Consider the following 272,022-nt stretch of genomic DNA (forward strand, 5'->3'; position numbering starts at 1 on the left):
AAATTGAATCAAAATACTCAGGTAGCCCAGAAAAGTTAAAAAAGGAAAAGAGAAAGTAATACTTTCTCCCATTTATTCCACCCACTCTTAAGTTTCTCCTTTTAATTTAATTTTATTTTATTCCATATGCCTGATAATGGGACTTTGTGGAACTGAACCTTTTGAAGTCACTGGGCCAGCTTTTTGGAGAACATCTCGGACAGGTCTCTTCATTTCCATTCCATTTTGTCTTTCTATGGCTGAAACATTGTTATTTAAATGAGTGCTTTCTAGCTCTGATTTTTTTAATGCAAATGTGTGCTGCTTCCCTATTGAATTGAAACCATCAATACTTCTTTTTCCCTATGAAAAGCAGGATAAAAAGTAATATTCTCAGGGCTGAAGGTGAGTTGGGATGTTACTTTTGTGTGAATTTAAGCTAAAAAAGGGAGATTCATACAATAGTGAAGTATCAAAATACTGGCTCAATCTTCTTTCTTTTCAAGATATGATTAAAGCAGTTCTGTATATTTCAAAGAACAGCTGATGCAGGGAAGGTGCCAAGACACAGCAGACCAGTCACACTCCCTCAAGGCATTCTGTATAAGCTGCTTAGAGAAGTACACACAGAAGTGAGACACTACGTGCCTCCAGCAATCTTATGGTGCTCTATACCGTCCTTGCTTTTGAAAGTTGTGATGCATTTTAATTAGAAAGTAGGTGTCCTCTCATGTTTAATTTTTTGGAAGCTGTATACCAGGAACCATAGTCTGAACTTACAGGACATCTTAGAGGGAATAGCAAAGAAGGTAAAAAATAATATATCCTTGGCTTTCTTTAGAGTATACTGCATGCCTGTCTTCAGGCTATTCTTTTAGCTATAATGTCTAGAAATGTAGGGCTTTTTTAAAATCTGTGAATGTGGAAGTTCTCCAGTAATCACATGCCTCTTGGAGCAGGAGCTTTCTGCTCATCAAATATTGCATGATATGAAAAATACCACATCCCATGCCCCCAGCATCAAAAGGGGTGGCAACACCTGAGTTGCATCCACCCCTGGTCTCTGCCTGCCGGACCAAGAGGCATGTGATGCTGAAGCACGTGGATTGTCTCACCCCTTCTCCCATTGGACAAGCACTCATCTTGCAGCAAAAAATGCCACTGTCCATGCCCAGTAGCACCCATGCCAGCAGTATGAGCAAACAGACCTCAGAGACTGAGCTCTCCTTTTAATCACAGAAGTTGTTGTTTTCTTTCAGTGTCAGTGGTTGTTGTTCCAGCCCAGGCTTTTATATATGTTATTCCTGGACTAACGAAAACTTGAAGTGCTGCTTGCCCTGCAATACCAAATTTATGGATGAGGAGACAACTTCAGCTTGCCAGGTGATAATTTGGCACCCTTATGTCAATGTTAAAATCCCTACAGCTGTAAATATTTATTTGATATGAAATATAGTCCAGCTAACACATTATCATATGAATAAATCTAACCTTAAATAAAACATGTGCTCTCCATCTTTTACTCACTTTATAAAATTCTTGATTCTTGCTCTGTGCATTCTCAGCTTATTACAGCTATTCCAACGTACAGCAGTCTGTGGTGTGCCTTGATTTCTTTTCTAATACAACATTCTGCTTCTTGTATGTCACCTCTTACAGCTTTTGCAAAGTTGTGATTTGATAGGACAAGCACAGTGAGGGCATTAGGACCGAGAGAAAGACGCACACATTGCTCTGTATTATGTCTGGCAAAGTGCTTCCTGACTGAGTGCCGTAGTTATGTGTGAAACAAAGTCAGGGACCGACTACTTCTCATCTGTTGATCACAGTTAACTTGAAGCCTCTGAACGGGGGAGAGCTGTCAGATCTGCTTTCTGAGATACACTGCTTCAATCCAGGCAGCAATTGGAAACTTTGAAGAAGCAGGATCTACCCTTGAAAGAAACTATGAGAAATGGGCTTTCTTTCAACTTAGAATTTTAAAAGGGAAAAAAAAAAATCAAAGCTTTAGCTACTCTTTCAATCAGCAAAGCATGCACTTTTCTAACTAAGCTGGGACTCCGCATAATAAAGGATCTACTTTATCCCACTGGATCCATGCTACATTTTACTACAGTAAGTACAATATTAATAGGAATGTTATAATTTTTTTTCTATAAATAGAGAGGAGAGCATTAAATGGCAACAGTGAAATGTGAAGGGAGCAAAAAAATCCTCTTGGCAGATAGTGAAAACCAGAGCTTTTGTGCAACCCGAGGACTGAAATCTGAGGAAGATTCAAGTGATATTTAACATGACCATCTGTATAATTTTGTCACCAACAGTATGTTCTTGAGGAAGAAGTGCAGATATGGATCACGTAAGCTGCAGTTTCTCTTGCTGTTTTTGATGCTGGGGTTTTTACTACTGATGGTTACAACGCTGAATCCACCACCCAGCAACCAGAGCAAGGAAGGGACTTTCCAGCCTGTGGAGTTCAACCCCCGGGAAGGGTATCAGCTGGACTTTGTGGAGACCCAAGAGATGCTGGAAACCCAGGAGGAGAGCCAGCAGTACTACCCTTTGGATGGTCTATCGCCTTTCATCTCCCTGCGGGAGGATGAGTTGATCATGGCCGTCGTGTCGCCCACCGGCAAAAGGAACCACAGCAGGGCCAGGAAGGGCTATCGCGTGGTGAAGCAGCAGGGCAGGCGGCCGGAGGGGAAGGCAGAGGGGGGCCCCGAGTCCCAGCCGCTGTCCCTGCCCCTGCAGGATGGGCAAGGGGCTGCGGCGGGGGAGCGGCCGCTCGGCCTGGAAACGCACGGCTTTAACGAGGTGCTCAGCGAGCGGATCGCGCTGCGCCGGGACCTGCCTGAGGTACGACACCCGTTGTAAGTAAAACACCCTATTTCACTTCTGGGGAAAAACCTGCCTCCTTCCCCGCCGCCGCGTCTCCCTGAACATCCACTACTGCAAACCCCGCACCTCTCCTCCTCTAGAGCTCGCGTCTTTCCTATCGAACTCCCGGTCCGGGTCGGGCGGAGCGCTCCTCAGACCAGGGACGCTCCCATCCTCCTTCGGGAGGTGGTTCAAGCCCTCAGAGCCGGCGGGCGGCAAAGGTGGAGGGGGGCACGGTGCGGGAAGGGCAGCTGGGGCTCGCTGGGTGAGCGGAGCAGAGGCGCGGAGTGCAGCGCCTGTGGGGGCGGTGTGAGCGCTGCCGCGGCACCCCCGCACCCCCGGCTCGGCTCGGCCTGGCCCCGCTCCGGCCCCGCCGCGCCCTGAGGCCGAGCGGGCGGCAGCGCCCCCTACCGGCGCCCGCGTCACGGCAGGTGCCGGGGGCGGCAGGGCAGGGAGCACCCCGGGCCCCGCCCTTCTCCGTCCGTCCGTCTGTCCGTACGTCCGTCTGTCTGTCCGGCTGCTGGACTGCAGAGGGGGAGGGAACCCGCGCCGGACTGGCGAGCAGGAGAGGCGGCTTTCCTCCTCGGCCAGGCCCCGTCTCAGCCCACCTGCCGGAGCTATGGGGTCACTGGGCTCACAAAGTGATGAATGGGTGAAGAGTTGGGGCTTTCGGCTCTTCTAGAACAAAAGTGACCCGATGGTCACTCATAAAAGTGGAGCCGACTCTGCACTGGTGTGGCCTCACTATATATTTATATCGCGTGCAGTTTTGGGCACCACAATATAAGAAAGATATAAAGCTGTAGAGGAGGATAACAAAGGTGGCAGTGGGTCTGGAGAAGAAGCCGTGTGAAGAGCGGCTGAGGTCACTTGGTTTGCTCAGCCTGGAGAAGAGGAGACTGAGGGGAGACCTCATTGCTCTCTACAGGTTCCTCACAAGGGGAGGAGGAGGGGCAGGCACTGATCTCTGTGGTGACCAGTGACAGGACCCGAGGGAATGGCCTGAAGTTGTGTCAAGGGAGGTTTAGGCTGAACATTAGGAAAAGATTCTTCACCCAGAGGATGGTTGGGTACTGGAACAGCTGCCCAGGGAAGTGGTCACGGCACTAAGCCTGACAGTTCAAGGAGAATTTGGACAATGCTCTCAGGCAAATGGTGTGACCCTTAGGGTGTCCTGGGCAGGGCCAGGAGTTGGACTCAATGATCTTTGTGGGTCCTTCCAACTCAGAATATCCTCTGATTCTGTGGCAAGTATTGAAAGGAAATTCCTGGGAAGAGGGAAGGTGGATACTGCTGTGTCAGACAAACTCTGCCAACACCACAGCTGCCACTGTAAGGCCATTTCGAAAACATGTTGCATTTGAAGGCCCAGGTGTTACATTTGAAGTCTTGAGACTTTAGAGCCAGTTGTCCCAGCAGCCCAGGAAGGGCTGCTCATCACACTTCTTAAAAAGGATCTGAGGTGTATCTACTATCAAGCTGCCCCAGGGAAAGTCCAGGTTGGACATTAAGAAGAATTTCTTCAAAGGAAGGGCAATTAAACATTGGAATTAAATGTCCAGGGAGGTGTGGAGTCACTGAACCTGGAAGTGTTTAAGGAAAGACTGGACATGGCACATAGTGCTGTGGCCTCCTTGAGAAGGTGATGACCAGTCAAAGACTGGGCTTGATGATCTCAGAGGTCTTTTCCAACCTAATTGATTCTGTGATATGCTTCCCTTCCCAGAGGGAGCACAAGGAATGTGAGTGGTGTCTCGTCTCCTGTAACAAAAACAATTGTAGTTTTCTCCCAGGACATGTTGGAAAGACATACTGGAAAACATTTTATATCAGACCCAGAATACATTTTTTTCTAGTGTTCATTTTCACATGTTTAAAGATAGCTGGCGGCCCCAATTTAAGGGTACAGTCTCAAAGAAAGAGAAATGAAGGAGTGTTTTCTGTACTTATTGACTAGGTTTAGTGTTAATTTGGTTAACTCCATTAAATAATGACATGCTGATTTTATTTCAGTTATTTTTTGGCATGCTTCACTGCTAACTCTTCAAACTATGTAGTGTTCAAAGGGGAGTGACTAGCCTGGTTTACTGTCTTTAGTGGAAAGCCAAAAAACAGATTTACATTGCCAGCTGAAGGGCCATCCAACAAGATACAGCTTCAGTTAATTCTGATCTTGGTAACATTTAAGCCATGGTCTCAGAGCTCCTGGATGGATTTTGCTGTCTCACTAGTTACAGTCTAAAGAGTTCTCAACACCACAGCTTACAGAGTCCAGAAACCCCAGATGTCAGCATCTGAGGCTGATTTAAATCCAGATCATAAACCTGGAGCAGAATATGTCTAAGCCAGACCTGTCCTTCATGGCATAACACACAAACCACAATGATGATTTTTAGGTGTAGTTTACTCTGGGGGCCTGGCTCACAACTGTGTCAGCCCAGTTTTACAGCAGTATAAAAAGAGAGCAAACCAGAATCAGATTGTCTGTGTCTCTATTTGGTTTGCATCATGTTGTTCATCACAATGCCTATTATTATTTAATTAGAGGGAAGCCAGCCACTTAGAGATGTTTCAGTGAGTTCCCTCCATGGACTCAGTCTCCCTCAGGTCACTTGAAATGGCATGGCAAATACTTCACATAAGAAGCAGCCCATGCTCTGAGGAACCTTCATCCCTCAAAGTGCTTTCTGCTGCTATCAGTTGCTCCAGCTGGGACTGACACTCTCCTGGGACACCTGAATCAAGCCTGCCATTGTGACTTTTATCATGGGGGTTCTGCCCAAAAGAAAGGTCTGTTTTCCTCTCTTGGGTTTGAGTGCCAAATGGCAAAAGAAACTCACAAGGTATCTACAAAAGTTTTAAGTTTCTTTACCAAAGTATAGCTTCCTCTGGAGTGCTGTTTGGAGCTGAATCTCAATTAAATATTTTCCTGAAGGTGAGTGGGAGTCCCTGTCAGCTCTGCCTTTGCCTTGTCAGAATTGCTCTCTGTTCATTGCTGCATGTGACAATTCCTTGTTTTTCACAAATTAGATTAAATCACTATGTCTCATATCAGTCACAGCCCTGACTTTTTGAAATGCCAATTTATGATAGACAGGCTATGAAACTGCTCCAAATTACAGGGAAGGTATTTTTGTGTACCAGTACCCTTGTGCATTTTTGTGAAGATTAGATATCTATATTGCAAGTCTTTGCCAATCTCCATGGCAACTAAGCACTTGCCACCAAGGTTATGTGTTCAAGTACCGTTATTTTCAATTCTTTTCCAATTAAGATTTCACAACAGCCTTATTTTCTTGCTATAACCACAGAACTAGCAACTAGCTGCTAATAGCTATAGAATGTTTCTGGTTAGAAGCTGCCTGATACTAAAAGGTCTGCATTAGATCTTCACTTTTCTTAATTATTTCTCTATTCTATTGCTTGAAAATACTCACTCCCAAGTCGTGAGAATATTCTTTCCTTGATCCTGCTGAAAATGGAAACAATCACCTTATATGAAATTATGAGGTAACAGTATTGTTGATTACACAAAATTAGTAAACCAAGGACAATATAGATAATTTACAGTGTAAAAATAATCAAGAAAATTTTCCTTTTGATGCAAAAAAAAAGTGAACTATTGAAAAATACAATAAATTATTAAGATTGTCCTCATTTCAAATATGTATTCTATAGAATACATATTATTCTACAATATACATATTATTCTATAATATACTATAAAAGTGCATCTATAGTAATCATTTATGTGTATTAAATCATTCAGACTATGGAATCTCTTAAGTGATTAGCAGCTCTGTGTCTGGATAGTGTCTAGCAGCATAGAACCTCAGTCCATGAACGGAAGCACTAAGTAAAACACTAATAAAGAGAAATACTAAAATTATATCCCTTACATGAATTTCTGCTGAGTAGCCAATTGTTTAACAACCACTGTAAACTCTGTATAATTATTTGCTTGGCAATACAAAAATGCTGAAATAACAATGGGCTACATTCAGCCAATTGTGTAATTCCTTGAAGAAATTCTTGCTGCTGGAGATTAAATGAGTTAGGACACTGAATGACTGTTATTTGGAAAATAAAAAGATTTTTTAAATGTGCTTTCTAATGTCAGCAAACTATAGACATAGTCTTTGTATATCTACAATGGGCATTTGAAAGTATTTTCTGGAAAATGTGCACCCTCACACCAGAATAGATGGTTTTCATATACAGTTTCTGTGAGGATGAATGGGAAGTGTTTGTCATCTTTAAATGTTTGAGTTATTGTGGTGGTTTAACACCAGGTGGGAATTAAACTTCCCCCTGTTTCCCTCTGGTGAGGGAGGGACAAAGGATTGACTGTGGGTTGATATAATAATTTACTGAAAACCAACAGCAATGGAGTAAAGAAACACACAGTGACAGCAGCAATGCTAATAACAGAAGTATACAAAGAGAGAAGGTGCTTTACACACAAAAGGCATTCACCACCTTGACTTAGCTCTGCATGGCCACTGAGACAAAGACGAGTGGGATGTTCCTGTGTCTTGGCAATGACAGTGGTTATTCCAGAGACAAAGACAGATGGCAGGGGGATGTTCCTGTGGCTTGGCAGTGTACTGCAGTTATTCCTGAGACCAAGACAAGATGGGGGCCCTCTCCTTACCCAGTGCCACATAGCCTCCTGAGACAAAGACAAGATGGCAGACTTTCCCGGCAGGCAGTGTTCCCCAAGCCCAAGACAATGAAAAACAATGAGGGAACAAACCCCCAGAACTGTCCGCTTTGCACCATGCCGCCCGCTTCCAGACTGCTCTGCTGGTTTGATTGCACACTGACTCCCAGCTGGGAGTCTCATTCACCAGTGATTCATTTTCATTGGAAAAGCAACCTGTACAAACCTTATAATGAAAATACCTTTTCTTTCTTAAATGTATCTATATTTGCAATCATGGCCCATATAAGGATCCATGCCATTGCCATAAAGGACTGAGATGTTGGCTTCATTCACTAGGATCTTGGTCAGGTAATCCACAGGTATACTGATCTGTTGTGCAGATGACTTATTTCATTTGTTAGTATTAATGGTACTGCAATTGTTTGCTCTTTTCTTTCTTACTTGGGAAAATGTGGAAATTAGTGGAAGCTGGCCTGCTTTATCCCTCACTCTGCTCTAATTATCTTCAGTTTTTCTTTACATTCTGGACTGTTTCTGTTTGAGCTCTGGTTTTTGAGGCAGACAGCAGGAATAAAAAACTATGCCAGAACACAGGAACACTTTCCTCTTTTTGTATTATAATTTGATAGTGCTATTCCCATATTTTCACTTCATATTCCAGTTTTGGATATACCTTAGTACTTTCTTTTTTTAGAAGTGAGTTGAGATCTTAAACTGCTCTCCACTCCTGAAAGTTTAGGTTCTGCTTGCAACTTTGCTCTGAGAAAAATAATTAGCCATTTGTTCCAGTGTTTCCAGTGTCTTGCTCATCTCACTCATGCAGGTGCCTACAGCAAAAATATGACTCCAGTCTGCCTACTGCTAGTGTCATCATCTGTTTCCATGATGAAGCCTGGTCTACTCTGCTGAGAACTGTGCACAGCATTATGGATACAGCCCCAAAGGCCTTACTCAAGGATATCATCCTAGTTGACGATCTCAGCCAGCAAGGTAGCTCCCATTTCTCTCTATGTGAGTTCTTTTTTCAAAACTTCAGGGAAGAAACTGTCCTCCTCTAAGAAGTGTGTGAGGAGAGGAGAAGGCAAAGATGACTCCTGGGAAGTGAGCTAAGCACAGCCCAGAGCTGGCTACCAGGTTTCACTGTCCATCCCTAGAATTCAGCATAGCCTTTCAACTTTGAGATATGTTTCTGTTTTTACCCCCACATCCTTTACAACCACTCTGAACTTTCTTACTTTAAAATAAGATCACAGTGTGTAAATCTTAGGATTCCCACTGGACCAGGTCTGCTGTCATAATTTCCAGACTTGGATTTTGGCTGAAGCATAGAGTGGAAAAGTCCACACTGCTAAAGTAGTCCAAAGTGCTTGGGAAAGCCAAACACCTGTAGTATCTCACTCTCATCTGTGTATTTTATGAGATGATGAGAGCATCCACCTTTTGCTGAAAACAGGAAAGGAGGCTATTAAGATTCCCACAGGAATAGCCTCATAACTTGTGAATCTCAGTTTCCATTAGTCTCTACTTCCCTTTGACATTATGCTGCTGTAGAAATATTTGAAATGTGGCCTACTTGGCCATTTAAAACAAATGCCCCTGAAACATTTTCCCAGCAAGAAGTAGCATCTCCTACTACCTGTTTCTTTTCTCTAACAGCTTGAATCAAAGCTAAAACATTTCAGTGACTGTTGTGTTTCTGACAGGGCCCCTGAAGTCAGCTCTGAGTGAATACATCTCTAAGCTGGACGGTGTGAAGCTCATCCGGAGCAACAAGAGGCTTGGAGTCATCCGCGGTCGGATGCTGGGAGCCGCACGGGCTACCGGGGACGTGCTCATCTTCATGGATTCCCACTGCGAGTGTCAGAAGGGCTGGCTGGAGCCCCTCCTGGCCAGGCTCTCCAGCAGCAGGTAAATATCCCTGGGTAAGCTGATTTCTCCTGAAAGGGACCTGTTTGGAAAGTGTTGGGTAGTTTTTGTAATCCTCCCTTGGTTACCTTCTTGCTTTTGGTCACATCCCTTTTATTTTCTACCTTATCAGCATATGTATCACTCTGATATGTGAGAAGCAGGATATGTCTCATGGCTGATTACCCTCACTTTTACACCCTGTGTAAATTTCAGAATTTGTATCCTGCTAGAGCTTAGAAGTTTTAGAAGGCTTCCTGGTGGTCTGAATTAAAAAGGTTTCAGTCTCAACCTGTTTGTAAATCAGCAGACATCCACCAGAGAAAATTACTGCAAGACTGCATTGTTTTTATGTTTTAGCTGTCTCAGTAATGGAGCCAAGAATAAAATGCTTTGTCCTCCTGAGCCAGTTTGGCTGTGTACCATGTCACCTTTTGGCTGCCATTTCTCTTCCACAGAAAAAGCCCAGACTTCCAGGGCAATCTAGGCAGGTTTAGCTAATCACAGATACTTTCACTGACCCCAAAGTAACAGAGTAAGGTAGAGATTAATATTTCTGAGTATTTAATGTTTAGGGTGGTTCTTGGGCCTGCTTTCTAATCTACAGCTAATCTCATCTATGCAGTCCTTTGAAGACATTAAAACCACTGCAAATGTTTCTAGGCTTACATGTCAGTAAATCTTTTATTAAAGGGACTATTTTGAAAGAAAAATTTGTACATTAAATAATTGCTAGAGAGGGTAAAAAAAAAAGATCTTCAAACTCTTACTAGACTGTTAAATAGTCATGCTAAACACCTTCAAAGGCTGTTCCCAGGCACTGGAAGAAGCTGCTTTTATGGCTTATTATGTTTGTTTACAAGAGAATTAATGTGAGCTTTTAGAAATTATTATATCATTTGAATGAAAACATTAAGAGTACTGAAAGCAAGAGTAATGCTGCCCTAGAATGTCAGGAATATTCTTTTCAAAAAGGTCCTCCTTGGAAAAGCAGATTATTTTTTGTTTGCTGACAAATTAGATGGTTTACTATGAATATACTTCATGATTCTTCTGCCTTGAACTATAGTCTATTTTTGATGTTCAAGCAAAACTACTGCGTGTATCAATTGGCCAGTCCTCATTCAAGGGTGTTGGAACTGGTGAATTTAAAAGAGTTACAAAAAGTCTCAGAGGAGAGCTATAGTGAAGGGAGAATTACGACAGCAGGAGAGAGAAGTTAGGACCCCACACCCCCACAATGTCAAAAATTCACTGTCAAAAATTATCTTTCCTGAGGGAATGCAAAGCCTCCAAGTCTGCTATTCTTCAGAGACTCTGTAGCACTGTCACCAGGGGGTGAGAAGGGAATTCTCTTCATTATAGGGCCCATATGCTCATTCATTACCCCAGGAGAGCAGAATTTAACAGTGAATTAACTAAGATCTAATTGGATTAATGAAGCAAAGATGGAAAACTGATTGGATAATAGTATGGGTTAAGCCATCCCTTTTTGTGTGCTGTATCGGTCACTGTGTCTGACCCTGGAAGTTTGTCACTTCTAGTGAGGAGAGCCTGTGACATCCTCCAATGAGGAGGGAGGATAAGGTCTAAGGCACTTGGCAGTCACCTTCCTTTACTGTCCCTCTTTCTCCAGCTGAAGAATGGTGACAATTACACTGACCTGATAAGGAAGTTAATTCATGACTTTTCATAAATTGCTTGTAATGCTTGCATGGAGATCACCATGGAAATGTAAGAAGGCACTATCATAGTCAACTTGGCTTCATTTAGCACTTGAGGAGCTGTTAAATTGAATCATGTGCATTCCCCGAGACTGCCCAAGTGAGGAAAGCACAGGAAGTTGAGAGTGTCTGGTGAAATATCCATCTTTCCTCTTCCTAATGTACCGATCAAACTGTAACTCATGCACTTTTGCTGGATGGGAAAACAATCACTTGGATTGAGTGAGTTGTTTGCTGGCAAGGACCAATGCAGCCTTTCAGAGCTCAAACCTTTGCAGGAACTTAAGGGAGCTATAGAGTGGTTTTAACTTTAAAAATAGTGATTAAGCCTAATTTTCTAGACTACTGATCCAAGTGTGTCAATACTATTGTGATCTGCCTTAGAGTGATGCTGAGAGATCCTTGCCCAGACTGAGATTTCACTGTGAGTTGAACATACTCACAACGAGAGAGATACTCAGTTTTTAGTAGACTGTAGGATAAATATAGAAAAATTATCCCAGTTTTACAGGTATAGAAATATTTATACAGAAATACTTGGCAGATATTTGACTTGTTCTAGGTAATGACATTTCATTTCCCTGCCTGATGGCTTTATTCACTAACCCAATCTAATTTATTTTTCTGAAAAAAAAAAATTAAGTAATTCCAAAATCTTTGAATATACACTTTTGAGCACCTTGACTGGGACTAGGTCTGTGAACCATGGCTAATAAATTGAGTGAGAAGCTGTGCATCAGCTTAGTATATTGCCTAGAGAATGGTTCAGTGGTTTCTAAAGCATTCCTTGACATTTTGATTATTCAAGGATGAATACTGTAGGTACCTGGACAATATTAGAAAACACATGAGATGCCCCACAGATCATTTAATTTGACAACTGTTTGTGTTGCAGGCTAATTCCAGGTGAGTAACATGGTGCATAATAATGCAGCTGTGCCATTATTACCGTCGTCTTTGGAAGGGTTTGCCTTCTCCAGGAGACTGCAGAGCTGCTATTTTGTATTCTGTCCAAAGGCAGGGAAAGGCAGGGGGGGCATATGATGAACAGTGCCATGAAGCCTTAAAAATGTTGTTCCTTTGATCTAAAACCAGTGGTCACCGTGCTGAAACAGGATGATTAAAAAAAAAATCCAAAATATATTTCCTTAAAATATTTCATGAAAGCAAAATGAACCTTGATGATATCCTTGACAAGGAATTCCACCTGTAAAAGAGGCCTGGGCACCATAGCTATGGACAGAGGGGTGGTTTGCAAAGGGGTAGCTGGGCCTTGGGACCTCCCCCTGCTCCTCATTGCGAGGGCTGTTTCTCTCTGTGCTGGAGCACTGCCTATACCACAGCTCAAATATTAGATTAGGAAACAGAAGCCTGTTACATTATTTAAAAGAGCTTATTTGGTTTCTAAAATTCAAAGTGCCTCTACTTAGCGCTGTGATTCTAGGTCACTTATCTTTAATGAAAATGCTGATAAACAGAATAAGAAATTAGCATAGCAGTGGAAAGGTGTTTCATCATCTGTGTGCTCCCATCAGGAACAAATGGAAGCCTCTGCTTGTAGATACAGGAATAGAAAGAGTTCTGCTGTCCAGAAATTTTCAGTGTGGTTCTGATTTTACGGTAATACACAAGAGAGAAGGGAAATATTTTGCACTAAAGCTGAACAGCTTCTTCATCTCTTTTAGTCTGATTCCCCACTTTTCAGTGGCCCATATCCCAGCTTTCTGAGCTACCAAATACATGAGCCATCTGTTTTCTAACTTCTCACAGTCTTGGAGAAGGAGGATGTTATCCATTCAGAGCCCACACAACGCCAGCATCTGAGCATGCAATTCCATGCTGCTTTCCCAGTTTTAAAGCCTTCCATACACTTCACATGTAACAGCCTACTTCCTGGGATTTCTGTGTTTGCTTGATCCTTTTATATCCCCTTTTTGTCAATAACATTCATTTCAAATTCAGTAAATGTTCTGCATTTACATGGTAGGTTATGGAAAGATAAGCTATCTCTTTACAATCTTTCAGAGTTGATCAGGATCAGAAGGTGACTTATTTTAAAGAAGTTGAGGTAAAGAAAATAAAGACATGAGTCTACAGCCAAAGGCAAATATTACTGCTAAACACAGGAGCAATAAAGATTTAGGCATAATTCATGGCTCAGTGCCCTGACTGCCCAGTGTTAAAAGCTGTTAGTTATCTCTACAGATTTTGTTACCCTACATACAAATTTTAATATTTTAGCAAAATATTAAAAGGCAGGTTCAAAAATTAATTTTAATAAAGCATTCCCTTAGCACTCTGCTTTGCAGAGATTTGCTCAGTGCTTAGCATATGAATACTCCACCCATTTGAGTAGACTGTTCCTATGCCCTAAGTTAGTCTGGAGTTGGTCTGTAAGGCAGTATTTAAGTAATCCTTTATAACATTCCTTATCACTGCATTTTATCTTCTTGTTAACCCTATCTAATTTCAAGTGGTCTGTATTTCTAAGACTTTAGCCAGCAATGTGCTCTCAGTGGAAAGGCAGCATTTTGTGGAACCATCTTGGGTCCTCAGTTACTAACTGAAGTTTTGACTGGATGCAGAAACAGAGAACTGGGACTGCCTGGATTTCTTAGCTATCTAATTTTTGCAAGCTGTGACACACCCTGAAATAGGTTGAGAATTATACATAATTTTTATGTTTGGTTTTTAGGGGTTTCTTTTTCTCCTTATCTAAAGGAGGATTCAAACTGATTAAAATCTATTCCCTCCAGCAAAACACAGGATAAATCAATACAAAAGTGCTTTCAAAAAAAGTGTATCCAATACTTCAAAACTGATACAATAATTAAATCTTCCTCTCCTCATGTTACTTAGTTTAAAATTAGAAAAGAACATAATGTCCATGCTGACTGTAAAGGGTCATGGGAAGACATTTCATTTGCAATTGTATTTGGTAAAGAAATCTCAAACCAGGAAATTGTTCTTGTTTGGGTTGCTCTTTTTCATGGAATTGTGACCTTTTGTAATTTGTGTGAGTTCCAAGCATTTGAAATATTCATAGATTAGTCAAACAGTTCAAAGCCTTGCTGCTAGTTGTATTTGAATTTCCTGGTTTTTTCTTCCCTCAGATTCCACAGAGTAAAATTAGCGGTAGTTTGTGTTTCATTTCAAAGTGTTGAGAAGCTGCTGTCTGCCAGTTACCCAGTTAAAAAACAAGAATAGCTAAGAACATCTTCCAATTACCATCTACTGCAAATTTGCATTTAGAACTACACAAATGTCAAACCATCTTTGAATATGCAGAAAATCACTATTTTTTTATCATACCAAGAAAAAAACGGGTAAAGCACTGCTTGATTAGGATTAAAATTGAATAATGACCAATTTTCACACAAGACAAAGTTACTAGATTCTTCTATTTCAGATCAGAAAGACACTCCCAATATTTAGTTTTAAGAAGGTGTGTTTCTGTTGGTTTCAGCAGAGCTACATCATGACTATACTACACTTACACCAGTTGAAGGTCTAGAATTACTCTTACAAACATACTCTTGAAAATTGTTAATCTTGGCATTCTGAAAAAGGTACAAAAGTAGTAACTCTAAAACACAGTTATCAGTTTTACTGTATAATTTTGTGGGAAAGGAGATCAGATTTTATTTTGTTCTGGTTTATGGTTGAATTTATCCAGGATAGAACATGGCCTATTCCTGTGAGTTATTTTCAATTTAAACACTGTAATTTTCCATGTCATAATTTGCAGATAGTTTGGATAATTGCTTGGTCTCCAAACTATCAGAATCCATTATGACCTTACTGGTATATTTCTTGAATTGAAATCTTGAAGAATCAATGCCCAATAACTAGAACTACTGCTGTGGTGCCTACTCTTGTGAGCAATTGTACTTATGCCAGAAGCTCCACTGGAGTCTGGAGCTTTATAGTGGCAACACATTTAAGGTGGATTAAAAAAAAAAAAGACAGGTTTTAAACAGTTACAGTGATATGAAAATGTAGAATAGTCTGAAATGTTTGGATCATCTGATCCAGAATATATCTGTGTGTGTCTGTCTCTATCTGAACTATCCAGGATCAGTTCATGTGGTCTAGTCTGCATGGTCAAGGTCTTCTGAGTAGTTTAGTCTACATTGCTTCTGGCTTCTACTCAAATATGCCCTCCTGATATTTCCCTCTTGAATCTGAAATAGTAAAATAAACTACCCTGGGGTCATTAATTCCTCGGTCCTGCCTGAATGAGAATGGATAAACCAGTAGCAATAGATAGTGTGGGTTTCAGCAAGCAGCAGCAAACTGAGGTGGGAACTATGCAGCTGCCTCTACACTCCCAACCAGGCAGTTGTCAGAGATTCTTGTACACTGGAAAATGCAGCAGGCTGTAGAAATTACTGTTACAGTGACTTTTCATTTTTGACATTTAGTCATTTAAAATCCATTTAACTTGTCAGATGGATTTCCCCCAGCATATCAAAGAAAGGAATGCCTGTTTGAGTGAGCCCAGTGGGACACTACCTTTAGGAACTTTTAGAAGCAGGTAGTTTGCTTTGCATGCTGTTAGTGGGTAAAGCTTCCAGTAGAAAGGGCCCTGCTAGCTTGAGTCCTGGGTGGTTTCTCCTGTCATGGATACAAAACTGTATCACAGGGACATCATTAGGAGAATCAGAGAAGGATATCAGCTTTGTTATTTTTAGTATCACTTCTTTCCATTTCTTCTTGAGTCCTGGGGAAGGATGACAGGAACTCACTGCCTTGATGTGTATGCCTGCAAATGCTGCATGTGACCATAAAATTTTCTCACCTATTTGTAAACCAGATGCTTGTTTCTAAGAGTGCTTATTATTGCATACTATAAAGGATAGTTTTATACCTGAGCAGAGAAATAAAATCACCTTTCTATTTTAAATCTTCCTGGCTTAAGCTCATCATAGGACAGTCTGCTCTTACTAGGAAAAAAACTGGGTCATTTTAAAGCAATCCTCTGCACGGTTCATCTTTGTACTCTCAACTAGCAAGCAGTAGTCTGTTTCTCTGTGGGCTTCTAAAATCCTCTACAGGAAATGTCAACTGTAAAAAAATAAAGTTGGGCATTTTCCCCCACTCTGATTCTGAAAAAACATTTTTTTCTAGTGATTGTAGAGGCAGAGAAGATATTTCAAGATTATATTAACATAACCCAGAGCTACCATCTTCCTTAGCTGGTTCTGGCTTCTGCCATGGAAAAATATAAATGTCTCGCTGCACTGGAGACTTCTGAGATGTCCTTCCTTCACTGGCAGTCTTATGTTTCAATCAAATTTCTCTCCTTGTGATTTCTGACCAACATATACATCTTAAAAGAGGAGATAAGAACATCTACACTTTGCCCCCAAACTGAACATTTCATGTTTGTCTCTGTTTTAATAGGAAGTTTTTTCCTAGGGAATAATTTCCTACATGGATATTCCTACTCTAAAATAACAATAATTTTTTTCCAGTGTACTTTAATCCCTCTTAAATATTACTGATTTTTCTCCAGAAGTACTTCTGTCTATAGACCAGCCTTTGCACTGAGACCAGAGACTATCCTTTTAGCATAACAGAGAAGAAATGGAAACACTTTTTCCCTGCAGTCCCTAATACCATTTCATTCATACTCTGAAAATTTCCAAATGTGATATATCATTGACCTGAAAACAAGGAACACTGAATGTTGTTCTGAACTACCAGTTAATTCCAAGAGGATGTGCAAGTACACTGTGAAATACTGTGATTTCTTTGCCATAGGGAAATGTCTAGTACCTCTTCTCAGACTAATCCAAATTTAACTTAAGTTAGAAATAAATTCAAGGATTGCCACCTAGAGTGTAATGGCTCTGTTCTTGCTCTTAAAAGTAGGTTCCACTATGGGACAGTGCATTTGCAAGAGCATTCTAAGATTGTGATAAAATACAAACAGGCACTGGCTTATGAACTCAGTAATAAATATTTTTTCAAAACAACCAGCAGAACAAACTAAGGATAAGTGCACTCTTTATTGGCCTGATGTGACAAACTCATGAAGTGTGTGCAACATTTACAGGAAAATCAGAGGATGGTAAAGGGTGAGAGGCCAGAATCATCTTCTATAAACTTTGCATCCATGCAGAGCCTGCAGCATCAGAGGCCGGGGCCTCTGTATAAAATAGCTTTACAAGAATTCTGATGCTTAACTCCTAACAATATCCTAGATAGTGTCATATGACAATGCAAGGTACAGGGTATCAGTAAATTATTGATCTTTAGATTCCTCATTGCATGCTCTGTATTCCCACACAACAAGCATGAGCTTCTGTCAGCAGGGAAACTAAGGGCACTCAGCATTTAGAGGATTGCTTGTGCTTGGCAGTGTCAAAGAGGAGAACTAATGTTTACTAAGAGAGGAATGGACTTCATTTATGCTTTGGTTTGGGAAATAAGTGGCATTGTCTTTTTCAGAAACAGTGTCGTCTCCCCTGTCATAGATGTCATAGACTGGAAGACCTTTCAGTACTATCACTCTGTGGGCTTGCATCGAGGTGTTTTTGATTGGAAATTAGATTTTCATTGGGAGCCAGTGCCAGAGCATGAAGAGAAGGTACGACAGTCTCCCATCAGCCCTATCAGGTAACAGTCCATCAGACAATGTGCCTTGCTCAGCTCAGCAGCAAAACTGTACAGTTTGGGTCATCTTGGGTCATCTTCCAGCTAACAAGAGAAAGGTGTGGCTACTTGCACATGCTCAATTAATAAATCTTAAGGGATAGTTTTTTTGTTTGTGCTGGTTTTTGGCCTTTGGTAATCATTCTAACTAGACTGCAGTCACACTTTCAATGTGACAAATATTTTCCACACGTTGACACAACTAGAGAACAGCCTGACTAGACAAGGTGTGGAGATTTGTAGGGAAAGCAAAAGACAAGTCATACAGAGTTAAAAAAGATGTCTCATTATATGTTTATCTCTTGTTTTGAATGTACATGTGTGCAATGTTCCCCACTGTTCTGAGTCTTATTTGATAATTCACCTCTTAGCTCCCTTCCCCAAGTTTTGGTTAGATAATCAGTTCATTCAAGCTTATATGGAGCAGTATTGAATCATTTTGTAATACTCTCTCTATGGAAATGGTGGAATTTTCACCCTCTGTGTAATTCCTTATCCATAAACAAGGTGTTCACTTCCAAACTCTACACAGGAGTCCTGCAGTAGCTGGTGCAGTGGTGGCCATGGATCGACATTACTTCCAAAATACTGGAGCTTATGATTCTGACATGACCATGTGGGGAGCAGAAAACCTGGAACTATCCATTAGGGTAAGGACGTTAATTAAAACATCAAGATGTGGTAACTATTGCAATTTTAAGGAACCTGAGTGAAAAAGGAAGAAGATATTTGTAAAAACAGTGCAGAACATGTTTGGTTATGGAGACAACAACCTTCCCTGCAGAAATCAATCCCCGTGCTCCACAGCCTGTCAGGACTATACAAGAACATGCAGCTGCTGTGAGTTAGGAGCATTATGTCAGAAGAAGGAAGTTTTGCTGGCTATCACTATCTGCCTGAGGCCTGAGTCACTGCTTTTTGGCACCCTCTGAAAGCTGCCTCTTCTATTCTGGCATGTTAACATGCACCAAAGGGAGAGTAGCTTTATTTCTTTGCCAGCCTGTAGTTTTAATAGCAAATTGTTTATATTAAATCCTTTGCATTGATTTTTGCTGAATACGGAGAGGAACTGATATTGAAAACCAATGAAAATTGCAGGCACAAAGGGGCATAGTGTTTTTATTGTCCCACACAAGGGAAGCTGTGCACCCAGATCTCTCCACTACTCTGCACTGTTTGTGCACAGAAAAACATAAAAGCATATTAATAGCCATACTGGGTCAAATCAGAGGTCTCAATGCCCAGTATCTTCTCTGTGTCTGTGAGGAGCAATTTATGAAGAAGCATATAATAATGCTCCTGCTGTTTCCAGGATTTTCTGAAGCGGAGCCTAGAGTAAAAGATCTTCTCCCTTTCAGATAGAAGTAATCTAAATAAGGTAATCTCTATTTGTGCTTTCACCTGTGTTTCAGACCTGGCTCTGTGGTGGCTCTGTAGAAATTATCCCATGCTCCCGAGTTGGGCACGTCTATCGAAATCACTTCCCCCGCGCTTTCTCCTACGAAGAGGCCATTGTGAGGAACAAAATCCGGATAGCAGAGACCTGGCTGGGGTCCTTTAAAGAGAACTTCTACAAGCATGATACAGTGGCTTTCTTAATCAGCAAGGTAAAAACATCTCTAGTGGTTTGTTATGGAGGTTTGTGGAGAGATAGGTGAAGGGAGAGGAATAGGAGTGGTGGTATCTGTATGCAGTCAGATGCAGGGGATAATCTTTTTATCAAACCTTACGACAGGTGAAAGGGCTGTCAGATCAAGGAGGAGAGAGAGAAACTTGTGCCTAATTCAGCTTTGTGCTGAAGTTATCAAATCTCATGGAGTACAATCTCTTCTCCAAATGACTCCCCAACAAGCTGTGGTTTGTTTTGTCACTGATGGAAGGTTGTGATGCATCTGAAGTGGAAACCTGCAGCATTGTGTGCTCAAAGGATGTCCTAGAGGGTTCATTCTCAGTTTCTGGTTTTCCTCATAGGGTTCATGAGGATATTCAGTGTTAGTCACAGGCAAGTGGCAAATTATAGCCTCTCCTGGAAGGGAACATATCTGAGTGGTCTAGTGACAGAAAAGGTATGTTTTTTTCCCTGAACTGACACATCCAGAAGCAACTGAACCGAGAAAGTCAGATCTCAACATGCCACTATTTACAAGTTACCTTTTCATTAGAAGCAGGGTGTGGACATCTGATTAGACATTCCTCCAGGAATTTGGATTCCCAGCAGCCTGTAAGCTAGGACAGGCTTGCAGGCAGATGTGTGGTATAGCCCTGACAGGCACCTACAGTTGAACCATCTGCAGGTTACATACCATTCAATAACTACAGAATGGCCACACCTGTTTTTTAAGTACAATCTCCATGGCAGATCAGGGGTGGTCAAGGAACTGTATATCCCTTGTATTACAAACAAGTGGATGTTTGCTTACTGGGAGTCTTGCAGCTGTGGGGAATGTTGTTTGTGGAGTTAATGTTGTTAATAATGTTAATGTTGCTGCAGTTCTCAGGAATTCTCTGGCTCCGGTACCTCTTCTTGTAATCATATTCTTTCTACAAGGCAGTGGACAAACTTGTAAGCAGTTTTGAATGAAAGTGTACCATTTAACAATGTCAGGCTTTTAAGGAGAAAAAAAATCACTGAAAGCATTTAGGCAGAGCATGAGTAAGTGCTGTGCAGTTTCCCATTCATATCTGCTCCTGTGTTTCATAGAATCAGAGAATGGTTTGGGTTGGAAGGGACCTTAAAGATCCTCTCATTCCCACTCCCCTGCCATGCACAAGTATACCATTCACTAGATCAGGTTGCTCAGGGCCCCATCCAGCATGGTCTTGAGCACTTCCAGGGATGGGGCATCTACAGCTTCTCTGGGCAACCTGTGCCAACGCCTCACCACCTTCTGAGTAAAGGATTTCTTCCCAATAACTAATCTAGACCTGCTCTCTTTGAGTTTAAAACTACTGCTCTTTTTGTAAGTCCTCTTTAGGTACTGGGAGGCTGCTCTAAATTCTCCCTGAAGCCCTCACTTCTATTCAGTTTCATCAAGTGATCCCCAGCTTGCTCTTCCCTTGTAGGGGGAGGAATTTCCTTCCCCTTTCCCATTCACTCAGAGGATCAGGGTCTTGAGAGAATGGAGAGCCTGACTGCCAGCAAAGACTAAGGAATACAACTCAGCCTTCTCCGTATCAGTCGCCACCAGTTCACTCTTGGTTATCAGCAGGAAGGGGGGCTACACTCACCTCGTCCTTTCTTTTCTGACCTATGTATTTATAGAATGAATCCCTTCTTGTGATTCTTTGTGTCCCTTGCCAAGTCCTGTTCCAGCTTTGCTTTGGCTTTCCTGTCCCCACCCTGACACATTCAAACCAATATCCCTGTACCTTCCTCAGGTCACCTGTCCCTGCTTTCACTGTCTGTGCATTTCTTTCTTACTCCTCTGTTTGAGGAGCAGATCTTTGCTCAGCCATGTTAATTTATAGCCTGCCTTGCTCAATTTCCTACACACTAGGATAGAGAGCTCTTGCACTGCAGGAAAAGTGGCTTTAAAGAGCTGTCAACTCTGGTCAACACCTCTGCCCTTAAGGACAGTTTCTTAGGGCATCTTTTTCACCCGCTCCTTAAACAGCTGGAATCTTGCTCTTGCAAAGTTCAGGGTCTTAACTCTGCTCCTCACCAGGTTCACACTCCTTGAGATCACAAACTCAAGGCCTTGGTTGCTACAGCCAGGGCTGTCACCAATCCTGAAGGCTTTAATGAGCTCACCTGCACTGGTGAGCACCAGTAATACCTGTCCTGCATGCCTCATTCATTCAGGGCTGACCATCACCCAAGAAAGCCAGATCCAGCAGGAGCTGCATTATAGTGGGGAGAGGAATAGGACTGTATATCAGTGTGACTTCTCTCTTGCTGCCTAGCCTGACTTCCTTATGCTCACCAGTGGATCTGCCTCTTCATGAGCCAACTAATTGTAGAGTCTGGAACTATTGTGTTTCCTTTTTTACTCTTATTTTCACATATTTTTAAAAGATCCTCCCTCATTGTCTGTGTTGCAGGTTTGAACTTCACTGGCCAGGAGCTTGTCAATTGATTCACAAAGGTTTATAGCCACTAGACCAAGCTTTTTAAAATGGGCAGTGAGGTTTTTAAATCATTTAATAATTCCCTGAAGGCTTTTCTTGTCAGCTCAGAAGCAATTTTCTCTACTAAAAACTACAGTCACCAATGATACAGCTTGCTAGCTGTAAGCAGCATGACCTTTTGCCTGAGTTTATTCTAGCCAGAATACTTTTACTACTTCTGAGTATGATGCTCCCTCAAATGATCAATTTTATGATCTCTGTGTGCAGCGTACCGTAACATAAATGGCCCTTTTTGTGTGTTCCTTTCTTTCACAGCCGATGTTTTCAGGCTGTCAGTGCAGCGGGATGTTATTCAAAAGGCACAGGCAAGCAAGGACATTATTGCCACTCAGCGGCAAAGGGCCCTGAGGGGATTTATTGCGCTGAGAGGGTGAGCAGAGCCACCTATGGGCCACTATAGAATTCTCCGTGAGCCTTCACCACCACCATTGCTCACTGCAGAAAACAACCAGTGACCCCCATTTAGGTGGCTTTATAACTCTTCTTGGTTTATGGTCTGAATCACATCTTGCACAGAATGCCTGTGGTGTGAGCATTAAAGAGATGAATTAGGCTCTTCCCAGCTCTTTACTACTTCAGCCACCAGCTGAAGTAGTTTTGCTCCTTTTCTTGTGTGGTTTGCATATTGAATTTATAAGCACAGTTTCCTTTCAGGTTGGTTTATACGGACAATGACTTTCTTTATCTTATTTACACCATTTATTCAGCATCAAATGCAGACTGTAACTAGTATGATAAAATGAGATTTACTGCCACTGCCTTCCTCAGCCAGGGCAGGGTCTCATGAGGAACATCTCTTTTTAGGGGAAGCGTTTTACTTCTGTCTCTCCCTTTTCCAAGAAAACCTCTAGAGGACAGGTTTGTGTGGTGCAGAATTGCTAAGTTTTGTTGTTATGCTTATTGAATCTAAGACTGACTCTGAAGTATGAGGCTCTCTTTAACATACTGCAACTGTTGAGCTTTGCCTGTGGAGTTTACAAAGGCTGGCAAACAGTGCCATATGGAATGATTGATCCTTGCCTTTAGAGACTGACACCTCACCTTGGATCACCAAGGCCCTTCATTTGTCAGTGTTTTCCATGCTGCAAAGTCCTTTTCTTTCTTTTTTATGGATACAGAGAAATAGCTGGTCTGGGAAAAAGTTATTTACAGGCAATTCTCTGCTGACGTTGCCAATTTTAATTTTTGATGCAGAAATCCAGACCGGTTTCCTGGAATCCCATCCCAAACTGCATTTTTTAAAAAGTAGAAACATGAAGAGGGGAGATCTACTGCTGGGAAGAAAGAGGAGAGAAACTTTTAAGGGTTGTTTGATGTTTTTAATATTTGGGCACTGAGAGATTTAGAAAAGTGTTTTGTGTGGTTTTGAAACTGCAGAATTAGACACATAAATGCTTAGAGGTTTTGAGAACCCTGTTAGTCATCTTTAGTGCTGAATACACTCAAATATTCAGTCTGTCAGCCTTTGCAGTACAGATGCCTCTAGCTACACCAAGGGTTGAAGGCATTTGTCTTTTTTCAAAAAAGAATCGCTACCAGGAAAATTGAGAGCTGATATTGTGTCTTTATAATTCAAGAAAATGGAGAAATCATGGGAAAGGTTTTATGTATTATAGCTGCAGAACACCTTTGTTCATTAGATTTAGTAACTGTCAGATAATAGACAGATAATAGGTGATAGACTATATTTGGGGTTAAATTCTGTCATCACTTATTCCCTCTGATCATAGAGGACTGACAGTAACTGGATAATTTCGGCTGTTAAAGGCCAGGAAATTGAATTTTTATCAGCGGGAAAAATTCCATATTAAATGGCAATCTAATACAATCCCACTGAATTCCAGTGCAACAACTATCAAACTTGGTCCTGATTTTTAAAATAAAAATATGACAAAGACTGACTTATCTTGCAGTATAATAATAATTTTTAGAGGACATTTCACAATGTATGCTACTTCTGAAACACTTCTGTCTCGATGCCAGACTGTGGCTGTTTTAGCACAAAGTCTGAGGAAGGCTATAGCTGGATCTCCCCCTTTGCATATGTCATAAGAGATACATTTAAATATCTGTAACATTCAGGATAGAAAAGGTGGTAGAAATAATTCCTGTGTTGTCATTTCCACTCCTAGCATCTCTAACACAAATACACCAATAACCTTGCTGCCCTTTCTCCATAAAGGCAGAAAAGCCAGACTGCAGCGAGCGCCTTCAGCTACAGAAGAGACTGGGCTGTAGAAATTTCCAGTGGTTTCTATCAAATGTGTACCCTGAACTCTCCCAATCTGGAGACACACCAAGGTTCTCTGGCAAGGTAAGAGAAAACACACTATAAAGAATGATCTTCTTTTTTGCATTGTTCAAAGACTCCAGTGTCACTTCTGAGTACTCGGTCCAAACAGGCAATGCAACCAGGGTGGGAGGAGAAAGAAAAAGACAAAGAGCTGGCCCAAATTCTCACATAAATGTTGAAAACCAGCCAGGAACTGAACCCAGAGTGTCTGACTCAGTTCAGTGTCACAGCTCAGAGGATCCTAACCTTAGGTTCTTCAGGTGCCATTAGTAAAGGAAAAGAACTGTGTTGCCTCATGCAGATGGCAGAAGTGACAGCAGCCAAGATATCTCTGTGCTGACCCATGTGCACAAAGAGAAAAAAAGGATTTCTTCAGTCCTGCACTTCCTAAAGGAGAGAAGTGATAGCAATAGCAGTTCCCTGGCTGACTGTGTACAGGACAGGGAATGTCTGGGGTTTTTTTTAAACAGAGTTGATAATTATAATTCATTGAATATGAATTTATTCCCAGCAGCCTTACTGGAAGGGAGTTTCCCCCAACAAGGCAACAAGGTCTACTAATTAATTCACACTCATCTATCTTCAGCCAGATTTTACTGTGTCCTTTAACTATTTTGTGTGCTCTTTATTTTCAAAGTTAGCTTGAGAAAAGTGTAAGAACTGAGTTTGGATCACAGGAATTGTCACGTTTCTTTTCTTCAGGAATATCTTGTGTTTTTTCTGACTACAGTGTCCTGTTGAAGTGCAATTTTTCACTAGCATAAACATTTAGATACCTTTCTTTTAATTATCATAATAGTTAAACCCAAAAGTGGATCTCTCTAATTTAAACAAAACTCACTGGGTAACTGACCCTTGGTGAAAGGGTCTGCCTTTTATATCACATTAGTTTGCAAGATCAATATGCAAGACCAAGTCTGAAAGAAAAGAAATACTGCCTGATTTATGAACAAAATCATATATCATAAAGGGATACAATCACAAAATGTTAGGTGAAGGATATTTTGTTTGTATCCAATTGTGATTTATTTCAGTATAAACCTTTACTTACAGCTTTACAATACTGGTGTTGGCTTCTGTGCAGATTACAGGCCTGGAAGAGCTACTGCAGAAGGGTCTATTGAGCTCTCCCCTTGCAGTGACAGTCCCACCCAGGTAATACTTTGAGTGTATAGGCACTGTGTCAGACCCAGGGAGCCATGCAGAAGACAGGCACCCCAACATGTAAGGGGCTGGGTTGACACTAGTGGAAATACTGGCATGTTCAAAATTAGCATGTGCTAAAGCAACAATGCCCACTCTTCCACAGCTAAGTGCCACTCAAAAAATGCCAATGTCCCCATGTGTCAGTGAGGCAGATACCCACACTTTGCTCCAGAAGACAGAATTAAGCACTTATTTGTTTAGTATATTTGGTAGTGTCTGGGGAAGAGAAAGCTTGTGAGTAAAAAATACTTAACAATTCCAAAATATAGAGGGGGAGGAGGGGATTCTCCCTTAGTGACTTAATCTGAAGATTAATGCCTAAACTGCAGTCTTAGGCAGGAAAAAATTCATTTACACTCCCTAGCTGGCATCGGTCTAGCTCAGGGTGAGCTGCAAGCACATTTCAAACTGCAGCATGTGAAGACACTGTCAGAAACACCCTTCTGTTCAAATATTTATGAAACTGGAAAATTTTATGACAGGGTGGGTTTATGTCACACATAATCATAGTTCACAAAGCCTTTCCTTGGGTAAATAGTTATGCCAGAATTAGCTAGCAGGGGGAACTGCTTGAAGGGTCAAGGCTGTTGGGTCTCTGTAACTTATGTTTGGATTGCATCTTAACAAACATGTACAGGAAATTGTCTTTAGAATTAGCCTTTAAAAATTAACTGGGATGTCCATCCATCATTGTTCACACAAACCCTTCCCTTCCCAGTACTTTGAATATAGCATGAAGGAAATCTTGCTTGGTTCTGCTCCACGGCTTTGCTTTGATGTCAGACATGGGAAGGTTATCCCTCAAAACTGTACAAAGGAGACAGACAACAGCAACCAGCACTGGGATGTCCAGGAGGTCAGTGGTGGCTCTGCCATGGGGGAAAGGCAGCTGATGGTAACTGTGGGATCACTGGGTGATTTCCAGATTTGTGTGTGAGGAAAAGATGAGGTACCTGAAAGGAAAATTCCACTTCTGTACTTTTTTAACCCAGAAAAAAATAGGATGTCTCAAGCCCACTAACGCTGTCAATGTAAAAAGCATTTGGTTTAGAAATGCAACTACAGAAATCCTACCTAAAATCCTGTGTCTTTGTTTTACCTGTTTGTCTTACTGGCCTTGTTGGAATAGAATCAGAACCAGTGCTTGTGAAAATAAGAGCAGGGCAAATCCTTTCCTTTTTTTTCAGATTGAGGGAGGGTTTGGAAATCCTGACCACTCCCAAATGAGAGCCCTTTGTGGAGCTTACAGTGGGAAACATTAAATTTTCTCCTGCATTGTAAGAGAAGAGCAAACTTCCTATTAGAGGAATTCACTGTTTTTCAGTGAACTTTACCCAGCAGAGCGGGAACTCCTCAACAAGACTGAAAAATGTCATGCTCTGAGACAGCCTGGGAAAATAGTAATTACTGTAGTTGTAGGGATCCAGCAATCCTCTAGAACAGCCCTACTGTAATTTGGTTTGATTCCTAAGGCAAGCACTGGTCCTTATGAAACGCTGTGGCCTGTAGTACTGAGGTGGTGCTGATGACAACCTGTAGGCATAGGAAAAAAACAGTGGTGGAAGAGAATTCAGCCCCTATCACTCATGTTAGCTTCAAAAGGAACTATGAATATTCACCATGCTCTGGGCACACAGCTAAATCCAGTCATTGTGTTTGGAGCATTGCTTAAAAAATATTTGAACAACCAGTTATTACTGGTGATATATTGTATATAAATTTTCTGAAACATGGCCTAGCTTTTACTGGAAATCCCTTACTTTTAATTTGTTCTTTCTTTCCCTTTTTCTCTCATCTTGTAGAATGGAATGATTGTCCATGTCCTTTCTGGCAAATGCATAGAGGCAGCAAAGAGTGAAGATGAGAAGGACTTGTTTCTGTGTGCATGTAACAAGAACGCAAATCAGGTGTGGCAATTTGAGCGTTCCCATGGGCTGCGTCAGAGGTGACTGGCAGGTCTCTGCAGAGGTCAAGTCTCCAAAGTTTAACATTACTTCTGCTTGGGATTTAAGATGCATTTCCTGCAAGGACAAGAAAGATGTTTGTGTTTGCTGTAGCATGCAGAGAAGTCAGGAATTTCTCTTGCTTAAAAGCCTGGCTCCTGGTTAACCCAGCTCTAGCTAAAACCTCTATTTATTCTGTGAAGCAGGGAATAGAGAGATTGTGAGAATCAATAAATTCTCAACTCTTCTATTGCAGAAGACACTTAAGTTTGCCCTTTGATGGAAACATGGAAAATTGGCTTCCAGACAACTTGTCTTCAGTATATGCTGTGACTTTTCAGGATACAGGGAAAAAAGTGAGATTTTTGAAACTGTAAGAGGAAGCCAGCTAAACCAAGGAGTTTAGCCTTGTTTTACAGTGCCCTCGACTCATATAAAACAAAGTAGGTTTTGTATGTATGAAAGTAATAGATGTTTCCACTTGTAATGGCAAAAATTTTGTTTTCCAATTAACCTGAGCCAAATTTCTACTCTCTGTGAGATTACACAGAGCATAAATTAACACTTAATTAGGCACTAATTGCTCTAATTGACTTGGACTACTAACAGTCCTCAGTGTTTGGCACACCGTTCCTTAAATCCTTGTCCACAGTCTAATTTGGATGGGAGAATGAGACTAAAATATTAACAACTTTTTTGGTTGTTGTTTTAATTATATTTAAGGACAACTCCTCAGGAAACTTTTGTGGTAGTAAGGAGGGTAACAACTTCTCTGCATATTTGCTAATAGAAAGGATCAGCGGCATCCATTTGCTCTTGTAAAGCCATGGGATGAGCTTACTATTATTATTATTATTATTACTATTATTATTACAGTAACAGAAGTGCTGGCTGAAAACAGCAAGTGAAGGGAAACAGCCAGTTTCAACACTGTCTGCCTAGGAAGAAAATACTGGTTTGCTTCCATTTGCTTGCAGCCTGAGTTAAGTCTTTCAAGCTGTCAGTTTTAGCCAAGAAGATTGCATAGATTCTTGCTGTCATGGGTCTTCAAGATGATCCTGAAAAGACCAAATTTTCTAAAGAAGCTTCTTCTGTAGAGCCTGCATTGCTGCTGATCTGCTGTCTTTCAAAGGAGTGAATAAGAGATGAGGTTAAATAACAAGAATGATCTCACACAGTATGAACTTAGCCAAGTAAACTTCCACTTCAGTATCTTATGAGGGTACTTTCCTTTTTGAAGATCAAGTCAATGATGACACTTCCCAAGAGCCTGCTAAGAAAGAAGAACAAAGATTTGGGAGTCTTCCCACATCAACACCACATCTGATTAAAAGTATAGATCAATCATAATCCTATGTACATATTAAAGGGGAAGGGCATCTTTAATGAAACTCACTTAGGTTTTGCATTATTTTCAAGAGAAAGAAAATTGTAGGATTTTTTTAAATGCACAGCACATTGTTTAAACTTCAGAGAAAGGAAGGAGTAACAGATTATTCAGCTTAGAGCCTTTCAGTTGCCTGCTTTCAGTAAATCATAATAAATTGGTATTAAGCATATAAAATTGGTTACAACAGAGGACATGAAGAGTATTCTCTGTTGTGTTGTCCAAAACATCTCCCAGTATCTAATTCTCCGTCTACTTTGAGTGCTAAAGATTCCACACTGTGTTCAGGCATCACTCCAATCATCTTGATTACCACTTATGCTTTCTTTGATAGCATCAGAATCTATTACTATTTCTGCTGTGTCATTTAAAATTTCCTGTGACATTCTGGAAAATGCTTTAATTTTCAGCTAAGATGATGATAGCAACCTCTTCCAGAACACAAGTGATACCTGACCATTGCCCAAATCTAGGGTGAGAAAAGAGAATTTTTTTAATTGCATAAATGCTGAGTAAAATGCTGTTTTAATGACATGTGATGCCTTTATTTTAAATTATGACTATGCCAGGTTTTTAAATTATGTATTATTTATTATATTTTGGACACTACACTGGGAATACAATTCCTTCAGAATTTAGGTAAATGCTAAAAAATATGTATACAAATATGGTAATTGACCACAAGTGATATTTATCTCAAAGAAGAATGAAAAAATTTTTGGTTTAGAGAGGAAATGTTTGGAATTTCAGAGACATGGACATCTTCATTTATACTACTTTTTAACATAGTGTTAAAAACCTAGAAAAGAAGGTTTGCTGTAGATATATGTACCATAGAAAAATATGTTACCTAATACCTCTTCACAAAATAAAATTAAAATCTATGGTGCAATACCATTTAGGAAATAATTGTTAATGCACTTGTTTCACTTAGTAACAGAGTAAATGTGTGTTTGGTTTCCAAGGGAACTAAATTCCAGAGCATGATCCAGAAGGGGACATGGATTGTGGAGCACACTTCCCTCTAATATAAACACAACTTAGTACACAAAAATTAAAAAAAAAAAAAAACCAAGGGAAAGCATCTATCCCTGTTTTTCCTACTTTCCTTCCTATATGGCTTTTAAATGGATTGGTTGGTTTCACCAATATTGTTTCCTCATGGTGGTCATTTAGACTTTGCCCCTGTGGTTACATCCATCAGATAAACTCTTCTCCTTATGGAACTGGGCTCAACAAAGAGTGGTGGCTAAGCATGCTGGTATGTTTTCCTCATTTTTACCCATCTTTCATGCAATACTAGCACACAATGATTCTTTGAGCACCACAAAACATAGAATTACTTTCAGTTATCTATTTAGACATGGTCAACATTTCAGGTTCCACTAATTCCTGTGATGGGAGAGAAACATATGGACAAAATGTTTCATGCGAGGATGAAGCAGTTTAAACTTTGAAAGCTTCCAAAGACTCAGGCAAGAGCAAAAGAATTCCAGCATAACACAAATAAATACCTTATAATGTAACTCCACCTGTTTCTTTGAATTTCGCAATCCAGGCACAGTGCTTTCAGCCAAACCCACCCATGAAGCTGAGCTAAAAGGTCAGATTCAAGAACAGGTCACCTTTTGGTTGACAGCACTTACTAAACAACCTAGTTTATTCCTCTCCCAGCTCATTTAAAATGGAAGAAAATAAAGACTTGAAATGCTATTCAGAGTACTTTTAAAGCGAGCCCCAGTTGATGCAGTTGGTGTTGGCTGTAGGCTGGGCTTTGTTCTGTTGGGTGAGGTGCCATCACTGGCACAGAGAAACAATGGCAGCATTCCTCTCCATGTGTTAACCTGAAGTCTAAACGGGGACAGAAGGTTTATCAACCTTCATGCTAAATCCTGTAGCACAGAAATGTTCAGGGTATCTCTCAGTCCACGTGTAAGTGCTTCCAGGTGCTGCCTTGAAGATGTTCATTGAGCTGTAATACTGTCTCCTGATTGAAATGCAATAGCTTCCATTTCTGATATTCCCAGGAAAGAATGGAGCTACATTCAGGCATCCTAGACAAGAACAGTAACAGTCTAGGTTTCCATAACAGCTGGAAGGTGACATGTGAGTGAGAGCTTTCAGACTCTAACTTTGTATCTCATTTTATCTCAAGCAGTTTGATTCAAACTGCAAACATATTGGAAGAGAGTAAAAAAGGAGTGTCTTGCAAATAGGTAATATGTTTTTAAGCTCATGTTTTTAAGCTATGCAAACTGCACGTGTCTGCCCTGAATAAAGTGTATCAGTGCACAGAGAAACATATTTTTATTTCCTTCATTGTGTTATGATTTGTTAATGCCTTGTTTTCCTCATGCTGCAGCAGAGCTGGTCTGCAAAAACCCAGTCAGAAAGCATCCAGTGGCAATACCCTCATTTAGCCATCACCTGACAGTCTTACAGAAATGTACAGGAGGACTTGCCCCTGTCAGCATCTTAGAGGGGGTTTGATTTTGCAGACCTTTGCCATAATTTCCATTAGTTTCATTGGAAAGGTCTGAATAAGAACTCCAAACACAGAGTCCCTGGAAAGCGTGAACTCCAGCACACCCTTCAGGCAGCTCACAGCTGCTTATTCACCAGGTGCTTTGGAAGGATGTTTTGGAAAAACAATTGGGCTACATTACTTGAGATAGAAGCCATAGTGGTTTTTCTATCTTTATAGCTGCTAATTTTTAATTTTTTTAAATTAGCTATCATTCTTGGTGATGATTATGCTTTAAACACATGGAACAGGATTCACCTCTGTCAACTGGGGCCACCTGAACAGTAGTCACAACGGAGGCAGTTGTCTCAGTTTCTTCTACTGGTGAGCAGAGTACATTTCCAGAGGTAATCAATGGCAAGTATTTAACCAGTATGGGTAAATCACTATCTAGAAATGCTTGCTTTCTCTACTGATTAGAGAGGGTTTCTTGATAATTAATTTAGATGTCATGTATAAATTTTAAACTGGTGTTAAGTGGAAGGGAAATAATCCCGAAGGGAAATAATCCCAAAGGGTACTCAGGCTAAAATCCCTTCCAGGAGCCCAACCCTGGTGCCCAGCTCTTCCAAGATTCCCCCAAGATCTGGCTTTAGGCACAGAGATGACAGCCAAGAACAAACTTGCTACCATCTGCAGTTTCCTCAAACGCGTTAAATCCAATAGCACTTTTCCAAGACAGCTTCTTTGTTCACAGACTGAGAGACCCCATTGTGTAGGATGCTGTGTTAAAGGATGATCTGGTCCCAAAGGAATGAGAATTTAAATTTTCAGAAGTGTCTCTATAATATTTTGAAGATGTTAACTCTAATATTAATAATAAATCTTCTATATCTTTCAGCTGAGTAGGCTGGAAGGCTGAAGTACAATTTTCACTACACAGAACAGATACAGGTGCCAGGATTGTTTGCAAGGGTCTTCTTAGCTTGAACCTAAGTTACAGACAGACCAGCCTGACGGCTGAATGCATTACTCAGTTTCTAAGTAGCTACACAATGACCTTTCTTAGAGTCCATGACCTTTGGTAATACTATAATGATATTTACACCAATGGTGATTTTGTGTTACAAATTGACAAAAAGGTGAAAGTAATTAACTTTTTGGAAAATTTGCATATTATAAAGAAACTAAATATATTTAAAAAAAAATAAAAAAAAACTAAAAAAAAAACTAAAAAAAAAAACTAAATATATTTTAAAATATCTAATCGATTTTGTGCAAAAAGATTGCTCCACATTTATTTGTCCCTCAGTCTTACAGACCGCTAACAAATAATCTAATAATGTCACTTCCATTGTTATAGGCATAAATGAGCCATAAAGTATTACATCCCTTAGTATTGTATTTTTCATGATATTTTTTATTCACTTCTTATTATGCTATTAGGTGAAAACTGGGTTTTTTTACAGTCTCTTTTTTATCACTTACTGTAATAATAATTACACAAAAAATTTAATTGCAGCTCCAAAAGAAAATCAACTGGTACTTTGATGTATCAGGAGTTCAAGATGGACAACATCAGACATTTATACCTGAGTACAAGCCCTTGGGAGGCTGCTTGGAGATGTATCACCCTTTATATATCTAGTTTGGGATTACTAAACAAACCAAAAGTGGTCAAAAGCTATAGCCAAATCAAAATGTTGGATGCAAACATGTCTTACAGACACAACAGGTCATTGCATTAGAGTCGTCTTCTTTTGCTTTCCCTCTTATTAGCACACACTTTGCCTGCTTAGTAATCGAGAGCCAAGCAGTAAACAGAGTTTAATAATCAAAATATTTCAAACAGGCAGACTCATAGGATTCATCATGTCAATTAAAAAGTAAGCCTTGCAGTAAATTTCATATTGGACATGTTGTCTCGTAAACCCTTGTCTTACCTAGTTGGTGTATGTGTCATACTTAACAAAAGTATGTTTGTGTATGTGTCATACTAGTTTGTGTATGTGTCATACTTAACAAAAACTTATCATCTGTGGTGCCAAGAGCTGCCTTCACTTACAAATCAGTCAACAAACCACAGAGCCTGGAAGACCACTTAGTCTGATGCTCCCTGAGCCCATGCAGTCCAGCTGATGGATCCCTGGCTGCTACAGCAAGCTCCCAGATGGTGGCAAGAGCCAATTCTTCAGGGCAGTTTGCTGTTGATTCCTTTGCTTGCAGAAGCAAAGGAAACATTAATTTCCTAGTGCAGCAACCTGCGGTCAGTCTGTGGTGTCTGCACAGATTCGCACACGCACAAGCCCAGGAGCAGAGCCCGGTGCTGACGCTAAGGAAATAACTTTGAGTTGTGCGGTTTGGGCTCAGCTCCTGCTGCTGGAACAACCTTCTGTGTGCAGCCCGTGACAGAACTCTTAAGATTCTCTAGTGCCAAGAACAACTCTTAAATCAGCAATGAGAGGAAAGGGTGAAACAAAATAGGTCTTGACACTGGAAAAGAACTTGATAAGCAAAATAAGAACAATGAGACCATAATTTGCTAATTGCAAGATGTCCGTCTTTTCTATAAAATATACAATTTTGGCAGTTTCATTCAAGATTAGATGTAACATGATGCTCAGACTCGGCAGACAGTGGTGATTCCATTTTGAGGAGTTTCCAAGGTTTCTGAATTTGCTTTCAGTCAGACCCACCATTTCCTTTGCTCTCTGGAACAGAGCTGGGATCCTCACACAGGCAGTGATGAGGGAGGTCAAGCTGCCCATGGCAAGGTGCTGGGCTCTGCTTCCTTGTCGCCCATCATAAGCAACAACCTTTTCCTCTGGGCTGTCTTACTTTCAATAGGTGGGCAAATTTTAATGAAAAATTGTTTTCCTGGATTTTTACTGCTAGATCTTGTGAACGTGTCTACAACAATTACATGCCAGCAAAAACTGCAGACTCAGCAAAATGAGGAAAATCAGTATTTGATTTTTAACAGAGAGAAAGAATATAGAGGCAAATGGGAAGAGGATAATTTAATTACAGTCCCCAAGTACCTCCATCCATTTCTATGGCACTGGAGGACTGCAGAACAACCTTGCTGGGCTACTACAGTAACAGAAGCCTCAGGTTTATGTTGCAAGTACTGGTTCCTGATGACATGCCTGACAGGGAAAGGCTTTTTTACATTTTCATATTTGCTTCCTAAAGTGGGAGCAGAAAAAATGAGAATGAGGATGGCTCATTAAATAAATGACTGTCTACCTCAGCAGCAAAATTGAACCAGGTACATAAAACAAACAACTGACAATCTCTGATTGGAGTTCAAAGTTAGGCCACTTAGTTTATCAGCAAATGTTGCTGTGTTTAGTCGCAATTAATTACAGAAAATGTTTTTAAGTTTGTGATGTAATTTTTTAAAAAACCTAAGCCTTTATTCTCAGACCTAGGCCTCTGTAACAGTGTCAGATTTCATGTGGTTCATGTTGATGTTGTGTTGATTTAAATAAAGTTACAGCTATTGGCAGAAACTTACATAAGAATGTCCATTTTCAAACACCCCTCATTTTTACTTTGAATTAGAAACTGTGTTAGAGTGAAAAGCATGAAAACATGAATCAAATGGCAAGAAGTCTAAAAAAAAGGAGATGTAGAAGTCTCTAAACATGATGTACTATCTGAAAGACTACAGATCATAAAGTGACCTCATGAATTTGAGAAACTTGGTGATTTTTGAGTACACTGGATTTAAAGACAACATGCCAAGGTAGAGAAATGTCTGCTTAACATTAACAGTAAAACATGCTGTCCCCCACACTGGGTTTCAGGGACCAGACACTGAGGTCCAGCTTGTGAAAATGTCCTAGTCCCAAATTAATAGGTATGTTTTGTCTCCATTCTTTATTGGTTTTAGGACCTCTAATGGCAGAAAAAAACGCATTTGTAGAGAAGGTCATCTGGAAAGCTCTTAACATGAAAGCAAGTATGGCCAGTATGGCCATGAACTCCAGGCAGTAAGAAATAAATGTGAAAATGCCATTTAATTAAAATTCTGGATTTTCTCCAGGAAGAATTATCTCATCTTCTTTCTCTTTATATACTGCATACTGCAAAAAGAATAAACTGAAGCAGACCTCTCCACTTGTGAAGAGAATTATGCTTTTGTGCTAACCAAGGAACATCATGGTACACTGACTTAAAAAAAAAAGCTCCACTTTCTCCCCTCCAGCACCCCAAAAAAATCCTACTATTCATCTGTGCATAAGTGTCCAAATCCAGTGCTCCTACTGCCTAACTCAATGAAAGACTGAAGTCTGCTAGGAAAATGTCCAAGATATAAAATACATTCAAAGCTACTGGTAACTTATTTCACGCCTGTCACTAATCTTTTTAGCAAACAGCTACTCTCAATTATTGATATTTCATTATTGGTTTCAAGGTGACTCTTGATGACAGGTAAAACCACAAATTTTCTGCTTCTTAGACTGATAAACACTGGAAATGTACAGCACACTATGAAAATCTGTCCCTCCAGATAACTCCCATTTTGACACTTGACAACAAAAAAATGTTGGGTTCTGTCTGCACCCCTTTGCCAGATCATTGCAGCTGTGCCAGTTCTATTAAAACCCCTCACCTTTGTGGACCTAGGATTTGTCACTCTAAAAAGAAGAGAATAATATTAAGCTGCAAAAAGGGCAAGTACAATTTATACCTGCTCCTATACTAGGTCTCATCTAGTGCAACTCTATTATTTAAAATGTTTAAAATAAACCTGCAAAATAAATAGCAAAATTAGTAAACCCCCTACATATGGAAAAAGTCTACAGCTATCAAGAACACAGGAGGGCCATATCCTTTTTTTTCCTGGTTCTGGCAATAAGAAGACAGTCCTAATGGAGAACACAGGAGAGCAAGTACCAGCAGAACTGACAAGATGGAGGAGGTATTTCTCAGACAGTGAGAATGTGCAGGTGGTCATTTGTTCTACCAAGACCAAGATCTCTCTTTTTCTGGCTGGACATGTCAGAGAGATGCACAAATCTGTAACTGAGGTTTTGTCCCTGCCCTATTTAAGAGGCTCATCTCATTTACTATGGACAGTCTTGGAAATGTCATTTCTTGGCAGTCATGAGCAATGAATTACAATATGCTACATCTGGAGGAAAATGGGGGAAAGAATTTGCACAGTAAAGACTTGGAAATGTAAGAATAAGCAAAACTAAACAGTATTTCATATTGATAAAAAACATTTGAGAAGTTTAAAATAAGTCACCTCAGTAAGAAAGTAGACAAATAAAACTGAGTAGTTTCAGATTTTCTGAAAAGGATATTTCAGGTGTGGATGTAGCTCCAGGTGTGGATATAGCTCCTTAAATCTCACCAAGGTGTTTTGCTCCCAAGTTAGTGTTGGGCAACTGCTCAGGATCATCAAGAACATGTGTAATACAGCAGGGGAGTGCTCAGGTGCATCCAGTTGTGAGGATCACAGCCTGACCTTATGAAGCAAGGTCACCTTATGGTGACAGAGGCTAATTCTAATCAGGTGTCTTACATCTGAAGGGTATTGTAATAGAGATTGTAAAGCTGATGAAATAAAATTAGTAGAAAGAATTAAACTGTAATGTAAAGAATAAAAGAAAATATAGAATAAGATTCATTATGCACTGGATAACATCCCCTGAAAAATTTGGAGGAACCAAAACTACTCAAGGTTGGTGTCAAGTGCCACCCCAGGTGGTAGGATGGTGTAGGATGAGAAATACTGTGAGACTTCATATTGACTTCTTCAGAATAAAATTAATAATTTCATAAATGTTGAAATGCTTCAATTAACACTCTGGGACCAAACTGATTTTTATTAATAAAAAATTGCTTCTGGTCTCTCCTACCTATTTTTTCAGTTCTACAAGAGATAAAAAAATAATCAAAATGGGAACTGTATCTGACCAAGAGCTGTCATAGAATGTGTCTTGAGGCATTATGGCTCTGGTGAGGACAATGTCATGCTCTTAGAAATCATTGTTTTGTCTGCGCTTCTGCTCTCCCTGAGCCATTAACAGCCTCAGATGTGGATGACACTGAAATGCACTTGCTCAGTCTGGTTTTTTTGGCTGACACAGTGAAGCAGCATTCAAAGTGAGGCTGAAACATTTATGAGAGAGAGTCACGGAAGGGCAGAAAACCCAGAAATGTATTATTTACTGCACATGTTCTTTATTCTCTCTTCATGGGTAATTCATCTGAATTCTGCTCTTCTGTTGGGTGAAGTGGATCTGAAGTAACATCCCTGAAGTAGCCTGTGTTACTCAGATTTACACAGCTGTGCTGGATGGCAGGATCTGCCTTGGAGCACTTTGTATTAGCTGTGTCTCAGAGGGTGCTCTATGCCTAGGGCTCAGGATATTCCCAGCCAGCTTAATTTTCACAAGCTGCCCTTGCAAGGCAAGCTGCAAATGTATTTACAGATCTAGCACAATAATTTCTTACTCCTCAGGTTGGTTAACCTGTCAGAAATAGATCTGTTTCTTCAGACTTCTATTTTTGCAGGTGCCTCTGCTACAAAGGCCTCAGCCGTACAAAAATGAACTAGACAAAATGTGCAGACGCTTTATTTGGCATGGAAAGAACCCAAGGACACAGCCCTGCTACGGCTGCAAAAATTAAAAAGAATATGGGGAACTTGGCCTTCCTCAGTGGAAACTCGACATTTGGGTGGCCCTGCTGCAGCCTGTGTGGGGCTGGCAGTTGCTGTCTCTGAATGAAGAGGCTGACTTAACCTGGATCTGTATCAAATCCTCCCTCTGCGAGACCGTGCATTTGGCAGAGGTACTGACAGAAATCCTCTGTCTGAGAAAGAACAATCAAATCCTGCTAGGCACAATATCTTGAGAAGGGGGTCCATTAGTTTAAAACACTGAGAAAGTTTAACTGTGGTTGTTTGGCATTTACTCTGGTTGCTGATTTATTTGAATTCTCCTTCAGTTACAAAAATCCCAAACTTGAAAAAAAAATCAAGGGGGAAAAAAAATATCTAAAGATCTGCAAGAATCAGAGTGTTTTTTTAGGGGACAGATTAAATTCTTCCAGTATGCATCTTTTATACATCACCCCCTACCTGTGTATGCACAAGAGATAACCAAGCAGTCCTAACTACTGGGATACTTGTAAGGCTTACCGAGAAACAAATTCTGAGGTTGGTGCCTGAACAAACAGCTGGGGTGGGAAGAAATCCCTTTCTCTTGTAAGTAGAAGGCAGTGGATCCTGAAGCACTGCATCCCCCTCAGGCTGCCCCACTACTCTCGGTTCAGTGTGCATAGAGGAAACGCACTGAGGAAACCTTAGTTATCAGCTCTCTCTGCTGCTCACCCTGGCTTCCACAGCAAAATCTCACCTCTAGGTTGCTAAGCAGGTTGTGGTGAAGATGTAGGGGCCACAGAAGCATATTTTGATGCCCAAGGCATGGTGCCAGTTTGGTGTGCCATCACCTGCTCTCTTCTGGGCCTTGTGTCAAGGCATATTAAAAACACCACCTTCCTTCCAGTTCAAAACAGAGCTTGAACTTTATGAACCATCCCTGGCAAGGACCATGTTTCTCTCCTCACCATGTCCTTTTCACAGTCCTGTGAGGGATTGCATTTGCCTGTCACTGTCCCACGCTGCACCAACCCTGAGTTTGGGAATTTTGATGTTTGTCTCAAGAAATGTATTAAGTTCCCAATTCTGCAGCTTTTACTTGCCTAAGGAAAGCTCACAGGCTCTGACCTCAGGCTGTTTGCAAAGCCTGTCAAAACCCATTTGTCTAGGAGACTGCAGCAGCAAATATCATAGTTAAGGCTAAAAGGCAATTCTGTGCCAAGCTCATTCTAGGTCACTAACTTCCTAAGGGTATTCTTCCAAGAAATAGCTTCATCTTGAGTAGTTCTGCAAGAGGAGAGAGACTGTGAGTTATAGTTAACCCCTTCGTCACAAGGAAAAGCACGAATCCTTCAGTCTATCACATTTAGCATTCAACATTTATTCAGGCTAAGACTTCCCCCCTTAGGTGAATACTAGGAAATAAAGTTACAAGGAAATAGTAGATTTGAATGAAAGAAAATATTTTTTGCCCTTTCGAAAAGGACACTATTTTATATGTGCATCTTGGGCAGTATCCCCACTTCTTTTAGGAAAGTAAATAGTGTATTCAAAACAAAAAGAAATCTCACATTGAAAAACTGCATTAACTCAAATAAAAGGCTTCACTGCCCAGAAAATTCAGATATCCCTCAGAAAAGCCACTGTAGCAAAGACAAGGAAATATGAGAGGCACACAGATGCAGCTTTGAAGAGATGAAGTCATGTAAGAAGTGCAATAGGGCTAAATAAAATGAACATGCAAGGGAAGTAACACATTACAAAATTAAACAAATAAAGCCAGCTAAATGATGGGAGGAGTGGACATAAACCAGTCTTGGACAGTCCTACCAAAGTGCATAGAGCTTGCACACCTTCATCAGCTGCTGTTAGGAGGTTGTGGGAGGGACTAGCAAGAAAACTACCTGAATCCAGATCACCTCATCTTCTAAAAAACCACCTAGGCCATGAGGAAGACACAGGAGGATAAAGGCAAGGTTATTCTAAGGCTTTAATTCTAAAAACTTATTTCTTTAACTAAACATAAGTTCTAAGATAATGTCAGCCCAGTGCTCACCAAATGTCAAAAAACAACATCATGTTAGGAATTTTTGGAAAATAAGAGAGCAGAATAGAGAACAAATATCCCTATGCAAATGTATGCATAATGCATCCATGTCTAGAATTGTGCACAGTTCTTATTTCCTTTCAAAAATGGAGCAGAAAAAGAAGAAAAAAAAAATCTTAACAGTCCTCAGTAGGCTAGAGAGCTGAAAACAGAAAACTGTCTCTTCCTATCCAAAAGATGTCTTTAAATGAACCCCAGTGCAATGGGTTCAATAGAAACAGAGTGACATGTCTCTTCATAAGGCACACTTAACTTGGGCAATTCCTTTCCATGGGATGCAATGGATTTTGTGATGTGGATTCAAAAAGTGATTAGACAAATTCATGGAAAAATATATATTGTTCATGGTATTTAACAACAATGCATCAGTCTCAAGAAGTCCATGACTTTCAAATTGTGTGGGAGGGTTGTAGGGAAGTATCCCCAAAGGCTTGCCCGGGTCAGGGACTCTTCATTAGCTGCTGGGCAGTGCTGGGGATGGGATGGGACCAAGAAGACCCTTGGTCTGCCCTGGGACAGTCAGTCCTGCTCTGATGCACTGACATATTTTGCTGCCACAGCTCAGCTCAGCCTCCAGGACAGGAGCTTTCCTTACTGGCTCTGAAATGGCCCTCTTGAGTAGTTCTGCAAGAAAGGGACTGTGAGACTGACAGGTGTTTTGTCTGGATTTCTGCCTCTGGACTGTTTACATACCTAAATTCAAAATCTGGTTCTAGCTAAGGGATGTATGCCAGAATCCATCAATGTGGGAACACCTGTGCAGTGCACCGGAGACCACAGAAGCCTCTGGATAATATAAAAGTCAAATGTGTTCTACCCTAATAAGTGAAAAAGTAGGATAAGTAGGGGCTTATATTTTATCCACTTTTTTTTTTTTGTAATTAAATTAACAATAACCTTAAAACCCATCACAGGCTACAAAATCAGTTCTAATCCATTATAGTGATAAAAATGCTAAATTTCTACTGCAGTCTTGCTATTGTCTAAAACCAAATACCTTAGGATGGTATTGCATTGCATAGGTACACAATTTTCATGGAAAGGATCAACAGACCTACTAAAAGACATGCAGAAATAAAAACTGTTAAACAATATCTTTTTCAAGATATTTGGAAAAGAAAAAAACCCCTCCCTTGAAAATAGTAATTTTTTTCTAGGCAGTGTGAAATAGTCATTGTTACTAAAAGTATACCAGAAATTTATATTTTGTGTAAACACCACAGAACTACATACATAAAAATCGTGCTAAGAAGTGGTGTAGCTATTTAGTGCTCCCGTGGATGGAAATCTTTTACTTGCAGTACTGAATGTAACAAAAAGTTGTCCTCTGACTTTTCCAGAAGGACAAATGAGACCAAAATAAAACCATTTGCCATGGAGCAGGAAAGGGCCTGAATAAGTCACAGAAGTGACTTACTGCCAGCTCCTGTTGATTTTACCCTTAGTCTTGATAGCTGGATCTTTCCCTAAAGCAACAGCTTCGGCATTCAAACAAGATAAAGATCTCTGTTTTGACATAGAAATAAAAAATGACCACCCCCTGGATGGGGCAGCTCTGCTCTGACCTTTGCACACCACCCTGCCTTCAGAGCGAGCTTCTCTTGGCTGGCTGCACTCACTGACAGGGTCAATGGCACAGCAGTGACTTTCCACATGACAGGAAACCTATGCTGGACTGGTGAGCTGCCAAGAATTTTGGAGAGGTGACCTGGTGTGCAAACAGCTGAAAATGGTGACAGCAAGGGGTGGGAAGAGTGATGATGGGTCACTTAAGGTGGGAAGGTTGCTCCACCCTTTTGTTTGGTCCCTTTTGACCCACTTCCTCCCTGACCACAGCTGACACTGTGAGTGCTTTCCCTCTTGGCACAGCTTCTGTCAGTTGCTGCCTCTGTCACTCAACAGGTTTGACCAGTTTCAGGGCTGATGAGCCCAGCATCTTCACAGGATGCTCTCTGTCTCCTCCATGCCATGGAAAGACATTAAGAAATTAGCATTTTAAGTTACCATGAAGTAGAATCAAAGCAATCCACATGGAACTGCTGGGAGAAAATTCATGGCAAGTTTAAATACTAAATACCTTGATAAACCCTATTTTAAAAAACATTTCAAGAAGTTTGCAGTGTAACAAATACCTATCCCTACAGTTAGCATGATCTGAGTGTTAAATTGGAATAGAAGAGATGGAGATGGAACATGCAGAAACTGCTTGTCTTTGTGACAATACATAGTTGTCAGTTCACTAACTTACATAAAATTTTGCCAGTTTATTTGAAATTAATCAGTATCTGCTTCTTGGTAGAAAGACTTGGTAATCTATGTAATGATCTTTAATTCTGTCCCTCTGTAAGGAACACCTGTTTTGGTTTTTTTTGGCTGGTGCTGATAATCATAATTAAAAAGTGTGATGGAGAGAAGATATGTCAAGGTACTTAGAAAGGGTCCTCTGGGACACTAGGACTTCCCTGATATATGGACAATGAAACAAGTGCAACAGCAAAATTAGTGGCCTAATGACCTCAGCTCTTTGAGGCTCTGTGTCACAGACTTCTAGAGCAACTATTCAAAACTAATCATGTACACCACTGATGTACAAGCACAAGGAGCCAAAAGTAAATGACCTTCTCAGCAAGTTTCTTTGAAATGCAAACAAGAATCTGACAGATCAGGGAGGCTAAGCCTCTTTAGTTTAATGAAGAGCAAATAATTTTCTATTTCTTTCCATAAAATTGTGGCAACAGAGTGTATTGCTTGTTCTCAGTGTTACACAGGAGTTCAGAGGTGTTCAACAGTATGAGAAATTTCACAGTTTGAGTATCTGAAACTGCCCATAAATTGTTTCACCCTCTCTACCAAGTACGAATTATTTCATTAACATTCACGTGATGCTGTTTTCACCACACTGGCCTCCTCAGTGCAGACTCATAGACCTAATCAAACACATAATCAATCAATCTGCTTGTCAGATACAAGCAGCAAACAAGACTTCTTTGTGTCCTACACAATTGCCTTTTGAGAAAAAAAAAGTGAGCTGCTGGTTTGTAAGAGCGTGTAATACACAAGTAATGCGTGAGGGGCCAGAGCCTGCGGCGCTGGGAGGAAACCTTGTGACTGAATTCCTGACAAGGGACATTTCTGATGGCTTGCTCAGACTGCCCTGACTGCTGCTCTGGAATGACACAGTATGAAAGAATATTTTTAAAAGATTACTGCAATCACTGGAATCAAAAGCTTCTTACAAGTTAACAAAAGACAAAAGTGGGCAACCCTTTGGCTCTAGCATTGCTGAACCTTCATGAACAATGAATTCTTGCTGCAGAACTCTCTGCAGAGCAGAAGGGAAAACAACAGAATAGCTCAACAGTTTTTAAATGCTATCTCAGATTCTCAAGGGGCAACAAAAAGAGAGGAAGATGACACCCATCCTTGTTTTTCCTCCTTTTTGGAGGGGATGTCAACTACTGTGTTGAGATCCTGCAATGAGACAAGAGTTGGAAGTAATTTAAGTGGGCAAATGTGGCACATCCTTTTCTAACAGTCAGCCTCAACATCTTTCTGTTGTTAAGCTGTAAAAAAACCTCCAGAAAAGCAAACATGATTTGCATAAGTACACAATAAAAAACACATAGGTATGCAAACACACTTTGTTAAAGCTTTGATACATAGACTATGTGATCAAGTAATTTTAATGTGCATGTAAATTGCATTCCACAACTTGGACCCTATTCACACCAGGTAAGAAACTTCAAGCCCTGACAGTCCCAACTGATGTAATGAACAAATTAATTCTGCTAAAATTACTTTTTAAAAGCCATTACCTGTATTTCAGATGAGTAGGAAACACTAGAAAGAATCAATTAAAAACTTGTTACATGCCATGTTTACTTGGGACCTGCCAAGTAAAATTCAATTGATAAACTCTTTTTACAACCATGCTGGAATTTAACCATATAGAGTACAAAAAATCCTCTAGACAAGTTTCCTAAGTCAGAAAGGGCCCGACCTTCATTATATAACAAAATCTGGTCTATGGTTTCTTCAAAATCTATGTACTTTTAGAGATGATATACTTAAGATAAGATGGCAACTTACTTTGATGCCTTAGATCAGAGCATGCATTCCCTGGCCTTGCATTTGAAAATTGCTACAATTCCTTTTATGTAGAATATTTGTGGAAAAATCATGAAGGTATTTATGCAGTAGAAATCTGAACAGGGGCTTAGGTAGGGTTCCTGTGAGTTTGCTTTACAGCGTCTACTGATAGATCGAAACGATTTTTATTAACCAATGTGAAAAACCTCCACTATCATCACCCCAGCAGCAGCAACTCAAGACCTCTGGAAATCATTATGGCTGGTGCAGAAACAAAATAAGTAATGGCCCATTATAACCACTGATGGAATCTGAAACATCTTTATTTAAATAGTCAAAATAAATATTTGATAAGGCATAGCTAACCAAAGTACCACAACATTTATTTTTTTAAGCACATATGTCAAAGGAACACAAGTGCCACCTCCTGGTTTAGGCATGGAAACACTCTGGGTTGTTCCTACTGCACTCAAAACTTCCAACTAGATGTAGGCTTGTTTCCTCTCCTTTTCTTAAAGTAACTAGAATGTTCATCTTCAACATTCACAGAATGCAGTAAGAACAAAAATAACTCAATGCAAGAATCCAATAAAACTTGCTTATCTTTAGTGCCTGGAGCAAAACAGCCACATACACTCTTCACAGGTTCTTTCCCCCAAATTTAACTTCACAGATGTTAAATCCTATTAAAACACAGGAATGACGACAATTTTAAGTAAATATTCAAGTGCAGTGGCTTGTAATTCAAGAAGCAGTCTTGGAATCAATGTGGACTATGTTCTCACAACTCTTTTCTACCCTAAAAAAATGCCTTTATTAATTAAGTGAAATTTATCCATCTCCTATCCAGGATGTGACAGAACCTAATAAAGAAGGGCTGAGAAATTTACTACAAATGGCACAAAGAACTGCAGCCCATTTATATCTACTGCAAGAGTCAAATCACAAAGTTGTTGAGAATACAGGGGTAAAATACAAACCACTTTGAGTTCCAGTCCTGCACGTCAGCAGCTTTGCAGGGATAAAAAAAAGTTTGACTCCATTTCACAGAACACCCTTCAAAGTAATGCCACTGTTATGCCAGAGCCATTTGGTAACAACTACCAAAGTTCTTTCAAACCAACTTTAGAAGCAATTTAGCAACAAATCTGCCCCAATTCAAGTGTTGCCCCCACTGCAGATACACAGACAACTGCACCTTCCCCGTGTTTACAGGAGTAAAGACAATTTGCCAACACTGGGTAAATGTTGGCTCTGGGTCTCTTGTTTCCTCCCTATATTCAGTACGGGCTAGAAGTACCTGAGCCCCATGCTGGGAGAAGCTGCGCTGTGTTAACTCCGTATGGCATTGTGTGTCCTATGGACTCCTAAACCTTGCCTCCCAACATTTCAGCTCTCTGTGCCATTTCACACTTGCATAGACCCCCATAAGGCCTGTTTTTCTCCAAAGGCTAAGAAACCACTGCTAGACTAAATGTTTTAATTTCCTGACTCCACACTCTTCTTCTGTGTATTGACTTGCTGTAAATCAGGATCATAATCCTCAAATCTTCTGGAACACATAGAGCAACTTATATATTTTTTCAAAGTATAACCCTTTGGAACAAAACGCATTCATGTGTTTAATGTCCCAGCAAACTCTCACTCTTGTTAAGAAGACAGACAATTATTGCACTTGTATCCCACAGCAACACACACTTCCAGAAGGAGAACCACAAGTCTTTCTGCAGTCACCATGCCCATACTTTCTCATCCCAAAGCAGCACAGTCCACGATGCATTCATCAGCACTTGACCAATTCCTTGTTTGGCAAAGGTTCTGCCACGACTTCATCCCGCATGAACTGCTCCTAAAGACAGCAAGCAGGGATTTAGGCGATTTACATTATTTTTGGATCTTTTCTACCTCACAAACACCACGACATACACCCAGGCTGGAAAACAGAGTGATTATAGTATGAATTTGTCTCCCAAAACACGAAAGCCGTAACGTGCCTACGAGGTGAGAAAAGCTGCCAGGGCTGCTGAAGTCAACCACAGTAGCTCTTCTGTGGCTGACTCTGTATCCTACCCCACACCACCCAGGTAAAAGCGTCTTTTTGAGCCCAAACACGGCAGGAGGAGATCAGAAAAACGAGAGACCAGGCAGCAGATATAGCTCCAAACCAGGCATTTCTAAACACTGCCCGGCGCTTCCCGCACGGGGCGACGAACCGGGCCTCAGAGGAACCCGGCTGAAACCGCGTCCGCCTGCCCTCCCTCCGCACCCACCTGGTCGTAAATGACGCGCAGGATCAGGGAGCAGCTGGGGCAGGTGGCCACGTCCTCCCCGTTCTCCAGGTCCTCCTGCAAAAGCGCCGGGAGAGCGGTCAGGCCCCGCCGCCTGCCCGGCCCCTGGGCCGCACCATCCCGTTCTGCCCCCCAGCCCTGCCCGGCCGCCCCTCACCCGCGTGATGAGGAATCGGTCCCCGCAGGGGCACGGGTAGCTGTAGGTCCCGGTCTCCTCGTCGTACTCGAAGTCCTCGATCTCCACCTCGTCGTGGAACACGGCCATGCCGCCGGGGAGCGGCGGAGCGGGGCCGGGGCGGACGGGAAGAGGCGGCGCCTGAGGGGGCACGAGGGCGGCGCTCCCCGTGACGGGATGCGGCGGCGGGTAGGGGTGGTGGGGAGCGGGCCGGGGATCCCGGATCGCAGGGAGGGGTCGGCTGGGGAGGAGGAGGGAGTGGGGGGACAGGAGGGTGAGGGGCGGCGGGCTGAGGGGCAGCGCGTTCGAGTCCTTCTGGCTCCCCCTTCCCTCACGGCAGGAGCCCCGCACGCCGCTCGGAAGCGGTGGCCGGGCCGCCCTCTGCAGCCGATGGCGCTGCCGCTTCCAGCCCTGGCGTCTTGCCTGGAGATCCCAGGGGCTGTGGGGGAACAGCCGGGCACTGCTGCGACCTTGTCCTTGTCCCTGCCCTGCTCCTTGTCCCTGCCCCTTAGCCGTGTGCTTCCCGTGCCCCTTGGCCGCCTCAGTGCCGCCCCGCCCCAGCTGGGCGCCGGCTGCCGCCGCCTCTTCCCCTCCTCACCCGCCTCCTCCCAGCGCTCACCGTGTTCCCCTCAGTCCCGGGAAAAGGGGGAAAACCTTGTTCTCTTTGATTGCTTTTGCAGGAAGGTCTCTTTGTCTAAAGGAATGTCTTACTCAGAGATAGCTTTTGAAAAAAGGCTTCCTGTGCTGCTTGCTTCAGTACCCTTGCTGCCCCCTTCTCTGCACTCTCTTGCATTAACCTACCTCGTAATTTGCATTTAAGTGAACTAAAAGTAATTCTCCCTTCAGATAGTAACGTGGGATTGTGAGACACAAGAGATGCAGATATCTCAACAGATACTAACCTAGGGCTAGTGGATCAGAGGGGATAGAGAATGAATAGCTCTTTGGTTTTAAGCGAGGAGAGGAAGAGGTCATGAAAAGTAGTGCTGGTTTCATTCTGTGGACCAAAGGAGGTTTATAAAAATATGTAAAGGGTGAGTGTCAAGAGGATGGAGTCAGGCTCTTCTTGGGGGTGCCAACCACTAGGACAAGAGGCAGTGGACAGAAACTGATACAGAAACTGATGTACAGGAAGCTCCACCTGAATGTGAGGAAGAGCTTCTTTATTGTGTGAGTGACCAGGCACTGGAACAGATTGCCCATTGGTACTGGAGGCTCTCTCACTGGAGATATTCCAGAACCATCTGGATGCAGTCTTGTGCCCTGTGCTCTCAAATGGCCCTGCTTGAGCAGGGAGGTTGGACTGTATGACCCCCTGTGGTCCCTTCCAACCACTGTGAAAAAAGAGGGTATTTGGAGTGGCTATTTCTGTAGTGGCTTGGGTAAGGTGAGAATAAAGGGAGAACATCCCACCTGACAGGAGCCTGGGAAGCTGAAGCACAGTGCTTTCATGGAGGGCAGGGAATTGCCAAAGAGCTGGATGAGTGAAAAAATCACAGAGGTGACAGATGGGGGAAAAGCTGTTCACAATTTGTAAAGGCATGAGTCACGCTTGTATGTGGTAGAGGAGAACCAGGACTCATTAAAAGACAATTAGGAATTTATTGGTTGCAGAGTAAAAATTGCAAATTTTTTTTTTGTGTGTTTTTCATTATTGGAAAGTGATGATAGTAAAAATGGAGCAAGTTTTTTGAACTATGGTTCAAGAGTTATTTCTAACTTAGGATAGAGACTCAGCCTTCAAGCAGTTGTATCAATAGGGTCTTTCAGCTGTGACTATAAAATTAGGCTGACATTTCTTTTGTTTCCAATACTATGTATTGATATTGAACTATAGATTGGTTGGAGATGTAGATGTCTATAACCATGATGTGCTATATGAAAGATTCCAGATCATAAAGTGATCTCATGAATTTGAGAAACTGATTTTTGAGCACTCTGGGTTAACAGATAATATGCCAAGGTAGAGGATTGGGACTTCATTAGATGTGTATTTTGTTCTGCTAAAATATTTTGAGATTGTTAACAATTTTGTTATCAATAGTGTCTACACATTTGATGTAGAAAGTGTTTTTGCTTAAAGTATGTTGATGTTTTGCTTAAACACTTAAGTACACTTTAAGTACTCTGTGATGTTGTGGAAAAAAAATTTTGAAGTAATTTTGCTCACTGGGGGTAGAAGACTTTTCAGTAATTCCATTTTTAAAAGTTGCAAGCTGCTGTGGAATTAAATGCTGAAAAACTATTAAAATTATGGACAGTTAAAAGCTGCAGGAAGTATTTCTTATGCTTGAAAATGGGCATTTTGAGTAGTGACTGTAAATGTATTCCATTTTTGAGCAGCCTAATTTATGGAAGCTCTGCCTTCATTCATACAAGATTCCAAACAGGACAGATTACCAAGTGACCAGCCAGTGCAGCTGTTAGTGAAATCCTAGAGAGTATTGGCCTGATTGGTTATCTACAAGCTGGATCAGTGCCATTTCAAGGGATTAGAAATGAAAAACATTTTGAAAATAAATTACATGCCTTAAAAGAATGCACGGAAAAAATATTTAAATGAAAGTAAAATATTAATGCTTTAAAGAAGCAATGGACTGCATAATGGGAATAAATATAATTTGATAGGTGATTGATATATGATTGAGAGTTATGCTAATCCATTTTAGGAAAAATAAAGGCAGTTTTGCAAGGAATGAGAAATATCTCTTGGCTCTCTATGAACCTGTTCCTACACTTGAAAGGTACTTCTGACTAACCTTGAATGTTGTGCATCTCAGTTTAGCTTTCTCTGTCATAGCTATTTGAATGTATGGTTTTGAAGGTTCACAATGTGTTCCTACTGCAGTGCATATGAGTGTCCTTCACTTTCTTTACTCTAAGTTCAGAGTTGTATTATGTAGGGTACATCGAAGTGTGAGGGATTAATGTCCTTTTAAATAAACCTGGGAACAAACAGGTTTAATTAAAGTTTATAAAATTCTCCACCCAGAACCTTTTAACACTAGAAAGGGAATGCACAGTCAGTGTTTGATCTTTCATACATTAATATTGTTTGATCATTTAAAATCACAGATAAGCTGGCTGGAAGGCACTTCTGAGCATCATCCAGTCAGAATTCATGCTTGGAGCAGGACAGTTGTTCACACTGGATTAAGCCAGTCCCAGGTATAGACCTCTCTGTCATGAAATTTCTGCTTTCCAGCCCTGCAGTTTCTCAGTTCCCTTTTGAAGGGGAGTTCTACTATTCTAACCTAGTATCATCCACAAGTTTGCTGATCATAGAATGGCCCAGAGAGACTTCAAAGATCATCCAGTTCCAACAACCATGCCATGAACAGGACACCTTCTGTCTCATCATCCAAGTTAGTGATAAATGTATTACCTATATCAGGCCCAGGGTACTCTTACTGTTCTAGCCAACAAGTGAAGCAAACCTGAAGCATCAAGTCTTCAATTCTGTCTGCCCAGACAAGTTTTCAGCCACTCCAACCACCCATCTGGTCTTGGCACACACTAATGTGTGTGTGCTTCAGGGGCTGGTGCCAGGAGCCACAGGACACTCAAGGTGTGCTGTATCCTGTCCCCTTAGCTGCATGACCAGGCCTTTCATCACCGTCGCTGTTCAGGTTTATCAAACATAACCCGCCCCTGGTAAATCTAAGTCACATCTTCCTGATTGCTTTCTTAGCTTTCACCTAGCTTAGGGGACAAGCTCTGAGCCTTTTTCCAGTTACTGGGATGGTGCTGGCGGATGTAAGCACTGCATTTTGCCTCTCTTAAAAAATGAGCACATGTAAGTCTTTTCCCAGTCAGTTGGAGAGTGTGTGATAAGTGTTTTTCATGGGTAATAGACACTTGCCTGACGAGCATGTCAGCTGTGTCTCTTAGCAACCTTGAGTGTAACCCATCTGGCCCTGTGCATTTGAGTGCATCCAGCATCTCTCAGCAGGTGCTGGCCCTGCTCTTACTTATCCCTCTCCTTCCCAACCACCACTGGTACAAACAGGAGTCTGGGTTCAGCCTTTCCTGTAAAGAGTGAGGCAAAGGGAGTGTTGAGTACTTCAGCCTTTTCCATATCATCTCTGACAAGGTCCTCCCCTTTGGAAAAGCTACAGGGGCTGTGCTGAGGTCAGGTTTGCACCCCTGGACTAAAGGAGGAGAGGTTTGGGTGGGTGTTGGGAATCCTCTGGTGTGCATAAGAGCAGCCCAGGTGCAGGGAAGGTGAGCACCACCAGAGGATGACCACAACAAACTGACCTTGGTTTAGCAACAAGCTGGGTTTGAGCCAGATGAGGGAAAAGGCCAGTGAGAAGCAGGTGCTGCTGAGGTGGGGTAATGCTGATTATCCTGCCAGAGTCCTCCCTTGCACAGCTGGGCCAGCTGTAGATCTCCCCTCCCAGGGAAGGGATCAGGACACTCGTGTGCCCAGCTGGGCCTGAGGGCGTTCATCCCTTCCTGGGGGGCAGAACTGGCTCAGTTACACTGGCATGAGAGGCAGCTGGCATGGCTTAGAGGCTGTCATGACCCATCAAAGACCCCAAAGTGCCCCCAGAGTCATTTCTGGGGCCTCCCACCAGACCACTGCACATGGTCCCCAGTGTTGGAACAGACAGTGAAAAACTACCCCAGGGAGGTGCCTGGGTGTTCCCACCTGAACAGACTGAACCCATTGAAATCTGTGTTTCATGGTCTTCCCTCACCCCGATGGATCAACTGTCCAGCCATCACTTTGACTAAGTGAAATTGCAACAGTCAGTTCTTGTCACTGGATCCATGGTTGGTGATATCTTTCCTCTCCTCTATCTTCTCTTATCCTTTTTTTCTCTTCCTTTCTTTTCCTTATATATTTTCTTAAGTGATTCTTTTATACTTTTGTATTGTTTCATTTCTAGATAATAATTAAAAGGGCTCTGTACCTCATTTTCATTGCAACCAAATTGTTTTAAAACAAATATGCATTATACATATATAAAAATAAATAAATATATAAACATAAACAAACACTGGGCATTCAATGTCATTTCACTCTAATCTGCCCCAAGGAATCCATTAACCAGAACCTCACTTTACCCTCTAGGAGTGGGCATAACATCCCTTCACTTGAAGGATGCACATTTTCACTTGTTTATGAAACTTTCATGCTTTCAAAATTCCCTCTCATTATACTTTGTTGCTAGTTTTAGCTCCAGCTGAGCTTTGGCTTTTCTGATTTAAGGGAAATAAAAGCTGGAAACTAGCCATATCAAACACTGAATGCTTCATTTAATAAATATTTACGATTTTTTTTTTTTCAGGAACCAGTGATTCTGAAGACTGCCTGATCATCATGGCTCATGCTACTATTTATGTGGGTTGCATTGTTCCTCAATTACTGAGAGGTGCTCAGAGCAGAATTTTTCCCTCTCATTCTCCGTTGGGGGTGTTGAGACACTCTGCTTTTTGTTACTGCACAGGGAACGGGTAGGTTATCCACTTCCTTGGGTTTTTTTAAGAGAATGCCATGGTAACACTGTCAAAATCAAACTGACAAATTACTACAGACCTATAAATGCTTAATCTAACTCCCAATTATATATTTGTATTTAATTCTTATTTAGATTTGTGTCATCTGTAGTCTGGATTACCCTGGTAAATTGTTATGTTAATAGAAATTCATATCAGTAAGGGACAGTAGCACAGCTGTCAAAATGACAATTATCTTTGTTTGCTTTTTCTTGCAGCACAATAAAATCAAAAAGGAAAATGGATCATCTAGAGAGGACAGCAAATAATTTTCGACAGGAGGTTAGTGTTCTGTTCTTTACAATGCAAGTAATTTTAATTTTTTTTTTCTGCAAAGATAATTATATTGGATAATAGTATTCAATTCCTAGTCTCCATTTTGCCTTCTGTAAGAGTCTGGTTTTCTTCTTTTTCTCCTCACTTTTTATATTTGTTGCTGGTATAAAATTAGCATATTTAGTGCTCAGTGGGTGAAATGTAATGAGTTTTTAAGTTTTTCAGTGATATGATGCTGTTTACTTTATGCTGGACAAGAAATAGATTTCTGGCCAAGTATGGATTATAATAACTAATAAAAGCCTGTGGATACCTCTCATCTCTAAACTGACTTCTCAGATTTTTATGGATTTCTATAATTCTGGTTCAGGTTTGAGATTTTAAAATGTGGAAAATGTCCTTTTATAACATAGGAGTAAGGCATAAAGTGTAGATATTTTGGAAGGAGAGATAAGAGATCTTCAGTTTTATCTAGTTTAATTCATAAATACAAGGAAGATATAGTGTTGTTCTCCATCAAATCCAGAAGGGCTTATTCTGGATTTCAGTTTTGAGCAGCAAGCATTCTTTTTCATAATGTTCAGAGGGGAACATACTCTTGTACTCATACAGATATTTCCTTTCTGTAATAAGCTGAAGTAGATGCACACAGATGGAAACACACCACACATCTGTCAGCGTGTGTACATGAAGTCCTTCTCTGCTGTTTTTCCTTAACTGTAGTGGAGAATAAATCCCATTTTTCCCAAGAGGAAGCTGGGTGCAGGGGATATGTAGGTAACCCCTGAGAAAGAAGATTCAGCCCTGTCTGACCTGGGCTGTGGATGGATGAGACAAATGCAGCCTGGTTCTGCCTGTCACCAGAGCTGTCACCAGCTTTGGGAGGCACAGAGCTGTGCCTCAGCTATTCCCACTAATGCCAGTTTTCCCTGAGTACAGATCAGTGCTGCTTGTGGACATCCAGCTGCTCTGGTGGATCCTGTTTACCCAAAAAAATGGATGTAGAGACAGGAGAGACCAATGCATGTCCTCCTTTTGCTTCTGACCTGAAAAAAATGATGGCATTTCTGAGTGGTGCAGTCATGGGGTTTTTTTGTATTTATTGTTTGGCTTGCTTCCTTTCTCTGCTCAATGTCAGTATCTGAAAAATACATGGAAAATGGATCCTTATGAGGTGTTGGAAGCTCAGGGTTGGTGCAGGGAACTGTAAGGCACAAGAAAGAGAAGGAAGCTGTATGAGATAGGTGAAAGAGCAGGGCTCAGTTCTTGCTACTGCACATTCTCTGCATATCAGAGGATTATGCTGTTTCTTTTTTTAATGCTTGATTTATTCTTTGTTGCTTCATTTTTGACCACTTTAAAATCAGTTTATTTTAAATCCTCTGCTTGGTTTTAAATTCCGTATAATCAGCAGTTGACTTTCCTCAGCCAATATTGCCTTATTTGGCCATTTCAGTCCTGTAAAAGATGAAAGAATCATAAATCTGTGTTGCATTACTGTGAATGCTACAGAACATTGCCTGTTGAAGAGTGATAATGTGAAGGACCAGGGCAAGGAAAATGGACTTATGCTTTCTTGAAATACAGCTGCAAAATCCAGAGTCCTGTGCCCTCCTCTCACTGCAGCCTTGCTCTGATCAGTTGGATACTCTGGTGATGGTCCAAAATACTGGCTGAATGTCTTTGATCACCCTGACCCAAATTTAATTTTTGAAATAACTTTATACCAATTAAGAATTAGATTTCCAGTACTCTTGCAGCTCTCTCAGCCAAATAACAAATTAAGGAGGGTACTGAAGAGTAAAGAAGGGAATGAAGAAGTCCAAATTTAATGTCCTTTTCCTGCACTTCTCCATCAGAACAACCACTGAAGTCATGTATCTGACATTTCTCTTGTTAACTTTGACTGACTGCATTTCTCATTTAATACTGTCTGCTAAAGTGGAACAGGAATCCATTATACTTCATTTTAAATTAGCAAATGTCCTGCTGTTTAATGGGACAGGGAACATGTTCAGATGTTGCTTTAAGAATAAATTAATTTCCTGACATATGTTTTAAATTACAGCATAGTTGCTTAAAGTTAAAATTTTTTGATCTGTTTGATCTTAGACAAATGATAAATGGGAGAGTTGTGGTATTTTGAGTGTTTCCTTGTGTGGTAAGTGACATCAGCATTTTTAACAGTAAGATCTGTGTATTGCTCTGTGTAGAAAATACTTAGGGCATTGCTTTCTTTGTAGAGGAAAAAAGGTTAATAATTATAGTCCAAAAAACCTGAAAAGGAAGGGTAGGGAGGGGATGAAAATCCATGTTACACTGATAGGCATCAAAGAATTTAAGTGGGGTGCTCATCCCCAATGGGTCTTTTTGCAAAGTCTGCTTTTCATTTTTCATCTTTTTTTAAAACTCCTTAAAAGTAGTATTAACTATGGCTCTGACATCCCCTACCATGTGGCTGCCAAACAAAATCTGCTCTGTTAACCAGCCATGAGACCTTGTGTCTTGGTTTTCCTGTGGTCAGATGGGGGTGTAGGGGATAAATGCAATAACACAAGGCTTGTTGGTTTTCTTTCACTGATGCATTAACATTAATGCATAATCTTTCAGTAATGCATTTAATTACTTAAATCAATCTAGATCCAGAATTGTCCCTGGGACTTCATCTGCAACTGATTTTTTACAAGTTCTTTGTCTTTATATCAGAGATCTTTTTACTTTGTTGCTGGAGGATGCAGGAGTGTGTGTCTTGTATAGATGTCTGAAGAATCTGATAAGTGATAACTAGCAATCCCCCCTCCTTAGAGCTATGTTCTCTTCAGCTCAACTAAAGTAAGTTTGTTTATAGTCTTAGAAAAGGTCTGCTCTCCATTCAATGACTACTTAAGTGAATCATAGAATGGTTTGGGCTTGAAGGGACCTTAAAGATCATGCAGTTCCAACCTCCTGCCATGGGCAGGGACACCTTTCACTAAACCAGGTGGCTTAGGCTCCCGTCCAGCTTAGCCTTGAACACTTCCAGGGATAGAATCCATTTTTGTTTCATCATCTCAGTGAAAAATATTGGTGCTGTAGGTAATGAAATGCCATGGGTAACATGGGAAGTGATGGATGTCTCATGCATGGCTTCTTGAGTGCTTTTGCTGCAGATTATGTCTACATATCACAATGGCTTCTTTTTCTTTTGCTAGGTAATTACACAAGCAAAAGTGTGTGGGATCACCAATGAATCAGAGACAGTCAAAAGGCTTCGTTTGGCAATTGCAAATAAGGATTTTACTTTCAAAGCAGGACAATGGTAAGATCTTCTGGTATATTTGAGTGGGAAATTACTAGGAGAATTCCACTATAACAAAGTGATGGAAGGTTTCTGGTCCTTGGGCCTTGGAAAAAAAGTTGTTAATTTATATAATACTATGTTTTCTTATTGGATACTCTGTCAAAGAGCTGATATTTGGCATAATTTTTAAACAGTCATTATAAAAAATGCTAATATTACTATTAAAAGGGCAGAAGTGGGTATTCTTTAAATGTTCAGTTATAGTGTTTTGGTGTTTTCCTGTGGTTTATTATATTACATTGTTTCTTCAGGAGTACTTTGAAGTTCAATGCACTTTATTCTGTAGGCTGTCTTTATGCACAAGTTATTTTTACAGTGGAGCTGAGACTGCTGATTTGAAAGTTACTTAATTTTGGTTTATTTCTTCCCCTTGAAGTTTCCACTCTGAAAATTAAGCCTGTTAAGTCAGATTAATATATTAATATAAATGGACAAATTTGAAAATAAAAATCTTGAATTATCAAGCCTTTGAAACAATTAGCCGTTTGTTTAAACAATTTTACAGGCTTTTTTTCCCAAGGAAGTAGTGGATTTTCATGTTTGTCTTCCTTCCTTGTTAAAAATACTCTCACTCAGTAACTTTTTTTTTCCCCCTTAGAAATTAATTTAAAACTAGGAGTAGTTGCTTTTGGCAATGGACATTTAAATGTTCTTAAACTTTTTATTGGCTTTGGCCATCTGAAAGTGGTTTTGCTGAAATCAAAGTATAGCTGCTGGGGTACTAGCAGCATATGTTACTCATGGAGTGTTAATATGCTGGCTTTTAAATTTAGAACCAGAACACAAGATGCTGATTAGCAATAATTTGTTTGTGAAGTAATTTGCTACAGTTTTTGCACATGTGCAGTGACTCATATTAAATTCTTGCTTGCTAGTACTTGCAACGTACATTTACCCTCCAAAAATGTTTTTGAAATGATCGTGCTGGAAACTGAAAGCTTTAATTATAATTACTTTTCTTCATTTTCTTCTTCCTTGAAAGTGTTCTAATGCTATTGTAAGGTACACACCAACTTCTCTGTACTTGTATCTATATCTTAGGTTGCATTTTTTTGATGAGCAACACATTTTCCTGAGCAGAAAAGGCTAACTTGTTAGGATTTGCTATAGTAAGATGTTACAGTCAAAGATTGTCTCTAAAATGTTTACATTTTCTGAAAGTGTTCTAATTATTGAGTTTTTCAGAAGCAAAAGTGAATTTGTTTTGCAAGCACTTTGGCAGATACTGGTTTTTATCTGACTTCAAATAATAATGAAGACACTTGTTGCTGTTACACCTTTTGATTTACTAAAACATGCATTGAGGTGTATGCATGTTGCAAATACTTTTAAGAAGTAGCTTTGTGATTTTAGTGTTTTTGGTCTCTCACTCCAGCAATGGGCAATTATTACTCATTTCTTAAAGATATGGTTTAGGTGGGTTTTAAAAGGAGAGAAGTAAAAAACCACCCTGGGATCTCTAGTTTATATCTATTTATATTTATGCCACTCCTTGTTGTGGGTTTTCTTCACCTTTTTCCCTTCTGCTGCTCTTTTCTCTTAGGCTGTCAGAGGTAGCATTTCTTCAGGAGCCCTCTCACCCTCCCTTACATGGCTGAGACAAGCCATCAAAGCTAGTCCACTATAAGATAGTGAACTGTGCCTTGAAATCTCTCATAGCTATGTACTTGGGGAAAAAACACATCTGCATTAGTATTTGGGAAAGGTAAAAACCATGCTTGATAGTAAAAAAGGTAAAAAACATGTTTTGCAAATAATGTTTGTGTGTTTCCCCACCAGGCATGGGTAAGGTTTCCCTTACATGCCAAGGAGAACATTTGACTTGAATATAAATTGTTACTTTACATCATAAATTCTCATATTTTTCGTTAACTTAAGTTGATCTAAGTAGGAAGATTGTTTTCCACCAGAGGGAGGTAAAGAGCTTCAGCAGCATCGTGAGATGTTCTTTGGCAGGATAAACGCTGCAATTCAAGAGTTGACCTTTCTCAGCTGCCAGGGCCTGACTGTCAGTAAAGCTGGGCCCCACAGGTAGTGGAGCTGCACAAGCTGAGGACACTGAAATAAGCTTGTCATTTTTTTTGGTTGTAGACCATTCTTTTGCAGTCAGGTATCTTTATGCACTATCAAGATATTACAAGCATCAAGTTTAAAATTATATCACAGTGTATGCATTCTTTGAGAGAAAGAGATTTTTTCTTCAAAGGGTGAATTTTTCATGGAGTAAGCAGACATGATTTTTTTCTTCAAAAAGTGGCAACCTACTCAAAGTGCTTCTCTTTCCTCAAGCATTTGTGGTGTCTGTGAAGAATACAGCCTTGCTGTTTAAAGAAAATACCTGTGCAGTAGCAGTCAGTCTGTATTTCTTGTTGCATCCCCGCTTAACTAATACTGAGCCAGCCTAACCCAGGCATGAATTGAATAATGTTTTTCTAATACCTGGCATTGTTATCAGCGTGGTTGTTTCCTAAGGGGACCAGCACAACTGGTTATAGGCATTTGGTTTATTGTGAAATACAGTGCTTTTGTTATGTGCTGTAGAAAGCTGAAGCATTTAAAGACTTATGGAACACAGAGGCGTGCAGATGATAGATCACAAACCAACTTGTAATTTTTTTCTGAATTCTTTGGAAGCCTAATCAAGGCTTATCAAAGCTGTACTTTTATGAGAGTGGATTATAGTTCATATATAGTAATGACTTGCCTTCCATACTCTCTAATGGCTGTTATTGCAGAAGCTTAGCCACATGTTACCTTCTTATCTGTACAAATTCATGCATGGTTTGCTTTTAAGCTGAAAGGAAAAAAAAGTAGGAATTTATTCCAGTTCAATTTCCTATAACCTAAAAAAGCGATATCTGCCACCAGAGGGAGCTGCAGTTCTGCTGCCAACTGTGGACTTCTTCTATGGGAAATTTTTTACATACTGTTGGTTTTATTTCAGATATTTCATCTACTCAGGAAAAGAAAGTGTTTAATATAAAGTAATTTCCCTAAAATTAAAATGCCAATCTTCTTATGTTTGAAAATTGAAGAGCCCATCAAAAGGACCAAAAAGAGTGTGAATTAAGCTACTCTATCAGACCATAATTATTTGTTTGTTCTAATATGCAAATAATTGATTTAAAACACTTAGAATTCTAGTCTGTTGTGAGATGTGACATCTAATGCTAAAAGCAGAATGGTTTGAAAACCTTCTAGTTTAGCAAACATGATGACATGGTTCTAGAAGAAAATAATTCTAAGGAAATGGTGTTGTTCAAGGTTAACTCAATTTTTGGAAAAGTTACATTACAGAAATGAAGATAATGTAAAGGAAAGATAATTGAAACAAAGGCAGCCACATTATTTTGGCTATTGTTGTCCATGTTTGGGGCTGTTGGCTTCTTTTTTAAACTTTCGTGTCTGATCTATTTTTAGGGTCGATTTCTTTATTCCTGGAGTATCTGTAGTTGGGGGATTCTCAATATGTTCAAGCCCTGGCCTGTTAGAACGAGAAGGAATACTAGAGCTGGCAGTAAAGCACACTGTTCATCCTCCTGCTCACTGGATTCACACTGAGGTAAATGAAATTAACTGGGAGATTGGGCTTGCTCTCTTTTTTTTGAGGTAAAGGTGATGGTGTGTAGTTTTAGACCACTTTGTGCTATTAACTGCAAAATTCACATTGGCTTCTTAAAGCATTTTTGATACAACATAAATCTTAAAACCTTTTGTTCAGTAAGGGACTGAAACTGGATGTTTATATGGAAATATGGTTATTGCAATCTTTTGACACCACTTGTGCTTACAGCGGACTTAAAGTGATATTGTAGTTAGTGTATATAAGGGTTCTCACTCCTCTGGAATTAATGAATTTTTGAAAAACCTCTGTTCTAACTTATATCCCTGAGAACAGGCAGTGTTACACATTACAAAGTTACCTCTGATAACCTTCCATAATTCCTGACTATTTCTGTAAATATAAAGTAGGAATCACTGACAAATCACAGATAGAGATTATTAAAGGGGAGCCAAGGAAGACACTTAGAGCAGTTCTTCTGAAATGATAAAACATTTCAGAATATCTACAGTATTCTTTTAAATGCACAATATTTTTATATAAAGACATAACACAAGGCTTGGGTTTTTGCTGTATGAAAAGTAAAGTAAAGTCTGAGATTTGGCCTCATGGTGTTTTGTTCATCATTTACCCCATTTAGTTTGTCAGATGTGTCACATGTTTCATCAGTGATCTGTCCTATCAACTTTTGTTCTTTCCACAGTCTCTGGAAACTATTTAAGAATTTTTGATGTTGTAAATCAGTTTTTATTGCTGAGTTTTCTGATGGAATTTATAGGATAAATCTTTAGTTAAGGGGTAACCTACATCAAACCTGAGGCCATGGAGAAACCTCCAGGGTATACACAGACTCTTCTAGCTAAACAAAAGTGCGTGCTTTTCTTCAGGAAACAAGCAGAAAAAATAGCAACCTAGAATTCAGAAATGTTGTATATATGGTGACAAAACTGGTACTTAATTGTTTAAAAGTTGTCCTAAAGGTAGTTGGTATCTCAGGCTAAAAATGTTACGGGAGTAATTAACACTGATTTACTCACTGTATTTGTGTTTTTTGCAGGTATTTATTTCTTAATATTACTGTGTATAAAATAGTACATTTTAGCACCATGTATTTTACATAACTTGAGGAAGATGTAGCCTATTCTTTAAAAAGTATCCATGTAATGTATTGATTGCTTCACTTTTCTGCGTGAGCTGTGTCTATAAACTAGGCTAAAGGACAACACTTTCTCGTGGTGTTACTCCAGAATTTTACTATTTTTTCTTGTATACTAACTTACTGTTATCATTTTCATGGCCAAAGGATGGAAATATCTGGAAGGCTGCTGGTTAAGAGAGATTCTCCCCAAATCCCATGTCTGATCTTGAGGAACTATGGCTGGTTAAGGGGGCAGATGTGAGATTGTTTCTCCCTAAAATTGCTTACTTCCTCAAAGGGTACCATATTCTGTGTCCTCCTTTGGCCACATGGATCTGGAACATGTGGATTTGTGCTTCTCTAGACCAGAGTAAAACATGGTGGCAAAGGGTGGCAGTGTACATCACAAGGGAGAGAAATCAGTTTCAGATAATGAATGCTCATTGCCCTACAGTATACTTGAGACAAAAGTTCTGCAATAATTAAGAGAAGCAAGAAAATTCTTGGGTGTTTTTAATGATCATGCATACTATCTTAGGAACCCCTGTGTTCTATCCAGTACCTGCATCCAAGGGCCTCCTTCTTGTTCCTGGTGGAATTGTTACACTTTACACCTTAGCTGTCTGTGCAGCCTTCGTTAATGGAACTCCCTTTGTTTCAGTTTACTGTTTCCTGCTGTGAAAAGAATTCTTTGGAGAAAGTATTTTCATTCTCTAAGCTAATTTTTCAGCAGTTCCTATAGATAGCTTCTTTTTCTGTCCTCCATTCCCACTTTTCTTGGTTTCCCTATTCCCTTCATTTTATCTTTTAAAACCTATGTATGGCCTAAGTGCTCTTGTTTGCTCTGTCAGCATGCAGTGATGTGGAAGAACTCACCTGACCTCTCTGTACTGCAGCTTCACCCTTCAGACAGGATGCACTGCTGGTTTACCAAGGAGATACTGACCCAAGTGGATTTTTTTGTTGTGGCTTTTGTTTTCCATGTATCAAAAAAAACATGCTTGGACACATTTCTTTAGGAAGTCATTTCTCACATACAAGTGGAGAGTAAGAGAGATTTTCCCCTGATTTTTCTTCTTCTGAGTCTCTGAATTTGCAACTGCAGAAGTGATTCTGCAAGAAACATTCTTGTGGATACTTGCTTCACTTTTGAGTGGATTTTAATTTTAAGGAATGGGGATGGAAAACTTTTTGTATATGCAACTTATTCTGACCTTCAGTGACCTCATAGGAAGGCCTTTTTTGGCATGAAGCTGCTTTTGGGTAGAAGTGTGATTTCATATGTTGAGCTCGGGTTTTCACAACCACACATTGTTGTTGGAAAACTCTGTGTGAATTGTTCCTCTTTCAGCTCTTATGGGGACAGGAAGGGGGAGTCACCATCCTGCCTTACCATAAGACTGAAACTTTTGAAAGTAGAACTAGATCCCTAGAGACACTGGGTTACTTCAGATAGTTGGAAAGTGTGTATATATTTTAAAATCCTTCTGGTTTTCTTTCACTGGTCAATTAAAATAAAAATCACAGCCCAGCAAACCTTGTGACTGGGATGCAAAAAGAGTAAGATTTCAACTTTTGCATTTAGTTCTGAAATTAAATATCTTCTTTTCCATCCTAGTGTACTCTTGACTCAGAAGTGGCTCTGCGAGTGGGAGGTGATTTCTTCTTTGATCCTCAGCCTGGTGACTCCCCAGTAAACCTAGTGCTGATAGCAGGGGGTGTTGGAATTAATCCATTGTTTTCTATACTGCTGCATATAGCAGATCTTCATGGATACCAAGAGGGTAAAGGAAAAAGACACAAATTGGGAACAGCGAAGCTGCACTACAGTGCAAAAAATACCAGTGAACTCTTATTTAAGGTAAATCAAAAGGTTTTTTTTAAAAAAAACAGGTCTCAGCTATTCAGCTGCTAGTGTGTATATCAATCTTACCAAATTCCAGAGAGTCCTTCTGTCTAAGACACTGTACAAACAGAGACAAAAGTCACTTCCTGCCTCAAATCCCGTGTGTGTTTTGTTAACTACTTATGCCAGTGTACAAAGTAAGGCTGTTACTGGACACATCTGCTCCCATTGATTTTGATAAGTCAATTACCCCTGAATTTTACTATATCCCTGCATTTTGCTATGATCTTGTAAGACCATCATAGTATACTAAAGATTATATATATATGTATATACACACTAATAGTCTGCATAGTGCTATAATACTGTAATGACATAGTCTTAAGTAGAAATTGTATTGAATGTAAAGACTAGAAAAGAATAATTCTATCCAAAGGAATACTTTCTAAAATAACAGCAGATTTTTATTGATAATGCATTAGTTACTAATAAGTACTAGTGTATGAATGAAGGATTTATAGCTGCTTTTAAAACTGCTTGTTTTACTGCAGTACTTCATCAACATTTACTCAGCAGTTAACAATCAGTTGTCACACTCAGCCATTAAGGTTTATTGACAATATCTTAGGGTCAAATTAGCACAGCTTCTGTAAAGAAGCATCCAAAATGATTTATGGGGTTTTTAATATTGAAAGCTTTTGACTGTAAGATGAAGAGCTGTCATGATTCCAGAAACTGTGTATAGGATCCATCACTAGTTTTATTTCTGTACTTCTGTCATGTTTCTAGATACGGAAATACTTGCTTTCTTTGAAAAGTCATTTGTTTGTTGCTAGAAGTGGAATAATCTGCTCTTCCTTTTGCCACCTACTGATCTTCCAGTCTGTTCTAAGCATGCACAGGTTTTTCCAGTGCCAGTACTGACATTCCTGGCATTCACTTAAGCAGTTTTACGACAGCAGAACTTTTGCACTAAAGCTTCTGGGACAAAAGAGAAAACAGTGTCATCATGCACAGTGCTTAAAATATATCCCTCCTTCATTCTTCACATGTCCCTCAGATCCAGAACATGGCTGTCAAAATTCTTCACTTTTGTGCAGGGGATTGAGGAAACAGAATCCCTAGCAGCCTTTATGCTGTTTGACAAACATCAGTACAGGATGTGTACAATCTCCAGGAGGACATGCTGGGTTATCACTGATCGTTTGGAGGATGTGGTCCCTGAAGGAGCAGCTGTGTATGGGCTGACAAGGGCAAAGGGAGATGCCATGGTAGGGTCTGATCCTTACTGTGCTCTCATGTCACAGGCTGAGGCACTGGAAATATCCTTAGTGCAAATGACAGAAGCAACAGCATTGGGGTACAAAGACAGCAAGTCAATAGTGGAGGTGCTGCTGGAACACTGCACAGCAGTGGCAATATGTGCTGCTCTTCATCCCATGTCTTTTTAGGTATTCAGGAACAGATTTTTTTACAAAGTAGAACCTTTCTGGGTTTTTTTGTTAAGCAACCCAGGGCAGACTCAGTGTAGTAACTACTTAACAAGCAAACACTAAAATGAGCAAATTTACCTAGAAATTATTTTTACTTCAGAATATTTTAAAGATTTTCCAGTGCCTATTCTAGCAGTGAAAATCCTGTATAATGCAGAATCTAGACAGTAGCTAAATCTTAATTTCAGAACTAACTACATCATCTGACTAACATATTCTTTTTTTTGCTGATTTGAACTAAAGCCTCTGGGGGTTTGGTGGTAACTTACCACAGCTGTGACTTAGGGAACTGAAAATGAGTTTATACTTTCTACTCTGGTAAAAATAACATTAGCATTACGTGGTAGTTGGTTTTACTTAAGAACATAAGACACTAAAGGGTCTGGTGACCTTATCAGATAAACCAGACAAGACTCAAAAAGTTCATAACTAATGGTAAAGACATACTGAAGGGTTTTTTTTTTAATGGAAAACCCCTGTGGAAGTAGAAGGAGGAAATACTGAGAATTCATAAGGGGAAGAAATTGGGAAATGACCTAAGTGGATCTTAGGTCCAAATCTTACAGATTGTAATCTATGTCAGAAAAGGAGAAAAGCACTAACAAGGCTGGCAGGGTATTTGCATTCCAAGTGTGGGAATTCTGTGTATGTGTGCAGGTCAGGCCCGTGGAATCACACCCATCAGGTTCTCACTGCTGAAATGCAAAGTTTTGGTTCTCAGTAATAATCACTGGCATTCTGGGACTGTGTGCATACATCTGCTTTGATTTAATGGCCTGTGGTGTAAGCAAGTGTGTTTAACATTACAGAAAAATATTCTTGGTTTGATGAAGGCGTTTCCTGGAAAGATCACATGTTGTTTCCACGTCACTCAGCAGCACTCACAGATCTGTAAAGAACTGCAGCCACACGTTACAGGTAAATGTCATTGTACAGAGATCCTGTCTGAAGCCCCAGTTTGATTACATCCTACAGGATGAAGCTGTGCATAATAACCCAGCATTTTTACATTTAAAGCTTCAAAATGAGATGTGAGTTAAACAGTTTCTCTGTACTTATTCCACTTTGCAGAAAAGTTTTGTCTTTGCAGTTTTTTTCCTCTGTTAATCCTAAACTTTACAGGGGTATTTCCCACTCCAGACTTTATTCCAGAAACTATTAAGCAAATGCTGTTTACTTTCCTTAAGGTGGGATTGATGAAGCATGAGCTGACTGCTTATGAGATACTTCAGCATGTTTCCATGTCTACAGTATTTGTGTTAGATACCTATTTTTATGTGAATTTGGGATTTTACTTGTTTGTAAGCCATGTTTCTCTTCAGTGACTAATACCCTCTGCATTCCAAGTACAAGCAATGATCTAAATCCCCAGAAAAAAATGGTTTTGGAAGCCTTAAATCTCAATACCTATTATCCTGGAACAGGCCAGGCATTTCTAAGAAATGATTGCTTGAAATACTTCTAACCAGACACTGTTTTTGAAGTGACTTCACGATTAATATTTCTGTTCTCATTTCCTACTTTTTTTCTTTGTCAGAGGGAAGAATATCTGAAAAGGATCTAGAGAAACACGTATCTAATGATACTTCATGGTACATCTGTGGTCCCCCTCCAATGATAGAATCTATATCCAAACTACTCACTAACATTGGTGTTCCTAGAAACCGTGTTTTCTTTGAGAAATGGTGGTCGTGACACCTGCTGAAGAGAAAATTATAGTATTTTTTCCAGTGCATTTTGATAAAATGTACAGAGATGGACTATTAATTATTTTGAAGATTTTAATGAAGATGTCCTCAATGATTAACTGTAATACACCTGTAATACAGTGCTGCTGCTTTGGGGAAAGAAAAGTGATTTTATATTAAAGACATTAACTGTTCTAGTTTTTTGATGGTTTGCCTTTTCTTATGGGTGCCAGCATATTTTCACTTTATACAGTTGCCCTGTTAGTCAGCTTTTAAAAGACTTTTTCAGTGCCTGATTCAGCACTTGTAGAGAATCAGTTGTGCAGCAAGGCCAGATATGTTTGTAAGGATAATTCAGGTCACAAGCTCTGCATCTGCTCCAAATGAGTCAACACACTTCCCCCCCAGTTCTATATAATGTATTTACTATTTTTATAGAAGAGCTGCTGTGTTGTGACTTCCTTCTCTTGCCATTTCTTCTCAGAAGAAAAAAAAAACACCTTTTATGTGGTTTATATAAATAAGTTAGTTGTGTTGAGAAAGATATTTTCTCATAATCCTGTTTAGCCCTGAGTTGAAAGTGTTAAGTGCAGCATTCAGAGGAATTCTTCCCCTGAACCTGTATCCTGTGCTGAGGCTGTTCAGCCAAGATTGTGCTTGCATGGGCCATGTCCTCAAAAGCAGCACTGGCCAGCAACAGCTGAGACAGGAAATCTCCACAGTCCTGCTGCATAAAGTACAGAGCTTTAGGGGATTCCAGGACATAGTGCTTGGAAAAAGTCTTTGGAAAGGTTGGTCATGCAAGGCATGAGTGTACCTCTAGGTGTAATGGCCAATACCTGAGCCCTTCCTGAATGACCCTTCTTTGTCCAACTTTTAGAAAAACTCATCATAGAAATTAGGAGACCAACAAAATATATAATGAGTTTTTTAGATATCTGCATAGACAGTTCAAGTCCTTAAGTGGCAGAGATTCATCCTGTACACTTGAAGACCTCAATCAGGAACAGTATCAAAAATACTAAATTCATATTGAATTAGTAAAAATGTCAAATGGATAAGGCCTTCCCTTTGTTAGTGGCTCCTTTCCTTCAGTTACATGTTTCAGACATAGCAGTCTAGGCAATGCAGCACGTTCCTTGCCATCAGTGTCTCCTGCTCTGCCATAAATAGGGGTTGCAGAGACACTGAACCACCAGCCAGTTCCCAGCCTGCTGCACTTGCCTTGGTGTGAAGCACTTTGTTTTTCAAGCATAATGTCCCTGTGGCTGGCTAAGAAGGCCTCAAGCCCAGCTGTAGCTCTTTCCCAAGAAGTCATTTCAGCTGCAGCATACTCCAGTTGTACCCTCTTTTTATCAGTCCGGTACATTGTACAGCCTGGGGGCTGCTTACTGCCACATCCATGTGCACCTCATCCTCAGACTGCAGAGAGGCAGCCCTGCTGGGAAAGGCCAGGCCTTGCAGGAGCAGCACACAGCTGGGACTGTGTCAGGAGCTGATAAACAAATGAAATAATGCCAGTTCTTCCTGGGTATTGAAGGGAACAGGCCATACCTGCTGCCACTCAGCACACAGAGAACTTAAGGACAGACTCAATTTTCCATCAGGAGGGGTGAATCTGATTGATGGACCTTTAAAAGTTGCCTCTTGGGGACAGTACTGTGATGAGGCTTTGCCCCCAAGTTTGTGCCTTCTGCTGCCTACACTTAGGTCTGTGCTTCTGTTCCATGCAGTGCCACTGCCAGCTGCCATTGCTGGCCCCCTGTGTAGCCACTGCAGGCCCAGAGGGGATGTCTCATCCAATCCCTCCTCCTCACATGAGAGGAAGATTCCTTCTGAGTACCCCTATTTCAATGAATGCTTCCTTGTTTGTTCACTCTAGATTGTAAATAGGACAGCGTGCTCGTCACAAAAAATAACACCCAGGGGGTTTTGTGTTCACAGAGATCACAGCTGACATGTCAGAGCTTGATGCTTGAAAGAAGCAGGGCTTTCCTAGGAACGTGCAATCCATTGCTATCAGGAAGTACTGGTGCCCTAAAATAGCCATGCACTAGGCTCGTCTGTGTTTTAACAGTGTCATGATAAAAAGATTCTGAGAAGCCTTTAAATGTTGTTTTTCTTAGGACTTCTAAATCATGTCATGAATTATAAACTGGTATACCCGTCTTCCCTTAATGCAGAGGCTTTCTGCAGCCCAAATTACATCTCTTTCACAAACCTTCCTTAGACCTGCACCAAAATGTCCATTTAACAAAAGGCATTTTGAAACCCTTTGCTTCTGTCATCGTCTTCTTTTCCCTCTAACCTCCTTCTGTCATCCCCTGTTACACTCAGCCTGAGTGCTGTGGGGCAAGGACACATCTCTCTAATTGTGTGGGCTCACCCACTCAGAGAGCAGGATGAAACACACACAAACACTGCCCCGAAACATGGGCAAGAACAATTATGTCATACCGCCTGCCCCCCCAAATAGTAGTAAGCTCTGGTACTGTAGCAAGAAGTCCTTTCTTACCTTGTAATAAATGCCATTTCTAAGCCAAGAAATCGGGAAAGTTGTTGACGTCCCCTTCCTCCACAGCCTTTTCCTGTTGACACTTCAGAATCTTTTGGAAGCCTCTTTCTAAAGAGTTTCCTGGTCTTTTAGTAAGACGTCAGTTTCACCTTAAAGTCTGTTATTGGATCTGACTCTGCTGTAATTGAAGATAAAAATAACATCCCAGAAACGTTAACCCATATAAACACATGGTCTACAAGCAATTCAATAAATGTGATATTGGCCTGCACTGGTGGGAACAGTGCAGGCCAATATCACATTTAGAGAGAGCAGCCCCTGCTGTTCAGCTGCTACTGAGTTGGAGAAACACTCTCATCATTTCGGTGAATCTTGTCATTGTGGAAAATGTTTATTCCTCTTACACTTGTGCCACCAGTTAAAGAGCTGATGGAGAAAAAGTAGAAGGAGAAAAAATAGACTGAAAACTTTTTTTTTTGCAATAAGGAATGAGGAGTGAGACATGTATCCATCTATACATTCATATTTAAACTTAAGAACATGGTTTGTGAGTTACCTGGTGTTGCAGCCTTATTAGACTTTCTCTTCTTCCTGTGACATGTATTATACCAGTTTGCCATGTGCTCATCTAGTACAATGAGTATCAAATATTCCTATAGTACTTGCATCAATTAGCTGGAAAAAGAGTGGCTATTCAGTTATCATTAGATCATTTTAGTTAGTAGGGTGCTTTTGTAAGTGAGTAACAGAAAGCACTTAAAATGGAAAAGCCTTTTTTCCCCCTTCAGTGTATAGGTAAGGTACTGATTAGAGTCAGCTGCCACATCCAGCACCACAGGCACCTTCCTGAGGATGGAGGCTTTGGCAAGGATCACCTTTTAAAGGCAAGGGCACATCTTCACTAACAGCCTCAGAGACATATGAATTGTGCCTGCAACTACAATTCATAGGCGTGTCGTTCGCTGGCATTTCTCATACTTTTGAGAAACGTTTATCAGCAAGAAATTAGTATCTGCTCTTCTTATACTCTTCAGTTCTGGGAGGATGAAATTCCTGCATGAAAGGCTGATCATGCTTCATTTCTGCCCTATAATTGGCTCCCTGAGGCAAATGTAGAGTCACAGCAACTACAGAGAAAAAGTAGGGTATCTATCTAAATGCAGAGCCCCTTCCTTCCTCTGCTCACCTCAGAAATCGAGGCTGACAGAGGAGTCAAATTAGGGAGAAATGGGTATATTGTTTTATACTTAGCTTCATTTCCATACATATATTAAAGCTCCTTTGGGCTATTTCATATATACCGTTTTCAAGTGCACAGATCCAATAATCAAAGACATAATGCAAGCTGAAGTACCAGTCCCATCATTTGTGCACTTCACCCCTCTTAACATACCTATTTTCATTATGATGCTTCAAGAGTTTGGGCACCCTGCCCATCATAGTTGTACCCCTCTGCCCCTGCTCCCCACTGTTTGTTGCAATTTAAAAATCCTTTTCCATCTTTCATTTAATTCATCCACTCTTTGACATTCCTCATTTGCCTCACCCAGAGATGTGATGCCTCCAGGGACAGTGACTCCACCTCCACCATTTGCCTCACCACCACCACCCTGAGCAGCCCATTCCAATGCCTGAGCTGGATTTTCTCCAGCCTAACAGCTGGTGGCTTGTTCAGATGACCACTTGCTGACTGTTGTCTTTCAATCACCTGGCCACTCTGGTGGTCCTGCTTTTCCAGGCCCAAAATGGCAAAGGCAGCTGAGATAAAATGCAGGTAACAGCTGTGGAGCCTTGCTGCTGCACCACAGACCTGCCTTCCCCAGCCCTCAGCACATCTGGATCATCTGTCTGAAAGATGATTTAGGCTCTCTCACTCTCCTTGGGATGGGGCATGGTGCAAGCATGCACACAACTTCAGACAGCTGAACCAGCTCAGAGTAATTCAAAATCACAACTTGGAACTGATTATGAAATTATAAACCCCAAAGCAGCTGCCCTTTTGAACGTGAAAAAGCATTCAAGTTCTCTTCAATTCTTCCCAAACATAACCCAGCTTTTACAGAACAGTTTTAAATCAGGCCTTCACTTAAACAAGTGCAACTTCCCCACAGGCTCTTCCCTGCTCTGTTGGGAAACGAAAACCAAGTAGCCAGTTCTGTAGCACCAGTAACTACTGCTAATTCAGTAGTAAGGAGCTTCTCCTCATCACCACTTTGAGAACTGAGTTCCTCCTTTTGGGCATGAACAATTGGCATTTGTGCAAACACCACAAATAAGGAATCTCCTCATGACCTTTATTTCTCTTTAGTTTTGTAAGCAGTTGGGATTCAGTTAAACAAGGTCAAACTGCAATCCAATAAACGTTTTCTATTAAAAAGTATTTGGAGAGGTCTTTCTACTACAACACTTTCTACTAGCAAAACGTTCATTAAATATTGTGACTTTTTAAACAAGATAATACAAAGCTGGTCCTTGGGATAGAAACCATCAGTAAAAGGATCTTATGCTAAAAAAATCTGCAAACAGGAACTTAAAATTGTACAGAGCAGAGACCTTGTATTTAAGCAGAACAACTGCAGCAACCTATTTTTGAGGCTATTGGAACCCCAGTGTAATCTTAAAATACCAAATGAAACAATTGAAAAATAGCATCCGAAACTGAAGTTACTTACAGTCCTGTGGTTAAACCACTGAATTCAAAATATAACACTCTTTAATCAATGACAAAACTATACCACTGTGCTTTGTGTGTGTGAAATCAAATGGTTTAAACTTGAGTGCTTTCATCCCAATTAAATGAATATTTAAGTTATGTAATTTTTCCCTTCTCTGCAATGTTCTGCCAACTGAGTAATTTTTAGGCATGAAAGGTGCTTTTGAACCACTCTAGGTGCATGTCTGATACAGAACATAGTCCTTTTTAAAGCATTTTGATTTGAAGACTAAGGAAAATTATCAAGCACAAATCAGTCAAGGGAAAAAACAGCAAATCACAGAGCTCTATCTCTTGCTTTAAGACAACAAAAGCTGGGGAATTTACAATGTTTTTCTCATCTTGTTATCAGATTACTTGACCACTTCTAAATAAGGATGAAGGTGGTTAAGAAGAGAGAAACCACTCCTTCCTACATTTGTAAAAATACTGAAGCACTTGGAGAACATTGGCACAGAAACTATATTACATGTACATTCACTTGTAAATATTTTTATGTAGCTTGAAACATAAAAATGTTGGTAATTTTACAGAATTCCCTTAGGTACCAGTCCCAGAATATGGTTACTTGTACCACAGAAAATGGTCTGTTAAGGTATTTTCATTTTGGAAGGTCAGTTACTGACATTTGTTGGCCACGGACCACTGTGTACAATTTCAGTTCTTTACCACAAGGTATTTCGTAACAGTGAGGAAGTGGTGCTAAACCACCTGGAAAAGGTCAGGAGGTAACATCTAATTCCCATTTCAGTGAGGATAACCACTGACAGAAGTACTTTTTACCTGCCTTTTCGTTTCCTGCTCTTCTGTCTTCTGAAGCCCCCACAGCTACTAATGAACTGTTGATTGGCAAAGACCAAATAGGAAATTGCATTTTGTACTGCAATCATCCACCTCACAAATTCACCATGGGGTTTGCTTACCCCCTGTGCCTGAACAGGTACACGATTTGCTTATTGCTTAAAGATCTGTAAGGGTTAATAAAATTCAGAAGAGAGTATCATCAGTGAGTGTGCTCCTGGAGAAAGATATAGATAACAGCCATCTTATCTAAGCTTTCCAACCTCAGTTTCAACCTCTTGAAGTCCAAATATCATTTTTATGACACTACAAGCCTAGTGATAAAATAACATCTGGCACAATAACTTCTCCAGAAAAGCTACATGGACAAGAAAGTACTACACAGTAAAATCTGACTGAACGGAACACTTGCCCTGACCCAGGCTCAAAGCTAGCTTGCTAAGGTTGGTCATGGAAAAAGGTATGATTTCTGTCCCTCCCTACTTTTTAATTTAAAGTGTAGCTCCAGGAGAGCATTTCCCACGACGTACAGTGAAAGGAATTTTGCAATTTCTGTGAGTTGAAAAATCTGGGCCCTGCAGATACTCAAAACATTAAGATACCAGAGTGCTAAGGAGCAAAGTAAGTCAAAGATATGCGAAAGAAATGCTGAGTTGAGCAATGGAGTTAGTGGTGGGGATTATCAAAATCTGTTCTTTTGTCTTGGCAAAGTATCGGCCTCTCACAGGGTTCCTGAAAGTCGTTCTTATTCACAGGAGCAGTCCATGTCCAGCGCTGCCCCGTCAGTGCCACTGCAGCCGTCCGGCCCCGGCGCGCAGCCCCCGCCCTCCGCGGCCTCCCCCGCGGGGCAGCCGGGCACGCTCGGGCTGGGGCAGGCCTGCCCAGCACTGTCACCAGTGTCACAGCTGGCAGGACACGTCTCTGCTGACGCCCCGTCGTGGGGGGCACCGCTGTCGTTGGTCCTGGCTACCTCCTCTCCCAAGTCTATGACATCATCTGGCTGCTGCTCCGGATCAGGCTTGGCCGCTCTTGAGATTTGTGATTCTAAGTTTCTCGTGTTCTCTGTGACTTCAAATTCCTGCTTCTCCTGTGCCCTTTGCTTCTCCCTAGTGCTTAATTTAGCCTTTGTGGAATTCTTCATTTTTCTGTTGTGCATGTCTTCTTTGGAGAACCTCCAGTGAAACTACAAAGAAGGGATCCAAATGTTAAGATCATTAGAGGCAGTCTCACATGGACATTTACTTTCCTGAGTAAACATGTTTTGATGAGTTAGTTTTAATTCAAAAACTAAATTTGAATTTGACCAAAAAAACCCAAGATTAAAAGAAGTAGCCTGACCAAATCAGATGGCATAAGATGATTTCTGCCCACACATATATCTCTGTTTCAGAGAGGAAGGAGAGCTCGATGCTTTCTGCTTCTGCTGTTGTGCCTGGTAGGTTCCTCTCTACACTGTGTGGAAGGGAAGGGTATGCAAAGCTGGCTAAGTGCAGACAGAAGAAGCAATCCCATGGCATTATTCCAGTGTTTTTCACCAGGTTAACAGCAGAACTAACACCACACCCACGACCATACCCAAACAGTAAAACATTCTGAACCGTCTGTAGGAATGTCGTTTGATGAGAAAGCGTGAGGCTGCTACTTGCAGCACTTCCACAGGACTTGCCACAGCCACCATTTCAGAACTGCTTTAACTACTATTAAGAAACAAAAAGGGAACTAGCAGTACCTTGAAATACTAACTTGACAGGTATAACATATAGAAAGGCTGACAAATATGTCATTATTATATCTGCCTCATTTGTCAAAAAATAAATCAAGCTTTCCCCAAGGAAAGCCAGACCACAGAGTTGTAGAATCATAGAATGGCTTGGACTGGAAAGACCTTAAAGGTAATCTAGTTCCAACTACCCTGCCATGGGCAGAGACTCCTCCTAAAGACCATGTTTGCTCCAAGTTGCATCCAATCTGACCTTCAACACTGTCAGGGGTGGGGCACCCACAACTTCTCTGGAAAACCTGTGCCAGTGTCTTACCACCCTCACAGTAAAGAATTTCTTTCTACCATCTAATCTAAACCTGCCCTCTTTCAGTTTGAAGCCATTACCCCTTGTTCTATCACTACACTTCCTGGGAAAGAGTACCTTTGCAACTTCCCTGCAGGCTCCCTTCAGATACTGGAAGGCTGCTGTGAGGTCTCCATGCAACCTTCTCTTCTCCAAGCTGAACAGCCCCGACTTTCTCAGCTTGTCTTCAGAGGAGAGGTGCTCCAGTCCCCTTACCAACTTCAAGGCCTCTTCTGGACTTGCTCTATGGTTCCAAGCCACAGCTAAGCCATCCTACACAAGCTTGCTCTGAATGTGCACAGCCATTTTTTCAGCACTGTCAGTTGCTGATGGAAGCTCAGGAATGGGTTAGGAGCCAATATTTGGATGGCATAAATAATCTCATCAGGACATTCAGCAAACCCAGCCATGTTCAAAAAAGCCATTTTCTCCAGTGAAACTGGGTCTGTGCTGAAGTTGGCCAAAAGATTTTGTATTCATAAATTTTTGATCTAGCTATTTATTCCTTAATCAAAAAGCCATTCAAAACTTATTATTAGATTACAAAGCTGGAACAATGTTCTTTCCTCCTGGTAGCCAGAATTTAATGCAAAAGCAGAAGGGGAAAAAAAAGAAAGAAACTGGCTTTCACAAAACTCTTCTCGGTTTTACTTAAAGGAAGTTATCTTTCACCTCAATAGCACTGCAGTTTAGAGAAAGAGGAACGATAACATCTCAGTTCTAGAGCTCAGCTGTTTAAAATTCAGACACCTGAGTTTTTTCCTCTTTGATTTGCAGAAGTGGCTGGACATCCACTACTCCACTTAACTCAAAGCCCTCATTGACAGAAGGTAAGAGCAGGGCCCTAAATGTGATAAAGATCCAGCTGTAGGAGGCTTTGTGAGTGTGTGTATGTGTACTCAAGTCAGGTACTTACACCGTTATTTCACAAAAATGCATTCAGCCAGTTTCAGCTGAAATAAGCATCAGTTTTGTACAAAGTGAATGAACACAATTACTAATTGAATATTACAGTAATAGGAGTACTTTCCACTAAAGAGAGAAGTTGTACCACTCCTTGCATATTTCCTTTTCTGTTTGTCTGACTACCTTGAACAGCAGTTCATTGATGTGCAAAGATAGGACAGAACATTTTCCATCAATGCAATATCCTTTTAACGTTATCATCCTATTTCCCCTCCTCTGAGGGTTATCTATAAACATTTTAAATATGCCATAGCTTAAGTTTAAAAAAATCCCTGAGAGCCTTGGATGTTGTATGTGCAGAATATTCAACAACTTTTGATCAAATGTTTGGGTTGGCATCTTTGATGTGACACAACAACCACTTAGGGACGTTGAACCAGTCCTACATCCCTTTACAGAACTATAATCAAGGTATGTCATCCTTCCCTGACCTTTAGTATGAAAATGTGCTGTAGTGATTCTTGCCCTCAAATATGCCTGTATATTTAACAATGCCAACGAGTGAGTCCTTTGTTTTGTCAACCAGACATTGTTAAATAAGTTTTTATAACCTGGAATGAAAAAAACTTAAACAAAGTTTCAAGTCATCTGGATGGTATGTATGTGTTATTATAATACAAGAAATCAGCATCATATTTCTTTCTCTATTTGAGGATGAACAACCACATATGGGCTCCCATCCCTTCCACTAAAACCACACACAGTGGTAGGAAAAGAATGACCAAATACAGGCACTCTAACACTCATCCCAAGATCCCTTTAATCACCTAAAAACAAAGAGAGAAAACAAGGAAAGTGGGCTTTGTAACAAGTTCACACAGTATTCTGGGCTCCAGCTTTGCTAATGAGAGAGGGTAAATCCTAAATCAGTCACACTCCCAGCAGTTCTCTCCTGCTTCAGTCAGTTCAAACACTCCCCTGGTCTGCACTGTATCAAAAAGACAACTTTCACAGAACCAGGCTCCAAAACAGTGAGGGCTTCATAGATGAAAGCTACCTGCAATTATCTAAACTGTTGGGTAAAATGCTCCTGGTGCTCAGCTCTGCTCAGCATTTCCGATCTCCTGCTGCAGCTCAGCTCTGCATGGCCTCAAGCACCCGCTCCTGCAGGTGACATTGGGCTGGCAGCACTCAGCAAAGCCCACAGAGCCAGAACAAAAACAAGGCTGCCTTAGTCAGCAACCTCATTGACACGTGGTTCCAGAGGTCTTTTCCATACTTCATCTGGGTTTTCTGATCCCTTGCATCCTGAAAGGGCAAGGCAAATTTGACCACTGTAGGAAGGCAATCGCTTTCTGTTTCCAGTCCCTGTATTTCTCTCTCCAGCTGTATGGCATGACAGGTTTGGGCAGGGGTTCACACAGCTATGTGTTTAAAAATGGATGTGGGAATACATCCATGCATCCACATCCATACATCATTAGCTGTCAGCTATGCCTTTGGATAATTTAGCTGGATTCTAGAGGCTTGTCTTGGTTAAATTACAGCAGAATCCATTAATATTCACACATCAGAAACACCTGCCAAGATCAGGCCTACATTGTGCCAGGTTCTACCAAAACAGAGAGAGATAGAGAGAATGAGAGAGCAGTTTAAACAGAAAATACAGGAAATGGGTGAGAGAAAATAGTGTTGGTTCCACCTTACAGGGCCCGAACATCAAAGAATTTTAGGTCTAAATAGAGGTTTATGGCTGGTTTACATGAAGAAAAATCTGCATTTCTTACACTGCTGTGAGTTCATCAGAGAATGAAACCTAGGAGCTTTGACATCATTTGAGCATTTTTTGTTTCTTTCATTTGAACAGATCCATTCCTTCTGTCTTGCTACTGTATCACAGAAACATTGAATAGGCCATTTTGTTTCTAAGGGAAATCAATTTCAATATAAAAATACCACCAAGCAAAACCCAAAGAAACCAGAAACTCAAGGTTATTTACCTTAGATTCTTTCTTCTTTGCTTTCTGGGGCAAAGAAGGTCTCTGAAGAAATACAATTTGCTTTGTAGATAAATTCCCCTCCCTGAAAAGAAACAAATGCACACTCCTGAGAATGAATTAAATTCACATCCAGCATCATTCAAAGCGAAAATCCATCTCAGTCACTTATTTCTGTAGGTCAAAGAAGAACAAAATGAAGAATGATCCTCACATTGCCTGTCCCTGTTGTCTCTGAGCAGCCTGGTATTTTGGGGGGCAGGGAGAGGGGAATGTTCAGACTGATAGAGCCTGTCAGCCTATGACACAGTTTTGTGGAATGTTTTAGCATTAGTGTGCAAACACAGAATAAATTGTTTGGAACAAAAAGGAAGAAACCCAAGAGCTCCAGTGCCCCGGTGTCTCAGCAACACCAGAGTGTTCCTTCCCTCCCTCCAGGGGCACTGATCTGGAATGGGGCTGGGTGCTCCCTGTAGGTCTGCAGCATGGCAGGAGGTACAACCACCAGGTGGGTGCCCTTCTGCACCAACCTCTGTTACTCAAGGTATTAGCGGGATACAGAAAGCTGAAAGAAATTTTTATTTTTATATATATATCTTTTAAGAGTCAGGGATTACAAATTATAACTCTGATTTTCTATTCATTCTTATGAATGAATATTTATGTAAAACTTAAATACAGTTTCTCCCTCAACACAGATGGCCTTTTACTTTTTAGGTTTTTATGTGTAGGAGTAGTCTTCATCCAAATCTCATAAAGAGCTGGGCATATTAATTAAGATAAAAAAATCACAACTGATTATATTGGTGTATATATACAAATAAATATATTCCTGACCAGTGAAAATTCAGAAAGCACCATCTTCATGATTAACAAGTGGTATGATTGTTTTTACCAGTTAGGAAGAATATTTTTAAGTGATTTGCATTTATATTTAAAAACTCAGAATATAAATAATAGCAAAGTAGACCACAGAATTATTATATCTGCACACAAGGCTACTCGAGCAGTGACACACTAATCTCACTGGGTTCTGCTCAGCTAGACTTTATCAGCAGCATTAGACAGACATCTATTAAGAATAAAATTACTTTTCTTCAGCTAGACAACATCTCACTCCAAACATTATCACACATTTTGTCTTTGCTCTAAAGGATGTTACTGGAAGATCCAGAGCAGGAATTTTACGGTAGCAGAGTTTACAGAGCTGCAGAAACACCCAGAAAATTCATGCAGAAACCACATTGCCACCTTGCATCTTTCTGCCCACCAGACATGTGCTTCCTGCCCCATGTGGCTTGTGAGGCACGGAAAACCCCGAGAACAGCTGCAGCAGGCTTTGCAAGGAAACCCACACTGACTGCACAGGGAATTGCTTGTGCAGACTGTGGTGCTTGTACAGCAACTTCCCTGGCCAAAAGGCAGCACCCACCCCTCCCTACCTGTTTGTCTTCACAATGGGAGTGGGGAGCACGCACGTCAGCTGCCAGCCGTACATGGCAAGGGAATTCAGCAGCGGAACGTAATCTGTCTGCACTTCAACTCCCTGGGGAAGGAAAAGCAACAGTTGGCATTAGCACTTGGAGTGCCACATTCAGCTTGACTCAAAAAAAAAAAAAAACCCAAGAAAAAATATATGTGTGCGTTTTCTCAGAGGGAAAATGGGGTTTTGCACCAAAGTGGGTCATGTTTTATGTTCAGCTAGGCAGGAAGGAAAATGTTATAAAACATGAGACAAATGATCGACCGCCCATACATCCCAAACTGTTAAAGGAGTTTGTTTAAAATGGTAAACATCTGTGATCTTGTTCTTACACTGCCTGACTCATCCATCTAGCTTTAGATCGTTCCAGATCTGAACAGGATAAATTCATTGTATGTTATCAATTATCTCCTCCCGAGAAAAATTATGTTCAAGTAGTTAAAAAATGACAGAAGTGCTTTGCTCAGATTCTGCACTTGTCTAAGCTTCAGTTAACCCTGAATATCTGCACTGAAATCAGTTGTGTTACTCTACCATGATGGATCAAAAGGAAAATAGCCAACAACAGCAACAAAAAACATAAGTATGAGCCTGTGCCTTTTATCGCTCACAAATAAGCATTGCTGCCTTCCTATTTTGAATCAGGAAATCTGTGGGCGAGATGAAAAGCTTTGCCTTTCAGTGCAGGAGTCTGGCTCCTGCTGCACATTTACCCAGCAGAGCCTGGCTCTTTCCCTTTCAACTAAATGGCAGACCTTGCAATCCACACAGAAAGAACCACTGGTGGTTTCAACAAAGATTATTCCAGTGAGGTGTCGAATTGCCAAGACTGCAGTAATTTAATGAATAGATGCTACAGCATATTTACTGGTTTTTAATTTTAATAAACACAAAGAAGACAAATGGTAACTACTAGTCTCTACAAATAAAACTAAATTTGATTGGAATAACAATTACATTTGCCAAAAAGCTCAGGCACTTATACTGGTTTCACGTGCACGAAAGGAGTTTTAACTGCCAATTCGCAACACTGGGGAAGGCACAATAGTTTTGCAGCTCCAAAAAATCCATTTATTCCACAGTAATGAAATAGTCATTTGATCAGAACTAATCCAAATCCTTCTGTAGTTATTTCAAGGTATTTTAGTGAATTCCAATCTCAGCTGTTCCTTTCTTCTAACAAATGTAATTTAGGTCACTTATATCTTTATAACTGAATGGCTGCCTGACTATACCTATTAAAAACCCGATCATGACTACAAGTGCAAATAGCTGAAGAAGCTGTATCAGTCCTGCTTAAAAGGAAAATGTTTAAATCTCTACCCCAGAAAGTGCCTGCAAGAGAACACTACTAATGTTACTTTGTACAGAGGCTTGTGGGGGCTTAGAGAGGAAGTGCTACATTAAAACATCACCCTGTACAAACTGAATTTGTGACTCTGGGAGAGGGGGGCAATACCACATGGCCCTTAACTTGTGTCCACTGGAGCAGTCAAACTCATCCTGAAGATGGGATTGTGGTAGATTCAGAGTCTCTCTCCTTTGACTCCCATTTCCCTCTGGAAGAGGGCTATTTGTGCACTCTTTCCAGTTTTTAAAATAGAGTGTCCAAGGGTAATAAAAAAAATCATGATGTATCTAGATGCCTTTAAGCTGTAATGCCTCAAAAAGATGTATTACTAACACACTGAGATTTATGAGATTGGTCAACAATGCCTGCAAAAAATAAAGATGAAAATATGCAACATGATGATTAAGAGTAAGGTCAGAGCATCCACCATCACAAGCTCTTCATGAGGTGCCACATAAAAGGACCTGTCTAAAACATTCCCTCCATCAAACAGTGTTTGCAGAGGAAAAACCAAAAGGAGCTCACTCATTTAGAGGAGGGAAGCAGATCAGGAAAGACTGGCACAGCAGAGCTTGTCTGTGCCCTGAGGAACATCTTGTGTTGTAAAGAGGATTTCTATTTTGAATTCATTGCCTGAGGTGGGTGATTAGCAGGAAGAACCTTCTTCTTGCATCAGGATGTGCAACAAATGTCAGAAATCAGAGGGAGATTATGGCAATGAGGAAGGACATCAATACCACGCAGAGCTCATTTGGCTGCTGTAGAAGCCAAACTGTTTCAGGGACATGCCATCACTCCTGCCACAGCACCCTGTCCCTGCAGGCTCTGAGCAGTGAGACAGGGCTGGCTTTGGACCTGTCTGACTTGTCAGGATTAAGCATCATCTGCAGCAGATGATGGTGTATTTCCCAACCCAGTGGCACAGAAGGGAAGCACATTCAAAAGGGTAAAGTTACCAGAAAATAAATTTAAGTCAATTAGGCCTAAAAACCTTTTTTTTTCCTTTTTTTAAATCTGGCAGTTTAAAAAAAAATCAGAAAAATCAACCTATTTAGGGAGTTCTACAGAGTTGTTGCAAAAAGATGACGTCTCATTTTTCCCACGTGCTGGTACCCAACACCCCAGTGTGCCTGCTGGGCTGTCTGGAGGCAGGAGGTGTGTACATGATGCAGAGGTGTTCCCAACTCTGAGCTCCTCAAGCCCTTTAACAAGCTCCATCCAACTCCCCTTCACTGGAGTCAGACACTACACCTCATCTCCAGGTCCTTGGGGAATAGACTATTCCCAATAATTGGCTGAGTTTGAAGATGACAGACAAGAGGAAGGAGTCACTCCAAAATAAAGAGGTTAATCCACATGGGCTTCAAACTCCTGACTTGCAAATACAGATAATTGAAGCTTTTTTTAAGACCACATAAAAATATTTCTCCCTCCCCCTCCTGAATCATCGGCTGTAACTCTATCCCACGACTGGAATTTGTGTGCCAGCAGGAGTCACAGTTATACAGACCTTTAATTGGTGTCATATTAAATGCTTTCTAAAGCAAAAATGCTTCTAAACAAACATACTGGGGGATGGGTGCAGAGGAAAAGAGTAATCTTGTATTCGTTTTACATTTAATACAGTAATTATTTTATCTACTATTATTAGAGACAATAGAAATGAAATTTCAAGCACACCATTCCCTCAAATAAAAGTGCAATGCTCTTTTCTAACTAGCAAATACTGGATTTGAACACCAGTAGAAGTAGAAAAAAACCGTGCCAGAGCTCTCCTGAAAAAGAAGTGTTCAAACAATGCATCTCAAACTGGGAGACATTTCATTCACTGAAAGGGTGGAAAATTTTAATTAACTTGCTTCCCACTCTCCTGTGGATGATAAGTAATCTCTGATCACACCTTGAGTGTCAAGAAGCCAGAGCATATTGAGCTAGGATTTTCCCTTGACTTGCATCACATGAAAAGAATTCTTTTTATTTGTAGTTGTATTGTTTGTTTCCAGCATTTTTTCCTTTCACAGTTGCTTCTGCTCATTAGGAGGGGAAAAAAAAAAGATGAAAAAATGATAAGAATAATATCTAGGGCAAGCCACACAAACAACTGCATTAACAATTTTTTTTTTCCTTTTCCCCCCCTACTGTGGCAATTTTAACCACAGCAAGATAATAAACAAGACAACTACTAAGCTCTTGTGAGACAGAAGTTCTTCAGAAATCATTCTTTCCTGGGCTATTCCTGGGCTAAGTGAACGTGATTTAGTTACAAGGCAGCTATGGATTGTCACTATTTAGTATTTTTTCCAGCATGGATTAAAGAGTCGTAGATTGAAAATCCCATTAAATAAATCTTAATAAAACCTTTATCAGCAAATCCTAACAGACTGCGTACCAAAATTTACTGACAGATGGCAAAGAGGATGGGAAGTAAAAAAAAAACAAGTTGCTTTGAAAGTGTAACCTACTGTTTGTTGCAGAAAATGGGCACTGCATTCAAACCCAGCTCCTTACAAAAACCAGAGGGGTGCCACGAGGGCGGCACCAAGCACCCCCAGCCAAGGCTGGCTACCAGTCCCCAGCTCTGCCAAAGCCAAAGCTTTTCCGTCCCTGGGCACTGAAGGGAGGAAGTGGAAGTGGCAAAAGCAGGACTTGCACCTTAGTGGAAAAGAAAGAAAATGCAATAAGAGAAATCAAATACCTGGACTGTGCAAGCATGACCCAGTAAAAGTGTGCTGCAAACGTTTTATGTTTGCAGTAACACAGCTGACACGGGGACTAAATTCAAGCTCTAAATTTGTAAATTATTTGCCTTTTTTCTTTTCAGACTTCTTCCAAGAGATAATTTCTGCTGACAGTGTAACAGTATTGAACCATGAAAAACATTTATTGGAAGCAAAAGGGAAGTTTCACAAATGCTTCAGCAATAAAAAAGTTGGACTTTGTTCCTCTAGTATTGAGCTGCTCCTGAATCTCCATGTGTAACACACCACAAAGCATGTTGCTGGCAGACACTTGCTACACATCCATTAGCTGTGGAGCAGGGGGCTGTGGGATGGCTCCTGCATCCTTGGAAACCACCACTAGCTTTGGGAAGCAGGTGGGTCACTGACCAACAAAGAGCAGCTGCCAAATGGGGACCTCACTGGAAAAGTAATAGAAAAAAAAAGAGTAATAAATAAATCCACAGGCAGGCTTTTCCCTCAATATTCTGGGCATATGTACTTTAGAGTTATTTACAATTGCTAATATATATGTGAGTTCCTGCAATGTGAAATATTTTGGAGAATACAGTAAGGCTGTAACACTGTATGAGGCAGGATTGTGTTAAGACAGTGTTTCTGTAATTCAGAAAATCCAGTCACAATTTCAGTACACACACAGGCTGCTGAGTACCATTCACAGCTGGCTCCACATCTAGGGTAAAATTAAAACAACAACCAAAAAACCCTTCTGTGCCCACAATGCCTGCTTCTCTCTGTGACTTCTATGGATGCAAATCCTATTTTCTGGCATGTATATAAACTAACAGAAATATCAGAGTGCTCCTGATACTGCCTACACCTGTAACACAGAAGTACATTTGCACAGCAACACAATTTGGAATTTAGAGAAGCAGCAAAAGCTGGACAACATGAATGTGTTGACACAGAGGGTTCTCCACACAGGCCACATCCTATAAGACGTGCTGAATTCACCACTGCACAGACAATGTACAAATGATGAAACAACTCCACGTAACTGTCCAGGAAACACAAGAAATAAACATGATCTAGCAATCCATCAGTACAGTTTCTTCAATAAATCTGGCATTTTTATTTTCACAATTCCTGCAACACTTGAAGTGTACCTTAAGGTGAACATTGATTTTACTGCTTATCCATCAATTCTCTGGGGGGAAAATACAACACAGAAAACCACTACCTGAGAACTTACACACTCCAGCGTGCCCTACACACGCAGCTTAATCATCCCCAGGCAGCCTCCCTGACACAATCCCCTATGGTTATAATTTATTCCCAAACAACATGTGGCTTTCACCAGAAGGCTTTGTGCAGCACTCCCCAGTTATGCAAGTAATGATCTATTTCCATGCAAGCACTGCGGCTGAAGCCTGGACCCTCCACTGCCACTGGCTCCCACAGCAGGAAGGCGAGCGCTGCGCTGCCCCTCGCCCACGGGTGGCTCTGTGTGTGGCCTCTGGGGTCCCTGCAGCCACACTCACACCCCTCAACATGCTCACACAGATGCACCACCCAGGGCACTGCTGCTGGCTGGAGTCAGCTGCTGAGCAAAAGAAACATGTGCCCTGCATGGTTTTACAGCAAGTATAAAAGAGGACTGAAATACTTCTTCTCAGCTTGTTCTTAAGTGGGAAGTTTAGATCTAGGATGCTCGTTTTTCTCTTGAAGGTTTATGGGTGAGCAGAGAACTAATTCTTAGAAAACCATGACAGCTGGGAAGGATTTTTTAATCCATACTGTGCTGAATTTTCAGTTTCTTTACTTCAAGTGCCCTTACTCACATGGAAGAAGCATTCACCTTGTTAGATGTTCAATGCTACCAGATCCACAAGAAATTATCAGGGACGCTCCAAGTTCATATTGTTAAATTCTGTTACTACATTAATCATAAAAACCAATGAAAATATTACCCTATGGAACTTAATCATGTGGATTTTAATCTATTTTAAACCTACGTCTACTGAGTTCAGCAGAAAAAAAAAAAATATATATATATATGTGGCTTTCATTTGTTATATAAAGGAAAGAAACAAGAATTAATAAAAACAAATTATTGGAAGATAAGAGGCTCCTAAAGGATTTTGTTCAGCTCTTCTTAAAAAGCAACAAGAATTCAGCTACAGACACTGCTGAAATCTTTTGCCCAAGCAGCACATCTGTCCTTTGAGTGGTAAAGAGGGTCACACACATGACTCCCCTGGGCTTTTCATGCCCATTGCCATCAGCTCCTTGGCTGACCTGGTCATGCCTTTCTCTTGTGGCCAGAGACAGCAGAACATGGCTTAACTGACATATGACCTAAATCAGATTTACAGACAAATCAAATCCTTATTTCCAGAGAATTTGTTTCAAGGCTTACATTAAGGCAACTTGCAACCTAGGCTCAGCAGAGATAATTTTTTAAATCTTTTGTTATGTCGCACTTTAAAAGGTTTACCATGTCTACAATGGAGACTGACCCCATTCAAGTCTGCCAGGGAAATGGCAACACCACAATATATTTGAGATTTTAATTCATGTCAGTACACCAAAGGTATGGTGTAGCAGCAAATACAAAATGATGAATCAGCAGCTCAAGATTCTCAATGAGAAAATACGTGTAAATTAAGGACAATATTTTCAAAATGAACACAGCTTCAGAGGCAGAACAATGCAGCAATCTAAAATAAATGTTTTAGCATTCTATTTTAAAGACAGTATTAGCTATTTTGTCTTGGGTAAGGGAAGGTGAAGGGAAGGTGACAGATTTAGAGTTGGGGGGATGGAAATCATGCAGGCTCTGATTAATCAGAACTGTCTACCCACATTTGCCTACACAAGCAGAATTAAAACCATCAAATAAGTTTTAGGGCCAGATCTCAGAGACTGCAGTGGAAATAATATGTCCTGACATTTTTAGAGTTAAAGTGATAAGGATGAGTGCAGTATTTTGTCATAACAAGTCCTGTGGTCATTTGCAGAGGACAGCACAGCTCTACTTTTGAGAAGAAAGAGTTAAATTACTCAGAGCTATTACATCCTGTCTGCTGCTTGGCGGGACCACATACTGTGACAGCTGCGAGCTTTACATCCTCTACAAACTGACATTTTACACACACACTGAGTGCATCACACTGTTCAGCTTGTTTTCTCTATTAGCCTTAGCAATTAAAAAGGCAGCACTTTCCCTGCTAAGAGGTGTGCCAACCCCTCTCTTTTGTGTTAATGGTTAAACAGCAACCCTTTACCTTTTCATTTAGAGAGGTTTTCTTTCCAAAGGGCATCGATACATGCTACATGTATCGATGCCCTTTCTAAAAAAGCTTTCTTCTGTTGTGGCTGGGATTCTTTTGTTTGTTTCTTCTTCTTCTTAATTAGTACAGCACAATAAATTTACATTCAGTTTAAACCACATCTGAGTAACTCCAAAGCTCATCCAGATAACCAAATCTGATATAAATTTAAAATAAAGATCCCTTATATTAATTTATGTTGTGCTACCCATCAGGGCTTCTACCACTGCCTTGACAGAAATGGAAATAACAAATAGAAAATGTTAATGTAGATGAGAGCTGAATGTACACCAAAAAAACCCCAATCTTCTACATAATGAGTCATTCCACTGCTCCATAACTATGTCTGTAACAACTATACTTTGTAATACTCGTAACAGAAAGAAGCCTTTACTGGCTCTTGGACATCTTCTGTCACCACTGAACTCTGTCTCCTTCCCGATTTCACAGTCTCTTCCTCTGCCACTGCATTATTCCATGTTGGTGGTAAATAAAGGTAAATTCCAACACTTGGTCTTCTGGATATGACACTGTGCATGTGCCTACAGATGCCCCAGCTTCCAGTCCTTTCACTGATTCCATGACTTTACCTACCTACACCTATTATGTCTCAGAAAGCATGAGGCAAGATATATCCTGGCAGTTAGTAAAAATGCAGGAGGAGAAAACCAAAGTGGCCAGCTCTGCTCTTTCTCCAAATAGGTAAGACCTTTGCAAGACTTCCCTAATGCCTCAACGTTCTTCCTTCAGAAAGGTTTTTCTTCCCCCTATTCTTCCTCTTTCAGCTTGGTGGGGAACATTTTCATAATGCCCACAGAACAGCCACACTTGATTTCAGAAGAGCAAAACTGCCAGGGAAAGCCAGTATCCAAATTTTTAATTACAGCAGAGAATAATCTGATCAAGCTCTGTATACGCTATCAGTCAGTTTCTGAAATTTGCACATCCCAAATATTATGTTTGGAACAGGAGATTCTCGGCATTAGCCCTCACAAAGACATGGTGTGCAGCAGTACAGCATCTCCTGACACACCAGATGGCATTGGGAAGTTCAATCCTTAATCTGTTGACCAGCTGTGCTCTCCAGCATGGAATTGCTAGAATTGTAAGCAAATGATACTCCACACCTAAGGCCTCTAACACTTCAAAGGGTGCTGCTACAAAATACTCTTCTGCTGAGTCCTGAGAGCACTCTGCCAACACAGGATCCCCATTATCCTTGTCATGTAGCCTCACAGAAGCTGTCTGGTGCCCACACATTATGCCTAACTTTGTTATGATATCCTGTTCAGATGGAGAACCTTGGACTGGTTGTTTGAGAGCCAAACTGGCTCTGGCCAGGAATCCATTTATAACTCAGAAAGCTATTTCCAACATGGTTTTAAGTGGTGGTTAAGGAAAAGTAATATGTATTAGGTCAAGCATGCCCCAAATATTTTGTGTACTTAGCATGTCTGGTTTTGTTTCTACCAAAAGAAATCCAGTTTGTGCACTGTGGGACCATTCTGTGAAGTGAAGTGAGGCATATTAAGGATGGATCAGTGGGTTCACTTCAAAAAGGCACTCCTGATCTGAATTAAAATGGTTGTATGAACACAAGATCCTCTAAACTTCCTGGACTCACAACCTTGTCCAGAAAGGAGTTCCACAGATCTGCTGCATAAATAATTATCTGAAATCTCTCTCTTTTGTTTACTTTGCACCTGGCTCTGACTAGCACCATTTGGCATTTAGTTCTTACACTGGAAGAGATGGCAAATAATCCCTATTCACCCCTTTCCCATGTTTTAGGACCTCTCTACCCTACTCTACTCTTCTCTTTTCCAGGCTGAAGGACACACATGTAAAGTCTTCCTAATATGGAAGCTGTCTGTATCACTGACCATGCCCACTCTCTTCTCTGAACAATTACTGAGCTAACACAGCCTTCTGAAATAAGGTGCTGTCAAACACAGCTTACACAGTAGTATGAAGTAGTATATACTCACTGTTTCAACCTCTATTCATTTCCTAACAGTTTTAAACACATGGTTAACATTAATGCTTCTTAACATTTGCCTTCTTGATCAGTCCTGACCTAATGCACTCATGAAACCATCTGTTATTACCCCAAAACCTCGTTCCTGAGTGGCAACAATGAAATTTGACCCTAAAAATGAACAAGAATTTACAGTCAAGTCTGTCATAAATGGAATAGCATTTTAATGCAATAAAGGAATCATTTTTCAGACACACATCACCAACAAGAAAAGCTGCTATTAACACAGCTTGTTAACTCTGCAACTCTGCAAGTTGTTTGCAGCCGTTACTATGTGGCCATTTCTTGCTGCACTAGAAAACCATCACCTACTAACAAAGCTCTAAATCTTAAGTCTCCTGGAATTTTACACACTTACTCTAGCATCTGTCCCATTTACCCTTAATCTGTTCTTCTGGAATGTGTGTGCCAAAATGAGGGATTATCTGTCTAAGGATTTTACACCCTTTACAATTCATTCCAAGTGAAATGATCAGGTATTGCCTTTACAGATACACAGCATCTATTTCTAGCAAACATCAGACAGAACCAAAAAAAAAACCTCCTAAAAGTTATGCAGCTACTTCTTCCCCCAACCTCCCATGTTCTTTTTGTTTCAAGTCACTAAGAATTTTAAGCCCAGCTTTTCAAACACAGAAGTATTGTGTGTATAAAATTTGCTGTGGAAGACTGGTACTGACCAATCTGGCCTAAGCAGTGCTTCTACTGATCTGTGTGGGCACCTGGATCTGCAGAAGGCCAAGCTGTGGTTTGTCTAGAGGGGCCTACCCAGAATATGCAGTTTTTTCAGCATATGAAGGAGGGCAAACAGAGGCAAGGCAGTTCTCCATGCTTTCCTGCTGCAGCTAAGCCTGCCTACCTAAAGGGCTGCCTTCTTTAGAACTGTGATGCTATAATGACTTGTGTGATCATGTTGCCCTGACAACCAGTGGAGATCCTCTGTGCAGTTAATCCAGCAGACATCTGTAATTTTGAGACAGATAGCCCTGACTTTCATTGCTCAATGTCATTTGCATTTCCTACCCTCCAAAAAAAGCACGCGGTTGAGATCAGAAGTGTGTTGTACAAACCCAGAGTGTGGTGAACAGGCATTACTGTTAACATTGCATCCCTTCACTTTGGCTGCCTGGCTGGTACTGCTGCAGCACAGGTCAGTACATGAGAGTCTGTCTCAGAGTCTTGGAGTGCTTTGATTTACAAAAAAAAGTCAAAGAAGAAAGACTGTACACATACCTTCAAGACAGTCCACTGCTCTACCACAATTGCATCATAGCCCTGTGTGGTTTTACTGTCTTCCACAGCAAAATCTTCGAAGAGAAACACTCCATCCGTTGTCCCGTGTAAAGAATCTGTGAAAACACAGGGTTTCCTGTAAGCTTTATAGAAGACACTCCATGTGTAGTGAGGCATCTGAATTTATTAACAACATATTCTTCCAAGGATGTTACTATAAAGTTCATAGACACTCTCTGATAATCTAGCTCTATTAAATGAATGAGACTTGTATCTCTAGCAGTTTTAAGAGCAATCCTACTCCCTAATGGCACACATTGCTGTCCAGTCTGTTATTCCTTTGCCATCAGAAACCATAGCTCTCCCATTCTGAGCAGGCAAAAGTGATTCAGTCCTCAGTTCAGCAGTACTGCTCACCTACTTGTAGGCGTAAACACACTAAAGACCATTTATTATGTCAACGTGTTATTTTCAAGGGGTTTTGAAGGTATACTGATTTATTTTTATGATATTTATGATATCAATTCTTGTGACTATACATATTCATTCACACAAGACAGAACCCTTCATATGGATCAGCAACTGCAGATACAGTGATCTACATGGACTAAAGATGATCTGGCATATCTGAACAGTGTGAAAGAAAAGATACATTCATAACTATTTAATCAATTTATGAAGGCATTTTGACCATCTGGTTTAGTGCCTCTCTGTTCTCATTTGCATTCCCTACACGTTCAGCCTTTTTTCAGACAACACATCCTCTTAAAGTTACTTGAGCAGCACTTTCTCCTTTAACTCAGCCACACACTCCATAACCAGCAATCACTCTCATACACCAGAACTTAGGTTTTGTCAGCTCCGTGACAGAACAGAAACAGAACAACTGCAAAAAAAACCCCCAACCTTATCTTTCTTTGTTGAAATAAGCTGATTGATGGAACAACAGAATTATCTTTAGGGAAACTGTAAATAAGCAGGACTGTGCTCTTTACAAACAGAGAAAACTCTTCTCACATTGTCAAAAAGCGTCTTTTTCAGCCTTTCTAATATGAACAATATATCTACCCTGTATGACTGATTATAAAGACCTTGCTTATCCCCTCCCCAAATGTTGTATTTTGCATGATAGTTTCCTTACATTTCTAGCAACACTATATTCTTTGAACTGGTATAATACATGTTTTTGAAATGCAGTCACACATGCCAAACTGACAGATTCTTGAACTGACAGGGGAGTTTTCTGGATAAGCCTGCTTAGGTGTTTCATCAGGGTCATCCTGCTTTCCTGCTGGATGTTACAAGGTCAAGAAATGCCAGCAGGAAGGAATTGCTGCCTCCAAGAGAAAACATATATCAAACTCAAAAACAATTTTCACAAAGGAAGCAGTGAGGAGGATTAAGAGGCTTCTTACCTCTTGCAGACACAATCTCAGTCAACATCTTCCAATGTCATTATATGATCTAAATTCAATTTATTATCTGGAAATAACAAATTTGTTGCAGGCAAAGCCCACAACAGACCAGACTCCTACATCTGGAGGCTTATGTCTACACACACACACTGCAGCAAGACTGCTGCTGCAGGTGTCAATGCACAACTTCTCTGTTTCTGTTTGCACAGTCCCTTATCCTCTTTTGCTGCTGTTACTGTCAAGTCATTAAGATGCAAGTCAGGAGATGCAAATACTTGTCGCTAAACTAAAACTTTTTTTTTTTTGTTCACTTGTGAAGGAAAAAAGCTGTAAACCACTTACTAGGGATTATCCTTGAGATTCTATTGGGAGACTGAAAGAAAAATACTCTGTCTACTTTCACACTGTTTTCACAGGCAGGTCTCCTGCAACTCTATTTAAAATAAAGAGAGCTGAAGACTCCTCAGCACTACAGCAAGCCAGGATTACACATTGCTCCAAGGTGGATGAGCTGGACTACAAAGCAGTAACTCCTGTCATCCAGACAGATCTCTCATCCAAGTGAGAAGAACAGACATTTTTGTTGTGAAATAACAGGCCAGATCACTAAGTAGCTGGGTTACAGGTTTGAAAACACAGGGACAGCAAGCTTGCCACATATCAAAGGGTCCAAGATTTAATTACTGGATTTCATTCAAAAGCAGCACTTTGTTAGACCTGACACTACAAAGGGGGAACTAACTCAATTTCTGTGAAATATCACATTCCAACACCCAAACCCGTATCCAAATCTATTTCAGGATGCTAATGTACAAACAGTCCTTTAATTTTCCAAAGCAGGGATGACAGGAGAGCACCTAAGACTGAAAGCAGATCCCTACTAGACACAGACATTCGGATCTCGTCAGGGCAGCTTTATACAGCACCAGTGCACTGCTCCTGTATTGTGAATTCCCTTAATGAAATTCAGTGTCACACTGTTGGCACAACTGCAGCTTGAGCTCTCCTCCGCCCCGTGTTTGCCAGCTAATTAATAAGCGATCACAACACAATCAGCAGGCGTGTGTTTGCACTCACTCGTAAATCATCCTTTATGTTTCACTCTGCTGAACATTCCACTCATGCAATTCACAGCTTCCACATATGTGAGTAGGATGGCACATATGCAATGTTTTAGAAAACAATAGCTGAGCTTGGGAGACCCTACAGGCAGCAGAAACTTCACTTGGCAGTGCTGAGTTTATGGTCCAACTCCTGATCCTAAAGGTCCTTTCCAGCCTAAATGATTGTAAGATTTTGCTTCCTTGTTGGAAGTACAGTGACTGCTTCTGAAGGCTACATCCATCAATCATACAATCCATTGATTTTTAATGGGGTTTTTTGCTAGTAAAGAAACCCATGGAAAATGAGAAAACTGGAAGGGGAAAATGATGATGGAAAGACAGCTGTAAATGCAAAGAACAGTGTCTGTTCAACAGAGTGATGCTGGTGAAAAACTCTACAGAAACTGGTTGATGACAATCACTGAGATTTCCCTCCCAACCAGATCCAACCTCCTCTCTCTACCAGTTGTGCCACAGTCTTTTAAACATTCATGTCATGAATGCACACCTGCCAATTCTCACATCTCACACCTTTTACCTTTTACAGGTCATGTACTACACTTCCAGAGAAAAAGGGAGGCACAGGAAAGAATAATTGGATCATTAATTCCTTTGCATGTGAAGCATTTGGGATGCTGAGAATAATGGAGAGGAGAATGAAGCAAAGAGAAAGCTAGCAGGGTCATGTTTTGAAGAAAAGGCACTTACAACCTTAAAATCCTGTGCTGTCAGGATCAGCAGGAATTTCAGGGAATCTCTTACACAGAGGTGTGGAAGGGCAAAGAAACAGCCAAATGCACTGAGTCTGCAGTACCTTTATCACACAGGGCTCTAGATCTAAGAGCAGCTTAAGCTGACAGTCACATGTTCTAGAGCTGGTCCACTAGATGGAATGCACCTGATCCAACAGTTTCATAGAATCATAGAATAATTCAGCTGGATAGAGACCTCCAGGAGGTCTCCAGTCCAACCACATGCTCAAAGCAGGTTCAATACAACTGCAGACCATACTGCTCATGGCTTTATCCAGCTGCATCTTCAAAATCCCCAAGAATGGAGACGGCACAACTTCCTGGGCAGTCTTTTCCAGAGAGTGACTGTTTTCATAATGAGAAAGTGGTTTTTCATAGCCAAAAGGGACCTCCCTTATTTCAATTTATGTACATTTTTTTCCAATCCTCTTACCACACACCACAATCAAGGGGCTGGATCCACCTTTTTGATTGTCTTCTCATAGGCACTGCCAGGCACTGGTAGGTCCCCCAAAGCTGTCCTTTCTCCAGGCTGAACTAACTCTCTCAAGTGCTGGTTCATCTTCAGCTTGCTGCCCACTAAAATTCCCCTGGACCTTTCAACAGAGATGCTACCTAGCCAAGCTGCCCCCAGCCTGGATTAGTGAAAAGGCCTCTCCCTTCCCAGAGGCAGGACATTTGTCCTAATGGAATTTCAAACAACTCCTGCTGTCATGTTTTTCCAGCCTGCCCAGGTTCCTCTGGACAGCAGTCCAGTTCTGAGGCACATCAGCTGTCTCCTGAGTATGGGACCATCCACAATTTTGACAAAAGCAAGCCTCGTTGCCTCCTGTGCATCACTGATAAAACTGTTAAACACAACAAGCCCCAGGAGAGATCTCTGTGGTACTCCACTTTTTACTCCAGGTAAACTGCGACCTATTAACCACGACCCTCTGAGTCTAGCCATGTAACCAGATTTTTACCCACCTAGGCTGCATGGTTCGAGCTTGGATACAAAAATATTGTGGGAGCCACTGCCAAACTTCCTTGATGAATTCACCCAAAATGACATCTACTGCTTTCTCTTCACCCACAAATTGTTATTTTATGACAGAGGACAATCATTTTCAAGTATGTTCTACTCTTGTTAAATCCATGCTGAATGTCCCAACTCACTGTCCTCTCCTTCATGTGTCCACGAGTTCCGAGAGGACCTACTCAGTGCTCCAGCCAGAAACAAACTGAGGCTGATCATCCTGTAGGTCCCTAGTTTGTCCTTTTGGCCTTTTTTTACAAATAGGTGCAACCTTTGCCTGTGTCTGTGAAGACTAAGGCAAAGAAGCACCAAGTATCTCAGTCTTATCTGGATGTATCTGATCTCTTTTGCATATCCTCATGTAGGATGAGGTGGATCACAACACAAATCCTACTGACTAGATCAGTCCAAGCCTAGATTTCCATTGATTACATTGGCACTTTAGGGTGACAACTCATACACAGATTCCTGCAGGTCAGACTTTACAGATACATTTATTCAGCTGGATGTTACCTAACCTGCCTACAAAGATCACTCATCTAAAGGTTTAGATGGTAAGCTGGTCTTTCCAGTTTTCACTGCTTGCTATATAAAATATTTCCTGATTCTGATGTAGTTGTAGTCTCCTTTGGTAATCTCCTGTTTCAAGATTCAGCTCCTGGAACATAGCCTAAGTTAGAATTTGTCAGAAATTCCAAATATTCATCCATTTGCAATAGTGCAGTAAGAAATGCCAATAAAACAAAACATTTTGACTTTGCTGTTTGTAGTATCACTTCCCAATTTCTACTCTTGAATTTCCCAATCTTTTCACTCTTTCTTAAAGAAAAGGCTACAAAAGTAGAGGTTACAATTAATGTCCTTCCTCTGAAAATGTTCCATTACCACTGCATCTTTTATTAAGGTTTCCTACTGTGCACAAAAAGCTATTTTCACTGGGTTGTATAAATATTTGATGTAGCTCGATTGACAAAAATGTATTCTGATGTTCTTGCTTCTGATTTACAGGAGGTATATGGGAAAAGATTACTTACTTTACCATGACAGCTGTCTTGGCAGGCGACAATTTTCCTCCTATTGTCTTTGAACTACAAATTCTCCTTATCGAGGCAAACTAACCTTTAGGCTGCTGTTGCTCTCAATGAGGAAAACTAGCTCTCTGTGGCTTTATGGGGCACGTGACCTGAATGTCTGCCTTTGCTTCCTATTTGCATTCCTCCCCCCTTCTGAATCTTTTCACCTTCAGCACACACAAAGAAAATAATTCCATATGGATGATAAAAATCCCAGTACTTCTGTGGCTAAGGTGACAATAATCGGTCAAAGCATCGCCGGCTCATCTCCGTCGGAGACAGATGACAGCGACAATCAATCGGACCCTCTTAAAAACCTGACTACTTTCTTCTTCCAAGAAAGTCACATTTTGTTTCATTTGCTTTGTGTTTAAGTACTGTCAGTGTTTTCTGGCTGGTTTTTTTTGGCTGCCTTTTTCTAGGTTTGAAAGGAAAATTCACAGACAGAATGGTACAACAAATACAAACATGCTAGGCACTTAAAGAGCTGCAGTTCAAAACAACTTCAGATGAACAAGCTTGTGATTACTCTGTTAAGACATCAAAATATAACCTTAAAGAGGTTTGAGACTCTTCCTGCCTTCTCACAGCGCTGATTGGAGACTTGCTGTTACAGGAAAGAAGAAGACCCACCTGTTACTTCCTTTCCATTTAGTATTAATCTGTAGCTTGCTGCTACAGACTCCATTCTCACTAGAAGAGGGCAAGGGTGAATTCCTATGGTCACTTTAGATCACTAGGCAGGATCAGTTTACACCAGGGACTACAGGCAGAATTATCAATTACAAGAGCTGGATGAAAAACACTAGCAAGTAACTGAGGCTCAAATTTAAATAAATAACTATTATCTGCCGACATGAGAACATTCAAGGACCAAGCAGGCTACTGTTTCCAACTTACCAGCAAAATCTGAATACATTTAATATATGGTGTAACACTGCATGGTTTATATATTGTGATCAGCAATTGTGTTATTTTTCTGTTTATAATTATCTGGTACAATAAGCAAAAAGAAACAATTGTTACCCGTGAACTTTAAAACTCCTTTAAAGACTCATTATTAAACTGTTAGCAGAAGGAAGAAACAGATTTATGACTACTGACAATCTGGAAATCTTCACTTCATTGGGTATTCCAAGGACAAGGGGGAAAAGAAAAAGATAATAACCCTGCTTTTAAGTCTAATAAGCAAAATAATGAATTCATACTTTAAGCCAAAAAGAAAATCAGCCCCCAGAACAAAGAAATGTGATATAGCCAACTAAAGAAAGTATTCTGATACTACCTTAATTTGGAAGAGGATTAATCAGTGAATAAGACTAGATATGAAGAACTGGACAGGCTGCCACAGAAGTCTAGAAAAAAGTGAGGAGCTGAGAAGCCCTCAGACCCCTACTTCTCCTCTTGTGCCTACCCTGTATTGTTTGATACTGACTGGCATATGAGCAACAAAGCTGTTCCATTTCTCTGCAGCATAGAAAAAGTTTAGGATTTAAATGATAAAACATTTAACTGCAATTAGTAGCAACTTAGAGATAGTCTTAGTAAATGTTCTACTAACAGCATAATACACCTTCAGAAACCTTGTTTAGCTTTTTGATTTCAAAAATTGTTCCTCCTGTAACCCTGAAATGCTAATAAAAATGTTCATTAATCGTTCTTCTTCAATCACTAATCTAACTTAATCCTGAATCTGTCCACTTTTACACAATTTGTTGTCCTGTCTGCATTAAAACTTTATTGCCAGTATTCAAGCCTACTTTATCTATGTCCACAGGCAGTTATCCAGCACTCCTCACTCTGGTATCCAAGTATATGAACCTCCCACAGGGCTCTGCTATGTAAATGAACTCTAAAAGTTTAAATAACAGAAAAATGCTGTGTTTAAAACATTTTAGAGTGAACTGACAAGCAGATTTTATTAAAAAAACCCACTGAGTCTGATAACTGAGCCTGATAAAGCCAATTAGCTTTGCCTCTGTGCAATTTATATACATAAAGTAAATGACCATTTGTTTTTAAGCAAGTTAACTAGCAATTACAAGGCTTTCCAGGAAGCTGTGTGGAAGCATTCCACCAGCTGAACTTTAGACCTTCCCTTTTTTGCTATTTGTTTGTAAAATGAAAAATTAGGATTGCCTGTTAATTTCCTGATTGACTTTTACCAGAACTGAGTCATATTCCTGTTTTTTATCCTGGGTTCTGGAATTCAGACCAACAGTAAGAAGATGCTCTGGAAGCAGCTCCCCTATAATTTTGATGTACTAACCAACTAATCTTGGTAGGAATGTGCAATCTCTGGGTTACCACAGTCCTTCTGAAAAATGCAAAACAAACCAAAATTAGGTGAATGATTCAGCCATAAGCACTTTAACCATGAAGTATACCAGTCACATCATTTTCCAATAAAATTAATCCAGCTGCAACATCAACGATTTTATGTCCAAGTACTTCCCTTGAATTGCTCTCATGGCTTCTTGCTTATGTCTCTTGGATCTATGCACCCAAGTTTTTCTCTGTACAACAGGCTTGCCTTCAAAGCCATGATGGCCACGAGTGTGGTACAGACTGGCTACAGTACTATGCTGGACCCACTGCCACTCTTCCACAACATGCAAAAATCTAGGATTTTTAATCTTCTTAAATTAAAACAGACCTTTATCCATCACTCACAGGTAAGATGAAACAAACACAGAAGACAATTTTGTAAAACAGTGTGCCATCCAGGTGGAAAGGGTCTCTGTGAGAACTGGAATTAACTGATTTCTTGTTGGCCAGATAAAACTCAAGTTGTTGTACCGGCCTGCAATCAGAGCCAGATGCAGTGTCTGGCTGGACAGCAAAGTCACCCTTCTATTTAGGTCATCTGTTTTGCAATCTTATTAGTTTAATTCTTTTTACTTGATACTGTTTATTAACTCTGTATATTTCTGCAATTACAAAATCATCTCCAGTATGTTTATAAAAATACAATACATAATCTGTTTTCCTTATTCAAATGCCAAAATATTTTCTGTACTTTCATTCCATTTCACAAAGAGATTGATCTAATACAAATCTACCCCAAGTGTACATTAAAGCAGCTCCCAAATAACTTCTCTTCAAAGATAATGACCTCCATTAGAGGAGAAAGGAAAATAATCACAGTGAAATGCTTTCTGTAATTTCCATACCATTTACCATTCCAAGGCTGAAGATGGCGTTGACCAATGAGCCTCCTTTCCTGAAGTGATCTGTCATGTGCTCCAGCCAGTTTGCTTCTAAGCTGTTGACAGTCTGCCCATTCCTGGAGATCCTCATAGGGATGGTCACTGTGTAATACTGGCTGCATTTTTGTGGAGTTTGGGGCTTGTTGTAGAGAGCGAAGATCTCTGCTTCTACCAAAGAGTAAAAAAATGGAATAATGCAACAACCATATCATAAAATTTCACCCAAAACAATACAGAACCCACTGTTTGCCCTTGCCTAATTACATTGTGCAACAGCAAAAAATTCTTTGGGATGTGGTTATCTCCTCAACACACTTCTGCAGTCCAGCAGGACTTTCTCAAGACCCAATACAGTATTTTGCTTGCTTTTAGAGTATTTCTTACTCACAATGGATTCACTGTTGATAATAAAACATTTAAAGACAGTAATACCTGAATACTGATGCAACATTCCTCCATGGGAATCATCAGCTCAAACATGAAATCTTACTGCAAATTTAGAAGGAACTGCATTCTGTAGATCACAGCCATTAAAGTATTAAATAACTCAGTTTTGATAACACAAAAGCATGGAAAAAGCCAATGGCAGTCTCATCTCAAGAAAATGCAATGAATCATTCATGTTGAGACTCTGGTAGCTGCTTTGTTGATTTACTCTGGATCTGAGCCAAGGTGAGACATTAACACAACAGCAAATGAATTTTAAAAATGGAATTGTGAAGGGTCTTAAAAATTAGCACATCTTCTACACTCTTTTCCATGTCTCCTCCAGTATATTTTAGGAGCAGTTTTTTACAGGAAAAAAAGTCATTGCTGACAGCAAAGCTGAGCTTTCACAGCCCTAAACTGGAATTAACTTTAAAAGCAGAAATCCTTCTCAGAATGGTATAACCATAATTAAAATAACCAACAAAAAATTTTGGACATTATCATTTTACTTATTAATGGACATGGAAATAAATGGTAGAATTTCTATAACTTCTAAATGCCAAAAATTCTCCCCAAATATATTAATATGAAAGGTAAAGGCATTACATGAAATCCCTTCATTCAATAAGCTCCTCTTGTTTCCAAGCTATTAGGTTCTAACCTCAACAAAAGTTGAGGTTGAACCTAAAGAAAGAGATGTCAAGAGAAAAGCTAAGATTGCTCTCTAACAAACATCACTGAGCAAGAAGCAGTGTGTAAATTGAAAAAGGTATCAGAAGGGAGATGCTCAGAAACAGTCTGGCAGCACTGGAGGAGAAGAGCTGGAAGCTCATAACCAACATGAAAAGAGACCTAAAGATCTCAGACATGAACTATATTTTAAATAGAGTAGAAAGGAATAAACATTAATGTGAATCCTCTTGCTGTTCATAACTTGTTTAGAAAGAATGAAATTATGATAATTCTACCTCAGAAAAGCACACACAGAATGCTTCTCTCACCATTTTGATTCTGACCCCCAGAAGAGTCTTTTGTTGAAAAGGAGATCTTTCTGGTGCATACTGAGACACTGATACGAGAAGCTGGACATGACCCAGCAATGTGTGTTCACAGCCCTGAGATCCAACCCTACCCTGGGCTGTGTCCAGAGCAGAGCAGCCAGCAGGGCCAGGGAGGGGATTCTGCCCCTCTGCTCTGTTGAGACCCCACCTGGAGCACTGCATCCAGCTCTGGGCTCCCAGCACAGGAAGAACATTTGCAATGGGTCCAGAGGAAGCCATGAAGATGATTAGAGGAATGAGGCACCATTCCTATGAGGAAAGGCTGAGAAAATTTGGGCTGTTCAGTCTGGAAAGACCTCAGAGCAACATTCCAGTACCTGAAGGGAGCCTACAAGAGAGATGAAGAGAGACTTTGTACCAGGCATGTAGTGATAGGACATGGGGTGATGGCTACAGATTGAAAGAGGGCAGGGTTAAATTAGATATTAGGGAGAAATTCTTCATGGTAAGGGTGGTGAGGGCCTGGAACAGATTGCTTAGGGACGTTGTGACTGCCCCACCCCTGGACAACCTGGTCTAGGGTGTTGTCTAACCCAAATCACTACTGAGAACAGTTTTCACCAGTGACTCCAAATCCTCAAGCATGGCCAAAGACATCCCTCAGTTTGGTTCTAAGTAACACAGCACTTTTGGACATACTATTGGAATATCTGTGCCTTGTTATCAGGCAAATATTATTCAACATTGTGTTGAAAAGCCTTTTAAAAACAGGGGAAGTGAATGAGCACTACAAAACATTCAGGAATCAACTGAAGAAGCATAAAAATAACACTTGAATAGTATAAAACCTAACATAAAGAATATATTAGAGATCCCACAAATAGTAAGGAATTTTTTTTCCTGAAGTTTTATGTAGGGGAGAAGCAGTTCAAGAGTGGTAACTTCCCATGCAATACATAGGGAAAAAAAACAATCACCTGATGCTTTCAATCTTCACACTCCCAAGGAAGGATGGAGAACTGGTGCCAAAAAACTGAAATACATTTTCCATGGGAGGAAAAGGGAGTGCTGTAATAACAAAAATCCATTCAAGAGTAATAAAGAAATCAGCACAGGATTTGGAAAAATTCTACTTTAGATGAGCTATCACATAAAACTGCCTTCTCAGACCTTCAGTCTTGGAAAGTATTTGCACAACAGCAATTTTAAAAAAGTATGAAAAATAAAGCTAAAAAGCACTCAAAGAAAGACACCTGAGGAAGCTAAATACATTTTTAAAATAAACCCTCTTTTCTGGCAAATCAGTAGCAATCTTGGGGTGTTACAGACAAAAGTTGGGAAGACTGATCAGCTGGTGATCAGCTGGTGATCAGCTTCACATTATGCTGAAATATTAAGAACGTGATTACTTGTAGCAGAAGAATTTCAGTGCTCAGTAAGGAGAGGAATAGCATCAAAGAGATGATTAAACTTGCTAAGTTAACTCTCTCAAAGATAGCATATAAAAAAGAGAGAACTGATCTGGCTAGACTTGCAGATAACTAATAAAATTTTAACTATAAAACTAAGAGAGGTTTTATGCGTAAAATTATAGTGTTGGGACAACCCACCTCTAAGGCTGTAGAAGAGAAGGGATTGCTCAAACAACAGGTAACCTTTGACCCTATCTGGGTGCCCCCTTGCCCAACAAAAACTGAAGAAATTATGTTGGAAGGTTACTAGAGTGTGATCCAAATTGGATCCAAAAGCTAACTACACCAAACTGCAACGGAAACAAGACAATAATCCAGGGAGTACAATGCAAAGTCATTCTGGGTCCTATATAGGAAATTCCCAAAGGGATAGGATTGTTTGACTGAATCTATGAAAAGTCTTAGAGAATAGGGATAAATTAAAGTCAAGGACAGACCCAGCTTTAGAAATTCCACCCACATCCCCCCTGCATAGATTTGTAGCCTGTAAAGAAATTAAGGAAAGCAGTAAGAGAAATGAGAAAAATGAGTGTAAACATGGTTTTCTTGGATTTTAACAAACACAGAAAAGAAATGTATTTTGAGGCTTAAACTAGAAAAGGAGCAAGAATATTTTTCCTTTTAGTTTTCTAAATTGCTCTGGTCTACATCCTATTTTGAACTACAGTTCTTGCTATGGAAAGTAACCTTTGAACAACAAACACCTTAAGGAGGGTACTTTAGATCTCAGCTGAGACTTATGGTCTTTGATGGCATAAAATGACATTTAAAAAGTGGAAAGCCCACCTGAGGAAAATTTTGTCAAAGAAATGAAAGAAATAAAACTAGTATATGGGTAAAATCCTAAAAGAAAAAAAAAAGTAACTGGAAGCCAAATTGTTATGAGCCCCATTACAAAAATTTTATTATGAATTAGTAAAGATTAACAAAAATAACTGCTGTTTTCCAGTTATTACAATTCTGACTGGAGCACTGACCCCCACACTGACTGTAGGATACTAGGAGACTTTAGAGGCCAGATCACATATATTCATGCTGCTCCAAGGTGGTTTAATTCCAGCTATCTGTTCACCTTCTACAAAGGGGCTAACTGTGATAAGTCTTTGTGAATTATTCCTTCTATGGCTGCAAAAGCTTGTCAGGCAGATTAACAGGGCTTTTTATTCAAACACACAAAAAGGAGACAAAGATCAATAGCTCTCAGGGTATGGCAACAAATACAGAAATGAACCAATTCAGCTGAACAGCAGACAAAAATAAGTCTTCACACTCAGGCATACATATGGACCACAACAAAAGTGCACCCACTTATATCATCTCTTCCTTTGCCATCTGACTCCTGCTCAGTTGTTGTGAACTGAGTAACCATGCTGAAATCAGGTTAAGTGGCTCATTTGGGGCATCTTTTCTTCACTACCTCAGTGGCAATGTCCCCCCTGCATCCCCATCCCCCAAAGGAGCTGGGAACGTAATTGAGGCAATTTTAACTTGGCTTTTATGTACAAGAGGTCACTGCAGTACTTACTGCCACTAAGTGGTTTTAAACATCGTGCTGGCGTTTCATTCTCTGCAAGTCCATTCGTCTTGTCTGCTGCTTCTCTCACACTCAGGTTCTCGTGCTGAGACTGTTCTTCACTTCCCTTCACAGACTTGGAATTCAGCTCTTCTGTAGCCTGTCCTTCACCTCGACAGCCCTCTCTGGATGTGGCACACTGGTCAGCACTTTGCTCACTCTGAGTTGGAGCACTGCATCCATCAGTGCTGTCTATTTTCTCGCCATCCGGTGAAGCGTGATCCTCGGGGTAATTTGAAACATTTTTATTATCTCTTGATTGCACAGAGTTGTTACTGGCAGGTGTCAGGGAGGCGCTGACAAGGCAGTTCTTTTGGGAATGGTACTGAGGTATAATTCCAACAAATTTCAAGCCTTGACTTGCAGCATCTTGAATCTACAAGTTGAAGAAGATTAGATTTTTAACTGTCAAGCTGTCTTAGCTAAATAGAAACACAGAAAATAACACCCTTTAAGGCAACCAGCATGTCATTTTGCTACTTTTGTCCACTACCACTAGAAATTGTCATGTTGCATTTATATAAAAAGGTACATTCTAAAGAAGCAGGATGAAAAGTTGCCCAAACCATCTGATATAATGTGAAGGGAGGGGGGAGGAAAGAAGAGAAAATGCCCACATATTTCTCTTCAAGAGAAAAATCTAATTTATAATAAAATACTAGAAGTAGTATTTCTTACAAAAATATTTTTGTGTTGATCATAAGAAATCAGAGACTTATTATTATATCTTCTACTGTATTAGGTATGTGATTATGACACTTATGCAAGGAAAAGCTTATTAATTCTATAACAACAGTTGTTGTTTGTCCTATTTTGGATTGAGACACAAATGGCAAACTTTCACATAATGAGCGCATAAAAGCAAAGCTATTTTAATACAGCACTTTGGGGAAGATACAGAGCTCAGAATAGAAAAAGGCATTGTGACATGAGCTAAGAAGAAAAAAAAGGAAACTAAAAGGCGCTATCATTAATCCTTTAAACTTCAGGTAAAGGAAGAAAATTAAGGAATAAGATCACAAAAGATCCTAAGAAAAAAAAGCATTGGGCTAGTAGAAATGACAATTAGTTAAAGGCAGCATTTGCTAACAAAGGTTTGAGATGAAGCAGAAATAGAAATCTCTTTCAGGCAGATTCTGCACTATGGAGTCATCAGCCTCACACTCCTCAAACCCAGGAGAAGTGCAAGTGCGAGACAGATTTCTGTGAAAACATATGAGTGTCTACTGCTTCATTTATCAAAATCATTCACCAAAATGAAAAGGCTTCCATTTAATGTATACTCTTCACATAATGTAAAGTCTAAATACACATAAATCTTTCAGAAATAAATGCCTGGAGAATGGAGAAATAATTTCAGTTTGTCTGCATAACACAATTCCAAAGAGTTAAAGTGTCTAAATTCTTTGCCTATGCTCAAGTTAGCATGAACTTAGGAAAAACAGTTCAATGGGACTTTTTTCAGTAGCAAGTGAAAAGAAAGAATTTTGTATCTTTTTCAAATTTAAGAGGAAGCTCAGCTCTGCATCTCCTTTACATGCTTTTTTTGGTTTGGTTTTTTGTTTGGTTTTTTTTGGGTTGGTTGGTTTTTTTTTTGGGGGGGGGGGAGGGTTGGGTTGTTTTCTTTTTTTTAAATGAATCATTTACTTCCTGGTAACATGTTGCTGCTCCAAACACACAAACCTGCAGATGATGCCTAATCAACAAGAACTTCCTCTTTCAGATCACTATTACATTTTCCATGTTAAATTAACTCCTCATTTCATGATCACAGGAATTTAAACAGAGGCCTCCAGGAAACAAGGCAATGGTCTTCACAGGTGTTTAGCCTGGGAAACATGGGATGCTGACTTAAGTAAAGCTCATTTCTAAACAGGACAATAAAAATACCATTATCAGTATGCTGGCCAAAAGGGTATCTGTCTACAAAGAAAGTTAGCTTTTACTTTGCTTAGGAAGGTTTAACTGAGTATCAGTGACAGATGCATTTATAATGTGCTCAATGGTCCAGACTCTCCATTGTAACTTGATTAATACTTTTTAATATAGTTAGTGATAGAGTTACACATTCATTTCATCTCTTATTACTCATGTACAGACACAACACTACATTTGTTTAGTAGGTTGCAGGGCAGCTAATTATAGAAATCTAACTAGTATGCAACTGTTAGAGAGTTTAAGGACAGGACATATGTGGTAATATTACTGCTCCTGGTCAAAAGTCTGCTTGTCAATCTACATCAGACTCCCACGCTGTGATAGGGAGGAGAAAGAACAGCTTTCACATATACTGTAGCAATGTTTTACAGTCTCAGCTTATGCAAAAAAATTGTGGTTGTTCTAAGGAGCACCTGAAGCTGAGGTGTTTCTTTGTTCTCAAAATAGAAACGTGAGGAACTGAAAACCAAGTTGCAGTCTTACCTGTACTGGCCAAACAGCTTAGCAGGGAAGTTGAAAAAAAGATTTTGTATCTTCAAGGCCCTTTCCCAACAAAGTTAATACTGTAATTAATTACTGTTAATACTGTACTACTGTACAATACAGAACACAAAATCTTATTTAAACATATCGTTCAAAATTTCCCAACGACATATGGCAGAACCAAGCATCTCATTATTCTCAAGAAAGCAAATGTAGCAGGAAATGCTACATCAAAAGTGTGATGCAAACTGCAGAACAGGAAAGTGATGTATCAGCAGACACAGTCTCTCCTTTCAACTTCTCACAAAACCATGAAGAAGCTAGCTTTCATCAGAAAGTGTAAAGGCTGAACACACTCAAACTACACAGGCAATTTGCTTTTTCAGAATCCTGCTGAGGGCTTAAATATTAAGAAATTTTAGTTGCCCTCACATCCCGACTGAATCATGCCATCCAGTAGAATCACATTTTCTGTTTCCTGCATTTCAAAGATTGAATATATGAGCTTAAAAAAAAAAATAAAAAAAGAAAAACTAATCCAACTGACCAAACAAACAAACAAAAGAGCCCCACAAAACCTAACCCAGACCTCAGTAACTGGAGAGGTTGTGCCCAGGAGTTAACACAGGACAGAAGGACTGTTTCTCTAAGCCACCTGCAGGTTTTGGGCCCCCTTGCAGCATCCTGTGCTGGAGCACACAGACAGTTATGTCTGTCACAGCCTTCTGGGAAAATATCTCAGCAGATGCAGTGCTGGGAATCAGAAAGAAGGCAAAGAATGAGAGAAAGAAGGGGTAAAGCTGAAGTGAATGGGAAGAACGTGATGCTAGTTGGACAGGGTCACCCAAGACATATTCCAGATCAGATAAATAACATAATTACTTGTCTTTATGCGCCAGTGTAGAGCACTAACAAAGGTCTGTTACACTGCATTGTATGACTAAATGAAAGGAAAAAACATAAAAACAACTACATCTCTACCACTTTTCAGATCAGATAAAAATCTAAATTTAGAATGCCCTTATGCTAGGAGATCAATACTAACTTCAACTATTTTATGACAATTTTTATACCTCGAATATACAATATACTTTTGCCCTTTACATCTTGAGAAATTTTGAAAAGGGAAATTCCAACAAAATTTTTTTAAAAAATAATTCTTTGCTTTTTTCCCCAGATGGGAACAGAAACATTTTCATTGCCTCACAAAGTGCTGCTTGGATGATATTAACCACAAACACAAGACCAGATCTCCATCACAAAACACGTTATTGTTCAACCACAGAAGCAGAACTTAACTCATTTATTTCAATCTGGATAAACCCCCAAGTGGGTACATCCAAATTCATTTGCAACTGGCTTGCAACAAATTGGATTTATGGCCGTTTAAAAATAGAATCTGCTTAAAGAACGGGTGAAATTTCATGTGTACAGAGGGCCAAGGCAGTTTAACAATTTAATGTCATCCCTATAATTTGCTTGATTAGAAACCTGGCATTTTCCCCAAGGGGAAAAAATGACAGATTTAGCCTTCGCTGTCTGAGAAATAAATATCAAATTTCCCACGAACTTTAGAAGGAATAGGAACAAGCACCGTGTCCAACCCTGATGTCACTACCTTAATTGAATTTTAGCTGGGGCACTTGTGTTAACATTCTTAACATTTGGGAAGTGTTATTGTTTATTTCAGAACTGCCTGACCTCTATTTTTATACTGCATTTGGAAGAAAAGGAGCCATCAGCAGCACAAAGCAGTGTCACTAAACATTACATTGATGTAGCAATTTATGTCCCATCTTTTTAAATATTTCTGGTTCTCTTGAAAGCTCCCTATCCTAATTAGAAAATGGCTGACAGTCTAAATTAAAGATCTGTAAAACCACACCTGGCAACAGCATGGCTGAATGATGAAATCCTCTTTTCTGGAAAGTACCTGTTTTACTCTGTAGCTCTCACAGTCATGTGAGAACCCATGTTCAAAAGCTCATTTTGAACAGTCACATACAGGTTCTCTTTTCAAATCTATTCTGAATAAAAACACTTGGCAAGTCCATTGTACAGCCCATAAAATGATTATGATTCTGTGTTTCTTGCTCCATTGTCAGCTCCATAATAATCTCCTATTGACAGTGAGCATGATGGTACTCTTATAAATATGGAAACTCAAGGATATAGATCCCATGCTGAACAGAATCAGACACTTTTGTCAGCTTCAGCAATTGCTTACAAGAAGATGCTGATAACACCCCTGTGGGACAGCACACAGAAAATCAAACACTTCCAGTGAGCTCAGAGTAGTATTCCACCAAAATCAATAAAAATGTGAAACAACACACAGCAATTTAATAATGAGGATCTCTCCCAGACAAGAATTTTAAACAAATTATTTAGTAAGTGTTAGGAATTTCTCTTAACTCTTTAAGGTAAGTGTTAGGAATTTCTCTTAACTCTTTAAGGCCAGGAGTGGGACATTTTTGAGATGTGCCTAGAGAAAAAGCAGTTTTACTAACGTCATCAAGGCACTTGAGTTTACAGCAGTCCTAAATGGTCTCAAGGCTTACACTTTCTAAAGAACTGGAAAAAACACCTTCAAGGTTTAGGCACTGAACATTTCATTAGTAGGTTTGCTAGATGGTTCATTATATAACAAGGTACTGAAAGAATTTTGTGGAAATCCAGAAACAATTTATGAAGAACACGCATATCAAAAATGCTCTTAGACAAAGGTCATTTTCCAGGAGCAAGGAACTGACTTTCTGATGGTCAGATTCATTTAGTTAGCTCTGCTGTGAACTTTGGGAAAGGCTGCTACTTAATCCTACTGATGGCCAAACATATGGCCTAGGAAACAATAGCTGGTTAATTTTGCTCAGAGCTGCCTACTCAAACCAATTATGAACTGTCTTAGTCAGTAAAAGAAATGTCTTGTCTGTTTATTTATTTAGCTTCTGTTTCTAAAAGAACAATGTTAAAGGCATTAGGTGTCATAATGTGCACCAGAAACCAGATCAATCCATTTCTCTACCTTCATCTTAGAATTCAAGCAAATCTCCTTTGGAAACAGATAGCAGCACAGATCTTCATGCAAAAAACCACGATCTTGTGGTTTGAGGAGAATGCTATGTACTGCGTGCGAGAAGATGGAACTGGAAAAGTATGCTCAAGACTACAGTCTTCCAAATCTGTCCTCCTTCATTAGTATTTAGTAGAACATGTTTCATCATAAACACTGCACATCCCCCTTCTAGTTTGCTCATTTATGGAAACAGATGTTTAAAATTAAGACAGGTTTTTAGTCTGCCCCTTACATTTTCCGTAGGTCTCACATGCTCCTTCCTTAGAAGACAGGAACAGTCATCAAGAGTTTACTGCTTATTTTAAAACCAACAAAGCTTAGTTTTAAAGGAGGTTTTAGTTCTTTCTATATGACTCAAAACTTTTGAAACTTTGGTACTTTTGCATCTCTAATAACACATTACAAAAAAAAATTCTGCTAATCAAATGCTAAGCAAAGCATCAACTGCTCATAGTTTTTCTACCCTATTACTCTGGTCTGTTTCACTGCTTGCAGATTTCCAAACCATACAACCTTTCTGACTAGAATGCTCCTTTGTTTAAGCCTGTACTTCCCATGCATTTTTAACCTTTTCCAGTTTACACATTCACCAAATTTTGTATTTGAGTTCACATTCATACACATAGAAGCAAATATAAATGTAGCTTTTAGAGAGTGAAATCCCAGTCTACATTCAAGTTTTCAAATTATCAAGTATTTTCACAGTCAATTACATCAAAATAGGCCATGAGGGATAAAATACTGGAGGGATGCCTTGGAAAATGCTGCCATAATCCCAAACCATTGATCTGCCATTTGAAGATCTCACTGCAATTGTGGCAGAGGCACAAGAACTAGAACAAGATAGAGAACAAGGCACTGGACAAGAAAGCAAGCTTTGCAGTTTTACACCATGTTCCTTGGTAGCAGCCTCTGCAGAAGGGAACTGAAGGCCACAAACAGCACAGGGAAAAGAAACGTACTGAAGCGAGGAGCTACTGCAACTTACTGCTGTGCTGAAAGAAACAGAAGGTGGGATCTTAAGGCAGGGCTGCAGGAGATACTAAATTACAGCAAACTACACATCTGCTACTCAAGCCAAGAAAGGGGTGAGATTAACAGCTTGGAATTCCTCTCTGGCTCGCATGGTATTCACTCCTGAGAACAATACAGAACAATATAACCACGCTACACATGCAGTGCAGCACAGTGCAAGTACACTTGCTCCTTTCAGCATATTTCATTAGATGACAGGTCTTGAAACCAGTCTCATCCTCTGTGCTCCTGGATGTGTTGATTCTTCTCAATCCTCGCCTTTTAGCACCTGTTCCTTCACTGAAGGCAAAGAGTGAACACTGCTGGCCACATGCTACAAAGATTCAGTGAGTGTGGTATTTGTCCAAAAGCCACATAATATATATATTATATACCTGCACACTCCCACCCTTCCCCTAACTCGGAAAAAAAGTCTTGAAATTATTCATATAATTTAGGATTTATTCCCCACAATTTGTTTTAGACTTGGGAATAACTGCTAGAGAGCAGCCAGCTATGCTCACTCAACCTAAATATTTGATATTCACTTGAAAAATAAGTCTGTAGAAATTCTGTCCCAAGCTCTTGCTACAGAGACCTGTCATTTTCAAAATGCAGACCAGGTTCTGTGCAGGAATCTTTAGTGAGTAACTCCTACACTAACTGGTGAACATAAGCAAGGGAAAAATATAGATTTACAGATGTGTGTAGTTGATTGTTGTAGCTAAAAACCATTTGAGTAACTGGCAATAATGTGATTCAATGTGAGTGATTTTAGTCCCTCTCCATTCTAGGCAGTGAAAACAAACCAAAAAAAAAGGTTCAGCGATATTTTTAAAAGTAGGAATTCAGTCTCAAACTTACAGGCTTTACATTTACTTTGCAGGGAATACTACTTTTATTTTTATATCAACTGAAGAGTGTTTCTTTAAAATCACATTGTTTCATCAAGCCATCTGTTACTCATAAGCCAAAGTTACAATTTGAACAATTTGCTGGTAATTTATTTTAGCACAGTATAAAACATTATCATATTATTGTTATTTTAAAAGTTATTTTTTTCCCACCAGACAGAAGTAGGATCATTAAAAATATCAACTACATACTTTATAATCTATTTTTATCTTGGGCAAGGGGATGACTTAAAAGCTGATGGGGGCAAAGGATTATAAAAGCACTACCAGGCTCCTGGGAGAGTCCTGAAAATAGTTTTGCAATGTCCATGGAAGATATATATCAACACCATTCTTACAGGGCTTAGTCAAAAGAACACAAGTTGAAAGAAGCTTAAGCAGGAACAGATGTTTCCCTTCACACCAGGCTGTTTAAAATAGAGTATATGCTATTTTTTACCATCTCTTGTTATATATACACTAAGCAAATGTTAACAAAATGCACTTTAATAAATATTATCACAGCAGATTACAAACAGCTGAACTATTGATGTTGAGTTTCAAGTTCCACTTCATGACCATATCTACAGCTAACATCCAAATACTTTAAAAAAAAATAGGGGCTCTGTTTGCACCGAAAACATGCAGAAAACAAAGCTGTCAGCTAAGTGCTCAGCAATGGTTTTCATTATAATGCACTAAAGAAATAATATTGTATTGTTCTCTTGCAAATACCCTGGAGAGTGAAGGTTTTGTGGTGGGATTTTTTGGGTTTGTTTTAAGGACAGAAATTATTTTAGATGAGATTGAAGTCACATCTAGGTAAATAATCCTAGGTAATAAACAAGACTCTAGAAGGGTCATTTTTTAGCCACAAAGATAAATCTGAATTGCTTATTTATTTGAATAACAAACCTCTGAGCAGTATTAAAGACTCAATTTTTTTCCCCTTTTCTCTTTTACTACCACCTGCTCTGACTGTACACCCTGCAGTAAACTTCTGAACAGACCAGGTAAAACATGTGTAAAATAAAGAATAATGCTTAGGATTACAATAACCATCTAAGGGCCCCTGGTACCAACAAAGCAAACACAGACTTCACACAAGAGAGCCCTGTAAGACTGCAGCATCTGAGTCAAGAAATCCACCAACACACCAGTGTTCCTAAGAACCCATGAGCTGCATCTCTTTGTTCCTTCCAAAAAATCAATCTAAATTTAAAGATTAAGACATGAAGAATAAGTAATGAAAGAGACAAGAATATGACAAATGTTGGAACAGCTATATGAACCCCAGAATTTTTATTCTTCTTATTATTATCAGTAAAAAATTATAATATCAATAATGTTTACATTAGTTATTTTCTAGGAAATTGCAGAGTTTTGTCTTCTCATTTTTTTGTCATGCTGTTAACCAAAAAAGTAATAATATAAATACATATTATTAGGGAGACATTGATATGTTTCTCATCTTCCACATCCTCTTGCCATTTCCTAATTAGATGCCGAAGAGAGTTGAAAAACTCAGAAGCTGAGAGTTCAGAATCATTTCATATTGCTTTCATGCAAAATACAGATATGTGAAGCCCCTTGTTTTGATCACACAAAACAAATTTTCATTCTGATGCGAGTAAATATGTAGAAAATAAGTGAATCACTCCCCTGACTAGAAGCATTTATGGAAAAGATTTTAAAAGCTCTTGGAAATTTCCATAGGTATTTAGCTGTTATTTTAGAAGAGAAACCGAGGTCCTCCTAAATACTTCAAGCCTGCTTCTATCTTGCAACTTAAAAGAAGATGGAGAATTAACCTGTCTCTTAAGAGCAACACTAACACAGAAATTCTTCACCAATTAGAACTGCAACACTGATGACTCTCCAGAAAACAATGCACATGAACTAAGACAGCAGAATTCTGAAAACTCCAAAACAGCTATGGATCAATGGAAGGGAAAAAATCAAAAGAGCAGAAAAGAAGGATCTCAAGATTTTAATTAAGTCACCAATGTAGAGAAACATGCAGTGAGAGTGACCTGTAGTTTTTCAGGGGGTGTAGCAGTTCCTTATCCAGCCATTAAGCCAGTCTCCTGCCTGAGGCTCCCTCCAATGAAGAGAGGGCAGATAACAGCAGGGGGATCAAACTGCTCCAAGAAGGTCTCGCCCCTCAGAAGCACACTGAATTCAACTACAGTTTAGCAATGCATATTAATTTCCACAGCATAAACTAACACTTGAAACATTTTCATGGCATACCTCATGCCAGTTTTACTCCTGGTAACATTTACTTTTCCATAAAACTGTCTAGAGGACTAAAATACAGTAGCCCTCTAGACAGGGCTTTCAGCAATGCAGGATGAGAGTTCTTCACACAAGTGTTAGTATTGTACAGCCTTTCTTTCCAAATAGTGCAATTCTCTGCTCAACTTGCCTTTGTAACAGAGAGAGCTGGGGGTCACACTTTCAGAGGCCAACTCTAGATCAAGCACATGGGTGGCAGCATCCCTGCAATGTATTCTCTTGGCAGATTCCTCCTTGGAGTCCCGAGAGGTACCATCGCTTCCATGGCCCAGCAATGCTATTACTAGGCAATAAAATAAATGTCAAGAAACTTACCAGCAAAGCCACTGTATCTGCAGGAGTCAAGATTATTTGTGGGGTGCTTTGGACTACAGAACCTGTTCTGAGGATCAGTTAAGGGGGTGACATGTTACTGGCAGCTTTGGAGCCAGTGGTAATGATTTGTACTCACTGAACTTGACCAAGACACAAGAGAGGGAACAGCAAAGAGCAGATTTGACACACACTGTCCCATCCAGCAGATACCATGGCACAATAAGCATCATCAAGGTGTTTCAATGGCAGTCCTGTTACAAGTGGAACCAGTCCACTTCTGAAAATGCAGAATCAATTACTCATCTGTACTGCCTTAGGTTTGCTGGAAGAAATTAGACTCATTTCTAAAGCAAGTAAAAACAAACCAGCAGGGAGAGATTCATGTCTAGCCAAAAACATGAAAGATGCCTGCATTTGGATTTCAGTTAAGCTGCACCATTTTTAAACCATGCTCTTCTGTGCTTATCATGCTTCCTATTTCCACAGGGACAAGAAGTGTGAATCCTGCAATGGTGTCACACTGAAAAAAAGATACCGTGCAAGAATTCCCTCTGATGGTGCATTATTAAGGAGATAACCAAGGATCCAAAAGTGTGCTTCCTAAATTTTAAGAAGTTAAAACTGGGAGACACGGTACAGAAAGAATCCTCCATTTCTTAACCTGTCACCATCATGGCAAAAATGTGAACATAAGAGTAAAATTTTCTGCCTGTTACAGTTCTAGACATGTACCAGATTGTAGATTCTAGACATGTATCAGATTGATACAGAAAACAGAGGTCATGAGAAATATATTTGGCATTCATATATGATTGTCTGTCCAAAATAAATCTTTACTTGGGACGTCAGCCTAGCTCCTCCTTCCCTTACTTGTCTCCATAGACTCCAGAGAACACTCTCAGATGTAGAAATCGTAACAGGATACACAGAAACAAAAAGCAGCTAAGGAAGTAATTAAAGGCTACCCTATTTGACATGAGACATAAGTCTAAATATTACAAAATATGGTATCTTAGAAGTAACATCTCTACTTTCAACAATTTCAGAATGATCTGAGCCCCAGTGATCAAAGTTCAAAAGTTAGCTTTGCTTATTAAAAAGCAGGTGAGCAAATCTTTAATCTGTGTTTAGCCTGAGAGCAAAAGACAGGAGTGTTAATACCAATACAGCAGTACAATATATACACAACAGTTTAGTTACTTCTTTCACTGCCCACAAATTATGTATCAAAGACACCATGGGACTGTTTGAGCTCTTTAGGGCAGATTAAGTCACTCTAGATCCACACTGATATCCAAGGAACAAGCACACTCTGGTGATGTTGACATGATTTTAAAGTATAGGAAGAGTGTATTTTATGCAACATCATGTCCCCAATATTTAAATGCTCCCTGTCTTGCCATAGCCAGAAACTGTGGCAGAAAAGCAGCGGAGAGAGTGGAGAACTGGAATAAAGTCCAGCAGCACAGAAAGATCTCAGCAACAGAACAAAGGTTTGACCAGAGAGTCTTCTTTGGCATTTCCTAAATGTTTTATAGTCAACATTGTACTGAGGCACTTTGGTTTGGTGAGCAAGAAGCATTCTCCAGGTGAAATAACCTCCTTGTTATACATTATATAGTTATAGAAGAAAAGCACATATTACCTATTGTAAAATATTATTGTGTTTGCAGAAGGAAGCAGTTAATATTCAATATTAAGTACAATCTCAATGCAACAAAAAGTCAATACAGAAAACTTATTAAAATTGCATCTGTGTTCAAACTTAAGGTAAGTCATACTTGCTCAGCAGTGCACAATAAAATTAATAAAATTAATTTTTTTGGTGTACAGGAATTTTTTTAGTAAGCTCAGGGAGAAAATTTCGACTTTTTATCCTATTTTGAAAATATGGCTATTCTATTTGGTTTGGGACTTTTTAAATACAGTAATTGGCAATACACTAAGATACTAAAACTGCTAAAAGGCTCTGTTATGAACAGCTTATGAAAAGATAAAGGATTTCTCTATTCAATTAAAACATTCTATTAACTTCAATTGTATTCTACAGTTTGAGAAGAATTATAAGGCTGTTAATTTTTTAAAGAAAGGAAATGCCTTCTCTAACAGCTTGTTGTTACTACTTTGTTTGAAGAACATCCTTTATTTTTCCATTTATTTTGTTTGTAAACATGATTTATATCTGGTTTATATGCCCTTAAAAGCAATGGTTATTTTTGTTGCTCAGACAAATTAGTTAATATGACAATTTTCCTACTCCCAAACAAGTCTTGTTTCCTGAGTTAGATTTACATAAAAATGTTGAGACTTTCACAATGTGCATAATCAGATAGAGTGACACAGCATGCACTTCACAGCAACAACTTCAAAGAACTTCAAATTTCTCTACATCAAATAACATCTGAGGATGAGCGACATACTCAACCTACAGAGAAACTGTAAATATACATTCTAGCTATTAAAATTTAAATTATTATCTTTCAAAAAGGGATCTTCATAACCCCATAATCAAATGGCTTCTATCAACAGAAACATTTCCATGTCTAGAAAAGCATTCTAAAGAGTCTCAGAATTGGATATTTATGGAAATAAGATGACTCCTGGATTGTCATTTTGTTTTCATGTTATCCATACTCTTTCTGAAGCTACAAATGCAAAGACATTTTCTGTTTCGATGATGCACAATTTTGCTACCAGTTGTGACAGTTATGCCTATTTTTCTACTCTGACTCAAAGAACTGAAGAACAAAATCAAACATGTTGGAACTGGTACACAATAACTACACCAGTTTTTCCTAAGTATGAATATATTGAAATAATCCAAGATAACATCAGAATAGTAGTGTAATGACACAGTTCGACCTGAAACAAAATTTGGGTTCACATTTTTGAATACTATTATGTGTTCAGAAAACTTCAGTTTGTTCTGATACCAAAATCTATATATACTTAAGTATCAGATAGTTACAGCTGCATTATTTTTAATCCAGTTCCTACAATTCACAGTAAAAATGGAAGATTGAAGATCAGTGCAGTCTGTCAAGCTGAGTCCCCATCAAGCTCATAACGCCTGTGCTGTAGTTTATTCTTAAAATTTTCTTAACTATTATCACTGCAAATGGACTAAAGCTAGGGGAGCATCCTACTCACACCCTGTGGCTAAATAAATACACTACTCAATGCTAGTTTATATAACATGCAACAAGACACAACAGATGTTGCAGAATTTAAAACAAGCACAATGTGAATCTGTTTTCACTAAAATGGACATAACCTGCTAATTTCCAGTCTGGCAGAATATTATAGTGTCAAAAATAATTTTAAAAAGAAGGCAATAGATAAAGAATTGCAGTGTTCTCTTCAAATTCCCTAGTATATATTTAATACTTAATTGAAAGCAACAGTCTTCTGTTTCACTAAAGTATTTAGGTTACCAGTACCAGCTCTATCAAACACCATGTGATACTGAAACAAAATTAAATAATCTGGGGGTAAAAGGTCTTTTAGGTAAAGTACTATCCAATAGGATATCTGGACACTAAAACAGAAACTATATATATTGTTTCAACATAAAATGTATATTGTAGATCTGTCTTCTACATTGATATCATCTGTTGGAGTTCATTCTCCAGTGACACTACAAATAATTTTTAAATAATAATAGGATCAAACTTGTTTCTCTCAAGAAGTATAACTGCTGTTCAGATACTTTAAATTACAAAACAACAAATTCTAGTACAGTATCTCAGGTGGTCCAAGTGATACATACCCCTACTGCCAAGCTGACAGAACTAGAAACAGTAATTATAGTGCAAATAAAAGCATACTGTGTTCTGGGGGGTCCTCCCCCTTTTCTTTTTACTCACTTTCTTAATAAAATCAGGCATCTCCTTTTTCTCTGAAAGGTGGTTTAAAGAGGAGCAGCATTCTACCTCCAACACATATCCTTCACTATTGATGTCACCTTTTGAAGACCTAAAGAGGTAGACAGAAAAGAAGAATCAATTTCTGTTGTTACAGCTGGATACCCAGATATCCCATTTATAAGTATTTCTCCTGGAAAGCCAAACTTCAGACAAAACTTCGGTTCAGACAAAACATTTCCCCCACTGAGCTCAATAGAGTTCTGACAAGTGGCAGCTACAGTATGTGACCCACATGCTAGGGGAGCAGATCACACCAATGGTGGGATGCTTCAGGGACTTCCAGATCTCTTTTTGTATCCAAGAAACACTTTGGCAGCCTGGCATCTACAGCCAACATCAAGGAGCTGCACGGGTGATATAACTCAGGAGACACAAAAAGGTTCCAATGCAATGGTCTGACAGATGCTCTAAGCCCCACAGGGCAGCTGATATAAGATGCATTTCAGACAGCAATTAAAAGAAACCCCTCCTCCTTATCTAGAACTATTCCAAGACAACATCTAAAATCAGGGGCTAATCAAAATAGTTTAACCTTCAGTCTTACCTTATGTTTTGTTTTTGAGAAATGTAAAGCTGTGCCTGAAGTCCCCTTGTCTTTCAGAAGACTAACTAACTCCTAAAATAATTCAAAGCAAATGGCATGTGCCATATGCATTTGCTGAACAAATGAGCACTGTGGAAATAAGGTATTGGTCAAAATATGCCAAGGGACTGTTTGGAAGTTATACTGAATGATCTTCAGAAAGAGTTTGCAGGCAGTGCTACTGAAGGCAGTTTTCATCTCCTCCTGCCTCCCATGAAAGGAAACTGATATACCTGATCAATAGAGGATGCCTAGACAATCACTCGCTTTCTCAGTTTTTCAGAAGAACACATGGAAGAACATTAAAAATAAAAGCAAGCTTGTCATTCTTTGGATTAGTAACAAAGCAGTTATCTAACATTTCCCAGAGAATCAAAAGATCTAGTTCTAAGTGAAGAACTAATCCTGGCCAGCAGTTGTTTGGTGCCTGGCTACCTAGAAGACAGAAAGAAAGGTACAGAAGTTTGAACTGGGAGTGCTGAGGAAGCAGCAAAACAGGGGCTTGGCAGGCTTGCCATGCTTGCAAAAGCAAGCCTGTGCAAAAGGCCTGTTCTGGGGACTGGGACTGTGTGACACAAAGCTTCAGCTCCAGATGGTCCCAGGGGCTTTCCCGAGACACTTGCAGTTCCCTGGAGCCAGGCGGTGCGTGGGCTGCTGACTGCAAACTGCCAGTGTTTCCTAGGCAATACTGCAGACTTCTGCTACATTTGATCCTCCCACTTTCACACAGGCTACACTCTCACCTCATTCCTCTTATCTCACTTATACCTGAACAGGTGGTAGCAGACTGTGCATTGTTTGGTAACACTGAAGACCCTTCCCTATTTGTTTTTTTCCCTCTTTTCTAGTTTCTTCTTACAACCTGCGGTTCCATTCTCTACTTCATTCTGGACAAAAATTTTAACAAAGTCTTAAAATAAAAGTTAAAGTGTTCATGAAAATTATCCAAACATCTTTATAGAATTTACACAGGTCACTATTGGGGGGCTAACAGTATTCCAGAACAACTCCTCTGCAACAGACACACATAAATTAACTTAAGAGCAAGAACAACTTTGTCAAGAAAATAAAAAATCATTTTGAGAGGGACAACACGTGTACTGCAGACAATCATTTTTGCTGTTCTAAGGTCCTAGATAAGAAAATCCATCCTGTGCATATTTTCTGCCACAGATGAACTCGAGAACATAAAAATAAACTTTAGAAATCCTCCCTGCTCTGTACTTGCAACCAGACCTACTATTTTTTTTTTTTAGTCTGAATATGACTAATTCAAAGTCAAGATATCAAATCCAGGAAATTAAGTATGTGTCATGCTATTTTATGTGCCCACCCATTTGGCAAAGGCTGTTCATAACTCTGGCACTGCTGTGACCCACATGAAAATTCACTATTCTAATTCCTCTGAAAGAATGAGATAGACTGCATTTTAAAGTCTACCTGAAAAAATAAATCTGTTTCAACCTGTATTGGTAAAGTTTATAGACAGGTATAAGGAAGAGAGAAGCTGGCCTTGAACCACTCTCTCCTAATTCCTCTCCTCCCCCTGAACAGCTCCCTGAGCTCTGATTTTGTGCAATTTTTTGAGGACCTGCTTCCAACCTCTTTGAAAGGACTAAGAGTTATCTGAAATACAGATTATATCCATAAAAAATACAGTGATTATTACTGCAGCTGCTTAAAATGTCCTGTTTAACTCCTTTAAGAAGCACTTAACTATAAAATATACTTGCTGCTTGGAAATATTTAATTGGAGACAATTCCTTCTCTAACACTTTGGGGGCTGCCTCTCCACTAGGACTCATGAAAGAAATGGCATCAAATATGATTGCACTTTGTTATGAACATTATTTTACAGAACACACTTAACAGATCCTACTAAATGCCATAAAATCCTTAGTTAAAATCTTCCAATAGAAGGACTCTGTATTTCTAAGAAGTATTTTTCCATGCTCTCAAGTAAATTATGTCTATATATGTTAAAAGCAAGTCTTTGTTTATACTGGTAGTTTTCATCTTTTTAGGAAAGCTTTAAAAGCCTGTTATTCTGTCAAAAACAAACAAACAGAACAAGATCCATACCATTTCATGTGAAAATAATAAATACCCGTGGATGTCACAGACCACAAAAACAATATTCCGAGCAAAGCTACGTGGGCAAGGAATTGTTTCCAGTCTCTATGCAATAATCAGTGCATTTCATACGTGTATCACAAAGTATGTCATAAATATCATAAAAGTCTCTCATAAAACTCTTTGAATATTATTAGTATAGCCATAGAGAAGTAGATAATTATAGGTACAGGTTAACTGTAATAAATACAGCTATAAAAAATAAAACAGCTATAACTGTTAATAATTCTGTATTAACAGTTACTAATAAAGTTTTAGTTTTATTAATTTAATGGGACTACTTTTAGGACCACTTTCACTAGAAACTATGAAATAGGACCCCTACAAAATGTACATCTATCAAGATCCCAGAAGCAAGAGAAAAAATCCAAAAAGCACAGTTTTGTGCACTTGCATTCCCCTGCTCTATTGTGAAAAAGGACTGATATCAATCGTGAGAAATAACCTAATAATCCATACCCAGGAGTCTCTTACCAGTTTTATAGCACAGGATGTTACTGAGAGTCCAACATATAAAATACTTTAAAATTCAAGCAATGGTTTATGTAAAGTTGATTTTCACTTTCCCATCATAAAATATTTCTCAACAAAAAGGAGAAAAGAGAAATGCTGAGATCAGTTTAGTCAAAAAAATATGGAAGCTCCAGCAGTTCTGAAGATCTTCCTTTTCTTCTGGATGCACAGTCATCAAGTTCTTCATTTCCTTCTCCTTCGTTGGAAAACTGAATCTTCCTCCCTCCACTCCTGCAAACATTTGGGTGTTTTGTATTACCTTTATTCCTCTGATTAAAAAAATCGCTGGGTTAATTAAAAAAGGTCCAGCCCTGAAAGCAGCACACCTGGATACACTAATGCTGTGCCCTTCCTGGGAGGCAGGATGAACTGGAGAAGCTGCTACATCCAGACTCACTACAACACCCTGTACTCACTGTAACATGTTTTGGGATGCCTGAGAGGGAACACAAGGGACAGTGTGAACAACACCAGCACTTCCCCTGCAGTGAGGAAGACCAGTCTCCTGCCTCCCACCCCAGGACAGAACAACCACTGGTTAGCCCTGGAGATTGCCAGAAAATTTCATTGCAACTTACACACCCCGGGCTTTCATTTAGTTTTGTTATACATTGTTTATCATTAACAATTTTCCTGGAGAAGGGCTCTTCTGCCATTGAAGGTAAACTCAGTGCTCACCATGGACAACCTTAATCATAGGATGGCAAAGAGTTGAGGTGGAATTTCAGTCTACCTGATGCTGAGCAGAGGGTCAGCATTCACAGGCCTGGTGGCGCAAACATTGCCAAATTTTACCAATATGGAAAGGGCTCAGGACCACAGACTTCCAAAAAATGTCATCCTGAATCCTAAACAGGGTTTCTAGCACCACTAAACAAGAAGATTATACATTGAATAAATAAGATTTTAACTTATAATTGGAAGTTCACTGGCCAAAAATATGTTACAATGGTTGTTTCACTAGGTTGTCATTTCCTGCACAGCTGTTTGCTGTTAAGCACCATTTCATGGTAGAAAAACCATAACCAGCTGTGGAAAACCAGTAACTTACACAGTAACTATTAAAGCTGACAACTTGGTGTCCCTTACAGACTGGATTTCCAGTCCTTTTCAGATACAAGAAGGAACTGAGGAAGCCAACATTTGGTCCTAATCTTCCTGAAGTTCCCTATGCCCATGAGCTCAGCATGCCAAAACACACTTGTAAAACTGCAGAGATGCTCTAAGATTACTATCTCATTAAGATGATGCTAAGAATGTGAGCAGAGTTTTGAGTTTTCCACTACACAAGAATAGCTCTACCATTCAAATAGAACTGTGCATTCGTAACTAACGAGTCTACATTACAAAAATAATAAAACCACACCAAAGTGATTGACATAAGCAGCTGGTATCTCTACAATTTCATGTTAAATTTCCAGCAAAATTAGAGTATCTGAAAACCAAGAACCCAACAACTAAAAATCCACAGGTTTTATGATGCCCAGCCAAAAACCACACCATTTTTTATAAAAATAGAAGCAGGTATATTGCATGCTAAGAGCCAAGTCTAACCCATGTGACACTGTTTTAATGTTATTACCTAAACGTTTTCTTTACTATAGGAAATCTTATCACTGGAATAAGTATTATTTGTTAGTAAAATTTATAAACTTTTTAAAATGACAGTATATAAAGTTTCTTGAGAAAAGTTTGGGCATGTATTAATACACAGGCATCTTTAATGTGCAGTGTTTATAATTTTCAGAATACAGATGAAAGGACATTTATTTCAGGTCATTGTTAGAAGTTATTGTGAGGAAATATGTATTTCTTTGAACTTGTAACAGATAACAAGCCTTCAAAACTCAAACCATTGTCCTTTGAGCTAAAGGAAGATATCTGTTGACTCTTGGGCATGGAATAAATATTATCTTTTCATTAAGTTGAAATCAGCCTGCTGAGAGCAACAACACAGACTACATTTGCACACAAACCTGTTTGATCCCTAATGCTCATGAAGGTAAATTCAGACATTTCTCATCTTCAAGCTTAAATCCTACATGAAAACCAAATAGACACACACACACATTTATATTCAAAATAAAATATATTGTATCTATGCAAAGTACCTACTTTCACCAAAGTGAAAACACCAAAGAGAAATACCAGCAAAATCAGGAAACTGTAAAAATCTTTGTTTACTATTAAACTTTTGAACTCAGTCTGTCATATTCCTTTGCAGATAAATAGAGCTGTTGTTATCCAACTGATGATAGTTTGAATTTGTCAGGACTAACAGACACAGGAATTACAGAAATAGAATTAGAATAATCTCATCAAATGAATCTCTGCAACACTTGACACCTCATTATTTTGCAGAAAGGGAAAACAGCTGCAAAGCTGTTTGAGGTCAGAACAGAAATTTAGAACATTTAGAAACTCTAAAAAATTATGATTAAATTAAACTTAGTCTACTTCTGCAGAGCAATGTTTCCCTGTTGGTTGCTTTACTGACTGAAGCAAAACCTGTAGATGGTACATCCTTAGACACAGCTGGAACAATGGAGAGAAATTCTTTGGAATACCATTTATATCCCCTGCTTCTCTATCATGGTGAAATAAAGCATCTGCAAACATGTCAAAACTATTATAAGCAGACAGTTTATGAGCCCCAAATCCTGTACCATTCCTGGTAAAAGGGAATGGAGGTTGCTTTCCAGTGCTGAGCACTTGGACATCAAAACATTTTAACTGACACTGAATTTTGAACCTTTAAGATATCAGACAGGGGTATCACGCTACAGGTTGCTGGGAACAAGTTAAAGCTGCTTTGTGCTATGGTTTTGTTGTAATTTTGTTCAGGGGCTGACTTAGCAATTTCTCTGCAGGAAACAGATAACCTGCCACAGCCACAAGCTGTCCAAAATAAGAATGCACCCAAAACACCTGCACAGAGATTGTTAAAGAAAAAAGCCAGTGAGTGTGGAAATAAAAGGTCAAGGAGAAAAAGGTTATTGCAGACACAAAGAACTACTGATTTCTGCTCCTGGGGGAATGTAAGAATGTGTTACTCTCCTCATCTTGGTTAGACAGAACCTCCCAAACACATGGACCTTTCCCCATTCCTTCCATCAGCAGAGACCCACTGTCACACATTCACACTTTTCAGGTACCAGCTTTTATTCCCTTTCCTGAGATTGTAAGTGTAAATCAGTGTGAACTACTCTTCTCAAGCAGGAGTGTGAACAGCAGGCCACACCTACGCTCCACTCTTGGGGCCTTCCCTAAATTCAGAAAAAAAAAATCTGCAAAAACTTGGGCTCAAAGAGTTTTCTTCACACAACTGATACAAGATTCTTCAAGATTTCTTCCTTAAGAAACCCACATATCTTAGAACTCAGCACAGACAATAGAACAGACAACTGCCTTTTAGTTAAGTCCACTGAAATTTACAGGGGGAAATAAAATATTCATGAGCGTTGAATTTATTGTTCTTTTATCTGACTATTCTATGACTTTCAAACCACTTTCCAATCAACTGCTTAGTGTACACCATGCCATTAGATGCTACAGAAATATTTAAATTTATTATATTAGATTTATGACAGCAATGGCAGAGTTTTTTAGCAACTTGGTAGACTTCCTTCATGCCAGTGCCTCTAAAGAGTTAAACACCCCTACATTTATTTCACTTACTTTAATTGAACTTGATGCCTTTTGCACTGCAAACAATTGCATTGTTGATTTTTAAAAAAATCTGTCCCTTAATTCCATATTTTCCCTAACATTTTTGGTGGAAAATCCTTGATTTTCAACATGTACAACTTCCATATATGATAGGGATGTGTTTCTTCAAATGTCCTACAGCAGGAATGACTCCTATTTCCATATTTACCACAAATGATTACATAGCCAAGATAACAAAGCCAGTGATACCAGATTAAACAGAAAGCTATCAAAGTGACTTTAAAAGTCACCTTAATGTACAATGCCATTGCAAATTCACTAGGAATATTTTCATACTACATGACAATGGCAAAATAGGATAAAATAACACTAACAGGTAATTTCCATGAATTCTAATGCACAACATGCCTCAGCACTACCTTTTCCATTTTATTGTTGAACAAATTCAGGCACTGCAAATCTCACTGACAGCAGCAGCATGGTGTTCTTGATACCCATCATCTGCTGCAGCTGGCATAGCCTCTCCCTACCTTTAGGGAGGCAGAGCTATAAAACTAAGTTCTCAAAGCACAAGTCAACAGTATTAATTTTAAACCATAAAACTGACACAGAAAGGTGCAACACTTAGACTAAGTACTAATTCAAGCATTCAATTCTGTCTCTGTATAGACGGAATTGGCATTACTGTAGGCACTAATACAACAATTTCATTTCTGTTCCATTCAGAGAACAAAAAAAGGAAGGTGGAAAACACACTCTGTATCTGCTAGACAACAGACAGATGAAGTGCAGTGTTGGAGCCACCTGGGATGAAACACCTGGAGTGAGAAAAGAGCTGCAGCCTCAGGCATTCTACAGGAAGTGCCCAGGCCCCCCAAGGATGGGCTCCACACCAAGGTACAGAGTTTTTTATAACTCTTGGCTCTCCATGAACAACATACCACCAAAGGGATAGATTTGTACTCCACAGCATAAATGATGTTACCAGTGATCCTACAACTGTGACTGGACTACTTTTACTCCTAAAATCTTATGACAGAAATAAACATTAATCTGATCTTAGCCTAAGCAGACCTAATTTCTACCCATGATTTAACTGTGATATACAGAGACTGCCTTGAGATGACAAGACACCTGACAGTCCTCAGGGGGAAAAAAATAATTTCATCATTATCAGCAGTGTAATGAGAAAGGTTAATTAAAACAATTACAGTATGTCTTTTTTCTTCATACTGTTACATATTTTTAGTTCCCAGCTGTTTGTGGAATGACATGAACATGGAGTTCAGATACAGGTGGTCTCTATGCAGGCCATAGTTATCCGAAATCTGTGCAACACCCACTTCTCTTCATCACACTTGGCAATGCAAATACTTGTTGCACCCACACACTATGGGAGAAGCTGCTTCCATACTCTCAGCCAAACTCAGGAACATTTAAGCTACATGAAACATTAAACTGATGTAATTTCCCTTTCTGGTACTTGTTTTTTTCCTGCTTCACCTAGGCAGTCAAAAATGACAGATAAGAAAATGCAGAGAAATGGACTGTGACTGTAAAAGGAAATATAATTGGTTCAAGACTCTCTACTGTCTTCAGTTTTGTACAGTCATTTACAGCTGTCTAAAGCCTGTGACACTGGCACCCAAGTGAGTGGGCAGGCAATTAAGATTTTGTACTCTTCCACAATCACTCTGCACAGATGTGAACTACTGGACACGGTGTGAGAGCAGTGACACTGAGCACTCTGGCTTGAGGACCACATCACTGAGGAGGAATCTGCTCTTCCCTGACAGGCCTTCAGAGCTCAGACCTAGAAGATGCTGAGCCCTCAAGTCCCCTAACCAACAGAAGTCCTTAAGTACTTACTTAACATTACTTTCATGCATGTAAACACTTCCATTGCTCGCAGCATGTGTAGGCAGGGAAGACAAGGCCCCAAAACCACGCAATCTCAGCCCACCATCACTCAACAAGTCCACTGTTCAGGCAAACATTCTATGCTTTAACCATAAAACTGGAAGCCATTTAAACAATAATAACAGGCAAGCCAGCATGAAGTTCTGTATTAATAAAACTAAAATCAAGTCAAGGCAAAATAAGAGTTATTTTAGAAGCTCAAATTTCCTGTGACACCTAACACTTACATACACTTGCTAACAAAATGCAGAACTTTTTCCTTAGGTCAGAGGCTGAATTTCAACTCTGTCCATAGCCTCTATCAACTGAAGCAAATTGAATGGTGGATGGTTTGCTTTTTAAATAGGAGTATAAACCAGCTATGTCCTTTTCTTCAAGCATCAGCACAAAGAGAGGGACTAGGATTGCCAGATGGAGGTTTAATTATCTGCCAGCCTTCAGAATTGGTCATGGTTAGAAGGGCTGGACTGGGGAATGCAGCTGATGTAGGAAACTGGAGAGAATGGCTGCAACAATATAGGTAGCTGCAGAATTGGGAATGGTCAGACAATATTAAATCAGGTTTTAAATCATTAACCAAAAATCATATGTTTACAAATATCCACATTTTAATTTTCTTCTGGGCTATTTAACAGCACATCCTATAGATTATTTTTTTTTGAAATCATATTAAATAATAAAAAACCAGAATTCCTGTTTCTTTATCATATTCAGACTTTATGTAAAATATTCTTAAAACATTTTAATAAGTGCACAAAGCAGGAAAGAAGTCTTTTTATTTATGGAGTTTGCACTGACTAAAACTTGTACTGTTTAGAGGAAAGAAGGGCCTAAAGTCTACGCATAAATTTAAGAAGTATGTGTTAGTACTACAGTTCTCAAATTAATTGCATTAACTGTAACCGTCTAAACACAAAATATGTCTTTTCTAAGCAAACAATTCTCCTGTCGTAATTTAATCTAATAAATTTTTAAAGGGTACCAACAAGACCATCCTCACAAACTGTCATGCATAGGGCTTGTTTGTTTGCCTCTCATGACAACACATCCCAAAATACAGAGCATATTTCAACTTGTTATTCTCCAAGTCGCCTGCCAAACTGCAGACAAATTGTAAACATGAAGAACATGTTAAGCCTATTCAAGCCCACAAAAAAAAATCAAGTCTTGCACAGTAAACTCTGCTATAATTTCCTGATGTAGGTCAAAACTCAGCAGGAAATCACATTGTCTATTTTTATCCCAGTTCACTGGAAGTGCTTTACCTTTCTGTTTTCTTGATAAGCACAGCCCTGAAGATTTGTTCCTGGGGAGTTTTCTCTTTTTCATCAGTTGGTTGCACAAAAGGGTGGACAGCAGCCAAGACAAAGCCCTGCTGGTACAATTCTTCCAGCTGAGCTGGAAGATCATACAAGGAGGAGAGCTTGATTGCAGATGATCCTGGCAGCTCAGCTGGAAACAAAAAGAAATTGGTCAGTAATCCGACACTGGACTATCATGTATTTTAAAATCCAGGCTCTTCAGAGTCAAGTAAGCCTCACACAGATCTACAATATTAACACCAAAACTGACCTTTCCTGAGACCCATTTTGTATTTCATATTTTAAGCAGGCTGTCTTGGCGAAGTACTTGTATTACAAAAGAGACTCACGCAATTAAGCAAGAAATCAGATACATTAAAATGCCAAATCCACCACACAGTCTGGCAGAGATAAGTAGAAGAATTTAATAAAAACAAGGCAGTTGGTCAAAAGATATTCTAGGTTTTAGTAGTTGTCATAGTAATGCAAGTAAAGAAGAGTGAGCCATGAGTCAAAAACACAAAACAAGAGAGAAGAGTCAATGAAGGCAGAACATGTCAAATTCAAAAGCTATAAAAAGAAGCATCAATCTACACAAAATCAGACTAAGAGATCACTGATGCAAGATGCTGATGAGACCAAGTATCTGCCAAAATGTCTGAAGAGACTTTTGTAGGTATATTGATAATAGGAACGTTGAATGATGCATCCCTATAGCAATGAGAAACCTTTTAGAATAAACACTAAATCTTATACCTCAGGATTTAAGCAAACCTATACATATTAGAGGTGAGGATGAGACACAGTATATGAAAATAATCCTTTCCCAATCTGCTTACTGCAAGGTTTTATGCCATCCTGTCAAGTATTTGTTGCTGACTCCTGTCAGACACTTGACATACACATGGATATTTCAGTCAGTATAGCAACTGCCCTTATTTCTTTGGAGTCTTGTGGGATTCAAAAGAAAATCCCATAAATCATCTAAAACAATCTTTTATTCTCTTCTTCTCTACATCAGTAATTCCTCATACACTTTTCGTATTTTATGGGAAACGACATCTCTCTTTGCTGACCTTTGCCTCTTCATTTCCATCTCGCTTGGAGGATATTTATTATGTCATCTAAACCACACCAGGGCATACAGAGTGGTGAGGTCCTGGGTGTTCTTCCCTCCCACTGAAACCAGGAGAGAGGAGATGCTGAAAGAAACGCAGCAAATGCTCCCAGCACCTTGCAATCCTTTGCTAAAAAAAAAGCACTGGAGAATAGTTGTATGAAATAAGCAGGCAATGCAAAATAAGGTTTCATTGTACTGCTTTTTCCATCAAACCGTATGGCTACCCTTTATGAATAATTTAAGGGGTTATCAAAAAACTAATAAATATTCAAACCAAATAATACCAAGGAATAATTTAAATAATAATAGAATAGATGTGCTTGGTATGTTTTTTCCTCATATAAGACCACATTCCAGAAGGGAATAATGGAACTTTTTGACCAGGAGTTTAAGATGTAGAATTTTTTATTATTTTAACAAATAAAATGAGATCCAAGCAACATGCACATTGACAGACAATAGGGCTCTACCTTCTACAACAGCATACAAATCACTTCAGAATCATAAAAAGATATGGCACAATGAATAATGCATAATAAATAATAAACCAAACAGTTACTTACTGGAGCCTACTGGGGATAAAAATAGGGAAACAGGTTTTAGAGAATTCCATTTTTCCTCTTGTACTCAGAGACTCCAAGTATTTTTGACTACACTGCAAGTAATTAATTTCTAAATGAGGGGTTTATTTGGATAAAATAATGGAATGACTAAACACTACTCAGCATTGTTAATTCTGGTCAGAGTGCTTCAATTTTTAACCATCCCCTACGAAAACTGATGCTCGCCTGGAGTACGTATGTAGCATCAGGATTCTTCTGAGGATAGCTTGAGTAAGATTGGTAAAAAGTCTAGTCATTAACTTGGGAGACTGGCTACTTCCTCCTAAAAGCTAAACATGAGGAAAAAGTGTGGAAATGCATGTAATTGGAGTCTTGGGATGTAGCTTGATTAAAAAAGAAACATAATAGAAAATAGAGATGGGTGGGATCATTCAGCTAGCTCATCCAACTACCTAGAGGCAGGATCAGTTCTAGTTTAGTTGTTTCTCCGTTTTTCTCATCTATTTTTAAAAACCTTTAGTAATGGAAATTCCACAAGCCCCCTAAGTCATTTTTCAGCACTTCTCTATTCTTCCTACTTAAAACCCCTTCCTAGCACATGGCCTAAATTTCCCTCTCTTAAATTCATGATTGCTACTTCTCCACTTGAGTATTCCTTTTCTGCAACAGCATTTCATAACTCCTAACACCATTCATGCTTTAATCTTGCTTTCTTTATACTGTATAAACTCAGTCCTTTCAATGCTCCTGTTCTCCTGTCTTCTGTATTTCTAAGTAACTTTTGATGTTCTCTCCTGATTCTCTTCAACTGGTCCACATTTTTCTTCAAGTATAGTACCTAATTTTGACCACAATGATCCAGCACAAGCCTCACCACTGCTCTGTAAAATAGAAAACTCTAACACTTAACACATCTTATGTCAGTTTACATCATCCCAGGGGAAAAAAACCAAAGGAAATTCTTCTCCCCATAACTAACAGTGGCCAGTTTTCCTGTTCTTTGTGAATTTTAGCATTTTTCCTTTCAGTTCTCAAGGGCCATTCTGGATTCTGACTCTCACAGTATGAACAGCACTTCTCAGACTGGCAAACTGTAATAAATATATTCAGTAGTCATTGCTGCAATAGTTAATGGAAACGATGAATTTTAACAGACTCTGACCAGAACAATCTTAAGCCTTACAGCTAATACATCTTTTTTGTTTGACACTGAAGTATTGCTAATTTCTCCTCAGACTAGAGATCCTTCACAGCAGAAAGACAAGTTCCTGTTACACAACTGATGCCCACAAGGTCTATGAGTTTTCTGGATCTACAGACCTGTGCTGTGCCTTCTTGTTACTCTCCAACTGGTTTGAGTTGTCCAGATTCCTCCCCAGAAATCCCTGCTACACATCATCTTCTGGGTATTTCATAACACATTTTTTCCAGTACCTTTCTGGGCATTAAGTTGAGCTAACAATCTCACAAAACTCTTTCAGTGTAGGTTAAAAAAGGACATCACATTTTGCTAGAGTTGTATTCATTCTTCAACAGTCTCCAATCTTAAATTATAAAATTTCAATTATTTCTTCAGCTAATTCCTCTACAGTGCATACCTGTAAGTTTGGCCTACTTGGAAACATCTAATTTATCAAATCAGTTGTCAATCTAGTCTTTCCTTACTTTACCTTAGAAAAATGCTAACATTTTCAGAAAGCTTTACCCAATTTCCAGTAAAATATATTAAAATGCTTGGTTTAGTTGTTAAAGAGAATTCTAACTATATCATTTTGGAAGCAAAAGGAAGACTAAAATTGTGTACAACAGGGACCTGTGTACGGTAAAAGAACAAATGGAAAACCAAATAAAAACTTGTATAACACCAGTGCTTATAAGCCTTTATTTTGCCAAAACATAATGCTGACTTCTTTTATCAGCCTCTTTTTTGCTCTTGAACTGCAGTTGGCTCTAAGTTTTAGGTTCTGGTCCATATTTGCACATTTATTGTTGTATTTCTCAATGAGGCCTCAGAAGATTCCTTTGTTTATCATCTAGATGAGTGTGTAAGAAACTTGTAAATGAAAGAAGCCAAATTCTTCACTTAGGTTAAAGTTGAAGGTGGAAATAGTGGCGCTTGCTGCTTTTGGACTCGATTACCAGACAAATTAGTTTGTTGCCTGATACGTACAAAAAATTACAACTTTACAGACTCTTCAAAAAGAAAGAAAGTTTGTGTTATACAACTGATATCTGTAAGGTGACTTTCCTGGGTCTAGGGACTTGTGCATTCTTTGCTGCTAATGGAAAAACCTGACCAGATATTCTCACTTACCCTGATCTTACCACAAAGAAACCAATAAGGGGAGTGAATTTCCATAAAAATCTACAGGTTTTCATGTGTATTTGAAAGTGGTCATTTCTGTAGCTCCAAAAAGCAGTTTATGGGGAAAAAGAGAAAGGAGGCACAGTCTATTACCAGAATCCTGAGGGACTAAGAGCAGGCTGAGAAACAAGACTGGGAAAACAGATTTTGAAGAGGACTTCTTCCTGTGTTAAGGAGCTCCTCTTTCCCTCCCAGTGGATCATCCAGGGCTTCTACCACCGAGAACAAACAGCCATTGACTGGCTCCAAACTGAAGCATCTCATGTGACCTCTGACAACTGTGCTATAGTCCACACTAATGAGGGAGACATCTCCTGATCAAATACTAAGAGAGTTACAACAACCGTCTATAAAAAGTAGTTTGATTTTTGTGTATTTAAACAATAGATTTGGCTACCTTTGAGATGCTGTAAACCAACACTGTGAAGTAAGAAAGGTATAGTATGTCTTATAAATAATCCTTCAATTTACCTATTAGCTCATGCTTAATGACACCCATCATCAAGTACATGACATCTTTATATAATATATATACTCAACAGAATTACATGATTTTAACTCTATTCTATTTGATAAACAGCAACTTCCTCTTCCTGACACTTACATTTAAGACAAAGATAAAATGAACTTTATTATTTTTTAATTTCCTATTATATGTGAATGATAGCTATGCCCCAGAAAAGCTGAAACGTTAAATGCCAAAATGGCATTTATTTAATTTCTCTTTACTGAAATGGTCAAATCTGAGGTCAAATTTGGGTCTTGGTTTCTTGGCACCTATCCTTAATATTTTATTTAAAAGAGCAAGCATAAAGTTCTACTTTAAATTTCTATTATCCTGTCTATCTACTACCCTGTAACATTAGCTTAGTTTGCTTACCCCAACAATTAAATGTTGGTCATTTTTTGGTCTTCATTTTTCAACATGTTTTTCTGATTAAGCCTTTATGCTCTTATTTCAGTCACAGCTGCTAAAGGTGGATGGAGCCCTTAATGACAGTTCACATTACAGGTGAAAATGTTCCACAAAAATAACGGAGACTCCTTTTAACTACTCCTTGTTACCTTTTAAAGTTTTCATGTTCATCTGCATTTTAAATTTCCTCAATTTATTATAGAACATTAAATAAGCCTTTTTCACAGAATCACAAAATAGTTTGGGTTGGAAGGGACTTGAAAGATCATCTAGTTCCAGTCCCTCTGCCTTTGCATTAAAACAATCAAAGATCAAATCTGAGTGTACATAGATTGTACACATTCTCTGCCCATACCTGGTACAGAAGAAAACACTTTGCTCAAGGTGTGACACATCATGGTGTCTGAAACAAAGGCAGATTGGCAAACTCAAGTGATCCCACTATTAAGTGATGTAGCAACTCAGTTACCTTGTAGCTGCATCCATATTACTCCTATTTCATAAAATCACTGACTGGGTTTGGGTTGAAGGCTCTTTAAAGATCATCTGGATCTTTAAGGCCCATGAACCTGTTCTACTAGATCAAGTTGCTCAGAGTCCCATCCAACCTGACCCTAAATGTTTCCAGGGTTGAGGCATCTGCCACCTCTCTGGGAAATCTGTTCCAGCGTTCACCATCCTCACTGTAAAAAAATGTCTTCCTTAAGTACAATCTAAATCTATCTTTTTAGCTTAAAACCATCACTACTCCTCCTACTGCAACACACCCTATCAAAAAGTTTGTCTCCATCTTTCTTGCAAGCCTCCTATTTAAGTACTGAAAGACCACGATAAAGTCACCCAGGGGCCTTCTCTCCTCCAGGCTGAACAAGCTCAATTGTCTCAGTCTTTCCTCATAAGAGAGGTACTCCAGCCCTGTGATCAGCTTTGTGAACCTCATCTGGACCTGCTTCACCAGGTCCATGTCTTTCCCGTGCTGGGGCCCCACAGCTGGATGCAGCACTGCTGCTTGGGTCTCACCAGAGTACAGCAGAGGGGCAGAATCCCTTCCCTTGACCTGCTGGCCACTCTGCTTTGGATGCTTTGAACACACACTGCTTGGTCATGTCCAGTTTTTCATCCACCACCATATCCCTAGGCCTTTCTCAGCAGGCTGCTCTCGATTCCTTCACCCCAGCTCGTGCTGGTACTCGGGGTGGCACTGACCCAAGTGTGGGACTTGGCACTTGGCTCCTTTAACCTCATGAGGTTCACACGGGCCAACTCCTTTAGCTTGTCCAGGGTCTCTCTGAATGGCACCACATCCCTCAGGGGTGTCACCTGCACCACTCACCCTGTTGTCATGCACAAACTTGCACTCCATGTATGACCAGGCCTAACATGTATTATCAGGCTCAGACCCTTCAATACAGGTCCAACTGTTTTCTTTTACGAAGTGCAGGATGAGACTGTTTCCCAATCCATGGCCATTCCTGTGAGCAATTCCTGCTCAAGGCCAGTGAACTATGGACCCACTCATGCTCCTCCTGTACCTCCTCTGTCCAGCATCACAAATCTTGCAGGTCCTTCCACCAAACTACAGACGCTTCAGGTCACTCACAGAAAGAATGATGTCCTCCTGTCTCCTCCCTCGGGGAGCCCAGGGTCCATGGAGCCCTCCCAGAAAAGGGAAGTTCTGACAGAAGGGCCACAGTGGTGACCTCAGTGCAGCTCTCCCTCCCCCACTGAGGGCTCAAAGCCAGACAGTTGCCCCTGAGCAGGGCTGAGCCTGTGAGCTATAAAGAAGCAAACATTAAGGCACACTACATACTTTGCCACTCCTACTCACTACCTCCATGCACCTCCCTATTCAGCATGATTTTTGTGCTGCTGTGCTTCCAAAGCACCCAAATCTCTTTTCTGCACTACAAAGAACACGTAGGAGTGCACTCAAGTCCAGAAAGTCTTCCATGTTTTCACACATGTTTTCATGAGCACATTTATGACTGTTTATAACAGCCCTGATCGTTTGTAGAATTGCAAGGCAAGCATGCTTCTTCTGTTTAGTATGAGGATTGCTGTTCCTTAATTCAATATCAATTTCTTTCCAGCAATTTTAATCTAATTTAAAGAAATCAAATCTACAGCAGACTAACTTCTAGAAGAGCAAAACACTGCATTAGGACCAGCCAAAGAAATTTAATTAAAAAGTTTACCCTGAGAAGATGCAGTTTCACCTACCTTAAAACATTTAGTAAGAACACATCAACTGCAGCAAAGGTTTTAATTTGGATAATGTTCAGAAATAAAAGTAATGTATTCATGTTTTACAAGATCAGAGTGGTTAAATAAGCACATTGTTTTCAGTGTTTCTATGAATTTCCACTCCACCTGAAATTTTGGAATTACCTGCATTACTGGAATTGTGATTTCCTGATGGAAGGTAGAACTGCATTGACAGAAGGTGCACAGTCACAACAACTAGGATACACAAACAAACCAGTCACTAGGAGCAGCTGGTTTGGGTAAGCTGAACACTGACTGCTAAATGGAGGACCATCCTGTCAGGCCATCTTTTGGTTTGCCAAAGTCCCTGGGTTTCTCTGTGCAGGCCCTGAGGGCTGAATGGTACCACAGCACCTCTCAGAGAGCTGGGGATCATCAGAATCTAAATGAAGGAAGGTGCAGGGTAACAACCTATTGTGAAGTGTTGGCTTTTTTCTTATAATGCAGAACAGACTGGAAAAGATCCCCTCCCTCTCTGTACTATAAATAAGAAAGTTTTTAAGACACTTTTCACTGACTTATTCAGCAGTTAGTTTGAAACAGCTGAAGGAATCCAGATCATGATCCTTTCCAACTATTCAGGCTTGCTAAGGCCAATTTACTACTCTGGAGGGAAGACAGCAAACTGGTACTTGAATATTCTCAAAACACTTACAGACTCATCCTGAGAGAAGGTTATTTCCATTCAGTGTCAATCTCACACACACAAAAAAATATTAAGCCATTTATTGCAAATTTTTCATTCTTTGTTACAAACACTAAGGAACTCTCTTTCATGCAGCACAAATTGTTTGTAGGCCAGAACAATGCAACCATGCTACTCTCACTTAACTGTAATTATTCTTTCCTCATTCAACCCACAAATAATTTCTTGCTACCAACACAAAGCTATCAAAGCACTTCTAATGAAAATAAAGACAAACCTACCAGTAATGTAACTTAAAGAACATAAAACAGTAAATACATTTCTAGCAAGTCTTGTGATGAGTTCCCAATAATTGTTTCTGAACTAAAACCTACCAAACCGATGTTAAAGCAGTATAACTAACCTAGCAGAAAATATATGGTACTTGTGACACTATAACATGGTTTGAATTACCTGAAACACACTAATTCTAGAATTCAATGAGCTAATAGCTCAAGCTTTTGGAGCAACAACTATACAAGCTGTAGTACAGTCTCTCTTCCTTTTGAACAGAGCTTGAACTTCCATGAGGTGCATACATAGGTTCCTTAATTTCAAAGAGAAGATAGATAGTATTGGTGCATTACTCCTCAGACTGTTAACAGAGGCAAGATACTGGATGTTAATATAACTCATGGATTTTTCAGTTATGCTAAATTACATTCTCAGTGGTTTTTCTTTCAATCTTGAAGACAAATACAATAAATGTCCCCATAAAAGAAAGTAAGGATGAATATGCAAGAGCAATCAGTGCTTCATAAATGAAGGTGTCTGTTCAATAAGCTCCTAGTATTTACTTTTAGTGAAAATGTAATAATAGAAGTTAAAGATATTCAAAAGCAAACTACTGTATCTTAAAGTGGTAGAGGGGAGAAAATCCACAGAAAGACTGTGAAACTGCATATATGCCTTTAGAAAGCATGTAAATACACAGAAATGTACATATACATGTATGAAGGTACACACAGATATACACATGTTTTTCTTTCCTTTAGCAAATAGCAGATACATGCATTAGCCAAACTGACAAAGTACTAAGATAACTCACAGATGCAATGAGACTACATGAACTTATCTGATCAATTGTGTTGTCGAATCTCATTTCATCTGTGAGTTACCTTGCTTGTTGCCCAGTCAAAGTTTCATTTCTGTGTCTTTCAAGTATAAGATAAGTATCCTAAGAACAGGGTATGTTTGCCACAATGATGTGGTTATGCATAGCATGGCTTAACTTCTGGTGTTTCAGAAAAAAAAGGAAATACCCAGGCTATCTCCTCCACTAAGTTAAAAACAATTACTAAACAGAAGTTTAGCAACCTAAAAAAATTAACAAGCACTTCTTAAACAACTCACAGCTTATACCCATTAGCCTGTGGGCAGAATTATATAAAATGAGCAAACAGAAGACCACCTACTAGAGGTTAAAAGGGTTAATGACTGTGCAAAAAGAAAAATTAAAGATGGTGGAAAAGGGGAGGGACTTCTCCTTTAAACGTGCACAGAAATAAACCTAGGAAATCCTATCCCTTCTGCAGTCGAATAGCTCTTCAAAATGCTATCTTTTCTATTTGCCATTCCCTCCTCCTTGGTTCTACTTCCTAAATTGATCCAGACCAAACACAGAGACAACAAAGACAGGCAATTTACATATCACAAAACCAAGGAAATGCCAATTATGTCCAACAAAACACAGGAAGTGTTCAAAGTTACATTTTATCCATACAGACTTGTTATCTGCATAAGTTCCTAAAGATGAGTATTACATTGAACTACAGAGGAGAGAAAGGTTTAATTCTGAATTACAGGAAGGACCAGCATGCTGATTCACAAGTATTCCCATCCCCCCCACAGCCCCCAAAGACTGGTTCCCTCTCCTAAATCTGGTTGAGACACAAAATGAATCCGTTGATGGCAATACTTCAGCTGCCAAAGTCTAACACTGACTGCTGTTCTCTTTAACAGCTTAAGCAGTAGTGAAACAGGACATCCCATCACTTCCACCAGCAGCACAGCAAGTCATGTCTCACAGCAAGCAGCCAGTTATCAAATACTTTAAAAGGAGGGAAAGGGGGGCTACCCAATGACCAAAAGATAGTACAACTCACTGAAGAGATCTTCTGATATCTTACAAGTTGGTGGCATCGTAAAAGCTGGAGGGCTGATGCATCTTTTTTGCTTTGACCCCTCTCTAACAAATGCGCCTGTGATTTTTCTTAGCAGCAATAATAATGAATACTGGCAAGGTTCACAGCTAACTCTGCAGTCTACCTAACCTTCATTCTCCCCCATACTCTTTAAAATGTATTCTGTCTTTTCCCCCTGTCATAACCCCTCCTTTTCCTTTCCTTTTTCTCCTCTCTGTTTTATGCTTCACTTCAATGTTCTTTCCATATATCTGGCAAATTTTCATTTCGGATTTTAGAACTGCAGAATATAATAAAGTAACACTGGTTCCTTTGCAAATTTTACAAAAAGCAAGCAGTAAGAAAACAGCATTGAAGTAAGAAAAAAACTGTAAAAAGCATAGATAATATCCTCAGATGAGTACAAAATTGTCTACTTTATTAAGTTTCAAATTATGCAGAATTTATTCATTTTATGGTATACTTTGCTGGATGAGAAAAATCTCCTCTGAAATGGAATTTTTAGCATTGCTTAGCTTCCAAATCACTATATCCTATTGTCAATAAAATGCTGCATGTGCTGATTCTTTAAGGAGGTCAAAAGCAGAAAGGTACATATAACTATCTATGTATTTCCATCCAAACCAACTGAGAACAACCTTGAGATTCCTGTTTTCAATTTTAACCAAGCAGAGATTGTGGAGAAGTAGCTTGCATTCATTACATGGGATTTCTTTTCATACTCACAAGGTAGTTATAAACTACAAATCTGACTGAAGCCTAGTTTCCAAACTGAAAAATGACAAGAGGATTTCAAACATTTGAGGAAAAGGGAGGAGAAGTAAGTCAACTAAGTTGTAACTGTGGCTGAATACACTTGCTATGATCTCATGCACATTTTTCATGATACGCTGATAACTGTGATTAAAATCAATGACTTGGCACAGCCAGACAAAGAAGGTAAAACTAAGTATTCCACCAAAATATTACCATCAAGGTTTTCTTTTTTTCCCCCAAAAAACAAGGTAATTGCTTCATACAATAAATATATGCCAGGAGAAAAAGCTGGAATCTGGAGAGAACATTTTAAAAATTTGAATTTTATAAATTCAGCCTTCAACACGAAGATTTAAATTTACTGACATATCCAATAACCTCATGTAGAAAGGTTAGGATCTATCAAGATAGCTCTTATTCCCCAAGCCAACCCCTGCAACTGAGAACTGATAGTCTCCAGGGAAACCAAAATCCTCTTGGCAGGTCATGCCTGTATATATTTTATACATAACACTTTGCATTATATATACAGAAAAGGACAGACAGCTTAAGAAATGCTTGAAGGCTTTATTCAAATATTACCTGCTGGTTTCTGTTTCTTGTCATTTTACATCGCCAGTGCTTCACATGCATTCTCCCCTTCTGTTCCAAGAGATGTTTTAGACTTTCTTATAAAATCTTATTTAGAATGATACTGTGTGCCAAGTTGGCTTGGTTTTTTAAAAATCTAGAAAGGGATTTTTCCTAATCCTGTCTCTAAAGTTCATATATTACCTTGTTTCAGATGTTCTCATTTCTTACTGTATCAATGATATTCCTTTTCTTCAAAAGGCAGTCAAAGATACAAAGCACTTAATATTTTAAATTAGATTAAGCATCATAGTGACTTTCATCTTTCTATCTTTTTCCTAGCTTGAAATATTATATATTTTAGATAAAGAGAAGACACTTCCAAATGATACATGTTTTTCATTTGCAAGATAACATATAGTGTAACTTCTCACTATTCTTTTGGTCTCTATTAAATCAAAATCCCCTATTTAGAAAATGCTGTGATTTTTCACAGATGTCTGTTAAATTGTTTTCAGCTTTACTGGCAAAATTAAATAAATATTAAAGCAGCCAGAAATGTAACACAGGTTGTATAACCAAGCAAGCAGTGTTACTTGTGTTACTTGAAGATATACTCTCAATTAGATTTTGGCCCCAGGTTTAGTCATTTTTGAAAAGAAAGTTGGGTAAGAGAATGCTACATGATTAAATAAGTATTAATTCAGTATAAAGAGGAGATATTCAGGGGCAGGTAAATTAATTTCAGAGGAAAGAGCTTATAATGCATTTGGATTTTTTAAAAACACATTATCCCGCAGTAATTTTAAGATGAACACTTCTGTGGACACAAGACTCAGAACACAACAGCCTGTTAGATTATAAACAGAGTCAATACTGAGCTATTTACCTCCATGAAAATTTCCAGGAAAACACCAAATTTTAAAAAGGAATACAAGCAAATTAGATCTGGCTTATTTTCCAATTGCTAGGCCTGCTTGGGGAACTGCAATGAAAAAACAAATGGAAAATATCAATGAAAAACCAAATGGAAAATATTCTACAGTATTTACTATTCCTCTCAGCTCTCCTACCCCACACTTTAATTTTTTTTTTCAAGTATTGATAATGAGAATGTATTTGCACCACTGCTAATTGTAAGAATACCTCTGTCAGGGTACCTGAATTTCACGTGAAGAGTCTGTGTCTACAAAAGCAAGATCAATATTTTACTGTCCCAGCAGACGTCACGTCACCCCCCTCATGAGACTTGCCCTCACTGCCACTGGTGAGCTGTACTTGGACATTTCAGCTACCCCACAGCACCAAAGGGAGCCATCCAGCTGGAACTGAAGCTGTTCTGGTATTTGCAGCAAAATTTGCAGGTCTGAATCCTTGTTATTCAAAGTCATCACAGGAAACCCATGACAGACTTAACATGCAAAGGTTTGCATGGGAAATACAAAAATACAGGGTAGCAGCAATCCCTATCAAGCAAATTCCCAATGGTTCCTGATTAATTTGGCATGTGGAAGAGTCATGTATCACCCCACTGATGATTTTTAGAGTGACCAGATAAACTAATTCCAGAAGATACAAAGTCAGAATTACCAAATGGATTGGTCATTTTGCAATGAATTAGGCAAGTGTTAAAGGAGGTAAGAGGTTCCAAAGAGGACCTATTTTCCTGTCCATACGTTTTTGGATTTGCCGACTCTGTTAGTACACAAGGGTGATCAAAGATCTGATTAAGATCAGTACAAGATAAAATATTTCTTGCTGACTTTTTGCTACCTGTGCTATTATACAAATTCCCCCTCAAATACTCAAGTTTTTCTCCATTAGCTAATGGAGGGTGATTCCCACTAATGAAGCTTTTGTTCTTCAACCTTGCTGCCACAGCCTCAAATGTTCCTTTGTTTTTTGTTTTTTTTCTTCCCACCTCTTGGATTCCTCAAACTGATGAGGAACAGTGATTATGTGGCTACACTGGAGTAATGCACAAGCTCACTGGCCAGTGAGCTGCCAGTGCACATCTTGGTTCTCCTTGCCTTTCCCTGATTAACAGAGGTCTCAGTCTTCTGCCCAACTGCCAGTTTCCACAGCTCTAGGAGCAGCCTAAATTTCTCGCAAATTGCTTTGAAATTATGCAGTTATAATTATTTGGAGGAATGAGACAGACAGACTGTGAGCCTTTTTTAACTCTCGTTTCCCTAGGAAACCGGTTCAGAAACAAAACAGAAAATCCATCACACTACCACCTACAAACCCTCTGAAAAAAAAATTTCTTTCAAAAATAAAGACCTCGAAAGAAAATCCTGCAAAAGGTATGATGGGATATTGCCTTCTGTAACACCTCTAACAGTGTATTTAACAGTGATGAGGCTTTCACAGAATATTGAAAAGTACTAGCAAGCAATAGTTCACCACTGGCACTTAAAAGCAGTATGTCACTGCCAAATACACCACATCACTTCAACTTGGCAAGAATGCTTGATAGAAAGCCAAAGAGTAGTGGAAAAGGCTGTTAGAAGTTAACAAAGCACTTCCCAAAAGTACTGTTTTGTTTTTTTAGGCAAGTCTGCTAGAGCATGGGTGATGGATTTACTAAAGAAAAAAGCTTTTCTTGGCAAAAAAATCCTGCTTTTTTTGCTTAGAGCAAATTTTCCTGTCACTCTGCAGAATTTGAACTCCTACTCCCTCGTTTCAGAAAAATGTGGCCAGTTTCTGTTTTCAAGTGAAGAATTCCCACACAGTGATACTGATAGCATGGAAATCCATTGCTTAATATGGGTCATGGGAAAATGGCCACAAATTCAAGCATCATTACAATGGAAGAATAGCAAATTATATTTTTTTAGTTTATTTTTTTAAGTTTGCAATAAAATGGTTGTTGTTGCAATTTTGTTTGCAAATAGTAGCAGAATATTTCTCCAAAAGTTTATGAGAAGGCATTGTTTTACCCTTATTTCTCAGAGTCGTTCTGTCAGAAAAAGTGCTGCAACTACAACATTTATTGGGAATTAAAAGGAAAGATGCACAGAAACTTTATCTTCAAAGCTGCTAAGGAACAAATTAATGAAGTAAATATAATCTAATACCAAAGTAGTAAGTATATGCAATAAAGATGTAACAGATGTCCTGTCCAACAGGGACAGAATACTTTCATGGTATGAAGGTGGTAATTAAAAAGCATTATACAGTCTTAAGATCTAAGACTTCCCTTACCCCCTGGATAGGATCTCTTTTGGGTTAGTAACATCAAAAATTAGTTTCTTAAATGCACATTCTAACTGATTAAATAATAGAATACAAAGGCAAATGAGCAGGTCACTTCTATTTACAAGGAATATAAAATAACCTTTACAGGTGGCACAGTGCGGTGTGACAACGCATATTCACAGTTTCCATACAACAGAACTGCAGGCTGTTATTCCTGTCATCTCCTCCTTGCACAGAAAATACCTCAGAAGCAAACCTGGGGAAAAGTGTAAAGCACAGTGCCTCTGTGCCCTGGCTAATATTGTCTTCTTGCTGCTCCTGATAAAGCAACCCAAAGAGAGGTCACAGGCAGCCCCACATGGCTCTAACTTCTAATCATGTGACAGCCCACGTCAAAGTCGCTTTCACTTCTCCCCAGTCCTAACTGGATTCTGCAAAATAGAATTTCTAACTTCTCTTATGTCAAAAAAGGTCAGACCTGCTATTGGCTAATAATAAAATATCACTGATAAAGTAGTCTGAGCTTCCACCAATGTTTCTGGAAGGGTACTCTGAAAGTATCTGTTGATGAGAAGACTAATTTTTCACCAAAATTTACTATAATAAAAAAAACCAAACTAAACAAACAACAATGACAACAAGTAGTGCAAGAGTGCAGCTTGACAACAAAGTGTTACAATTAAAAAGTGTTGTATTCATTGAACATGTGGTGAAGAACAATGAAAATAATCCCACAAAATATGTCCAATTTTATCTATTTGATTACTTGAAAGGCTTCATCAAGGCATTCAACCCAGCTGGAAAAATAGGGTAGATGGACTGCAAAGAAAGACAGATGCTGCATCTGAGCTGAGCATTCCTAAGTAAATAAACAACAAAAACCAAACAAAACAAAAAAAAAGGCAATTCTGACACAGTTCCAAACTTTATGAAACAATAACTTAACAAAAGACCATTTATTCTGTCATTCTCTTTTTGTTCTTTTGTTTTGTGATTTGAGATAGAAGTAGATGCTAATTTTTTTTTTTTGCTTACTAGTAATCTGTACAATAACTGCTTGTGAATTAACCCATGCAATTTTGGACTATTTGTCAATTCTTTTACCAGTTGTTATTAAGAAATTCAGGAAACAATTGTTCAAATAGAAGAACACCACAAAGGGCTTAGCAAATGAGGAATTACAGCAGTAGACTGCTGTTTATTTATACTTCACTAGTAACCATGTCCTGGCTTATCTCTAACTTTCTCAAAAATTCCACCTGTTTATTTCTAAACCTCATACCTCATTCTCTTTCAGATTTAAGGCCTTTTATCAATTAATTTGGAAACGCGTGGCACCTTTAGGACTTCTCACATCCTTGATGTCTTTAATTTTTTATGTGCACATCGTACACAAAAGCCTCTGTATTCTCAGACTGAGATGAACTCTTTCAACTGATGACTGTTTAACAGAGACAGATAATATTTTTGCAGTTCTTAACTCATCTGATGACTGTCAAGCTTGTCTTTCGTGGGCTGATCAAGAGCTGCAGCTCACAGCAAAGGCTTAATGAGATTCTCTTCCCCTTGAAAGGACTGTTTCTTTCAAGAAGAATCTGTAGCTAATCACTGCAAGTCTCAAGTTGAGAGGATGATTATTTGGGGGGAGACAGAAGTTGCGAGTTCTGCACAATTCAACTAAAGAAGCTTCATTTATATGAAATGAGCAGGTTTTGCAAAAACCAGTTGGCTGGGAAGCCTTAAGCTTGCAGTTCCTGTGCAAGACCTTATCACAGTCCATGGGTTACCACGTACCAGGAAGAGCCACACCAGCTCACTACAGCAGCTGCTGAGCAAGCATCAGACTCAGCTGAAACTTCTCACGTGCCACCTCATATCTTGGAAACTCCCCTGCTTTTCCTAAGATTATCACACAGTATAGTGTGTCACAAATATCAACTCATTTGCAAAATCATTACTGTACACAAACCAAGAGTCTGCTGGGTGTGCAAGTTGTTTCACAGAAAGCAGGCTGCAATTTCATGTAGTAATTGTATCACTTCTCAGTCCAGGAAATTACACACTTATATGACTGCAGTATGATAAAACCAAGTCACTGAGACTGTTTAAAACATGGGACAAAAATATGCAACACGTGCCAGGGTTTTGCCAAGATAGCTGAACAAGTGCCAAAGGAGCTAGCTGGGGAACTGGAAGCAAGACTAGCACAGAGTTTGGCAAATGCTAATAAGTTCTTGTCCTCTACAGAAGCAATGAACATATTTTCAGGCTGCCTCATCGCTTAAAGAGAAGGCCACAATCTGGAGGCCTGGATAAATCTTTATCAGCTTTGTAATATGTTATGGCTGCAAGACAGTAATGATCAAATGGTATTTCACCAAGTGACTGCACTGAAGAGTTCTGACACTGCTGCAAACTAGCCATGAACCAGCAGGCACCCGGAATACAGCACTGAACTGACAACTATGGCAAAAAGGTGTTTTTATACCAGGCCCAGTGTGAGATGTTTGCTTGGCAGTATATTTACATCTTCTACAGACTTACTAGGCTACCTGTCACCTGTGCACATACACACAGGCACTGAAAAACAAAACAGTAAAAAAGGCCTGAAGCAGATAAAGCACCTTCACAGGCATTGGATCAATGCCTCTCTATATACCAAGTCAAGGTAAAGAAAATGCAGGTGAGGCTTTCACACACAAAACCCATGCAAATGCTGTGAGAACACTAACCTGAAGAACAGTTAAGATTGAGACAATAATTAAGGTTTGCAAACTACATTATTTTGCTGAGTACAATATTCACAACCTTAATTAAAACTGCAGTCACAATTATGCTTGTTGCTAAAGCAACAATTCTACGTATTTACAGAACAGGGCAAAGAAAGTGAGAAATTGTGCAGTTTCCATGATAGATTAAAACTACATAAATGTTCTCAGGTTATTCTCTAAACAAAATTTAAGTTGATTGTTGATTTTTTCTAGAAATGACAGCATTTTAAGGTTTAAAGTAAGCTTTCCCCTGTTCAATAATGAAGTAAGTCTAACACACTCAGAGGACGTTTTTCCTGTCACTGAGATTCAAAAGAAGGAAAAAAATAAAAAAGAAGTTGTCATGAAAGACCCAAAGGGATCTGAATCCAGAAATGTACGTTGTCTTCTTCAGTAAAAGACCATGTGCCTGCCCATGCATGATAGGATGGGTTTTATTTAAGCAGAACTTGATAGCAAATCTTGTCAGAGTGACAGCCGCAGTCCCTGCCGGGCTTCAATGATACAACACAACAAAAAGGCATCCCTCTGGCACTGGAAAGCTCCCAGAATACTGAAAACTCATGCAAGGCCATGTCTTCTCTTCCTGCTCAACATGTCAAATGCTATCTGTCCCCCTCCATTTCTACAGTCACTCATGACCCCTCAAATTCTTTAGTTTGTGTTCAGCTACTCTTCTCCCTTGATATTCTTTCCCTATTTCATCTGCTCTATTTTCTCCTCATGCCCACTCCTTTCTGAAGACCTTTTCTCCTCTTTCCACCATGCATGAGTGCTCATATCAAGGGAGCAGGGCATAGTAAGTGTCAAGCTAACACCTCCCTCTTAGGCTTCCAGACACAGTGAGGTGCTGCTGTGAAATCCCTTCCCAATCCAAACACAGGAGAACAGAGCAATGGCATTACACACAATGTTTGGGGGTCTCCACGTCCACAACTGGTCCACAACCCACAACTGGTCCAGGCCAGGGTGGCTCTACCTCTTTGGAAGACATAGGTGGCAGAGGCCTCAGGGCAGTGCCCTTTCCTACTACACTCATGAAAAGCAAACTGGTCCCATACCCCCTTAGGGGAACAGCAGCACCAACGTGGTCCTGCTCCTGGAACTCTTCTCAGCTCTGTGTGTGATCTGCTGCAGAGATAGCCAGAGCATGGAGGCCTCATTTTGTACCAGGGGAGGTGCTGTTTGGTGGAAGTGTGTTGGAAGATTTTATTCCCCATCTCAACAATTCAATGCTATTGAATTGTTGCTATTCAATGGAAGGATGTTGGAAGAGTTGCTTTTATTCCCCTCATTCCAACATGTAGCCCACAGACAAGGTGCATACCTCTCGCGCTCTCTCCGTGACTGGAGGTGCAATGCTAGGCACCAAAGCTGAGTTAAATTTTGTTCCAGTTAATTCTCTGGTCATGCTGGTCCCTGGGGGAATGTTTCTGGTTCGGGCCATATCAGCACCCCATCATCCTTTTTCCTTGTCTTTGTCCCTGCTCCTGGAGTTCCAGATCCCACTTTCCTTCCATGTTTTTCTTACCACTTTACTTGTAACTTTGGGCCATGTTCATCTTGTCTGACAATAAAGTTAGCCAATATGTTACTTGAACCCTTTCTCTGCCCCACTGCTGTTTAGCTGCAGCTGTGCCTTCCACTCCACTTCTTCAGTGGAGAAGCCTAAAGTGTCTGTGTTGTCTGGGGCACAGCACCAGGAATGCTATGGCACAGAGCCTGGGCTAGGGATGTTATAGCTCATCACAAGGCTGACAGATATCTTGATTGCCGGGGTTTGGTTTTTTTTTTGGTGGGTTTTTTTTTTTGGGTTTTTTTTGTGGGAAAGAGTGTGGAGGCAGTTTCTAGGATTGAAGGATTCTGGCTGTGAAGACCCTTTGGAGCTTCATACGAGCTGACATGTCAGCTGAGTGTTGACAGCCTATCAAGCAGCTGACAGGGCACGGTCCTCTGAACAGGATGCTTCAGCCAAAAGCCTAGGAAGAGGACTGGCAGGCCATTTCCTCTTTAAGCTGAAAGAAAAGCAGGGAAGGAGCAGATGCTTCTCCCAGGGAGAAATACATGTTTGCTTGTTGAGAATAGGGGGGAGATGATCTCCATACTGCAGGACTTGATCAGAATGTACTATTCCCCTTCCTTCTCCTTTATCTCCTCTCTACAAGCTAGGGGAGCAGAAGGACAGACCTTCTCACCATTCCTTTTGTCAGTTCTCCCTCCTTTATCACTTCTCATAAGATAAGGGCACAAGTTTCACTCTTACCCCTCCCTTTTCCCACATGGTGTGCTGCTGCTGCTGCTACTTTTCAGCCATGTTTTTCCTTAGCAAAAAACTCAGTCCCAAGTCTGTAATGATTCCTGAGGGCCACTGAATCAGCAACCAAAGGCACCTGCCAACAGGGAGAAAAAGTCAAAATAGGCATTGAAAGTCAGGCAAGAGACAAAGTAACTATGCCCATATAGAAGAGATAAACAGCTAAATGCCACCAGGAAAAGACCGGATCTCCTCTCTTCTAGACACTGAGCTCTGCTGAGCCTCTCTGCAAGAGCAGTGTTTGGAATAGTGTTTGCAGGATCACACTGCAAAGCTGTCCTCCCTCCCCAAACTGCCCAACCACTGACCAACAGGTACTGCAATCATGGGACAACACAGAGCAACAGCCACCTGTGAACACAGGTTTGGACTCCCAGAATTTCATCCAACAATGGCAAAGTCACAGCAGTAGCTTGTACAACAGCAAATTCTGACCTACCACACCATCCCCAGTGTGGAGAGGCAAGCACTAACCCTACCAGTCCAACTTTGTGTCCTACACCCGTGGTACCTTCCCCCATGGGTGTAGGGCAGAGCACACAGAAGAGCAAAAACTTGTGAAGGTTAAAACACTGTCCATGTCTTCATCCTCAGACAACACTAGGGAGGAAGCAGGAGGCAGTCAGCCCATCTGGAGTGTGCTCACAGAGTAGCTGCCACAGCTGCCAGTGGCAAAAAGAAGTCAAGGGAAGTCATCAAGCAGTCATACATGCACTGGTAGCATGTATGAAAATGCATTAACAGAAAACAAACCCAGAACAGATGTAGAACAGAAATCAGACATGCTTCTGAATGTGAAATCTCTTTACAAGTGTCACTTGGGCAGAACAATGACAAGTAGAAATAAGCTCTCATAAGCGTGAGACAGATGCTGGGACAAACCAGCATGTCCTGGAGTAGCCCCCAGAAGGGCTCAAAGCCAGACAGGAGCATTTTGCAGATACCTTTCCTGCAGGCTGCTCTGAAACACATGCAGTGGGATGCCCAGTGTACAGCAGAACACATGACTTGTCCAAAGTAAAACCCTCAAAGACAGTTAATGGTGAGTGTAAACTCCCAGAAGCAACTGCCCCAACCTGGCTGTCTGCTCCTCTTGCCCCACACTACTGGCTTCAGACAATGCACAGCCTGACACCAGCCTGTCCTGTAGACCCTTGGACATGACCCACCAAGACACTGTTATAGGCTGTGTGAAACAGCTGAATGTTGACACCATTTCCATCAGAACAGAGGCTTTTTGTTCTTCACATTGGAACATCAGGAATATAAATGCAAACATTTTTAAAATCCTGCACAATCAATGTACATCTGTTTGGTGCTTTCACTATCTCAAGGTCAAGAGCAGTTGACACCAAAAGTTTCTTTTTTCTCAAAGGGGCTATACTCCACTCAGGATGAACCAATTTTAAACTTTTGTTTGCAGGAGATCTTCGCCAAACAACAATAATTTATTTTGTAAATATATTAAGAACTCCATTACAATACTGCACAGATTTTGTATATTATCTTTTATCTGGATGATGTCAAGGAATTTGTAGCAACAAGTTCTAAAAAGACTCAGCAGATTACCACAGTAATGACTCCTAATCACTTCTCTCTCATAATAAAACCATGAGACTTTTACTATTTGAAGTTACTGTGTGATCTCCTGCTCCAGTTAAACACAGGGCAAGTTTTGCTTCTGAGAAAACAGAAAAAAAACCTGTGGCTTTAATAACTTCACCATTCCATGAGAAATGCCTGTCTGCCAGCCTTGCAGACTGCCAAATCTGGCCCCTTGGCTCTTGAACAGTATCAGGAGGATGAAAAGCACATGAAGATTGGAAAAATGTGCAAAGCCAGAGGCCAAAGAAAAGACACAGCCACTCAAAGGATCATGTGCAGTTCCTGAGTTGCTGAGAGAAAGAAAAGGTTTCTTAGAAGTTGAGAACTCTTTTTAGACAGTATCTATACTTTTCCATGATGTGAGTGAATTACAGCATTCATGTAAACGTGATGATGGAATGTATCTCTTGGAAGAACTCACTAACTACATTAAGAAGAACCCTGAGCTCACAGAGTAGATAAAATGAATGACTGCATGATAAGAATGGAGTATTATAGGAACCCAATCTTCATTCTAAGAATGAGTGCAGACTAGAAAGTTAGTACCCACATGACTATTGTGACACATTTTTTGACAAATTGAAACATGTATAAATAGAACATCCTGCAGATGTTCCTTTCCTCCCGAGTCCATTTCTGGTTTGCACACACCCAGTGTCTAAATACACAAGCAGAATCCACACACAAAGTGTGGCTATGACATCACTAGGTGTACTTGGGATTCCATAAAAGCATCTAAACCAAAACTGTTTCCAAGCACAAGTTGAAAACAGAGTTCCAAAACACATCATACTTACATTCTCTAACATACATACCATATTGTATCTAAGGTTTCATCTAGTCTATAATGTATTATTCCAACACAAAATAGCAATGTCACAGTACAGCTGGATCTTGAGGGGACAAGAAATGCCAACAAACTTTAGGCTTTTTCATATTTGAAATTATGTGAATGGTACAGCTTTTCTGCAGGTATGTAGCTGTTAACATTTGGGCTAGAATAGTTAATTCATACTATTGATCAGCTTCTTGTTTTGAAGGCCATGATCTAGCCACCAGCACAGTGGACTACCCAGGACTTATTCCCAGTTCTGTCACAGTCATCACAGGACTTCAGCTAAAGCTCTCTGCACTTTCCATTCTGGTATAATTAAGTGTATACATAAAGAAAAACTTAAGTGATTGAAGACTCATATCCCCAGGAATTACTCCTCTCAATGATATATATGTGTCTGTGTATTGCACACCTCACTGATGTACAGACACAAAACATATATATATATATATATACATACATATGTTAGAAGAAAAAGTGAGTGCATGCAGTCTATCACAACAAGGATCTAGATACAACCAATAATTATGGAAAGCAGAGCTTCCACTTAAAAACTAAAATACATCTCACAGTTGTGCATCCTTATTTAAAAAACAGTAAAGTTCAAATCTAATGACTCTTTCCAGCAATTACATTTATGATGTAATTTATGGCATTTATTAAACTCCCAACATATGGAATGCTCCTTTTATGTCAAATTGCAAATTGCCTGAGACACATAAGTGAGTTTTATAAACTGCTACAGCAGGAACATTTCATTTTGCTGTGACTTAAAAGTGGCAAGTCCTTAAGGGTTACTGGAAATTATCTCAGCTGGCAGGAGCAAGCCAAAGCTGTGGATTTGATCCCTGCATGGGCCATTTATTTAAAGAGTTGGACACAATGATCCTTGGAGGTCCCCTCCAACTCAGAATATTCTGTGATTCTGTATTGCCACAGACTGGAATTCACTTGAAACAGAAAACCAAGCCAAAAAAATTCATTTCTTCATATTTGCATTAACAGAAAGGACAGAAGCTCCAAACCAGCAAAACCCTTATGCTGGTTCTTTAGATCACACACATATAATCAAACTAAGTTGAATGAGATATGCACATGGACAAAGCTTTAAGAAAGGGGAAGCATTAGCAGAATCTGGGCTACAAAGCAGTAATCCATTGGCCTCTCCTGCTCATCATCTTTCTGCTCTGAACCTGCTAGACATTAATCTGCTCTGAAGGATTGTTTTAGTCAGTTATAGGCAATCTATACACAGTCTGGTTCAAGTTATCACATCTCATAAATAACCTAACAATGTTTTGCCCCGCTAATTTTATTTCATCACTCCTGAGGACTAAATGGTGGTAACAGACCTGGTCAACTTGAAATACAAAACTCAAATGCTAATTTAATTTATGTTCTTCTGCTTACAGAAATGAAAATAAAATTAGGTAACTTTGCCAATGGGGAAATATTTGCTTTTACTAGTCTTAAATCAAATCACACCTGCAAATGCAGAGTTGCAGGTTTTGTTCTTTTTTCAGTCACACAGCCACTTGCGTGGAGTTTTTTTATTTTTTATGTTTGGGTTTTGGGTTTTTTCCCAGGTGAATGGTGAAGTGAAACAGAAAGCAGAAGTCAGGCACAAATAACTGCTTAATGTAAAAATTACTGATAGGAAGAGAAGGTAAGCATGTAAGCATTGAAATCAACAAGTACTACGTTGTACAGCAAAAAGAACTTCCTCACCAAAAATGCATGCACTTTTTACAGGAAAAATGCTTCTCTGTCCTCTACTTGCACAATTTCCAGTGCATGACACTTCAAATTCTGAATCAGACTTCTTTCCTTCTCCAAGGAGAAAACTGAGGGGGCTTCTATTAATTTAAGCCAAAACTGAAATTTAATCTCAAATAAAAGACTTCAGTATGGATATACTCTTAACTATTGATTCTGATGTAATAATGCCCCCTATAAAGGTCCACTAGCACATCATTTGTGTCTTGTACTAGGAAAAAAATCAATAAAAATCAAAAGCCCAGCCATAGAAGTTTTAATAATATGGTAGTAAGTGGTTTTTAAGCAGTATAACTGTCTCCAAAACATGATGGTAAAGTATCCATATGCTTGTCAGAGCTTGAAAGATAGATACACTTTCAAATTTTATATATATATATACACACATACACATACATATATAGATATATATATATACACACACCCTAAAATGCCTCAAATAAGAAGGTTTCTGTATGTAGCAAATTTATTAAACTAGGAGTACTGTCCTGGTAAAATACATGTCCTTAGACTACAACACTTACAACATTCAAGCAACAAATATAGTGGGAATGTTAAAATGTAATTAATAACCTTCCTTTTAAATAATTTTCTTCATGTTGTTCTCCGGGTTTGGCTTTTTTTTGTTTTGTTTGGGTTTTGGTTTTTTTTGGTTTTTTTGGTTTTTTTTACTAAAGAGACAAATTCTTGACAATCAGGATAAAAACCATATGTTCGTGTATTCACATCATAACTTAAAAACTTCTTTGAGACGTGTAGTATTGGTATTTTTCATTCCTTCAAAACATCTGGATTTTAGTGGTTTTACAGCACAAATGGCTTGTTCAGAGTATAGCCTTTTCCCATTTAAAAAAAATTTATACCCCATTCCATTCTCATCACATGGCTAGCATATGCTTCATGCCAACTTTATTCAAGGCCAAAACCTATCGTAACTCATCAGGCCAATGAAATACTACAGGAATGTAAAGCAAAACAGAAAAAAAATCCAATCAAGTCAGTCAAAAAAATTCCCCTAAACACCAAAAAATTCCACACTATTCTGAGAAGTGAAGAGTGAAATTACTATCAGATTCCTGTTTTTTCTCAGAAGGTCATCATAACCAAAGAGGTGAAAGAAAAGAAATAGAGGATGAATAAGTTAGCTTAGTTTCTGTATGATCTGTCTAAGCAAGGACAGTTTTCCAAAGTAAGTAGATCAGATAAGAGCAAGGAAGGAATGCAGATTATTGAAATATTTCTCTTTCCAACAAAATTCCAAAACAAAACAAACCAGCTTACCCCATAGAGGCACTGTTGAAAACATGGTTGCTTAAGACTATTCCATCTGCCAGCCTATATCCTCCTGAGATTTGCTCACCATTTGCCTCTTATTTCCAGTAAAACTTGGAGATAGCAGAGATATAAGATGATCATTCTTCATCCCATTTTTTTATAAGGCAAAGGATGGAAAATAGAAACAATTTTTGGCTTTTGGGCAGGTGATACAATCTTTTGTTGTTTCAGGTTTTTTTATAGTAAAGGCCTGAAGTATTATAGAGTAGACCCTAATTTGTCTCTTCCAGCTTTGTGGCAAAAGGTTTGCTGCAACTCTTTTGTTTTCCTTGGGTTTTTAATTGTTTTAAATTCAGTCATTGCAACTTAACATTAGTATTGTCTCTAGGGCAGTGAGAAGACAACTTCCTCTGCACTTCTGACATTTTGCTGAACCAGCAATGAGCCACTCAATTCACAAATATAGTAATATCTTCTTCACAAGTAAAAATGTGTGATGATTTTATCAATTTAATTTAGGTGAAAACGGATGTGGTTTCACCTGAGGGAGAAAAGCAGCCCATAAGCTTTGGACACTACAGATGACTAAAGAATAGAACACAGAATGACACTGTCAAGGGACAACACAGAAGACAGACATGGATTTCTTGGAAGAGACCACCTTAAAATAAACAAGAAAGATCAGGCTCATAAGCAGATTTATAAAGCAGACAGCTCCAAACAAGCATGCCCATCTCAAGCCTGAAATGTCTTAGCAAAGAGCCCCTTACTCCTCAAGTGTCAATCCACACTAGATAACCCTTTGCTCCTAGCAATTTACATGCTTTTTCAAAAAGTAAAGGACAGTGGCAAGTCCAACCACTTCAATTCTAGAGAACCATGCAGATTATCAGTGTTGAGGCACACAATGGAAACTGATGGGCACTTCATAACCTGCTTTCCTTGAAAGCTTGGATAGTCTTTCCATAGACACTTCACTTTCAAGTAAATCAGTTTCTAACACTGAGCAACATAAAAATGAAGCTCACACCTGCAACCTTAAATCTGTCTTTTGCATCTATGCATTATTTACACAGCACTCAAGTAAGTGATCAAACATCATTTTCCACTGGACATACATCTGCATCCGTGCCAAGCAAGGCAAAAGTTCAAAAAAAAAAATTTCATAAAGGAGCATATTTTCTTACATTCTTTTAGCTGTGCATGTCAGAAGATAAACAGTAACCAAAGACAGCCAGCAAGCAAAGTTAAGTTTCTAGCTAACATTCCAGAAAAATGATTGTCAGGACAGTTTTATCCCTGTTTTCAAGAGAGTGATGCTAAGGGAATGAGCATTGCCAGAAGGTCGAGGGGGGTGATGCTGCCCCTCTGCTCAGCCCTGGGGAGGCCACATCTGGAGTGCTGCATCCAGTTCTGGGCTCCTCAGTACAAGACAGACGTGGAACGTCTGGAGTAGGTCCAGCAGACAGCTACAAAGCTGGTCAAGGGTCTGGGGAATCTTTCTTACAACAAAAGACTGAGGGAGCTGGGCCTGTTCAGCCTCAAGAAGAGGCAAAGGAGAGGGGAGCTCATTAATATGCATAAAATATCTGAAGGGTGGGTGTGAAGAGAATGGAGCCAGGCTCTTCTTCGTAATGCCAACAACTAAGTCAAGAGGCAATGGGCAGAAATGGCACAGGAAGTTCCACCTGAATATGAAGAAGAACTTCTTTACTGTGCAAGTGACCACACATTGGAATAGATTGCTCAGAGAGGTTGTGGAGTCTCCCTCCCTGCAGATTTTCAAAAACCATCTGGACTCAATCATGTGCCATGTGCTCTGGGATGACCCTGCTTGAGCAGGGAGGTTGGACCAGATGACCCCACTGTTGTCCCTTCCAAGCTCACTCAGTGATTCTGTGAGTTCATAAGAGTGTGAGCTGATTTAAAGAAGGTTCTATTTCTCTTCCTGACAATATGCTCCCTTCACTTCAACCAACTCCAGCATTCTTCAGTCCCTTCCACAAGACACTCATACGGCAGAGGATAACCAAACAGAAAAACTACATAAACTGCCAGATATACAAGTTAAATCAATTCACAGAGCTGACAGGAGGCAAGAGAGGGGAGCAGGATTTCCCCACAAACAGCTGCAAAAACTTACCAAAAAAAACCCCAAAAAATCAGCCAGCCAAAGAGGACTTTAAACATATGCCACATTCTGGAACTGATCTCTCATTATCTGCGTATCAAAATTGCAAATATACGCTGTTCTAAACTGCAAATATGACCAGTATCCACCTTTATGTTTCAAGTCAACAAGAGCTGCTTTTTGAACACAGGAAGAAATGCTAAGAGCTTGGAAAACTTCTCGCAGTACTCCCACCTGCAACATGCAGACAATCACCTCCTTTTCACCATTAAGATTAAAGACTTGTGAGAGATATAGTTATCAGAGCAATCATTGCTGTAGAAAAGCTACAGAGAAAAATGAGTACCCGTCTGCACTACCAGGCTCACTAGCTTTGTAAACAAGGCCTAGCACAAGAATACAATAAAATACTCTGTAGCCACTCATAATTTAACATGGCTTATTCTAAAAACCCAGTGGAGGAGAAAACTTGTGGAAAAAATGATGTCACGATATACATACACACTGGAAGAGCTAAAGTAGATTCACAGAAGACACACTTCACAATCCAAATGGTTTTTTTTACACCTCTAGGAGCATTTCATTCTTAGAAGCCTCCAAATCCACACAGATATAGGTGAAACACTCATTGTTAACTCTATTTATCTGCAGAGGTTATTTCTCAGCAAAAACATAAATGGAACGTCATAACACTACATAGTGCAACATGAGCCTTTACACAGCCAATGACTAGATCAGGGAGGGAACTGCCAATCCTGAGAGCACATAGTCATAAGTGGTAACTAAGGAAAAAGAGCAGGAACAACACTCTATCCCCCCACATCTGCCTATCTGCTGACATCTTCAGAGACTGCAGTGATGGGGAACAACATGCCAAAGCAGAACTCAGTGAAGCTGGAGAGCTTATGCTATTTGGCAAGCCCAAGAATCTGATAGAAGTGCTTCTACTAAGTCTCCTTAAAGCCATCCCTCCTAAAATCATATTATAACAATCTATGATGAGTAAGAAAAACATATACAAGTATGCTTTACAATGAACCTATGTATTTAATCAGACTTAGAAAGCCTGGGTTTAACTTTTTCTCTTTTTACCAGACATCCTCCAATGAGGCAAGCCACATTGCTACCACAAGTACTGATTCTTCCTCCACAGTGTCAAAGATGAGACTTCATGAGAGAACAGGATAATAATACACATGCTAAAGCTTGAGAGACACTCAGACAAAACAGTGATGAACATTCCAGAAAAGCCCAGAGAAGTGTGTCCTCAATATTAATTCATTTTTGCTAATGACACAACTTGCAATACATCTCAGTAAAAGCTGTCAAACTATCAAAGGACATAAACAGTTCACTTTGAAATAAAAACACATAAATGTCGAAACAACTGCAATACATAAACATGAAAAAAATTCCTCTACCATTTGCTTGGTGCTCTCAATAACAGCAGTGCATCCCAATTAGTGTATCAAAAAACATAAGAGAACACAAATACAGAAGACAGGCACTCAAAGTCTGCAAAGACAAAATTTCTCGACTCTCACAACTGCCTGCAAGAGCACAGTCCTGTCCAACCACCTGTGCTAAAACTCCACCTTTTTCAAACTCAAGTTTGCTTGCAGCAGGCTTTAAGACCCAACCAATTCCCACTACTCTGGGCTGACGTGCTGAGCTGCATGAGGTGTCTCATCAAGTGACAAACCAGCAGCAGCTCTTTGTCTCACACCATGAGAGACTCAAGGCTCCAGCTTCTCCTTTGACCTGACTTGCAAAACAAGAGAAGTTGCAGCACACTGCAGGGCACAGAGGCTCAACCTGGCATCCTGCCAGCCAGCTCTAGCAGATTTTGGTACTGTGGTGTTTTATATATAGCAAGAAGCAGGTCCCAGCCTTCTGCTCAAGCTTCAGATTCCCAAATGGTGTGAGGAGTAATTGCTTGTAGAACAGGCTAATTCTGAAGTGAAAGAGGGCACAGGCAATGGTGTGAGCAATACTGGCAGAGACACTTGACGTCAATCAGCAAGGAAAAAACCAAAATATCTATGGATTGCCACAAGAATTAAACCCAGACTACTTCAGACTGAAGAAAAAAAAACAAGGTAAAAAATGCGTGAGATTGAATCTTCACCCCTTTGATATTTTAGTTCTTCAGTGTCTCCCACTATCCTGTTTCCACCTACATGGGTGCACCTGTAAGTATCTATAACCGCCTAAGAGTTATTTATGGCAAGCTATCAAAACTGAAGACATTAACTTCAGCATCTCAAAATACCTCTCACAGAGCCCAGAGGCACAAGGGGAGCAAGGAAAATGAGCAATAAAGCAAAGTATATAACCTTGCAGACCTGAATTGCTTTACCATATGAAAATTGGACAAGATGCAAATTAAGGAAACAAAGGTCCACTGCAGAGTAAAAACACAAAAAAAAAAAAAAAATCAAAGAAAACAAAACAGATAATGGGGGAAGGGTAAAAGAACCTAAAATCTGATACCCTGTAACCAGCTATAAGGCTAAAAATTAACACAAAATTCTCACTAAGATCTCTGCATGGAAGCATTATGACTGAAGAAAAGGCATTTACTTAAAGAAATTGAAGACATTTTAAGAACTTAACTACCATTCAAAAAACATTATGGACCAATTAACACACCTACTTTAATAGAGAAAAAAAAAAATCTAAAGAAAAATATTATGTACTTACTATCATTTAGTGTAGTGAAGTCCAAGAATCGATATTCATAGCAAACATCTATTTTGGTTTCTACCTGGGGCCTCTTCAAAGTTGAATAGATATTACCAGGTCGTTTTTCATCATGCTTCTCTAATTTGTTCAATCCACAACCCATTTCAGCAGTTCCTGATACAAAGAGGTAGGGAAAAGGGAAAATGCATAAGCATGATTAACTTTGAGGTTTTTCCTTCTGGTTTCATGCCCCACACTAGTACATTAGGGTGATTTTTAATTTTTAAATGCAAGTTGCCTACAAACTACATAAAATCACGTAATCAAATAAATGCTGTAACTTAAGAATATACTACTCATATCTACCCTCAGACATACTATTATTTTATTGGAAAATCGACAGTTTAATGTATGTATTTTGCAACTTTCAAATGTATTCAATGGTACACTCTGGAAGACACACATTCCATTATAAAAAGTAGCTGAAAATGCAAAATAACTTGCTAATATTAAGGTTGTCAGCCTAGTAACAATTTCTATATATGCAGTTACTAAGAGAGCATCTAGTATTAACTTTTACGCAGATCTCTGTAATATTCAAATTAATATCCAGCCTTGTAATTTAATGTAAAAAGCAAGTTCTCTCTGCAGAGAACTACCTGCATTTACAGAACACCCTCACTTCCTCCCACATCAATTTTTAGGAGATAATGGCACTTTACGAATCTGTCTTCAAAACAGAAGAGGCACTTGGCCACAGAACTGCATTAGATAAATCTAGTTCTCTTTAATAAGCTGCCAGCCACAACATTTTAAAGGATTATTCCTGACAACCATTCCTGCTACACATTAAATGTTTCTCAATATCCTGCACATTATAGCTCATCTGGGTACGAAAGAATGGAAGAATTACTTGCTGAAAATATTCAGGTGATCCAAACCCTCTAATTCCTCTCAACAACATTGGTGGGGCTCAGGCAAATTATTTCAACCAGCATCAAGTACAAAAACAAAAAGTGTGAAGACACATCAGGTAGGCACCTAAGGTTTTTCATCACAACCACCTAACATCCTGCCACTGCCTACACAGATAAAGTCATGCTCTGAAAACAGGGAGGGAAATGTAGAATAAACACCCAGTTAGAGAGAGTGGCTCCCACAGGCCCCCCCAGATGCTCAAAGGCATGGGATCCATATAGTGTGAACACACTGCATGGAGCACCAGGAAGGTCAGTGCCACAGCCTCCCTGCAAGCTGTGACACACAGCAGTGAGCACCTGAGAAAGTTCAGGCACAGATCAGAGCTGCCTTTACCTTGACAGTTTATAAACCTAAAGCAGAGAATGAAAACCTTGCTCAGGTTCACCATCTCCAAAGAGCTGCTAGTAAGCCTATGCCACAGCTCCATTCCCCAAGAGCTTACAAAGTTAGGCAAATATACAGCCCCAATGTATTTGGAAACCACTTGCATAAAATTATCTACATTTTTACTTATACTGTGGTTTAACTTTTATAAATTTTGTTCCTTCCTCATACTTCCTTGCAAAATCATTCTTATTAATATTTCCCAAGTCCCTTGCTATATTTTGCTATGATAAATGCATTCTGCCTTTTCTGCCATTTCCTAGACAGGATCTGTGGTGTGGTCCCTTCATCACCCCACTCACTCTCATTTGCATCACTGTTCTCATTTCTCTACATGAACACAGGTGGCCATATGCTCAAAATGAGATCTTAACAAGGCTTATGAAAATAACATTCATGCTTCCCTGTCTCTAGTGCAAATAATACACCTACTGCACCTAAAATCATCATTCACAGCTGAATCATCACATTCACAGTTTACTGTCAACTTCCTAGCAGACAAAGAACCTGTTTCTCCTTATTTTTATGCAACACAACTAACTGAGAAGTTTCCAACTCATCTCTCATAACTTTTTTCTATTCCTATTTGCTTCTACTGCTCAGTAATAGCCTCACCCCATTCTCCAGCACCCCTGGAAGAAAGAGCTGAAAGTTTTTCCTGGGCTCAGCAATACCACCCACCTTCTTATCATGTGCAAAGTCCAAAAATGCACACCTACATCTTCCTGCAAAGTCCCTAATAAATTGATCAAAATAGGACTGAACAACACATCAACCTTGAGAAAAGTAATACAGTAAATATTTGATCACATAGAACCTGGAAGCAGAAAAAACATTTGCTACAAAGACCTCTAGCATTGAGAAAAAAGGATGATGTGATATTTGTATTCCTGAAGTTTCAATATTTGGTGGATTCATCCAGCAGAAAACAACTTTCCTTAATTATTTTGAAGGAAAGCTAAAAACTACTTTAACAATTTCTATCAATGAAATCGAGGTTTGCAGATTCAATTTTTTTAAATTTGGAATTTAAGGTTAAAAATCCTCATGATCTTTTTATGTTCCCAAAGTGATACTTTCCACCTTTTTTTGTAATGACAACTATTACCATTAAAAGATTATTCTTTCATATTTACAGCAGTTTCTTCTTTTGCCTGTGCAATATTATTTGTTTCAGTCTAAAATGTTATTTATTTTAATACATAAACATGTGTTGCATATTAATGAGCCTAACAAGACACTAGGTATTTTTCCATAAGCTATAATGGAACACATCTAGCAGCATTCTTGTGCTAAGGATGAATTAAAATAGCAGTAAGTCTTAGCAAGTGTACCAAATTTCTTGTTTCAGCAATTGCCCAGTAATTCTTACACATCATAAGTACACAGCGTTTTGTAAGGAAAAAAATTTCATTTCAGAGGTCATTCTGCTGCAGTGCCTGCAACCTTTAGTTATACAAATAGTCTGAAATCCACAGGACTCTTAGACAGTGATGGCTGCAGAAGGAGGCCTTGGGGACTCTGCATTTCACATCGCAGAGTGTTTTGCATTCTTTCCCAAACTGGGGCGAAAGTATTAAAAAATAAAAGCCTGCACTTCCAGCAGCAGCCAGAGACACTCTCCTGTGCTTCTCCAGCAAACATTTTCTCAGCCCTTTGGAAAAAAACTCCTCCACCCTCACTACCCATGTGAGCAACGACCTCTGCGAACAGAGAGAACTCACAAGTCAATCAGCACAAGCTACCTGCCCACTTGGGAATGGACTGAAAACACACTTCTTTTTGTTACTAATTCCCTGAGTGACTGCTTCCTAGAAGACTGATTTTCACCTTAGTGCTGTTTAGCTAAAACTTCAAATAGTATCCTTGAGGATAAAGGCTTCCTCACATTTTGCTAAGTATAGGCAGTTGTGTTACTTAAAGCAGGCATATGGAAAAGGATGATGAAAAAAGATGCTTCCACTTGAAAAAAATGAGGGATCAGGGGACAAAAATTAGGTTTCACAACATCACAATCTTTTCCACAGTAATTAGAATACACATGCTACAGCAGTAGAAAACAAATCTTCAAAAATTAAGTTCCTATTTTAACAGAGAACTCTAAGTGTGAAAATAATTCCACAGAGGTAGGAATCCTTAAAAGTTTTCTCAAATATACTGATGATGTGTGTATGACAAGTCATCACTCAATCACCAGATTCTGCTCAAAGTTATCCCACAAATGTCCTTCTGGGACAGCTTGCTTTACAACCTTTCAAAGGCTTTTAATATCAGTTATTACCTTCTTCCTTTCATTCACAGCAAAGTTAGTGCTGTTTAGTCTTCCCACCATCATCTGAAAGTATCTCCTTGCTTTTCACTTACAAATCTACTTGTCAACAGGACATTATTCCCCTTCTAAATTTTCTACATTGCAGTTATCAAAGACTGCTGTAAGAAATGTTCATCACTGATGCATTCAAAGTAATCTAAACTCACTCCAATGCACATTTTCAGGTGTATTAGTTTGCTGTAAGACATGCTTAAGGTTACTGTACTACATAGATTTATCCTGGCTTTCTATACCTGCATGTGAATTCCACTTTTATTCATATTAAACAAAAATATTATCACTAATATTCACTTTTTAGCAAATTAAAAAACAATCCTTCCAAAACGCTGCCAAATTTTCAAATTCTTTTTGCTTTGCAGTAGGTTCTAAGATAAACATTTTCTTTTTCATTAATGCAGAAATTAATTATCAACTCAGAAGTTCTATACTTAGAAAAAAAACCTTGGAAAAGTAACATTTAATGAAGAACATTAACCCCTAAAATTATGATTTAGCTATGGGCTTTTACAATTACATATGCCAGAAAAACTAATTCTGTTCACAAACTCACTTACATTGCAAATTAATCTTACATGTGGTCTATGATCTTGTTGATCTCAAACTGTTCATGTGTTCAGCCACATGATGATAAAACCAGAACTGAAACCCCAATCTCACAACAGATTGGAGTTTTTTAGTCTACATCTTCACTTTAACTCTGCAAAGCATCAAGAATAGAAGGTATGCTGACTTGCAGAACAACAGCAAAGCCTAGTCAATTAATTCCTAAGTTTCTCTTGTGAAGGCCAGCAAAGGCCTTCACTGGTTAGGAAAGGAGCAGCTTGCTTCTGCAAACTGAAGGCAAATTTTAACCCAGGATTTGCACATCCCAAACAAACTCCCAACTCACAAACTGCAGAATAAACCTCTTGCTGCCACCTCCTCCTCCCCAGTACTGTCCTGCATTGTGTACTTTAAGAGCAGAGGAGCTCTGGGGAGCATCTGGAGGTACAGGTGCTGTACCTGTACCTGGTGAAACCCATCCCAGCATGTCCAATGACCTGACCCTGAACGCTCCTCAATATAAGTCTTATTGAAACCAATACCATCCTCTGCCATGAAAAAAACCCCAAAAATTACAACAAATTGTAGCCAGCAAAAGAAAAAAAAAAAAAAAAGCCAGCAGTATTTCCACTTTTAATCACCTCTGTGATCCATGACAATGAATGTATCTTGAATGTATCATAGGAATTTTTACAGCTCTTTTAGAGATGTGTCAAGTTCTCAGCTGATGATTTCTGAACCTCAGCTTTGCTAAAATACTCTCTTGCAGCTTGAATTTGCTTTCTTGTGTTGATAGTGTGTGTTCAAAATAGACAAAATATAGCAAGTTCAGAATTAGCAAAGAAAAAGGATAAAATAATACCATGTAGCTAACAACTTATTTTCTTGTTAACAGTGATTCAGGCCCCAGGATTCCTTTTCAGAAGGAAAAGAGCACAAAGAAAAGAAGGGAAAACAAAAAACCTCTTGCCTTCTATCTGATTTTCATTTGGGGGGTATAATGGGGAATAAATGAGGCTAATCTTCTGATTTATTGATCCATCCTTTCATGAAAATCTTTAACAATTTATCTCCAAGGAATAATAATGAAAATTGCACTGAAATGTAACAGAACCACATGGCTAATGGAAGCTTGAATAGATTACCAGAATAAGTAATTTAAGGGATGCTTATCAACTAAGTACATATTGCCTAAATAGTTTATTTCAACTAATCAATGCATAATGTCAATGACTACTTAGAGGGATGATTTGAAAATAATTCCAAAACAATCATTTTAAGTACTTATAATCTCAGAGTCAACTGCTAAGTATACAGCATTAGACTGAGTATGCTAGCAAACGTGTAAGTGAAATACACCACCAGCTGAAATAGGAACAAGGTAATTTTAGTACTTACAATGGCATCCAAGGAAAACATGTTGTATGGAAAATTAATGCTTGTCAGCTTGTTTTTAAGCAAAATTAGTGAGAGCGAGCTTGCTTGCATTAACATATTTAAAGCATTTATGGGCCAGGACTAGTGAACGTATTTTGCAAGCTTTATCATTAATTAATTTATTTTTTAAAATACATATCCTATGTTACTGCTAAGGTTCTTTGCACAAAATATAGAATATAGTATTCTTACTGATGAATGCAGCAGCTGGAAAACAAGATAACTGCAATGTATTAACAGGTTTTCTCTCTTGATTTTGGTTAAGACCTTTCATCTTCATTCTTCCTTCTATGGGTAATACTTAGGTACCTCACAGGGATGCTGGAAGGCATTTACAAATAATTGCAGGACTTCACATTTGTTGTGCAGTAATGAGACATGCTTATTTTCTTAAACCCTCACTCCTGTAATCCTGACCTTTCCATTTTCAAAATAATAAGCACTTCATGCTCAGTTCACTTGCTGGCATGTGGTCACTTAATTCTTGCATCCTTCTCAGTCTATGAAACACCAGAGTGTTTAGTCCCCCACTCAGCTCCAAACAAACCCTGAGAGTGCTTGCAAATTATAGTTAAGTCCCTTTCCCAGCATAGTTAAAGCAATGAAGCAGAGGAAAAATAACAAGGCAAAAAAAACAGCATAACCGAAGCAGAGAATTAAAAACACCAGACCTGGCAAACTGGGTGCACAGGTAAACAAAGAAAGCAGAAGAGGATGCCAGGATGATCCTTTGTCAGTTCCCAAAAAAGAGCCATGCTTCTGACTTCTCCTAATTTTTCCCACCCTGCACAGGTTTCCTTACCACTGCACAGTTTTTTTGTGACATTACACCACCTCAGAGGGAAATTCCTTACTAAGAGATAACTACTTAGTCTTTTTTTTTTCCAGTAGTATTACCATCTAGGAAGATATGTAAGCATATCTTCAATAAATAGTGCAATAATTTTTATTTGTGTGGAGGGATCTGTGCTTAAGTAACTAATGTTTACCAAACAATTTGAAACATTCTGAAAAACATATATATACAAGGAACAATTACCATAAATCAGTCCCATCTATTGTCAGATGTGACAGCTGACCAATTTTTTTTTCACCACATATCTATGAATTTGACCAGTGCTGTCAGGATTTTAGACTTGAGGCTGATAACTAAATCTCAGCTTCTAAGAAGGTTGGTGAAAGAATAATCCCAGATTTATCCTTTATGATTGATTTGATTTAAACTGCAGAGCAACCCAAGTAAATCTGCAGTTAAGGTTTTCAATTTCAAAAAGCAAATCTCAAAAACTAAGGAATTCATTAGTAAGATGAACAGGAATGAGCAACTGGAGGATGTACAGGGGAGGTCTGGAACATGTTTAAACTACAATATGAGTATCTGCAGAACTAGGAACCCAAGGAGTGACAAGAGAATTCATAAGAAGGTTTCCAGACACAGTGAGATGAATTACCTAATAAAGAAGGAAATGTAGAATAAGCAGAGAGCTTAAGAGACAGGAACAAAGTTCAGCAGAAGAACAATCTCGGATCAAGAAACACCAGCATAAAATGAAATGTGCCAGAAGCCAAGGCAAGCGGTGGAAGCCAAAGATACCACAACTCAACAGAAGCAGAACACAAATCAGGACTAATCTGGATTCATACCAAGAACTCTGGAAGACCTGTCATGATGAATTGCAGCCCCAATTGCTAGAATTAAAAGCCAAACTATTTCATCAGATTTGGTACTGTCTCCCAGGGAGACAAGAAAATGTACTGACTACACAAAAAAAAACAGAGAAAAACATAATTTGGCCAATTAAGACAATTGCTGGTCTAGTTTCCAGAGTTTCTAAGCTTCAGGAAGAAAGCAAAGTAATACATGGATAACTATGATATGGATTCAGAAAAGTTAGAACAGACTACCCTGACAGGTCTTGTAAACACAAGTTACACAGAAAGCCCAGCACTAGCATGCAGCATGTCAAATAACACACCAGGATGATAACATGATTTCAACAAACTCTTATTAGGTGCTATTGTTCTCATTGCAGTGTTCACATCACCAACCTGGGCTCGACTCTGCTGCCCTGCATAACACTCTTACTTTGCCCTGTGCTGTCCCTGGGCCTGCAAGTCACCAGGCCACCTCTGTGTGCTCCCTGCCACCAGCCACACTGAAACTCCTCTAGGGAAACAGAGCTGGGGTGTGTGGGTGTGTGTGGGCACGTGAGCAACAGGGTGGGAGGAAGAGGAGCAAGCAGGATCAGGGAGAAGTGGTGGAGGAATAAGGCAAGCCTTGTGCTAGCAGTGGGGGCAATGTGAGGAACAGCAGGTTGGTGGGAGACCCCTGTTTCCCACACCACCCACATCATCCTGTAACATTCATCCAAAATATTTAACACTTGCTCGTACCACACCATCTTTCAGTAAAGCAAAAGATTCAGATAATACCACATCTTTCTACAAAATACTTTTAGACAGTGTATTTCTGGTCGAGATAACAAAGTGTTAATGTCACTGAACAATGCACAGGTAAAATTTATGCCAAAATACCATGTGCAAATGTTCAAGCAAGTTGCCTCCATGCGACAACAGGAGACTATCAGGATGCTAAGAAAGAGTAGTACTATCAAGAACATAAAGAGAAATCACAGCAGATTAAAAAATAAAGACTGAATTAACCTGACAAAAGCATCCACAGGAATTAGATATGAATCCAACTTTCTTTTAAAGTTAACCCCACAGCACTCAGAACCCACAGAGAGCAGGCATAAGAAACAGATGCATATTACAATGTATGCACAGCTGCTTAATGACAGTGAGTAAAACCATGGTAAAACACAAAACTACAGACTTGACAGTCCTATGTTTACTGCCTTTTGTAGTTTGCTTAGGAGTACAACCCCAGCCACCTGATGAAGGTAAAAAGTAAAGCAGATCACTAGTGCAAGGTGTGAAGCTCTGGGATCTCACATGAAGTTAGAGATGGAATAGTAGTCATGTGAATATTTTTTACTTACTTCAAATAGAGACTTCATCAACTTTGATTTTAATTCTTCACAAGTCTGTGACCCCAGCTTTTTCACCACAGAGGCTGAGGCCAGTTCATTATACCCAACATGGTATTTATGTTTCCCAGTACCACAGCTCAGAACTCCCTTAGGGTATTTAATCACAGCTGTATATACTCATTTCATGCTTCATTCTCAGACCGGGGAATGCCAACATTCAAGAGGTGGAAAGCCCCTTGTCTAATGTAACTTACTTGAGGTTAAGCTAGATTCCTAAAATAACCCTTCATTCTGAGACTTTACTTTTTCCCTAGAAAAAACAGAAATTAAATACACATATGTGACCACTACCATTGTGAAAAAGAGGGTTATTGCCACTAACTTGTTATTCAATACCAGGACCTGAAATGGATTGGATTTATTAAAAATAAAACATAAAAGCAGATGTCTAAAAAGATCTCCCCTTGTAAGCTAGACGCCAGCTACAGCTTGATAAGGTTATTCTCCTACAAAATAAATAAATAAATACATTTTTTTTAAAGGGAATTAAAATTGAAGCAGTATACAATCAGACCACAGCTTCCAAACTTTAGCTGAAAACACTCTTTCAGGTATAGTTATATTTTTATTATTTTAAATACAGCATCCTCTTTAGCACAACAGCCACCCCTACCAGGACTCCAGCACCGCTCCCTGTCCTGCCACACAGCAGCCTCTGGCTCAGCTCGTTCTCTGCTCCGAGCCGGGAGCGCTCCGGAGGGAAGCACGCTCAGGCGTAATGGAGAACAAATGTCTCCCATTAATTATTTGACTAAGCCGAAAGTATCAAAGAAGACCTGTTAAAGTCCATTCAACTAAATTCCCCTTTTCTAGAAATACACAGGCTGTAAGAAGAGGCTGTTTTGACAAGAATTTAGACAAACCAGAGAGAAGAGAGATGTATTTCACACTCAGACATAAAAATGCTGAACCACTGCCTCTTTACATTGTAAGAAAACCGTGCTGAAACAACATCAAGAACTTGAAAAAGCAATAAAATTGGAAAACAGCGACTGTAAAATCCCAGACCCCAGCCAGCCACACGATGGCACGGCACCGCCGCCTCCAGGTGCCCGGCATGTGAGGAGCGGCGCCGGGCTGGGCGGGCAGGCGGGCGCTCACCCGGCTCCCCTCAGAGCTCCCTCCCCTCCCGGCTCTGCCTCACCGCGCCGGGGGCTGGACGCAAATAACCATCCCACTGGCTGGAAGGGATTGCCGGCGATGCCGCCCCCGGTTCGCCCCGGCCGCGGGCAGCCCGGCGGAGCCCGGCAGTCTCCGCACTCGCGGGCTGACAGGACGGCACCGCCCGCCAGCCCCGCCGCCCTCCCGGCGGGCTCCGCTCCGGCCCCTGGGCAGGACCGCAGCGAGCGGACCCTCTGGAGCAGCGGCACAGCCCGGAAACCCGGCCGGGGAGCGGGCGGGAGGCAGTGCCCCCCCTCGCCGGGCTCCAGCAGCCCCTCCGAACCCGGGCACGCCGGCCAGCCCGCGCCCCGCTCCGAACTTCGGGAGCCAGAGGACCTCGACGAGTCGCAGCCCCAGAGTGGCTTTCCCCGCTCCGGCGCGCAGACCCTGCCCAGCAGCAACCCCCTCCCGCCCCCTCACCAAGTTTGCCCGCCGAGCCGGTGGGGTGCGCGGCAGTACCTGGGGCAGGCAGCGGGCGAAGCGCAGCCCGGTGGTGCTGAAGGATGCCCGGCGGGCGGAGACGGCCCGCCCCGCTGACAGCGTTTCCTCCTCCTACTCCGGCTGTCGCCCGTGCCCGCCCGCCGCGCTCCGGGGCCGCTCCCCTCTCCGCTCCGCGACGGGGAGGTGCCGGGGCAGCGCCACGCCGCCACACGGCCCCGCGGCCCGGCACAAAGTTTGCGCGGCGCAGCCCGGGGCGGCGGCTCCGCTCCCGCTCGGCCCGGCCGGGGGCCGCGGCCACTTCCTCTTCCTCCGAGCGGCGGCGAGAGCCCCGCGCCCAGCCCGAGGCGCGCAGGGAGCGGGCAGCCGCGCTTCCCGCCCGCTCCAGCGGCACAGCCCAAGGGCGGATTGCTCCGCCCGCCGGCCGGGGCGGGAAGTCCCTCATGCACTGCCCGCCTCAGCCCCCAGCCCGGCCCGACCCAGCTCCCCTGTACTCCCCCGTCATCGCTCGTGATACAAACTGGGAGCAGTGGCTGATACATCGGAGCATTGTGCGGCCTTTCCGAGGGACCTCGATAGATTGGGGAGTTGGGTAGAGAAGAACCATCTCAAATTCAACAGTGGCAAATGCAGGGTCCTGCACCAGGGGAGGAATAACCCCACGCACCAGTTGGGGCCAGGAGCCAACCTACGGGAAAGCAGCCCTGCAGAGGAGGACGTGGGGGTCCTGGGGGACAACAAGCTGTCGATGTGCCAGCAGTGTGCCTGTGGAGCAAAGAGGGCCAAGAGAATCCTGGGATGCATCAGGAAAAGCATTGCCAGAAGGTCATGGGAGGTGATGCTGCCCTTCTGCTCAGCCCTAGGGATACACCTGCAGTGCTGTATCAGTTCTGGGCTCCTCAGTACAAGACAGACAGGGAGCTTCTGGAGCAGGTCCAGCAGACAGATTTCCTTTTGGGAAGGGAAATGAAATCTTGTGATTTCAATGGGGATCAATTTTGGCAAGCTTTGGTCCATGCCCCTGCACTTCATGGCATCCCATGCCTTTTGATGGCTTTCACTTTGGCAAAGATTTTTTTTTTCAGTATCCATGCTTTTTCAATATTCCACTGCTTTTGCAACATCTGTGAGGTTAGTTTTGGCATGTTTTGGTCCTTTGCACTGCACCTCATGTAATCCTGGTGCAGTTTCTTGTAGTCACTAAATGTCCCAGTTTTCTGGTTTTGTGGGGATTTTTTCAATTGCATTTCCTTTGATCATATCTCCATTACAGAGTGTTTGTAAGTCTTTCTTTTCTGTTTCGCAAGATTTCCTTTTCAAAAGTTGGTCAGGGGTCTGGGGAATCTTTCTTACAACAAAAGACTGAGGGAGCTGGGCCTGTTCAGCCTCAAGAAGAGGCAAAGGAGAGGGGAGCTCATTAATATGCATAAAATATCTGAAGGTTGGGTGTGAAGAGAATGGAGCCAGGCTCTTCTTTGTGATGCCAACAACTAAGTCAAGAGGCAATGGGCAGAAATGGCACAGGAAGTTCCACCTGAATATGAAGAAGAACTTCTTTACTGTGCACGTGACCACACACTGGAATAGATTGCTCAGAGAGGTTGTGGAGTCTCCCTCCCTGCAGATTTTCAAAAACCATCTGGACTCAATCATGTGCCATGTGCTCTGGGATGACCCTGCTTGAGCAGGGAGGTTGGACCAGATGACCCCACTGTTGTCCCTTCCAAGCAGCTCCAGGTCAACTGAGTTCAGCTCCCTCAGCCTCTCCTTGTAGGACACATACTCTATCCCTGGCCTTGTTGGCTGGCCACTGAGTTTGTCCCAGCTTGTCAACAACTTTCTTGGCACTGGATTCTGAGAGGGGAATGACATACCTGGACACAGTATGTGGTCTACAAGAGCCTTAGTGAGTGCCAATTAGCTGTGGATCGTCACTTTTTCCAAGCTACTGGCATGCTGTTATCTTTGTTGGCTGTGGTCATACTGCCTACTAGTCTGCAGCCTTTGCAACATAGCTGCTACCCAGACAGTCCCGAGTCTGAATCTCTGCAAGGTACCCTCCCTTCCCAAAGGCTGAATGTTGTCCTTGTTAAATTTCAGAAGTTCATGCTGGCTTGTTCTTGAACCTGCCCAGTTCCTTTTGGACAGCAGCCCAGCCCTGAAGCTGCTTGATCATAGCTCAGTATGCAGCTATGTGCAAATATGGCAACAGTGGATCCTGTCATCTCCTCCAGGTCCTTGAAAGACATGTTAAAATACAAGAGGATCCCACTTGCTTCTGTCCTCCAGGCAAAGTGCAACCAATTAAACTGCAACTTTCTGACCCTAGCTATGCAATGAGCTTTTTACCCACCCAGATTACAGAGTCTTAAACACATACAAAAATAGCACAGGAGCCAGTGCCTAGCACCTTACTAAAGTTGCCACGGCATCAACTACCATCCCCATGCCTGAAAATACCTACATTTTATCAAAGATGGCAAACATTTGGTAAGGCTTGCTGGCACAGAGAGCAGCTGGTCTCAAGGCATCAGCCAGATCTTCTCAGCACCCTTAGACACAGCCCAGAACCCCAGCCCAGCCGGATTTGTCCAGGTCAAGTTCTCAGAAGAATCCCTCTCTTGATGCTCATCCACTGCTGGTAGCTCTTCGCTTGCCCCAATCTTGCCTCCAAGTGAACAGTTCAGGTCATTGAGGCACAGGCAGCTCTGAGTACATCAGCCTTACCTGTGCTCACACTCAACACCTCTTTGTGGTCCTTGTCCAGCCCCTTACTGTTAACAAAGGTTTCTGAGAGCAACATCAGATTTCACAAGCCCTTGTGTATGTCTACACCCTTCCCTACATGCTTTGATATTTCTGTAACTCTTTCACTATAACCTGTTCATGCTTCCACCATGATATTTTCACCATGAAGTTCAGTCAGGTGTTCCCCACTTAGCATAGCTGGTAACCCAATTCATCAACATCATTTCCTCCTACTTGGATGTGTCACTCTTGCATCAGGAAAAGGCTCCATTAAAATCTGCCTGCCTTCCTAGGCTCCCTTCACTTTTCAAAACTACCTCCCATTTACCAGTTCCTCAAATAAGCTGAAGTTTGCTCTCTGAAGTCCAGAGACTTGATATCTTCACTCCCTTCAGGATCTTGAGCTCCATTGTATGACCATGACTACAGCCAGAGTTGCCATTCTCACATTCCTAGACAATTTTTCATCGTTACTGGACATCCATTAGTGCAACACCCAGGATATCTACCAAGAAAGCTTCCTGAAGTTTGCTGGATTGTTTCCAACCCACTATGTTTCTCATCCAGCTGGCAGGAAGCTTCACTCCTCCCCAAGAATCAGTGTCTGTGACCCATAGATGTCACAGAGCTGCTATTTTAATCAACTTTCATCAAAAGTAGCTGGCCTGTAATCCACCACTGTAACCCTCTGATCTTTAGCATTCTCAGCCAGTCTGATTGTCAGTCCAAGAGCTCCATACACTCCAGCTGCTCATTTTACAGAGGAGGCAACCCTCTGCCCTCATCTTCCCTGTCTCTCCAGAAAAACATGTATGCATTCCCAATGCCATGCTTATGAACCAAGTCTGGGACTTTGTGCACCACCTTCGTTGTACTTTCCCTTATTAGGCCAGAAACCTGTTCAGCATCTCCTAAAACACCCTTGACTAGTATGGAAACTACTTGAAGTCCTTGTGCACAGCAGGCACAAATGCATTTGCTACACCTGGTCCACTTGAGAATCTCTCCCTAGTGTGTAGGTGCATAAACGAAATTAAATTATGTAAAAATATATAAAGAAACCACTACATCGGCACATTAATTCCTTCCCAAGTGCAGAGTATTTCTCTATTAAATGCTGGTATTGTGATGGATGACATCTATTTGAAAGTACTCCCCCCACTTTTCCCTCAAGTGCCATCAGGGAACAAAAAAATTTATTCAGTGGCCTCAAGTTCTCTTAAAGCACAACCATCACCATTAGCAAGTAGTCAGTAGCCAAAAGCATAACATCAACACATTGGAAATGAAGAAATCAAGTTAGTTTACCAGCACAAAACTATGAAACAAACACTAGCAATGCATTTTGTCTGGGAACTTTACTCATCTCCTTTTTCTATTTCCTTCTGTGTGTTTTGGTTTTATCCTCTCCATTTCTTTTAATTATACACACAGGTTTTCCTCTTTCCTTGCCCTCTATCATTTTTCCTCCACTCATTAGTTTCTCTGGCTTTCCAACCACGTGAGAAAGCAGCATGCAGTCACATCAGGGTGCCATGTAATTGAGTTGTTTTTCTAATACCACTGTTAAAGCATATGGGGAAGGATTGCTAAGTGTGTAGGGAGAAGTGAAAGTGCAGCTTTCCCTGTATTGTAAACACATCAGGACAGAGATGGCTCCAGAAGGAACATCCTAGGCACCAGACCATGCCAACACCTTAGAAATTGCAGATCTACACCTTGGGGATTGAATTGAAAGAATGTCCAACAACATTGAAGACTTTTGCTGGTGCAAAGAAGAAGAATCTTCTTGGATACATAAAGGAAACCAGAAAACCAACATTCCTGGATGTCTGTAGATTGTTATGAAGTAGCAGTCCTGTACAGATGAAAAGTGTTTCAAATTAGTGTTTGTAACAGGTCACAAAGCACAAACTGAGGCAAGTACTAACCATTTTTTCCACTGCCCACTTCATGGTCATGTATCAGACATGACTGTGAACTTACAGCCATCACGTAGGAGGTGTTTTGATGCACCATTTCAACCTGGAATTCCTCTACTCCAGCATTATATACATGACCCATTAGGGCAGTCCTGTGCTTTTCAGTAGAAAAAAAAATTGGAATTGAAAGTTGGTTCCATAAGTGTTTTGATGCTAACATGTTTTCCTCTGACTACAAAAGCATATTAGAGAAGCAGCAGATTGATTACCTGAATGGGATGCTTCTGTTATCACCTATTTAGGTGTCCCAATATTGAAATTATGTAATTCATGCAAACTGAAACATAGCATAAAATCTAAAAAGATGACATACATCTAAACTATTCTTTTTAGATTACCACTGTGAGAATTTCAGAATTCAATTCTGGCTTGGTAGTGTTCAATTATTTTTTTTAAGTATGCACTTTTGACATATTTTGGGGTTATTTGTGTCCTTAAGAGCCATTTTGATAAAGACCTGTTAAGATACAATTTAGAACTTAATCTGTAATAGGTATTTCAGGTGGTACTCCAAAAACAGCCAACAGTCTTTCCATGAGAAATCTGATCATCTTGAAAAAATCCTTAACAAGGACTCTAGACAGATTTCAGAGTTGTGGTGAAAATATATATATATATCTATATGTACACATATACACACATCTCCCTGCAGAGCAATAAACTACTGCAAAACAGTAGCAATTTACTTACTTAATTAAGTATAAAATACTACTCTAACAACCATTTAACTATAAACAACTGAAGGACCTTATTGCTTTAATCAACAGTAAGACGTTGCCCCTAGACACTCCATTAGGGAATATTAGTTTGCCCTGGGAGTTAAGAAGAGCTTTAAAATGTTTTATTTCTGTGTCTAGTCAGTGTAATCTCTCTGGTAAATCCACACATTTAGCAGTGCAGAGCTCTACAACCTACTGTACCACAAGCAGGAGTGATCACGATTTCTATTTGCACTTTGCAGTCCTGGGTGCAGCTGAGTAAGGCAAGTTCAGCATAGGTGTAAATTGCTGCTGGTGGGCTATTTAAGAATTCTGCTTGGCCAAATGTCTGTGTTTATTTTGGCCTAGGCAAAAGCAGCATGAAAACACATGCACAGCATTTCTGTCTTGTGCAAGGTGTTTCTAGTTATGCCACTAGGAAACTCCTTACTTCACTACTCCAAGCACTATTTGAGCAGCTAATTAGGAAAGATCCACACTGGTCTAAGGAAAGTCTTTTGGGGGTTTTTTTTGCATGACAATACAATGCCAGTTGCTGTTATTTTTACTACAAACTTAGACTCCAGCATTCAAAATAATCACATCCCATTTTTCTAGTTTTCACGCTTGTGTGAAAAAGGCTTAAAGCTCATATAGGATAAAATTTGTTTCCTCTGTCAAAAAGCAACAGACACCTGCATCATCACATTGAACAGGATTCAGCAAAACTTAAGTTACTTCTGACTGACTTCCATTAATCAGAAAGAGATACGAAAATATCAGTAAAGAAAATTAATTTTATTTGTCTAGCACTCTGCAAAATGAAATTTAAGATATACTGAATTTTTAATTAACAAGACAAAATATGAAAGAAAATGCAAAATCAGAAAAAACTAGGCTCCATTTGAGGTAGACAAGACATTTGACATACTTTCCTCATTTATTGTTACTGTTAGTTTCAGATCACCAGTGCAAACTGCTATGAAACATCTTAATATAACTCAATGATCAGATTTTTTTCCTTATTTGCTAAAAAACCACATTTTTGATTTCTAGTTTGTATTTGGGTCCTGTAGCAGAAAGTACCTGTGTCTTACCAATGCTAAATATATCATTCCCTGATTTGCATTTCCTCCTCAATTGCTACAAATTGGTGTGCTTGGTAGGGAAAAGCATTCCTTCAGTGTTGCCCAATTCCTTAGTGCCAAGCAAGCTGCCAGCTCCAGGAAAGGCTCTGTAACTGTCTGGCCTGTGTCTGGTTCCAGTTTGTTTTTCCAAGATTCTTGCACTCACAAGATCTTGAATGTCTTGTAGCTTTCAACATTGGAGTCTTCCACAGACTGAAGCATTCCACACACAGAGGTGATGATAAGCTTGAGTGGAAATGTAAAATTTCAGTTTTTGATGAACTCTTTTTTTATGGCAAAGAAGTAATGCCATTGGGTGTTATTAGAATTATGCCATAACTTCTCAGAAATACCATGAAAACTGCTTCCCAGTCTGAAGAAGTGGGACAGATTAGAAAACTCTGGAGAAGTCAGGTCTATGCTGCTGGTGGAGAGAGAATCAGTCCAGCCCCCAGCTGCTAATGGTGATGGTGGTGTAACCCTTTCTGTCCCACAGCAGCACACAATCTGACCCTTGCTCAGAAGCAGCAGCTATTTTTGATTTTCCAGGGTTCCAGAGCAGGGAGGCAGTCTACAACTCAGACTGGCTCACAATTTTAGCCCAATTATTGAAAAAACTCATTTTTATTTCCCAAGGAGACTACCTTGAATATGAGTTCTACCACTACAGCATTTTAATGGCACGGAGCAATTTTTAAAAAAAATTATTATTATTAAATGTTTCTATTGTTAATTTGAAAGCAACTACTAGGGAGCTGCAGAAGCTAGATTTAATTAATAATCAGTTTTCTGCTTGGAAGCTCTTTCTGAAAGCTGCTTTCTATAGTCTTGAAACCTAAAATGCATTTATGGACATAAATTTCTGAAGCCTATACATAGTTATATAACATAGTGTGGACGTAATTTTTCACATGATCATTACTGACAAGATATGCCTCTGTAGGAGCAAGAGGAAAATTGTGGCTACATTTAAGAATTTCTGACAATTTATTTAATTCATCTCTATTTATTCTGCCTTTCTTGAATGTTTTAGTACACATCTGGCAGATAACAAAGATTTCACATTCTCATCTAATTAATAATTTTGGTTAAATCCAGAATTAGGCTGTAGAAGAAACTTCAGAAACAGCAGAGATATGCCCCCAAATGGCTGCATATAGAACACCATTGTCCAGAGAGAGAGAGAGAGAGAGAGAGAGGTTTATTGCTCTATCAAGTTGGCACTAAAGCTGCCCCTGCTCAATGTGATGAGAACAGTGGCCAAATTTTCCTTGTCAGAAGGGCTACTCTAACAAGCATGAGAGAAGCTATGACCTGTTCAGATTACAGAACACAAACTGGTTGTCTTGCATAGGCACTCAAAAAACCTGCAAGTGAAAGCCCTCTATAAAAGGATAGCTAGTTACAAGCCAGTGCAGACAGCTAAGACTTGTGCTAACAAGAAGCACTAAACTACTGAAGGAGCTGGAGTATGTGCCTTTCCCTTTCTATGGATATCCAGATTAAGCACTACTTAGTATCATCAACAAGGAGTTAGATACATACTCATACATATTTCTATTTCTGAACATTCCAGTAGTTTAACAGAGCACTATGAACAAATCATTGCATTTTCCCCTTCTACCATTGCATTAAGCTAAATCACATATAAAGGAAAGTAATTAGAATTTCCCAAGTTGTAAATTTCCACCTACCCGATACCTGGTGCCTAACTGTATTAATGAGGTCAGCTGAGATTCTCATTTGAGAGATTTCACTAATATGAAAAAGGCCTGGAGAACCAGGCACTTTAAATAATGCAAAAATTCATGCAATTTTTACTAAGTGTTAAATAGTCTATTACCTTTCTAGTAAATGGAAAGGTAAGATATGGCCCAGAAAAGTAGTATTCCATGAATTTCATAGAATCATAGAATATCCTGAGTCGGAAAAACCCATTAGGGTCATCAAAATCCAACTCCTGGTCCTGCACAGGACAGGCCCAGCAATCACACCATGTGCCCGAGGGTGTTGTCCAAACTTCTTGAACTCAGACAAGGCTTGGTGCTGGGGGACTACTCTGGGAAGCCTATTTCAGTGCCCAATCACCCTTGGAGAGAAGAACCTTTTCCAACCTAAACCTCCCCTGACTCAGCCTCATGCCATTCCCTCAGGTCCTGTCACTGTCATCAAAGAAAAAGAGATCAATGCCTGCATCACCAATTCTCTTCCTGAGGAAGTTGTAGATGGGTATTTGTAGCAGTCCAGCTCTTCCAGTAGCACAAACAGTGGCTAAACAAGGCAAAATACAAGAGTGGGTCACTTATCTTACAGTTCTGAGCAATTGATTCTAGCCTGATTGGTAATAACTTGTGGGAAGAGTTTGCTTCATTACCGTCTGAATAAACTCTACATAGATACAGTCCTAGAAAATTCAATACTTAATGAAACAATCTGAAAAATGAATAAAAAAGTAAGTTATAATGAATTAGACCCTTCTGCAAAGTTAGGATGTCACAGAAGTTGCACATGAACTGTCCATTCCAAGTGCATTGTTTTATACACCAAAAGTATCACTGTGGCCTCAACTACCCTACCTCTATGTTCTCTTAAAACTTCTCAGGTCAAAAGTTATTTAAACAGTGTTTCACCCTCCACAGTAAAATCTTTCCAGATATCTCTGTGTAACTGGATCAATTATACCTAATAGGATAAAGTTTGCCAAGACAGAATATGAACAAGGACCACGATCTAACCCAGACTCCTAAGAAGCAGTGGAGATAATAAGTACCAAAGGGCACTTTCTATTCTAGATCCAACTAGAAGTAACAGTGCGGGAGAGAAAAGCCTGCTCTGAAGAGAGGCAATTTTCAAGAGAAAATCATAAGCAGGGTACCTATGGATTACTTTCAGATTTTGAAAACTGTAAAATCATATCATTCTAGGTAGTACCATTAACAAAGTGATTTCAGCATGCAGAACTTTCTGACACCAAAGACAGAAAGCCAATGGTGATGAAAAGAAGCTGCTTGAGCACATGATGAATTAACAAAGTGAGTAGCATTCAAACAAGACAAATGTGGACTCTGTATTCATTAGCATTTACATACAGACACAATTCAAACCTGTGCACTTGTACTAATAAACAAATAATTTAGTTGACTAACTTTCTGTAACTGCAAAGGTTGGTGTTTCCTGCACTATTCCAGTTTTCTGGAATAGTAAGGTGAAAAAATGTGCTGCAAGTCTTCAGAAACCTTACTTCACCATGCAGTGCACTTGGGGAAGAGTGAAAAACAAAACCATTAAGTTTCATCCTTAAAACTATAAATATATATAGTATAAGTATATCCTTGTTGTGACAGGTAAAAAATACAGTAAGAAAACACTAGTGGCATTTGTGACTAGTCAAAGCAATGCATTTTCCCCACCAGCTCCACCTTCTCTTTGTCACTAGGTATGAAGTGCACACAAAGGTTGAAAGAGTAATTAATAAGATTTCTTACATGTAGTATCAAAAAATCAAGTTAGGAAACTTCCATTTCCTAACAGATCAACAGAATGGAAGTTTAATTCTCCGTGTTACTTAATTCAGACAAAAGTAAAAAAAAAAAACTTGCTGTTGTATGAGGAAAGACAGATTCTGTCTTTTTCCCCACACAGTTTTGCCAGGGGCACTTAACTGACCAATTCCCTTAACTGCCCTTGTCCTCAACCTAAGATAAAATTCTGTTTCCAATTAAGTATGAGACATCTGCTTTGCAATTGAAAAGCATTCTTTCCAGAATAACTAACACAATTCTGTTTCATCCTTAGCTTATACATATGTGAGGGAACAAACACAGAAACATGAATTTCATAGTTTCTGAAGCTGCACATTAAAAGCCAAGCAGGCTGGTTTGAGGTAATACCTCACCTCCTACCAAAACACAGACCCCTGCCACTCGGATTGAGAACACTCTGGTAGCTTGTAACAGGATCTGTCACCAAAACTCAAAGCTTCAGGACACAATCAGAGTCATCATTAGCTACAAATGTCCCTTACATTTGTTACAAAAACCTTATTCAGTCAATACTTCACCAGATAGACTAGAACCTTTCTGACTTAACTTGTCCTGTGGCCTAAGGAGCTGCTTCTAATTCTTCATAGAGGATATTTTTGGGTGCTTAGGCAGCAAGCACACAGAATTTGAAACTACCATATTCACAACAAAGAAAGAATACTTCTGGAGACCTGCAGGTTTAAATACATATTCTTACTAATGACTGCCTTTTATTTAGGCAGTTCCATCACAGGATTGGGTTTTTCTGTACAGAATTCAAGCCCTTTTCAGAACACTGAGTATGGCAAAAAATCTGTTAAAGAATCCTAATGGTCTATGAAAGAAGTTGGCTTCATCTTTTGAATTTTTTTTAAGTAACAGGCTTGTTACCATTTAATGGATTGTTATTTAGGTTAAAACATCACTAAGTCTTAAAGGCAATGATAAAAACACATTGCACTCATGAAGCAAATATTGTTCTTTTTATTTATAAATGCATTTTATGACATTGTGGCAAAATACTTTAGTACAGCCTGCCTTGCTACTCTCTCCAATATATACCAAAAAGAAGAATAAAAGACAAGATGAAAACCTCAGACACAAGGTACTAGAAGCTGGGCCATGTTCTCAAGGATCTATTTTTTTCCTTTTTACTCTTCCATTTATAGACAGGTTTCCAATAATGACAATGACATACAATACTGAACTAGAAAAACATTGATCTGGAAACACAGTAGTTCTTAACTAAGACTATTTAAGAGTCTCTATCAAATGTAGGAACTCAGCAAAATAATATTTTATTAATTTTTCACTTCTTTAGTGGTGTTTCTGTAATAAGGTAAGCAAATATGTAAGTGAACCCTAAATCTTTTTTTCTTACTCTGTTCACTGTTGGCTTCATAATACCCTATCATAAAGTGTCATTTATATTGGAAAATGCCATCCAAGAAAGCAAACATTTCATAGAGCTCATAGTTCCCTAGGGGAAGCAGACATAGCAACTGAAAATTAAGTTATCCACAATTTCTGTCAGATAACCACTTCCCTTTTTCCAACCAACCTAGAAGAATCTGGTCCTAGGAAACACTGAAAACAGCAGGTAACACCAAGCACTGGTAGGAAGGGTAAACCACATATCTGAGTTCCCTCCCACTGGCAATTACTGTGTTCCATTTACAAGAACAGAGAGATTAAGAATGAGTATCCAGTTTAAAGAAGTGGTCTATGTTCTTACTCATTTCAACACCACCTCTGCAAAAAAGGAAACAATGAAGGTGGATAAATAAGTAGATTCAAAATATACTGAGTTTAGGTAGCTCTACAGACTTTTCTTTTTGTTGCTTGTATTGTCAAATTCTTGGCATTGTAGAATAAACTAGATTTACCAGAAAGCAGAAGAGAAAACCAAAACGCTTTTGGACTTATAATCCTTTGAAATACTGTTGTGTTCATTTAAGGATTTGATCTGTAAGCACTATACAATAAAGAGAAGAGGTGAAAAGAGTTATGAATAAGCTGATGGATTTTTTCAGCTAAGGAACACATCAGTGTTTCAAACTTCCCTATGGAATGCCCAGCTCTGTCCTGATGACATATACTTGAACTAGTGTCAAACCTGCTCAAAAACCCCACATTTCTTCCAAAGCCACTACAACTCATAACACGGTTTCTGGCAATCTACAGAGCCTTCTCATTGCATTTCTTATGACTATATTTTTAACAAACAAAATGAATTAGCCCACAATAAGAATTGCAACATTTTGCAATGGACAGCCTTTATTGTCAAAAGGACAAACTGCAGCGTTCCCCAAGAGAAAGGTTTTATAAATGACAGTATTTGGCAGGTTTGTTAGCTTAATGCCCCACCTGCTGGCTGACGACTAAATGACATTGGTGACACTTCCCAAAGAAGTCACACGGCTATTATTCTGCCACCAGTAGGTAGCTATATGCTGTCATGGCAACTGCTACCATTCTGCATACGAGATGGACCGCACAGCTGGGTCCACCACAGTGTGAAGATTAGCAGGCAGAAATAGAACCGAGATGGTTATAAACCAGACATAAGCCAGACAGATCACACTGAAGTATTACAAAGCAGAATGCGAACAAGAAATAATACAAAACCAGTGAACTCCTCATGTATCTTTAGCTTCTAAGAATTCCTACACCTTCATCTGTACCCAGCTCAGTCACCATACTGATCTATGTTATATTCAGGCATAGTTTCTCAAAAATGGATCAAATAGTCTAGTACCAAAGGCTGAAGTCAAGGCTTAAAATGTAAAAAATATTTTAGTCTCATTTCTCTGAGAATGCTCTTTGAAAGAGCAGTTTTAAAGCTTATTTTAAAGAATGAATACAGTCTACTTCTCACTTTTTTAACCAAACCTTACTTGCCTGGAGGAACTCTTGCTTGCAGTTAGTGCCAGCCTGACTTTAAGGCCTGCTTATGAGTTTGATAAAGCATGAATTAGAGCCCTTTCAGAACTTGATGTGCTTAAATTCCCCACCAAGCTAAGAGAAACTGAAATGAACGTGAAATGTTTCTGCAGTGGCCCTGAATTTACACAGGAACATTGAAGATATTCTTTCCCTGGACACAGAAGGACTCGCTAAAGTGTCAGTTCCAGGATTATTTTTTTATTTCAATTTACTGACTCACCAGGAGCTCAAAGCTCCTAAACTCTGAAGGTATATCCTTCAGAGTTCAGCTCCTAACTGAAGGTATATCTTCATGGAATCAACTGCCTAAAAGGCTGTTTTTAAAAGCTGAAGAGATACAGTCAAGCTACATATAGCATGGGAAGTAAAAAAAAAAATCCCTTTCCAGGCTTCCTTCAGCCCAGCGGTCACATTTAGTACTGTCTCAGTGCAAAAAGCAGGCTTTGATGTGAGCTGTCACACAGCACAGAAGCTGCCCATCTTCTAAAGCCTGGCATTCTGAGGTTTGCTGGGCACCTTTCTGAGTTCAGGACACCACAGCAGAACAAAGCTCATCAGCCCTACATTCACAATCTACTAATGGGCAACAACAGCACTAAAATACCGTTTTGGAAACTTCACCACTATTTATCATTTTTATCTTACTTTGGAAAATCTACATTTAAAACCTGTTAACACAATTGCACTTTTAATTAATGAAACTATCACAGATCCCCTAAGAAAATACGTAATTTCAGTGTCTGTCTTTCTCCTAAATCAGGGAATAACCAATGCAACACTCATAATCACAACTGGCAATTTAGGTTTTATGAATACTGTAACAAAGACCACACACTTACTTCACTGTCAAAAACACATGGAATCCAGCATTGACAGGAAGTGCCTTACCAATAAAGATCTGTGTGCAGTTAGTTTTCTTCACAATGGCTACCATGAGGATGTTTTGGTTTTGTGCTGAACAGTGTGCTGGTAATACAGAGATGCTATTGCTGAGCAGTGCTTACACTGAGCCAAGGCCTTGTCTGCTTCTTGTATTGCCATGCTAGCAAAGAGACTGAGCGTGCATGGGAAACTGGAAGGAGACACAGTGGGAACATGTGATCCCAACTGACCAAAAGGATGTTACAGACCACAGGACTTCATGCTGAGTCTATAAAGTGGGGTGAAGGAGAAGTGGGGGACATTTGGAGTGGTGGCATTTGTCTTCTCTAGTCACTGTTACACCGATGGGCCCCTGTTGGCCTGGAAATAGCTGAACACCTGCCTGTTTATGTGAAGAAGTGAGTTAATTCCTTGTTTCTGCTTTGCCTGTGTGTGAAGCTTTTGCTTTTTCTATTACAAGGGCCTTTACCTCAACCCACAGTTTTTCTAGCTACCATTCTAATAATTACCTCCCTGATCCCACTGGAGAGCAAGCAGCAGTGTGGTACTTGGTTGCTAGCTGGGGTTGAGCCACAACTCATCATTGCAAAACTTTTCTCTAGAAGAGATTCAGTAAGTAGGTTGCTTAATTATGTATAAAGATCTCTACTCTAGTGAAAGTAAGGAGTACCAAGTTTTTTCACTAGTAAAATCAGGAGTAGCAAGTAAGCAACCTCAGTTAACGTTCCTAACATTTAGTGCTGTATTGGTAATTTTTATCAGCACAATTGAAACATTTAACAGAAAGGAAACTATCTACTTTGGGAGGTGCCCTTTCACACCCCTCCTTCTCCTTCCCCAATATTCTTAGGCATATCAATTCTGCACAATTGCTCAAAATAAATTTAATAAACAACATTAAGAGAAATCTTATTCAGACTGTAAGCTTTTTGTCTATATGCAGTGAGCACATGGCTTGATCAGTGCAATTGCTCTTTGGCATTCCATAGCTACAAACAGAGTCTGTTATGTAGGCCTGGATGTGAGAGCCCTCTGATGGCTGTAATGAAAACATCACCTGCAGACTTGAAACCTACCTGAAAATCACATGTGAGCTGCTCAGTTCCATGAGGCACTGTAAAACAAGCTGGTTTTCCCCTAATAAGTTAAGAAGCTACCTTCAGATTTCCACCAGTTGTTCTTGGGGTACTCAGCACCCTGACTTCAGTAAACTTTAGCAGAACTTTTGATAGTTCTCCCCTGCATTCTCCTGGGCAAACCAGCTGCTCACAGCTTGGAGAAGTGGATGCTTTGCTAGGTAAAAATCTTCAAGACTACCAGGCCCAGAGAATACTGGCAAACAGGAGTTGAATCTAGATGGTCACTTATGGGGCTCCCAAGGGCTCAGTATTCAGACCAATTCTGTTTAGTGTCTTTATCACTGATTTGGACAAGATCAAGTGTACACTCTCCAGCTTGTGGAACACACAAATTTGAGCAGGAGTGTTAATCTGCAGGAGGGCAGGAAGGAGGTCTGCAGAGGGACCTGGACAGGCTGGATTGATGAGCCAATTTGATAAGACTCAACAAGACCAAGTGCCAGGTCCTGCACTTGAGTCACAACTGCATGAAACACTACAGGCTTGGTGAAGAGTGTCTGGAAAACTGTGCTGCCAGAAAAGGACCACCTGGGCAACCCCAGTGCTGGTCACCTCTACCCCAAGATGCCCCTGGGGTTCAGAGCCACAGAGCCTACAGCTGGACACCATGCTGAACAAGACAGGCCACTGGGCAAATTGGGTTACCCATAAGGACATCAGGTGGGACCACAGGGAGCTGCAGCCTCTGCAGCTGAGCCCCACTAGCAACCACAATCTCTTCTTAAGAAAATCCTAAGTCACTCCTACCATCTACTGCACTTCATTGAATTTCTTCACTTTGACATTCTGGGCACTGGGATGAAATCACATTGCATCAACACCCACCACAGGCTTTTGTAATGCTGCTAGGCTCTGAGTGAGACAGGACTGCCTGAACATGAGCCTGCAGTGTTCCCAGGTGGCAAACTGCATCCTGGCTTATATCACAAAATATGATAGCCAGATCCAGGAAGCAATTGTCTCCCTGTACTCTCTTCCTGGGAGACAGTTGTCTCCCAGGAAGCAATTTTAACTCCCTCCTCTGGTAAGGCCACATCTTGAATACTGTGTTCTTTTGGACCCCTCACTGGAGGAAAAATGAAGCACCAGAGCATGTCCAGAGAAGGGCAACAAAGCTGGTGAGGAGTCTGAAGCACCAGTCTGATGAGGAGCAGCTGAGGAAGATGGGGCTGTTTAGCCTTGAGAAAAGGAAGCTTGGAGCAGACCTTGTCACTCAACACAGGAGGTTGGGGGTCCACCTCTTCTCCCAAATAACAAGTTACAGGACAAGAAGAAACGGGTCTCAGATTTTGCCAAGGGAGGGTCACCTTTGATGTTCAGTAGAAATTTCTTCAAAAAAAGAGCTGTCAAGTGTTAGAGCAAGCTGCCCAAAAAAGTGATGCAGTCACTATTCCTAGAGGTATTGAGAAGGTGGCACATGGGGAGACTTGTTCGGCTCAGCAGTGTTAGGTTAACAGACTGAACTCAATGATGTCAAACATCCTTTCCAATCTAAATGATTCTGATTTCATGTATGGCCTCTGACCAATTCATATTATATTCCCTGCATTCACTGTCCTCCTAAAGGCTAGAAATTGAAGTGTATGTGTTCAGAACACATTTCCACATGGCTACTTTACCATGTGTATGTGGGATCCTCTTTATAGGTCTTATAGAAGGCATCACTTACCTTTTTGTGATATACAGGAGCCACTAATCCCATTTTAATAATTTAACTGATTCCTTACACTCAGGAATAATAAAATCAGCTTATGCTAAGAATTGAATGGCTGCATAACTCATCAGCATGACCCTATTAACTGCTACAGGCCAAAACACTAGGTTGTTTGTCCCCTTTCCTCCCAAGGGAAGTAATTCTGCCACTCTGGTGGAACTCCACCTGGAGTACTGGGCACAGGAAAGACATGGACATGTTGGAACAGGTCCAGAGAAGGGCCATAAAGATGATAGAGGGCTGGAGCAGCTCTCCTATGAAGACAGGCAGAGCATGCTCCAGGGAGACATTACTGGAGCCTTCCAACACTAAAGGAAATCTGTAAGAAAGACAAAGACATTTTAGTAGGGCAAGTTGTGATAGAAAGAGTAATGGTTTTAAACTAGGATGGCAGATTTATATCGGACAGAATTTGGACATTGTCTTCCATGAGGTCTATGAGACACCAGAAGAGGTTGTCCAGGAGTGGTGATGTCCTATCCCTGGGAACATTAGTGGTAAGAGTGGAGAGGGCTCTGAATTACTTGACCTAGTTGGATATATCCCTGCTTATTGCAGGAGGGTTCACTAGATGACCTTTAGAGGTCCTGTCCAACCCAAGCCATCCCATGAAATGATCCACAAATTAATTTACAGTTCTAAGCACAAATTCTTTCCCAGGAAAAGAAGGCAACCTCTACTTAAATCAGTGAGTGTAATCCTAAATTGTTCTAGAAAGACCTTACAAGAAGTTTAAAAGTTCACTTAAGAGTCTTTCATAGAGGAGCAAAAATAATGGGGGAAAAGAGATTTGGTTAGGTTTGTTCTAGACAAAAAAGGGAATCACACAACAAAACATTCTTTTAAATTTAAGACAGCCTACAAAGATTAAATCCAGAGTGATCCTGGATGGGATAGGGGAAAGCAGACTCCTTGACAGGATCATAGAGCAGTTTGGGTTGGAAAGGATCTTTTAAGGTCATCTAGTATAAACACCAAGTAGTTGAAACAATACCCTGAAATTTGGACACCTACTTACAGGAAAAGGTGAACAGAAGCTTAAAGGGCATGATACACACATCCCAAGAAGTACTGCTGACACATCAGTACTGTCTTATAAGCAGTACTTCTAATATTCCACTACATCAGCAATGTATCAAGTACAGCGTGCACCTTTATTTGACTACATATTTAGAAATTTTGAGACAGTTTTCTCTGATTTTAAATATCCATACAGAAATTGCTTTTGGACTAGCAGCATCAATATTCTACAGCAACATTTTTAAATATAAATCCTGCCCTCATGTCTATACTTTCTACAGTCTCACAACCTTAAGGTGAAGGAGTAGGAAACCCTTTTCATGCTTGTCTTGAGCACCCACTACACAAATTCACACTACTCGGGGGGGAAAAAAAAAAAGCCCAGATACCCCAAACAAAACAGAAACCCCCACATAATACAAAATCCCCACAAACAAGCCCCTAAGTTGAAGTTTGAACAGTCACTGGGACAACACAGAGGCCTTTTTAAACTCAGCTGGGGCCTTTTTCTTTAAAAGAACTTACAGTATGAGTTTGTCTCCCAAGCTTCAGCCCAAATTTTAGAGCAGAAACAAAGCAGGAAGTAAGAATCTGAGTTGTAAAGCTAGTTAAGTGATTTTTAAGATGCATACTCTACCTGAAGAAGCCTCAATTTTTTAATAGCTTGGAATCACTTTTTTTCAACTTTCTCAGCAATATTATAAGTGGCAGACATTAAAACTCTCAAATTTATCTTTTCTAAAGTACTAGAAACTAATTCTAGAAACTAATTCCTAGAAGGAATATAGAGTGTAGATATGTTAGATGACTTTAAAAAATCTCTTTCAGTAAGGCATACAAAAGAAAACCCTGTGAAATACAAAAGGGAAAACACTTTTGTTTCTTTATAGCAATAAAGGATCACATCACCTTCAGATTAAGATAGTTTAGCACACAAATACCTAGAAGGAAAAAAATATTTCCATTTTGACAGGGAATTAGCATCTGTGCCAGACAATCACTCTAATGGAGATCCAAGAATACCATCTGTCTGGCTGTCTCATTCCAAGAATAATTCTGTCAGGTGGCTAAGTGTGTAAAAAGATAGGAAAAGGCCATCAAACAGCAAACTGGGGTACTTCAGGCAGGAAGTAAAACAAACCAAGTGTCATAGCTCTAGAATAGCAATTAAATGCAAGCATTGTATTTTTCTATCTTGTCTAAGCAATTGTTTCTTTTGACAAAGAGCTGTCTTAATATTTAAAGTACACCCAAAGCTTTTGAGTTTCTCACAGAATGTACATACTGTGTGCAAGCAAATGCAGATGCACAAGGACTGACTACTGCCTGCTAGCTCACAGCTAACATGGTCCACTTGATTTGAGAATGCAAGGTAAAATTTTTAAATTTTGCAATTTTGCAAAAATGCAAGGTACAAATTTGTAAAACCTCCAACCATGCACTGATTTTGGAAATGCCTTCCATCACAGCAATATTAAACAGATGCTTCAACTTTCTGAATGAAACAGGGAAGAGATGTACTTATTGGTTTTGTGTTATGCTTTATGTTACATGCTATAGGGTACTTCAAAAGAACAATAAAAATGCATGGGTCGCTCTACAGGTAAACAGCTAGCAAAACCAGCACGTGATCTAATGGAAGAAAAAACAAATTATATTTATAAGGCCTTGGCTATTCCCTTGTGATAGAACCTCTCAGCATGCCTGTAAGAATCTAGTACCATTTCAAGTGCACTGTACAATTAACTTGCTCACCAGATGGTCCTGTGCATAACACTCAGTCAAATAAACAGAAGATGTGTACTCTATGTAGGCATCTTGGTTTAATCTTCTCTTTTGGTAGTGGAACTCTTCAATGAGACAGCTATGCACAGGGCCCTTGGCATTTTCTAAGGGCTACAGCAGAAAGCCTCAGGTAAGGCCTGGGGCAACCAAGCCAACATAAATCAAGCCAAAAAGAAATCTGCATTTGCAAAGAAACAACTACCTTTTATCAATAAACTGACATCACAGCTTTGAAACCACATGCAGGCTGTTTAGATACTGAAAGTTGGAAAGGACAGGGTCCTGATTCAATACTAAAAAAACCTTTGCAAAACAGCTGCTAACACAGAAGTTAAGCACAATCAAGCCACTATTTTTAAAAGAGCAATCTGAAAAAAACATGGCAAATCAGTATCATGGGAACACTTAACACTATCTTCAGTAACATGAAACGGTGAGTAGAGAAACTGGTATGGGCTTTGCTTTTTCCAGGTTAATTTATGCTATCAGAACATTGGTGCGAAGCTGCATAAAGTGGCTCAAAAAAAACTTATCATCATTCTCCCCCACCCTCCTTTAATAAAGTTTTATCCACAACACTCCTGAGAAGCAGTCCTTGGACATTTGCTCTAGCCATATTCCCTTATACATCCAGTTCCCTTCTACATATTTCACTAACATGTATGTCTGGCTAAGTCTCTGCCTAGCCATTTCCATCTCTAAATCTCCTGGAAATTTGAAGCTGAACAGGCAGTCCTAAACAGCCTTGTATATACATCCTTAACAAGAGAGGCATATTTTTCTTTTATTATCTGGAGAGATTGAGGTGTTTGAGTAGAAGAAAATAAGCAAGCTAGGACCTGACATATAAAAAGACTGTTCTCTTTTCTCAGTTCTACTCTTTGGAAGCTTCAGCTAGTATCTACACAAAATGAAGGTTTGTTACTATAGATTTATAGTAACTGGAAATTTCACATAGAGCAGTAAGTTTTTAACAGCTTTAACAAGTTATTATTTAGATTTGTCACACCAGAAATTTAGGAAACCAAGGCAAAGTAAAAATTTATTTCACTGTTTCACAATACACACCTAAAATCTACATGATTATTAAAACAGTCATACACATATTCTTTGATTAACAGTTTGCATCACATAACAAAGGTTTATATAAGTGCAGTATTTTCTCAGAAGTTTAAAATACAGGTATTGCTAAGATTTTTCAAGTAAAAAACCTTGTATTGGCTGACTGAGCGTCCAATACAGATAACATTCTTGCATTTTAAGTTACATAGAGGAATTTTAGGATTCTCTTCATTACTTACCCAAAAATAATAGCGATGCTCAAGACTGCAGGTACATAGACTATCATCAATGAACATAATCACATCGATTATGTTGTCTAAAGGCAAGCAGGACTTACAGGGCTTCAGCTCAGTTATAACTTCTCATCTTCCTTTGCACTGATTTAAAAGCTCAGTCTTAAAATACAGTCTCTTGGGCAAATAACTACTTCCATTTTTAAACTCCAGGAGTTAACTGGTCAATGTGAGTCAAATGGTAGTTAACAAAAAACCATGTGTTAATGAAAAACAACTGTAATATGCAAACTGTACCTTAAAGCTCAGAGAAAAATCCACCTAAAGGAAACATATAAACTCTCTAACATTCCAGTCAGTTCTCAGGGGAAGCACACAAACAGTAACACTGAAGTTTGACAACTCTTACAACTTTGAACTTTAAACAACTCAAGCAACAACAACAGTATCAAAACACGTAGAACAGGAGTACAAACATAACTTGAAGTAACTTTTGAGAAATGTTACATTCCGTATTGCTAAATTGAACTGTAGTACCATCTAGTTAATTAATTTAGATACTTTGAAGTCTCTGTTGATCAAATGGCTTTGTGTACTGTCTTTCCTTTTCTGAAGTGGTATGTCTTACCCTCCTGGGATGGGATAGAAGAGAGGACAAGAAAAAAATTCAATTAATCAGAATAAGGGAACCAAAGTATCATGAAAACTATCTCCAGACACCCTGTACTCTATTCGCCCCCTCCAAAACTGACAAAACTTGCTTCTGCATTCCTGTTTCAGAGTACACCTGTCTAGTTCACATATCTGTTGTTTTACAAAAAGGAAGCAAGGTCTTAGAAATTAATAACCTGGAATTACATGGCTTGGAATGTAATCAGAGATTGCAAATCTACAAAGACGGAACACATACAGCAAAACAAAAACAACCAGCTTACCAACCTGGACTATGATTTATTGGTTAAAGCAGAGACAAAGCATAACTAGCCACCATCCACAGTAGCTATTTCACTGTACAGACTATCAAGGTTTAAACCCAGCATCCTCTGTCCAAACTAGTCTTTCAGCCATGTCACTGAGAAATGACTAGCCAAACTTATGCTCTAATTGTTCATTAGTTGACTGTTCAGCAATTTTTTATGCTGTCCTGATTAAACCCACTGAATCCAATTTCAGCACTTCTTTCCATCATGAAACAACAGAGAGCCAAACCCACACATCTCACAGCATGTACAAGGAAGAAAAAATTCAAGTGGCATCCACAGATTTGAATTTCTTCATCTTTACAGTATCCTGTAGGTGAACACATTGAAGGTCACCTATGTTTCAGGGATATAATTTCACTTTCACTACATACCTTTACATTGCTGTCTTGTGATACAAAGTCATTTGTCAGCTGGTTCTCAGGATTAGACAGACAGGATAGTACTGTTTGCATGCCCCTGTCCACGGACTTCTGAAATACAGTTATAGGTGCATATATAGTTATAGGTTATTTTCTTAGTTAAAGCATTACTAGCTAGCAATGTCAGGGTGTCACAGGGTTAACTTGGAAATCAGGATTCCTCAACTGCCTTGTGTTCCCTGAGATACTTGTAATTTTTTTGTCCCCCCCCAATCTTCTAAAATTACAAACTCATTATCTCCATTCAGTGTTACAGCATAACAATTCTGATCAATGACATGCCAGTTCTCTTGTGGATGAGGCTGACAGCAGAGAAATGAAATATCTCCCTTAGAAAACTGAATTCAAAGCCAACTGTTCACTAAATTGGAGCCATCTTCCACAAAACAGTAAGAAAAATAGACTTATTTTAAGCTTCAAATATCTGAGTTGGTAATTTTCATCCTAAGCTTCAACCTAAGACAGCAGGGAGTGCTATTGAATCTGCTTTTTTAGTACCTGTAATTTCCACATATTAGGCAAAGTCTTGTCAGTAGACTTGATCAGGTAGTACATACACTTTATCCAGCCCTCAGCACTGCAAACAAGCACTAACAGTTTCAAGGAAACGTGAGACTTCTGAAGTTGTACACAGAAATCAGATACATGGGACTTAACAAGAGGCTGAAAGGAGCAACTATAACCCTGATTTCTAGGATATCTGTCCAAGGCCCTTGACAAAGCTACATAACCCTCACATGCAAATTTCTGGGCATGGCATTTATGATAAAGAATATTAAAAGTTTTGAGAAAACAGTTACCTTCTGTGGGCTGCTAGGCAACTGCATGGGCTCTGGAACAGCACATTCCATCTGTATAAATCCTGGATCCTCAGAGCCATGATAGTTCACTGAAGTATACACCTATAGAGTTTTAAGTATTACAATGTTTCAGTAACACTGGAAAAACACGCAGTTATGGCGTCACCTCATCTATCCATAAACTGTACCAAGTTTAATCTTCACAGTTTTGTTAAGTTTCAAGAGTAGGGGAAATATTGTGTCATGACCTGTATTACTAAGACAGTTAAGAATGATACTTAAAGTTGCTTAACTGAGATAGTTCTAGAACACTTGTCTGCTCCTACAATCAAGCTTGTAGCATTTAACAACTAAACCCCCATGCACACTTACTCTAAAAACATTTTGGCCTGCTACCATTGAATTGTAAAGTGATACATTATGGCTGTATAATGTATCTACATTCATGCATGTTATTAAAAAAAACTATTTCAAGCCAATAGTGTAATCAATAGTTCAATGACTTCTGACAGCTTTCAGGAAGAGAATACCATTCACGAGAAAATTACTTACTACAGCTTTTAAACACTTAATCAAAACTGTAGTCAATAAATACACCTAAATATTCAAAAATACCCAGAGGGCAAGTTTAAATTCTGACATTGTAAACATTGTAAACAAATAGAGGGGTTTTTTTCTTTTTTCTCACAGGCATTACCCGCTTTAAGTCACAGAAAGCAAGAATTTTTTTCAGAGGCCAGCAGCACCATCTACAGTTTGTAGTAGTCTGAGAAAATTTTTAAAACATATTGGAAGGAGCTAAAAAATTCATCAGTATTTGCAAAGAACATGGAGACTTTTTAAACTTAAAAAAATTGTACATCAGGTCAACTTACTTTTCCTTCAACTTTTCCTGAAAAACCAACTCCTTTTTACTTAGAATTCCAGAGTTCTGTAACTAGAACATGTAGTTCTGGTGTCAAAAACAGGCAGATCTCTTCCACCAGGTAACTCAAAAAAGCACTACATCAGTAGAAATTCTGAACGACTACATAGAATCTTATCAGCAATTACAGATTTTGGTAGACCAGATTACACAGATCCAGACAAGAGACTTTTTTTTTTCAAGTACCAAGCTGTAAAAACAATGTGCTAATTAAGAAGACAGTTTCAGAAGTCTAACTTTGTAGACTTACCGGAGTTGGAGGCATTACATAATTTCTTGGCTCCCCAGCAAGCCACTGTGGTTGAGCCTTAAACAAAAATTAGACAAGAACCACCTTTTACTCATTAATTTCCAACATAGACAAGTAACTGCTCTGTATGAGACATTGTTTATAGCATTTCATGTCTGGATTATTAACAAAACAATTAATTAATATAGTCTTACATCCAGCAAGATACCTTACTTTATTCAACTATTGCCTTCTCACTCCAAGTTAAAGAAAAAAATTAAAATATTTCTAAATATTAGGAAAATAAGGGAAACCAAATACCTACATTGAAAACAGATCTCAAGCCTCTAGCTGCTTCCAGTTACTCCTAGTTTAGCATCAGTAACAGGACTTAGCCACCCACTTCATTTGTGAGTTCAAACCCCACTATGAGCTAAGCACTTTCTCTGACATTTTCATAGTGCAAGAGCACATCCCCACCCATATACATCAAACGTGGTATCATCTGATAAGACTCTGATTCCAAGTTCCTAACATCCTACACTACAGCAGCATGTACAAATGCAAAGCTCCCTCCCACAAGTACTAATTCACGTACTTTTTTCTAATTTCAAAGTTGTTTTATCACAGTATAATTAAGAAAATAGTAATGAAACTATAAAAAGAAAAGAGTATGCTAATTTACTCAACAGCTTTCATCACTATTTTGTTTTTGCTTTGGTAGCTGTGAAGAACTGAAGGAAGATAGATTCCAAAGAATGAGAAGCACAAAGATCAGACTCCAGTTAACACTTCATTCCAGCTTAGTCAGGTATCCAACAGCCTTTCTGCTTCTAGTAAAACTTGACATACCTGATAGTTGTAAGCAGGTTGATATCCTATGGGAACTTGCTGCTTTAGCACTACAGCTGGTGATGAACTGTATGGATAGGGCTGCAAAGAAAGTTTTTTTTTAAAAAAAAATCCTGCAAGTTTGAAGCAAGATACAAATACGATATTTGTAGAGGTATTAGCCAGGAGCACACTTTTAGAAGTTACACTGTTATTTCAATTCCTGTGCAGACTAGACTCACTTTTTAAAAGCAACCCTTAGATTTCCCACAGGGCTTGCTTCAGTACTTCAGGCACTAATAACATTTATAAAGTGAGATTCAAACTCTCATAAATCTAAAAATCCCACTTCCACTTGTAACTGATCTTTTATGTAATTTCAGAAGTGCAAGTCATGCCATAAACTTTGAGAAGTAGATCTGAAGCAGACTGACATCCATGAAATAATGGAGTACAATCTGAAGGATCAGTTTCTAGGAGAAAAGGAAGCTAAGTACTCAAATTAAGATGATTTCCAAGTATTTCTTTCCTGAAAGTATTCTGACACTGTGAACATGGAACTTTCCCAGATTCTTCAGGGAATAGTTAAAGGCACATTCCAGCCTTTAAGAGAATTAATGCTCTTAAATTAATAAACTGAAGAGAATCATCAAGAACACTATAATCAAGCTCTCTGCCTTGCAAGAAAGTATTTCTGCAAGTTCGTTCTTCCTCTTTGTTTAAGATATACAAGACAGGGTCAGACTGTAGTCAGTACTGCCCCATCATACAGTAATGCAGTAAGAGAGCCTGATCTGGTTCACTCACACAGCACAGGACTCATATCCAAGCCAGAAGCACTGTACTCACACCTCAGAATGAATGCTCATCTGCAATACTGTTCTGGGCACAGCTATTAACAGCTGATGCTGGAACACAGTGCTCTTATAACACAACAGCAGTTTAAAACCAAGGATATGTTTGGCTAGGAGAAAAGTACCTGAGATAACTTCTTATCCCACTCTTAGTCTACAAAAATACATTTTAAATTTCATCATTTATTCTGAAGCAGGACAGCAACACATTAAATATCTGGATACATTTCACTTATGAACTGCATCTGTGATAGGCAGTAATAACTCAATCTTCCCTCCACTTTCAACAGCTCTCATTCTTAAAGGGTACCTCCTTTTTGTTTTATAATGAGTTAACATCACTGAATCAAATTTTCAAGGTTGCTGGCATTCCTTTGAAATGGTTTGAAGTTGGGTCCTCCTTACTGGGGAAAGCTATATGATAACAGGTGGGTAAAATCAGATTGAAATCTCAATACATACTCCAAAAGTCATATGTGCTTGCACCTTCAAAAAATATTTAATTATGATTCAAAACCAGTGTCAGGAGCAGACCTACCTGAACATAGGGTGTTACTGGGTTCATGACAGCTGGAGGCTGCACGTATGTCTCCATACCCTGATTACCCCACACGCTCTGGAACTGTGGTGGAGGAGGACCAAGAACTATTTGTCTGGGATGCACGCAGGAATCTTGTTTTGAAACAGATAAAAAAAGTATTAAGACATTACAACATGTATTTCATCAGGAATCTGAAGTCAAGCTGGAAAAAATCTTAAAGGTTTTGAGTCACAAATTTAACTCAATATGAACTATATTGTATTGTGCTACCAACCTCCCTCTTATTAAAACAACACCATATAAGTGAGGTCACAGAAGTCAGAACCCAGGTTTAACTGAAATATACATACTGCATCAGATAAAAAGTATTTGCAAGGATAATTATGTATAATTAAGAAAAAAATCTTGTTATATTATAATACCTGCAATATGAACAAATTTACTTAGATATACTTACTTAAGTTTTGTTGTTTTCTGATTGCTGGCCCCAGTTTCAGCTTTTTACCATGGAAGTTGATTTGTGACTGAAAGACAGGTTATTCTCTGTTAGCTGGGAATCAGCAAGGTGAGAGGTTTGTAGGATTTTAAAGAGACTGGGCTCTGCTTCTACATCACAGTACATCAACTCTTAAAGGCTCAACAGCCTCCAGTCTCCTGTCTCAACACCATGCGCCTTTTACCTCAATTGTCCTGCAGTGCCCTCAGCTCAGCTGCCTACTCACCAGTCCTCCAAAATTATGTATCACTGGCCCTAATAGTAACATGCACTACTATAATTTGCAACTATGTATCACTGACTGTCAGCCCTGCTGCTTTACACACACAGGCCTTAACTATTCCTGTCTCGGTGAGAGTACTATTGGAAAGTGACCACAGTCTCAGGTTTCTAGTGAAAGATTTTTGGTTTAGCCCCATTAGCACAATTTTAGTACCAAGCAATAAAGTCAGTGTTGGATGCAGACAGTCTGTCTAGATTCTCTATCACATGCAACTCTACAGAAATGCCTGCTTCAGAAGAAAATACATGGTTTTGAAATTTTCTCCCATTTCTGCTAAAAAAGTGCTTTGAACAGGCAACAGCAACTGTATTGTTGCCTGTAAAATAAGAAGAAATACAATGATCACAAAAATCTTGCTCATTCTAATTTCTATCAGCATGAGAAGATGATTCAACAGACATATGAGGGTGAAAAAAGGTGCAATAACCTAGTTATTGCACCAAATAGACAAATTTGACAGGTGGACTTTTTTTGTTTTATTTTTCTCAGGGAAAAGTGTCTTGGGTGATTTTGGGTATTTTAAAATTAATTCTGGAATCCTGTTGTGCCCAAAATCATGCAACTACCTTTTCCACCTCAACAATGAGAGGTCCTAGGAGACAGGCCTCCCAACTTAAAGAAAGACAACTTTCCAATCTGAACTGCAAACAGATTGATGCTGGACCAGAGTGCAGTTACAGACCTAAGCAGAAGAAAAACACTGTCAGGCTGAACAAGGCTACAAGGGTTGTTGAACAGGCAGATGAACACAGGCACCAAGAGCAATTTTAGTTAGAGGCTCTATCATGCTTATTTACAGAAAACACTGACCACTCAGTGCAGATAAGGCTTTAAGTGATTTAGTGCAGTAACCTTTGCATACAATTTGAGCTCTACAACACCCATGTTAATTTCTTCCTTTCTTTAATCCCCTCCAAAAGACAACAGGTTCTACCTGAACGTTCTTCCTGAGATGGCAGGTATTTGTACTGCCTGCAGACCTGAAATGTGCACTGAAAAGAAAACCCACAATATACCTCTGGGTCTTCCAAGACGTCTTCTCTGGTATACAAACTCAGATCAGTAAGTACTATATTAAGAGAGGAACACTGCAGGCTCCAGTTTTGGAGCACACACAGAAAATCAGTGCTCTGCATGGCTCAAATGTCAACGCTACTCAAGAGGTCTCCACAGAAATTGTTACCTCAGAGCAAGCATTCCACACCGATGTAGCATAATAAATGTAATACATAGTAAAAAGAAAAAGGTGTTCTCAGATGAAGTCTGTTGCTCAGTGCAGCAGTCGCTGTATATTTTTGTCATCATACCACATCAAGTAACAGCAAGCTTTTAAAATCTTTTGGTGAGTATCAAGGATGTCCTGCTGTGGTTTCATTACTCTCCACTTTATTCAAACATATTCTCTTCCCACTTACAGAGCTGGATGGCCAGTAAACACATCTGCACATCACAAAACACTACATTTGTGCCTGGCACATCTATCTGGATTTGTCTTTCTGATCTACTTCCCTGTCTAAGAGCTTCAGAAGCAAATGAGAGACTGTTCATCCTCCAGAGACACAGGAGTTTTCTGAGGCAAAGACTTTAAAGAGGCAAGTATTTCAATACATGTTATTCTCACAGTCACTGTATTCAGGCTGGGAAGAAAGAGGGAAAATAAAAAGCTTTGTCAGTGGTTTGTGACCTGCCCAAGTCTATCAGAACCAAGTACCTGATCTGGTTATAAGCACTGAGATTTAAAATTTCTCCAATACCAAACTCCAAAGATCAGAACTGTCTATAAGAGTTCTACCCCTTCATCTCCTGTGTTTGCTACAGGAAAGCTATATGGTGACCACGTTGTGGTTTAACGCGGTTTGTTTTTTAGTTAAGCAAAAAGGACCTTGGCAGCTTTCTTCAGACCTGATAAAACCAATCAGCTGGCTAGTTTTCAATACTGACACCCTGTTAAACCACTTAAAAAAAGCTGAACATGCCTCTGTGAAACCACACTTAAAAATGAACAAAGCCTGGGAAAAACTCTCTTGTGTCCATCCTTTGAACGCTGGCTGGACCAGGCCTGGCCCCGCTCTGCCGCACAGCCAGGCTGGTGGAGATTCTGTGGCTGGAGTTCCAGCCACAGCCTGGCCCTGCTCTGGCTGTGAGCTGCTGAGCCATCCTGCTGGCAGCAGCTAAGAACAAAGGCAGCAGCTAAGAACAAAGGCAGCCCTGCAGCTGGATTGAGCACGGCATTGCAGCCACGCAGCCAGAGCGGCCGCTGCCCAGCAGAGATCCCATGACCACCTGCAGGCCTGGTCTCCTGGTCTCTTTTACATGGCAGGAGAGGCTCCTCTCCCTAAATAAACTGAAGAAAAGATTATTTTAGAAGTGGAAAACTGACTGAAAATACCACATTTGTCTCTTAGCATTGTCAGTAGGAAAAGACAGAAGACTTGGGGGTAGGAAAAGTGTTAAGAAGGTTTATTCTGATTTCTGTTTTGTTTTTAGTCCTGTTAAAGAAGTTTTCTTTACACCCTTTAAAGTTTTGAGCCTGCTTTGCTCTCCTCCTAATCCTTATCTCACAGCAGAAAATTAGTAAATAATTCTAGTGGATGCACTGGTGTTTGGCCAGCACTTAGACCCACTACACACAGGAACAGCCACAGGACAATCTAGGAGGCTTAAAAAATACTTGCACTCCAGGTAGCATCCAAATGCACAAATATTGCAAGAGAAATATTTCAACTACTGAGACATAAATAAAAAAATTAATACTGTCTTCCATGATACTGTTACTCCCATGCCCTAGGAACCCAAAATGTTACTGTATTTCATCTATCTGTGCCCAAAACTGTTACTCTCTACTAAGACCCTGGAGAGCCAGAAAACACAACCATGGGGCAGAGTGGGGCAAGTGCCCCAGCCTTTTCAAAGTTCAAGCAGAGACAGCATTCTCTCTTGCCTCATGGTCTTTGCTCAAGGCAGATGCTCTGCTCTGGGTTTTTCTCCCCCTCTTTTGATACTCTCCTGCATCTTGGACTGGCTCAAGGTGAATCCCACGACTGCCTGTCTCCATCCAGCACAGAGCAGCCCTGCAGAAGTGAAGGCAGGGCTACCCCAGCCCAGCTGCCTGGCCTTGCCTGGCTGCCAAGGAAGGCAAATCCCTCCTGTGAGTTCTAGCCCTTGACCAAGTACCAGCTGCTGAAGAGTGCCAGCTGCATTCATCAATGAAGAGGTAAGAAGGGGGAGGGTTGTCACCATTCTCCCCTTGGCTTTGGAACTACAAGGTTGGTCAGCTGCAGAGGCCACTATTTTGGGGAGGTGTCACCCCAACATTTCAAGCTCCTCTTTGGTCCCTGGGAGTCCAGGAGATTTCAGCAACTTTGTAACTAGTGACTATTAGTGTTATTTTTTTGCCCCTTGCTACTTCCTTCTTTATTAGTAAACTGTTATTTTTTCACTTATATCTATCCATATTTGTTTCTCCTTATTGGTGGAAAGGGATTGGTTAATCTAAAGGAGAGATGACTCATTTTAGAGCATCCCACTTTAATTATCTTAGACCAAGACATCCCAATAACTAAATGTCTACATTTCTGCCATAAGCAAAAGGGGTCTATGACAATCATCCACTACCAAAAGCAAGCAGCCAAACACTTCAAGGCTTTAAAGCACATAAATAAATGACAGCAATCAGAAACAAAATTACATTAGATGTTTGACCACACCAGGCTAAAAACTAACCTGCTGAAAACTAATCTTGCTTCTTATTTAAGCACATACATAAAGATTTGACCACCAGTACACATTTTAGAAAGTTTACCTTTTGGGCAGCCCTAGACTTTTTGTGTCCTAACTTACTCTACAGGGTACATAACTTGGCTTCCACAAACTTGTCTCTAACCTTCATACCTCAACTTCTTAGAGTCATTTGGACAAAGTTGAGCTTACCTCAACTATCTTTTGAACATCCACATTGTCCAGGAAAGACACAAATCCATACCTAAAAAGGAAGAACAGACTATTCAGTAATTGGTATAATTTGATTATAAGCCAAATTATTTGAAACAAGACCAGTTAACAACATGCCAGGTACGTTATATATTGCACATCCAAATTATCAACTAGGACATTAATTTATGATTGAGGCCAGATGCAAGAAACTAAATGCCAGATTTTAGAATAACATGAAGTAAGGCCTATTTTTCCATTTTAACTACTCAAAATGAGTACAGCTATTAATATTAGCAACTCAGAAAGTTAAAAATTTAAATAAGATCTGACTTATCTTTAAATTTTGCATTTACTACAGAGGTCTGGATGAAAGCAGGCATTATAGGAACAGTAACGCCAGTGGGAGGGAAGCAATTCTTGAAGAGGTTTTTCAGTTTATTTCACTGCATTCCTAGTTTATCTGGTCTACACAATTAAGATAATTTCAGAGCTTTTAGTAACAATTGTGTCCCATTAATGGAATAAGTCAAATGATTATCAATACTTATAATATACACTAACTGCACAGCAGGGTTCACTTTGCAGACTAGGAAGGGATATGAGAAAATTAATTTTATTTCCAGCTCTTCCATTGCTATATATGCTGAAAAAAGATGTGACACTGTAGGAGCTAAGCATAGAATCTAAGAAAAACTCTCTCTGGAAGAACTTCAAGAGGATACTGTCTCCTTCTCATCAGGAGGAACAGCCTCAAAACTGGGATGGCCTCCCCAGAACTCAACAGGGTAAGGTCCTTCATCTTCTTATTTAAGGGTTTCACCATGGTAATCCAGAACTCCTCAATATATTCAAAGGGAATTTCCTTGTTTCAACTTTGTTCACATACTTAGTCTTCACCCAAAAAAAGGTTGGGCTGTTTTACTCTAGAACTTACTCACAAGTGTCAGGAGAGGGCAGAGTCATTGCCCTGAATAAGCCATCTTAATTCTCCTCATCATCCTGAACTGTCCCCTGATTTTTAACTACTCTAGCCAGCAGAAGAGTCCTACAAAAGAATTGGCTGTGTAAGCATCACACGAGTCAGGCTTTGTTTTCAATGATTGAGTGACAGTGAGCTTCTTTTCCCTGAACAGAGAGGTTGAAGTAAAAAAATTAATGCTATTCTTTGTAAGATTGTACAGATTTAGTTTGGGGCAGTATAGATTTACTGGTTTCACAGTCTTAACTCACCATAACAGAAGACTGCAGCTAGTATTAAGGCTTAAGTACGTCAAGTGTGTTGCTAAGCATCTGCTCATATCACCTATTATAGAATGCTGTCCACATAAGCAGCAACTTAAAACAACTACTCATATTCTACCCACCCCTTCGAAACACCAGTCCTGTCAGTGATGACCTTCACCTCCTTCACAGTACCATATTGTTCAAAGACACTCCGAATTTCTGCTTCATTCATCTAAAAGAAAACAAGGTCTTAAACATCTTCATAAACATTCAACTGCTTAGAACTGATTTAAAGCAGGCAGTACCATTTTTTAAACCCATTTTCCACTACCATAAGAACTAAAAGTTTGTTTTGGAAGACATGTTCCAGAATTCTCCCATGACATTTCAATATCTTCTAGATTGGCAAATGCACACACAAAGAAAAAAAAAAAAAAAACAACCCCACCACCACAAAAAAAATTTAAAAATCCACACTAAAACAGGAGCAAAATTTCCACTTATTCTTCACTGATGTACCCTATACCCATTTTAAACAAAAGTGTATACATACCCTTATGTCAATTCCACCAACAAAGACTGTGTTGGGCATGATTTTTCCTTCTGGTAAAACATAGCCCTGACTGACTGTTGCTGAATAGGCACTGCCATCTGTGGTGCTTGAACGCTGGGCCTCCACATGTGCTGCCTAAAAAATTTAAACAGAAATATTTATTTTAGTCAATTAGATTACATTTGAAGATACCAGAATGCCTGCATCTTCCTATAGATATAGCAGGTGACAAGGAATTTCAATAGCACAAATGGACCATTCATTGGTTCCAACACTTCTCAGTTCAAATGAAACTGGCTCTATAAAATCTGGGAGGAAGATTAACATGAAGTGAGCAGTTTTTCACCCACCTGGTATTCTGCTTTTATTTGGCTGCATACCCAGCTAAAGGGCATTTGAACTGAAATCTGAGATGGCAACTCCTCAAGCTGACCTAACTGCTGCTTCTACTTCTTTCTTTCTGGATGTGTCAGTGAACCAAGCTAGAAGTGGTATTCACTTTGCTGTGCAAGTTCTCTGGCAGCCCTAAAACAGGAAACGGCTCTCAGGAGAGGAGCCCAGCAAGTGCCAGAACCAGCTGAAGGAAGCTGGTAACCACAGACACTGCTGGTAACCACAGATGCTGCTGGTACACCTGTCACACACGGCCTTGGCCACCATGGAAGTGCAGTGCTAGTGTCTCACACTAATAATGCAGAATTTCAAAGAAAATAACTTATTTAACACTCTCACACATTATGTACCTGAAAGAAAGAATAAACAGACTACTTAGGCATTCTAGCAAGCTGGGCAACACGAAAAATAAGATTTATTGATACATGTATTTCCTAGAACTTGAAAAGGAGATCAAAAATGCAGTGGTAAAAGTCTCCTAGAACAAAAAGAAAGAAAATCTCCCTCCAAAGCTACTTTTCAAGTCCTCAGTATGATGATGGAAAACGCTTGCCAATGCAAAAAAATTACTGTCTTATCTAAACCCAAATAATTTTGTCAACATAGCACTACACAAATGACTGTTCTACATAGACGATGCACAAAGACCTCACACTGCTGCTGAATCAGGGTCCAAAGCCTAAATCACTCAAAGTTCTGAAGTGGGAAATCTGCCCATGATACTGGAACTACAGCATCAGCTGAAGTGACTCACCCCTTTAAAATTACTCTAAAAGAAGTCTAATTTGTCTATCTCATAAAGTAGCTCTGAAATCAAATTTCCAGACGCCACGAATATTGGGGTTTATTCAGTTTTTCAGCTTATCAGAATTAACAGGCGGTTTTTTTCTTCTCTCGTCAAAATATAAGATTAATCTGTTTGCTCTCTATTATTGAAGTTTAAACTGATGAGCAGAAGCATGAAGCTTAAAATTGATGAGGGGAAACTGGTATAACAGTAGTCGGGAGACTAGTTAAGAATTTTGGCAAAAGAAAAGGACGATTGTTGGGTTACGTGGAGGAAATACCTATCTACCCGCCCACGTGTGTTACAAACATCACTCAGTTTTACGCTCATCCAGGAGAGAAAAACGTTCACTTATTTTTGGCCACACAAGCCCCTGATTTTTCAGGCTTCTCCCTGGCCTCAGCACATTTTTCGTTTAAAGTAAGCATTAGTCTTTTTTTTTTTTTTTTTTAGTTGAAACATTTAAACCCCGTGACCCACGTCCCGCCGCGCGGACACTGAGCACAGTCTCCATGACAGCGCGGGTGCCTGAGGGAAGAAGGCGGCTGGCGCCGCAGCCTCCCCGCTGGGCACTAAGTGGAGCCCTCGGCCCAGCACTACACGGTAGGCACAACCTCTCCTGTATAAAAAAAAAATAAATTAAAAAAAAACAAAACAAAACAAAAAAAAGCGCCCCACTACCTTACTCGTATAGTGTTTGAAGCCTCAGCGCTACAGTCGCAAATCACGTTTCTCACATAGAACAAACAGCAAGCAACATGCCGGTGCGGGCCGAGGAACCCGCGGCACTCCGAGCGACGCCGGGCCTCTGCTCCGGCAGGGGGAGACGTAGGACCTCGGCCAGGCGAGGCGCCGCTCGTGGTGCCGCCGCCATTTTACCTCACACCTCAGCTGCCCAGCGCCGACGGGGCGTGGGCAGGAGGGTTTGGCGCCACAGGACAATGAAAGCTATTCACAAGCCCCAGACAAAGGGTCCTGCCGGAGCCTACGCGCAGCGGGTACACTGCCACGGGCAGGCGGCGGGGCGCCCGCCCAACCGTGCGGGACGGCGCTAAAATAGCGCCGTCACAAAATGGCCGCTTGAGGGTGTGAAGCGTGTTCCGACGCCAAGCCTCCCCCCCCAACACACAAACACCGTATCGGCAACAGGTACGAGCCAGAGATTCCCCTGCAGAAGCCCCCGGCCTTTCAATTGTGGTACTCCCTCCTTCACCTTAACCGCTCACCTTGTAAGGTGTTGAAACCTTCAAGATAGTTATAATGCTAGTAGCCCTCAGGGCTTCAGCGCCGTCACCGCGCTACAAGGGGACACTGCTCCAGCTGAGGGCATTCCCGTTTCTCACCCCAAGAACAACCCGAAGAAGTTACTACTCCACTCTCCGCTCCGGGACCCGCTGGGGTCCCCCCTCAAGGCACTACATCACCCAGCAGAAACCCGCCCGGTGGCTCGGCGTTCAAACACCCCCTATCCCACCGCCCTAGCGCACCTCCCCTTCGGCGTTCACTCACCATCACTCACTGGAGCCGAGGCTGCGCTCACACACTTAAAAAAAAAATAAGGATTTTCAAACAAAACCCGTATGAACTTTTTCGAGAAAACTAAGCGCAGACGGTCGCTTTTCCTTGTTCGCGAAGCTGAATTCCCGACGTCGATAAAAGCCGGTGGTAAGTAATCCCGTTCTCCTTAAATAGCCCCATTGGGGGATGGCACAGAAGAGGCCACACCCTCCCTCCGCTCTTCGCACTCGTCGTGCGCCCCCCACCCCCCTGCCACATGGCGCCTGTCCCCTCGTGTCTGAGTTTTAGAAGACAAAGGATCGAGAATGCCGTGGCTTTTCTGGATTTTTTTTTTTTTTGAGGGGGGAGCGAATTAGGCTGCGACTATCATTTGTGGCATTTTTGCACAGGAAGTTGCTGTTGAGTGCATGGCACAGCAGCAGCAGCTTCTGCCGGTTTGACAAGAGCTGGTGCTTCCCTTATGGAGGTTTTGAGAATCGTGTGTTATTGAAGAGGCTTTACATGTCTTGAGGCAAAAGCTCGGTCTCCATCCTGTGACCACCTGTGCTGAATTCCTGCTTTCTGTCTGATCACCAGTGGCCCAAGGCCTTTCTAGAAGGAAACCTCTCTGGAACCCCTCCTGATTCTACAGGAATAAGATTGGATTTGGAAATTAGTTTTAAATAGCTGTTTACCACTAGAATCAAATGTTTGGAGCAGATACTGATTTTAGAAAGTTCCAGGGAGAGTAGAATCTTATGGACATCTCACCAAAATTAACTCAACCTCTGACTGGGCTAGGTTAATAAGATGTTTAATTTATGGTTCGGGTTTTTTGCTTTTTTGTTTGTTTGAGTTTTGGGGTTTTGTTTTATGGTTTTAATTTGTTTCTGTTTTGGTTTTTGTTTGTTTTGGTTATTCTTAGAGCAAAGACATACAAGTAATCCTTGTTAGGGATGAAAATTGAAGTAGAAAGCAAAACTGATGGAGTGTATTTAACACGTAAGATGGTTTTTCCAATCAAATTTTACGTCTTCTAATGATTAGATTTTTTTTAATCGGTTTACCAAGTGTTTACCTTTTCCAGTAGACTGCTCTACTGGGTTTACATGGGACCCAGAGCTGGTTTAGGTAATAGCAATAACAAAGCCCTGATCAAATAGATGTGTTTATGTTACCTATAGAAGAGATTTTGTTAAATCTAGTGGGGTTGCAATATTATCTAAAAGTAAGCATATGCCTGGGCTTTCATGCAGCAAATGCCCACTTACTTAAGTGAAAGGCATGCTGTAGAATACTTTATCAGATCTTATTTGAAATGGCTGAGACTTTAAAAATGGGCCCCAACAATGAGGGGAAAATAATACATAGTATTTACTTTGGTGTAATAGATTCATATTTGACCTTAAGGGTGGCAACAAGTGAGGCTGTTCCGAGCTTTTTGTACTGGGTTTGGGTCAGACTTGTATCCTGTTTTCCTTATCTACGTATTAGCTTCTAAAACTGGAGAAGATCTGTTGCTTAAAACAAAGGAAAAAGTAATTTATTTTCTGCTGCCAATACACAAACTTCAAAAGGAGTGGAGGAAGTGGAGTAGGAAATTATTGTCTTAGCTTGTTTTATTAATACAGCTATTAGAATGGTTGTTGCTCAATAGATTTATTTGTTAAATGCACTAAGTAGCAGAAGAAGAAAGATTTTATATTCTGCTGCACCATGTAGTACTTACCACTTTAATACACCAATTTTTTTTGTTTCATTTTTTCTCTTTAATTAGAACAATGATAAATCAATTAATTTAGTAAATCAGAATAATTCAGGGAGAGCCTCTGGCTTGGGATCTGATAGGCTGCAGTGGGTGAGAATTCTACAAAATATGTCCTGAAAAATTACCAATCTGATTACAGATAGTAGAGGTTGCATCTTGAAATTTAATGCTCCTAAGTACAGGACTACATGCTTTAAAAGTCAGGTTAGATTTAGTCTTCCTAGAAGTAGACCTAAAAGTGGATAGCAAGGGTATCATGTAGCGTTTGAATTTTTGTAGCATTTCTCGTAACTCTTCTGCAATTTTGGGATCTTTTCTTGTGAATAATATTGACTCTTTCTGTAAAGTTAAAGCAGCTTACTACTCTTAGGAGATTCATAAATATGAAAAGGAGAATATGAAAGAGATATTCAAGCTATTAGATTAAGAACAAGAGAAGAAGGTCCCAATTTTTAGACAGCAAACTTGCCTAAGAAAAAGATGCTGGGTAACCAAAGAGGATTTGAATATCTGTTTTCTGAGTTTCCTACTTCATACTGAAGAGAGTGCCACATACATTTCACAGTAGGCTTTAAAGCCCTGAAGGGGTCATTCTATATCCGGTTAAACTTTGGATGTTTCCTTTGCTGCTCTTTGCATTAGGGTAGCTATTTAAGAGGATGTATCATAATGTTCTGATGAACATCTAACTTTTTTTTTGAAAATATACACTGTTATAATTTGCACTGAAACCACTAGAGTATCCATAATCAAAACACAATCTGTGTTTTCACTAGTACCATAAAATCCTTCAAAATGTAGTGACTGATTTGCTGAATGGTTTTCCTTATATTCTCCCCTGACTCTAAGAAGTAGTGCAACACAAGTAACTTCTATTAAAAAAACCCACAATTTCTGCATATATAATATGCCAATAAAATTACTTTTTCCTCCCCCCTTGATTTGGATGAAAACTGGAATATTATTTTCAACATTAATTATTTAATTTTCACTAGTAGAATTTGGGAGCTTATTTTTTCTAGAAGCTACATTATTTTAGAACACTTTAATTCATCTGATAATAAATTTAACTCATACAGTCAATATCTAAGTGAAAACTTAAGAGCTAAACCATACATAACTTATCTATTACCTAAGTCAGGACACTGTTGAAATTATTGTACAAGGTTGTCAAGGCTATGTTTAGCACTATCAATAATTATGATTAGCCTTTAGGCATTTAAATTCAGACAAGTTCTTTAAATTTAACCTGAAAAACTTTAATTACTGTAGCAAAGCTGGTCCACACTCCAGTTTGTACTATGGCATGATTGAAAAATTTCAGTGTATTGCACAGGTATGTAATATTCTTCATCCAAACATTCTACAAGAATGACTCCTACAAATACATAGGAATATGTAAAGGCAGCTGTGCATGATTCAGATCAAAAGTACCTCCAGCTCAGTGTCTTTGTTCAGAGTAGCCAGGAGTGCCCAGAGAAAGGATGTGAAGACAGGGCAGGTGTAGAGTGATTTTTCTTACTTTTAGCTTCTCCCTGTGCTTGCCAGCCTCCAAAGCATGTCCTGAGCCCCTTTCATGACTGTATTTGATGATACTCAGTGATTTTCCCTGTAAAGTTCTCTGGTCTCTTTTTGAATTTGGGGTTAACACATGCACAAGAGCATTTAACACTGAGGGCCAGAGGACAAAAAGGTATTGTACGGTTGCTTAAGCTTTTCTCATTATAACTAGAGCCATGTCATTCATTCAACACTAATAATAAAAGTAAAATATGTTTAGGAACAATTTCACCTTGCTATCCTATGCTTCCAGGACTGCTCTGAATTACAACAAATTTTTGCAAAATAAAAGAGTTTTTTTACTGCACTGGGAGTTTTAATATCTGTCTGCTTTACAATTCGTTTGTTAGCAGTTCTACCTTTCCTCTAAACTTACAGACCCTGAAAACTTTTTTCCCTCGCCATGCTACAAGTTCAAATTACTTGCAATGACGGGAGCCACGTCCCTTCCTTCAGGGTGTTTCATCTTAGTGTCTTGTGTTGAAAAAACAGAATGTAGAAGCCAGAACGAATAGAATAAATACTGTCTGATATTGGTCACTTCCTTGCAGAGCATTACTGTTAAAAACGGGACCACACTCCCGGTACTAAAAGTGATTTCAGCATTTATTATTTAAAAAAAAAATAAAGGCTTAAAGCATGGGGGCCCGCGGGCCGAGCAGGAGCGGTCCCGTCGAGGATGCTGCAGCGCCGGCGCTGGGTTCTTTCTTGAGCAGCGACGTCCCCGATGTCCCAGATGGAGCGGTACGGATTCACTGGGTCAGATGCCCCTTTTAATCCTGTTTTTTGTCCCTTTGGATTGGTTTCTGTTTGGATCCTTCATTTACATGAAGGTTTAAGGCGCTTGATTGGCACATGACGGTTCTGTTCAGGCTGGCTCGTTTTGCTTTGTGTGTGTGGGGGGGGGGGGGGTTGTGATGCACTTTACTTCGGTGTAATATGGTACGTGGAGTACCGTATTTCTTATAACTACCCTTTTAACCCCCTTTTCAGTATAATAACCAAACTAACAGTACATGCTTAACTATTATCAACTATTTTACAAGTTTTGTGAGATTTCTAACCTATTTCTGACAATTACCCTTCCATCTGCTATAGAAAAAAAAAGGAGTAAAAAGCAGGATCCTTTATTGCTTTTCTGTATACTCTTGAGCAGGTTGCCAGCCTTTACAGAAACATGGCTTAGAGAAACCTCTCAGCTCTCTTCTTTGCCCCTGATTTAGTCCATCTTTCACTCAGTTGTTTCCTTCTGAAAAAGCAACAACTTTTCACAGTCTCCATTTTATACTCGATTAAATAAACCCCAACTATTTGTTTTTTTCTCATTTTCCATTTTTATAAAAATTATTCTCTGAAAAGGATAGAACTGAGAGAGTGTGAAAAATGCATGTATTTTATGATTGGCTTTTTGCAAATATTAAAATGAATATTACATGTGTTGTGTTAGAAAGTAATGCTGTAATAATTCTCTTAAGTACTGTGTTAAATATAGTTTTAGGTTATAAAAATTGTTAAAGTAGAAACTATGTAGGATTCTTTTTTTTAAAAGAAAGGACTCGCAGCGAGATAGCAGCCACAGGACACCTAAATCTTTCAGAGAAGAATTTATGGCCCTCTTATCAGAAGAAACAAACTTCTTCCCGTCTCTCTCTCTCTCAAAGGCGCTGTTAGGATTCGGAGGAAGAAGTGGACAATGACCAGACAGAATCCTGTGTTTGAATGGAATTTATGCATCATGTATGAAGTGTATGAATATGCAACAGGTTATTGCTTTTAAGGGTTAATCCTTTGTTAACGGGTGTCCTATTTCGGGCTCGTGCTGCCCAGAAAAAGGTACCCGGACGTCCTTAACTCTTTGTATTTATTGTCTCATATTGTCCTAATTCAATTTGTCCAAATTATTATTACTCTAATTGTATTACTATTTTTATAACCATTTTATTACTATTAAACTTTTAAAAATTTTAAAAACAAGTGATTGGCGTTTTTAACAGATTAAGGTATTTTAAAGCTTTTTCTTATACAAAATCCTAAATCAAAATTATATTTACAGTATATGTTTTAAATGGTCTGATCTTTTTAAGATTATTCCTGACCACAGATAAAAAATCACATAGGCATTTAACATGATTGAAATAATGACCTGCAATCCTATATCCAGACTCTTAACACGACTGTATGAAATGGGGAAACCCTAAAAAGAAAACATATAGTCTGCAGATGTCTGCTTGTTTTTTGAACCTTGGACAAATCCTTGTCATATTAGGACTGTTTTCATATATGGCTAAAAGTCACAGGCTTCTTCTCTATCTTGTTTTTGCTTGATCCATACTATGTGCTGAAACCATGAAGAAAGAAAACCAGCAGTGGACATTTGCCGTTCCTCTGAGGAACTGCTGAATACAACTCCCCAGCCATCAGTGCCTCACATCAGTGCTAATTGCTGCATTTGCATCTCACTGCAGCACGAGTGCTCCAACCGTCCTGGTGCACTTCAGGAGGACGGTTTGTCCATTGCAGTGTTTGTACTCACTAAGCTAGGAGTAACCGCCTGCATTCCAAAATGCACTTGACTTGAGAGTAATTTTCCAAATCCTTCTCAATCTTCCCTCTACCAGGTGAAAATAATAAACTTAAATAATGTAAGAAATACACAGGGTATTGACTCCATAAAGATTATCATTGTGAGGTATTTCTCACAAAGCTAATAGGTAAGGGGTTATAAAAATAAAACTGCAGTTCCTTCCATTACGGTATTATTTGGTGGTCCCTCATTTGAAAAGGCAGCCAAAAAAACTTCTCAAGTATTCAAAAGTGTTTGAATCAAAGGAAACAAAGAGGAGGAATAGTAAACGTCTGTGTCTCCTTTTCTGATGGGTCTTTGCCATGCAAGTGTGGACTGTGAAACAGTTCTGACCCTCAAGGAAGATCAAATCGTTTATGAAGTGAGAGGAGGGATATATTTACAAGGCCTGAAATCTAAAAGCCATTCTTCAGAAACTTAAGGCTCGTGTGTCTTTGCACAAGTGTGTATTTTCTTTTTTTTTTTCTGTATCTATTTTTAAAAGTAAAAATATTAATATTTTTATAAGATTCTTAATTTAAGACAAGCTTAAAAGGAGATCCCTACAGATGGACCTCTACATTTAGAAATTAAAGCCTACTGACTGGGGGTATTTTCATCCCGTTTGGTCACAAGTAATTAAAACAGTGTAGAAATTATTCTGATTTATGGCATTTAGGAGTGACTCATTCCTGAACAAATCAGTTTGTTTTAACCAAAATGGAATGAGGCATTTCTGTATTAAGAATGGCCCATATGGAATTAATCAGGAACAGTTCTATGTGTATAAAAGCATTAATTAACTTTTGAGTGAGTTTCATTTGCAGTGTCTTTGCTGGCATGTATATTTGGATCTAGATGTATATATAGGATACAAAACCACTTGTAAATCAGGTCATGTTTCATTCAGAGTCTTTGCCAGAAGTTCTAATGATGATTTTTTTTCTTTTCTTTCAAAAATCTTATAATATATTGGTGGGAAAACAAAATTAGAACAAGATTTTTTAAAAAACAAAATAGTCGGTATGTTGTGCTTTCTGATTTTACATCACATGACTAGCCCTTTCCTGTTTCTAAGTTTAGGTTCTTGATTTTATTTTAAAAATAAATAGCAGTTTAGACCTCTTACATGCTTTAATTAACAAAGTTACTGTAGGTAACATTGAATGTTCTGAAGTAAATTTTCTCACCGTCAGCTTTAATTGCTACAATGAAATTTCTTTAGTAAGGTAATTTTATAGATTAGTATGTTAATAGATATTTATAGATACATTGTTGGAGTTGTATGACTGTCAGAGAACAAAGGAGGTTTCCAATACTTCTGAGTGCCTTTGTATATAAAGTGTCCCCACAATTTAATTATGTTTCTCTAAAGAAAGTCTCTATTTTATTGTCTGCTTTTGATATTTTCTTTCTTTCCTGAATATGACTGATGTCAAGGATATTTATATTAGGCCTTGTGACTGGTGTCTCCTGTTGGTGTGGCAGTGGACTTAGCAAATGTTAGGAAATGCTTTTTGTCAGGGGGAGGAAAGAAACGAAGCTCTTATAATCTTGTTTCCAAAATGAATTTTTTATTTCTTTATTTGGGGAAGCATCAGTTACCAGCTCAGAAAATTCTTGTTTGTCTAAAACTTTTGAATCATCTGAATTAAAGTTTACACTGTTTCCTTTGTGTCCTCCATTGCACAGGCAATCCTTGACTTCGTAATTGGAATTGTGTTAACGATCTGCTTGAAGTCAGGAACTTTGTGTAAGAATCTGAGTGTTCTTAGTTTTGTTGCGCTTAGTTTTTCAAAGGATGAATCCCCTCATGGCTGCCACAGTAGACTGAACAGAACTATACAATAGGTGGAGGTTAGCACAGCCACAGGTGCTGAGAAAGAAAAACGCCTTGGGCAGTGGAACGAGTACTAGCTGGTACCAGGCTGAGATAACTCAAGTGTTTAGGCCTGATAGCAACCATTCAGTGTAACTAAACTGATTGTACTGCGCTTGACACCTTTTTCTTAAATAGCTCCTTGTAACATCAGAGCCGAGCATAAACTGAAGATTGAGCTGCAAAAAGCATACACTGAAAACTGTCCAGGCTGGTGAAAATAACATACTTCATCCCAAGAAGTGGTGAAAAGCCACTGAATTGTGGATTTGACATTGAATCAAGTAAGAATGTCAGAATTTTACTTAGGACTAGCTACAAAAGGTTATGAAACATGAGAAGTCTTAGACACTTCTGATTTGTTCAAGGAAATGCTATATATTCCAAGTTACTAAGAAAATGTTTTAAGAAGGGGGGATGGGAGAGGGATTTAAAGACCTTGATACCTATAATGTGTATTCCTTCCTTAGCTTTGAAAGAAGAAAAATAATGAAAAGCAATTAAATTTTAACAGGCATTTAACTTGCTATTTTTTGCTGTAGAGCTGATAGACAGAAAGAAGTATGCGAATATGAGCAATATAATAATCTCATCACACTTTGGAAAACTCCTGTTCTTTGCATATCTGAACGGTAGAGTTTCACAATTGACTTAGTAGTAGCTGAAAAATGTTGTTTACATCATTAGGTACCGTGATAAATGTCGTTTATCATTAGGTATTTGCTGATCTAAATGTAATTACTACAGATTCACACCTCAGCAGAATTAATGACAAAATTATCAATTCTGAGAGAAAATATGTTCTGTATTGTGTTATTGTTAACATCACTGGAATCTTCCGTTGTTTGCTCACTGTCTTAGTTTAAGACAGTTTATGGGGTGGAGACTCCAAGATAAACTACCTCCCCGGAGTTTTAACTTCTCCCCTCTACCAATGAGGAGAGACAAATGCGCAGAGATATAAGTGAAAGAATAACAGTTTATTAAGAGAAAACAGCAATAACCAAGAAGTACAAAGGCAAACGGTTCCATCCCCACCCACGATGCCGGAGGAGATCCTGCTAATTGTCCCGGGCAACGCGGACACAGCGTGGCCATGCGGCTGAGAGAGAGAACAAACGAAACAACATGGCAACAACCCGGTTCTAAGCAAACAAACTCCCTCCCCCGAGAACTGACAAAACAGTGGGGAGCAGCAGAAAAACAAAACCTGCGAAGAACTGGTTTTGTCCCAAAGGACTCGGTGCTGCCGGGGCGCTGGTGCAGCCCAGCAGGCTCTCTCTCCACGGCGCACCCGCGATCAGCAGCGCACTGCGCCCTCCCCCGATGGCAGGGGCGCCAGTGAAGGGATTGGCCTGCCCTGCCGTGAGCTGGGGTGAAACACAGGAGTTCTGATCCTGACTCCGGGCCTTTAAGAGACACTAAACTAACTTGCGTGGGTTGATGTAGAGAAGATATGGTATACATGATTGTGCGTCACCCCTAAAGCTAAACTCCACCTCTTACCTCTGTAACAAGGACGCCCATACATGCTGTTGTCCATCCTCACAAATCTTCTGTTTATTTCTTTGGAAACAGGACTGACATGCTTAAATTTGCTTTTTAATGAGGTAGTTTTTCAGTCTTGGTTAAAGGAAGATGGGAAAGGAAGTAACAGTAAATTAAGTGGAAGCAAGATTTTGGGAGGTTTGCTTTTTCTTTCTTTCCCCTTTTCATTCACTTACTCACAGTAGAATCTCTTCTGTCAATTTTACTTATTTTTCTATGTGTTTTATGGAAACCTGTAACAGTTCTAAAGACCATATCTAAAGACCCCTGTTGAATGATCCTTGAATCATGGATCCAATTTAGTTTCATTCTACACCCCTACATAACACAACTGTATAGAGATGGCTGAGTTAGTTTGAATCACATTATTTGCAGGAGAAGTGATCTAACCAAGTTGATGCAGAACTTTAAATCATTACTGCTGCACTTGGAAGAGAGAAATGGTGAAGTTAAGGACAATGATTTAAGTTCAAAGGAGACTGTTCAAAATCTAGGCCAAACTCTATAAAATTCAAGGGTAAAGTTTAGTGATTTGGCAATGCTCACAGCTCTCTGGTATTTCTCACTGCTTGGCAAGGTTATACATGAGCCTGTAGAAGTGGGGACTCTGCCGTTCCATCAGTCATGGCTCTGACAGTCCCAGTAAACATTTCTGCATGCATATGGTTTCCATGCATCTAAATAGTTATTTCTTGCTGAAGCTAAATTGCCTCTAGTTCCAAACCAAGCTGCTTACAGTTAGCTTGGTAACTTCTGCCCTACTATGGGATTTGCAGTAAGTATCCTGAGAGATGTCACATGCATTTACTGCTGCATACTGACTTCTTGTCATCCAGAGAGTTGATTCTTGCCTGTGACTGGGCATTAGGAGCAATTCCTGATGTCTTAGTAGTGATCTTGTGTCATATTTTTTATAATATTTTCATCTCAAGCATTCCAAAATCATAGTTTAGGTCAAAAAAATCATTGTATGCCTTAAAAATTGGACACTTGAGAAAGATACACATTTCTAGTTGGTGTAGTCTGCTTTCTTTTCTTCCAGTTCTTTGGATCTGCATTTTTAAGCTTTTTTTAGCAACCAAAACTTAGAAAAGTTTTCTGTGAAAACCAAGTGTTCTAAATTAAGCATCCAAAAATAATTGATTTTAGAAGTATGACATTTAATAAAAATACTTTGGCGTAGATTTCTGGGTGGGTGTCAGGCTTTTACTGTGCATGTACTTTATATTTTGGGGACTTAAATGGCTAATAATCAAACTGGAAAGTTAAAACAAGAAATATAGGTTCACATGGCTCAACTTGAATAACAATAAATATACCACTTGTGATAAAACCTGCATCTGTTACTTACTTTACTGCATTGCCTTGGTGCGTCTACTTAATATCTAGATTATGTACTCTACAGGAGAGCAAGAGGATCTGCAAATATCCATATAAAAACCTAGTGAGATGAAATTAGCTTTAGAGAATAAAAAGAATGTTTGCACAGTGAATTATGTCCTTTTTGTATGTTGAAATACTATTTCTGTGGCAGAAATTAGTATCTATTGACATGTAGTTTCTATACTTACTATGAGGATGAATGTTCTAGAGCTGTCTGTAATAAACAGTTACACTTGATTTTAATGTCAAATGGAAAGCAAAGGAATAGCTGGCAGATGCTCAGCATTAAATATTGTTGACCCTTGCAAGGTATGTAGTCCATGGAAAAATGAAGTTTCTTTGGCTTTAATTAAAGTAGAACTACAATAATTTAATCTACCCTTAGTTCTTTAGTCAAGGACTCTTTCTATTTGTGATTTACTGAAACACAATAAATTTTTATTTCTGTTCTCATTCAGATATACTGAGCTGATTTTAAACTGCTAGATGTTTTACCACTGTTTTTAAATGATTGAGCTCAAGCACCTCATTTTTATAACAGGTGTCTACTCTGGAGATTTCTGTCCTAACATCTGTTCCTCTCATTAAAAAAAAAAAAAAAAAAAAAAAAAAAAAAAAAAAAAAAAAAAAAGCTGTTCTTATTGTTGCATTCCTTCATTCCTTCTGGGAATGATAGTTTTTATTGGAGTGGTACAAACCCAGTGTGTCTATGCTGGGAGTGCTTTGATTTCATTGACTGATACTCTAATACTGATTAACTGTAAATAGAATAGTAATTCCACTTTGAAGTAATTTTCTGTCTAGAGTAGTTCATATTTAAACCATTAGGCTGAGTAAATTTCTTCATCTTCATTAAATTAAAAGTATGTTTTAACCTACATCATCTAAGTAGAGGAAGAATGATTTTTCAGAGCTCCAGTCTAATTGGCTAACAAGTTGAAAACTGGCAGGGAATCAAATTTCTACTTTGCTCACTTTATGAGCAAAGTAACTTATTTTTCATTTCAATTTTTTCATATTTCACTTTATGAAAAAAAGTGAATTTTATGTCTACAGTAGAACTTGAGCCCATCTTAATTATGATGCCAATTTTAGATTACTAAAACTTGCTGTCTCAATGTTTTGACAACCCCTAAATATGGTAGTCTGTCAGTGTTGTTTATGCAGGTGGTGTCCAGAAAGAAAGTGTTAGTGTCCTGCGTTGTCATAAGGAGTGCAGCTATGCCAAATTACTGGAGTGGTGGAATTCTTATATTACAGGATAGCTCTTAGCCAAGTTAATTTAAGACTGTGAAGAAAATACAAATTCCATGTTGTATTTGGAACAACTCTTGCAGTTGAATGAAACCCATACTATTTCAGTTTATTTGATTCTGAAATATGCAAATCAGCAACATAGATGGTTTATCTATTTCAACACCTATTGAAACACCAGAAAAATTGTGCTAATTACAAAATTTTCTTTAACTAGCATTTATAGTTTTTTTTCTTTAAATGGAGGCTTGCTAAAATATATTATATATGCACTACTAAAAGTTCTGATGTGGATATGGGCATAAACAGAAACAGGAGTTCCACCTCAACATGAGGAAAAATGTCTTTGCTTTGAGGGTGGCAGAGCACTGGAACATGCTGCCCAGAGAGGTTGTGGAGCCTCCTTCTCTGGAGGTATTCAAATCCCATCTGGATGCTTTCCTGCTCTAGGTGACTCTGCCTTGACTAAGGTTTGATGATCTCCAAAATTCCCTTCCAACGTAACAATGCTGTGATTCTGTGATGTTACCTGAATAATCACAGCTTTCCTCAAATAAGAGGAAGGAGATTTTTGTCTCAATTTTATGTTCAACTTTGTTGAGTATTTTCCCTGATGGGTTCTGTGAAACTGAAACTTTACATATAAATCTGAGTTGAACTACAACAATTCTCTCTTGCACGGATGCCATGCCTGCTTTTTGTTCTTCATAATTAAGGAAGATTAAAAAAAATGTGACAGTGGTTTTCTCTTTGTGTCTACAGACATGGTTTACTTGTTAGATGTAGTTTCTGTCAGCTTTTCCAAATATATTGAAGCTGTCTTTCCACACATTTCCAACTGACTTAAATTCACTCCTGTAACACTGTATATGAGCTACTTTTCTAACTGTAAATCAAATCTGTGACAAATGAGCGTTCTGAAATCAGATGCTATTCTCAGAAAGTATTCAAGAAGAAAATTGATGGTCAAGTTCTAATTTTAAAGTAGCTCCATTTAACATATGGAAGACAAGTTCAGGGGTTGTTTACCATGTAGTGCCTGCTAAGAACACGGGAATAGACTGTGTGTGAGTGAAAATAATGCTAAGATCTGATTATTACAATTACTAGAGAGATGCCTTTTTTGTAGTAAAGGCACAAATGAGACAATACACTGAAGTCAATAGTATAGATTATTATTTAACAGTAAATGTGAGGTAGAGAGAGGGGAGAAAAGAGAGAGGGAGGGGGAGAGAAAGAGAATGACAGACAAACAGATTAAGTAGAAAAAATATCACCACTACAGAGATTTCAATGACATCCCATTGGTTCTCTTTTTTTCTGGCCTTCTCAGTGGTTGGAATCTTGTCGAAGTGGTGGTTGCTGATGGTATCCCTTGAGTAGTGGGGGAAAGAATCCAGGAAACACCTGGTCCATGGGATTTGTGTTACGCTGAGCTAGGTGGAAACACCTCCTGTACCTCCCCTGGCTGATGAATTAGTGGATCATGGGACGTTTGTTTAATGAGTCTTTGACACCTTCTAAGGTGTTGCAGCTGTCTCTTACATTAGTGTAAGAGACTAATTATGCCCCATCATGGTATTAAAGCATTTATCCTTCATATAAGGTTATTTCATAGCACAAAATATGAACATCAACCTTTTCTCTGGCATCATGACTATGGGCCTGATTTTCTACACTTTAGCTGGGCTATTCTTTCCCTTAATTGAATGGGAGAATTACCTGAGTTAGAAGTTAGGCAACTGGGTACTGGAGTTACTCCTGTCAGTAGTTCAACACTTAAACCATTATAATTTCACCAACTTCAGTGAAAGTACATTGCTTTGACCAGTAATAGTGTAGCTGAGAAAGGGATCTGTGTCTGTCTGTGTTTTACTATGTGATACTACAGGAATCAAAACAAAAGAACATTGAATAAAAAAATCCCCCTTTTTGTGTTTCATCAATTTTTTAACAAAATGCATGAACATAAAGAGCTGGGGAGAGAAATATTATGCAGTGTAATAATAGAAACATTTATATTTTTCTAGCTCATGTGTATCTCATGGGAGAGATGAAGACTTTTAATCTGTTGTACCACTTAATATTTGTGCTCTTTCAATTGTTAGAGTGTTAAGTGGTATTTTCATTTGAAATCAAAGTGTGCTTCAGCTAATTTGTCTTCTTTGTTCTGTCTCATAAAATTTAAATGACTAGAAGTCACTGGATAGTTTTATGTGGGACTTTGTCTATATAGGAGAGTTTTATTCATATTGTTGTCAATGTCTTTACATTGCAATGACCTTATAAACTTGAGAATTATGAAAATATTTAAAAAGTTCTGGTGATGAAATATTTCAATAACAATATTTTTAGGCTTTTGCTAGACATCAAAGGAGTTCTGAACCAAGTAATGATGCTGTGATCTCAGCCAGTGCCTCGTGGCAAGTCAATAGTAAGGGTATGAAATGCTTTTACAAGAAAAAGAATCATCTAATTGTGATGCCAATTTCTTGTTAATTGAGAAGCTGCCCATATCTTTGTCATAAGATGTCACTTCTGGTAAGCTGATGACTTAGAGATCAATAAGGCTTTTGATACGAGAAGTTGTTAAAAGGCAAGAGCTCTTCTCAGGAAAAAAAGACTATCTGGATTCCAAAGGCTTAATAAATCATGGACTTGAAATAAGCACTCAGCCTTACAATCTTGTCTTCAATTGACTTCCTAGTACTGAAAATCCTCAACCTATTAACCTTTCAGGAGACTCCATAATTGGTAAATATTTTTAAATTGCATTTGACTTAATTGTGATTAATCAATTTGCATACTTATACCTACAGTTGAGTTGCTTTTGTCAGGTTCAACTTGACATGATTATGTTGCAAGGATGTGACTCAATTATTCCTTTGAATATGATTCCTGCATGACAAAAATAAGGACTGTTAGAGGCTCAGTTTTGAACTTTTCACAATATCCACAAATTAATAGTTTACTTCACTGACTCCAACTCCTGTGGCAGTCAGACTGATTCCACTTCCTGCTGAGTCACTGTGACATTTGACATACCTGATTTTTAAAAGTTTCCATAGAAAACTCTTTACAAAATGCCTTGCAGATCAAGAGCTAAGCAGTATGCAAAGTAAATGTTAAAGTGTCATCACAGAAAATATTAAAACATTAATCAAATACAAACCAAATTTTCCAGTTACAAAGTAGCATATTTTCAATGCTACAATATTTAAGGTGGTATCTTTGCAAACCTGTGAAAGTGTATAGAGCAGACACAAATTTGTAATCCTGAAGATACTGACAAATCATTGCAAGATTTAATTTTATTTTCCTGTGTTTCACTTCCCCTCAGCTCTCTAAGAGATTAAAATGTAATGTTATGTGCACAGATTCTTTAAATTCTCTCTCAGACTGTTGTAATAGTCCAAGTCAGTGAGGCTTTATTTTCAAAAGTAATAGCTATCACGTTGCAGTTATTCAGACTCTCAGGTGGGCAACTTCAAGCAACTTTCTGTACTTCTCTGAGCTTCCTTGTAAAGAATCTTCCCAACCTTTGTTCCTAGAGATCAGTATTTCCAGTGTAGAAGTATTTGTTTATGTTCTGAGTAACCAAAATCAAGCATATTGTATTCCATATTTTTTGCTATGCCAACCTGCTTAAAATTATCACTTTAAGACCTGGGAACCTGGGGGAGAACCAGGGTGTTTTATCCCAGGTTTGTGGAGAAATTTGGCCCAGGGTCCCGGTAAGAGACAGGCAACAGAAACATGGAGTTCTTATTTCTCACTGCGCTGCCAAGAGAGCTGCCTGGGGCGAGGGCAGAGAGAGGCAGATACCTTTTCTTTTTCTCCATGAGAAATTGCCTGGCACAGATCTCCAAGAAACTGCATTCCACAATCCTAAACTGTTTTGGAGCAATTTGGCAAAAACTTTTTGGCCATGGTTGCAGGGGGCAACCCCCATCTCTGGATCCAGAGTGTCAGGGCCAGGCCTGTGAGTTTCAGTGCCCAGCAAATCCATTTTTCTTTCTGCTACAATGCAGAAGCAATCCAGAACTGCAGCACCCACACCAAGTGGGTCCAGCTGGCCCAAAAAAAGCAAAGGGACTGACTGCAGTTTCAGAGCTACACCAGATGGAGCTGGCACCCCTGCTACCAGAACTGCTTTGTAAGCTCCTAACTTCCCAGGTTTTGTTCCAGGGCCAAGGTTCAGCCATGTGGGGCTTCTCTGCCTTATTGTCTCTACCTTCTGATCCATGGTCTGCTAGGAAGGCCACCATACTGAAGAGGGGCTTCTCTGCCTTCTCATTTTAATTTCTTCCCGGCAGTCCATGGGATTCAGCAACATTGTATTTAGTGCTTATTGATGTTGGGTTAATTGTTGCTGGTTTGTTTTTAGTAAACTGATATTTTTTCACCTATATCTTCTGGCATTCTCCTTATTGGTGAAAAGGGGAACTAATTAATTTTGGACTGTCCATCCATATAATTGTCTTAAAGCAAGACAGTATATTTGCAAATGCTGCTACTGTCCACAAAATTAATGACTTTATGTTTTAGTGACTTTGTGAAATACAAGCTCTGTAATCATCCTGTTGCAACACCCCTTGCAAAAGATGCAAATGCAGTTGTCCCTTATATCTCTAAAAGCTCTAACAAATTACTACCAGCATGCACAGTAGTTGATTGAGCTGTTTGTGGGCTTCCAAAGTTAGACAAGTATCTAAGAAATGGAGCAAGCAGTAGGCATAGAACTTAATGTAGTAAACCATCAATATGTTTTGACTGTTGAAAGCTCTTGTAGAAATTAATTTCTTATCTCTGTGATTGTGCCAATAATGTCATGGTTATTAATGCCAAAATTTAGTGTTGTTTGCCCATAACAAAGTACTTGAAGGCAATCCACCCACTCAAACTACACTGATACAGAATGTTTCTGAGCATCCCTATCATTAAAGTGCTGGCAGCAAAAGATCTAAAAATCACAATCTTTAACAAAGCTGGAGTAACATGAATGAAAACTGGCAGTCTGTGTGAATGACTATGCCTGAAGTAGCAAATAATATTTGATTATGTTAGGGTGGGGATTGGGAAAAAGCAAAGAAGTTTTTCTAAAGTCTACTCTCTGATTCAGTTTTCTGGTGGGGCAGAGAGTTTGTCATTGAAGTAGTGAATGCAACTGTATGGTTGTCAAGAACACATGGAAGGGGTCAAAAACAGTAATAAAAATATAAGCAATGCTTTGTGATTTCATAAAGGTGTAATAAAATATAGCCATTATTGAATAATTTTCAAGCTGGGTTAAGGATTAGGAATAAGCAATTTTAGGTATTAGCATAGAAAGACAAAGTGGTACAGATGAAAGGTATTTAGAGAAAGAATTGAAGATTAAACATGAAACATATCATGCCAGTGAGATGCTGTAATAATTAATTTTATTTCCTGCTTGGGTTTTTTCCCACAGTTATTATAGTTGATATTTGTATATATTATTTAGTTGCATTAGTTAACAAAACAAATAAGAAAGATCAAAGGATGAAAACCAACAGGATGCCCACAGAGGTATTTGAAACCAAGAGATTGTGCTCAGGAGATGAATACTGGTCCACATCTGGAATTGCATCTTTCAAATTAGCAAAGCTTAATGATGTTATAATGGTTAACGTGTGTCCAATCACTTTCAACAGGAAAGGTCACAGAATTAGGGACATGTTTCCGGAAAGCAAAAAGGTAATGTAGAACAGTGGAGCAAACAGGAGTGAGATCTTTATCTTGTCTATTTTAACAGTCAACAACAGGCTATGTCTGCTATGAGAGAATATTAAAATGGTTTTATTTTCTAAAAAGCATCATAAAATTGAGCATTTTCAAAAGCAATGTGTATCTGGCATTATCCTGGATCCTGTCCTCTGTTGTTAAAATTTGTGTCAACATTTATTCTGGACAGAGACTGTTCTCACTCTGCAGCATCTGTTACTGCAATTGTCAGTTTGGGGATAACATGAACCATTGGCTGGTCACAGGCAATTCTTGACCTCCTAATTACTAAATCCAGCAGAATGATGGGGAATCCTTTCCTGGACTTAACAACAAGGGTGGGGGAAGAGAACAGTAACACAAGATGGGTCAGCTTCTGTCCTGGATGTCTAATTTACATCACTTAAGACAGAAGATGAGATCAGACCTTCACTGCGACTACAGCACTGCTCATTTGAGTTTGAATGAAGTTAAAGGCATCTGATGTCTGCCAAAAAAAGGGAAAATATTATGACCATATATTGGAACAACTTTAGTGTTTTTACCCAGCACTATAGAGGCAAACAAAGTGAACATCTGTTATATTTAAACATTTGTTTTAAAGAAGAAAATTTCACACAAATTCATACCATATACATGCATATAAGTGTAAAATCAAGTCTCATAACTGAAGGGAATTCACAAGTGATTATAACCCATATAGCAAATTTATACCAACAGCTTTGGTAGATTTTGGGTTTTGAATATTTCTTTCTGTACATTAAAAGGAAAAGATGGGTGAAACACATGTTCTTTGTCTTCTATCTTTGAGAAGTCCTTTGGAGCTTAGGAATTACACAACATACTTTTTTTCATAGGGGCCAGGAGTATGCAGAATGCTTTATACTTGGCCCTGAGTAAAACAATGTCTAAGAAACCCCTGAAGGTAAAGATTATAGACTTCTTTCTGTTCTTTTGTATTATTCTTAAGAGGGCAAGTGTTGTTTTAAAAGTAAACATTCCATTCCCCCAAAATATGTGTTTTATAATTTTGTAGTGTGTGTGCCTTTAGGGATTTTTTAAAGAAATTATACTATTGTGTTGGTTGCAGATCACCTTTAATACAGTAATTCAGACATCAAATCTTTGTTTAAAAAGTATTGTTTGTGTCAATGGGCCCAAATTATTTTTAACACTCAGCTCTGAAAGCACTAGCTGATGTCAGCATTGATTTAGCAGTTGTTATGCAGATCTCACCCCTTTTAGCTCTGCTATTTCATAAAACCTCATGAAGGTTCATGAGGTTTCTTACCAGCTCCAATCCTGGAAAAAAACCTTTTTTTTTTCCCTGGAATGCCTTTAAATATCAATCTTTTGTAAATGCCCCAAATCCACCATATAATTTAGCAACAAGGAAGAAAAGGAGAAGGAAAGTGAAACCAGGACTTTCAATATCTTAACAAACATGTAACTGTTCAAACCTGGATGCTGTAGGCTATTACTTTTCCTCATCTCTGCTACTTGTTCCTCACTTTGTGTTCATCTGAAAGGAAGAAAAATAGGTAATAGGTATAATTGATTCATTTGATTATTCTTGCTATTGAGATTGATATTAAAGTATTAACATTTCCTGCAATACATTATTGATGTATTTGTAAAAAATTTATATTGCATTTTAGGGACTAAACAATGTCATTTTGATATGAACATATGGATTTTTAAAACAAATTTTAAAAGCTGCTCTAGCCGTTTTCTTTTTTTTTTCTCTATTTTAAAATTTATCCCAAAGGGAGGCAGAACAGATTAAAGAAAATTTAGAATGGCACATATTCAAAACTGGAGAATATAATCCAATTTTCCTAGGCTGGTTCCCAGCCATTTTAGGTAGGTTTTGTCTGCAATGTCCCCCATCTGCAATGCCTTCTCTCTTCTCTGGACATCTTCCATGCTGCAGATCTGGGTGATGGGACAGGGAAGAGGCAGAAGTATAGGGTTATAGAGCAGGGTTTCTCCTCCAAGCTCTCTAGGCACACTTTACTACCGTCTGGAGCAGAAAAGCAGTGCTGAAGGCCTCAGTGATGGGTAAGAAGAGTCAGAGATCCAGCACTGCCTTCCTGTTCTCAGCCTCTGAACCTCCAGGATACTTTCATTAGGAGAAGAGACTAAAAGAGACATCAAGAGCTGCACTGTAAAGAAATAATTGGCTTAATGGCCAAAGGGGTTGTTGTGATCTTGCTCTTAGAAATGGGTGTGACATTGTTCTATACTGCAAGCAAACAGTGGAGCAGAGTGTAGAGACAGAGCAAAAAATGGCTCTTAAAGTTGAGTAACCAGTGTTTTGCTTCAAACTGAGAGGGAATTTTAAGTTAGGTTCCAGCAGAGTCTGTCCTAAGGTCATTTCTATTTCATATTATAATTAAACACTTGGATAGTGTGAGAGGAATGTGCTTACAAAATTTATGAGTAAGAGCAATCTGAGAGAGAGGGCAAGTACTGTGAAGGACAGGACTGTCTTAACAAATTGGAATCATGGTCCACAATCAGCAGGATAAATTCACATAATAGATCTGGAAAATCAAGGCTTAAGAAATCAGAGCTCAGATACACAGAAACAAAACAAGGAACGTATATATCAGTTATACAGCAGAGGGAATCCAGAGCTTATGCTGGATAGCAAGGTAAATATAAGACAGTGATACAGTAGTGGTACAAAAGAGTGAAATAATGTTGTTTTGGGAAGTACTTGCAGGGAGGTCATGAATGAGATAATGAAACAGATTATTCTGGTATGCTCAAAACTGGTGAGACCTCAGCTGGAATGCTATGTTTGCATTTTGCATGACTCTAAAACATGTAGACAAATATAAGAGGTACAGAACAAATGGACAGGTTCAGTCTGGGTAATTTCCCAAGGCCTCATCTACCTCTACATTTCTGTGAAATAATAGCTAAAAGTTTTATCTTCTTTTTGCTAAATGTACTCAGCATATTGTGCTTCTATAACGTTACCATTTTCACCAAGATTGCACGATTCAAGAGCCCATTTGCCCATTGCAGGTGCATGAAAACTAAGTCCTCATTTAGTAGAAGTCTGTGTTAAGTTTTAATAATTAATTCATTGGACCAGGATTTAGCCTGAAATGTTTGTCAAAATATAACACCTACTTTTCAGTTTTGTTTTATCTTGTATTTTTATTATGACATTTATGATAAATATTAGCTGTGCATAAATGTTATTATTGTTATCAGCATGAAGGAGTAATTGGGTCTTGGTAAATAAATGTAGGGCTGAAATTTAGCAGATTCTTTCTTTATAGTTTCAGTATGATTGCCTTTTTGCCCTAGCCATGTTCTCTGAGCCCTAAATTTCATCTATTTAAGAAACAATGATTCATGGTTACTTTTTGGGGATTAATTCTGGTTTGCATGGATTTGAAGAAGAATTATGCTAAGCATTTTTTATGATTGTGTCATTTGTTGCATTTTTTATAACCAACCATTCTTTATTTTTTCAAATGCTTTAGAAGGTGTAGTCAACTTGTGAGATTAGCTGTGCAGTCAGCTCTTCAACAGCATCTGGTAGATTACAGCTATCAAGGAATTCTAATGTGGTGATTTATATGACTGAAGAAATGGACTGATAGAAGCCTCATGAAGTGCAGTGAGGGGAACTGCAAAGTTCTGCACCTGGAGAGAAACAACTCCAGGCACCCCCATGGTGGATTGATGCTGGCTGGATGTCAGGCACCCACCAAAGCCTCTCTATCACTCCCCTCCACAAGTGGACATGGAACAGAAAATATAATAAAAGTTCATGAGTTATGGATGGGGAGAGATCACTCAGTAAGTATCATCACTGTCAAAACAGATTCAACTTAGGGATGTTAATTTAACTTATTACTAACAAAATCAGAGCAGCAGAATAAGGAGTAAAATAAATCTTGAAAACACCTTGCCCCCTCTCCCTCCTTCCCAGCTCTACATCCTCCCCCATCAGCAGTACAGCAGGCTATCACACCACACCACGTCCAAGAAAAGGACCAGCTAGCGTGGCAGAGCTTGGAAAATACAAAAGTACTTTAACTCAGAGGTTCAAATCCTCTCCCTAGCTTAACTCAAATCATCTCCCATGACTAACTACCCTCTCTCAATCAACCTCATCATAGCCCTCTCCTATGCCCTTCCAATCTTAACTGCAGTAGCCTTCCTCACACTAGTAGAGCACAAAATCCTAAGCTATATACAAGGCCGAAACGAAAGGGCCCAAACATTGTTGGCCCGTTCGGGCTCCTGCAATGTCTAGCAGATGGAGTAAAACTATTTATCAAAGAACCTATTTGACCATCAACATCCTCCCCAATCTTATTTATCGCAACCCCAATACTAACCTTACGTCTGGCAATCTCAATCTGAACTCCATTGCCCCTTCCATTTTCCTTAGCAGACCTTAACCTAGGCCTACTCTTCCTATTAGCCATGTCAAGCTTGGCAGTATACTCCATCCTATGATCAGGCTGAGCTTCTAATTCAAAATACGCCCTGATTGGGGCACTACGGGCAGTAGCTCAAGCAATCTCCTATGAGGTCACCCTAGCAATTATCCTCCTCTACGTTGTCCTCCTCAGCAGTAACTACACCCTCAGCACTCTTGCAATCACCCAGGAACCTCTGTACCTTATTTTCTCCTGCTGGCCCCTCGCTATAATATGATACGTCTCTACACTTGCTGAGACCAACCGTGCCCCTTTTGACCTATGGTTATGGTCAGTTTATCACCTGTTATTCCTGCTTCTGCTTGGGGAGAAAAGTCTTTTCTTTCTGAATATCAGGAAACACTTTTTACTGTGTGGGTGACTGAGTGCTGGCATAGGTTGCCCAGAGAAATTGTGGAGTCTTCATTCTTGGAGATACATATTCAAAAGCTATCTGGACATGGCCCAGGGCGACTTCTTCTAGGTGGCCCTGTTTGAGCATGGAGGACTGACCAGATGACCTCAAGCCATCCTTTCCAACCTCAACCATTCTGTGAGTCTGTGTTTATGTGAATACATTGGAAATAGAAGTAAACTTCATCTAAACACTGGTTGAAAGAATAGGACACTGCAGAGCCGAAGAGTATAGAATAGCAAGACCCATGTAACTAAAAGAAAAACAATTTTTTTGTACTTCTGTGAACAGAAGTAGTTTTTGCACCTCTAGGTTTTGTACTTCTGTAAACAAAGAATACTGAGTGAAATTATTACCTCATAAGAATATTCATCTTATCAGTAATTTACTGGGACACGTCTAGGAATATTTTCATCTCCTGGATGACATTACTGTCCTTACTTCTTTTATATAACATCCAGTTGACTCACTTGTCTTTTTTTTCCTGAGCTTTACTCTGAAATTTATACTGTTCCTTTCCAAATATAATACCTTTGTTTTATATTTAAATTTAAAGAAAGGAACTAATTGTGTCCTTTTCATAATGAGACTTCATGCTGTACTATATTTGGAAAGATTAAATACTTAGTTATTTCTCTCTATTTTCTTTGCCAAACTTCTTTAAAGAAGGTTTTTATTTAATTTGATAATAGGTCTCCTAAAAATAAGAGTATATGTCCACCTTTGTAGCTGGTCTATCATGGAATAAGGTTGGTTATAGATTTTTTTGTCATATGTAATGTTGACTATAACGCAGACTATTCATTCCATTAGAATACCTGCCCTCTTTTAACATGTACCTAAGATTTTTAAAAATTATTATTAATTGTGAACAGTTTAACCAATATAAATTTTTGATTAGGGAGGTGTCTAAACTACTTCATCCTCCTACTATTGGAGGCGTTTCTGTGTCTTTGTAAGGTTTTCTACTTTGAAATTCAAAGGTAGACAGTTCTTCAAGGCTTAAAACTGTTTTACTGTGTGTTCTTCTGAATAGAAGTCCCAGTCCATAAATACAGTTGTCCTGGAGATTTTATTTTCCCTCTTCCACCACTTGAAGTTAACATTGTACACCAGGCTACATAGTGAGTTTGTATTTTTAGCTCAGAGTAAATTTATCCTTTCTGCTTCTTTACAGACTCTTCTTTTCAAAGTTATCCTTAAGGGATCACTTAGTAGAGCTTTAATGTTGCAAGCTTTGCTCCAAGCAGAATTTACACACCTGAAAAGCAAACTGTAAATGTAAAAGTTCTGTTAAGTCTGATGGGTAACATCAGAGGCTAGAATAAGTGGAGCATTTAGAACATGAACTAAAAATTGGCCTTTTATCATTCTCACTCATGCCACTCACAAGTTTTGGCCTTTCCAGGTCTTCTCCTCTAAGGGATGTCCCTTAGAGACCCTTGTTTTTTTTCTGGAGGCATATCTAGAGATCATAGAAACTTGTGAGTGCAGCAGATGTCAGCATCCTAGATTAGTTGCCCATTGCTCTCCAGTACGGGGCTGTATTTTGGATTTAGGATTATAATAGTGTTGAAAACAACTGATGGTGTTAAGTTGTTGTTAAGCAGTGCTTAGCCCAGGACAAAGAATTTTCCATTGTCTCGTGCTCTGCCAGTGTGGAGGTGCACAAGAAGCTGAGAGGCAGCACAGTCAGAACAGCTGATCCAAGCTGGCCAAAGGGATATTCCACACCACAGAACATCATGGCCAGTATATAAACTGGGGGGGACCTGGCTGTGAGATCACTACTCAGGGACAGGCTGGGCACCAGTCAACAGGTGGTGAGCAATTGAACTGTGTCTTGGGTTTTGTTCCTCTCTTTATTTCATTTATCTTTTAATCAGTATCATTATCATCATCCTCATTACCATCATCCTCATTATATTTAATTTCAATTATTAAACTGTTCTTATCTCAACCCACAGTTTTTGTCTTTTTCTTCTGATTCTCCACTCTGTCACACCAGGGGAAGGAAACAGGAAGTGAGCAACCAACTGCAAGGTACTTAGGGACAGGATAGGGTTAAACCAGGGCAATAGATGTCTTCTGCTCCATGAGGGAGAAGTCTGTGCTGCTGCAACTGCCCTGCTATGGGTAATTCAAAGCCCAGGATACTGGTAAACATGACAGTCACATTCCTTAGCTGCTGTGCAGACCTGTCTTTTGTGCACATGTAGTTAACCACACTGTAAATCAAATCTCTCCACCTAAAAAAGAGGTGCTTAAAATAATTATGTATTTGGAATATGTGGCTATTTGATATTTTCCATTTACTAAATAACCGCCCACAGTTGGGCATGTCCATGATCTGAAGGATTTGTCTGTTAACTGGGATATCATAAAATGAGGAAGCAGTAGAATGAAGTTAGTTTATATATGATATAAAAATAGCACTAAAGTATGCATTTTAATGTGTAGTATGATAAATGTTTTTTTTTTTCTATAGCTGATGGAGATATATTAGTGAAATACATAGAATTTTAATGTTGAATTGGCGGTTCACTTCTTCAGATAATGTAAAATCTTCATATGGTGATACTTCTTTGCTTATCCTTTATGTGTGCAATTTGCTGCATTTTGAAGCTCATATTTATCATAGAACTGAATGCATACTAAAATAGACCAGAATGTATCTGCATTCATTCATTGCTGCAATATTTTCTTGTGCAGCTCCACATATCCCTTTCTACATCCAATGCTATAAGACCTTGCTTTACTATTTGTTCATCCTTAGTATCTGATCTTTGTTTCATAAATCATTTTGACAATGAGCTAAATCCAAAATATATTCTGTATTAACATGGAATTATGTTTTGCCTCTTGGGTGCTATTAAAAAGTAAATGCGAAAATGCAGATTTTAATTTTGTCATTTTAATTGCTTTCATTCCTGTGACTTTTCTCACAATAGCTCTTACTTATTTTCCTAAATGGCTTATTATTATTACAGCATTTGATTCCCAGTTTTATTTCTCTTGACTTGATCCAGCCACATCTTTAGCTTTCCACATCTGTGCTAATTTTCATTTGCTCCTTCGTTCTTTCAGGCCTTCCAATATCTTTCTTGGCCATTCATACTGACACTCATGTTTTGACTTCCTTAAATTTATGGATGTTAGCAAGTCACTTCATTTGAAAGAATTATATGTATTTCTTAATTGGCTCATGTATTCAAAAACAAAACGCTTCTCTTCACTCTTGACACCAACTCACATGAGGTTTGCTTCAAAATTTGTTTCAAAGCAAAAAAAAAAGCTTCACAAACCAAAGTTTTAAGCATGGTGTATGTATAATTATAATCTGAAAAACTGTTAATACAATGTTTTTCAAACAGTGAGTCCCCTTTCAAGCAATTTCTTTGACATTAATTAAAACAGAAATTTAATTCATATTTCAGTAATGATTTACTTCAAGGATTCAAACTAAGATTAAAAATTATTCTAATGTTCTGAATTAATATAGATAATATGCTCCTACGTAGAGCAGAATGTTCATATATATATATCTCCATGCTTGCATTTTGCATATTCTTTGCAGCAGCTGAGCTTCTGATGTAGAATTTGTTTGATTGCTGGGGCAAATTGCTTGCTCTTTCTCTCTTCACTTGTAAAATATAGATATAATTTCTAATTGCAATACTGTGAGTATTTATGCTAGTAAACCAAGGATAAATGTTCATCTATTGGCCTGATAATCATCTAATTTATACCAATAGAATTCCATTGAAAATTACTAGTCCCAATACTTGATAATTTTTTAATTCCTTGAAAAAAAACCCTATTTCTATAATCCTTAGAAAATACAACTGATTAAATTAATTAAGTTTTAGTAACTGATTAAGATTAATAGAGATTTACTATATTTTGCCTATTCTGGTGGTATCTGTTAGTTTACTTATATTGCTGTAGTATCAGGAATGCACCACTCTTTCATTGTACAGATATATAGTAAAACTATGGTGTTTTGCAAAAAAGAGATCAAAATTTCAGCATCCGTTCAGAGTTCCAGCTATGGCTGTCAAAGCATAAAAATTTTAAAATACAATGTGAGAATAAATCTGTAGCATCTGGCTTAAAGATAGTAATATCAGACAATATAGCCAAACTGCAGCACACCTTAAAATGTAAATAATTCTTATCAGTCTCCTATAGTACTGAAAATTCCTAATGTTAGTCATATCACAAATTGATAGTTGTTCACTATATCCCAACTGACCTATTGCTCTCTTTTGCTTGGGCAATCAAAGATTGATCTCTGCTTTGTTCGAGGAAATGTAATTTGTATAACTATAGCACTTGCCATAACTGGATAACCTAAAACTCTATAATCTATTTCTCATCCTAATGGGTATGTCCTGAAAGAGATTGAATTGTGTCACTGTGTACTTCAGCCTAATGTTATAACACCATTTTGTGATTCTTTAATACCTTTCATTGTCTTAAGCTTATACAGCTTGCAAATATTGTTGAAAGAACATTACAAGTATTGCAAAGTTGAGTACAAAAAAATTACATAAAGCTTTGCTCATGTTGTAACAGAGCAATTGTCTTTAGCCATCTTATGTGTGTGCACTATGATAAAATTTTTAATATTTTGGTTGTCAATTCAGCCCTCTCTTTTTACTGAGTGTACATCAATCTGTCAGTCAGTTTGCTTCTAAGGATCAGTTTGTAACCTAACTATGAACACAATCTTACACCTTTCAGAAACCTCAGGTGGGTCACCTCAGGTTTGCAAGTGGAAACCTTCCAGATGCCAAGTGTCAAAGAACAACCAGCCATGATGTTGACTGATACACAAATTAACAATGAAAAGGATACACACAACGAGTAGAGATAAGGCCTCACAGATGGTCCTTATTCTGTCATTTTAAACATTGTAGAATACCTTTTTTTTTTTTGTATTGAGGGCATTTTACTTTTTCTAAATGTTCCATTGTCTGTGGTTTTATCCATTCATATTGAACAAAAAGAAATGTCATTGCTGACATCTACAGAGGCCATCAGCAAAGCAGTAAATTCTATGCTAATTGTAGAAACTTCTGCCAAGTGCAGCTGACAATCCTGAACTCAATCTCCTTGTCAGCACTCTGGGTCATCCCTAGATTGGCCATTTCTAGCCTTGTTTCAAAGAGGGTTGATAACCACAGGGCAACAGAGACCTCAGCAGTTTTGTCTTGCCTTAAAATCTCCTGGATTTTCCTTTTGTTTTCTTCCTCAGTCCCAGACCTCACTGCCTGTCCTCCTGCAGGGATGGTGCAGGGTGGATAACTTCCATTCTGTTCTTCAACTGTTGTGCTAAGTCAGCCTCCCAGCTGCTTGCCTGAAATCCAATGAGTCATTTTCAGCATCACCATCTACTCCCTTTTCTTCTTCCAAATCTGCAGATATATTTGTGCTGCACACCGCAGTGCAGTGGTTTCATAAACCACCTACTTATACGTAGGTGTATATGCACAGGTATTGCAAATATCCCAGTGGCAGCAGCATGGAGCTCAGACAGCTTAATTTTTCTTACCAAGCTGGTCTCCTTCGCTGCCTGGTTATACATTTGGCTGCACCTGTTTAAAGTATCCTGAAAGAATATGTGTATCCAGTACTGTGATGACAACCACCCTCAATGATTTTGTAGCTCACAGAGACTCTTTGATCTAGAAAACAGTATATTTGTAGTTGGCAGCCAATACATTCTTTAAAACCAAATGCTTGTTTAATGAAGGGAAACACACTGTGTGTGTCTTTTGATATTCTGTATCTGAAGTTATCACTGCTTACAGTACATGGCAGGTTTTGAAAAACAAAGCTGCTAAGGTTTTTCTTTCTGTGCTATTGCCTACTGGGACTGCAGATGTTATAAAGTTGTCCTTGGAGCAATTAGAGCTGTGGCACTAAAGGAAAAACCTTTGAATCTCTGCTTTATAATTCTTCACAAATATAGTCCATAATTTTACACAGAAGAGACTATATGGCTCCACTAAACCACACTGATAGTGACAATTATGAAAAGCTTTGAGGAATTATTCTGAAAATTTCTGAAGTAAAAAAAATTCTGGAGGTAAAATAAGATTACAGAGAAACACTGCCCTTTCACAAGAATACTTAAAACTGAAGATGGCGTGTCTAGAAACTAAGTAAATTAAAATTTTAAAAATGCAAGACAGGAGGAGTGTTAAGAAAATAGAAACTTTGATAACTTGGAGGTAACTCAGTCTTTCAGTTTGGAAGTAAATACATCACTGTGACATAAGACTGACTTGCCCAGAGATTTCGAATAGAATTAGCAGCAGTATAATAATTGTAGTGATATCTGGATTTCCAAAATATGTTTCAGAGCTTTTTACAGCACTCTTGTAGTCACAGCTCCTGGTTTTCTGAGGATGCTGATATTGATAGGCAAGATGGGTGCTAATGTCTTTACAAACAATTTAATGAGTAAAGGTCTTTAGGAGAAATGGATGTTAATGTCTTTGAAATGGATGTTAATTGTCTCTACCAACCTCAAGCCACACAAGCTTTTTACAGAGCCCAACCAGTTTGACTCCTGAACTTTAGGGTAATAGTCAAATGGGTCAGCACAAAGTCTATTGCAGGACCCGCATAGCCTGAATTTCCAAATTTCGGAGGAAAATGACATCTTCAAGGGGGCAATATGTGGCAGGCGGTTCAGGAAAGTTGTACCTTTCTAGTATGTCAGCCAATAGGGAAAGGAAAGGGCAACAGGTGAGCAGGAGTTCAGGATAAAATGAGGCTGCTTGGTTCTCCAAAACCTGGAGAAAGAATCCCCATGGGTGTACGTCCCAGTGGACACTCTCCCTTTATTCAAATAAAGTTGCAGGACTCCTGTCTCCTTTGCAGACACTGGCTTTTCATAGAGTGATTTTCCACACAATATGTACATAGACCTGACATTAGTCTATGCCTAATGCAGGTCACACCACATATATTATCCTGTGATTTGCAGATTTATTCTTCTTATCTTGAAATTATTGAGTTTTTTGTTGCCATTACTCCCAATGAAAAGCTGTTCAGAGCCTCCAAGATTAAAAGTATTTTTCTGATTGCTAGGTTAAATGTGCTCATAATCCATTTATACCATCTTACATTTCATATAAAAACCACTGTCCTTTAGGTTTGGTTTCTTTCTCCAAACTGTCATTTACCATCTGATTTTTTATGGTCACTTTCCCTTATTTTTGCAGACTAAGGTAAACAGCACTCTTTCAGTTACGTTTCAAAGGGAGGCTCTGCGCTCTCTTTTGTCATCCAAGTAGTTGTGGTCCAATGTGAATTAATCTCTCCTGAAGAGTGCACAGAGGGAACACAGCATTTTATATAAGAATTAATAATTTTTAAAATGGCAGTACTCAGATATTTACCAGAAACACGTATCTTTTACATTCTTTGTGATATTTGCCCTTTTCACAGCTATGCACATTTTGCCTCATAGTTTGAGTGGCTAACAGTTTCCTGTGACTGTCTTTTTTTTTTTTTTTGTTTTGTTTTGTTTTGTTTTGTTTTTTTTTGTATTTCCAGCTCATTGTGAAGATTTTTTTTGTTGCTTCCCAGCAACATGACAGAGCATTTGCACTGCAACATTTAATTCCATTTTATTATTCTGTTCATAAACATCCAAATTTTCCAGGTCTGTCTCCTGGTGTGTTTCTGGGTTCAGTACCCCGTGTATGCAGAAGCACAAAGGGAGGAACATTCACCTTGTTTAGCACCCCTCAGGTGCTAAACGCACAGTTTAGTGCATCATTTAAGTTCATCCGAGGCTGGTAGGTGTGTATAAGCTCTGGCAGCGATGAGCCTTTATCTTGGTACTTCTTTAGCTGTAATACACATTTTTACCAATTCCCATCTTTAAATTTAGAAAGAACATTTCTGCATTGTATAAATTTTCTTTATAACATAAAGGTAGAATTACTGATTCTGAAATTATTTTAAAATATTTATTTTTAACTACTAGTCTGAAGAAAAACTATTTTAAACTACTACTCTGAAGGAAACAATTCTTGTAATTGTGGAAAACATAGGGAACTTTTCTTTATTGTCCCAAGAAATCTGAATTTAACCATATGATTGTAATGAAATGAAGAACTGCAGGATTAAAAGAGATATAGCCTGTTTCATACCCCATCAAAGAAGTATGATATTTTAGATCGGATCGAAAATAACAAAGGATGTAGCAATGAAGTATGATAAAAATTCAGTCAGGTCAGTGCTTGGTTATGCAATTGCATGTCAGTGCATCTCTTTTAATACAGGCAGCATGTTTCTTATTATCTAGAAATACGTTATGAAATCCTGAATTTGTAAAGTCTGTAAAATTCTTTTTCTATGACCATGCCTGCTTTGGTGCACCATATGTAATATGAAGTTAAAGGTCACCTTGTTTTCCAAGAAAAAATTTGAAACTGGCATGACCTGATCAGTGAAAAATATTTAACTAATGCTCTCTAGGTTTATTCTCTCCTAAAAGCTGAAAAATACCAAAGTTGATAAAAACCAAATATTTTTTTTATCCTAGCGGGTGTTATACAGCACTCAAGCAATTCCTAAAACCCCTATGTTTAGAAGAGCCATCTCTTAATTCACTAAGCATTACCAAACACATAATTTTAGCTTTATTTCCCCTCTTCACATTGTCAAAGATCTGTATGCCCTGGTAGTTATTGCCATGTTTATTGATAAAAAAATCTCTAAATAACATCTAAACATGATATAAACAACACATAGGGGAAGAAATTACAGTAATTGACACAACAGATGGACAGATAGCATTTTGATCTTCTAGTTACCTGCTGCCAAAGTCAATCCAAACAACATTACTCTAAACCACTATGAGGCATAAGGGAGTGAGAAAATAAGTTCATCTGTTAGCTGACCTAATGGAATCTCCTTTCCTGGTGATTTGTATTTCACATCCGTTTGGTTTGGTCATGCACCTCCTCCTCCTCCACATCTCCTCTCACCTCCCCTCCATTCTCTCTGCTCTTCCTTTGCAGTCCCTGGGGATGTGGGATGATGCTTGGCTTGACTGATTGTGATCTAACCAGAATCTGGACTCATGCTGAGTGGGGGCACTAATTAAGGTGCCCCTTTTTATTAGGCTCTTCTGTCCAGCTGCTGATTGTCAGAAAATTTGCCAGAATTTACTATGTCTGAGATCTCTGTCCATCTGCCAGATTGGTCTGAAATGGACCAATGGTTTCCATCATTATCAGGAGTCAGTGGAGATACAGGGTGGCCACAGAAGCCTTGTTTCCTTAGGATAGCCACTTCAAAATCACCTGAAAATAAAGTAACTTAAATGAAACATTTTGTTTGTTTCAATTAAATAAATACATACCTGTGGGAATGGGTGTGACCTGGGACAGACAATTCCTCTCTAAAATTTTGACAAAACTAAGCAAAATAACCTGGTTTGGAAGTAGGCATGGCAATTCCTAGTCTTGCACTTCTCTATTGAAAGCTTGGCGTTTGAAACACACCCCTCCTCCTACTCCCTCCAAAACTCAGTAAACTTCTTGCATTTAGTCCACAAGGACAGCTCATCAGAGAATTCAAATAACATTCATTGTAGTCCTTATAATTCAGCTGTCTGTATTTCCACTGGAAAATTAGTTCTATCCATTAATTCTACCCTTTGTAAATTTTCCTGCTTTTCCTGTAATATTTTCGTTTTCCTTTACACCTGTTGTCTTCATTAACATATGCAGAACAGTCTTCCATCCATAATGGAGCAGGCTGGGTCATGGCATTTACTAATCTTACAGAAGAACCTCAGTACTGCAATTTTCCTTCGTAGAATCAGGAAACATCTGGGGAAATCACTGTGCTGCTGCAGTTTGGGTGCTGGACAGAAGAGGGTGCCCTTCAGATAGCCTGAGACAGAAAAAAAAAGACCTTGGCTGGCTGTGGGCACTGGAAGCAGCCGGAGGGCGGCAAGTTCCCAATGCGCGAGAAGTTTCCAGCGCAGCGAGGCTGTGGAAGCCCAGGCAGCCTGCACTGTTCGCCTGGAGCAGCCCTCGCTCACACCCTCCTAAAGCTGTTTGGACACTTTAATTAAGGCTGCATGAAGAGTAGAAGTGGGAAGTTACTTGTCCCTGGACTGAGTACAGCGTGCTATGAACGAGTGATGCTGGTTTTACTTCTGCTGCATTCAGAAAGTGGCTGTGAGTTTATAGATTTAATGTTGGAGATGTGTGCCGGTGTTCTGTTCAAATCAATCTTTTTGGAGGTTGTCACTTTATCGAGACTGAATCTCATAAACCACCTGAGGAAACAAATCCTGTGCTTGGCTGCCTCTTTGCAAATGTGATTTTTGACTCATACTGCTGGCATCCCTGACCTGTTATACTCCTACAGGGGGTAAGTTTGTTGGCTACACTGAACAAGCAGAAATGCTTCCACATTGTAAAACATTCCCATAACAGTGATTCAGGTTTAATCAATTACATGAGGTAGTTCAGAGAGCAGTTACAGCTGTGTGAAGCATTATTCAGAGTTAGAATTTGACTTCATGTGATAACCAGGCAATATACTCTGTCAGCTGTCAATTTCTGTAGGAATGAGGCATTGTCAGCAGTTAAAGATCTGTTCTGAAGGTTTCTATTAAACAAATAATATCTTTTTAGTCGGTATTTTCACAATTTTTTACAAGGAATAAAGAAAATGTTGACCTTAGTTAGATCTAGAGATGCTAAATAAAATTGTGATGATTGCAAGACAACCATGTCTACACAGGCTTAATGCAAGTGTTCAAGGTGCAAAATTGTTTTAAAATCTTGATTTGCATTGTGTTTTTCAAAATTAATAAAGCCCTCACAGCCCTGAAATGATGCTCATTGGATCACTTTGGTGTTTAAAATATATGCCATATATTTGAATATTTTAAAATGAAGTAATGATTAGTGGTTTTAGTAAGCAGCCTGAAATCCAGTGTTAGCCGATGAGTTGTGAAACAAGGAGAACATTTACAGGACATTGCAATATATCAGCTTAGTAGAATTGAAATTTCAAATGCCACTTCAGATAAAATTGTCCTTTCAGGGGAACATACTTTCTCCACTAGAACTGGACCAGGTTCAGCATAGACTGCTATAATTATGCAAGCCCCATCACTAAGCTGATTACAAGTAATTCAGTCTTCCTTAATTCTTCTGTCATAATATGAAAACTTCATTCCAAACTATGTTCCATCAGTAAAACTGTTGAAAGCATGAAATCTAAAATGTCCTGAACAAACGTAGTGCAGCTTCATTTTGCATTAGTGAAAATCATAGTTATAAGTGACCAGAGTTTAAAATGATGTGCTACTTTACCTTTCCTGAATGAGGTAGAAATAGCTGGAGATAGTAGTCACATTTACCCAAATACTTGAGGTCAATCATTATGGGTTCTTCAAGAAGAATTATAGAAGCCAAGGAAAAAGTGTTTCATCCATGAGAGGAAATACTGACTTGTCACTAAAAGTGACACCCCATCTTTTGGCCATGAATTCAGATCCATTGGATCATGTTCCTTTGCCTGTTATTGTACAGTTAACACTGAAAAGACTTAGAGAAGTGTGAAGTAGTGTTATTTTCTTTATATATGTCATAGAAGACAAACCAAGAGATTAAAAATGTGATGTTTGACTTTTTGTTTTGCTAATTTTTATCTTCCCTGAATACTCTGAACACACAGAAGTACTGTCTTCTACTATGGAAGCATTTGAACAAGTTGGGGAAGTCTTTGCTGCTGTTTCAGAAGAGTAATATAAAGGTGCTTGTTTAGTCTGTGTTTTAGAGCAGAAATTACATGGCATCCTGACAGCAAAACAGACAATAATCATAACAAATTTAATTTGTCTCTGCTATGCTTTGAGCTGGACTGAAGTTTCCTGCAAGACAAACAAATAACTCATAAATGTATCATTCTGGAGGAATTAGAGACAAAATCAATACACTTTGTTCATGATGCACACCAGTGAGTTGTCATAACACTGATTATAAATTCTCCATCAGTAGTGAGGGCGGGATGTTCCAACTGCTCCAATAGTTTTTCTTGCTTGACAAAACAAGCATGAGTTGGTACCAGCTGATGCCATCTAGGTTCTTACTTGAGAAGCTGACAGTCTACACTATAGACTTTGTTGCTCATTTACCATTGACAAGTTAAGTTTTTGTAATAATGGATTTCTTCAGTAAATGTCCAGAGTTTAAATGGCCTCTATCACAGGTCCATCTGCTTTGGTCATGACTTTCCATTTACTCATTTCAGCAGAGAAAGAAGCTCAGAAAACTACACACCATCAGAGATTTGGAGGCATGGTGGGGATGGGGAAGTAATGTGTGTTGGGAGCTCAGACTTTAACTACAAGTGACTTCTTGTAGACACAGCACGGGCAGCTCTGCTGCTTTCTGAGTGAAGTATGGACTAGGTGGAGAAGAGTAATTGTAGCATATGAGGATCCATAATAGACCAGGACTCACTGATTCCACTGCTTGTTGAATGACAAAGTACCAAATTACACAGAGGCAGTCGTAATGGCGAGACAGGTCTGAGGCCAAGCCGCAAATTCAAATCAGAAAGCAATCACAGGATTAGCAAAGAAAATAACCGGGCACAGCCATATTCATAATGCAGCACAGGAAAGGACTGATAGCAGGGCCCTGAGCTCAAATACAACCTCTGAGTCAAGGGCAGAGCCCCAGATAACATATCTCACAGCTCTTTATCACACTATTCTTTTAGAAGCAGTCTGATTCAAAGTTACACAACTCCACTGTATGGAAGCTGACATCGAAGAGTGGTAGGCAGACTCCTGGGTAGGGGATGAATGGAAAGAGATTATAGTGTGGATGTGCACTTGAGGCCTGACATTACACTGTGGAGTAGCTTTAAAGACACAAGGTTCTTGGTTTGGGTTTTTTTTTTAACATTGGGCTCGCACTCCTAAATCTGATGTTTTTGGAGAAAAGATTTACAAAAGGCTGAATTCTCTTATTCAAGCAACGAGTGATCGTCTGTGGTTTCACACATGCAGATAAAGCTGGCTCATATCCTAGTAAGACTTTCAGGATGTTTAGCAATCACCGCCATACCTAGCTTAGAGTCTGTAGCTCCCGAATTGATGGCCTGCTGTTTGCAAGACAAAGACCATCTGGTTATCAGCCAATCTAGCTAAAGCCACACCAGGAAAAACAGAATGGGTTGCTTTCACCAAAAGCAAGCTAGTGGGGGGAGATTTTTGGAGTAAATGTGGTACCAAGTGCAGATGCTTGGACAGAAGCAGGGGTGTATGAGTGCCCTTGATGTGCAACAAGCTGCGAGTTCATCAATGAACGTTCCTGGAGAGAAGGGTCATTATGTAGAAAATTGAGTTGTAACACACTTTCATTTGAAAGAGAACTAGTTTACTACCGAAATAATTTTCTCCTGAGCTTTATGCTTTATGCAATGCTGTAGAGAAGGAATATCTTGGCAATATTTGGGGACATGTTGTTGCATTCCATCCTTGATAAGAGGCTATTACTGCTCAAGTGAAGACTAGAAGACACACAAGGAGATGTCTTCTGAACAATTCTTTGAATTGTTTTGGAAAACGATTAGATATTTGAAAGATATTACAAAATGTTTGTCTTTTCTGACCTCTAGTAATCCAACCTAATTGAAAATTTGTTTGAAGGTTGGAAAAAAGCCTTATTTTTACAAAAAACCCCATTATCTGCAATGTTACATCAGCTCAGCAACCATAAACTGTAACACACATTTTTATTTATTACTCTGAGTATATTCAAGCTGCTGGAAGAAATTAAGAAAGTGCTGGATAGTTATATTAAAGTCAATAGAATCTTCAGTTTCATTGTCATTGTGATTTAAACTGTCAGTAAAATGGAGCAGTTATATTGAATGTGAAGCAAGGTTTATGAGAATGCATGTCTGTGCCTTGTTTTATACTCCCTGGTTCATGTTTCTCTCACTGTATTAGGTTACTCCACCCTCTCACCTCTCTATATCAGCAATAATATGATTAGCATATCAGCAGAGGGAATTTTCAGAGAAAAACAGCATGTCCTTGTTTTGAATAGTGATAGATTAGAAGTTTTCTCAGACTGTGGTGGGATTCTTAGATTATTTAGTGTCAGACATAGCTAATAATATTTTATAAAAGACAGATGCAAACCTACATAGTTAGGTATTTGTTTTCCAGGACTGCTTCAGTGGTGGGTATTTATCTTCATTCTGTCACAAACTGTTAGCCTGTGTCCATCGCTCCACATTACACATCCACATCGCTCCCATTGCTCCTTAGAAGGAGCTCAATAATGTCAAACCAGATACAGTTATAATGAATATATAATTTTGCATGAGTAATTAATTCTGTCTTTACCGTATTTATCTTGCTTTGGTTTGAGTTTTTCCAACTACATTTTCCATTAGTTTACTGTCTACTTCTGCTAGGTGACAGATGGGATAGGATGACACCAAGCTTGTCCCTGCACTGTGGATTTGTGGGGGCTACAGTAGGGTGTATCTGCTGTAGTTTTCTGCTTCATTCCTGGCTCTGTGTCAGTTGTGCACAGTGCTCACACGTTGCTTCATACCCAGATTCTCTCTTGGATGAAAGGAGTCGTTGGTTCCCCGTGGGGGAGAACTCGGGTGTGCCTGTAGGCTTCACCTCAGTTACTGTCCTAGGTGGCAGTAGAGACTGCACTAAATTTGGCTCTTTGCCCTCTCCTTAGCCCTCCATTGCTGTCCCATCTCAACCCCTACGCGCCCTCACGGTGCGCAGCACATGCCCTCAGCATCATGTTACAACAACACTGTCTTCACTTTTTTTTTTTTTTGGTCACTTGGAATGGAAAAAGATAGGGGTTAAAAAAATGTTTTAGGATGGCAAGGACAACAGGGGACGTCTGAAATGGGATCTTTGTGCATGAGCACAGCCACCTCTGTTTCTTGGAGCCTGTGTGAGTGGCTGGGAGGCTACCCGGGCACCACACGCTTGGAGGAGTGCATGTTGCCTTTGAGACAAATTCCCTTCTGTGACAACCAAACATTTCTACTGACGTGAATAGTCTGCTTTAAATGCATTTGGAGATTGATGTGGCCACAATGTAGCCAGAGGAGGAAAGGGATTTTTGCAGTTATGCTGTCACAGTGAGCTGGGACATGCACAGGGCAATGAGGGCTGTGCAGGTGAAGATAGATCTTGCCCTGACCTTCTCTCCAGCTGCCTTTTTATAATGCTGTTTGGATCAGCAAAAATGAAGTTTTACACTCTATCTTTCATTTAGTTGTGGTTAGCAGTGAACAAAGAGTTCTTTTAAAAAAGGTAATTGCATTTTCCTGTCTATAATACCTTCTCCCTAGTGAGTGAACAGAAGTGTGACAGGGACATACCTTGAGTGACAAACATTGATCTCTGGAGGCAGGATGGGCAGTTCTCTATTTCTAATTAATGACATTCTTCTTCTTGCAAGCTTTGAAAAGCAAGTCTTTGGCAAAATGATTTTTTTCAATTATGTTTAAATTTGTGAATAATGCCTCCCCTATTGAAAAACTATGGCTATGCTCATAATGTGTAAGGCTGTTCAACCAGAAAAGCGTGCTACATCAGGTGGAGATGAATGCCATTATTACTTTTATAAGATAATAGAGCCCTGAGTTTTTCTAGCTCTGTGCATTAGCCTGAAATGAACTTTCTTGCTCAGTGGTTTCATTTGTATCATCATTTTCATCACTAAACCATAAAAAATACACACTCCAATTCCCCAATCAGTTTTGAGCACTTCCTGAATTAAAAAAAAGACTTCATGTTTCATTTCTCAACTATTATCTGCCTTCATTTAAACTACTGGCTTATTTTATGTATTAGCTATTAAGACTTTAGTCAGTTTTGATGATTTTTGATATATTTTCAGTATTTTCTCCCATGAGGGTTTTTTTCCTTTCTCTGATATCCGCAGGGACACTCTCAGCCCTGGCAAATTGCTGCCCCTGTTAAGGCTTGATCAACATGTAGTTATATCAATATGAGAAGAATGTGAGGTGGTTGGGTTGCAAATTCTTTTCCAGTGGAGCTGTGTTATCAGTTCCTCACATGCACCCTTTATAGACAGACTGACTGCTACAGCTTATCCTGCTGTTCTGTGAGGGAATAAACTCTTAGAAGGTGAGGACCAGAGGTGGCTCAAGCTACTCATATTTTCCTGACTTCTGTAGAGTAATATTGTGTAGTTTTGGTGTGTAAACATGTTGCCCTAAGCCAAAAGCTTAAAACCTGATCCTGTCTCATTGTGTTTCTCCACCGCTTTCCTTCACCCCTCTCTCAGGCCACGTGTACAAAGTGCGCAGATCGCAGCATGCCGCGTGTCGGGTGTCTCTGACAGCTGGCAACACACTTGCAATGCATGCATAGCACCAATATTTTCAAATGCAAGAGAGAGCCCAAAGACTTCAAAGGTTTCATAAGGTTTGCTCATAAATTCTGTTTTACTCCAGGTGGTGTTTCCATGTGCTTAAAAGTCTAAAAAAAGTAATCCTTGTTTTCAAAGTGAATAGATGATCAATGCTGAAAAGCAGACACTGCACTGACCACATACCAGTGCTTTTTGAAGTACTGAAGAGCATTCTGGGGGCTACTTTTTTTTTTTTTTTTTTTTTTGGCTCAAAGCATAAACCATAGTTTCTGTGTTAATTTTAAATACAATTTGTTGTGCTATTAATGAAGATTTTTTTAATCAGAAAATCTCTGTGAGAAGAGTTAACTGGAATGAAAGCAAGTAAACCTGACATGGTAAATTCTGGAAACTATATACTTCCCATTCCTCTTTTTATTGAAAACAATGCCCGTTCTTTCTTGCATTTCACTATTGTATAGTAATGAGTTTTTTCATATTGCAAGTTATTTTTCAGTATTTTCAACTATTGTTTTATGTATCCTTTAAAAATAACATTGTTTCAGTTATTTATATGATGATTTCTCTGATGGCAGTAAACGGAAATCCCAGCTGAGTTTCTGTCTTCGATATGCTAATTACTAGAAAAAGTAAAATCAGATGGTTTTATCTTGCAGTGTACTATCTACTTTAACTATTTCATATTCTCCCTCTAAAAGTGTTTACAACTTACTGAACAAATTCTACCTTGATCTGGGGAAGTTGTTGCAACATACAAATGTCATATATTCTTTTCCCTAAGTATTCAATATTTAATATTTCCTATAATTTCAAAAGTCTCTTGCTTTAACTGTAGCTATCTGAAGTTCAAACTATTGAAATATAAAATTTAGATTAAGTGAGATAAAAGGTTTTGGATAATAATCAGGTGTTTAGTTTTGTTATTCAATCAGGGCATGACAGGTATATGCATTTATTGATGTAATACTGCTGACTAGAGGAGTTAATGCATACAGAAAGACCACTGGAAGCAGCAGTTGCACTGTCAACAGATTAAAATAAAGGAACAATTTTTTGTATGTTTCTATTAATTGACTAATAATAATTTTGCTTAGAAGGATTTTAATTACACTTAGTGTCCTTATTATTCACTTACACAGACTAAATGCTCATTATTTGGCAGTAAAATATGGTTAGAGACAAAAGAAAATGGGAGAATAGCAGAAAAGGCATTTAAAAGGAGTGGTAAGTAACCTAGAGTAAAGACACGATGCTTGTGTAATTCTCATAGTAAAATTTTGAATGTGATGTACGACTAACTAGATTTTCACTACAGAATTTCTGGGATGTTTGTTGAGGTTTTTTGTACAAAATATATATCAGCCAATATATATATTCAGAGGTTATCTTGATTTTAGTCAAGTAAGCTACACCCAAGAGCTAAAGTTGCGTGTCCAAAATCAGCTCTATTGCTCTATAGAACACCTTCTGCTTTGGGCAAGAAAATATTTGACTACACCTAGGTTACACAGGCTGACAAGCCTTGCATCCTGGTGCTTGTCTTTTACTGAAAGCAATAGTGTTTCTGCAGATCGTGTTCCCTGAAAGAGTTGTTTTAATAATTTGTTTCAGAAATAAAAAAGGCAAAAATCAATTAAAAAACCACACACTGAGTGAAATATATTTCTATTTATTCAATGGTTTTAATTGAACTCTGGGACAGAAGAACAACACATATTAAGAAATGATGCTAATGAGTGGATATAAATCAGTATGAGAGAGAACAATTCTTGTGACTGATCTAAGGCAGAAGACCCATTTTGTAGCTATGGATGGGGTACAGAGATCCTATTAAAAAAGCCCAGATTGTGACAGGGATGCCACAGGGAGAGACATTTCCATCAGACAAGAAAATGAATCTTGTAGGCAGTTCCAAACCATGCACAGTCTGGATGATACAGCAGAGAATAACCCTTCCCAGGACTCTTGGAGAGCAGGGCAGCATAACCCGAGCAGGCTGTCATTCTCCAAGCAAATAGAAAGTGCTTTGTTAATTATAAGTAGGAGTCGAGTGCACCAGTCGCTGCTGCAGCTGCAACAGCCGCCTTATCTTGGAAAGAAAAGTCAGGATCGGCAGAGGGTAAATGGGAGAAATTTGAGCCTTATTTTTGAAGGTGAGACTAGGCAAAGGTGAAGAGGGCATGTGTTTGCCTTATCTCCCAGAAGTGTGAAATCTGGAGTGCAGCACTTGTGAATCGTAGTAGTCGAAACTAAAAAGTGGAAGCCTGTAGGCACAGCAGGGTAGCAGGCTTTGGCAGACATCCGTAGGCAGAAAAGGCCTTGGTTTTTCTGTATGAGCTGTTAGCATTGGGCAGAGCTGGTCATAAGCTTCTCATGTCAAAAAGTTATTGCCAGAAACCTCCCTAAGGACACAGGGGGTATTTTCATCCACAAGTAAACATTTACAAGCAGACTGCACCTCCAGAATGAATTTCAGTGATGGCAAACATGCTGTCTTCAGCACTGCATAGCATGTCAATGTAATAAACTGCTTTATGCATATATTAACCTGCAAAGAAAAACCAACCAAGTAAACCTGGCTGGACATAGATGAAATATGGAGTTTGATTAAATTATTTGAGAAGTCCTAAAGATACTATCATAGAATGACTAGAAGACTGTTACCCAGCTCCAACTTGACAATGAAAGAGTCAGGCTGCAATCTCTGTCCTTTTATTTTCAAAATGCATTTTATCTGCATTTTGAAAATAAAAGGACAGAGATTCATAAGGTAGTACATTAAAATACAGGAAAGAAAATACATGAAGCAGGGATGAGCAAATGAGTCCAAGTTGGTAGCAGGGAAATGGCTGGGCTCCTAAAGCAAAACAGGTATGGATTTGTTAAGACAGGCTGCAAAAATAATCCAACTCCATTTGTTGCATACCAGCAGCACACTGCTGCTGTTCAGCAGTCTGTCTAGAAAATTAGAGGAAGATTTTCAGTCCACCCACCAGCTGGTTTTTAAAAGGAAGATGGCAAGGGAATCTCTTGAGAAGCTTGATATAGATACTCCTCTGTAAGGATGAATAGCAGTTCCACCTTGCTGCACCACTTGAAAGCAAAAACAGGGATGGAGTGACCTACTGTGTCACCTGAGTTGCAAACTGATTGTCAGCTCAACGGCACATCAAATTAACCTCTGCCTACTCCAGATTAGAAAACTGTGGGTAAGTGAGATTTGATCAGCCCCTCTTCTTCTTATGCATCTGGATTCTTCTGTTCTTTGCATCCTGTCAGCACTGTCTGGGTTATATTAGGGCCAGGACCTTCTTCTCCATTTTCTCTTCTCCATTTCAAACCTGTCAGTCACTCTTCACACCTGTTGGGGAAGGCTGTTCCTTGGGGATTGAAGCACCAGGAGTGGGGCCCTGGTCTCCTTGTGGAGCCAGCAGTACAGGCAGGGGGGCAGCTACAGTCAGCCTGCAGTCCCCATCACCAGCCATATCTTTGCTGGGACACAGGGACAACCTCAACCCACAGGATCAGGATTGTGGCCCAGATAAATGGTCTGTGGCCAGGCAATAAACAGATCCAGATCAAGGCAATAAACACTTTTGGCTACAAGGTCAGCTTTTCCCTAGTCCTCTGCTTGCCAACTTATGTGGGCAGGTGGTTCTTTGAGTTTCCAGTACTACATGAATAACAATGCTTTCTGCTGAAATTATAATGTGTATTTACAGCTTAGATTGCTGATAACTCTTTGAGGAAATTCTGGCTGCAAATTAAGCACATTCTGGTTTGCCACAGGCTACACTTTATTGGACATGAATTTAAGTAGTTTGCAGAGGTGTACAATTGAGCTGTACAAATGTTAAATACCCTGACTGCCAATCTTGCAGATTACTGGGATTGTCAAAATAAGAAGCAAACTATTAATGATTTGTAAACTTAAACTCTGAATCATATTTAGGGTTGCCAAGTTAAAGAAAAGAACATGTGAAACCAGCATTTTCTGTACTTAAAATTCATTCAACCTTTGGACTCATAAGCCCAATACGATCATATTCTTTGAAACTGATGTCAGAAATGCAGGTGAATCACAGAAACATGAAGAAAACCACTAAAGTGATTACATGGGTAGATGGAGCAAACCACTAGATTTAGCTCTTGGAGCATCCCATTTCCTTGTGAAAATGATACTGTCCATAACTACTGTAGGAAATTATGTTTGAAAAAGCTGTACTACCATAAGAATCAGTCAATTAGTCATGATTTTTTTTCTTTTTACATCAGAAAGATGCAGATTGTGCAGGAATAGTGCTTTATTTGAATGTGAGGAAGGAGGGAGATAAGGGCTTTGATTCAAGTATTCTGAATGAGAAAATCTCAGGCATCGAGATGGAGAATGGAGCAGCCTTAACAGCGAGATAACTACTCTTGAATGCAGCAGCAGTGGAATTATTGCCACCTGACAAAGCTGCTGTTGGTGCTTCAAGGCAGCATCTGTAGGCTCAGGCAGCCTTTCAAAGCAACTCAAATACCATCAGCTAATATATCCACCAGGATGTGAAATTCTGAATTATGTTAATGTTGTCAGCTAGCATGGCTTTGTTCGGGAAAGGAAGTTTTAAGTAATTGCCTTCCAAAGGGGTTTTCCTATAAACCCCTGGGGTTTGCTATAAACTCCTTTTCTGTGAGCCCCTTGGGAGCACATTTTATTCTGAATTTCACACGGAGGACTGGAACTTAAACTATGAAAGAACAGATTTCTTTCATTTGCTCTTTCTTTAAAGCATCATAACTGATTCTGTATGAAGAAAAGTCTAGGCAAAATTTGATTTAGAGTCTTATAAACCCTATGTAATTTAAACGATTTTGAAAACCCTGCTTATTTTAAAATTTATTTATTAATGGGTATCAGAAAGCTTCATAAAATGAACAGACCTTAAAATAACAGCTTTGGGGAATATCTCAGTAACTTGTGTTTTGCACAGCAGGAGATATCTGTTGAGTCAGAGAGAACAACTTTGCTGCGGTGACAGCCTGCACAGCACTGGAAGGTCACATTCTTGCATCCACTCTCTTCCACTATAGATATACATGAGTGTTTGTGGAAGATTGACACCTGTCTGAAGGCTGAGAATAGGTACCAATTTCCAACTTTCAATGGTTTTTAAAACAGGCTTTCCTCCAGATATCTAGGCTACTACACTTAATATGCCATGAAAGAATTTTTACCACTTCAGTTTATGAATGCAGTTGGAAATACTGGATTACTTGGAATTTCAGTGCTGTGCGTGATGAGAGATTAGAGGTATAGGTGGTAGATGATGCAGCTCTTTATTGTGTTAAAGATGACTTCCATGCACTGTCTTTTGCACTATAAAAATACTAATGGATGCAGGTAAAAACATGATTAGCAATTACAAATAACATTTTCAAAATCAAATAAACCCCTCATTTATTAAATCAATAAGCAGTGACTTGAATTATCTGATCCTGAGGATTAATTCTGTAAGCCACCTTACTGTTCTGATCTGTAGAGAAAAAAGAAACTCAAATGCTGTATTAAGATATGCTCCTCTCTGAGCAATAAACTTGAGTGTGTCAGAAAATCAAGTTTGACCTGAGATTTTTAAAGATTTTAATCTGTTAGGTTACACTGATGGCAAAAAAAACCTATTTAATTTAGGAAGCAAATTCTACATGTTCCAATAATTCTTTAATTGAAATATAAGTGAGTACAAAATGTGAATTTATTTCTGTAGCAGGAAAATAACCAAATCAAAAACTTCTTGGCATATGAATAGGAACAACCTTTTTCAGTAAAGATATTTCCTTTAAATTACGGGATAACATTTGCAATTATTACAAGAGTTTGGCCAGATATTTGTTTTGAAAAGGGCTATTTGTTCTTAAACTGAGATGTGAGACCAGCTCTGTGTTAGAAAATATCCTCTGAGTGAATGAGGTGAGCTATTGCAGCAGACAGAGAGCAGATGCACTGCAGATGGAATCATTGCTCTGCAGAAAAACTAAAGAATGTTATGTGATATGTAACACATTGTCCTGGGACTTGTAGAGTGTGAGGGGGCTCTTGCATTACTTGTACCTTTTCAGGGTTTGTCCACTCTGGATGTAGACACTGATGAATAGTTTCCTACTAGAAAGATTTAGATGCAAGAAAGTTGAGGTGACTGAATATCTAACTTTGGACAAGCATTTATATTACTGAAAGCAAACATGCAAATATGCATTTATGTATTCCAAAGTAAATTTGCTTATTATTTTGGTTATGTTTAAAGGAAAAATAAAATGCAAATATAATGCAAATTCTATATTTTTTTCAAATGCCTAGAGAGTCCTTAGCAGTGAAATATTGTATTCTAGCTGTGACCTCTGCTCAGTGAAATCTGTTTCCTGTTGTCTTTCTGCCACTGTGATGGCTCTTCTACATGTTGCCAAGGCTTTGTGTTCAATCAAGATATCAGAGTATTGAAAACTCTCTTGATATTTTCTGTTCAAAAAATAACTGTAGGCAAGTCAATAATAGGTTGATTAGCCTTCTCTGGAGATGTACCTTTTTAGTGTCTATTGATTTCTTCTTCTAGCTGCAGCACAAAAAATTAAAATGACAGAAACAATATGCCTGATTTGTTGATTCTCACTTAAGCAGCATACAAAAATGAGAATTAATATTCCTCTGGTTCAAGAGGGATGATTAAATTTTAGAATTACCCTTTTTACCTGTCCTAAAGCCTTTCACTTTCATTTTGCTGTGTATTCATTTTATCTCTGGGCAATATGGGGGTGGAAATATCATTCCACTTAAAAGCTTTTTTCATGCAGTCCATTATTTCAGCTTTATCTTGCTGATCAGGTCTGCACTTGGTTGGTTGTTGTGTAAAGACTCGCCATGTTTCTCCCATGATATTGTCATCACATTAAAAGTGAAGAAAACCAAAGCCCAAAAGGGAAACTCAGACAAAAAGAAGTGCCTTGCATTTCTTTGAGGTCTTTACTTAGTCCACCAAGTAACTTCTTTCCCTGTAGCAGCTGAAAGATATTTTTGTGGCTTGTGTGGCTCTCTGTATGACCCTAAGAAATAGCAACTTAGTCCAGAGAAGAGCTTTTCCTGCAGTCAGTCACTCACTCACACTGACAATCTCAGTTCCTGGCTGTAGGGGACACCTATAAGAAATTGTGTTTTTCCTGTCCTCTCCTGGAAAGGTCCTTGTGGACAAGAGCTGCTGACTGAGCACTGGCTGCCAGGGAGGAGGGGATGTGTGGCCCTTGCTTGGCTTACCCTCCTGTGTGTCCTTCCAGCATCTTTCAGGTTTCTCCAGCAGCAGGCAGACCTGTGGGAATGCTTGCTGGGGAGCACCAAGTAGGGAGTGTGGGGAGCAAAATGAGGAAGACTCTAACCCTGCTGAGTTGTGTCTTTAGTGGCCCACCATCATAATTTCTATTGTATGTTTTTGTACTAATATATTTGTTTTCCCCTTTTCATCCCAGCCTGAAGCACTGTCAACATGCTGCTTTTCCACCAAATTAATTGTTTTCCAATGGTTTTGCTTATATGAAGTCCCTCCTGGGCTCATCCAGGTTCACTTCAGAGAAAGGGCATTGGTGTGCTATAAATGCTGTCAAACGCTTCCTGAACAAGTGGCAACATCTTATTTCTCAACCCTGTGTTATTTTTAAACTTCTCTTTTTCTCTCTTTATGATGAAAAATACATTTGTGGCTTTTCCTAAACTAGTTTAGGACTTCTGGCTGAAGTCAACCCTCTCCAGATTTATTCCAGCATAAGCAACATCAAAGTCAGACCTCGCTGCTCATTTGCTGTGTGATCGTTATACTTCTGTTCATAATTTTCTCTTCCTCACCTTTTTTTAAAATATTATTATCTATAACCAACAGTAGATTCAAGTTCTTTGAAGCAAAAAGCATTTCCTTAGATGACTTTGTACAATCTCTAGCATAAATTTAGGCTGTCTTATGATCTCTGTTAATGCCTAGAGTAGTATGTAATATGATGTAAAAACAATAAAAATACAATAAAAATAGAATACAACTGGTAGTGAATACAATTGACTGCCCTAGAGGGGGAAAGTTTTAATTAAATTTCTGAACCAGGTTTTGGGGAGTCTTGTTTTGATCTTCCTCCTCTCACCTAGGTAAGGATATATATTAATCTTTAAAACATGGTCTGCAGACCTTGTTCATAGGCAGCCAGGGAGGCTCCAGTTTTACCTGTCACACCTACCTCATCTCACCCCTTCTGGCACTGTTTCAGTGTCATCCACCCTCTATCTCTGCTCAGTATATATGAGTGTGTGTATATATATGCCCAGAAAACAATCCTGAACTATTGTTTGCCCTCTTCTCTTAGAGTATTTAATGTAAAAGCTTGCCCAAAGTACCTAATAAAAAACCAAACAGTAGGAAGGTGGAGAAATATAAATCACAGACTCAGTTATCTTGCTTATTTATACTGACTGAAATGAGTTGAGGGAAATTCTGCAGTAGATCAGGTTGGGATTTGATAGCAGGGGTTGTAATTTCTCTTGCACTGCTCAGAGGTTTACTTGGAGCTGTGGGTTTTGATTTGTCCCATGAAGAGTTTCAAAACATTTCAAAAATTATTATTCTCTTCTGCCTTCCTCAGCCTGAGTTTAGCTTAGTTCTTTCTCAGCCTTATTCCTCCTTACAGTTTTGTTGTTGTTGTTTGGGTAATTTTGTTCTTTTTTAAAGCAAATAGAAAGCTGGGTATAGACTTTTCATAAAACAAGTGAAACTGATGTGGTTTTTTTTTCCTCACAGAAAGTTTCTACCTATGCTAAAGCAGATTTTCATCAAAACCAGAATATTAACCTGTTTATGTTTTTTAAAAGACTTTTCATTTCTAGGGATAAAAGATCATGTCACACCTGGCATGTCAAACAAGCCATGTCATTCTGTTTCAAAAGGATTAAATCTTTTCTTCTTTTGTCTGTGCCTGTAGCTTGTAGTGAGCATGGCAGTCTGTGCATAGACCCACTCTGTAAACAGCGACCTTCAAGATGCATCATCCATATGCACTTTCATCATTTACTCTCCTTCCTCTCTTCCAGGGTCTCTTTAATCTCTTAGGGTTGTGTAAGTGAGCAGGCATAATGCCATATACCTGTGCTCAATGTGGGAGGAGGCAGGATATGTGTGCATCCATCCTAAAGCTATTGCTAACTGAGAAGTGTTTGATCTTGAATATCTATGGCAATGTGCTCAAGGATGGCATGTCTGGAAGAATTCCAGCTACCTTTTTTCTCTTGAATCACACCATACAAATTTTACTCCTCAAAGTTTGCACCAGCCATATATTTTGAATTTCAGCTATATTTTGAATTTCAGCTATATTTTATCTTTTTTAGCAGACACACAGATGCAACACAATAGAACGAGAAGGATTTCAGACATGCCAAACAACCACAAAACCATAATCTTCCCACTTATGCAGACATTTCTCAGGCATTGAGAATAATTATAGATGAAATTAGTTCAAGTATTAACCAAGAGCCATTTAACCCTGGAATGTGCTTCATCTTCAGCTGCTGGAAGAACCAGTGGTATTCCATCACTTGTAGTTTCAGATTACCATATTCCTAAAATTAGAACTATAAAAATCAAACCGTAACCAGAGAACCATGCAAGCTAGTAAAAACAGTTTTTAATTGAAAGGGCACTTTGAAATCCCTGTGCTGAAAAGAACTGAAATCATTTATGTATGTCTTGGAGGAGAGGGAAGGAGGAACTATTTCCAAGAAGAGCAGACTATTCTTCCATTAATAAAATATAATCAAAACTACTGTTTCACATCCAGAATTTACAAGCTGGCAGCAGCCTTCTATGAGCCATATAGACAGTAATGAAAATAATTGGTCATGTTCTTTAATGCTGTACAGCCACTTTCTGCTATAAAACAGAGGCCCCCCTGACCGAGTAAGTGGCAAATCAATGGGGAGGATTGCTTCATTTTGTGTGCTCTAAAGACCATCTAGTAACATTCTTAATCCCCTCTCCAGGTGGTTGGTATATCAAATGAAAACAAAAGGGCTGAAGGACAGGAATTCTCTGATAGGGTTTATTCAAAGAGTTTTCCAGTTTCTGTAACCTACAAGAAACTTCTTGTTAAAGGGGGCAAGACTGAGCAACCAGCAGCTGTGGCAGTCACAAGTGCAGGTGATGGGCAGGTTTCATCTTCAGGGTCTATCCTGGCACTGAATTAGAAGCACTGAAAAATAGCAGAGGGTTTCTCCCTGGTTACTCTTACAGACATATTCCTAAGAAGCTGAGCTTAATATCTCTCCAAAATGAAGGCAGTTTGAATAAGACTCCTTCAGCAATTGTTAGGAAAAAAATGCAGAACTTACTTCGACTGAGAATTAACAACTTGAACCTTAATATGATATGACTGGACACTATAATCACTGTTTTTCTTTTTGATTTTTTTTTCAAAGTTGGTTTTAGCCTGCTTGCTGATCATGAATCATAACTTTGTTCCAAGAGGAAGAGAAGATCCCACACTTTTTTGCTTTTCAGAGACTTTTTCAGTGACTTTCAGACTAAGAGCCCTCAGGACTTACTGAATCTCATAAACACAGTCTCACTTTGAAGTCTAGAGTAGAGAAGTTAACTGTAAGCCCAAGTGAAATGCTCACTTTTTTTTTCTTGAATATGAAACTTTATTCTATATCTAGGGATCCTACTACTTTATTGGAGAATTGAAGCAAGCACTGCTCTCATTAATTCCTTCAAAAAAGCAGCAGAGAGCTAGGCCATATATGACTTTTGTTATCTCAGAAAAATCTAGCAGAGAATTAAGCCTCTAAGCCAAAGGTTAAATATGTCACCTGTAAAGTGGGCATTCTTAGAAGGAAAAAAGGGAAGCTTGACCTTGGGATTTAGAGACCTGGGACACCGGAAATAAATTATGATCAAAATTATGTACAAATTTCTAAGCAGAACTGACCAAAAGAGCATTCATCACCTAAAAGATCTTTGATATTTACAGAAACAAGAATTGACAGATGAATTAGGAAATGGGGGAAAACCAAGATATTCAGAGAAAATAACTTCTGCTTCTCTTAGGATTTTAACCTGGCCCACACACTAATTAAAATCTCTATTGTGGCTTAAATTCAAAACACTGTAGAACATGAAACTGTACTGAATAGGAATTTCAAGTGTACCTTTGAGAGGTAGTGATTTCTAGGCAGGAGGAAATGTCATTCCTTATTCTACAATGAAAGTGGACCTGTAAATATTTTCTCTAGAAAGAACTGTCTATCAGTAACTGTGTACTCCTGGAGGAGTTTGGGATAGGTTGGTTATCTATATTTGACATTGGATTAGTTACAAATAAATGAGGCAGAGACACACTGAGGATAAACAATGCTGTGATACTTGAACTTCTAAATGGCAGAAAGCAAGACAGAAATTTAAGATCTGCTAGAACTGGGGAGAAAGAAGGATTGAATATAAAGGACAGAGGCATTTGATGGTGAAACAGTATCTAGGAAGTGAGATAGGAAATGGAGATTGTTTCCTTGCCCAGAAATATGAGAACTAAACCATTTTCTGGCAGCAAAAAGAGCCAGAGTACAGAGCAGAAACTGGATGGGCTTCAAGAGCTTGAATGAATAGCGGGAGGGATAATAGCAGAAGATTGCAGGGTATGCAGCATGTGCAGAAAGCATTCTGAGGCACAAGGGACAGGGAGAGGCTCTGAGAAGGGAGCAGAGATGCAGGCAGACTTTTATGGTATTTCAGATACTGTATGCAGGCAGGGAATAATGAACAGTACAGAAGGAATTATTTCATAGATCCTGGATGGGCTGTCCAAAGAAAGAATGAAGAAAACAAAAATACTGCAAAAAGGTGGAAAAGATGGAAGTGGGAGGGAGGGGGAGCATGAGGGCCAGGAAATGTGGGAGGTATTTAAAAATAAGTGAAGGAGTGGGAAAGGCAAATAAGGACAGTAAGAAGAGAGGGAAGGAGAAATTTTACTATAATCTGTAAATATGAATCCACTAAAAAAAAAAGATTTATCTAAAATAAACCCAAAACAAATATAGTATCAATATACAATACTATATACAGTTCTTTACATCTTTTATCAGATAGTCCCTAAGCTCTTTGCAAAGCTAGAATAAATAAGATTTGAATTCTCTGCATAATTTGTCTTAGAAAGGTGGTCAATAAATTCACTATTTAAACAATATTCCCAATGTATTAAGTCAAATCCCAGTTTATGGATTTTGTGAGGTACAGTATTTTGTTGCAATATCTGTGCAGAGAGACTCCACTCTGATAAAATGAACTACATCTCTTTGTGGCCTGTGGTAAATTTCAAAGTTATGCTACAATTTATTATTATATTTTAAAATTATATAATGAAGAAAAAGAAATCAAACACAATCTCTCAGCTGATGGACCCCACAGGCGAGGAAATGCGTCACACGGCTCCTATGTCTCTTGTGGTATGAATTATTTCAGCCTGCTGGAGAAGAAGAAAAGAGTAGGGAAAGAGCAGTAAAACTAAAGAGTGAAACCCAGGCATCTTTGTTGGCCACAACCCAAGCAGACTCTATGGGCCTGGTGCATAGATGGTTGTGTTGTGCTCTCTGGCCTGTCATGCATGTGGTCAGACCAGACAGTCTCTACCAACATATTCAGCAGAAGATAATATGGAAGATAAAAAGCTATCACTGAGAACTAGGATACAAGAAAGAGAGTAACAAAGATGAAAACTGGTGTTAGTACTTATTTGTTAAAAAACTGATTCTCATTAATAGATTTAAAGTAACTTTCATTATTCCCTTTCAAAGTGGGAAAGTGAGTTTTATTATTCCTTTTACAAAGGGGAAAACTATGCTTAGTATTTCAATATGTTATAAATTACTGGCTAATATCATATCCAATGATATCAGGGACATTCTTCAGCAAGTTACAGAAGCCCCAGGTGTCACTTGATTACCATCAGGGTAGCTTTTGATAGCTTGATTCTTTCTAGTCTTTATTGGTGACATCTCCAGCCATAAGTTTGTTGGCCTGTTTATATATGGATACATCCATTGAGGATTAAAGAATTATTAACATATTTTCTTGAACAAATTATATTTGTTCTTGGCATCTGTTTGAATACTGGCTGGGATGGTTTCCTGGTTGGCTTTGGAACGCAAACTGCTTGGGCAGATAGGGGGTAGATTTCTCATGATTGTTTTGTCCTCAGAATGCCTCACAAAGCAAGAATTTCCAAACCATCAGACATAAATCTCTCTCTCTTCCTTTACCAGCAATGTTAATTCGTTTTGAAATAATAGAGGTTCAAAAGTTCACTAGGAAAAAATTGGTTTCATTACTCACTGAAAAAGCTTTTATTCGTATGTTGCAGTAATTTAACATCATGTTAACGTCAGCAGAGTACATGACACAGTAAATGTTCATGTGTCTTTACTAAAACTCAGCTAATTCTAATCTAATTAGTAAAACACGTTGATGATTTCTACAGCCTTCTGCGTCACGTTCTTGCTGGTTTGCTCAGGCTTCTCCAAGCCATTTTTGTTTGAATTGGGATGCTGGTAGTTTTCCTTGAAATACAGATGTCCTGAGTGACTGCATTAGCTGACTAGTGACAGCAAAGATTCTCAGGTTCTTGGCAGCATAATTTCAGAAAATGCACCTGGAAATTTTCATGGTCTTATAATCAAATAAAGAAGAGTTTAAATAGGTTATTTTTAAAAAGGTTTGTGACTTGCTGCTGGAGTTTAGGGTTCTGATTTTAAAGCTGAGAGGGAGAACAATAACCTGCTACAGTAAGAGAAAGATCTGGCATATATGTTTGTAAAAATCATATTAGATTTGTCAACTAAAATGAAAATTCTGAGCAGGCTTCCTTCCCAAAGGGACTCTGTCCCTTGCAAGAGCCTTCTGCTAAGCTGTGATTTTGCTCTCTGACTGGAAATAATCCTTCCCTTGTTTTTATACTCAAGCCTGGATTCTTTCTGTGTCTGCTGTACTGCTCCACTCTCTGCTTCTTTTCTTGTCACAAGGAGGCCAGCAGTTGTGACATTTAGGGGAAAACAGCTCTTGTATAGACAATATTGCTCCATTTCTCTACCTCCGGTCCTGCTGCTTGCTACAGTGTGGCAGTGCATGGTGCCAGGCTCCCTAACAGATGTAACACATCCACTTTAAACCTCTTGCCGCAGCTGCAGGGAACAGAAACATCTCCTGAGACAGCAGGAAAGGCTTTGCTATCCTTGGAGTGGTCTGGCTGTGGCTGGGACAGCCTTACCATGGCTGTGCCTGAAATGCACAGCCAGAGCTCCAGGCCTGCTGGGGGGCTCCTGGGGGACTCCTGGGAGTGTGCTCACCATGAAGAGGGAGGTTTTGACAGGGTGGCAGGGGTCTACTTCTTCCTAAAAATCCTAAAAAGGGGATGGGGCGAACAGAGGAAGAACACTGTACTTAGCTAGAAGGAGGTTGGGTATTTTCCTTGCCTTCACCTGATCATTTCCTTTCTCGCAGTGCAAAGCTCGGCAGCCCTCCTGCTGCTGCAGCCTTCCCGACACCTCTCTCTGTCTCCCTGCTGTTTTGCCTCCGGTGCTGTGGCTTCCCTGCTCGGCACCAGCATCCCGTAGCTGGGAGAAGCCTTTGGGGAAAGCAGCGGGGCCTCCAGGGCGTTTGCTGGCAGCAATCACCCCCGAGGGCTGTGCCAGCCTCCAGCTGGCAGCTGTGCGCTCCCGGGAGCGTTTGGTGAAACTGCCAAAATACAGATGCTGCAGAGCCATCGGGCTGGAAATTTCCCACAGGAGCTGACCACACTGTTGCTCTTTTACCCGACTAGGCAAGCCTGCCCAGGATGTCTAAATTAGTCCCTTTTGGAAACTTTGTATTTTCCCCAATACAGCAGAAATCTAGACTATAGCCAGCAGCCAAAAAAATTACCAATCTTTGTATGAGTACAGTGCTCAAACCAACTTCTGTATTAATCCATTAGGAAAAGACATTAATCTATAGCAAGATCTCTCAGTGTTTTTAAGCTTTCTCTATGTACCCCTAAAATGCTAAAATACCCTGTTTGTCCTTTTGCCTTATGTTCAGGGCTGTGGACAGGGGTGAATGATGTCTGAAGTTTTCTCACAGAGCCTGAAAAAGCAGTGGAGAACCTAGGTAAGTGCAGAAGTAGCAGTGATGGGCAGTGGACAAGATAGGATGATGAAGCTGATAGGCTACAGGTACTAAAGCTGGGAGAGACCAGTATGAACTGGTCTCATATGTATGGTTGGAGCTATCACCCTAAGAGACAGTTTGAATCCAAGATAAAGTGTGTCAGTGTGAATTGTGAGGCACTGTAATTAATGTCAGACTGAAAGGGTCAGAATAATTTATAAGACTGAGAAGATACAGGGTTGAGAAACATACTATTAATTAATGTTGAGATGGTAGGCATGCAGGATTGAGGATAAGGCATCCAGATTTAGCCACTTGGAACTGAGGGAAAAAATGAGTCTTTTGTGTGACCAAACAGGTCTGTACAAGTGTATGTAATTTATGTGAGTTATAGGCTATTTGTCACATTGCAAAACATTGCCTATTTTGAAATGCTAATGACATCTTGCATCACTGGGCCAAATTCTCCTTCAGATACACTGGTGTACAAATTCACCAGGACTGCTCAGACAAGACAGTAAAATGAAAGCAATTGACTTTTTAATTTTCAGAGTCTTATTGCATAGCAATCAGCAATTGACAGCATGTTAAAAACATCTACATTGCAGTTATTTAATCAGATTTTTTTTTCTAAGCAACAGAAAACTCATGAAAAATCATAATGTCTGCCTGAAATCACTTACATCCATTCTCACTGATGAAGAACTTCAGAAACCCATAAAATTACTGCAGAATGATATTGATAAAGGGGAACTATTTTATCGAGAACCATAGAGTGCAAAATCAAATCCAAAGGAGATTTAGGCTCTGTTTAGTAGAGGTAAATCAGAAGGATGTTTGAATCCCTTCTATATGAATGCAAATGGAAAGGGGCACTGAAAGGCTGAAAAGAGATGCATGCATACTTTCCCCAGCAGTGCCTGCTGCCTCTAGGACCCATCTTGCAAAGGCTGTTGCAGAAAGAGGAAATGCAGTGGTGCTGCATGGATTGGGCAATGGCTACTGGCTGCTGCTCCCAAAGCCATCAGCAAAGCTCTGTCTAGGACCTGTCTTCTAGGGCAGCATATGGTTTGCTAAACGGTTTTGCAACTGGGGGATGGCACACATCCAGGTGGCTCTCAGTCCTTGCCAGAATTTTAAAGAGATGTTAACAATGTTTACACTTTTCAGTTTTGACAGCCTCTAAAAATTACCTATTTAAACCTTCTCTCCCTCCCTGACAACACAAAATCCAGCTCCTCTTTCAGATGCAAAGTGCCCCAGTGCTTTCTGAGTTCTCATTGCAGGACTCAGGAGAGAAATCCGGTGATTTCTCAGGAAAGAAATCCACCACTGCCCCTCTGCCCCACCACTGGAGCCTTAGTCAGTGCTACAGCTCTCAGTGCCCTGTGCCCATGCCACCCACAAGTAAGAGGTGGGAACATTTCAACAAATTCAGTGCCTCAAAGCTGTTTGGGGAGTAGCAGTGGGATTCTAACAGCTGTTTTTTTCTATTGTTCAGCCTTTCATTAGGAAAAAAAAAAAAGGGTGATTGTTTTAAGGAGATCTATTGATAAAACAGGTGCAAATGAGAATTTTGCTTGTTTGTCCAATGTGTTAGTCTTGATAGTCAGCTATCTCCAAAGATAAGGAATTCCCCCTCATTACTAGATCAGGCATTTTCCTCTGACCCTTTTCCAAATATACATCACTCTACAGTCAAAATGATGAAGACTGATTTGTACAATGTTACAAGCAGAGTAATAAAAGCCATGGAAAGCAACTCTCTCACTAAGTTTGGAAAAGGAAGATAATGAGGCTTCTAGGAGATGCTGTTGGTGGAATACTGCAGCACACCAGGAGATGTTAAAATTAAATGTAAGGACCAGCCCTTTTTGCAAGGTTAAGGACAGACACCATAGCCAGAATGTTTCATTTATAAATGGACATCTGGCAAATATTGATCTACAATAGTATTTAGTGTGTAATGGAAAGTACAGGTTGTTACATGAGCAATCAATAGTTTTTTAGATTATTGATCCTTACAGCGGCTATTGACTGGTTTTTAGGAGATAGCAGTCTAGTTTTTCATTTAGCTTAGCTTAAAATAATTGGATTGCAAGTTGTGTGCCTTTATATGTGCAAAGGGACTCAATATGCAAATATTGTCTCTCATCATTGACAACATATAAAAAATAAATACTCACTTTTAAGTATTTTTCTTCCCTGTTGTGTAGTAGGACTACTCAAATATAATTTTAATAAGATGAAAAATTAAGTTGGCTTCAGAAGAGTGCAGAGGCCACCATCTCCCTTTTGCTGTGTGACTAGAACATTTTTATCATAAAAATTCTATTAATAAACTGTTAGAATGAACACATAAGGGATCTAACTGATTTCTCTAGACATGTCATGTTATTGCTCACTTCTCATCCCAACTGATATAATTGTTTGCTTTCTTCTGCAGAGAAAACATGCTGTTGCCTACTGCTTGGGGACTTTATAGAAGTCTCACCAAGTACTCTTGAGTGTACAGGATTTTATGAACTATAAAATAAGCTGATAATGTTTTTTGCTCAGTTAAAACAAGCTCTGTGTGGGGAAGGACTGGCATAGAAGAAATGTCAGTAAACTACGAGCCAGGTCATGCCTTGAGGTGTTAGTTCTTGTGATTGCTATTTATATTTCAGTGCAGACTGGAGTCTTTCTTTTGACCAAGGCATAATATTCCCACTACAGGCAATTGCCAGCTAATGCTCCAGCCATCCTGTAAATAAGTTAATCCTATGTTTGCATTTGGTTCCTCCTGCAAGAGCTAGAAACAGAACTGAGGTGTTTATAGTACAGACTCGATGCTCATCTCTGCTAACTTTCAGAGTAAATAAAGAGTCAAATGTATGCATAGAGCAATGCTGTTTATGTTATCTAGACAAGCTGAGAATGCATCATTTTGCTGTACTGCGTTTTCCCAGATCCAAGAAAGCAAACCACAAATCTTTCTGCTGTTATCTAGCGAGTAACTCTATACCACTACTAAATCAACAACAGCAGGGAATGGAACTATTTTTCAGGTGTCATATATATCCCAGTGCTCTGTCTGTCCTGAAGGTCATGTGTCAAATCATTCTGGGAACAGATTTTTATCTAGTCTAAAAACATTAATCATTTACAATTTAACTTCTAAGCCAAGCAAACAAAACTCAGTCTAACAGAGTGTAGCAAATTGAAAGTTTTCCATATAAATTTAAATAAAAACTGTCCTAGAAAATGATGTAATTTGACCATTGCAGAATCAAAGAAACAGGACGATGAGTATTCTGAGATTTCAGTCTTGACATTATTGTAAAATATATTTGTGTAGTACACAAATATATTTTGTGTATTACACAAATATATTTTGGGGCTATTCTTTGTTTCCACTGCATACCTTTGTATTTAAGAATTAGGGATTAACATTTCATGTTCTGGTAGGATTACATGGGATATTTGTTTATAATTAAAGATTTCCCCCTTGTTTTGGAGTGAAAAAACTGCAGAAGCCTACAATTTCTTATCTTAGTGTTACATAAAGGTGAATTTGACCTACAATGTGAAATCTAAAACTGAATCAAATCTACACAAAACAATCTAAAGTTACTTTGGTCAGGATCTAGAGTCAGACCTTTCTTAAATGCATTTTGATTGCAGATGAAGGGCTGCAAACCATCCCTCCCTCTCAGTGATTATTTAGGTTAAGAGGAAGTGTGGGATTTGATTTGATCTGGGCTCATCTTTAATAACTGCTATCAAAACCAAAGATTTTTTGGAAAAATTGCTAAACTTTCTTGAGTTTTATTGACATCAAACCATCAAACAAAACAGGAAAAAAGAGCTTTGTCATACAGGCAGCATTTTAGTGTTTAGGACACTGAAAGTACTTTACCTTGATGTCTCTTGCTGCTTCATTAGTCTTGCCTAGATTATAAGATAAAGGTTTATGCAAGTGGCTGTAGAATCTAAAAGGCTGTTAATTGTTTGAAATGTCAACTCAAGCAGCTTTCTTTTAGAGTGTGGTCTATTTTAGCATTATAAATTCATTTTGGATGGGAGCTCCTCTATTAGAGAAGTGGTTTGTTTTTTTTCAATCTGTGCCTTCTATGAAGAAAAACCCCAGCATTTTAAGCATTTAAATGACTTCTGGGCAGTAGCTATTTATCTCACAAGACAGTATTTCAGGATATCTTTATTTTCTTTGAGAAACTCTGCAAAAATACAGTATAATGCCATTTATTGCTGGCTGTGTATGCAGAGCAATATTGTTCTGTTGCCTGGTAACCACTGAGAGGGAGGCACTTTGGAAACACTGATAGAAAAAGAGAAAGAGAAAGCTCAACTGCACACACTTGAATGGAAGACTTATAAAACTGGTATTTGTTCCAGGTAGATTTGAAGAGGAGTTTGGGTCAAGGTTCTCATAGGGTTTCATAAATTTTTTTGACATCAAAAAGCCCAGCAGGACATTTTCTTGCACTGGAATTTAATGGCCAAGCTTATTTTTTCAAGCCATGTTTACAATTTGTGTACTTCAGAAAGAGAAGTGTTCCTTTTTCCTTCACATGCATTCTTGAATACTTTTTGAAGGTGTGTTCTCCTTAGAATAGCACAATGATAGTGTTGTAACAAAACAAACACGCAGAACTGTTTTGAACTGATATTCTTATGAACTGTGAATGATCACGGACATATTTTCAAAGCCAGAATGCTCTGACAGTTTCTGAATTAGGCAGGTCCTAAGTATCATAATACAAACAACTAACAGACAGTAGATTTGCTGAGTCAAACAAATAATCACAAAACACACCCAGAAAATATCTTCATTGGAGTTCAGTCTGGCCATTGCTTCCTGTTTTACAAGCAATAGAAAGTCAGCATAAAATCAAGGCAGAAGAGATGAGCCCACAGGAGCCAGTTTAACCTTTGGCCAAGCTCAGACAAAGTGCTGGTGAGGGATTCAAGAGTCTGGGTTATTGTGTTGTTCTTTGATGCCTCCCTGGCTTCCTGCTCCTGACCAGTGTCAGGGCAGACGGTCTTTGCGTGGCCCTTCCTTGCCGCAGGGTGAGCAGGAAGTGCTGCAGGGCCCTTTATTGCTGCAAGATTTACAACAGAGTTTTGAGAAGTGGAAAGGGTTGTGTCGCCCAAGTGTGATAGTGGAGATAGTCTTCAAATTTCAAGGTGTTCATTTGAATAGAACTGAATGTAAATTTTATTTTTTTCTGGCAGCTAGTTAAACTCAGAAGCTTTGTAAACCTTGTTGGCTTTACCTGTGGAGTAGTGCTTTACTTCATGTGAACATCAGAATTCTGAGAAGGAGGAGATGCACACTCTGGATGTTGATCTCTTCACTGATTACTAGCTACTGGAAAAATTAAGGTCAGAGATTAACTCCTCCATTATAACCTTCTGTGGCATTCTGCTGGAGGCAGAGAGCTCATGGACAGTGTGATGAAAGCATAAAGGAGAAGATACCCTTCACATTGATGTGGTAATTTTTCACATTTTCTCTTCTAGAACAATTTGAAGATCATAAAAATACAAGTAGACAAGCACTAGAAAATTCTTAATTAGGATCTCACCAATTACTATTTCCTATTTACTCATATATGTATTGCACACATATCAGGACCAAGAAGAAATTTAGCTCTAATAGAAACTTCTGGATTTTTTTCTAAAATTAATCTAAGTTATTTGACAGATGTCTGGAGGAAGCTATGAGATAAACCCTGTTGTTGTGACTCTGTGATCATGCCCCTTTTTAAAAAATTATTTTCTCCTAGCAGAGTGGTTCACTGAGATCTCAAAGCCTTGCTCTCAGTATGTCCCAGGAGAAACCATTTTGGAGACCTGTTTTGGAGAGGTCTGTAAGTGCCATACAGAGCTGAACTTTCCTATGAAACATCATAAAAGGTGTATTCTCTTTCTTTTCCTTGCTTTGTACCTCCAAGAAAGAACCTGTAAGTGATGACAAAATCTTATATTTTGTGAATTTCTGTTAATGACACTACTTAAGAAATGTAATGAGTGCAGACGGCCATTCAGTATCTACAGAGGAAGAATAAAAACAAAGTCTGAGTTATGTCTTACATCATTAAAAAATGGACAGGCTGGATTATAGGGCAAAAAGCAGCATTCAGCTTCCATGTTGCAATGCTACTTTATGACTAGAGAGGCAACATAGTGCCAAGGTATCTTGATGTCACTTTTCTTTCAAAAGTTCTAGCAAGTTTGTGGTCTGGTCATTTGCCCTGTTTTACAAAGCACAGTGCTGCAGGTGTTTGCCAGAGAGCAAATGAGGGGTGACAGACTTAGCCATGCTCTGTGGGGCAGATTTGGGGTCACAATCAGACTCCAGTATGACCTATCCTTGCAATCTCAACAGATGAAAACACTGCATGGAAACACAACATCAATTAGAAAACAAATCAAATTAGAAACACCTTATATTTACTGGAAGTAATTGTGTACCTTTTACATGGGGTTGCATTGAAATTTGAGACATTAATTATTCACTGAATATAAAATTGCATATTTCAAATAATCTGGAAGGCAATTATTATCACATAAAATATTTGTATAATAATAGTAATTGCATATGATCTCGCAAAGGGTTCAATCATTCAAAGTGTTGAATAGTGCATGTCCATCGAACAAAATATTTCAGGACAGGTTTAGCTTTACACAAGTAAGCAGTCCAATTGACCTCACTAAGGCCACTCATCTACTTAAATGTCAATATGTATCTAAGTGCTTTCCTGGATTAGGGCCAGAACGTTTTGTCTTTTGTAAGACAAGGTCCTGAGAAGACCTGTTGCAAATGGCTGTAGTCTGCAGAGTCCTGGAAAGGCAAAGCAAAATAAAAAAGGGCAGCATCACATGATAACTTAGCTGTTCATTTATTTAAGGAATGTAGTTTATCATTAATGATTGGCATTATTGCAGACAGGATTATTGCTATTTAGAGGCAGTAATAGTAGGAAATATGATCAGGTATTTGAAACATGGAATAGGCCTGAAAAGCAAAGGGACTGTGACAGAAATAGTGACTATCTTATCAGTGACTCAGAGTTATGGAGTTGTCTGGAAATAATTTTGCATCATTATTTCCATCAATAGTAGGGGACTAATTTGTTTATTACTGATTCTGCAGTTCCAGCAATGGACCTTCAAAACCAGCTTGCCTGAGGAAGGAGTACTCTCCCTCTGGATCCTTGTCTCCCTGGAGAGTCCGAAGTTCATGAACTGCTGTCCATGAAGGTCCATTGTAGAGGATTGCTCTTAACCTCATAAAAAAAATTAAAAAATCTAAATATCAGTGATTGTCTCTTCCTTGGTGAAAGTGAATATAAGGTAAGCCCAAGCATGTCACTGTGAATGAAATAGAATTCCCTCAGGGTAGCTAATGTAGCTGTGGTTTTGCAGGTCATACTCTCAGTTGGTGTGGCCAGCCTAACTTCATGCTCACATAAATAATTGAGAGTGTGGCAAATTTCTCAACTACTGCCTTTGTATAAGAAAAAAAATGTCCTGTATATAATTCTTATTTTCAAAGCAAAATACAGATATTCAGATTATCTTGGTAGTTTTAATTAAATTGCTGCTTACAAGATGTAAAATATGTAATGTCAAGCTGCTGCCCAGCACTTTTTGCCTCTCTGGAGATAACTGTCTTGTTTGTGTAATAATAGCTTTTTGCCAGTGTGAGAACCAAGAAATGAATATACCAGCTATGCTTGACTATATGTACTTCCACACACAGCTAGCATGACCCTTTATACTCAGGAGAGCAGAGGGGAGCCTTTAGCTAATTATAGTCTGCATTTGAAAGGAAAGCAGCTCTGTATGTAGAGTGGAATGTTTTAATACTTGGTGGATTTGTAATGGTCAAACTGTTGTCTCAAAATGTACAACCAAGATGGATGCTTTGCTTTGCCTGTCAGGTATTTCAAGAAAATTTGTGCTAGTGAACTGAAAGGTCAGTCTTCAGCTACAAGGAAAAGGAAGAATTACTATGGAGTAGATCTGCATATCTTACACTAGCCCTATCTAAATTTAAAAATATACTAGACAATTTCAGGAAAACTAGTTCACAAATAGTGAAACAATTGTAATGCCTTAGGGTAAAGATTTTTCTTCCACTGAATAAATTTCGGACTCCCACTGGATTTATAAGTCATTCACATATCAAAAATCTTAAGTTGATTTCAAAACTCAGAAATTCAAATAAAATACCTATTTAAAGTACCTACTGTTTTTCTGGCCAATTTTTCTCTTTTCCTTGGACAAATCATGTTTACATTTACAACCAGTTTTCGTGAGGTGTTTTCCATACTTGGTACTGGGGAACAGGGCAGTACATTGTTCTTTAGCTTCATCTGCTCCTTTCACATAGTTTGTCTCGCTGGAAACATCTATTTCATCTGCTTCATGTAACTTCACCTATTTTTTTTCCCCAAGAGCATAGCTTTGTATATTATTGGGAAAGCCAAGAATACTCAGAATGTGAAAAGAAAGAAAATAGTTGTGACTCTGTGTGTGTGTGTGTGTGTGTCTGTGTGTGTCTGCGTGCGCATAGTCATAATCCAGAAATCCTGCTGATAAACAACGTGAAACAAAGCATTATTAATAATTCAAGAAGCTAGGCAGCAGAAAAAAAAAAGTCAAAGAAATTGTTTTTTTTCTTCCAGACGAACAAAATTTAAGGAATTTAGGTGGTGCCTCTTCAGTCAGAAGAAATTACTGAAATCAGCAGAATTGAGAGTTCCGAGATAACTGGTGAGAAAAAGAGCTGAACATAGTTTTGAGGAGTTGGGTTGAACACACCTGCACTTCTAAATGCCCAGGGAACCTTTGTGACACTTTAAAAGATAGGAAGTAACTTATTACTTAAGTAATTCAGTGTCTGAATTTCATTGCCTATCTTCTGTTAAAATGCTGTACTTAACAAAGATTAATCAAGATAATTTTCCTTTCTTTGACACCATCACCCTTTGCACCCTTATTATAGTGCCTTTTAGTTGAGACTTCAAATAAGATTTAAGTGCATGAGGTGCCTTAAAATAATTTAAACAAATGGAAAAATAAAGATGCAGACTGGTAGAAATCAGTGGGTGTACACTGGTGAATCCTTTTGGCATACACAGTGCCTTCTTCACTGCTCTTTATCCTAAATTCCTTCTAGCTACACACATATGATGCAGAAAACATTTTTCTAGAGAAAGATGACCAAGTGCTCAGGAAGATGGCCAGAAATTTTGGAGGTCCTGATTTCTAAATTCCCCAGAGAATGTCTGTGTGGTCTTTTGGGAGGAGATGCAAGATCACACTGTTTATGTTTCAAACTGCGTGGCTACGTGCCAGCTCTGAACTGGATCCATACATTTATATGATGTCAACAGCAGCAAGCAGCAAGCCGATGGTGACTGGGGCTTTTAGGCTTCTCTGTAACACAGGTACAAATACAATTAATTTAAAAAAGATTAAAGTCAGTAATTTGATCTTATTCTTCATCAACAGTCGAATTAATGTCTTGTTTCTTGCTTAGGAAGAACTTAGGAACTGAAGGGGAAAAAAGAAAGAATTTTAAATACAGCAAAAATGCAGCACCTCTTTCCACAGAAAGTGATTTTATTAAGTACTGAAATGAGCAATGTCAAATAGTCAAGCATGTATTTAGGCCTCAGCTGCTTCTGCTGGACTAAACACATATGGAACACATCAGGGTTGGCAATGTAATCTGCAAGAGAAAATCCCTTCTTCAGCTTGTGTTTGTTGCTTCCTCGTTGCATCTGAATGTGAGGAGCTCTTGCATTCATAATCATTCCATGTGATCAGTCTAGTTTCCTCCTTCCCCTGTACAGTCATAACCCTTGGCAACTAAGTTAAGTTATTTGAATTTTATTTTAATATTACATTTTAAGACTTTCTTTGCAATAATATATTTTTCTTCCATCTTATCAATCTTCTTTAATTTCCTTCTGTCTTCTTCTGTCTTTATATTTGTTTTTCAATTCTAATGACTAACAGTTCTTATTCTCTTTCTGCTACCATGGTTCCTTGGCTTTATCTCCCTCTCTAATTTTGACTTTTTCTTTCACTCGGTGTTCATTCTTTTCTTTTTTCCTGTGTCTATATTAGTGCTATGGAATATGATAACAGTAATCCTGAAACTTATTATAAGTAAAGGTTAATGTTTTTACCATTATGTCCTATTGTCCTTCTCTGCTGTCCCTTTTCATAAATTATCTTCATTCATGCTCTTCTCTTACTATTTTCCTAACTTTTCTGGAGTTTCTCCTGTCCTTGAGCAGTGACTTAGGAATGCTCAGAGGATTGAACTTCATTGCAACCTCTTATCTTAGGTGGAGGAGGAAAAAGCAATTTGTACCATGAATTCAAGAAAAATGTATAGATCCCTACAGAAAGGGGAAGTCAGATGAGAAAAGGAAGGATGGAAGGGCTTTTTCTGTACAAAAAGGAGTTAGAGGAGTGCCAGCTGCAGCAACTTTGTTTTCACAGCCTCCTGATACATGAAGTCAAAATGTGAGAGAACTAGAAAATCTTCAAATACTGCTTAGTTTTACTGTTATCCCAACAGAGATTCTCACTCCTGGTGACTCTTCTTCCAGGAGTAGGTTGCCATAGCAAAGAACAGAACAGAAGCTGGGAATTTCCTTCTGGTTTTTGGCAGAAGAAAAGTGGTACTTTCCCTTTACTTCAGCTGCTGTTTATTCAGAAAGTGAGTATATTTAACTATATTAAGGCTGTATATTAACAGAGAGATCTTGCACATAAATATATTTTTCTGAAAATTCAGAGAGTATAGGAAAAGTTACATTAGTGATCAGGACCCTGAATTTCATGTCTGGTTTATGCAAAATATAGATGTTTCAAAGAAATTAGGAAGTCTATTACCTGTCTACCGACTCTTGTCAGTTTGTGAGAGTTGTACAATAGATATTTTGTTAAGGTCTTCTGACCATAAGCCTATTTCTAGTAAAAAAGGTTTGAATATGCATGTGAAACCATCTATAAATACTGTAATTTTTTAGAACTAAAAATAAAGAAAACAAATATGACTGTTGACTTATGCTTCAGAAGTTGGAATACTGGATAAAAAATTAAATGGTGGAATTCACTTCTGTTAAGAACTGTGCTGGTTAGTGCAACATACCCAAATCTACCATCTTTAGAGGACAGGAACTGATGTTAATCGCTAATGTGAGTAATACAAAAAATAATGGGATTAAGGAACTCCATTACAACCTTTAGGACAGGATACAATCTCACTGGCTGTTGTCTTGCAGTCTACCAGTATCCATGCCAAACAGCAAGAAAAACTATATTCCCCATATGTTACCAGACCTTTTTAAACCTGCTTCAAATAATTTGTGTTGTGTGATTTTTCTCACATGACTGAAAAGAAATGCATTTATGTCTTGGAGTAGAATAAGTTTAATGAACTCCTTTCTCAACCCCTGTTCTGGGCTAAGAATAAAATGTGATTTCTTGTAATTCAGAAAAGTTGTTAGGCTAAAGTAAATTATGTATATTTTGACTGCCATTCAATAAAAGCACTTAATTCCTCTTTTATACATATATATTCCTCTTTCTGTGGTATTGTGTTGCAATATTTCTAACAAGACAAGCTGACACCAGCACACAGTTAATTGTTTATCAGCAGAAGTGTGTATGTGCTAACTCTCCCATTAAACCCTCAAAGGAGAAGACATAACACACTGCAACTCCTACTTAGCACATGTAGACCCAGTGTTTACCCTCATGGACATGATAAAATGAAGACAATTATAGAAGGAACTCAGGCTGTCAAAAAAATCCTACTGATTTTATTTACCTACTCACCTATGATGGAAAAGATGCAGATTTTCTCAAAGGAGGGAAAGCGTTTAATATTCTGCTATGATGAGAATTCACAAAGCATGTAATACTGAAATTACAAATTAAGAGTTTTGTCTTTGTGCAAATTTAATGAAAGCTTTTGATCACTATTAACATTTTTGTGGGCTATTTTATTGGCATGCTCCTGTAAAAATATAGTTAGATGCTTCAAATGACAAAAATAGATGACTTATGAAATGTCCTATGTCTCACAAGTCAAACACTTCTGTATATACCCAGTACTTACAAACGTGAGGAGGGAAAAAATGAAACCCAATTCTATGCAGAATCCTGGCTTTCCTCTGGTTTTTGTAACTGTAACTTCTCCTCAGAGAGCAGAGTACAATGCCAGGAGATGGGAAACAGTGTGTGTATGCTCTTTTGAATGATGCACCAGAAACACTTCAGAACAGGTTTGTTGTCCTGGTCTCTCTGATAAAATGCATGTGCCTCTGCTGAAATGGGCACTATACAAGTCTTTTCCAGGGTGCCTGCCTTCCCCAGTAGAAGAAAATGCAAATTTTGCCCCACTGAAACTTTATCCAAAAATACCTCAAATAGTATTGCTACAAAATAAGTTTTCCAAATGGTGATATTAAAGACAAACAAAGATTTGATTTTCAGCCTTTTCAAGAATGACAAACTAATAACATATTAGAATAAGATAAGCTGTAATTTCCTGTTACGATAACTCCAGGATTCCCAAAAGAGTTACTCAGATTTAGTGCCTAGGTCAAGACTTTTTAAAAATATTTAATTTATAGTTTGCCAACTGAGGCCTTAAGGGAAGCCTCTGATATCCAGAAAGTCCTTCCTGTCTGCTCTTTAACATTCCCTCTAAGACTTCTCTTTTAATGGTCAGGAAGGGAATACTCTCTTTCAGTTTTTAAAAACCTTGACCTTTTTAAAACATATATACAAAGAGTCTCATTTTCATGGCAATGTGATTTAAAGCTATGCTGCAATCAACTAACCACTGCAGCATGATAGTCTTAGACAGTTTAGAGAACAACTATTGAATTATCTTGATTTAGAAAAGCACTCCTCCTGGATTCAAGAGTCTTTAGGGGAATAGTAGATTTACTGTTAAGCTCTTGTTAATTCTGAACCATCACATTGAGTAGGCTGGTAGCCAAACTAAAAGGCATTATAGGTAGGATAGAGGGCAAACATTCTTTAAGCTGTATTTAATAGGCTAAAGTGGTTGAGCTGCTTGATTGAAAAAAAAATCCACATACTTAGAGTTATAGACTCACAGCCTATCCTAAGTTGGAAAGGGCCAACAAAGATCATCAAAGCCCAACTCCCAGCTGACTCCTATAGTCACTGTTAGTATAATGAACTTTCTAAAATTGCAAAAAGAATTATTTTCATGTACACAATGTTAATAAATGCTCTGCAGCAGACAAATCTGTCAATTTATGTTTTCCTACCTCTTTTTGCCACCTTTAGTGCACATTGTACTGTTGGCAAATTTTATGTGCATATAACACACCTGCACTTTACAGATGTTTTATACAATAATGCATTATTTATAGATAAACTTTGCTTTGGATTAATTATGAATCAGTTTCTGACTGTAATAGGACTGCTTAAACATGTATACTTAATTATAAACAAGTATAACAAACAAGTATGTGCTAGACTGTGACCTGAACAATCAAGTCAAGCAATTTAAATTATCACCGGAATTGCAGAGATACTTACAATAATGAAAAAACATATTTCAAGCAGAGGTGTCAGAAAAGCAACATTTAAACAAGATAATTGCTAATTAAAGTTTTTCATGTTTGGAATAAAAAGTATTTAGTGTATTAGCAATAATCTGGTATTTGGCTTCTTTAAACACTAGTGATTTAGTCACTGGTGAGGGGTTTAAACATATCCTGTTTCTTGGCATGTTTCTACTGTCACACTATTTGAGTTAGAAAAGTTCAATGGGTAATGTTAGCTTAGCTGTGGAACTCTGATATTTAATAGGATTTTATGAAAATACTAATATGTGCACATGGCAGTAAGTTCTCAGAGTTAAATATTGTCATAGAAGGGTCTTTTGATTCCATTATAATCCTTATTTCATTTAACAATTAAACAAATAGAGCCTGCTGAGGCCACTATTGAATAATGATAATGAAAAAGTTTCTTCACCCCTTGATCTTCAAAAAGTTCTGGCAAAGAAAGTATATAGTTCACATTAGTATCACATGAACTACTTTGGAAACCTGAGCTCACAGGGATAAACAAGGTCTCTATGAGTAGCTCAGTCTTGGTGACCATTTCTGGGATTTGGTTTATCAGAAATGCCTCCTTTTGTATATGGAAATATTTTTCAACTTTAATCATTCAAAATGCATCTGAATAAACACTGGACTAATTTAAAGAAGTCCTGTAAAACAGAATGGCACAATAAGAAAAATCAGTGAATGGCCGTCAGAAGAAATCTCAGATTTGGAGAATCTTCTACCTCCATCTTGGTAGAACAACCTTTCTAGTTTAGTGTCTGATACAATGCTTTTATCAGTAATTAACTTTCAATATTTAGAATAAGCATAATACAGATACTATTGTATTGACTTGTGTGCCTGTATCCTTAAGACTAGATTCAGAAGTTTTACTCTTTCCTTTGTATTGAATCATCACCTTCACAGTCAAAAGTCTGGCAATGTCTGCAGGTCTTGATATCATTCATTACAGAACTGCCAAGGCTAAAGTTAAATGATTTCTTTTTCAGCGTTTTTATCTTGTATTTATACAGGTTGGACAGATAAGCAGAGTTGAAAAGGGTTTTTTTAATCCTTTTTTCTCTGAGCTAGGACTGATGAAATTTTGCTAAAGGCCTTAAAACTGGTATTCTGCTATGTGCATCTTAAGCAGCAAGATGACAGAAAGCACACATCTTCCTCACCAGTTTACTGGCAAGGCTCTGTGACAAATGGTTCTAATAACATTTTGTACCTGTTGTGTATAAATTTCATCCTTCAGAAGAAACAGTGACGCTCCTGATGACAAAGTGTCTCCTGTAGGGATGGCTTGTGATGTCCACATCTGTAGATACAATACTGGATAATATTTAATATTCAAGGCTGACTTTCCCTAGTTAAATGGTGAGGCAAAATGTCCAGGCAAGAGATGTTCGCATAAGGGCAAATGGTAAAATCACTGTATTACCAGCTAATGAAAACCACAAACTTTGGCTACTTCAGATCTCAAGTTTAATATTAATGTCCCTAGTGTTTACAGTCTAAATCCTGCAAATGTGCACGTTTTCATTTAACCTTAAGCTTTGTTAATAGTTTGATTAAATTGGGACCATATATGAGTCACGTAGCAGTGTCAGGTTCTGAACTTCCTTGACCCACTAGAAATGATACTGAGTAAGTAATATTCTCCAAAGAGCTTCATACTTTCCTCCAATCTGCATCACACCTTATGGTTCCTTTTCTGCTGCCGTGACAAGCAGCATTGTCCAGATTGCAGACAGAATATTGAAGAAAATGCTCTCACCAGCACCAGTCTGTAAATAGGTGGCTGTTTAATGACCGTGGGGACACAGACGTCAATCTCTTCAGGAAGAGGAGATTGAAATGAGGGCTCTCATGCTCCAAGTGATCTAAACAGTAAAAAAAGACAGAAGACATCATCCCTGTGGCTCTATGTTTTGGAGGAGTGAGCTGTCCCTTGGTGTTCTGAAGGAAAAGATGGAGGTGTCTTCCTTTTGGAGACAGCTCAGAGCATTGGGCCACAAAGGTACAATGACACTGCTCTGCAGTCCGTGGTAAAGCCCTGGAGCTGGGGAACAGGACTGAAAATGCACCCTTCAATCCAGTGTTTTCAGCACCAGTATGCTGAAGGGGGATATTTATGCTGCCTTATTCAAGCTATTTAGGATAGGTATCTGATCTCTGTGCCAGCGGTTCCAGGCACAGTCAGTGATCTCCTGAGGGCAACTGAGGGAACCTAAATTAAAACTGTAGTGCTTTCATTCGACTATAATCTGAGTCAAGCTCCTGCATTAAGCCAAATGCTGAAGGTCAGATGGTGTGGGCCATCTTAGGTGTCTCTTTGCTCAGTGTGACTCTTTGCACTCTTATTTCTGTGATTTCCAATTTTGCTCATGTTCTCAATATATTGTCTCCCAAACTGACTCAATTTCTGAATTCCAAGCAAAGGGCCAAGTGCCTCAACTATGGCATTTCATTTCCCTTTATTCAACTTAATCGTGAAATATCAAGCTCTTGCAACATGCAGCTGTGTTAAGAGGTAAAAATAAATATGCAGCTCTCTGAATTACTGCTCTTCCACCAAGTGCCTCCTGTTTGTCTCATATCAAACCTAAACGAGTGTGTATCGGGTACGTGAGGGCACGTCGGCCGAGCATGCTGTATTGTGGACACGCTTGAAGGCAA

At 39.3% G+C, this 272,022-nt stretch overlaps 5 protein-coding genes across 6 annotated transcripts; 2 read left to right on the forward strand and 3 right to left on the reverse strand.

The window, feature by feature from the left end:
• The first annotated feature begins 2,261 nt into the window (after positions 1–2,261).
• GALNT15 (polypeptide N-acetylgalactosaminyltransferase 15) lies at positions 2,262–31,536 on the forward strand. Its single transcript, XM_066569865.1, has 10 exons — positions 2,262–2,849; positions 8,346–8,512; positions 9,226–9,430; positions 17,608–17,775; positions 18,344–18,461; positions 19,224–19,418; positions 24,122–24,253; positions 25,286–25,387; positions 26,157–26,294; positions 27,241–31,536. Exons 1-10 carry the CDS (start codon positions 2,305–2,307, stop codon positions 27,385–27,387), a joined length of 1,917 nt encoding a protein of 638 aa, XP_066425962.1. The 5' UTR covers positions 2,262–2,304; the 3' UTR covers positions 27,388–31,536.
• A 12,819-nt stretch (positions 31,537–44,355) lies between these two features.
• DPH3 (diphthamide biosynthesis 3) lies at positions 44,356–46,720 on the reverse strand. Its single transcript, XM_066555088.1, has 3 exons — positions 46,496–46,720; positions 46,321–46,395; positions 44,356–45,899 (listed from the first exon to the last, which is right to left on the reverse strand). The coding sequence occupies exons 1-3, from the start codon at positions 46,601–46,603 to the stop codon at positions 45,834–45,836; spliced, it is 249 nt and encodes an 82-aa protein (XP_066411185.1). The 5' UTR covers positions 46,604–46,720; the 3' UTR covers positions 44,356–45,833.
• On the forward strand, positions 46,670–65,558 carry OXNAD1 (oxidoreductase NAD binding domain containing 1). 2 transcript variants are annotated; one of them, XM_066555068.1, is made up of 8 exons: positions 46,670–46,702; positions 51,811–51,976; positions 52,237–52,300; positions 55,486–55,592; positions 59,055–59,196; positions 61,953–62,195; positions 64,483–64,591; positions 65,211–65,558. In XM_066555068.1, exons 2-8 carry the CDS (start codon positions 51,843–51,845, stop codon positions 65,366–65,368), a joined length of 957 nt encoding a protein of 318 aa, XP_066411165.1. In that variant the 5' UTR covers positions 46,670–46,702; positions 51,811–51,842; the 3' UTR covers positions 65,369–65,558. The 2 variants fall into 2 exon arrangements, with proteins under 2 accessions (XP_066411165.1, XP_066411173.1); XM_066555076.1 differs by lacking the exon at positions 46,670–46,702 and adding an exon at positions 47,131–47,683.
• Positions 65,559–70,149: 4,591 nt separating this feature from the next.
• RFTN1 (raftlin, lipid raft linker 1) lies at positions 70,150–166,011 on the reverse strand. Its single transcript, XM_066555098.1, has 10 exons — positions 165,909–166,011; positions 155,577–155,732; positions 125,546–125,732; positions 115,403–115,511; positions 101,472–101,895; positions 97,009–97,212; positions 88,475–88,590; positions 77,802–77,905; positions 76,363–76,444; positions 70,150–72,573 (listed from the first exon to the last, which is right to left on the reverse strand). The coding sequence occupies exons 2-10, from the start codon at positions 155,719–155,721 to the stop codon at positions 72,136–72,138; spliced, it is 1,809 nt and encodes a 602-aa protein (XP_066411195.1). The 5' UTR covers positions 155,722–155,732; positions 165,909–166,011; the 3' UTR covers positions 70,150–72,135.
• Positions 166,012–187,322: 21,311 nt separating this feature from the next.
• On the reverse strand, positions 187,323–200,755 carry DAZL (deleted in azoospermia like). Its single transcript, XM_066549814.1, has 12 exons — positions 200,733–200,755; positions 200,476–200,614; positions 198,816–198,950; positions 198,403–198,494; positions 197,036–197,087; positions 192,784–192,850; positions 192,324–192,457; positions 190,953–191,033; positions 190,122–190,178; positions 188,947–189,048; positions 188,099–188,197; positions 187,323–187,376 (listed from the first exon to the last, which is right to left on the reverse strand). Exons 1-12 carry the CDS (start codon positions 200,753–200,755, stop codon positions 187,323–187,325), a joined length of 1,035 nt encoding a protein of 344 aa, XP_066405911.1.
• Positions 200,756–272,022: the final 71,267 nt, after the last annotated feature.

This window comes from Molothrus aeneus, chromosome 1, assembly GCF_037042795.1.
Source record: "Molothrus aeneus isolate 106 chromosome 1, BPBGC_Maene_1.0, whole genome shotgun sequence".
In the NCBI taxonomy this organism is placed as follows: Eukaryota; Metazoa; Chordata; class Aves; order Passeriformes; family Icteridae; genus Molothrus; species Molothrus aeneus.

What these genes read in the sequence shown, in the direction of transcription:
- OXNAD1 (XM_066555068.1), top strand. Translation starts at nt 51,843, where the DNA reads ATGGCTCATGCTACTATTTATGTGGGTTGCATTGTTCCTCAATTACTG. An exon ending in TGTTACTGCACAGGGAACGG is followed by an intron (nt 51,977 to 52,236) that starts GTAGGTTATCCA and finishes TTTTTCTTGCAG; the next exon opens with CACAATAAAATCAAAAAGGA. An exon ending in ACTTTCAAAGCAGGACAATG is followed by an intron (nt 55,593 to 59,054) that starts GTAAGATCTTCT and finishes ATCTATTTTTAG; the next exon opens with GGTCGATTTCTTTATTCCTG.
- GALNT15 (XM_066569865.1), top strand. Translation starts at nt 2,305, where the DNA reads ATGTTCTTGAGGAAGAAGTGCAGATATGGATCACGTAAGCTGCAGTTT. An exon ending in TGACGATCTCAGCCAGCAAG is followed by an intron (nt 8,513 to 9,225) that starts GTAGCTCCCATT and finishes TGTTTCTGACAG; the next exon opens with GGCCCCTGAAGTCAGCTCTG. An exon ending in TCTCCCATCAGCCCTATCAG is followed by an intron (nt 17,776 to 18,343) that starts GTAACAGTCCAT and finishes AACTCTACACAG; the next exon opens with GAGTCCTGCAGTAGCTGGTG.
- RFTN1 (XM_066555098.1), bottom strand. Translation starts at nt 155,721, where the DNA reads ATGGGTTGTGGATTGAACAAATTAGAGAAGCATGATGAAAAACGACCT. An exon ending in CTTCACTACACTAAATGATA is followed by an intron (nt 125,733 to 155,576) that starts GTAAGTACATAA and finishes TTTTGTTTCCAG; the next exon opens with CTGAGCTGCCAGGATCATCT. An exon ending in TGCCTGATTTTATTAAGAAA is followed by an intron (nt 101,896 to 115,402) that starts GTGAGTAAAAAG and finishes TTCAACTTGTAG; the next exon opens with ATTCAAGATGCTGCAAGTCA.
- DAZL (XM_066549814.1), bottom strand. Translation starts at nt 200,755, where the DNA reads ATGTTGCTTGCTGTTTGTTCTAT. An exon ending in CAGAAAACAACAAAACTTAA is followed by an intron (nt 192,458 to 192,783) that starts GTAAGTATATCT and finishes TTTCAAAACAAG; the next exon opens with ATTCCTGCGTGCATCCCAGA. An exon ending in ATGTAATGCCTCCAACTCCG is followed by an intron (nt 189,049 to 190,121) that starts GTAAGTCTACAA and finishes AAAACTCTATAG; the next exon opens with GTGTATACTTCAGTGAACTA.
- DPH3 (XM_066555088.1), bottom strand. Translation starts at nt 46,603, where the DNA reads ATGGCCGTGTTCCACGACGAGGTGGAGATCGAGGACTTCGAGTACGAC. An exon ending in ACCGATTCCTCATCACGCGG is followed by an intron (nt 46,396 to 46,495) that starts GTGAGGGGCGGC and finishes GCGCTTTTGCAG; the next exon opens with GAGGACCTGGAGAACGGGGA. An exon ending in TGCGCGTCATTTACGACCAG is followed by an intron (nt 45,900 to 46,320) that starts GTGGGTGCGGAG and finishes TGCTGTCTTTAG; the next exon opens with GAGCAGTTCATGCGGGATGA.